The sequence below is a fragment of the Delphinus delphis genome, chromosome 18 (assembly GCF_949987515.2).
Source record: "Delphinus delphis chromosome 18, mDelDel1.2, whole genome shotgun sequence".
Taxonomy (NCBI): Eukaryota; Metazoa; Chordata; class Mammalia; order Artiodactyla; family Delphinidae; genus Delphinus; species Delphinus delphis.
The window spans coordinates 13,070,269-13,358,626 of record NC_082700.1 but is presented as its reverse complement, the minus strand read 5'-3'; the positions used below and the strand labels follow the sequence as shown (position 1 = coordinate 13,358,626).

The following is a 288,358-nucleotide window of genomic DNA, read 5'->3' as shown; positions in this document are numbered from 1 at the left end:
GGCTGGCACTGTACTCACAATGGCCTCATTTAAGACAGCGGGACAGGATAAAGCTGGCTCCTTTCAAGTACATAGCCCTACTAGAAGTCCAACACTTATAATGTCATCCATCTCATTGGCCAAAATCTAGTCACATGACACCTCTGCCCCAGGTAAAATGAAAGTATCTAGTTTTTCTTCCAAGAGACAAGATGCTCAGCTAAGAACTGGGGTTCAGCTACTAAGGAAAGAAAGAACAGATCTTTAGTAGATGACCACTTGCTTCCACAAACCGGAATCCATTACCCCCCCTACCCTCAAACCAGCTTTTCTGTCACGGTTCCCTGTCTCAGGAGAACTATTCAGCTGCTCAAGATGGAGTTCAAGAGTTATCACTGGCTAAATTTTTTATTACCCATCTCCCTCACCCCTAAACCCAATGAACTCCATGGCTTACTCAATATCTCTTTCATTTTCTGTCTTCACTACAACCATTCTAGTCTAGGCCATAATTCCTTCTTCTCTCATCGGGATTTTGAATGCAGCCTTATAAATGAACTTGTGTTTTGTGGTTTTGCTTTCCTCCTTGCGTCACCTAATTTCTTTCTACAGAGCACAGACAGCATACCTTTGTCTAAAGTTAAGTCTGATCATTTTACTTCCCAAAAAAAAATCACTCAAGGACATCCCATTGTTTTAGGATACTGTTCCATATCTACGAAATATACTATATAGCCATGCCTATTACGAAACCCACTGTACTACTGTGCACTGTAAAAATTATCTTTTAAGTTGTTGAAAACTAAGTTTTACAAGAAAATAAATTGGCAAAGCATCTTATTACCTTTATATTTGGGGGAGCTAAGAGGAAAAGAGGGATCATGTTTATAAGTCCACATTTTTAAGCAATTGGGGGAGAATCTGAGGCCTGCAAATATTTCAGAGTTCTCTCAGCAAAAGCTTAACAATATTTTCACAGTTTCTCAATTCAAGTATTCAACAGAATGCTGCACAGTCACTGCCTCACATCTTAGAGATGGTAGACCGTGAGGCTAATTATCAATAGACAATTAGCCTTAAGTGAACATTTCGAAGTGTATAATTAGTCGAGAGGGCAATTTCCATTCCATTTGGGTGAATTTTGATAGCTGAATCTTGCTGGAATCAAAAGATTTATTTTTCTAAAAACAACGACTTAACAGCAGGCTTGCCAGTCGTTTTTATATGTGCAGCTTACAATCCTTAATGCAAGCTCTGAAAGGAAGCCTTCTTACATGGACAGCAAGTTCACAGCAAGAAAATTCCCATTAAAGGCAAGTGAACATTGTGAAGTGCATTTAGGCACGTATTGAAGGCACATTCTGGAATTCTGAAAGAAGATTCTAAACTTGTCTTTCATGAAGGAACACACTAGTTTAAGGTAAGAAGTCAGATCAAGATGCGTATGCCCAACCATAAGATGATACATCCATCCCCATAAGCATTATGATGAAACAAGACAGAATTAAAATATATGCCCTCTTCCCATGCAAAGTACATACAAAAGAAGGGAGAGATCAAGAAAACAGGTTTTTCTAACACAGTGTGTTACAGTGACTATTATAGTCCTTAAGAATTGCGTCAAGCTGCTGATAACAAAGATCAGAAACAAGACTGGGTTTTATTTTTCTCTCAATTAAATATCAAAGTACAAAGCTGCACAGTCCAGGGCTGACATGACAGCGTATGATTTTTATGTTTTTTGCTTCTTGAGGAATGACTTTCATTCTAAAGTCATCTTGTTGTCCAAGAGAGCATCTGGAGCCCCAGCCATATGTATTAGGGAACAAGAAAATGAGGAGAGGGGAGATAGAAAGAGATCTATGTCATTTTTCTTCCCCTTTGTAATGAGCTTCTCCAGAAACCCCATTGCAAAGGCTGGGAAGTTTAGTCTTTGGGCTGGAGCACTCCTTCCTTGATAAAATATGAATTTTTTGCTTGAAAATAAAAAAGAGACTAGACATTGAATTGGTAAACTTCTAATGATAATAACAAAGTGCAACCATCAGTCTCTGTCACAATAGGAACAAGGCAAGTGCAAAATGCTATGATCCTTCAGTTATTCATTCATTCATTACCGCGTCCCTTCCAAAATACATACTAATTCTCAAATATATACCAAGTACTACACAAGAATATACGGAGACAAATTCCTGCAAAGAATGGATAACATAGAGGCCAATGAACAGAACACTACAATAAAATGTAGAACCATGTCTGTGAAATAGTTAACAACAAGTAGCTGAATTCATTCATTTATTCATTTCATCATCAAAATATCCAGTAATTGCCAAAAAGAAGTGTCAGGTTTTATTATGTCCTAGTAATATTCCATAAATAAGTTAGAGTCCTTGCTTTTGTGACTTAAACAAGCTAAGTGTCAAGGTTTTTCTTTTTCTTTTTTTTTTTCCTTTTTTTCTTATTCTTTATTCTGAATCCTGGTTTGGTTTCATCTCAAACCAAGCCAATTCAAACAGAATCTCTTGAGTGAGATCCATATATAGATTTTATTTAATTACTCAGGAAATTCTAATTAGCAACGAAGATTGAGATCCACTTGTCCAGAGCCGTGATTCCCAGTCGGGGCAGTTTTTCTCCCCAAGGACATTTGGTCATGTCTGGAGACATATCTGGATGTCAGAACTGGGGATGAAGGTAAGTGCTGCCAGTGTCTAGTAGTCAGAGGCTGCTGAATGTCCTACAATGCACAGGCGAGTTCCCTCCCTAACCCCACCCCCCAAGTAAGAATCATCCAGCCCAAAGTGTCAATAGTACTAGAATTGAAAAATCCCTTGTTTAGAGGGTCCAACTGGCAAGTGAACTGGCAATTATAAAGCAGGTCATCTACGGAAGTACTAAATGTTGCTGGGCACTCACGAGTACGGTACATCCTCTCGGCAGGCTCTTTGGAGGGAGTAAGATCTAGTTGATAGGCTTCAGTCATGCTAAGGTGGGAGGAGGGGCACAAAGGGAGAGAAATAAGTGTTACAGGCCAGAGACCAGGGTATCTGTAGACCCAAAGGTGGAAGAAAGCAGCAAAGTGCAGTGCCATAGATAAAGAGGCTACTGAATTGGACAGAGGAGGGGTTAACTCATGGGATGGTGGCTTTGGAGGGCAGTTAACACCTAGAATTGACAATGTTGCCATACTTTTCTTTAACTTAAAATCCATAAGTCCCTTTGATTTTGTTAATTACTGAGTAAAAAGAAGATCATCAGGACGAAGAAAACATGAATACTTTAGCTTCAATAGAATTTTCACTGGAGTAAAGGTCAACTGGAGTTTCCTTTAAAAAACTCCTCTGACCATGTCTTTCTTCTTAAAAATCACATTTTACACGCGCTGGTATTCCTTTTTTTCAAATACCCTTCTTGAGAATTTCTGCTACTTTACACATAACTCTAGGAATAATGTCATTAATAATAATAGCTAACATCTTTTGAGTACTTATAATGTACTAAACACTCTACTTGTATAATGTTATTTAACCTTCACTCTGCTCCCCAAAAATAAACCAAAAAAAGCCAACAACAACAACATGACGACTGTTAGGAAGGTGAAATAATTCTGTAAAGTTCCTATAGCTGATAGGTGATAAAGTCTAAATATGAACCCTACCTCCAAAGTGTAAACGTTTAGGGATTGTGTTGTATTGCCTCCTACTCCATAAAAGCATAGAAGCTTAGGATCGTGTTACTATAAAACAATCAAAAATTCGTGGTGCTGAGAAATCCAAGTAGATCCTATTGCCTTTAGAGAAAACTCAAGAAATTCATAGTCAGTTATAAAGCAGAGAAATTGCTGCTCTCCTGGTGCTGTTTTTCATAATTAAACTCATGTGACTCTAATAGCTTTCAGGATTTATGTTCCAAAGAATTGTGTCCAGGACTTCCCTGGTGGCGCAGTGGTTAAGAATCCGCCTGCCAATGCAGGGGGCATGGGTTCGAGCCCTGGTCTGGGAAGATCCCACATGCTGTGGAGCAACTAAGCCCCTGCGCCACAACTACTGAGCCTGTGCTCTAGAGCCCACGAGCCACAACTACTGAGCCCGTGTGGCACAACTACTGAAGCCCACGTGCCTAGAGTCCATGCTCCGCAACGAGAGGCCACCGCAATGAGAGGCCAACGCACCGCAATGAAGAGTAGCCCCCACTCGCCGCAACTAGAGAAAGCCCGCGCATAGCAACAAAGACCCAATGCAGCTAAAAATAAATAAATAAATGTATATTAAAAAAAAAAAAGAATTGCATCCAGATAATCTGATTCTCATCAGAGATATATGAATTGTTGTCTTTTCCTCCTGCCAAACTCTTCTATATTCTTATTTTCAATCCTAAACCCACCTTGTTTAATTGATTTATCCACATATAATAGTTTGGATATGATATATCAAACCTAACTTTATGCAACTCATTTTTATTAAATATTAAAAAAAAATTTTTTCACCTTTATTGAGGTTTAATTGACAAACAAAATCATAAGATATTTAAAATGTATATTGTGGTGATTTTTTAAATCAATTTTTAAAGGCTACTTTCCATTTACAGTTATTACAAAATATTGGCTCTATTTCCCATGTTGTACAATACATCCTTGAGCCTATTGTACCCCCAACAGTTTGTAAGATATTAAGTCTGTTTTTATAGATATGTCCATTTCCTTAAATAACTAGAGCAACACTATTATTTAGCCATCTTATTGAAATTATTTTAACAAAAAGCTTATTTTGTCAACATCATAATAAATTAGTTTATTTGAAACAAATTTTGACAATTCTAATGCTTTCTATTTTCACTTAAAATAGTTTATTATGGGAGATTATCCTCGATTATCTGCGTGGGCCCAATGTAATCACAAGGGTCCTTATCAATGAACAGAGAATCAGTGTCCAAACGATGTGCTATGAGCAAGACTGACCAGCTATTGCTGGCTTTGATGCTGTAAGGAGATCATGAGGCAAGAAATGAGGCCAGCTTCTCGAATCTGGAGAAGGCAAGAAAAGGAATTATATTTTATCACTTCTGGAAAGGAAAATAATCCTGCCAATACCTTGGAAGCTTGACCTCTAGAACAATGAGAAAGTAAATGTATGTTGTTTTAAGCTGCTATGTTTATGGTAATTTGTTACAACAGTTACAGGAAATTAATAGAGTATACATGTATATTTCCTTGCTTTGACAGCTGAGATGACCTGGGAGCAACCATACTCCACTAGCAATAAGCATACCTAGTCCACAGATCTTGGTTTGAGAAAAACACTATAAAAAGCTTTACTGAAGGACATGGTACCAATTATCTGACCAGTACACTTCAAAGCTGCAAGCTCATAAAAAACAAGATACCACTGAAGAGCCCTAAGAAGGCATGATAACTAGCAGAAGACATGGTATCCTGGATGGGATTCTGGAACAAAAAGAGATGTTAGATAAAAATTAAGAAAATGTGCATAAAGTTGAGACTTCAGTTAATAATAATGTATTAATGGTGGTTTACTAATTGTGACAAATCTGCTATACTAATGTAAGATTTTAACAATAGGAGAAACTGGGTGTAAGGTATATAGGAATTCTCTGTACTATCTTAGCAATTTTGTGTAAACCTAAAACCTTTCTAAAACGATAAGTGTAATTAGTAAGTTAGGAAGTGAAGGAGAAAATGGACATTCAAGGCAAAGGTAACATTAATGATTAGTGACACTGATCATAAAGTGGCCAGAACACACGGTTTGTAGATAACACTGAAAATTTTGACATGTACACACTGCTATATTTAAAACAGATAGCCAACAAGGACCTACTGTATAGCACAGGGAACTCTGCTCAGTACTCTGTAATAACCTCAATGGGAAAAGAATTTGAAAAAGAATAGATACATGTATATGTATAACTGAATCACTTTGCTGGGCACCTGCAAAGTGTACTATCTTAGCAATTTTGTGTAAACCTAAAACCTTTCTAAAACGATAAGTGTAATTAGTAAGTTAGGAAGTGAAGGAGAAAATGGACATTCAAGGCAAAGGTAACATTAATGATTAGTGACACTGATCATAAAGTGGCCAGAACACACGGTTTGTAGATAACACTGAAAATTTTGACATGTACACACTGCTATATTTAAAACAGATAGCCAACAAGGACCTACTGTATAGCACAGGGAACTCTGCTCAGTACTCTGTAATAACCTCAATGGGAAAAGAATTTGAAAAAGAATAGATACATGTATATGTATAACTGAATCACTTTGCTGGGCACCTGAAACTAACACAACATTGTTAATCAACTCTTCTCCAATATAAAAAAAATTTAAGAATAAAAACAAACCAAAAAAAACACTGAGAATTTTTGTATGACTAGAATAGAGACTGTTTAAAGATTAGTGTTGAAACATAAGGCTAGGGAGGTAGGTTTGTGGCTTGATTTTGAAAAGTATCACATGATGAGACTTATATTTGAGAAAAAAATGTACATTGGTGGTAATAAAGGATAAAGCCAAAAGGAGCAGTGGGAGAGGAGAGAAAGGGAACAGGATAACTAATCGGGAATATTTCCATTACAGCCCAGGAAAGAGCTGATGAGAGCCCAAGCACATCAAGTATATAAGGTGAGAGACTGTTAGGGATACAGGGCCTGGAAATTTATATATTTCAAAGTACCTTTTATCGTTATTCATCAAATACAGCTGTGTTTGAAAACATCCGAGCAGCGATTTCCAATTTTGTGTGTGCCTCAGAATCATCTGGGGAACTTGTTCACAGTTCAGAGTCCCAGGTTCTGTCTAAACAAAATACCACATGGAATGACAGAGGTAGGGCCAAGGAAAAATGAATCTTTAACATATCCTTTGCACAATTTAGAACGGACATTTGGAGAAACAAAGACACCAGGTTGGGAACCATGTCATAAAACGATGAGAAAAAAATGAGTATAACCAATATAAACTCTATTTAAAAAAAAATTTTATTGAAGTATAGTTGATTTACAATGTTGTGTTAGTTTCTGGTGTACAGCAAAGTGTTTCAGTTTTATATATATATTTATATAATATGTATATATTATATATATTAAATATTCCTTGCCATTATGATTTATTACAGGATATTGAATACAGTTCTCTGTGCTATACAGTAGGACCTGTTGTTTATCTATTTTATATACAGTAGTTTGCATCTGCTAATCCCCAACTCTTAATTTATCCCTCCCCTGCCCCCTTTTCTCTTTGGTAACCATGTCTATGTCTGTGAATCTGTTTCCGTTTTGTAAATAAGTTCATTTATATCATATTTTAGGTTCCACACATAAGTGATATCATATGGTATTTGTCTTTCCCTGTCTAACTTACTTCACTTAGTAAGATAATCTCTAGGTCCATCCTTGTTGCTGCAAATGGCATTATTTCATTCATTTTTTATGGCTGAGTAGTATTTCATCATTCATATACGCCACATCTTCTTTATGCATTCATGTGTTGAAGGACATTTAGGTTGCTTCCATGTCTTGGCTATTGTCAATCGTGCTGCCATGAACACTAGGATGCATGTATCTTTTCGAATTAGAGTTTTCTCTGGATATACGCCCAGGAGTGGGATGGCTGGATCACATGGCAACTCTATTTTTAGTTTTCTGAGGCCCTTCATACTATTTTCCATAGTGGCTGCACCAACTTACCTTCCCACCAACAGTAAACTCTATTTTCAACCCTTGCTTATTTTTAAATTTTTGGTTAAAATGAGAAATATAAGTCAAGAAGATCTAAGTCAATATTCTGCTCTTCAATCCAGAAAAATTAATCAAATCCATCAACACATAGGTTCTTTTATTTTGGTTGTGGCAAAATGCTAAAATGTATGGTAAGTGTTTTTATGTACATTACATCATGTTTTGTAACATGAAAATGAAATGAAGAGGATATATTCATATTGATTCATACTATAAGCCACAAATCAGACACAATTTCTTGTTTGAAATAATGAATGTATTTGGATTTTGAATATAAATGCATCTGAAGTGGCTTTTAAAATCTAATGACATAAAATAGTTCATTTGTACTTTGTTAATGTACAACATTAATGATGTCTGCAATTTTAAATGCATTAGACTGTGGTTGACTATTTCCCTGTGTATACATTCCAGCTCTGAAATTTAATTGAAGTTCAATAATGTACTGTATTTCTGTCTTTTTTTCCAGTTATTCTATTATGCAGATCTAATGTGAAGGCAGATCAAAGTTGCATTTGAACATGATTTCTGGCTTTTAAAAGTAGAATTATGTTGGGTTTATAATGGGAGAGATTTTCTAAATGGAATAACATTTAGAAAAAAATGTAGGTTTCTATTACGAAGAATTAAGGTCTGAGAAAATCTCATAGAAAAGAAAAAAACACTTCACATGTACTAATAGAAGCAAAGCACAAGATGGAATCTTAGAAATCATCCATTCCAAATTGTTCATTTTTCAAATAAGGGTATTACCTTGCAGATAAACTAAGCATCTTTCTAAGATACTGATCCTGTTAGTGATTACATGACAACTGTAATTCATGTCTTCTAAAATCTTGTAAAATAGGCTTATAAAACTTCTAGTTAAGAAGGAGGCAGTTAAAGTGAAGAGAATAAAAAAGTTCAAATATCTACTTTTTTATTTAAAAAAATCTCCTATGCATGTTCACATCTATGGGGTCAGATCGGTTAGTCTGGGGCTTTATTTACTGCAATATGCTTCCCTGTAAGGTTATGGGTTGGTGTAGACCATAAGAGACATGGAGGAGATTAACGAAGCAACAGTCAATATTCTCTGAATGCCGTCATGCTTAGATGCAGAGACAGACATATGTAGAGTTTTGGTAGCTTCTGGTTTGCCTACACTCTCCTTTGTTCCACATCCAGCTATTTTTGCAGCCCATTAGCCCTGATGACTAATTGTGACCCCAATATCTGGTGAACTGAGAAATAGAGATTGCAGAGAATTTGAGGATCAAATTTATACTCCGGAAGCTTTTGATGGGGCCAGTGTAAGGTAGACTTATGTGTTTAGTTATGGACTACATGTTTGTCTTCTTTATTGCACATTAATATCTACTTTAGAACAGTTTCTGAATGTTGGCTGTTCACCTGTGTCAAGTGAAGAGAGTCATCCTTCTATTGTGTTCTCAGCCAGAACTATAAGCCAATAGACCACATTTTTTTTGGCCTTCCTACTGTAAGGATTTACCAGGGCCAAGGGTAGCTTGACTCATCTTCTTGGCCTTTGTATCCTTTCTGATTGCCTTTCTTTCATCAGGTGCTAATTCGTTCTGTCAATTTGGGAGATCCAGTTTGCAATTTTTACCCCTAAAAGTGTGGTGAACTTTATGATCAAACAAAGTGACATATGGATGGTTCCAGCCTTGGAGATGGCGGGGATTGCTACTGTCCACTAAAATCCATTCTCTATTTTTTCATAGTAATGAACTCATTCTCCAATATCTCCTGCAATTGATCATGGTCACATGACTAAACTATCTCCAGTAGAATATATGCCATTTCTGGGGCAAGGTAAGAGCATGAGTATTACTACCCTACCTACCCCTCCACTTTCTCCCCTGGATGGAATGATAGCTGCCACAGCATCCTTGAAAGTCACTACTGAGGATAACAAACCCAGCATTTGCATGGGTTCCTGAATGACAATAAGATGCCCACCTTCCTCACTCAACTCAGAGAATTGGCAACGAACTTCGACATTCTTTGAGCCACTGTTTTTTGAGGACACTGTTTTACAAGTTAAATATATCCTAGCTAAATCAAGAAATATAACCTCTATTTTGGTAGGTGGCATAAAGAGAACTGAATGAAATTATAATGATTCTGAAGGTCCCAAATGTAAATAAAGAAAGCTTAGAGTAATGAACCCTTAATTTGAAGGATTATACTTGCATAGAAACAGAAAAAGGTCGTAAGAAAGAAAAATATCAGGATGCTTTAGATGAGGGGTCAACAAACTATATAGCCTGTAGGCCAATTCAGGCTCACTACTTGTTTTATAAATAAAGTTTTACTGGAATACAGCTACAGTTATTCATTTATGTATTTTTTATGACTACTTTCACACTACTGTGTCGGGCTTGAGTAAATGTAACAGAAACTGGACAGCACACAAAGTCCAAAATGTTTACTATCTAGATCTTTAGAGAAAAAGTTTGCTGCCCACTGCTTTAGATGAACAAAGAATTGTGGCTTAGAAAGAGTTTTATCTCTGGAAATGAGAGAGACTAAACCATGGAAGTAACAAGGAAGTACTTGAATGTATTTCTCAAAAAGATTCAAGGTTTTCAAGGGTAAGTTTAAAAGTTTATGGAAGAGAAAAAAGAGACATATGTACCAGGAGCTCACTGATTTGCAGATGACATGAGGGGGACTTCCCTGGTGGTCCAGCAGTTGGTACTTTGCCTTCCAGTGCAGGGGGTGAGGGTTTGATCCCTGGTCGGGGAGCTAAGATCCCACATGCCTCGCGGCCAAAAAAACAAAACAGAATCAATATTGTAACAAAGCCAATAAAGACTTTAAAAAAAATGGTCCACATCTAAAAAACTCTTTAAAGATGACATGAGAAAGAGATGAGGCAGTTTAGTGGTTACCAAACTAGGGAAAGTTGTTGGAGCCCAAAGCTAGGACAACATAGAAGTATTTTAAGGGTAAGAATAAAATTACTTTTCTGGAGGATTTCAAAATCCAGAAAACTTTTGAAAACCTCTCTAAAGATGGAAAAAGACTCCACAGGTAAAATAATAATAACAATAATAATAAAAAATGGAGGAAACATAACTGACAACTGAATAAATACATGGAAATATATGTGTGTGTGTGCGCATGCGGATATAATAGGCATCACCCATCTATCTACCATTTCTAAATGTACTCACTGAGAGGACCTAGTAGCAGTGAGAACAGCCAGCACACAAATACTTTTTATGTGTACCATGCTTCAGTAAATGGAGGCAGGGTTCTTTGGAGAAAATGTTGATTCCAGCGTTGGGGCTGAGGAAATAAAGTTAAGATGAACTTGGAAATCTAAGTGTTCTAGAGAGTAACAGATGATCTAAGAATAATGGGGACATGGAAAAATAAAGGCAGTCCGCTTAATGGGGCACTCACTGTCCAAGTATGGGATGATCTGCATATCAAAATAATTATAATAAGTTGTAACCAGTTGTAAAGAATCCATGAGTTAAAACTCAGTTAAATCTACAATTTTGTTAATAATTAAATGCATATAGGGACTTCCCTGGTGATCCAGTGGTTGAGACTCCATGCTCCTAATGTAGGGCGCTTGGGTTTGATCCCTGGTGGGGGAACTAGATCCCGCACGCATGCTGCAGCTAAGAGCCCACATGCTTCAACTAAGGCCCGGCGTGGCCAAATAAATAAATAAATAAATTTTTTTAAAAAATTAATTAAATGCATATATAAATAAATAAGAAAGAAGGAAAAGCTCTTCCTTCACTCATTTACCAGCACTCCCACCCCAAAATTCTGAAGTTAGAAAGCAATAGTAATAAAATTGATTCAGCAATAATCATCAATGAATGCTAAATATAGTTGGTGAAAATCTGATGAAAACCAAGATACTTCCTTAGGCTCAAATGATATCTTCACAAGCTATTTATTATTTAAAAAGAGAAAATGGTAACTTTACTCTAGAGAAACTTGTCAGACACCACCTTATCAATGGCTCAAGTTAGCATTACAAGTAGTAGAAATCATTATCAAATGCATCCTAAAATGACTCAGTGAGAAGGACATGACCTTGGTAGTGTAGGATCCCTGATAAAAATTCACAACTTGAATCTAACCATGTGGACACATCATACACACCCAAAGCAAAGGACATTATTCAAAATAATTGTCTGGATTCATCAAAAAGTTAAGATCATAAAAGACAAAAGAAGGCAAGAATCTATTCCACATTAAAGGAGATTGAAAATAAGACACAACAGCAAACTTCAACTTGCAGTATAGATAAAGTAACAGGGCCTAGATTTACTCTCCCTTGAAACAGCTGAAGAGGTAGATAAAGTAAAAGAAATAATGGCACTCAAGGTGTTGGACATTAGGCAAAGAAAGGCACTGACCCATGAGAGAAGAGACACAGATGAGGAGAGGCCTATGACTGACTGTTTACTGCCTGGAGAAAATTTCCAAGTTTCAGCACAGAGAGCAAGCAGCCTGGAATAGTTCAGAAATCTTCCTGAAAGGACGAAATGGGACTCTGGGGGAGGTAAGGTCGTGTGAGGTTTTTTGTTTTTTGTTTTTTTGGGTTCTTTGGCCACGCCGCACAACATGTGGGATCTTAGTTCCTTGACCAGGGATTGAACCCTCGCCCCCTGCATTGGAAGCGCAGAGTCTTAACCTCTGAGTTTGTAAGACAGATAACCAGAAAAGAGAGAGCTGACCCTAAAGAGAATTCCAGAGATCTTCAGAGTCCCCCTCGAGTATTTAGATGAGTATTGATCAGCTCATGCTCATGAGGAAAGTACCCAATGATGGAGAAGAGCCACCTGAAAGGATTAGTGACCAAGGCCCACACAGGATGGGGAATAGTATCTGTTCAGTAGGTGCCTTTCACATTCAGTTCAACAACTCTGATCCTCAGGCTGGATTGTTGGCAGAATGATTCTCAATAATGGCTTAGTATTTGCAACTTTCACCTGCCAGGCATTCCCATCACCAACATTTCTCCTTAGATGACATGATTTCCTTCTTGGGAAAGTACTCTACCCAGGGCAGAAGTGGGGAGTCTTGATGATATGCTAATCTATGCATGAGTAGTGGGTAGCAAGGGAATGAGAAGAGTACAAATGTAATCTGATAAAAGACCCAAAGCATATTCTGAACTGTCCCTCAGTGGAGATATTCCTCCACTTCGATGTTCTTCCCCCAAGCAGATTAGAATTCTGTCAACACCAAGAATGTACCCCCATTTATCTCTATTGTTACCTTCTCCTGTCACTGTCTTGACTATTCCTTCACTTTCTGAATATCTTCACTCCCAGAAACAGAAAATACAATCATCTCTTTCCTAGAATCTCTATTCAAAGCCTGATCTCTGCAAGCATAGTTGCACATGGTCAGAATCCCAGAGAAGACACTCGGGGCCAAGTTGGACTAGCATGCGGTATGCCTTTTATTATTTATTGATTACTGGACCCAAAAGATATATTCAAAATATGAGAACATAGAAGATACAGTAAGAACACAGGAACCAGGATACAGGGAAGAGATGAGGAAAGAGATCCTTACGATTATATATGCTTGGTGAATTACCTTCACAATTATTATATAAACCTCATAATACTCTACTCTATGGGTTAAATTACAAGCCAAAAAAAAAAAATGATTAAGGTTTTCACTGGATGTTTTTTTTGACAGGATTCTCATAGAAAGTTTACTGTTAGTAATGGTTGGACCGGCCAAACGATAGCAACTTCAGAGTAGAATTAACTTTTTAGTGAGAATACAAGTTCTTTCATAACTAAGTAGTTGTAGGTGTGTGCAAGACGGTACATCCTAGAGGTCGCACACCTTCTTTGGAATCAGGCACACCTAGTTCAAATCCATACCCTATTATTAATAAGCATGTGTCCTTGAATGAATTACTCAAGCATTCTGGGCCTCAATTACCACATGTTTAAAATTGGTACCATAAGATTATGGTCTCGGACTTCTCTGGTGATCCAGCGGTTAAGACTCCGTGCTTCCACTGCAGGGGACGCGTGTTTGATCCCCTGTGGGAGAGGTTCTGCATGTGAGAGTTGTGGCCACCGCCCCCCCGAAAAAAAAGAATATGGTCTCATTTCATTTATGAGGCTATGAAGCAACATATGAAAGGTGCTTAGCATAGATTTGACACGAGGTAAGAATTCAAGAAAAGCTGCTATCATTAACTTGGAACTATTGTATGTGACAAAGAGCTGTGGCTTTTCTCATGTATTCATACAGAAATACATGTATCCACCTGCAGCAACGTGGAAAGATTGGATTCATAGATGACAAAGTTTCAAGGTCAATAAGCCTTTATAAACCACTCCATGCCCCTGGTTCCCTCTATTAGAAATGAAATAACTTATGGATAGGAATGAAAAATGTATCAAACAGCCTGAAAGCAGCAATAATTCAATTAAAAAAATAAAATATAAGACTGAGTAGTTTATAATTATCAGTTACTAAGTTAAAACTCATTAAATTCAAGGGCTTCAGGGGAAATTATTTCAGATAAGAAAAGGACCATAAACTCTTGGAGAAAGAATAAAATTAAAGATAAGCAATTACATAAAGGTTTTTCTGTTTTCATTCTTGTGTTTCTGGTCTACGCAATCCTTTTTATTGGATTTCCGTTAATTCTATTCCTAAATAAGTCATTCCGAGAAGCTTACTGAATTATTTCTATTGTTAAATGCATAGAGACTTTGAAGTCATATGGTCAAGAAAAACCTCCAATTTTCTTTTAAATGTGGCTTAACAATTAGTGATTCCCTCTTAAACACTAAACACTGAAACACAATAGTATAACTGAAAGTCAGTAAAAATAGACATGATTTGAGACCATCTTAAAATGATCCACGATCTGAAAGTGAACTAGACACCTCCAATGTTTGATCTGATTAAAAACAATGGAATGTGTTTGTATTTTTTCTTTTTAAATAAATGAACAAGTTTAATCATACCATAAAATTTTAATTTTAATATGGAAGATTTCCCCACCATCTGTGCTAATGATTGGTGGTTTCCCTAAAACCAAATTCAGCACTTTTACTCAGCACTCAGAAAGTTCCATTGTCAATAAAGAGTTTCAGAACAGAACTGAAACTGACAAAGAATAAAACAAGGCCAGAAAAGCTACTTGACTTATGTTGTAAGTCTCAATGTCAGAATTTTCTAGACCGTAATCAGATTAGATTTACACACTTCAATTGTAATGCCTCCAAGTGAAATTAAGAAGGCAGCCTATTGATCTTGAATGTCCATTCCATTGTATAACTTGTATTTTATAAATACCTCGTGTTTTATGACATGATATAGGAATATGAAAACTGATTTTTAGTCTTCCTATTAATTAAAAAAATTCTTAATTACAACTAAGACCTCTTCTAAATACCGTTTACAGTCTTAAAATTTAAAAATAATTATACTTCTCAGAAATCTTTTAAATTCACATTGCTATGAATATGACTTTTATTCTGAGAGTCTTTGGAAAACTCCAGATAAGGACTTAGAGATAAAGTTAAGGGTTAAATATTCTTTTTCATAAGCTTTTATCTTTTAAGCGTAGTGCACTTTGAATGCCTTAGTGTAGATTGTAAGGATTGTGAAAGACTCAGAAAAAATACGTTGAATTATACAATTCCTAATTATTTTTAAGCTTCAGGTGTTAACAACTAAACTTTATGAGGCCAAAGATACGCATGACTTGTTCACTGGAATAGCTTTAGGCTTTGCCTAGAACAGTATCTAACACAGAGAAAGACGTGTCATCACATGTCTGGTGTGAGAATGTAAATGAACGGATTCTGCAAGTATGACTTAAAACATGGTTAATCTGATTTATTTTGTTATATTCATAGCCTCCAAAATCAAGCAAATCTCAATAAATCAGTACAATTAATCCTATATATATCAGTATTCTTTCGTCTGTACAGTTCCCAATACCTGAAGTATCTATTTTATTGTTGATGCCTAAGATACTTGGACCAAGGCAACTCGGATACCATTAGTTCTTCTGTGTTACAGGAGTCCAGGAATATCCAGGGGTTCTCAGAACAGATACTTGCTCCCTTGATTCTACTTTCTTTCTCCCTAGGGAAAAATTATACCTAGACTGTCACACATACTATGCACTCCATATATATTTGATTGTTTGACTGATACGACAGTTCCCCCATCCACAAATTTCTTCCCAGCACTTTCCTAAAATCTCACTAGTCAATTGGTCAATAACAAAACGAATGAACGAATGTTGCACCTGTCATCTAACCAAAAGGTCCTTTTAGATTAGATTGTTAGAGTTAGATAGAATCTGAGTAACCATCAGCTTCACTCCATGTTAAAAACTAAAACAAAAACAAAAACAAAACTGAAGCCCAGAGGTAAAATTACTTGTTAAGGTCATTGAGGTAGTACTTATCACACTATCTAGCACTAGAAGCAGTGTTCTGGAAATTTCTGCTGTAGGTGGGTTTACCCAACATTTCCTCATACTGACATTGATGAGCAGAATAAGTTATCAAGAACTCAAAATGGTTCTAATAACAATGGTGTGGCTGGATTCCAGAACTCATTTCAGGGGACATCCTGGTGGTGTCACCCAGGAAACTAGAGTTCCAGCTTGCACATGGCTTTAGCAGCCCTGAGTAAACTTTTCTTCTGGTCCCTAGGACTCCTGGTTTTCATGTTCCATGGAATGTGACTTGTAAAGAAGAAGTAGCAGAGACATTCCAAATTGCTACTTAGAATCACTACACAAGGAAAGCATGGATAGCAATGGGATAAAGATGGCCAGCCCAGGGCTGGCATATAGTAACTACTCAATTTACATTGTTTTAAGAAATGTGGAAAGAAAAATAAGGCCACAAGGCTTGACTCAGAAGCCTTGTAAATACGACTTGATCTCGCCTCTGTAAGGGGACTAACCCAGACACCCCTGAAACAGAAGGCAGTGCCCATTAGAAAGGAAGAGATTCAGAAAAATATTTGTTTTGTAGACTACAAACATTAAACCTGCTATGATCACGAGAAGTCGATACATCTCCACACCTAAAGTTTTTTTTTTAACATCTTTATTGGAGTATAATTGCTTTACAACGGTGTGTTAGTTTCTGCTTTATAACAAAGTGAATCAGTTATACATATACGTATGTTCCCATCTCTTCCCTCTTGCGTCTCCCTCCCTCCCACCCTCCCTACCCCACCCCTCGAGGTGGTCACAAAGCACCCAGCTGATCTCCCTGTGCTATGCAGCTGCTTCCCACTAGCTCTCTATTTTACGTTTGGTAGTGTATATATGTCCATGCCACTCTCTCACTTTGTCACAGCTTACCCTTCCCCCTCCCCATGTCCTCAAGTCCATTCTCTAGTAGGTCTGTGTCTTTATTCCCGTCTTATCCCTAGGTTCTTCATGACCTTTTTTTTTTCTTAGATTCCATATATATATGTGTTAGCATACGGTATTTGTTTTTCTCTTTCTGACTTACTTCACAGGATAAATCCAAGGAGAAACATGCCAAGACACATATTAATCAAACTATCAAAAATTAAATACAAAAAAAATATTAAAAGCAGCAAGGGAAAAACAACAAATAACACACAAGGGAATCCCCATAAGGTTAACAGCTGATCTTTCAGCAGAAACTCTGCAAGCCAGAAGGGAGTGGCAGGACATATTTGAAGTGATGAAGGAGAAAAACCTACAACCAAGATTACTCTACCCAGCAAGGATCTCATTCAGATTTGATGGAGAAATTAAAACCTTCACAGACAAGCAAAAGCTGAGACAGTTCAGCACCACCAAACCAGCTTTACAACAAATGCTAAAGGAACTTCTCTAGACAAGAAACACAAGAGAAGGAAAAGACCTACAATAACAAACCCAAAACAATTAAGAAAATCCCACCTAAAGTTTTTGTCTTCTCTCAACATAGAGTCTAGATTTTTCAAGGGAAGAAAATTCTGAACATTTAAGAGAAGATTCTAAAAATAACCCCCAAATTTGGGTTGCTTTGCTGCTCAAAGTTTTACATTTTCAGTTTTATTATTAGGTTTCCAAATGTCTCATGATTTCTTTCTGACACACTAACACTTGTGTAATCAAACCCACCAACACATTCCTCACTTGGTGCCAACACTCAAAGCGGGCAGCGAAGCAAACCCTGCATGGAGACCAGAGGGCAGAGTCTCATTGGAGGGGCAAGGAGAAGGAAATGACGAGCTGCCTTCACTGACAGGAGGATAATGCCCTGGACTAGGAGCATCACAGCCCCACCGCCAGACACAAACACACTCAGTTCCGGGGGTCCATAGAAAGGCAGAATTTCCCTGGGGTGATTGCCTTGTGTTTAGTGGCTTATATGCATGAAAATTTGGATACACCTCAAAATGCTGATCATAATGGTGGAAAGAAATCTAAGAGGAGACAGTTCGTTGCTTTCGATGTGTAAAGTGCATAGATTTGATACTTATCAGGGTTCTTGGCCTTCCCCAATCACTGGAAATTGACTAGAGGCCAGACAAGAAATTCAGGCAGGGCTTTACTGGGGCCCCTGCACCCGCTGCAGGAGGGATCGAAAACAAGTCACAGGTTCCCTCGCTCGCTCCCCACTCCTTACATGGGGTGAGGGCAGGGGTGTGTCCAGGGGTCGGGCCGGAGGGGGGGCCTAAGTGACTTGCCCACCCCTTTGCGTTGCTGAGTGCAGGGGGGGCATGTGCAGTACCCTGCTTTTGCTCCCTACACCCAGTTTTTGCTCCGGGCTCTTCAGAAATGGCTGTTGGGTTTGTTTGTTTTTTTCTTTCTTGTACCTTTTGGTGCAGAATTTGCCCGAACTGCACAGCACAAAGTTATTTTTAGTGCCATATAGTTTCTTTGTATTTCGTAGCTGGAGGAGTGGTGTGTCCAGGTGCAAGCTTTGCAGCACTGCAGCAAAGGGGCCCAAGTCCCAGGCCCGTCTCAGATTTAACAACGGAGTGGCTGCAGAGAAGAACGTGTGCTTGAGGCAAGAACTCAAGTGCCGATTATGTTCATTTATACAGTTATTTGCTGTTTGATATGCCATGAGGTCTTCGGCCTCAAAGCTATGTTTATATTTTGCAATGTCTGTGAACTGAAACACGATGTTTTGGAAACACTTAAAATATTTTTTGATCAATTTTCTGAAATATCAATGTACGTGACTGTATAAATCTAAAAGAAGAACTAGCTTCACGAGGGGTGATGTCTATTAGGCTTAGCATCTGACACATTCAAGGCTATAAATTTTAATAGTTGAGGAAGCTTGGCTGGATTCCTTTTTGTTGTGACTGCCAGAATGGCTAGCCAGGAAACAATCTAACATACTCAAGAACTACCAAGCAGAAAAAGGTTAAATGAAACACACCATTGGCAGAACAAAAAATGGCGAGCGACTTTATTTTTTTGCCAAAACTGGAAAATCTTACTGATGCTAAGTAAGAAAGGGAAGCCGTGTATATGTTACTTTTACTAGGTAAGAAAAGTACTAGGTAAGTTAAGTTACTAGGTAAGAAAGGGAAGCCGTGTATATGTTACTTTTAAGTTACACATCAAATATACAACTTTGGTCAAACTGCCAAAGTCCTGTTTTTGAAGTCTTATGAAAATCCTTCCTTTGTATTTAGAATGAAATGACTAAAAAAAAACGAGTAATGATGTTTATGTTTTAAAAAAGAATGAAATCATAGAAATAGCTGGCATCTAACAATATCTCACTTCTCCAGGAAGTGGAGTTTCTCTCTGTTTCTTCTAGGGACTAATCATTTGCAATCTTTCTCTTTCTTTCTTTTGTTTTTTTTTTGATTAGTAACTACCAGAATAATGTAACTGCATTTAGGCAAGTCTTAGTTAAGGCAATGCATTTAACATCCATTTCATTCCAAAGCCTTGAAAAATAATTAGGGAAGATATTTCCTGAAGTCTTTTAAAGCAGCAGCAGAGGGGATGGGGGTGAGGAGAATAACATTTGCCAACATTCAGCAAAATCCCTAAAAAATCCTCTAAGCATCTATTTTACTCCATCTCTGTCTTCTTTCTCTGAGTTTCCTATAAGAGCACCTGGTCCCTGCCACCACTCTTCCCAATTTCCAGGACTGGGAATTTTTCTGGTGGTTATGCAATAATCTTTTTTCATAAAGATTCGTTCACCCTTCTCTTTTGATTTGTTAAATTCTAAACCTTGACCCATTCAGAAGCCCAGAAGGCCCAGCAGAACTGAGCAGTAAACAGAGCCTTCTCTTTTGAAGACACGGGTAGGCAAAGGCTATATTTAGCCCCTGTCCAACTCCCATCCTACAGAGCTCTGCTTTCTGTCTCCTCACGGTACAAGCAAAAGCTTTGAAATCGGTCAAACAAGGCTCTAATCTTTCTGTTACAATTGCCTGGCTTGTTCAACTTAGTCTTTAGATGACTCTGCTTTAATTGGTAAAAGAGGGGGCAACAGATACAAAATTAAACAAATCCTAGCATATATAAGTCCCTCAAAGTATGCTTTGTCCTCTCCAGTAACAAAAAGGTAGGCACTCTTCTCATCAATTGGCATTCTGTTATAAAAATGTTACTTATGGAAAATCTTGAAATAATCCACTTATATGATTAACTACTCTCCATTTAATGACATAAGACAAGCCTGCCTTAACCATCAAAGCATCCTTTGGAATCTACTACATTTGGAAATGTCCACGGACTTTGTGACATAATACGCAGGACTCTTATCTTCCTAAACCTCTATCTTTTCGTCTCTCATAGGCTATAAAAGGCAATGGTAATGGCTGGAGAAAGTAAAATTGGTTTCATAAAAACTGGCATGCCCTGAGGTAAAACAATGGAGGAATTAGAAGAACCAGTATGTTTTCATAATAATTCTATTAAAACTCTCTCCGCTAGGATTCAACAAATGTTTGCTGCATAACAGTCTGTGCTGGGCCATGTGTTACCCAATGATGGTGCAGAGATTCTGTCCCAGCCAGTCATGTGCTGGAGCCAATGGTTAAATATTCAGGAATTTTGTGAGGAGGTTGTTAAACCCTTGGTAACTTGAAACCGGTGGTGTGGAGCGTATTTACACTGATCAAATTGGAATACGGTACAAGTCAAGCTCCCACACTCCAGATCAGATTTTATGAGAACACCACTGACTCAGCACTCAAGATTCTCAGCCTTGTTGATGGTCCAACAGACTCAATTCAATTCAATGTCATTTCCATATAACAAGTCCTAAAATAAAGGACCCACTAGAGGAGTTCAGAGATGAGGTAAATGTAAACTTTGTCTTCCATTTTGATATCAATACCAATTTGTACCTCTTAAGTTGACATTCTCTGAAAACCAAATTCTTCTGGAATTTTCTGTTCTTCCATCTTAATCTGTGGTAAACAGATTTAACTTCAAACTAACACAGCAAGCCTTAGACAAATTGAGATAAAACTTTCTTTCTCCGTTGACTAGTTTCTCCTTTTGTATGACCTAAAAATAGCTTCCCTTCATATGTTTTATTTTATTTTTTTTATTAAAAAAAAATTATTGACCGAGCCACATGGCATGTGGGATCCTAGTTCCCTGACCAGGGATGGAACCCATGCCCCCTGCATTGGAAGCGTAGAGTCTTAGCCACTGGACCGGCAGAGAAGTCCCATATGTTTTATTTTAAATGCAAAATCATTTATCATTCTGAATGCTACATGAGGTGTTATAATAACAAAGCTTATTTTTAGTGTGCACATCTTCATTCTACCAAATATGGGCAGCTCGGAATTCTCTCTCTTTACTCCAAAATGGCTGATCCCACTTGCTATCAGTGGGGATTACCCACACTTCCTCCCACCTGCCATATACTTCTCTCTTTTTTTCTTTTTAACATCTTTGTTGGAGTATACTTGGTTTACAATGGTGTGTTAGTTTCTGCTTTATAACAAAGTGAATCAGCTATACGTATACATATATCCCCATATCTCCTCCCTCTTGCGTCTCCTTCCCACCCTCCCTATCCCACTCCGCTAGGTGGTCACAGGGTACTGAGCTGATCTCCCTATCCTATGCGGCTGCTTCCCACTAGCTATCTGTTTTACATTTAGTAGTGTATATAAGTCCATGCCACTCTCTCACTTCGTCTCAGCTAACCCTTCCCCCTCCCCGTGTCCTCAAGTCCACTCTCTACATCTGCGTCTTTATTCCTGTCATGCCCCAGGTTCTTCAGAACCTTTTTTTTTTTTCAGGTTCCATATATGTGTTAGCATACAGTATTTGTTTTTCTCTTTCTGACTTACTTCACTCTGTATGACAGACTCTAGGTCCATCCAACTCACTACAAATGACTCAATTTTGTTTCTTTTTATGGCTGAGTAATATTCCATTGTATACATGTGCCACATCTTCTTTATCCATTCATCTGCCGATGGACACTTAGGTTGCTTCCATGTCCTGGCTATTGTAAATAGAGATGCAATGAACATTTTGGTACATGACTCTTTTTGAATTATGGTTTTCTCAGGGTATATGCCCAGTAGTGGGATTGCTGGGTCATATGGTAGTTCTATTTGTAGTTTTTTAAGGAACCTCCATACTGTTCTCCATAGTGGCTGTATCAATATACATTCCCCCCAACAGTGCAAGAGGGTTCGCTTTTCTTCACACCTTCTCCAGCATTTACTGTTTGTGGAATTTTTGGTCATAGCCATTCTGACTGGTGTGAGGTGATACCTCATTGTAGTTTTGATTTGCATGTCTCTAATGATTTGCATTTCTCTAATGGTTAGTGATGTTGAGCATCCTTTCATGTGTTTGTTGACAATATGTATATTTTCTTTGGAGAAATGTCTATTTAGGTCTTCTGCCTATTATTGGATTGGGTTGTTTATTTTTTTGATATTGAGCTGCATGAGCTGCTTGTATATTTTGGAGATTAATTGTTTGTCAGTTGCTTCGTTTGCAAACATTTTCTCCCACTCTGAGGGTTGTCTTTTCATCTTGTTTATGGTTTCCTTTGCTGTGCATAACCTTTTAAGTTTCATTAGGTCCCATTTTTTGTTTTTATTTCCATTTGTCTAGGAGGTGGGTCAAAAAGGATCTTCCTGTGATTTATGTCATAGAATATTCTGCCTTTGTTTTCCTCTAAGAGTTTTATAGTGTCTGGTGTTACATTTAGGTCTTTAATCCATTTTGAGTTTATTTTTGTGTATGTTGTTAGGGAGTGATCTAATTTCATTGTTTTACATGTAGCTGTCCAGTTATCCCAGCACCACTTACTGAAGAGGCTGTCTTTTCTCCATTGTTTATTCTTGCATCCTTTATCAAACAAGGTGACCATATGTGCATGGGTTTATTTCTGGGCTTTCTATTCTGTTCCTTTGATCTATATTCCTGTTTTGGGGCCAGTACCATATTGTCTTGATTACTGTAGCTTTGTAGTATAGTCTGAAGTCAGGGAGCCTGATTCCTCCAGCTCTGTTTTTCTTTCTCAAGATTGCTTTAGCTATTCAGGGTCTTTTGTATTTCCATACAAATTGTGAAATTTTTGGCTCTAGTTCTGTGAAAAATGCCACTGGTAGTTTGATAGGAATTGCATTGAATCTGTAGATTGCTTTGGGTAGTACAGTCATTTTCACAATGTTGATTCCTCCAATCCAAGAACATGGTATATCTCTCCATCTGTTGGTATCTTCTTTAATTTCTTTCATCAGTGTCTTATAGTTTTCTGCATACAGGATTTTTGTCTCCTTTAGTAGGTTTATTCCTAGGTATTTTATTCTTTTTGTTGCACTGGTAAATGGGAGTGTTTCCTTAATTTCTCTTTCAGATTTTTCATTGTTAGTGTATAGGAATGCAAGAGATTTCTGTGCATTAATTTTGTATCCTGCTACTTTACCAGATTCTTTGATTAGCTCTAGTAGTTTTCTGGTAGCATCTTTAGGATTCTCTGTGTATAGTATCATGTCATCTGCAAACAGTGACAGTTTTAATTCTTCTCTTCTGATTTGGATTCTTTTTACTTCTTTTTCTTCTCTGATTGCTGTGGCTAAAACTTCCAAAACTATGTTGAATAATAGTGATGAGAATGGGCAACCTTGTCTTGTTCCTGATCTTAGAGGAAATGTTTTCAGTTTTTCACCACTGAGAACGATGTTGGCTGTGCATTTGTCATATATGGCCTTTAAGATGTTGAGGGACGTTCCCTCTATGCCTACTTTCTGGAGAGTTTTTATCATAAATGTGTGTTGAATTTTGTCAGAAGCTTTTTCTGCATCGTTGAGATGACCATATGGTTTTCCTCCTTCAGTTTGTTAATATGGTGTAACACGTTGATTTTTTGCGTATATTGAAGAATCCTGCATTCCTGGAATAAACCCCACTTTATATGGTGTATGCTCCTTTTAATGTGTTGTTGGAATCTGGTTGCTAGTATTTTGTTGAGGATTTTTGCATCTATGTTCATCAGTGATATTGGCCTGTAGTTTTCTTTTTTTTTTTTTTTTTTGACATCTTTGTCTGGTTTTTGGTAACAGGGTGATGATGGCCTCGTTGAATGAGCTTGGGAGTGTTCCTCCCTCTTCTGTATTTTGGAAGAGTTTGAGAAGGATACGTGTTAGCTCTTCTCTAAATGTTTGATAGAATTCGTCTGTGAAGCCATCTGGCCCTGGTCTTTTGTTTGTTGGAAGATTTTTAATCACAGTTTCAATTTCAGTGCTTGTGACTGGTCTGTTTATATTTTCTATTTCTTCCTAGTTCAGTCTCAGAAGGTTGTGTTTTCCTAAGAATTTCTCCATTTCTTCCAGATTGTTCATTTTATTTGCATACAGTTGCTTGTAGTAATCTCTCATGATCCTTTGTATTTCTGCGGTGTCAGTTGTTACTTCTCCTTTTTCATTTCTAATTCTATTGATTTGAGTCTTCTCCCTTTTTTTCTCGAGAGTCTGGCTAATGGTTTGTCAATTTTGTTTATCTTCTCAAAGAACCAGCTTTTAGTTTTATTGATCTTTGCTATCATTTCCTTCATTTCTTTTTCATTTATTTCTGGTCTGATCTTTACGATTTCTTTCCTTCTGCTAACTTTTGGGTTTTTTTGTTCTTCTTTCTCTAATTGCTTTAGGTGTAAGGTTATTTGTTTATTTGAAACGTTTCTTGTTTCTTGAGGTAGGATTGTATTGCTATAAAATTCCTTCTTGGAACTGCTTTTGGTGCATCCCATAGGTTTTAGGTCATCGTGTTTTCATTGTCATTTGTTTCTAGGTATTTTTAATTTCCTCCTTGATTTCTTCAGTGGTCTCTTAGTTATTTAATAGTGTACTGTTTAGCATCCATGTGTTTGTGTTTTTTCCTGTAATTGATATCTAGTCTCATAGCGTTGTGGTCTTGTGAAAATACTTGATATGATTTCAATTTTCGTAAATTTACCAAGGCTTGATTTGTGACCCAAGATATGATCTATCCGGGAAAATGTTCCATGAGCACTTGAGAAGAAAGTGTATTCTGTTGTTTTTGGATGGAATGTCCTATAAATATCAATTAAGTCCAACTTGTTTAATGTGTCATTTAAAACTTGTGTTTCCTTATTTATTTTCATTTTGGGTGATCTGTCCATTGGTGAAAGTGGGGTGTTAAAGTCCCCTACTATTATTGTGTTCCTGTTGATTTCCCCTTTTATGGCTGTTAGCATTTGCTTTATGTATTGAGGTGCTCCTATGTTGAGTGCATAAATATTTACAATTGCTATATCTTCTTCTTGGATTGATCCCTTGATCATTTTGTAGTGTCCTTCTTTGTCTCTTGTAATAGTCTCTATTTTAATGTCTATTTTGCTAGACTATATGAGAGCTGCTACTCCAGCTTTCTTTTGATTTCCATTTGCATGGAATATCTTTTCCCATCCCCTCACTTTCAGTCTGTATGTGTCCCTAGTTCCTAAGTGGGTCTCTTGTAGACAGCATATATACGGGTCTTGTTTTTGTATCCATTCAGCCAGCCTATGTCTTTTGGTTGGAGCATTTAATCCATTTACATTCAAGGTAATGATTGATATGTATGTTCCTATTACCATTTTCTTAATTGCTTTGTGTTTGTTTTTGTAGGTCTTTTCCTGCTCTTGTGTTTCCTTCCTAGGGAAGTTCCTTTAGCATTTGTTGTAAATTAGGTTTGGTGGTGCTGAATTGTCTTAGGTTTTGCCCATCTGTAAAGGTTTTAATTTCTCCGTCGAATCTGAATGTGATCCTTGCTGGGCCGAGTAATCTTGCTTGTAGGTTTTTCCCTTTCATCACTTTAAATATGTCCTGCAACACCCTTCTGGCTTGCAGATTTTCTGCTGAACAATCAGCTGTTAATCTTATGGGGATTCCCTTTTATGTTATGTGTTGCTTTCTCCTTGCTGCTTTTATTATATTTTCTTTGTAATTAATTTTTGATAGTTTTATTAATATGTGTCTTGCGTGTTTCTCCTTGGATTTATCCTGTATGAGACTCTCTGTGCTTCTTGGACTTGATTGACTATTTCCTTTCCCATGTTAGGGAAGTTTTCAACTAGAATCTCTTCAAATATCTTCTCAGTCCCTTTCTTTTTCTCTTCTTCTTCTGGGACCCCTATAATTCGAATGTTGGTGCATTTAATGTTGTCCCACAGGTCTCTGAGACTGTCCTCAATTCTTTTCATTCTTTTTTCTTTATTCTGCTCTGTGGTAGTTATTTCCACTATTTTATCTTCCAGGTCACGTATCCGTTCTTCTGCCTCAGTTATTCTGCTATTGATTCCTTCTAGAGAATTTTATATTTCATTTATTACGTTGTTCATCATTGTTTGTTTGCTCTTTAATTCTTCTAGGCCCTTGTTAAATGTTTCTTGTATTTTCTCCATTCTCTTTCCAAGATTTTGGATCATCTTTACTACCATTACTCTGAATTCTTTTTCAGGTAGACTGCCTATTTCCTCTTCATTTGTTTGGTCTGGTGGGTTTTTACTTTGCTCCTTCATCTGCAGCGTATTTCTCTGTCTTCCATTTTGCTTAACTTACTGCTTTGGCGGGGGGGGGGGTGTCTCCTTTTTGCATGCTGCAATTTCGTAGTTCCCGTTGTTTTTGGTGTTGGACCCCAGTGGGTAAGGTTGGTGCAGTGGGTTGTGTAGGTCCCCTCCCTGGTGGAGGGGACTGGTGCCTTTGTTCTGGCAGATGAGGCTGGATCTTGTCTTTCTGGTGGGCAGGACCATGTCTGGTGGTGTGTTTTGGGGTGTCTGTGAACTTATTATGACTTTAGGCAGCCTCTCTGCTAATGGGTGGGGTTGTGTTCCTGTCTTGCTAGTTGTTTGGCATGGGGTGTCCAGCAATGGCGCTTGCTGGTCGTTGAGTGGAGCTGGGTCTTAGCATTGAGACGGAGATCTCTGGGAGACCTCTCGCTGATTGATGTTATGTGGGGCTGTGAGGTCTCGGATGATTAAATGTCCTCAACTCGGCTCTCCCACCTCAGAGGCTCAGGGCTGACACCTGGCCAGAGCACCGAGAACCTGTCAGCCACATGGCAGCAGTTCTGTCCCTCACTGCACCTCCTGGATCATGGTCTGTTGGCTGCTGCTGAGCCCACCTCCTGCTTCCACCTGTGGTAACTCAGCAGGAGCAAGGGCAAGCAGACAGTCTCAAGAGGGTCTGCTGCTGAATGGTGGCCAGCCTTGTTCTTGTCCCTCAGCCTTGTAGCAATCCAGCAGTTGCAGTCAGGTCTCCTTTCTAACAAATTCTTCCAATATTAATTTTGCTTTCCCTTGGTGAATCTTCCCCCTTGCTTCTCAGTGGAATTAGCTATTTCTTCCCCTGGTTCCTACGGCCCGCTCTTCATACACAGGGTTACTCTTTGTCCCAGTTCAGCCTGCTCTGTTAAGCTGGATTTTCCTTTGGGTCAGGGAATATGCTGGAACTAATAAAGTGCCTGGAACATAGCAGGTCTCAACAACTTCCTTGAGACTTGAATGTCTGGCAAGACTCACGTCTAGCGATGCTGGACCACATCCCTGGAGACCCAGCCTTCTTGCCCACACAGCCTGGGACCACCATTGTTTTAATCAGTGGTAACATCATTGTCAGAAGTATATACATCTCCTAAACACAGTTGTTGATTTGGCAAGAAAGACCGTCTTTCTGGGCCCGGGGATGTACTGATGAACAAAGCAAATCCCCAGATGTCAAAGAGTTTACATTTTGTTGAGGAACTATTTTAAATAGGGTAGTTGAGGAAGGCCACTTTGAAATGACATTTAGGTAAATACTCAAATGAAATCAATAAAGCATCTATCATTCAATATAATTAAAAATGTCCTAATCCCTATAAGGTAAAATGGACTCTATGGAAGAGTTTTATAAAACACGTGTTTTGGAGGATATAGTTTTGTTATGATATGTTTACTAAAACCTCATGAACCATTTTATTCCACCAGAAGCAATTTGATTTACTTCAGATAAATGTGTATTCAGGGACAAGGCCACTTTAAAAGCAAAGATTATCTTTAAAAGCCTCTTGAAAAATGAAAAATACAAGTCCTTAGAATTTCAACTATGTTTCTAAGACTAAAATGATAACATAAAAATAGCTCAAGCTCTAAAATTATATTGTATGAAATTATGGATGCACAAGAATCAGTTTCCTCTGAGCTTTGATAATTTCATTTTAAATAGAGTACTGACATGCTGTAATTATAATATTAAAATATTAAGATAATCAAAATCTCAAAAGGGGTATTCTGGTCTTCTAAAAGATTTCGTAAATGTCATTAAGATTTTTACTGTATTTCAGTTACATCATAGGAAGACTATTATTATTTGTACGTTTCTGCTTACATCTAACTGGTAATCTTTTTTGACACAGATAAAATTATTGCCATTGTATCTATCTAATAACATTGAATTTTAAAACTCTTATTCTATGCAATGCCCTCAATTTTTCCTTTTAACAGAATAATAAATCCCTTTACTTTCACTATTTCTTCTTTCCACCCATTTCAAAGAGCTAGCCTTCCTTTTTTTCCAAAACCGATTGAATCCCCTCCCCACCTTCATTCGTATTCCTCTCCTCTCCTACATGCTCTGAGATATTGTTCCATTAAGTGTCTCTTCTCTTGTAGTTTTGGCCTCTTCTTTTACATTGGGTAGCTTCTTTTCTTGTTTGTTTTTGTTTGTTTTTTATTTTATTGAAGTATGGTTGATTTACAGTGTTGTGTTAATTGCTAGTGTACAGCAAAGCAATTCAGTTATATCTATCTACCTATTTATATTCTTCTCCATTATGGTTTATCACAGGATATTGGATATAGTTCCCTGTGCTATATAGTAGAACCTTGTTATTAATCCATTCTATATATAATAGTTTGCATCTGCTAATCTGGGTATTTCTTTTAAAGAACATAGTATCCCAATTCACCTCTGTATTGAAAGTAAACTAAGAATCCAGCATCTTTAAGGATCCTGCAGCTGTTTGAATAATTATTACATCTCTTTTCATCATGCCCTTTTCTTTTTGGAAAGACTGCATCTTCTGCTCATTATTATATTTCTCTTATTCTTTCTTCAGTCTTGATTCTATCCCTTTTATTCTACAAAACAGTTGTCTCATAGGTCACTAGTGCCCTGCATCAGTTAGAACTCAAGGGTCTTGTCTCTGGCAATGTACTACTTGACTGTTTTTCATGTTTTGACTTATGTAGCACCTTGTTCTCGAAGTCTCCTTCTATAAGAATTAGCAATTCATTTTCTTGTTTCATTTCCTACCCCACTGCTCCATCTCAATCTTCTTTATGGTTCTCTCTTTATCAATCATAAATTCCATTTCTTCATCCATTTTAATATAGCTTTCCCCAGTGTTCCAGTATCAGCTTTTCTTCAATTTCTTGCTTACTGATCCCATACACAGTTTTCATTCATTCAGCTATAAAAGTGCTCATTACTATAATTAAAGTTATTATTCAATGATAAATATGTCCCTTGCCATCACATTTAGCTAAGTATGTATGGACATGAGGATTAGAGCAGACAAGAATATAATTTATTGTTTCTAATGCTATGCCATAAGTGTACTACTGTGTTCAAGAAATAATAAAATGATGGTACCAAGGAGAAATGACCAAATATCCTTCTGTCAATTAGATTTCCCAAAGGAGAATACCATTGATCTGGACCATGAAGAGCAAATAGAACATTTGTCAAAATATATGAAGAAAAGGCAATTATTCTAGGCAGAAGAAATAATATATGTAAACATTTAAACCATGAGTTATATGACAATCATATTGCAATCTACTTTTCTCGTCAATATTTCTCTCCTAGTCTTCAAAGTTTCCTTTCTGCCTATCTAATTGACTTCCCCACGAGGACAGCTGGGCAGGCTCTCAAAATAAACACTTTTTCTCTCCTTTCTCCCACCTTCACCTCAAATCTGCTTTCTATCTCAGTTAATGACAAACTCATTATCCCAATCATCTACTGATTTCTGGAGATAGAACAAACTTTATCTCACCTTCTCTATACAATAAATTACCCAGTATTACGAAATATCCATCTTAATGTTTCTTACATCTGTTCCTTCCTTTCCTTTCAAACTATATGTATCAATTCATTTATTCGTTTTTTTATAAAGTACTTATTGAATGCCTTCAATGGCATTCCCCAAGGTAGCTTCCCAGAGCTATAGCAATGAACCGACCAAAGAAACTCCTACTCTCATGACTTTACATTTCACAATAATGAAGTGAACAAATGCAAATGTAATTTTAGGTATGGACATATTCGGTGCAGAAATATTACTTCTTTGGCATGGCTTTGTTAAATAGGTTGGGCAAGGAAAGCAGAAGGGTAAACACAGAAAGAGGAACACTGGTTAAGACCATGATAGATTCATGGCCATGCAGGCTAGTAAGTATCTTTAAGTACCTATATGTGCACAGCAGCACCATATTAGGGCCTGGGCATGCCATGATGAGAAGGACAGATAGCAATCACAGAGCTATCACAAATAAATATTAAGTGTATTATGTCTCCCCATTCTTCTTCTCCAATATTTTCCCACTAGTGTCAGCTTCAAGAACTCTAAAGAAGGGCTGATATTTAAGCAATGCTGAAGGTGTAGGAGGAATTTACACACTCACTTAAATTTTTTGATAAGTGTATGATTCCTTTGATTATCTAGGGATAATATGCAAGATGAAAATATGTCATTATTTAATGGGAACATTAATGTCATGGATGTTATTTACTTGTTTTTTTAATGAGGGATTAAAGATCCCAGAAGACCAGTCTAGCTTGCAAAACCCTGAGAAAGTATTTCATTAAATGAATTCTGACAAGTGACTTCCCAAAAATAGCACTGACGTTAAACTTTACAAAACATTTGCTTAGAACTTATTATAACAGAGCATCTATCTTGGACAATAGAGAAAAGCCTAGATATATTATCCATAGCGAAGAAAACTACTATTTTAAGAGTAATTATAAATTAACAGTTCAACTGTCTTCTTCCACACTACTCCTGATTCACAAATTGGGGGAGGGGTCACACCACAAGATAATTAACAGGCTTAATAGAGTAAGAACTTTGCTACTGAATGTTTTATTCAGAGGTAAACAAACTGATTTTATGGGTAAGAAAGACTAGTGCTTAGTTTTGTGTTTGTTTGTTTGTTTCCCTACTTTTATTTCCAGCCTGTAGGAAATAGGCACAAAAAGGCACAAAATTAAAAGTTTTTACTAGTAAAATTACATCAGTGTCATAAGGACGTTGAATTTACTGTGATTGTTTAGTTCTGCTACACATTTTATCTGGTATAAATTTTAAAAAATGCAGTCTTCTCAGAAACAATGACTTACCTTCAAGATACTATGTTTTCACAATATTTTTTCATGTACAAGTACAGTATGATTGAAACTAGTTTTAGTAAAAAATGAAGGGAGATTATTTTAACTATCCATTAGTTAACTCTGAAGGGCAGGAGTGACGTTGGTTTTAAGAAACCTCAGGATCTGGAGACTTAGAAGTGTTTTAGCTTCTAACCAACTACTCTTCATTCCTATCCCTACTACACTCGGTATTGATTATATTCTCTTTTACACAGAGCTTTATACCCTGGGGTTGGAATACGTCTGTAGGGAGCCCTAGGGCTGCATCATTCTAGATAAGCAACAGTGCACGTTCAACTCTATGTGTGGGTATCAGGTGGTGGGTTGTAGAAGATTTTCCATTCCAGTGTCAGTATGGGAAATATAGAGTAAGATCCTGATTGGCTTGGCTTCCATCATAGACTATCCATGGATCAATTACTGTGGCCAGGGGAATAGAATATTCTTAAGTCACATGGACTAACCTAAATTAGTGGTGGTGATAGAGAGCTGTAACTGGCATCCAGAACTACATGGATTGGGTTGTAGGGATGGATCAGGTTGCTGATGCGAAGAAAAACACCAACTGAAAAATTGTATATATCTTACAGATACAATTTTAAATATTATAATGCATATGTTTCTAAACTTATTAAATAAATCCATATTTGCAGCATTTCATAAAAATGCATTGTTTTTAAATTTTAAAATTTCTGACGAAAGTACAGGAGAGAGAATCTCTAATATTTTAAAATACTATCCTGGGCTTCCCTGGTGGCGCAGTGGTTGGGGGTCTGCCTGCCGATGGGGGGGACACGGGTTCGTGCCCCGGTCCGGGAAGATCCCACATGTCGCGGAGCGGCTGGGCCCGTGAGCCATGGCGGCTGAGCCTGCGCGTCCGCAGCCTGTGCTCCGCAACGGGAAAGGCCACAACAGTGAGAGGCCCGCGTACCACAAAAAAAAATCCTATCCTAGTCCAACCGTTTTGTACTAGTTTTCATTAAGAGTTACCACATGCAGGGCACTTTTTGGCCTCTTGCCCCAAATATAAACCCACTGTTCCTCATGTAATTTAGAGTATAAAAGACAGAAAATGAAAAAAGTCACCTTTGACATGTCTAGCCCTGTTTCTAGTCTTGTCATTTCTCTGAGATTTTTGAAGTTGGACCTTTCCTTATCCATTGATATTTCCTTGATTTTTTTCTGCTTTAGCTACTTCCCTGTATTCTGTCTCTTACAGATATTATTCTCTGGCACCGATATAATCTCTAGAGCCATTTTTTTTCATCAGGATTCAAATTTATTCTTGGTAAAACTATATTATCCATCAGATCATTCTACTAACACAGACTCCGGAAACTGTTTTCTCCTAAAGAGAATTATTCTCCACCATCCAGTCCTCTCGTAACAGAACCTTGGAACACTATTGGTTAGTGCCTCTCCTGGTCTTTTATTTTATTTTTTTAATTTAAAAAATTAATTAATTTTTTGGCTGCATTGGGTCTTTGTTGCTGCGTGCAGGCTTTCTCTAGTTGCGGCGAGCAGGGGGGCTATTCTTTGTTGCGGTGCGTGGGCTTCTCATTGTGGTGGCTTCTATTGTTGCAGAGCACGGGCTCTAGGTGCACGGGCTTCAGTAGCTGTGGCACGCAGGCTCAGAAGTTGCGGCTCACGGGCTTAGTTGCTCCGTGGCATGTGGGATCTTCCCGGACCAGGGGTCTAACCTGTGCCCCCTGCATTGGCAGGCGGATTCTTAACAACTGCGCCACCAGGGAAATCCCTCTCCTGGCCTTTTAAGTGGAGTCAGCCAGCCAAAGAGAGTAAATGAATAAATTTTGGGGAAAGAGCCCACATCTGGCATTCAACCTCAACAGCATCTGACTTGCCCAGTCCCACTGCTGGGTCTGCTTTTCGTTTATCTTTTTTTTTTAATCTCTGGATTCATATTCCAGTTCCAAATATCTACCCCAGATCCTCACTCTTGTACTGGTAACCCCTATTGCCTCTTTTCTGTGTCTTTTCTGTGTCCCTGATTTTGCTTGCTCTGTTCCCTCCCCAGACCCAACTTGAGGATTTGTTCACTTTCTGTTTTACCTCAACTCTGGCTCCCACTAGATCTAAAAATGTTTCATAGCCAAGAGATTTTTCTCTAGCCATAGTCTTTCTGCCACAGTTTGGGACAAGGTCGATATGAATTTTTGGTGGCATTAGCACATCATCTTAGGGGTTATAATCTTTCTAAGGGTTCCTGAGGTAACTTTGTGAGAGGATTAATCAGTATGGCTACCAGAATCTTAGAAAAATTACTGACTTCATGATGCCTATCACTGTCACGGAAATAGGAGACACTCTGGTCTCAGTGTCCACTTCATTGAGTACATTTTATTGAGAAAAAATATATACACACACATTGGATGCGAAGAACACGGTAAAGGAGCTGAGCTCTGACCATCTAGCCATCCTGTAATCATCAAAAAGGCTTTAAAACATTCATAGGGAAATGCAAGTTATCTTTGGAAGGTACTATCTGTGGGAAAAATATACAAAACATTAGAAACTTTAAGAAGATTTAAGGAGTAAAATGCAGAAGGAAGTCAGACTCAGTGAGGTGTGGGATATCCAACAACTTTAAAGCTTCTGCCTTAAGTAAAAAACAAATACAGCTCATTCCAATTCCAATTAAGCATCCTTCTTTTTAAGTGTTCCCAGCAAGGAGTGTCACTTCGTCATCTGGCCAGTGGCCTTTCCAGGAGGAAAAGCATCAGGACTCGAAAGGAGGCATGCGTCTCATGGCCTGCTCTACTCCCCTGGTGCTCAGATGGTTGCCTCCTACACCCAATCCCGTAAAAGGAAGGAAGCTTGTGACACTTTGCAGTTCCTGTCATTCCTGGCTGATTCCCTTACACGTGAAGTTAAGAAGTCCAGTCCAAGCGTATTTCAACACCACCCTTATCTGAGGAACCCAGATTCCAAATCCATCTGTTTGGAACTGGTAATAAATATTCTTACCTAGACAGCTAGAATGGCAGTTACCACAGTGGCCAAATATGCAACTACATTGCTAATCCAGAAACGGTCGTTAAAGACTATTTAGCCCAAGTCCTTATTTTACGGGTGAGACGACTGAGTCCCAAAGTAGTAAAACGATTTACTCTATGCCATTTTGGAATTCAGCTCTTCAGTGTCTGTGCACTGCATCACACTGCCTGCCACATGTTTCCTGTAAACAAACGATCCAAGCTGATTCCTTTTTGAAATAACACCCTTCCACTGGCTGACATTTTAAGAAACATGAAGACATTTAAATAATAAAGCACTACTAAAGCCCTCAGTGAGGTGCCCTTATTTACCCAAGAGCAATGGCCAGTAAAGGATAATCCCTTCCTGCTGCACTTTATTCATAACTCTATTACAGCCTTTATCACACTGTATAGGATAATCCATCTCCATATCTATTTTCCTACACGTGACTGCTAGTTCATCGAGGGCATGTCTTATGAACTTATAAATCCATAATGCATAACACTACAACAGGTGCATAGGAGTCCAGTACACCAGCGATGCACAAGTAAAGGAATGGATAAATGCATGAACGCATGAAAAGACTGAGAACCAAAGCTGCATATGGAGCTGGATCCATCTATCATGTGACGCAGTAAAAGCCAAACTAAAGTGCTTGAATTTGATGTAGCAAGACATAGAATAAAGAGACTTGATGAAAATAATGCTTAAGAACAAACCTGGCAGGAACAGGGAGAAGAGATTGGGAGGACATAGTATCAGGAAGGTTACATAACTCAAACTACTAGAATACACCTAGTCTAAATAGAGGGATTACCAAGATACAAAAGCAATCAAGTCTAAAAATGCTATTGTTGCATAATCCACGAAAGATGTCCTAAGTGCTAAAACCATTTTTGACTCACATCTTGAAAAACACAACTCAGAGATCACTTCCTCATAGGAGTGATCCACGGTCTTAGGCAGAGCTTCTCCACTGGCATACAGAAGCCTTCAGGCAGCCTGAAGAGCCAAAGGTGGATAGAGACCTACGGCCAGTAACCTCTCACTGCAAGAAACCTCGACTCTTTACCCCATATGCTATGCAAATCTTCTCACTGCTATGAGTAAATGACATGAAAATCAAGCACTATCCATTTTTACTATGTTATCTTTAACTCCTGATGTAATTAATGATTCAAACAGTACCACTTTAGGCAAAAGATGAAATGGATATTAAAAGATTACCTGCAGGGTATCCAATTCCAACGATCTTCAGTTGTACAAGGCATCGCAGATGGAGCTGGATACAGCCTGACGCTCAACGACAGCAGAACAAAGGTTCAGATACCTAGGGGAAGACAATATCATAAGAGGAGACTGATATTCTGCAACCACAGGAGATAAGTCATAGACCATAATCTATTCGATCAGTGATTGAGTGCAGATGTTTGCCAGTTACGGCCAATGATATGAAAGGGACAGTGGCTAAATGGGGTTTTCAGGGAAATAATTTCTTTCTGATTAAGAGAAGAGAAAGAGAGGAAGTGGAGGACTAGAAGGATAAAGAGGATGGAGAAACGAGGAAGAAGAAGAGGGAAAAGGAGAAAGAGGATGAGGAAGGAGAGGAGGAAAAGTCCTTGATGCTTTCTGCAAGATACATGCTCAGGAGGTCACCATCTTAAATTGCTGCAGTTAATCTGCAACCGTAAGAGCACAGTATAGACAACAGATACAAAGTACTATACACAAAATACATAAGCAACAAAGGTTTACTGTATAGCACAGGGAATTATACCCAATATCTTGTAAAAACCTACAACGGAATATAATCTGCAAAAAAAAAAAAGAGTCACTATGCTATACACCTGAAACTAATACAATATTGTAAATCAACTATATTTCAATAAAAAAGAATACAGCCTAGAGGATCCCAGAAGAGCTTGCTGAAAACCCTCAAATCAACCCCAGAAGAGCTATCTTCATAATTTTTTTATGTGAAACATATAAACACCTTTTTAGTTTAATTTAACCTTGCATTTTTCAGCTGCAGCCAATACTAACTTAACAAGTACAAATAAGACGTACGAGAAATTCCAAAAGTTTTGAAGGGGGAGTATCCCCAAAGGAATGGGAATGAGACGGACATGAAACTTCTTGTCAGGATCACAAGATACTTGATGACAATGCAATAATATTCGAGAAGTTTTGAGATCAGTGGTTTTGAAACTGGGATTCTGTAGCTTGCTAATCCATCGAGTATGAAGGTATTTAAACCTTTCTACCTCTCCTACTTCTTTATTGATAGAATTACATGAGGATATATATCAGCAAAATTAAAAAGGAATCTAAGATATGAAGATATCAAATCTAAGAAAGATTGGGGAGGGGCATGAGAGACAGAAAAAAATTCCCTGAATGACAGCTATGCACAAGTCATAAGAAACAGCTTGTCTAATACTGACCTTTTATCAAGAAGCTGCATAATCCTAGTTATATAATAAAAAACCCAGGGACGAGGGGAAGATGGCGGAAGAGTAAGATGCGGAGATCACCTTCCTCCCCACAGATACAGCAGAAATACATCTACACGTGGAACAACTCCTACAGAACACCTACTGAACGCTGACGGAAGACCTCAGACCTCCCAAAAGGCAAGAAACTCCCCAAGTACCTGGGTAGGGCAAAAGAAAAAAGAATAAACAGAGACAAAAGGATAGGGACGGGGCCGGAACCAGTGGGAGGGAGCTGTGGGGGAAAGCTTCGGAGACTCGGAGGAGAGCACAGCAACAGGGGTGCAGAGGGCAAAGTGGAGAGATTCCCGCACAGAGGATCGGTGCCGACCGCCACTCACCAGGCCGAAAGGCTTGTCTGCTCACCCGTCGGGGCGGGCGGGGCTGGGAGCTGAGGCTCAGGCTTCGGTCGGACCGGGAGGGAGTCCGGGGAAAAGTCTGGACCTGCCGAAGAGGCAAGAGACTTTTTCTTCCCTCTTTGTTTCCCGCGCGCTGGGAGAGGGGATTAAGAGCGCTGCTTAAAGGAGCTCCAGAGACCGGCGCAGGCCGCGGCTCTCAGCGCGGGCCCCAGAGACGGGCAGGAGACGCTAAGGCTGCTGCTGCCGCCACCAAGAAGCCTGTGTGCGAGCACAGGTCACTATCCACACCCCCCTTCCGGGGAGCATGTGCAGCCCGCCACTGCCAGGTTCCCGGGATCCAGGGACAACTTCCCCGGGAGAACGCACGGCGCGCCTCAGGCTAGTGCAACGTCACGCAGTCCGCTGCCGCCGCAGGCCCGCCCCTCATTACGTGCCCCTCCCTCCCCTCCGGCCTGAGTGAGCCAGAGACCCGAATCAGCGGCTCCTTTAACCCCATCCTGTCTGAGCGAAGAACAGACGCCCTCCCGCGACCTACACGCAGAGGCGGGGCCAAATCCAAAGCTGAGCCCCTGGGAGCTGTGAGAACAAAGAAGAGAACGGGAAATCTCTCCCAGCAGCCTCAGAAGCAGCGGATTAAAGCTCCACAATCAACTTGATGTACTCGGCATCTGTGGAATACCTGAATAGACTACGAATCATCCCAAATTGAGGAGGTGGACTTTGGGAGCAAGATTTATGATTTTTTCCCCCTGTTCTTCTTTTTGTGAGTGTGTATGTGTATGCTTCTGTGTGAGATTTTGTCTTTATAGCTTTGCTTCCACCATTTGTCCTAGGGTTCTATCTGTCCGTTTTTTGTTTTTTTTTTAATTCTTTTTCTCTTAATAATTATTTTTTTATTTTAATAACTTTATTATATTTTATCTTTATTTTATTTTACTTTATCTCCTTTCTTTTTTTCCTTCCTTCCCTCCTTCCTTCCTTCCTCCTTCCCTCCCTCCCTTCTTTCTTTCTTTCTTTCTTTCTACTTCTACTAATTCTTTCTTTCTACTTTTTCTCCCTTTTATTCTGAGCCGTGTGGATGAAAGGCTCTTGGTGCTGCAGCCGGGAGTCAGTGCTGTGCCTCTGAGGTGGGAGAGCCAACTTCAGGACACTGGTCCACAAGAGACCTCCCAGCTCTACATAATATCAAATGGCAAAAATCTCCCAGAGATCTCCATCTCAACACCAGCACCCAGCTTCACTCAACGACCAGCAAGCTACAGTGCTGGACACCCTATGCCAAACAACTAGCAAGACAGGAACACAACCCCACCCATTAGCAGAGAGGCTGCCTAAAATCATAATAAGTCCACAGATACCCCAAAACACACCACAAGACGTGGACCTGCCCACCAGAAAGACAAGATCCAGCCTCATCCACCAGAACACAGGCACTAGTCCCCTCCACCAGGAAGCCTACACAACCCACTGAACAAACCTCACCCACTGGAGACAGACACCAAACACAACAGGAACTACGAACCTGCAGCCTGCAAAAAGGAGACCTCAAAAATAGTAAGATAAGCAAAATGAGAAGACAGAAAAACACACAGCAGATGAAGGAGCAAGATAAAAACCCACCAGACCTAACAAATGAAGAGGAAATAGGCAGTCTACCTGAAAAAGAATTCAGAATAATGATAGTAAAGATGATCCAAAATCTTGGAAATAGAATAGACAAAATGCAAGAAACACTTAACAAGGATATAGATGAACTAAAGATGAAACAAACAATGATGAACAACACAATAAATGAAATTAAAAATACTCTAGATGGGATCAATAGCAGAATAACTGAGGCAGAAGAACGGATAAGTGACCTGGAAGATAAAATAGTGGAAATAACTACCACAGAGCAGAATAAAGAAAAAAGAATGAAAAGAACTGAGGACAGTCTCAGAGACCTCTGGGACAACATTAAATGCAACAACATTTGAATTATAGGGGTTCCAGAAAGAAGAGAAAAAGAAAGGGACTGAGAAAATATTTGAAGAGATTATAGTTGAAAACTTCCCTAGTATGGGAAAGGAAATAGTTAATCAAGTCCAGGAAGCACAGAGAGTCCCATACAGGATAAATCCAAGGAGAAATATGCCAAGACACATACTAATCAAACTGTCAAAAGTTAAATACAAAGAAAACATATTAAAAGTGGCAAGGGAAAAACAAATAACACACAAGGGAATCCCCATAAGGTTAACAGCTGATGTTTCAGCAGAAGCTCTGCAAGCCAGAAGGGACTGGCAGGACATACTTAAAGTGATGAAGGAGAAAAACCTGCAATCAAGATTACTCTACCCAGCAAGGATCTCATTCAGATTTGATGGAGAAATTAAAACCTTTACAGGCAAGCAAAAGCTGAGAGAGTTCAGCACCACCAAACCAGCTTTACAACAAATGCTAAAGGAACTTCTCTAGGCAAGAAACACAAGAGAAAGAAAAGACCTACAATAATGAACCCAAAACAATTAAGAAAATGGGAATAGGAACATACATATTGATAATTACCTTAAATGTAAATGGAATAAATGCTCCCACCAAAAGACACAGATTGGCTGAATGGATACAAAAACAAGACCCATATATATGCTGTCTACAAGAGACCCACTTCAGACCCAGAGACACATACAGACTGAAAGTAAGGGGATGGAAAAAGATATTCCATGCAAATGGAAACCAAAAGAAAGCTGGAGTAGCAATTCTCATATCAGACAAAATAGATTTTAAAATAAAAACTATTAGAAGAGACAAAGAAGGACACTACATAACGATCAAGGGATCGACCCAAGAAGAACATATAACAATTGTAAATATTTATGCACCCAACATAGGAGCACCTCAATACATAAGGCAAATACTAACAGCCATAAAAGGGGAAATCGACAGGAACACATTCATAGTAGGGGATTTTAACACCCCACTTTCACCAATGGACAGATCATCCAAAATGAATATAAATAAGGACACACAAGCTTTAAATGATACATTAAACAAGATGGACTTAATTGATATTTATAGGATATTCCATCCAAAAACAACAGAATACAAATTTTTCTCAAGTGCTCATGGAACATTTTCCAGGATAGATCATATCTTGGGTCACAAATCAAGCCTTGGTAAATTTTAGAAAATTGAAATTGTATCAAGTATCTTTTCTGACCGCAACACTATGAGACTAGATACCAATTACAGGAAAAGATCTGTAAAAAATACAAACACATGGAGGCTAAATAATACACTAGTTAATAACGAAGTGATAACTGAAGAAATCAAGGAGGAAATTAAAAAATACCTAGAAACGAATGACAATGGAGACACGACGACCCAAAACCTATGGGATGCAGCAAAAGCAGTTCTAAGAGGGAAGTTTATAGCAATACAATCCTACCTTAAGAAACAGGAAACATCGCGAATAAACAACCTAACCTTGCACCTAAAGCAATTGGAGAAAGAAGAACAAAAAAACCCGAAAGTTAGCAGAAGGAAAGAAATCATAAAAATCAGATCAGAAATAAATGAAAAAGAAATGAAGGAAATGACAGCAAAGATCAATAAAACTACAAGCTGGTTCTGTGAGAAGATAGACAAAATTGATAAACCATTAGCCAGATTCATCAAGAAAAAAAGGGAGAAGACTCAAATCAATAGAATTAGAAATGAAAAAGGAGAAGTAATAACTGACACTGCAGAAATACAAAAGATCATGAGAGATTACTACAAGCAACTCTATGCCAATAAAATGGACAACCTGGAAGAAATGGACAAATTCTTAGAAATGCACAACCTGCCAAGACTGAATCAGGAAGAAATAGAAAATATGAACAGACCAATCACAAGCACTGAAATTGAAACTGTGATTAAAAATCTTCCAACAAACAGTTCATGCAGCTCAATAACAAAAAACAAACAACCCAATCCAAAAATGGGCAGAAGACCTAAATAGACATTTCTCCAAAGAAGTTATACAGACTGCCAACAAACACATGAAAGAATGCTCAGCATCATTAATCATTAGAGAAATGCAAATCAAAACTACAATGAGATATCATCTCACACCGGTCAGAATGGCCATCATCGAAAAATCTAGAAACAATAAATGCTGGAGAGGGTGTGGAGAAAAGGGAACACTTTTGCACTGCTGGTGGGAATGTGAATTGGTACAGCCACTATGGAGAACAGTATGGAGGTTCCTTAAAAAACTACAAATAGAACTACCATATGACCCAGCAATCCCACTACTGGGCATATACCCTGAGAAAACCATAATTCAAAGAGTCATGTACCAAAATGTTCATTGCAGCTCTATTTACAATAGCCCAGAGATGGAAACAACTTAAGTGTCCATCATTGGATGAATGGATAAAGAAGATGTGGCACATATATACAATGGGATATTACTCAGCCACAAAAAGAAACGAAATTGAGCTATTTGTAATGAGGTGGATAGACCTAGAGTCTGTCATACAGAGTGAAGTAAGTCAGAAGGAGAAAGACAAATACCGTATGCTAACACATATATATGGAATTTAAGAAAAAAATATGTCATGAAGAACCTAGGGGTAAGACAGGAATAAAGACACAGACCTACTAGAGAATGGACTTGAGGATATGGGGAGGGGGAAGGGTGAGCTGTGACAAAGCGAGAGAGAGGCATGGACATATATACAGTACCAAATGTAAGGTAGATAGCTCGTGGGAAGCAGCCACATAGCACAGGGAGATCAGCTCAGTGCTTTGTGACCACCTAGAAGGGTGGGATAGGGAGGGTGGGAGGGAGGGAGACGCAAGAGGGAAGAGATGGGAACATACGTATATGTATAACTGATTCACTTTGTTATAAAGCAGAAACTAACACACCATTGTAAAGCAATTATACTCTAATAAAGATGTACAAATTTTAAAAAATAAAAAAATAAAATTAAAAAAATAAAAAACCCAGCATATACTTCTTTCTTCCATGAGATTAAAATGAACAATTAGAAATTCCAAGAATAATAAAAATGAACAAAAATCATGATCCAATTAGTAAGTGATGTGGCATGATTTCTACTGAGTGATGAAATTTAAGAAAATGGACGCCATTCAGCCTTGGTGCTTTCAAGTTTCTTCTTTGAACAACACAGAACCTGCTACCTGGCTCTTCAATGGATTCTCCTGCATGATATTTTAAAAATTATCCTTTGAGGATTTCACTTTTCCTGAATAACCCTAGAGAGCCCATGGTTTCTCAAACTCTGCACTGTTCACGTTTGGGCCAGATAAGTTGTTTGCTGTAGGAGGCTGTCCTGTTCATTGTAGGATGTTTAGCAGATCCCTGGCCTCTACCCACTAGATGCCTTTAACACTCCAGTTGTGACAATCTCAAATGTCTCCAGTCACTGCTAAATGTCCCTTCAGATAAGGTGGCAAAATTGCTTCTGAACTTTGAAACGCTACTATAGACAAAGCATGAAAATATTTTTAAATATAAAAAAATTGTATGTGCTATAAATTCTGAATACATTAAAGTAGGGGTACAGCTGGATGATGGTGTGTAGGGAAGGAAGAAATAGATAGAATTGGATAGACATGTTTCTTCTTATACAGGAGGAAATTGAGATACTACCTAAAGTTCCTGAACCTATAAAAAAAAATGTTAAGGTTAGTTTTAAATTTACAGACAATAACAGACCCAAACAACCATTCATAGTTAAAAAGATTTTGGGAGGCGGGATGGCTGGAGGGGATAGTGTGAGTAAAGTGTTTTTCATACTAGATAATAAATAAGTATACGTAAAAAGTTATAAATCAAGAATTAATGGTTTATATACATTACTTAGAGTTATTGAGTTTACAACTAGGAGTATTAAAAAAGAAACAGTCAAGGAAGTTTTCTCTCACAATGAAAAGTTCTGACTTTTCATTTTATAGCTCTCTATTATGTTTGCATATATATATATATATATATATATATATATATATATATATACATCACTTTTATTATAATTTGAGATGTCTTTTAAACAATGGCTTTTATTTACCTTTAAATATGTCTCAGTATCTACCTTACTCAAATGACCTTTGAGATTATGAGTTTACATGGTGAAGGGAGTTCTAATAGCAGTGAAAAGGGGAATTTTCAGTCACTCTTGGGTAATTTTTCCTTTCTAGAATGATATGGCCAAATTTTTCTATATTGGGTACTCAATAAATATTTATTGAACATTTCAATTCAATTTCTTGCCTGTTTCACCTATAATTAATGTGGACACCCCCTTTTTTCTACCCACTTAGCCTGGCTTGACTTCCTGCCACCCATTCTCCAGATGTCAACAAGATAACTAAAGTTCACTGCACATTAGATCTCTTAGAAAACCATGAACACTCATATTAGGGGTCAGCAATTCAGCTCAGAGCAGACAGCATCTGAGAGCTCACTGAATGAGACATAGCAATAATCCTTAGGTGATTATTCTCTAATTTTTGCTGGCAGAGGCTTTAAAGACAGCTCAGAGAGTTCATTATGCAAATAGAATTGTCTGGATCTGCTGACGGTAACTGAACTGAACAGACGCTCTGCATAGATATCTGCCTGACGTACTCTTCCATGTGCAAGGAGACACCAGGACAGACTTTCTCTCATCTGTATGTATTTCTGTCATCTGTATGTATGTATTTATACTCGATTAATGAAGGGCAAGAAAGTTCATCTTGAAGATGAGTCACAGATAACAGAACAGACTCAAAAAGCAGGGAATCTTCTTTATCCTAGCTAGTCATTAGTGAATGCAGGAACATTTCTGAGGCTCTGAATATATATTTGTATATATATATTATATTATATATATATTATATATTATAATTATATATTATAAAATATATACAAACATACAACACTAACACACACGTACACTTTGGAATTCATTAAAAACTTAATTCATATGAATACATATGTTTGTACACATATTTAATTAACATATATGTGTATGTATATGTATTGTGTATATACGTGTGATGTGTATGTGCATATATGTATGTATGAGTATATACACACACATATATATATAGAGATATGCATATTTATGAGAGAGAGAACACATTAGCCAGTACCCAGTAGCTGTGTGCTACGGGCAAGTTACTTACTTATAGAAGATGTTTCCTTATCATCTTCCCATTCATTATCATAAGCCTCAGTTTCCTCATCCTACAATGAACTAAGAAAAATGCCATCCTCAAAGGGTTGGTCCTAATGTTTTTGTAAGGCTCACACTAGATGATTTGTGTATAACACTTAAGTTTATGTGTTGGATTTACCTGAAATACTTTTAAACGATTCATTTCTAAGTTCATTTACTTTGGGCACTACTTTGAGATACTTGATATGTGACTTGATTAAGAAACATACAATCACTTTACAAGTTTTCAGAATAGAATTCTTGTGTGAACGGAAGCACGTTCAGTTGAGCTTGGTCACCTTCAAAGTCAGGCAGCATCACCACTGTATGTCAAGTGCATCGCTAGTCCGGCAGCCTTATGTCATAGTCAATTGTGGTTACTGAACATCGTCCACGTACCAAGATAGACTCCATGGGACTCTGTCTCATGCAAGGCTGTCTGTGATTGTTCCATTCTTCAAGTTACGTAAATCCAAGAGATAAAGATAAGGATATAAAGCAAATGCCAGTTAAAACAGGATGATATTGGGTTTTTGTTCGTTGAAATTGGCAAATATGTATTTATCATAAATATGAATACATATATATTTAATAATAATATTTGGCTGACATGGTGAATGAAACTTGTGACATACATTGTTGGTATTAGTATAAACTGATTAACCTATCTGGAAAGTGGTATCAAGTTATTGAGAGACATAAATCTTCATTCACTTTGATAGTGCATTCACACTTCTGGGAATTTATCTTAGAGAAATAACTTACGTACAAGATACTTGTGCATCAATATTCATCATAATACTTTAAAAAACTTTGATTGTAAATGTCCATAATTGTAAAAAGTTTAAATAAATAAATCATGGTGTCCATACATATAATATATATTAATATAATATATATAACATATATGTGTATGATGTGGGGAAGTTATACGGTATAGTTTAAGTAAAATGAAAGGGTATAGAAATATTAACTCTCATATCCCCCCAACAGATACACACACACACACACACACACATGCATGAACACACACACACACACACACACACACACACACAGGAAAAAGAATCTGCTTAAAATATTAGCAGTAGATTAATGGTTATTTTTATTTCCTTATGATCACTTTCCTTTTTTCCATGTATTATACAATGAACAGATGTCATTTTTGTAATCAGAAAAATAACCATTATCTCATAAATAAGAATTTAAAAACTAGTTTCTCATTGTAGTATTTTGTTTGTTTTCCTGTTTGCACATTTCCAACATGCAAAATGCAGAAGAAAGGGAAATGTTTGCTTTGAGCCAAGAATGTAATATGAAAGTAACTGAAAGCATGTAGTGTTGAATAGCTATTGGCATTATTTTAGCCATTTCTCCATCTTATTCTTTTAGCCAGGTTTTTTCTTTTTCTTGAGAAGACTCAGCAATTAAATGACCTTTTCTAACTAGACACATGCAGATGTAGTCACAGGCAATGATGGTATTATGCAAGCCCAGTGTCTGCTGTAAAACTTCAAACACGCATTCTACCAACTAGCAGTTTTCCCAACCAGCTTTTTATTTTACTGTGACACCATCCTTTAGAGCCCTAATCACGGAGGTGGCTCCGGAGAAAGAGCTGTGTTCCATTTGAACCCAGTGGGTAATGAATGTACCGGGACAGAATGTGCTTTTTGCTCTCTGCAACACAGTGTGCTTTCCCTCTTTTGCAGTCATTTTCTTCAGTTCAATGCAAATTCTTGTAATTTCCCCCAGAAATAAATGCTATTAAATGCCCTATTTCTCTCTCCTATGTCAGAAGCTTTATGCCCTACTATCAGCTGTACATTTGTCAAAATTAAAAATCTACTTTGCAAGCCAGAGAATGACAGACCCTAAATAGCCAAAGTCGTCAGCTAGGAGTAAGGGAATGTGCAGCGTGCAACAGACAATTAGGTGCACAAGCAGACATTTCAGTGGGAGGGGAACGTCATCCTTCATCTCTCCTGTCATACCTGGCTGTTTAATATTAGGTCTAAATAAATGGCTTATAAATCATCACAAAAACAAAACAAAACACAAAAAAGCTAATGAAAACTAGTACTAGGATTACTTCCTAAATGTTAATCCTGGCTGATTTTTGATGGCTTCATTCAAACTCCAGATATACAAGTAGAAAACACAGTTTGGTTGGTAAAGGACTGTTGGTTGGCTGACCTCTGCTTCAGACTGAGTGAAAATTGCACAGTGATTGTTGGAGGCCATTGAAAATGCCTTGGGATATTTTTGAGAGATATTATTAACACTATATTAGTCTATGTGTTAATTATGTTAATATGTAGAGAAAGCCAGAGAAGAGCAGATTGAGAAAATGATTCTAAATTGGAAATAATTATTTTTATAGTTTTTTTTTTCAAAATTCTCATTAATCTTCAAAAATGAATGTATTGTAGAATGGCATAGCCCACCTGGGATTACCCAGGAATACACATAAAACATACAGGTTCAGGTCTGGAATCACCGTGGTGATTGATTTCTCTAGGATAAGACCAACCAATGGATAGTAGATTTCAGAGGAATAATCTGGCTAGGAAGTATAATATCCTGGGCAATAAAACCTTGTCCTATAATAGTACATGTTCTTACTCTTCATTTCAAAGAACACTAAAATGAATAAATTAAGGAAGACTTTTTTTTAGACAAACACTGTTATATGACTACGGTAAGTCTCCCTACATACGAACAAGTTCTGTTCTGAGAGCACATTTGTTAAGTCCAATTTGTTCATTAAGTCCAACAAAGTTAGCCTACGTACCCAACTAACACAATCAGCTGTACAGTACTGTACTGTAATAGGTTTATAATACTTTTCACACAAATAATACATAAAAAGCAAACAAACACAACAAATAAAGAAAACATTTTAAATCTCACAGTACCTTGAAAAGTACAGTAGTACAGTACAACAGCTGGCATCCAGGGGCTGGCATCCAGTGAACAGGCAAGAAGAGTTACTGACTGAAGGAGGGAGAGGAGGTGGGAGATGGTAGAGCTGAAGGATCGTCAGCAATAGGGGATGGAGGGCAAGCTGCAATTTCACTCACACCTGACGCTGATGGAATGCATCTTTGAAAGTTCGCAACTTGAAGGTTCGTATGTAGGGGACTTGCTGTACTCTAAATACTTTACAAATGTTAACTCACTTAATTCTCATACCTCTAAATTACAGATGAGGAAACCAAGACATAGAAAAGTTAAGTAGCCTAAGTGGCCTCACACAGTTATAAAATGGCAGGGCTCAGATTCCAAACCAGACAATCTAACTCCTTAGTCTGTCCTCCTAATTGCTACATCACATCCCCTCCATTGTACTCCTGAAGGGTTTTACATAGTTTAGGGAACCCAGTTCCTCTAAGGCTGACACCTGGGATTCTACCATGGAATATCTGCTTTTTTTTCTCGTTTATATAATGGGGTTCTGTATAAAACTGTATTTTAAAAGGGAGCTGCATACAATGTGTTTTACAAAAGTGACTACCTTTGGAGAGATCTAAAACCTCTTCAGGATCTTACAGTATCTTGGAATCAACATTGCAAGTGTTCATTTGCACCAGAGATAGCTGTTTAGACGTAGGATTAAATAAAGACTTTGATGCTAGGAGAGCAGTGGGGATGGAGAGTAGTGAAGGGATTCAAGACGCCTTTGTATGATGTGTTCTTTCCCCTTACAATTGGTTTTGTGACTTTTTATAGTGGGATGGTTGAGATATTTAAAGTCAGGCAAACTGAGGGAAGTTGGAAGACAGTTTTATTTACTGACTCTGAAGCCAAGTGTCAAGCACAAGGCATTGGGCCTGGGCTACGTCTCCCACATGAAGCTGACACGAGTTTCTATGAAGATACAACAAGGCAAGACATGGTACACTACCTCCTTTTAGGTCTGCTCTTTGATTTACATTTTTACCCCTTGACTTCTTCTAGGTTTTTGGCATACTTTCCAGGGTTTACTTTCTGGCTGTATGTAGAGCTTTCTTAATCCATAGCTTATGTGAATTCGAAGAAAATGTATTTAATACTTGTAATGTATATTGAAATACTTAGATAAAATCTACCTTCAGGCAGTAGTCAGCCTTCCCAGTTAGACTTTACCTTAATATATGACATTTATTTTTTAATCTAACTACCATGCCTGAAGCTGGATCATTTACTTTGTAATCATAAATGCTGAGTTGCGTATACTACAGCTTTGTCCAATTGATTCTACAGAGAATGACTGTTAATTTTGCTCAGAAAAAATAAAAGCTGACTTCAAAGTAGCCCATTTTGTAATTGCATATAAACAGGACTGTAGACTCATATTTTCACGGATATAATATATTTTCCTGTCATAAGAGTTTCTTAAGTAGATCACTGCTTTAATATACAGTATAAAACCAAATTATTGGTTTCATTTCATTAATGTTTCTCTTGAAGTGCCTAATTTACTATTGGATTGCAAGTTAATTTCTAATCCGATCAAGTTTACAACGCACAAGGATGTTTAGCATTTTGAATCAGTGCCATTTTGTCCGAGTTTGTACTTCTGAAGGGATATTAGTGGAGAGGATCAGGCCAATTCTTGGAAATATTCCACCATGTCAGATGATAAAAATATATTGTCTTATAATTACAGGTAATGGCTGCTTGATAAATTACAAACATGTGAAGAATCAAAGTAATATACAATCAAAATCTCCATTATAGATAAGAATAAAAGGTTACCACAGAAAAGTATAAGTTCAATACCGTGTTTGCAAGATTTGTATTAATAATAAGTTAGGAAATAACATGAGCAAAGATAGTACAGGCAACTGCTCTAAGGGCATGCTTATGAAATGTTGAAAAGGAAAGTTGGTCATCTTCTTTAACTCAAAATATCAATATTTCCCATCAGGTACGGAGGGAAAGGATACCATGAAGCAGCTGCATAAATCTATAAGCTTTAAACAAAGCACAGCTGTAGCAAAAGTTAAAGCACCAAGATGTGTAGTTTCTCCTTTTATGTTTACTGTCCTTCAGTGAATACAACTTGCCACTGGCAGAGAAAGGTCACGCCAGACACATGCTTGTTAAGCTGCAGAACAGCTTTAAAAAATCTCAAATACACTGGTTACAATAATCATCTGATTAACACTTTTGTTGACAGTATTCTTAGCCTACATAGCTTATTATGGCAAATGCTACAGTTAAAATTGCATCAGAATGAAAGCTAACTATTTGTAGAAACTGTGTAATGATGTTCTAACTACTGGAAGATGATAACAGCCCTACTGGCTCTTGTCCAAGATGGATCACAGTACATGCTGGTAACCCAGTACAACATTCTTGGTTTTTTCTGCGTTATGCATTCAAATGCTCAGGTAGAGCAGGCAGTCAGCTCTCTGGCACCATGGGCAGATGAAGTCTTAATCCCAAGAAAATTCTCCAGGTAATCAACGCATAATTCTTGAAGCCCTGATATTGTCTGTTGTAAAATTATATTCATTTCTATTAAAATCTTTCTACAATTCATTCCATATTTCCAGGACTTTTGTTTGTTATTATGCTGTCTCACAATACAGTGAGACCTTTGAAAAGTACTTATTTGGGATAAGATAAAACAACTTTAGCCAGATTCTGAGAGCTTTTGTGCATTGTAATATAATAATTAAAATAGTTGATAATAATGATAACTGAATCATCAAAAAAATATTAAATTACATGATACGTGGTCTTATCAGGAGTCATAAGATATGTAATGCATATTGGAAAAGCAAATGTGTTTTATTAGTCTTTTAGATTTTTTTTCTTTCTTTCTTCTGTCTTTCTCTACTGGTAGATATTCAGTGATACCTACTCACTGCTAACTGAGTACCAGTACATAACAGGACTGCCCATCATTTCTAACCTTTAGCTTCTACACTTCTGTGGAATAGAAAATAAGATAATTGAAGTGATAGAATCATCCCTTGGTCTAAGTCTTTCCTATGGGGTAAATTATACAAACCATAGAACATTGTTTGCTTCCACTCTCGGTGGCTTTTTTGTTACTTTTAGGATTTTAGGGATGTTCCAGGAGGCTGATTTTAGGGATGTTCCAGGAGAGAAAGCCTGTAACCATTAGAGCCACGATCATTAATTCAGGCCATGGCAATGCTTCCACTTCAGATGGGAGGCTATTTATATCATTGAAGAGGCACTGTACAAGGAAATGAAGACATATGCTTGAAAATCCAACTAAAAATATTGATTCTTAGAAGCGGAAATATATAGATAGGCATGCTTATAAGTGAGTTTAAGGGTCAGGATGAGAATCAAAACATTCTTAAAGGGCTGTCGAAGTAACTGAGTAGCCAGACCAAATGTTCCAGGTCCCTTAGATATGAAAGGGCTAAGAAGCCTTTTGAGATGGAATAAAAGCCCCTTCTTGCAAAAAAAAAACTATACTGTGATTCTCAACACAGATAACCTGTACCAAAGTATTGACATAGCATGCAACAAAACTGTCTAAGCTCAGAAATTTGAAGAGCAGCTCTTTGAGATTTATGTTTTCCAAGACAAGACCAGAGATAAACTCTGAATGGCTCCTATATTCCAAAGATAAGACCACTTTCTTTCCCCACCCTCCTGCCCCCCTCGAAACTCAGTTTACAAATTCTGACCTTCCATACCTATGCCACACTTAACCAATTTCCACTCTACAAAGACCCTATGACTAAAACCCAGTCTCAAATCTTAGGAGTACCCTTTTCTAAATTCTCCTTTTGAGATGCAGTAAGACTTCATCAAGTGGGTGTTCTTCTTGGTCATAAAGTTTCATAAACTCGGGCTTCTATGATCAACAGATTTCTCTGGGAGCCTCTAGGGCTTTCAATTCTTCATTTATTAATACTTATCCATTTCTCCAACTGTGTTGCATGAGATAAAAACTGGGAAATAACTCTTGGGTTTGGTCATCTAGAGCTCATAAATGACCTTAACAAGCAGTTTCGTTGAAGTGGTGGGAAAGTGGTCTAATTGTAATGGGCTCAAGAGAGAAGAGGAGGTGATGAAATGGGGCAGTGACTATAAATTAATCCCAGAAATTTGGCTATAAAATGAGGCAGAAAAATAGGACAGAAGCTGGAGGGGATGGGATTTTACCTCATGTTAGTATGACAGCAGAAACAATTCAAAAATGAGAAAACAATAGTGCAGGGGAGAAAGGGAAGAATTTCAGGAGTGAAATAATTGAGTAGTTGAGAGAAAAGGGGGTCAACTCCCCAAATTGAGGTGCTGACCTTACGCAGGAGTGTGAATTGTGCTGCAACGTATGGCTGCAAATATAAATAGGTTGGTTCCTTTGGTGGAAAGATAAGAAGATTCTCTTCCATTATTTTCCCCTGGCTTGTTAGGTAGAAAAATGTGTGAGTGAGAAAAGGAATAATGTAGGGAAAATAGAAAGAGAATGATGTAGTGGAAAACTTGGGGTCCAAAGTTAGAAGTTTAGGTTCGTGTTTCTGCTAACATTCAGTAGCTGCATGACCAGTTCATCTTTCTTTTTGATTTCTCTCCCATAAAATGGAAATCATATTCATCTCTACCCTAACTGCTCTATCACTGAAGTACACTAGACTCTCTGCTTGCACTATTTTGTACATCTTCTATTTTACTTACCACCTGGTTTTCTAGTTGTGTTTGCATCTGTAACTCCCCAAAGACTCTAAAATTCTTTGAGAGAAGATGTTATATATGGATCACAACATTTTTTCTCTGAATCCTGAGCTGTAGCTAACAAGCTCATCGTTGATATCTAATAGCTTTGATTAACTCATTTAGCAAAACTTGTTATACAACTGAAACTAATATAATTTTGTAAATTAACTATACTTCAATTTTAAAAAAACTTATATAACGCTTATTGTATGTCAGGCGCTGTTCAAAACACTTTCCATATATTAATGAATTCAAGGCTCAAAACAAACGTATTAATTAGAAATTATGAGCATTACTTTAGAAATGAGAAAACTAAGATACAGAGTTAGAACTGGGGAATCTGGCTCCAAAACCTGAGCTCTTAGTATCTACCCCATACTGACTTCTCAGAAACTCAATTAATATCTGTGTTATGGATGAAGTAATCCATGCTGTATGACTCTGCACTTTTGTGGCAGACTCTGAGTGTGTCTAGCACAAGCTTCAGGATAAATAACATTTGAAATATTGCTTTGGCAAAAGCTTAAAGAGTACACAGAAGATGAACTCAAAGTACATTGTAATTACATAGCAGTCATTTCTGGTGGGTCAATTGGCAGAGTTTTTCATAGCCTAAATATTTTTAGTGGCTGAGAAGCAAGAATTTATAATAGTTGATACAATTTATTGAGAATTTGCTATGTGGCAGGCACTAAGCTAAGTGGCTAACATATATTATCTCATTCAATTCTCATAAAGACCCTATTGTATTGATTTTTCCCCATTTTAGAATAAGGATAGCTGGTACCTGTAGAGCATGAATTACAATATAGGTGTCTTGGCCCAAATTGTAGGTCCTGCATTTCTCTGTTCCAGTGTGTGGTGGCAGGTCATCTGGAGCTGGCGTAGCAGGTGTAGGGAAAGTCAAAAAGACAGAGCAAATGTATGACGCTCCAAGGGCATCACACAGGACACTCTTTTTCACCCAGTTTCTTATCATTAAAAATACAAATAATAGGGGCTTCCCTGGTGGCGCAGTGGTTGAGAGTCCGCCTGCCAATGCAGCGGACGCGGGTTCATGCCCCGGTCCGGGAAGATCCCACGTGCCGCGGAGCTGCTGGGCCCGTGAGCCATGGCCGCTGAGCCTGCGCGTCCGGAGCCTGTGCTCCACAGTGGGAGAGGCCACAGCAGTGAGAGGCCCGCGTACCTCAAAAATAAAAATAAAAATAATAGTAGCTCCTACCTCATCAGGTTGTCGTGGGACATAAATGAGTTGAACTGTAGTCATATGAAGTTCAAAATAAAAAGGAATTTTACTGTTGTTGACATTGTGTGTTAGAAGGTGTACATGTATTGTTGTTACTATGATTTTTGTTACTAAGAATATTAGTATTAGAGTTCCTGGGAATTTAGTTTAGGAAAAAGAGAAAAAGTAGAAAAGAGGTATCTGGATGCATTTCTTTCAAATCAGCTGCACGTGAAGTCAAAATCCTAAACCTCATCACTTTCCCAAGGCTATCTGAAACACACAATTATATCAATTATTTAGAACTGGATTATTCATGTTGAAGAACAAGTCCTTAAATTATTGTTTTATTACTATAGATATTTTAAATAGATGTTTTAATTTGTAATTATATTTATACTCCTTTATGCCTGTCTGTTTTGCAGAATATCCTAAGGATAAAATATAAGATTATTAAATCCTATAGCTTGTCTCATTTTACAAGAATATCTGATGTTGGTATATTACAAGCATTTTTATTCTCATAATGTTTTATATGTAAAGAATTTTTATATTTATTAGTTATAGAATACTCCCTAGGAACTTCACCAATACACTGCGGTTTAAGGTTTGTGACAGTAATTATAAGAAAGTGTAAGACAAGTTGTGAAACTGGACATAAAATGGATCTAAGTACAGAAAGTCAGAGTTCCTTTTGGCAGTCTAACCAACCATCCAAACTGCTAAATAAGCACTCTGGCTGTTATCCAGAGAGATTGTGGAGGCGGACCTAGTCTTATACGATTAGCATGCCATTTGTTGGCTTTTCTATGCAGTTTTAACTGATTTCCCATGCATTTTTAATTTTGGAAAAAATAAGTAGAATTGAAAGCAGGCAATAACTTTTGAAAGTATTTGTTTACAGGGGTTGGAAGGCTCTCATCTCCCTGGTCACTCAGGGACCTCGGCTGGTGGAGGTTCCAGCTTGATCCATACTTCCAAAATGACCACGGCAGGAAACGTGAACAACTGTGCACAGGCCCTCAGAAATGTAGCATGGCATTTCTGTTCACATTTCATTGGTGAAAACAATCATACCTTAAAAGGAAGTGAGAAAGTGCAAGTCTGTCATACTCCTGGCTGGAGAAGAAGCAGAATATTTGTGTCGCTCTAATGACTATAATGCCAGGTTTCTAATCCGGCCCCCAAGCTAAGAAGCTGGCGTTCTGCCCCATTTGGACTCAGACATGTCTTTTCCTGATGATGCTGACTCTAGAATACCAAGGAAAGGTGACAACGTGTAGCTTTACCCCCCAAACATTATTTTCTTCACTGGAAATGTCTTAGAATATTATTCATTTATTTATTCCAGCTAATATGTTTTAGGCAGTGTTGTTAAAACTGGAATCAGCACTGAATAAGAGTGAATCTCTAACAGCAACAACAAAAAAGAGTGAATCTCTGCCTTGCAAGCTTGGAACCTGGTAGGGAGGACACAGATTTAACCGAATTTGAAGTCAAATATTACAGGAGATTAGAGCCTGGCCTGTTGGCTATCACTCTCAGTATCTCTCCCCAAAAGCTCTCCAGTTTCCCTCTTCTAATAGCTAATTATTTCTAAGCAGCTGTAAGAGGGAAAACACTGTTCTAAATTTTTAGTATTAAATCTACAGTTTGGTAGACCGAGAATGTAAACCTGAGGGCTTCTCCACGCATAGATTAAAATATTCCTTTTTTTCTTGCTTTCCACTGTGTGGCCAATTTTATAATGGGCAATGTTTTCAATAAAACCCTTCTGGAAAAAAGTGTTACTGTTCTAGTTGAACTTGATTTTCTGCACCAAACGAATAAGATAAACCAAGAAATCTCTTTGGTTTGCGTTAGACGTCTGTGCAGTCAGAACTTCATTTAATTCACCAGATACGGCAGTCAAAGAATCTATTTCCCAAAAAGAAACCAAGCAAACACTCTGAAGACATCCTTCAGCCATTGCCCGGCTGATTTGCCTTCTCAGTGAATGTGCTATTTATAGTGAGATGCAATTATTCAGTGTTGGTGGTCTGCATTCTTTCTTTTCTGAGTTAGAAATGATTTAGTCCTTTTTGGATTCTGCTTGTTTTCTCCCCATACCATCCACATGTGCTGTGTGGTGTAATGTTCTAAGCCTGCTAATGTGTTATTCCAAAAGGCAAATTAGGCTTGGCCCGAAAGTTAAAAAAACAAAAGGGCCAGAGGCATGGCAGAGGCTTTGGCATTCTGATTAGGCAACAGTTAGCAAGTCCCAGACTTTCCTATGTTTATCGTCTCTAGGCTGCCCCACTTTGCTCCACTGGCTTGTCAGGCTGCACTCAGTGTCTGATCGGGTTCTTCGCAATTTTCTTCACCTTTTGGACCTTAGTCTCTCTCACCAGAGGACAGAAAAAAAAAAAAAAGCCATGAAATAAGTTTCTCTGAAAAACAGATTGTCATGGGCACACAGAGGCATTGGATGAAAATCAACACAATAGCCCTCCTACCATTCTCATTTCATAGGGCAAGTTCATCCAACGGGCCATGACCACTTTTCAAGCAGTGTCCCTATTTAATGTCTCTGAGTGACCTTGGCCCAATGCCCTGCTCAGGACATTCTAAATGAGTTGTAAATGTTGAATGGAGGTGTTGAATGGAGGTAGGGAATTAGGAAGAGTAGGATGTGGTAGTGAAGAGAGCCCAAGAAGGCAACACCCTTGACATTGACCTGCCCAAGCCAATTCCTTGAGTCAGACGTTCAGTAGTTCACTTACACAGCTGACGGCAATACTAAGTGCTGGGTGTTCAGTATATATACCTTAATCTTCTCCTTTGGCCTGTCATCAACAAACTTCATCATGCTAACTCTCTTCACACCACCAGGAGTAACCTGCTGTTGGCAGTATACTCACAGATTGCAGGAGTGGAAAGAGAACTTTCTCTGCTGAGATTTCAGAAGAAGAAAATTCACTTACTGGTCTACTGAAAGCTTTCTTAGAAACAGAGAAATGGACTGAATAATTATCCTACATAAATACTTGTGCTGTTATTCGATGATGTTTTAAAAAAATAAACTACGTGGATTCTCACACAGTTGGAAAAGAATAATGCATTGATGATGGATTGACAGCCAGGCGGAGGGTGATGAAAGTGTGAGGAACTCCAATGACTTGTTCTCTGGAAAAGCTGATAAAGGTCATTTTTAAAACAATATTTAAAGGCTCTGGAAATTGTCCTAAGGACAAACAGGAAATGAAGAAACGTCTACTCAAGGCATCCTGTGAAGAGTTGGGTAAGAAAGGCAAATCTGTGGTATTTGAACCAAGACCCTCCCTCCCCCCTCCCAGCTCAGCAAGAGGGACAGTCCACTGGAAATTCCTGCCCCCAAGAACACAGCCTTGCTGTCCTGCCCCTCGCCCAGCTCCCTGTCAGAGGGTTATCTTCTGGGGAAGATAGGGGTTTCAGCGATTCTCATCTTGCCCCCAGCTGCCTGTAGTCCTGGCTAGTGCAGTTAAGAACTGGGGGTTCTTTTCTTCCACTTTGTGAAATGGGGGCTCTGCCTTGGGTACAGTACACTGAGAACACAGAGCCCTGGATTACCGTTGCCCCAGCTTGTGTGGTTCTGCACCAGAAGAGCAACCCAGAGAATACCATATGCTTCTCTTGAGCTTTACGATTGAGAGTTTTCATGTTTGCTTTCATTCTTGTTGAGTAATATTTTTGAGAGCCTAGCCATCATATTTGACAATACCAAATTTTTAAAGCTGTATTTTAAAAATGAGGTAAAGCCCATATAAATAACATTTTCCTGTTTTTCTATGTCTAACAACAGTATGTCCCAGTCACTCCACCTGGGTATCATAAACCTGAAAAAAAATTCTCGGTGTTTATTTCTCCTCACTTATCATTAAGGCGAGTTCACAATGAATCAAATCTCTCTTTTCAGTGGAGTGATCTTTCCAGCTGATGTCCAAAGGTTTGAAAGACCCAAAGAAGGCTGATATGCTTATTCTCTGAGTCAATTATAGTCTGAACCAGGATGCTTCATTCAAAGTTTCCATTTGGTCAAGAGTCCAGAGAGCACTTGCATCATGATATTTCTCCCAAATCCCTTTGCCAATGAGTCCTTCCTCTTTCAGTTCTTCTAGATGTTGGAATTCTGACATGGCATCCGAGATTCCATGAATAGGTATTTTTTCCTTAAACACAGGATTTTTGGAAGCTCGGTGCCTCTCTAAACCTTCCATCTGCTTATCATCCATTATCTTGTTGCATTCTTCTACCAAGCTGTTGAGAACTTTAGTTATTCCCAAAATCTGAAGTCTTAACTGATTCTAGATACATTCAGATTGTCACCATTCCTTGCCTCAGTCCTGCTACTTCCAGAACCAGGTTTCAAATGATCGTAAACTATGAGAGTTAATAGGAATCAGGAATCACATAATGCAACTGCAGTAGCCCATGGGAATTATATCCAATGTTTAGAAGGAAACATTCTTGTTACACAAAATCTTAGTAAACTCTTATGCTAAAGCACAAAATCTTATGCTTCCATAATCAGAGAAATTTCCCTGCTTCTCGGTCCAAAGAGATATTGTAAACATGTCTCAGAAAAAGATAAAAATGAGTGCATTAGCCCACAAAAATCGTCCTCTCTTGTTCATCCCAACACCTTGTTTCTGACACCTGCTTTACGATGCCAACCACACTGCAGAAGGCAGCTGTCAACTCCAGAAATGTCTTGTAATATGAGGTCCAGCCAAGAGCTGACCTAGCCATCTCCCTCTTTTTTTAAGTAGCAGTGAGATAAACTATAATTGCACAATTTTAAACTGAACTGTAAGTCATAACAGATGCCTAGCCTGAGGGGGACTGCCCCCTGACCTGTCTTTGACTTTGATGTCTCTTACTTCTCTTTTCCTCATGCATTGTACTCAAGATGCCCTGCTTTCCTTTCTTTCCCTCAAATGTTCCAATATTTTTCCTGGCTCACAGAGTTTATTCTCATTCTTCCTCTTCCTGGAGTGCAGTGCCTATTCCCTACTCATTATACAGACTGAAATTCACAGCCTCGAGGAGGTCTTTTCAGACCACCATCCAAAGTAGTTTTCTACCCACCTCACTAACCCCCAGTTTCACTTCCTATGGTGATTTTCTCCATAGCACTCATAATTTCAAAAATAATTTAAAGCCTATGTTCATCTTCATATTTCTGTCCATCCCAATAAGAAAGTAAGTTCAATGAAGGCAAGGATCTTACCTGATGTGTTCAACATGCGATGCTGGTGCTAGAATAGTGCCTGATATGAAGTTAAATACTCAATAAGGGCTTCCCTGGTGGCACAGTGGTCAAGAGTCCACCTGCCAAAGCAGGAGACACGGGTTCGAGCCATGGTCCGGGAAGATCCCACATGCTGCAGAGCAGCTAAGCCTGTGCACCACAACTACTGAAGCCTGTGCTCTAGAGCCGGCGAGCCACAACTGCTGAGCCTGTGTGACACAACTACTGAAGCCCGCTCACCTAGAGCCTGTGCTCCACAACAAGAGAAGCTACTGCAGTGAGAAGCCTGCGCACAGCAAGGAAGAGTAGCCCCCACTCGCCGCAACTAGAGAAAGCCCGCGCGCAGCAACGAAGACCCAACACAGTCAAAAATCAATCAATCAATCTATTAAAAAAATACTCAATAAATATTCGTAGAAGGAATTTATAGCCACCTGCACACACAGGACCGTGAATAGGTGTGAGGTTTTCCATATAACCTTTTAAAATGCTATTAATTTTCTTTCTTATTGAAGTATAAATCAAGCAAATGTTCTTTATAATTTCTTTTATGAAAAAGTACAGATTTCTGTGTGTATTGCCTGTGTATCTTTTTCATTTTGGTTTACTTTTTATCACTGTTTCTTCCCAGAAATGAGCAAATTTCTTTTGATGCTGCTGTCCATGCTTAATCTGTGATATTTCAAGGGCTCACTGTTTAATTTAGGGTTTTTTTCCCCTAAAACAATAGACTATTTGTTTGATCCAATATCAATAATGTCACCTGCGACTTCCTTTTTGTTTGAGCTCCTGGATGGACACCAGATGTACGGCAGTAACTTAAATGTTACAGCTAGAGCTCAAAACGTTGATTTAATTGAATTTCGGGGCTATGTGCTGAGAGGCTATGCCTGCAGATGTAATTGCTAGTGTCTCCTGAACTCAGAGGTGGGATTCTAAGGTCCTGTGAACTAGATGTCCTGCAATGAATTGCTAATTGATGATTTGGTCTCAGCTACCTTATTAACCTGTTCTTCTGGAGTCTGGGAAAGAGCAGAGTTCAGACACATGAAGATTTCCTAGGCTCAGTAACAAAGACCAGAACTGGTGGCTTGGCATAGAATGTAATCATTGAGAAAAAAGGAGCAAACGACTCATTATTCCTTCTCCCAAAAGGGTTTTATTTTCCAGGCTTCATAAATTAAAATCAGTGTTAATTTATTTACTTGTTCTGACCTATTGAACCCATATTTAAACTAAACCATGTAAAGGTACCAAATGGGAGAAAATATATCATATATCTGATAAGGTGTTAATAGCCAAAATATATAAAGAGCTCATACAACTCAATAGCAAAAAAAAAAGAAAAAAAAAAAACCTAAAAAAATGGGCAGAGGAGCTTAATAGACATTTTTCCAAATCAAAACTACAAGGAGATATCACACCTCTCAGAATGGCTATTATCAAATATTATCAAAAAGATAAGAAACAGCAAATATTGGAGAGGATGTACAGGAAAAGGAACAGTTATGCACTGTTGGTGAGAATATAAATTGGTGCAGCCACTATGGAAAACAGCACGAGTGTTCCTCAAAAAATTAAAAATCAAACTACCATATGATCAGCAATTCTACTTGTGGATATTTATCTGAAGGAAATGAAAACTCTAATCAGAAAAGACATCTGCACCCCCATGTTCACTGCAGCATTATTTACAGTAGCCAAGACATGGAAGCAACATAAGTGTCCATCATTAGATGAATGGATGAAGAAATTTCAGTGTACATTATATAATGGAATCTTATTCAGCCATAAAAAGAGAGAAATCTTGTCATTTACAACAACATGGATGGGCATTATGCTAGGTGAGATAAGTCAGACAGAGAAAGACAAATACCCTATGATCTCACTTATATGTGGAGTTTAAGAAACAAAACAGCAAAACAAAAAAACCAAACTCTTAAGATAGAGAGAATGGATTGGTGGTTGCCAGAGGCAAGGGACAGGGGGTGGGCAAAGTGGGTGAAGGGGGCCAAAAGGTACAAATTTCCAGTTATATAATAAATAAGTCATGGTGATGTAGTGTACAGCATGGTGACTATAGCTAATAATACTGTATTGAATATTTTAAAGTTGATAAGAGAGTAGATCTTAAATATTTGCATCACAAGAAAAAAAATTTGTAACTATGTGTGGTGATGGATGTTAACTGGACTTACTGTGGTGATCATTTAATAACACATACAAATACCAAAAAATCATCATGTTGTACCCCTGGAACTAATATACTGTTATATGCCAATTATATCTAAATTTTTATAAAGGTATATATTTGGATTTAGGCATCCTGTTCTCCCAGAACTTCTTCTTCGATATTAATTTCTACACAGATGCCCCAATATTATCCCAATACCCTGTTTTTTCCTACAGCAAAGCTTGCTTACAGGATGCTTCCATAGGATGTTTATATAGTACAGGTGATAATCAAGAAGGTAAAGTAGGACCCTAATATTAATGATAGATAGTGGATTATTATGTTACCATTTCCATAAAAATTTACATTTTGTCAAGGACATTTAATGTCTTGATCCAAAACATTGATTACTGTGGCCATCTAAGGCTGGTCATGAAGATGCTTTGGAGAAGAATGACAGTCCTTTCCTACTCTTCACGTTACACAGTGGTGAGATTACCAGCATCTTACTAAGTTCCTCAGAGAGAACAACTATCATTACTTAATTTAAAATCTTCCAATGCCGACATTGGGTCTAGCACACCATCTCTCTAGTCTTATCTCCCACGATACACTTTATAAGTTGCAGTTTGTAATATCAAAAATATACTTACACCACATTGTTTCAGGGCTTTATGTCTTTGTTCAATGCTTCTTATTTTGTCAGTAAATCCCTCTCACACTCCCTTCCTGAGGCCCTTTCTTTTGGGTGCGCTCATACTTCGAGAATCAGCTTAAGAGTCCTCTCAACCAAGTTTCCTCCTTCTGGTGTCCCGTGGCAAACTGCACAAACATTCACCATAACAATTATCAGATTGATTAAAGTGATATACTTACATTTCTATACACCTAAGAAGACTGGAAACTATCACTGTAGGGCAGTGTCCTTACTTTATCCATCTTCATAGCCTTTATACCGTAAGGAGGATTTGGCATGTATACTTCATAGATATTAATGGAATTACTTAGGGTTTATCCTGTTTGGGATTTGCTCAACTTCTTGAATTTTTAGTTTATTTCTTTGGCCAAATTTGGGAAATTTTTAGCTGTTATATTTTCAAGTGAACTCAAAACCCCACCCTCTTCCTTTTTTCCTTCTGGGACTCAGACAACACAAATGTTAGATCTTTATGTATCTCACAGGTCCCTGATACTGTTCATTTTTGCTTATATTTTCTCTGTTGTTCAGATGGGGTAATTTCTATTTTTCTACTGAGAGCAAGTTTACCGATTCTTTCCTCTGGCCCTTACTTTCTGCTGGTGAAGTCAACCTTTTAAGTTGCAGCTACTGCATTTTTCAGTTCTAAAATTTCCATTTGTCCCTATTTTATATCTTCTTTTTCTTTGACTAGTCTTTCTATTTTCTCATGCAGGGTGTCAGCATCCGGAGTAATTTTCTGGTCCCACATAAGCAGATGCAGAGTGAGAACTGCCTGTGTATATTGCTTAGACATAATTTGTCTGAAATCAATCAATTGAATGATTTGCATCCATGTTAGCTTCTTACACACTTTTCGTTTGCACAGTAATAAAAATTTTAAAATACTTCTGGAGAAAATTATCCATCCTTGAGCTAAGCAATGCAAAAGTCAAATTATTTGATTCTGGTATGATTTTTTAAATAATCCCTTAAAATGTTGAAATCTTATTTCTCAAATTTCCTACATTTTCTCTCAAAGAGCCTTGCAAGCAACCTTTTACTCAGAAACAATTATTTAGATGACAAAAACCTGTGATTGTTGGATAGAAATCAATTTACATGCCTTACATTCCATAAGGTGCTTTAGACAGAGTAGAAATGCTAAATATGAATTGCTGGAGCTATTGTTTAAGATGACAGTTTCTGATTAAGACATTTTATCAACACGTAATGAAACTAAAATAGTGATGGAAACAATTTGGGGCCAAAATTTAAACTTCAGCATGCACCAGGATCACCTAGAAGGCTTGTTAAACTAGAATGCTTAACTTTCAGAATTTCTGCTCTGGTAGGTCTGGGATGGGCTCCAGAATCTGCATTTCTAACAAGTTACTTCCTGGGACAACCTTCAGTCCCACTGCCCTAGAATGACAGAGTAAAGAAATGGTAGAACTGCTCTAGAAATCAAAGGTGCTGACTATTCAGTCCATTCTAGTAGATTGGGTTATTCTTTTATGTCTGTTATTTCTAAACTTCCTAAACTTCCACACCAGTCTATAAAATCTTCTTGAGGCCTGACATCCTTTTACATCCACTATATTCAAGATATATATTAAATATTATTGAAACTTTATTTTCTTATTCGATAGAATTCCTATTCTAATGGCTTCTTCCCGTAGGTCAGTGGATCAACTTGCACACCTCTCTGCCACGTACACCACAGTTTGGAACAGAGCTTTATGTTATAATCATACCCTTTTTATTTCATTCACCTTGATCACTACTAAATGGTAATCTACATTGATTTTTAAGATAGAAAAAATGACTAACTGAATGATCAATTGTATCAGTATAAGAGATGGACTGTAATAAGTGTTATTAATATTTATTTAAGCTAGTCTATGTACCAGAGACGATTTCAAGCACTCATTCATTTATCAGTACATTAAATTCTCTCAAGAACGCGATGAGGTAGCTACTGCAGATGCATTTTGCAAATGAATTGCAAACGAGGAAACCTAGTCACACCAAGGTTAAGTAAATTGCTAAAAAGCACTTATCTAGCAAGCATAGCAACTCGGATTCAAACACAAGCACATCTCAATGACAGCCCTGTGCTTGGCTGCCTCTCGAATTTTCTATGTTAAATTACATCTCTCTAATATCTTCTCTGTTATTATGTCTCAAATTTGCCAGGTAACCATATGATCACTTGAGACAAAAATTATTTCTTAATCATAAAAAGACTCATTGAATACTCACAACAACCCTATGAGAAAGAGCCAGTTATAATCCCCATTTTGCAGATGAGGAAGGCTAGGCACAGAGAGGTTCAACAGGTGAGGAGGTAACAGAGCAGGCATCGAAACCCAGGCTGTCTAACTCCAGGGTTCATGCTCCCAACTCTTACATTAACCTTCTGTGTCACCAAAGTATGTGTTGTTCTTCAGCTGATTAGATGTTATAACAATTTTCTAACAAATAAATATAAGGAATCATTTGAACATGGTAATCTCAAAAGAGTTCAACATTCTGAATTTTTGAAATTCTGTGCTTTATAGCTCTTAGAATTTATTATATTCCTCCACATGTCATAGATTTTGTTTCAATTTTGTACAAAATTGATGAAGGCCTTCAGTTCATTGGAGAAAAATTATATAACAATTCCATTGCTGTCTTAATTCTATCCGAAATGTTTGTTCTTACATTCAATGCTAATTTCATCTAGAAGGTGAATTTTTAAAGCAATAAATGTGTTTTCTAGACCTAATAAAGAGTAACCTCATTGTGTGAAAGTCACCTAATTAGATGAAAAACTCATTCACGTAGAAACACCATGGTCCGCCTCCTTAAAATGGGTCGAGGAGAGATGGCTCTCTCTCCAGGAGGCTACCATCCACCCTGCTCCTCTTTAAGAAGAGCGTGACCAGATTGTAACTCTCACTAAGTGCCCCGAAGATCCCCAAACACCCACTTCCTCTCTGGGTACCAGAGGATTTGCATTGTGAGCCTTATCCCCCTGGGTTGTTTCCTGGTGGGAGCTATTTCATCATTTCTGTGCAAACTCTAGTCAAAAACATGTTTAGCAGTTAGTGCATTTCTCTGATTCTGAGCATGAAATGGCCACTCCTAAAGAAGTTAGTATACTCAGTATTGCCCAGTTGATGTCAGGAAAGATATAGAGACATATTTACAGATTCCTGCTGAAATCCTCTGAAAGGTTTTTAAAAAAATAATCTTTCTAAAGCAAGACCCTAAAATTGATCATCAGATAATTTCACTGTTTCTTGAAATTCCTCATTTTGCTTCATCTCATGATAAGAAGTGAATTTGCACTAGATTCACTGCACTGAGAATTATTTGCAAGTCCACATTCCTACAAAATTTAGCGAGTGATCTATCTGTTGTCTACTCATTATAGAAAATTATTGCCATCACCTAAAATATTCGTTATAGTATATGCATGTAAAAGAGTACAAGATTGATTGGCAGTGAATTTGGGGCACTTGCTAGCTGATATGTATATTGAGAATTTTGTTCTATTAAGATAAAACAGATGCTCATGATTTCGTTAAACTTATTTCTTAGGTTGAGAATGGGTGATCCACTCATAGATTCAAAGACCAAAAAGTATATAAAGAGAAATAAACTCTTCCTCCCATCTTTGACCCCATGGTTCAAGTTCCCACACTGCCCACAACTCATATACATGTAAAACCTGCCCGTAGCTCTTATGTGTTCTCGGAGAGTTTATCATGCAGTCTTTCAGCGTTTCTTGATGCATATTTCAAAAAGTACTTACGTAGCTTCTCATTTTTCCCTCTTTAATATCTTTATTTTCTTCTGAAAGGCTTTTCTAATTCACTTTTAATTTTATCCTTAGATACTTCATCCTTGTTGTTAGTATTCCAAACGGGGTCTTATCTTTCACTGTATGTTCTACACAGATGTTATTTCATATATGAAAGCTATTAATTACTGCATATCAATTGTGTACCTTACTGATTCACTGAATTCTCTCTTTTTTAAAGTTATTTTGTTATCTTCTGGTTGTCCCTTGTACAACATTCACATCCTATGCAAGCTAAAACGTGTTCCCTTCTCATTTTTACTTTTTATGCCTTTAATTTTCTCTCACATATAATAATACCTATTATAGAATGGAATAAATTTACATACATATTCTCAACTGGCATATAGGCACTATATAAGAGACTGCTGTCATTTTTTCCGTGTCACTTCTATGTTATCAGCTAGTCATCTTCTGTATCATCCATACCAAGTGTTGCCCTTTTTTCAATCGGGACTTTATTTGTAGAAAGTTCTCAGTATCTCCTTAAAATTATTTATTTAGTCCCTAGTATGTATTAGTTACTATGATAAATTCTTGATATATATGTTGTGGTGAACAAGAATGGCCTGAATGAAGTGTGCACTCTGTCAAAGGTTGCAGAGAGGTATGCAGTTAATTATTGTATTAACATCTTCATCAACTATGTATACAGCTTTGGCTACCCCCGTTCTTAACTGGATACTGGACAAATTGAAGTATTTCTGGAAATCTAGGGATTTCTGTCTCTTTTAAGTACACATTTCTTGCTGCCATGGTTTACTACCCAGGTATACCCCCCTTATTTCTGTGCAGTGGAGGTGAAGTTACATAAACAGCCCTTTGTTCTGGAGAAGTATAACTTCCAAGTTAAGTCATATATGAAAGTCTTTCTGCCTCTGCAGAAATGGTTACTTGGCTTGCTACCCCTTGAGGTGTAGCAGAATGGGGTTTTATTATCTAACTATATAATGTTCACGCGATGTCACGTGTTATTAGCACATGGAGTATTCAGCGGTACAGCTTGGATTTTTGTCTTAATGGACTCCTTTATGTGACTTGATAATGGCACACTAGGCTCTCTAAAAAACTTAAGATTGAATAATCTTATAAAACTCTCTCCCCCTGCCCACAGTGGGTGGTTGCCTTATTCTGCTTTTCCACTTTATTTTTTAACCCCACTAGGACATGGCTAGATTTCTTTCTTTTCATTAAATTACTCAAAAGAATAAAATAAAAACTGGTTTAAAATAACATTTAGATCAATTGGAATATGGTAGCCCTTATTTCTTAAGGGAAAAAACATCTGACAGCTTTTCACACACCATATAGAAGTAGGGCAAAGAAAGTAGGTTGATCATCATTTCCGCAGTCCAACTGCAAGTTTCTAAACCTAAGCAATGTCTTACTTCTCTTTCAGTGATTCATGGGAAATTAAATTTTGGAACTGAGGCAGAGAAAAGCATGTCCTTGCTGCTGTTGTTAAGGAGATAGCAATTTTTCCAGCAGAGGAACAGAAGAGGACAACTACAGTGGAGACATAATTACCATGATCAGTGAAGTCAAAGGTGTCATCACAGGGAATTAACTAGAATGACCCCACCCCCGCCCATGCATGCTCTAGGAGCATGTTTCTAGGATGTGTCTGTAGGGAAGAAAACATGGCCCAGGGGCGGGGGGGGGGAACTAAAAATATGAGGCTGTGAGGTTAAGAAGTCCATGCGAAATAGTGAGGATTCTACAAAAGGAAATTGAGCATCGTGTAAACTACTGGACAAGAGCATCAAAGACTGTGTTTATCTCTAACTTTTATGATGGATTCATTTGTAGGTTCACTGTTGGATATTAGCAAGGGAAATTTCAGAGAGAGTTTCACTTGGGAATATGAAATTATAGCTCAGAGGAGGGACAGTGGCGAGAAAGAGGTGTTGAAGTACAGATTTGGGAGACATCTGCTTGGTGGAGATAAATGAAGCATATTCTCCCAAGAGTAAGAGAGCGCTAACCATCAAGAAACTGCAGGGGCCATTGAGAAGGCAAAGTAAAGACAAAAGCATAAATCAGTGAGGGACCAGAACTATACGTGTTTAAATTATTTCTTAGTTTCTACTCTAAACATAGAATGTGCATGGATAATTTATATTTCTCTTCTTAAATAAGTATTTTTATCATTTATCGTATGATCTTTCTCTAATATATACCCATCAGTGTCTTGAATAGTCTAGTACAATATAATTATATGAAATAACTACCTAGAAAAATGTTGGTGATTTTTACTGTTTAATAAACCTGGGTAGAACTCTCATGGAATGTGCTGAACAAAACACAATTTACTTAGCATTACTTTGTATAGAGTTATGTTTTCAATCAAGAATTAATCAACTTTTATGATTGGAAAGAGATTTGAGTTAAATGTATTTTTCAGAGCTTTTTATAGAGCTATATACTCTGGAAGGCCTCTATGATCTATTATGCTCTGTAGCGTATAGGAAAAGCTCATTGGCTCCTACGTTAATTTAGCAGTATAAATTATAAGCTGGAAGATTAAAAAAGGCTCAGATGAGTGACTACCCCAGGGCTTCTTTTAAGTGTACATTAGTGCACAATAAATCCTTGCTATTTAAATTTTCTAATGTTTTTATTCAAAATAAATAGTTTGCCATATATTTCCAGTTATGAAGCTTACTTATGGTGATTTAGATAATCTCAAGACAATTATATTGGTGACACTACTGCAGTGCATATTCCTTTGGAATTGCCATTTAGAGACATGGAGATCAGCTATGGCCCGCTGCTTTGGATGACAAGGATGAGTTCGTTATCCGTCAAAAATATGTCACCTTATTTCCTATGGACTTTGCCTACGATTGTTATTTACACAAAACCACCCCTATATATTTTTTAGTGTAAATGTAATTATTTTGCTATATAAAATACATTAAGTATCCTTATGTCCATTTAATTCAGCTAAAAACCCAGATCTAAAAAGTAGATGGGAAGATAATTCTGAAAATTCTCAGAATAAATGGCATAGGCTACTAAATAGAGCAGTTCATTAGGGCATTTAGATAGCACCCGTCTAGAAAGCTTTTTCACAATGGAAGTATTATTTAAGCTCTTGGCTTTGGAAAATAATGACTATTTTTTCCTCCACCTCATAGAATGTTACAAATTATTTTAAGTGAGAAAATGAGTGGTATTCTATTAAATAGAGAGGCAAAAATGACTAGAACGTATTTGTCTTTCAAATACTATGGGTATCCTTTATGCGACATGTCATAATAGGCAGAGTTAAATAAAGCAATCCTTGCCATTGGACTGCAACGCACTGGGACTCAGAGAGAGACTGAAATACTGATCCATTAGCCCAGGCCAGACCTGGTTTATTTTTGTTGTCCCTGTCTTTTATTAATAGCCCTCTCATTACACTCTCTAATGCACCCTGATTTGGATGATAAATCATAGGCCACCCTAAGAACTCTATGGCAATGAGAAACTGCTCTTATGGCTCTTTCCCCTTCATGAACAAATGCTTTTCCTGTTTATCTTCTAGAGCAAAGGTTCGCACACCTGGGTGCACACTAGCATCACCTGTCGAGGTTTTGTGCCCAGGTTTCACCAACAGAGATTCCAGTTTAATCAGTTGTAGGTGGGGTCTTCTCAGGAGTCCTTTTATTTTATGCACCTCAAGTGCATAAGAAGTGGGCAGAGTTGAGACTCACTCTTCTCTATGGAAGCAGCTCAGAGGAACGGAGCTTTGGGATCAGAAAATCTGCATTAGGCACTGAGTGGTTCCACTGGGCTGCTCTGTGACCCCAAACTGTCCCCTGGGTTCTCTGAGCCTCTGTTGTCCTGTCTGCAAAGTGGGAATGGAAATATTAATCCTGCAGGGCTAGTCTTGGTTTAAAATATTGGTAGATAATATGTATACAACATGTGCAAAATAGTAAACATTGATAAATCCCACTGAGCCTTCTATAGAAGAGCAGGGCCTTACACTGGGAAGGGCTGAAGCTGCTGAGTTGGGAAAGCTTTCCCAGAAGTGTAACTCACATGCTTCTCATCTGAAATAAATATCATTTTTATAAAAATGACTTTTCTTAATATTCTAGAACTGGAATGTGTTTGCATAAATCCGACTACCTAGATTATTCAACAAGCCACAGGAGAGGGAGGTATTTTTTTCCTCCAGCTATAAAGACCATGGAAATTAGCATTGTTTATCGAAAATTTTTGATTATAAGCACATGATTAGATATTAAGAGCCCATATTTTATCACAAACAAGCTATGTGATTTTGAGACACTTAACTCTTCTCTATGTTTTAGTTTCCTCATCAAAATTATTCATATTTTTTTGTTCTCCTTGAGCTCTATTTAAGTTTTTCTATGTATTCAGTGCTTGATACTAAGGGAGAAAAATAGGAAATAATACTCTCTAAAACAAGAAACTTAAAACTAAGATAATTTAGTTATACTATTAGGTAAATCATCATCATCATCACTGAAATATACTATAGAAGAACTAGCAACATAAAGATTGTATTTAGGACTTCCCTGGTGGCGCAGTGGTTGAGAGTCCGCCTGCCGATGCAGGGGACACGGGTTCGTGCCCCGGTCCGGGAAGATCCCACGTGCCGCGGAGCGGCTGGGCCCGTGAGCCATGGCCGCTGAGCCTGCGCGTCCGGAGCCTGTGCCCCGCAAAGGGAGAGGCCACAACAGTGACAGGCCTGCGTACCACAAAAAAAAAAAAAAAAAAAAAAAAAAGATTGTATTTAAAGCATACGGAAAACAAATCCATACTCACTTGCTATTGATAGATTTCCAGTTTTAGTTATTGAATATAAGCTACAAACACACATTTCAACATTTTATTGTGACTTTTGGGGCACATTTTTTGCCTATGGAAATCTTTCCTTAGCCAGTATTTTATTCAACAAGTAACTCACTTTGGAGTATAGAAAATTCATTTGCTATTACCCAAATGCAGACATTTTCTGATTCACCAAAATTCTGCCTTTCTAGCTTTTAGAGGTTTCTTGCTTTTCTGATTAAGTTCTCCTTCTGTAAAGGCTTCACAAACAAGTAGCAGTTGAGAAAGTGATGCGATGTGAAATAATCCCATCAAGAACTCATCTAGAATGTTTCATTTTAGAAATGCACTCTGAGGATCATCTTAGCATGCCTCCTTATTAATAGCATTTTGTTTTACATTGTACCTATTGATATTGTACCTCAGGACTTACAGAGGGTGCTAAAAAGGAAATGCTGAAAAGAGGAAAAACAATCAAGTCTGATGGAGGTATAGCCATTAGCAACCTTGTTCCACCCCCCTGCTTCTACTCCTCTTGCTGTTCCCACACAATCGGACTGAAAAAGCAAAACTGTCACCTCTTCTCCAAAGTGTGAGAGCAGATGAACAGGAAAGATAGCCAAGCTGAGGCACAGGCAACTTGGAGGAAACAGTGTGATCACCCAGCATCCTGCTTTATTGCCATCATTAAACCATTAACGATGAAATAATACAACAGGTGAAATGCCATTCGTATGTGTCACTGGCATCACTTTCTCTAGGTTCATAAAATAGAGTAATTGGTTTATTGCTTATACCCAGAAACACATGGCAAACATCCACCACTTCATTTACTTTGGGTATTGAGCCTTCTAGAAACATTAGTAACAGTAACCAAATAAAAGCTCTTTCTAAATAAAATAGAAGAAATTTTTTATATTCTACGTTAAATGTCACCAAATGGTATGGATCAAAATACAAAGCAAAATGAAAGGAAAAGTCACCCTTTCTTAAGAGCCTTAAAATGGATTTCAAGTGCTCATTTTCTTAAAGAACATAAAGAGCTACAAAACCTGCAAAAAAACAATAAAGTTACTGAAAAGAGGACACCCCCATTTTGTTGATTTAAAAGGCTGGAAAAGATTAAGGGAAAAAAGAAGAGTATAGGATAATTCGAGAGGAAACAGGCTCCATTTCTGTAGGAAACTTGCAGAAATAGTTACTCTGGGCAAGAGGGCTTCCTATTACAAAGCGTATCCATTCCCAAAAGTGCCAGTGACGCCATGCCGTGAAGCATCTTCACTGAGATAGCCAACAGCACTTCACAATCGATCCACTCTTTTCTTTGCTCTCTACTGCACCTCCTTTTCCAGCTCGGTTTTCTGACATAAATATCTGGGTAGACTTTTCAGTTTAGTTTAGAATGATTAGATAGTCCTTTCCTCTTTCAAATCACTTTTGATTTTCCCAGAAAGTCTATGAGACAAAGTTTAGTATCTCCATTTTACTAATAAATGGATGACATTAAGAGAGACAGATTTTCCCACAAATCACAGTGAAAAAGTGGTGGAACTGATATTCTAATGGGTTTTCAAGTCCTTACACTTTTTCTATTACTACGCCTTTGTCCTTTGGTTAATCAGGACTTTAATTTTTTAAGTGACGGGACCCCAACTCAAACTGGTTTAACAGAAAACAAAACTCAGATAAATCAACCAATAAAAGGGAAATGCACTGAATCACCTAAAAAGGTTGGGGACATATAGAGCTCCTCTCAGGCTAAACTGGATCCAGAAACTCATTTGCTGCCTCTAGATCTCTTTTTCTCTGTATTCATCTTTCTCTCTGTCGTTATACATCTTCCTGTTTCTCTATCTCTTCTCCATAATGCTGTCCTCAATCTCTTCTACTGAGATTATGGAGACCAGGCTGAAGAGTCATTGTTTTCTCCACAAAGTGAGAGGTATGGCTCTCAGCACCTCTAAACTTAAACGATCTTATCCCAGAAGCTTCAGAAGACAGGAAGAGTCACTTTTCATTACATGTAAATTCCAGGAAATAATTTGCCCATCCTGGGTCAAGAGCCCATCCCTTTGTTCAACCATTAAGGCCAGGGGATACATGCATGCCCTTCTCTGTGTCTATAGTGGTGGGTTTCGTGTGAGTTTATAAAGCTTGGGAGAGGGAAGAGTACCTTGCACTGTAAAAAGAGATAACAAGTTTAGAAACCAGAAACGGACAGCTGCCTTTAGCCCTTCATTTTAATTCAGTCACCAGAGTTGAAGACAGAATTTCTGTTTTTTAAAAATGATTATTAGTTATGGCTTCCTAAGCCCAACAAACACTGTTCTTGGTTTTCACTGAACCAAATTTATAACAATTATCTAGAAAATACAGTAAAAGAAAATGTATTGAATAGTATCCTACTCTAGGAAAAAAAACTATTTTGCTGAAACTAAATGAGAAAATCTTTTCAGCACTGGGTCTAGCTTTTCCTTTACATTCTAAAACCTATGTCCAGAATGTAAAAGTTATTTGCCAGGTAGAAATTCCACCTTTAAAAAGAGAGCATTTGGTTAATTGCAGTATGTGCAAGAGTAGGAGTGGGTGAATGGGAAAACCTATGCCTGTCCATTTAAAAGGTTTTCATAATGACTGTACTAGCCATTTCTCTTCACCATTTATGTCACCAGTCCCGTTGCACCCTCTGTCCTTCTTCCTCTCTCTGGATACATTGTTTTCTGCTTGCCAAGTGTCACTCTACCCTTTTCTTCCTACTGTGACATCTGAAGTACTTTAAGATCTCGTGATTTATTCTGGCTAAGAAATAATTAACACATAGTCTGTGCCATTACGGATGATATGACAGACATCTCTCAAAGGGTAAGTGCAGATTCCAAGAGAAATCTTTATAATTATCTGAATTCTTAGAGGGAACAAAACTTTATGTTAAAGAAGCTAGAAAGAACACCGTTTTGCTATGTTTTATCATTTGATACCTTTCATGCTAAAAAGGAAGGAAAAAGACATGGAACAAAGTGTTTTTGGAAAACAATAAAAGTGTACAGATTGTATAAGGAATGTAAGGCTACTATTTTCTTAAAGTGAATAGAACAGCAGTTCCTGCTTCAGGATAAGCTCATACACTTACTATGAATCACCAGGCTGATACAAAAGTCAGACAGATCATATTTAGCATACATGGGAATCAGCAAATTAATCAGAGAAAATGTAATTTCGCAAATAAGCAAATTCATATCATTGAATTGTTTGCTGCTTGCATGCATTACTCTATAAAGTCAATATGTCTCTGTTAAAGCATTTGTAACAGTGATTTGATGGTGGTGGGAGAAGCAAAATGTGTGTATTCCAAATAGTGTCCCTTTACAAACCATGTCAAAGAATTTTAAAATAAAATTATGAATTGCTTGAATCGAAATGACTTTAATTCTTAAAACTGAATTCACTTTCTCTTGACCAGTTTTTTGCCTTTTGGAGTATAACTTGTGCTAAATGATTAAACAGTTCTCTCTCTTTTCTTGGTATTACTTTCAATTTATAAGGCTGTTCTTTACCAGTTTCTACCTGCAAGAACATTTTAACATTTTGCTTGACTGATATCATACATATACATATATTTCCAAAGAACTCCTTAAAACTTGCAATTCTAGTGGGAGAAAAGACAATTGAAAGCATTATGTATGACATATTAACAACTTCTAAATATCAAATGCATTTTGATAGTATTTATTTATTTTAATTTTATTTGCAAAATGGCAGCTCAGAGTTGAGAAAAGAAGACATTTTAGATCACACTGGGAAGAGACACTGAAAGTCATCAAAACAGAAGAAAGGAATTCTGGAATTTGGTTCAGAGTACGAGTTACATGCCCCATGCACAGTCATTAATAACCCAGAGATCACACAGCACAGCTGGTATGCTTGACACTAATGTCACATTTACATATGGTTGTGCTAGTTGGAGCTGCTCAGGTAGGTGTGCTGCTTTTAGTCTTCCAGACTATCAATTTAGCCTCATCTTTTCCTACTGCAGTCTGTGGCCCAAGGAAGCACATGTGATTTCCACATGAGAAACAGGAAGGCTCCAGGTAATAGGTGCTTACTATTTTCTTTTTATTTCACAGCTCTGTTGCATTGAGCTCTACATAAACTATTATTATTTTAATCATCCACTCCCTTCCATCACAGAATTCATTAAATTGTTCTTTCTAAATCTTTATTTACCATAGATCCTTGAATACAAATCAGCTGCTTCCTCTTTCTTTCATGAATAAGATTTAAATAGTAACACTGTAAAAGTAAAAGGTACTCCATCTAAAAAGCTAGCTTTTTCCTATACATAGAACTTTATTATAAAAGCCTCTGAAACTAGTTCTACTACATATGGTTAATAATCTTGAAATAACATTTGGAACAGTAAGTAAAAAAATTCATGTGCCTAAATAAGTTGTAAAATTACTTCAGTGTAGGGTAGATGGATAATTATGATATCGTTCTACATATGTTGTAAGAATGTTTCACTTACGTAATCAAAATTTGGTGAGATTATCATGCAAGCTACTATTACTTCCAAGTTGCAGATGAGAAACCTGAGGTTTGTCAAATTTAGCAAACATGGCCAAGGCCACACAGGTTTACCATATGTGGCATAAACCAAACTTTGTCCATGCCAACTGACTTTATAGAAATAAGGTCATATTATCTTTACAAATATATTTTTGTAGTTCTCTAATAAGTACTTATATTGTTTAGAAGGTCAACAATTTTCCTGAAATTTAAAATATTTCAACAATAAAAATAATCATTACATGTTAATGCATAACTAGTGGAGAGGGTTAAGTCCATCTGGAGAAGGACCCAGCCTCTCCTTTTGAAGAACAACTCTTTTGGCTATTCAAACACACACTCCACCCCCTTCCAAACAGAACCAGCAAAACTCTCATAAATGGAAAAGATACTCCAAAAGAAACAAGCAAAAAAACCTCAACATAACATTTCCTTTTCTAGAGAAGCTGAGGTGCTTTGTTATATTCCACTATATCAAACACTTCGACCACAAGCACTTCACTGCTGGCTTCAGGTTGTGACACGAGACATGGCAGAGGCCATGCTTACAGCAGCTAATTTGAATTTAACTCAAAGGACCTCTGGCAGAAAAATGACACCACTGATCTGAAACCATCACTGTGTGGTCATAGAATAATAAAATGCATCCATTCCGTGAAAATGGGAGTATATATTTTTTTATTTATTACGTTCTTAAAGAACATCAGAGAGCTTGACACACTAGGGATAAGTGAACTATTTCTAGGATATCTAAAGACCAGGTCTTTTCCTCCCTCGCACTCTCCCTCTGCCAGCCCCCCTTTGTCTTCTCTCCCTCTCTCCATCTTTATGTATTTTGTCCTTAGCAGCAACTAATAACTACTTTATCTTCTCCCAAATGAAATATGAAGGTGGGTGCAATAAGAATAACCAAGACTACCATCAGAAAACAGCTACCTTAGCATTTAACACAGCTGTCAGCACAACTACGTGTATCATGTAGTCCAATTGAATCTTTGTTTTATTTCCGTTTGTATACTTCGATTAATAACCCAGAAAAGGAACAATAACCTTCTCAGAGTCCTTAAGTAGCTTTTCATGTTATGCAGTGGTGGGATTGGGAGTCATAATTTCATTCTGATGAATGAAATAAAAAGTAATATCTAGGAGACGCAAACTCATCTCAAAGAACCTCAGTCAATGCCAGCCTTGGATGCTTAGAGCTCACTCGTGAAAGAGTCATCATTAAAAAAGAAGTCAAAAAAATACAATACACATGTGGTAATTATTTCTAGGAATATGTGCTCATAATTTGTGTTCAATAGTATTGTAAATTAGTCTTATGTTATTAAAAACATTACATGTTTTATTTGTCTGTTTTGTGGCAATCAGCAGTATATGTATAAGAGATGAAAAAAAATTTTCTAATGTTATGTGAATGGATTCTTGAGGCATAAGATAAAGCTTCCAGTGACAACATCACGCAGAGAGTGCATGATGCATTTAAAAAGGGCAGCATATCTCCAAGTGTTTAAATGGAAATGAAAATAGGTTTTCTATAAAACTGTTAGATATCTTGAATAATGGTTCTAATGGTGACTAGGAAATTTATTTTGAAGTGGCAGGTGAAGAATCTCAATTAAATTGTTTCATCAAATATGAGAACAGAGAAAAGCAATATTTCTAAATATCTTTATTTCCTACAACATAATTTTAAATGTATTGACAGATAAATTAATAAATTAAATATAAGTAGATATTTTCCACATTATCTGCATGTTTTATATTCTAATGGACCAAATCAATTTTTTCAAACGTTATAGAGAAAAATAGGTTTTACTTTGTATTTAGATTTCCCATATATTTGATTCTCTATATTATTTTGGTCTTATAATAATTTTTTAAACTTTATTTCCCTCAGTTGAGTTTGTAGACTGAGAATCATACCTGGTACAATAGATGTTGATAAGAAAACTTCATATTTAAAGAACAATTAATTAAAACTCTCAACCTGATACAGCCAACAGTATTTGAATTCAGGTATACTGGCTTCAATGCACATGTATGATTCATATATATGGTGTTGCCTCCTCAAGAAATGAAAATTTACTGAGGTAGTAAAACCCTTTACATATGACAAAATGTAAACTCTGGAAGTACCAAATGAATGTAACATGCTAAACATATTACATAAAAATTTAGAAGCAAAAGAAGTTATTCTAGGTTGGGATTGTCATCAAAGAAGTAAGTTGCCCAACTGTTCTGACTGGCCTAGGGCTGAGGAGTTTCCGTGGGGGCACGACTTTCAGTGCTAAAATCAAGAATGTCTTGTGAAAACTAGGATGAGCTGATCACGCTACAAATGGGTGAAATCATACAGGGTCATGAGTAACTCAACAAAAGAAATTTGAGCTCCTTCAAGAATGAAAAAACAGAGAAATTTGTGCCATGATTGGTATGTTAAGAAAAGGGTGTACTTTTTTGATGGCATATATAATTGTTAACAAGGAATGCCTTTGCTTTGGGATCAGAAAGAATAAAACAAATTGGAATACCCAGATTCCATTAGGGAAGCAGGGTTGATACATAAATTGCCAACAAGATACCGATGTTGGCTTTAATGACAAATCTCTCGTGACTGCTTTTGAGCACTGTGAACAATTAAATTCCATATCTTTATCTTATGCTACAGAGAAATATTTGTGTCCATTTCATAAGTAGAGCTGATTACACTTTCACAGGTTTTCTTCAGTTAAAAATAATTTGTGCTCACATAAAAACTATAGTTTTAGTGCTTACATATTGTGTTCTGTGTATTGCTCTTCTTAGAAGCTCTTAAAACAAGTTTCAGGAATTGAAAAGAAGGAATAAAATTTACTACATTTATTGAAGTCTTACTTTGTGCTTTATAAATGCCACCACATTTAATGATCATAACAACCACAGAAAGCAAATACTCATGTTCATTTGCCAAATAAGGAACTGGAGTCACAGAATGGTTAAGTTATTCTTGCCTAAGGTCACTTTGTTAGAAAGGGGTAAAGGCAGGATTTGAACTCAGATATTCTGACTCTAAAGCCCATGTACTCAGACACCATACAATATCCAATACGTGAAAAGAACATGAAGTAATTTAAAACTTCGCATCATAAAGAACTCATAAAAGATAAGATACCCAAGTTTCTTTTGAGGACAAATGTATATCTGTGTGCTGAAACCTCAAAGCTATTTTTTGAGTTAGGAACTCAGAATTTATTCTATGACATAATTTCCCCTGGTTTGGCCCTATTTCCTACAAAGCAGGACCCAGCTTTTCCAGCATCGTTGGAAGGATAGACAATCTAGACAGTCCAGGACTGAATTGCTCTTGCAGCTCTGAGGTCCTTGAATTTGCTCTTTTCTCTGCTTGAATTCACTGATGAATTGCAAACCTCTACGCTGCTTTGCTCTGCACTGATACATTGCAAGAATTCCATCAAAATAAGTCTTAACTTTCTTGAATAGACCACATTTTTATTAACATTTTAGGAAATAGCTTCACCATCTGTGAAAAGTCAGAATACAAACATACTTCTATGTAAAGTAAAAAATAAAGCAACATACAACATTTACAATGGTAGGTACTGGAGGCAATTTACATTCATTATTTTATATTTGTTTACACAGATTTCTATACCAGTCCTACAGCAGAGGTAATATTATATTTCCCACTTTAGGAACAAAACCCTGAGGCTGAGAGGGTAGGTGGTATGCCCAAAGCCATACAAAGAGTACATGGCAAAGCTCAAATTCAAACCTAGGCAGTCTGGCTGTAGAATACGTGTTCTTGTCCACTTAATTGGCCATTTCACCTACTTTTAAAAGTAATTTGATCAGTTCATGTATTCTTTTTTTCTTAAATTTATTTATTTTTGGCTGCATTGGGTCTTCGTTGCTGCTTGCGGGCTTTCTCTAGTTGCGGCGAGCAGGGACTACTCTTCGTTGCAGTGTGCGGGCTTCTCACTGCAGTGGCTTCTCTTGTTGTGGAGCACAGGCTTTAGGCATGAGGGCTTCAGTAGTTGTGGCTCACGGGCTCAGTAGTTGTGACACAAGGCTTAGTTGCTCCGTGGCATGTGGGGTCTTCCAGGACAAGGGATCGAATCCATGTCCCCTGCATTGGCAGGCAGATTCTTAACCACCGTGCCACCAGGCAAGTCCCCAGTTTATGTATTTTTAATCAATTATATAGAAACTAAAGGCTGACACAGCAGTAATTGGGTTCCTGCTATGAGTTAGGCATAACCCATAACTTAAGTATTGTTTCCTGACATATTATTTCATTTGATACTGTAAGAAAGATAAGAGCCATTCCATTTAACATTCAGTTATTTTCTCAGAAACTTATGATCCTTATAAAAAACAGTAAAGACTCAAATAAACCAAGACACACAATGGTAAGGAGAAGGGTCTCTAACCAAAAACAGGATGCTATCTTTTCTTTTCATAAATGGTCTGATTTAAAAGACTAGGTAAGGGAAGACCTTCAAGATGGCAGAGGAGTAAGACGTGGAGATCACCTTCCTTCCCACAAATACATCAGAAATACATCTACATGTGGAACAGCTCCTACAGAACACCTACTGAACGCTGGCAGAAGACCTCAGACCTCCCGAAAGGCAAGAAGCTCCCCACGTACCTGGGTAGGGCAAAAGAAAAAACAGAGACAAAAGGATAGGGACGGGACCTGCACCTCTGGGAGGGAGCTGTGAAGGAGGAAAGGTTTCCACACACTAGGAAGGCCCTTCACTGGGGGTGCCGTGGGGGGAAGCTTCGGAGCCACGGAGGAGAGCGCAGCCACAAGGGTGCGGAGGGCAAAGCGGAGAGATTCCCACACAGAGGATCGGTGCTGACCAGCCCTCACCAGCCCGAGAGGCTTGTCTGCTCACCCGCCGGGGCGGGCGGGGCTGGGAGCTGAGGCTCTGGCTTTGGAGGTCAGATCCCAGGGAGAGGACTGGGGTTGGCTGCGTGAACACAGCCTGAAGGGGTTAGTGCGCCACAGCTAGCTGGGAGGGAGTCCAGGAAAAAGTCTGGAGCTGCCTAAGAGGCAAGAGACCATTGTTTTGGGGGCACGAGAAGAGGGGATTAAGAGCACCGCCTAACTGAGCTCGAGAGATGGGCGTGAGCCACGGCTATCAGCGCGGACCCCAGAGACGGGCATGAGATGCTAAGGCTGCTGCTGCCGCCACCAAGAAGCCTGTGTGCGAGCACAGGTCACTGTCCACACCTCCCCTCCCGGGAGCCTGTGCAGCCCGCCACTGCCAGGGTCCCCTGATCCAGGGACAACTTCCCCGGGAGAACGCACGGTACACCTCAGGCTCTTGCAAAGTCACGCCGGCCTCTGCCGGCACAGGCTTGCACCGCATCCGTACCCCTCCATCTCCCTGGCCTGAGTGAGCCAGAGCCACCGAATCAGCTGCTCCTTTAACCCCATCCTGTCTGGGTGGGGAACAGACACCCTCAGGCGACCTACACGCAGAGGCAGGTCCAGATCCAAAGCTGAACCCCGGGAGCTGTTCGAACAACGAAGAGAAAGGGAAATCTCTCCCAGCAGCCTCAGGAGCAGCGGATTAAATCTCCACAATCAACTTGATGTAACCTGCATGGGTGGAATACCTGAATAGACAAGGAATCATCCCAAATTCAGGAGGTGGACTTTGGGAGCAATTGTAGACATGGGATCTGCTCTCTGGATCTAAGTTGTTTCTGGTCTTATGTTTATCTTAGTTTAGTATTTAGAGTTTATTATCGTTGGTAGGTTTGTTTATTGACTTGGTTGCTCTCTTCCTTTCTCTTTTTTTTAAAAATATATATAGATAAATATATATATATTTTTCCTTTTTCTCTTTTTATGAGTGTGTATGTGTATGCTTCTTTGTGTGATTTTTGTCTGTAAAGCTTTGCTTTTACCATTTGTCCTAGGGCTCTGTCAGTCCATCTTTTTTTTTTTTTTTATATAGTTTTCAGTGCTTGTTATCATTGGTAGATTTGTTTTTTGGACTGTTTGCTCTCTTCTTTCTTTCTTTATTTTTCTTTTTTTAAATTACTTTTCAATTTTTTTATTTTTAATAATTTTTTTAAAAAAATTTATATTAATAACTTGTAATTATTTAATTTATTTATTTTTCTCCTTTCTTCCTTTTTTTCTCCCTTTTCTTCTGAGCCATGTGGCTGACAGGGTCTTTGTGCTCTGACCGGGTGTCAGGCCTGTATCTCTGAGGTGGGAGAGCCGAGTTCAGGATATTGGTCCACCAGAACCTCCGGGCTCCACGTAATATCAAACGGTGAAAGCTCTCCCAGAGATCTCCATCTCAATGTTAAGACCCAACTCCACCCAACAACCAGCAAGCTACAGTGCTGGACACCCTATGCCAAACAACTAGCAAGACAGGAACACAACCCAACACATTAGCAGAGAGGCTGCCTAAAGTCATAATAAGGTCACAGACACCCCAAAACACACCACCGGACACGGTACTGCCCACCAGAAAAATAAGATCCAGCCTCATCCACCAGAACACAGTCACCAGTCGCCTCCACCAGAGGGCCTACACAACCCACCAAACCAACCTTAGCCCCTAGGGGCAGACACCAAAAACAATGGGAAGTACGAACCTGCAGCCTGCAAAAAGGAGACCCCAAACACAGTAAGTTAAGCAAAATGAGAAGACAGAGAAACAGACAGCAGATGAAGGAGCAAGGTAAAAACCCATCAGACCAAACAAATGAAGAAGAAATAGGCAGTCTACCTGAAAAAGAATTCAGAGTAATGATAGTAAAGATGATCCAAAATCATGGAAATAGAATGGAGAAATACAAGAAACATTTAACAAGGACCTAGAAGAACTGCAGAACAAACAAACAATGATGAACAACACAGTAAATGAAATTAAAAAGTCTCTAGAAGGAATCAATAGCAGAATAACTGAGGCAGAATGGATAAGTGACCTGGAAGATAAAATAGTGGAAATAACTACCACAGAGCAGAATAAAGAAAAAAGAATGAAAAGAATTGAGGACAGTCTCAGAGACCTCTGGGACAAAATTAAATGCACCAACATTCGAATTATAGGGGTCCCGGAAGAAGAAGAGCAAAAGCAAGGGACTGAGAAAATATTTGAAGAGATTATAGTTGAAAACTTCCTTAATATGGAAAAGAAAATAGTCAATCAAGTCCAGGAAGCACAGAGAGTCCCATACAGGATAAATCCAAGGAGAAACACACCAAGACACATATTAATCAAACTATCAAAAAGTAAACACAAAGAAAAAATATTAAAAGCAGCAAGGGAAAAACGACAAATAAATTACAAAGGAAATCCCCATAAGGTTAACAGCTGATCTTTCAGCAGAAACTCTGCAATCCAGAAGGGAGTGGCAGGACATATTTCAAGTGATGAAGGAGATAAACCTACAACCAAGATTACTCTACCCAGCAAGGATCTGATTCAGGATAGACGGAGAAATTAAAACATTTACAGACAAGCAAAGCTAAGAGAATTCAGCACCACCAAACAAGCTTTACAACAAATGCTTAAGGAACTTCTCCAGGCAGGAAACACAAGAGAAGGAAAAGGTCTACAATAACAAACCCAAAACAATTAAGAAAATGGCAATAGGAACTTACATATCGGTAACTACCTTAAATGTAAATGTATTAAATGCTCCAACCAAAAGACATAGACTGGCTAAATGGATACAAAAACAAGACCCACATATATGCTGTCTACAAGAGACCCACTTAGGAACTAGGGACACATACAGACTGAAAGTGAGGGGATGGAAAAATATATTCCATGCAAATGGAAATCAAAAGAAAGCTGGAGTAGCAACTCTCATATAGTCTATCAAAATAGACTTTAAAATAGAGACTATTACAAGAGACAAAGAAGGACACTACATAATGATCAAAGGATCAATCCAAGAAGAAGAAATAACAATTGTAGATATTTATGCACCCAAAATAGGGGCACCTCAATACATAAGGCAAATGCTAACAGCCATAAAAGGGGAAATCAACAGTAACACAATCATAGTAGGGGACTTTAACAACCTAATTTCACCAGGGGACAGATCATCCAAAATGAAAATAAATAAGGAGACACAAGCTTAAAATGATACATAAAACAAGATGGACTTAATTGATATTTATAGGACATTCCATCCAAAAACAACAGAATACATTTCTTCTCAAGTGCTCATGGAACATTCTCCTGGAGAGAACATATCTTGGGTCACAAATCAAGCCTTGGTAAATTTAAGAAAATTGAAATGGCATCAAGTATCTTTTCAGGCCACAACGCTATGAGACTAGATATCAATTACAGGAAAAAATCGGTAAAAAATACAATTACATGGAGGCTAAACAATACACTACTTAAAAACGAACTGATCACTGAAGAAATCAAAGAGGAAATCAAAAAATACCTAGAAACAAATGCCAAAGAACACGATGACCCAAAACCTATGGGATGCAGCAAAAGCAGTTCCAAGAGGGAAGTTTACAGCAATACAATCCTACCTCAAGAAACAAGAAACATTTCAAATAAACAACCTAACCTTACACCTGAAGCAATTAGAGAAAGAAGAACAAAAATGCCCGAAAGTTAGCAGAAGGAAAGAAATCATAAAGAGCAGATCAGAAATAAATGAAAAAGAAATGAAGGAAACGATAGCAAAGATCAATAAAACTAAAAGCTGGTTCTTTGAGAAGATAAACAAAATTGATAAACCATTAGCCAGACTCATCAAGAAAAAAAGGGAGAAGACTCGAATAGAATTAGAAATGAAAAAGGAGAAGTAACAACTGACACTGCAGAAATACAAAGGATCGTGAGAGATTACTATAAGCAACTATATGCCAATAAAATGGACAACCTGGAAGAAATGGACAAATTCTTAGAAAAGCACAAGCTTCCAAGACTGAACCAGGAAAAAATAGAAAATGTAAACAGACCAATCACCAACACTGAAATTGAGACTGTGATTAAAAATCTTCCAACAAACAAAAGCCCAGGACCAGATGGCTTCACGGGTGAATTCTATCAAACATTTAGAGAAGAGCTAAAACCTATCCTTCTCAAACTCTTCCAAAATATAGCAGAGGGAGGAACACTCCTAAACTCATTCTATGAGGCCACCATCATCCTGATACCAAAACCAGACAATGATGTCACAAAGAAAGAAAACTACAGGCCAAATCACTGATGAACATAGATGCAAACATCCTCAACAAAATACTAGCAAACACTATCCAACAACAATTAAAAAGATCATACACCATGATCAAGTGGGGTTTATCCCAGGAATGCAAGGATTTTTCCATATACACAAATCAATCAATGTGATAAAACATATTAACAAATTGAAGGAAAAAAACCATATGATCATCTCTATAGATGCAGAAAAACCTTTGGACAAAATTCAACACCGATTTTGATAAAAACTCTCAAGAAAGTAGGTATAGAGGGAACTTACCTCAACAAAATAAAGACCATATATGACAAACCCACAGCCAACATCATTCTCCATGGTGAAAAAAGGAAATCATTTCCTCTAAGATCAGGAACAACACAAGGTTGTCCACTCTTACCACTATTATTCAACATAGTTTTGGAAGTTTTAGCCACAGCAATCAGAGAAGAAGAAGAAATAAAAGGAATCCAAATTGGAAAACAAGAACTAAACGTGCGACTGTTTGCAGATGACATGATACTATACCTAGAAAATCCTAAAGTTGCTACCAGAAAACTACTAGAGCTAATCAATGAATTTGGTAAAGTGGCAGGATACAAAATTAATGCACAGAAATCTCTTGCATTCCTATACAATAATGATGAAAAATCTGAAAGAGAAATTAAGGAAACACTCCCGTTTACCATTGCAACAAAAAGAATAAAATAACTAGGAATAAACCTACCTAAGGAGACAAAAGACCTGTACACAGAAAATTATAAGACACTGATGAAAGAAATTAAAGATGATACAAACCGATGGAGAGATATACCATGTTCTTGGATTGGAAATATCAACACTGTGAAAATGACTATACTACCCAAAGCAATCTACAGATTCAATGCAATCCCTATCAAACAACCAATGGTATTTGTCACAGAACTAGAACAAAAAATTTCACAATTTGTATGGAAACACAAAAGACCCCGAATAGACAAAGAAATCTTGAGAAAGAAAAATGGAGCTGGAAGAATCAGGCTCCCAGACTTCAGACTATAATACAAACCTGCAGTAATCAAGACAGTATGGTACTCGCACAAAAACAGAAACATAGACCAATGGAACAGGAAAGCCCAGAGATAAACCCAAGCACATATGGTCACCTTATCTTTGATAAAGGAAGCAAGAATATACAATGGAGAAAAGACAGCCTCTTCAATAAGTGGTGCTGGGAAAACTGGACAGCTACATGTAAAAGAATGAACTTAGAACACTCCCTAACACCATACACAAAAATAAACTCAAAATGGATTAAAGACCTAAATGTAAGACCAGACACTATCAAAGTCTTAGGGGAAAACATAGGCAGAACACTCCATGACATAAATCACAGCAAGATCCTTTTTGACCCACCTCCTAGAGAAATGGAAATAAAAAGAAAAATAAACAGATGGGACCTAATGAAACTTCAAAGCTTTTGCACAGCAAAGGAAACCATAAACAAGATGAAAAGACAACCCTCAGAATGGGAGAAAATATTTGCAAATGAAGCAACTGACAAAGGATTAATCTCCAAAATTTACAAGCAGCTCATGCAGCTCAATATCAAAAAAACAAACAACCCAATCCAAAAATGGGCAGAAGACCTAAATAGACATTTCTCCAAAGAAGATATACAGGTTGCCAACAAACACATGAAAGAATGTTCAGCATCACTAATCATGGAAATCAAAACTACAATGAGGTATCACCTCATACCAGTCATAATGGTCATCATAAAAATACTACAAACAATAAATGCTGGAGAGGGTGTGGTGAAAAGGGAACCCTCTTGCACTGTTGGTGGGAATGTAAATTGATACAGCCACTATGGAGAACAGTATGGAAGTTCCTTAAAAAGCTAAAAATAGAACTACCATACAACCCAGCAATCCCACTACTGGGCATACACCCTGAGAAAACCATAATTCAAAAAGAGTCATGTACCACAATGTTCATTGCAGCTCTGTTTACAATAACCAGGACATTGAAGCAACCTAAGTGTCCATAGACAGATGAATGGATAAAGAAGATGTGGCACATATATACAATGGAATATTACTCAGCCATAAAAAGAAACAAAATTGAATTATTTGTAGTGAGGAGGATGGAACTAGAGTCTGTCCTACAGAGTGAAGAAAGTCAGAAAGAGAAAAACAAATACCGTAGGCTAATGCATATATATGGATTCTGAAAATAAAATTGGTTTTGAAGAACCCAGGGGCAGGACAGGAATAAAGATTCAGATGCAGAGAATGGCCTTGAGGACACTGGGAGGGGAAAGGGTAAGCTGGGACGAAGTGAGAGAGTGGCATGGACATATATACACCTCCAAATGTAAGGTAGATAGCTAGTGGGAAGCAGCTGCATAGCACAGGGAGATCAGCTCTGTGCTTTTGACCGCCTAGAGGGGTGGGATAGGGAGGGTGGGAGGAAGACGCAAGAGGGAGGAGATATGGGGATATATGTATATGTATAGCTGATTCACTTTGTTATAAAGCAGAAACTAACACACCACTGTGAAGCAATTATACTCCAATAAAGATGTTAAAAAATAAAATAAAAGACCAGGTTAAATGTTCAGGCTTGAAATAGCATCTGCTAGCAGCTCTTTTACAACTTCTGTTAACTTTCCCAAAATTCATGTCTCAGAGAAGAGATTTCATAACAATGTTGATCTTATGTAGGACTAATTGTTGCTCTGTCACCAGAGTGTAGAAAGATTTCTACTAAATTAAAAAATCATGGAACAGAACATGAATTGTACAACAAAATTGATGATGCAGCAGTACTTTGCTTTAGGAATTGTGCAAAGCTCTCCTGCTGAAATCAGGAGGAAGGTCCTTTAGCCAGGTCTCATTATCTCCTTCCTTTTTGAAAATTAGTATGCGTTATGTGTATTGCTGTACTTTAGTAACCATTAGGAAAGTGGGAATCTGCAAGTCTACTCCTTCTGTTTCTTGAGGCAGCCAAAATATCTCTCTCAGTTTCCCCAATGGTACATACTTGTTCTAGATCTAGGAAAGGACTTCAACCTCCAGAACATAACTAAGCAAGAATTTGTGGAAGAGAGGTTACCGGGTCCAAGCACTTACTGCTCAAAGCTCAACAGGTCAATGAATCAAGAGATGATGTTTTGGGGCAAGAAATAACTAGTGACTTTATTCAAAAAGCCAGCAGACTGAGAAGATGGTGCACTGGTGTCCCAAAGAACCATCTTACTCGAGTTAGAATTCAAGCTTCTTTTATACTAAAAAGGAGGGAATGTGGCTGGCTGCTGCAAACTTCCTGGTGCTGGAATCCTTTGTTCCTGCAGCTGTCACAATGTTCCTGTAAACCTCTAACAAGACACAGATTGTTTTCTGTTATGTAATTTTCATCTCTATATGAATGGGAAGGTGTTGTAACTTTAAAGATCAAGACTGGGAGGCAGAGCCTTGAGAATGGGCTATCATGTTTATTTCAGGCTATGGGCAACATCCTTTCAAAAACGTGCAGAGCCAGCATTGACTGAGACAGGCAACAGAGCACAAGGGTTAGAGCTGAAGGAATAGATCCAATATGGAGTCAGGTTTGTTCTTCTCTGTTACAAGAGTAGTTAATGAAGGTGAACTGTATGCTGTGAAAATGTTTCCAGGTTAGGGTGGAAAACACAGAAGTTCTGGGATAAGTAGTGCACTTGGGATGGGAATCTGCTACGTACCATATGTGATGGAGTGCTAGGCTGAGGGTAGGAGGGTAAACAATTATTCCATCTTAGGGGCAGCAGAGCCTCATTCATTGATGGGTACTGATAATGCTGACATCAGTTAACAATTATTGAGCCTGTATATGTGCTCATCCCTGTTACTATCATTTTACAGGTATTAGTATTAGTTCATGTCATCTGGACAATTATGGCTTTCACTGGCCGTACCCATCTAGACATTGGGAACTGATGGAGGAGCTAACCAACACCATCCTGTGGTATTTAGTAATTGACCAACTCCAAAAAGGACAGGGAATGAGAAAAAAGGCAATTTGGGGCTAATTCATAAAAGTGGAGGTATCAGTAGAAGAGTAGATAGCTCAGAAAGAGGCATTGGCAAAAGAATCTGGTTTATAATAAAGGTGACATTATCAATCAGTGTGGAAAGAAAGAAGTCGTTCATGCATTGCCAGTTATAGTAAATAGTTCTGGTTCCCTATTTTGTCAAAGAGAAACATTAGATCTTGACTAAATAATGCATACTAAAATAATTCCCATATATGTTAGAATTCAATGTAATAAAATGAATAGACAAAATCTACATATTGTCTACACTGTGTTGATAATTGTCATAAGTGCTTTACATATAAAAATGTTTTGGTCCTCATAACAAGTTCCTATGAGGTAGGAACAATGATTTCACTCTTCCACAGGTAAGAAAACCAGCATGGAGAGAGGTTAAGTAACACTGTCCAAGGTCACACAGCTTATCTGTTCCAATAGCCATCTCAGACTTAACATGTCCACAAGTAAATTCCTAATCTTCTTTATAAAAAAATGACATATACCATCCTCTATCGTCTCCATCTCAGAACATTATTTACTTAGAGTCATCTAGTTACTCAAGTCAAAAATCTCATAGCCATGCTTAACTCTTCTTACATCCTGCACACAAGCATTTTGGAAAATGCGAGTGGATCTAAGATGGTCCACACCCTATTTCCTAGTTTATTTCGTCTCCTAAGTGGTCTCCTTGCTCCCACCCTTGTTTTTCTACAGTCTATTCTCACTGAAGCAGCCAGAATAATCCCTTACAATGTAGATCAGATCAGGCTACTCCTCTACCTGAAGACTGCTCCCCAGTGAATCCCCATAGCCAGCTCTCCAACCTTCAAGTCTTTGCTCAAAGGTCTCCATAATAATGAAGGTTATCCTGACAACATGTCTAAAATTGTGACCCACCATCACCATCTGCCCCCACCAGCACTTGTAATCCCCATATTTCACTCTTTTAATCCATCTCTAATATCACATATAATTTATTTAATATACTTATTATTTTTTGTTTGTCTTCCCTAAAGTATAAGTTCTGCATGGGCATGATCTTATCTGTTTCATTCACAGATGTATGCTAAGCACCTAGCACAGTGCTTCACCCTTAATACAGACTCCATAAATATTTGTTGAATGAATGTTGGGACTAGGATTTCAAACATAGGCAGCATGAGTCTAGAGTCCATAAAATTAACGACTAAGCAGCTCCATAAACAATAAAATTATTTCTAAAAATGTTCAAAAAATCAGTGAACATGGGAAGAGAAAAGGCTTTAGGAATATTAAAGTACTAAAAGAAATTATTCAGGAAAAAATGTGACAGTTAAAATTATATAAGAATTAGGAAACACAAAAGACCCCGAATAGCCAAAGCAATCTTGAGAATGAAAAACAGAGCTGGAGGAATCAGGCTCCCTGACTTCAGACTATACTACAAAGCTACAGTAATCAAGACAGTGTGGGACTGGCACAAAAACAGAAATATAGATCAATGGAACAGGATAGAAAGCCCAGAGATAAACCCACGCACATATGGTCACCTTATCTTTGATAAAGGAGGCAGGAATATACAGTGGAGAAAGGACAGCCTCTTCAATAAGTGGTGCTGGGAAAACTGGACAGGTACGTGTAAAAGTATGAGATTAGAACACTCCCTAACACCATACACAAAAATAAACTCAAAATGGATTAAAGACCTAAATGTAAGACCAGACATTATCAAACTCTTAGAGGAAAACATAGGCAGAACACTCTATGACATAAATCACAGCAAGATTCTTTTTGACCCACCTCCTAGAGAAATGGAAATAAAAACAAAAATAAACAAATGGGACCTAATGAAACTTCAAAGCTTTTGTACAGCAAAGGAAACCATTAACAAGATGAAAAGACAACCCTCAGAATGGGAGAAAATATTTGCCAATGAAGCAACTGACAAAGGATTAATCTCCAAAATTTACAAGCAGCTCATGTAGCTCAATATCAAAAAAACAAACAACCCAATCCAAAAATGGGCAGAAGACCTAAATAGACATTTCTCCAAAGAAGATATGCAGACTGCCAACAAACACATGAAAGAATGCTCAACATCATTAATCATTAGAGAAATGCAAATCAAAACTGCAATGAGATATCATCTCACACCTGTCAGAATGGCCATCATCAAAAAATCTAGAAACAATAAATGCTGGAGAGGGTGTGGAGAAAAGGGAACCCTCCTGCACTGCTGGTGGGAATGTGAATTGGTACAGCCACTATGGAGAACAGTATGGAAGTTCCTTAAAAAACTACAAATAGTACTACCATATGACCCAGCAATCCCACTACTGGGCATATATCCTGAGAAAACCATAATTCAAAAAGAGTCATGTACCAAAATGTTCATTGCAGCTCTGTTTACAATAGCCAGGAGGTGGAAACAACCTAAGTGTCCATCATCGGATGAATGGATAAAGAAGATGTGGCACGTATATACAATGGAATATTACTCAGCCATAAAAAGAAACGAAATTGAGTTATTTGCAGTGAGGTGGATGGACCTAGAGTCTGTCACAGAGTGAAGTAAGTCAGAAAGAGAAAGACAAATACCGTATGCTAACACATATATATGGAATTTAAGAAAAAAAAATGTCATGAAGAACCTAGGGGTAAGACAGGAATAAAGACACAGACCTACTAGAGAATGGACTTGAGGATATGGGGAGGGGGAAGGCTAAGCTGTGACAAAGTTAGAGAGTGTCATGGACATATATACACTGCCAAATGTAAAATAGATAGCTAGTGGGAAGCAGCCACATAGCACAGGGAGATCAGCTCGGTGCTTTGTGACCACCTAGAGGGGTGGGATAGTTAGGGTGGGAGGGAGGGAGACGCAAGAGGGAAGAGATATGGGAACATATGTATATGTATAACTGATTCACTTTGTTATAAAGCAGAAACTAACACACCATTGTAAAGCAATTATACTGCAATAAAGATGTTAAAAACAAAGTATATAAGAATTAAACCGTTTTAAAAATATAACGTTATCCAAGATGTTAGCAATAAGTAAAACCGAGAAATATCTACTATACATGTGGTAAACTGTTACAAATCAAATGGGGAAAAATCCTCCCTACAAGTATTAAAAAGATATATTAACTCACAAGAAAAGAAACAAATAGAAAAGCATAATATATAGAAATTCACATTGTCTAATAATACAACTCATTACATTGAGGTGTCATTTTTAAAAACCAGGAAGTTAGCAAAAATACAGAAAGAAAAGAGGAAAAAAAAAAGACTACCTAAACCCCGTGTCGATGAGGGCTCGACAAATCATGTATAACATCTATCATGAGCTTTAAGATATTCCTGCATTTTGATACCGTGGCTCTATTTCTAAAAACCTACTCTGAGGACGTAAGCGGATGTGTAGAGAGAAGTATGTGTACAAAGGCTTTCATCAAAGTCTCAGAATAAGGAATAATACTATAAAAACAAACCATACTTTCCAGACTTGAGAACTACTTAAGTATTTCATGCAAATGTATAGTAATCCATTAAAATGAATGTTTTTGAAGGAAACATAGAAAACAACTTTTTTTAAAAGGCGGGTAAACAGTTATGATGATAGCATGGTCTATGCCGGTTGGATCAAAACCTAGTTACAACTGGAGGATGCAAAAACCTGGAGCAGGGGTTACAGTCTACTAGGCAAACTGATCAGACCCTTCAGTGAAGGGCCTTGGGTGAGCCTAGTGCCAAATCATTGAGACTCCTGGTCACATGGGCAGAAAGGTCACTTGGGCTTCAAAGACAATGCTAACTTATTCCCCAGATTTGCCTAAGGTAAGCAAGTAAAGGCGATTATCATGTAATGATGATGATGATGGCATCATTATATAGAGAGTATTATATATATATAAAATCACATATATATGTATATCACATAAAATCCTGTTAGTGACACATGTAAAAAAATAAATTTTCCAAATACCTCTTCCAATAACCTCTCTTTGTGATTGCCTTTAAGTCCGAGATACAGCAGCTTTGGAAGAAAGTTCTTCGCATGTTACTAATCAACTCCAAAGTGGAAGAATAATTTTTAGAAAGAAGTTGAAAGTTCCTGAAACAATTGTAATTCCAGTTCCATGATACACTTTAGCTATGAATAAATAGGCATTGTAGAGAATAGTTTCACTGCTATCATTTCTGAGGTCACTCACTTATCTCTTGCTAATTTCAAAATGAGCACGTTCTTGTTTTTCTGACTAAGGTACTCAAAAGAAATTTCAAGTAACCATATAACCTTTTATTGTAAATTTCTGTGAGTTCAGTGAATTGCATTTTAAGTGGAATGCCAGTTTGTGGAATGATGTCATGTTTGTATTTTAAAATTTAAACAAAAGCGAATTGTCCTTCTATTGTTAATGACTGTAATATACCAGTTTAGTGTTATTTAAATAGATTTCAAATAACTTTCTTGTAGTCGTTAATCATTTTAGTAGGTGGCATGAGGTCAGCCATCAATAAGCACATGAAAGTGTTGCAAATGAGGCTCAGGGATCAATAGAACATTCCTCTTCCCATGGAAACACAGCCTACTCAGATGGCTGCCCTCCCTGTTCCTTTCTGTTTTGTATTTATGGTACATTCACAGGCACACTTTTTATAGAAAAACTGCCAAATTAGAGAAGTTGACAAAATGCATCTCACCAACATCATGACAGAGATGGCATTTGTTATAAAGAACATATCCTGAGAGAGGCAGGAGCAGGCATTACAGAAGCTAAGGTTGCAAAGTAAAGTTCTCAGCCTTTAATGGGTATGTGTCGTCAGTGGTCCACTTTCTTTTGCATGTATTTTTAAATGTATTACAAAGGCATACACTCATCTTAGTATGTGGAATTCTGTTACGGGTTTATTTTAAAAGACACACACTTAAATATGTAGGCTTTTGTTTATCAGGCTGAGACAAAACATTACCTTAATAAACGTCAGCTTCACTTTTGTTTCTTAGGCATTAAAACATTTTAATTACTGATAATTAATGGGAATATAAGTTGTTTCATGAAAAAATACAAAAATATTTACTGCTCCATTGCATAAAATAGATTTTCATATATGCTGTCCTCCCCCTCCCTTGTTAGGCAGAAAGTAGATTTGTATTTATTATAAAGTTCATTACCATGTCTACAGATACATGTGTTCCTGCATATTTCATAATTGCCATTGTTTAACATAAAACATTTTACAAACTGTTTAAAAATGTTAAAGTACTTTTGTGGTAAAGAAGTGAAAAGAGAGAGATTTGAGGAAAGAAAGGAATCCCTTTGTTGTTTGTGCCTTTAATTATTTTCTGGAGAGATATTATAGGAACCACGTTTGCTTCTGTGTACCTCAGTATTTGTAGATGACCTAGAAATTTACAACAGGGGTCAAGCCTGGGCTTGAGAGAAACCCATGAGAAGAGCCGGAAGCTAGAGAGAAAGAAAAGTTTAGAAATAAGAAAAGTTATTTTTTATAAAAAGCAGCATGCACATCACCCCAGGGGGTGATCTCTAGCAATATCCTCTTTACTCATGTAAATACTCAAAAAGAAAAAGAAAACAAACAAGCAAAAACCCCCTCAGCTCTTGTGAACTTAGAAGGAAAATATAAAAGACAGCCAAGAAGGAAATTCTCTAATGTTGCACTTTGGAGTCTGCGTAGGGGTCTTGCTTGCCGCCTATTCTTGACTCCCTTGGGGGAACATTTCTTGGGAAGAAACTGGTCCTCCCAGCAGTCGCCAGAGCACTGATTCCCAGAAGGTGTAACGACGTGTGTGGCTGGGACAGGGAGAAAGGGTTGCCACTCATCTGTTGCACAAGCGCGAAGCTGGAGCAGGCATCTGCTGGGACGCAACGGGCGACCAGCAGCTCACCCCAGGGCTTTTGGAAGATAAAACGAATCAAGTAGAACCCGAGGGTGTCAAGTCGGGTATTCGCTAATCGCTAGCTAAGATTCCGCGTGGACGCCACTCTCTATTTTACAAATGGACTCTCCAGTCCCTGGGTCGTGACCAACAAAGCCTCCGTGAGTGACAAGCTGGGAATCACCGCGTCGCAGTGGCAAGCAAGTAAGTTATTGCCAACTTTGCCGATATATATGTTTTTCCTCTAAACACTTGGATCTTATTCTCAGGTGTGACCATTAAAGTGGTTGCCAAAAGATAACTTTTATCCTGAAATCTCAGTACGCTGATGGGAGCATCCATCTCTCTCTCTCTCTCTCCCTCCCTCCCTCCCTCTCTCTCTCTCTGTCTCTCTCTCTCTCTCTCTGTCTCTCAATACATCCCACCTGAAGCCACCGAGCTTCGCGCTTCTAGGCTGGTGCGCGTTTGGGGTTTTAGTTGATATTTGGAAACTTACTGATTTCCTATGCCTGTTGCAAAGACAGAGCTGGATGAGGGTGGGTGGAACGCTGCCTCGTTATTTATTCATTGCGACTGTCTCCATTGTTGACACTAGTAGGAAGCCGCAGACGCCTGCTCTTGCAGGGGAAGTCTGACACCTTGAGGACGGGAGAGCGGGTGCCGGGACCCCAGAAGAGCCAGAGTGAGAGAAGCTTTGAGAGTTACGGGGTGAGGGTGGCGGTTACTTTTTCAAGTCAGGCGAGCTGCCGCCCGGGTGCTTGTTTACTAGGGTGGGAGCAGGGTGCTCAGAAGCCGGGTCCTGACGCGAACTGGAGTCGGGCAGCCTGCAGAGCTCGCCCGGAGCCTGGAGGTGTGTCTGGCTCGCCTCCAGGATCACTGGGTGGGTTCTGGCCACCGACAGGGCTGGATGACCGCTGGTTTGTGGTGAGCTCGCCTGCCCCCAAACACTTGGTTCACCCCAAACATTTGGCCCCGGGAGGCGGAGGGTATTCCTGGACAGCCGAGCCGGGGTCCTGCCCTCGCGCGGGTCCCATCCACCGCCAGGCAGAGCGGTGCGTGGGACGCGCATCTTCACGAGTGGTCCCCTCCGAGCCCGGTCTGTGCGGACCCCGAGTCAGGCAGCCGCCGGAGATGGAGGGAGGGGTGCCTTCCTCTGGGTTCATCGGCTGACAGCCGTGGGAACGCTAACTTTATCCGGAGGGGTCCGTAAGGGCGAGGGTGGGCGAGGTTCTCCTCCCCCGGAGCTCACCTCCCCCTCCAGGGCCTCCCCTCCCCCGCCTCCCATGGCATCACTCTCAGAGCATCCTCACTCCGCCCAGTTCGGTGCCAGCTGCGTGGGCTCCAGCTTCGTGCGTTTTCCTTGGAATGCTCCAAAACTCGGCGGAGACTAAGGAAATCCCGTTGGAATTTGCCGGGCGTGCTCTCACCCGGCAAAGCACCCGCGCCGCCGACCTTGACTCGATCCCTCTTCAGCCAGAAGATTACAACTTTGCAGGTAAAGAGGGTGTCGCCTCAGAGCTCCATTTGACCCGAGCTATACCTCGCCTGCTTTCTGGGATCTCGGTTAAGTTTCTCAAGCTGCCTGGGAAGCCGGCTGTCTCTTGGGAGGCGGACATCCCTGGGGGGTTACGAGTTCAAGAGGCTCCGGCTGCACGGTTTCTCTTTAAGGCTTGGGACTGGGTCCGTGAAGCTTTCTGTGATGGACCCAGGCTGAGCTGGAGTTCTCAGCCTTTCACCGCAGCCGGCTTTAAAGCAGGGGAGAGGGCAAAGAGTGAACCCCCAGTGTGACTTATATGGTACTCAAAGCAGCAGCAGCCACGATATGGAGCTGGGAAAGAAGGCTGTTTTTAGCCTTTTATGCATTTAGGGAAAATGGAGATCTTGGTGGCCCCTGGGTGTATATAAGTGAGCCCTTATATTCTGGTACCTAAACTGGGGTAATGAAGAAAGGATAGTGATCAATATCCTGTCGATCAATTATACTCTGCGTCATTTTCATTCTCTATCAAAAAACAGAAACACTTATCCGTGTCGCTGGACCCAGGCTAGGGATTCATAGTTTGCTTGGCAACTGAAATTCCAACTAAGCCAATGACCCTGTTTGCTACTTGGCTGAATCACTGAGATTTGCTGCACAACTTGTTGTTCTAGCTGAGAACTCAGCTGCCTTTTGTGATGAGGTAACTAGAGACTACTGGAAGGGGATGGACGGTTGGGAGAGATTGAGACAAGGGAGCTCCGTGTCTTGTCTGTATTCACCATGCTGTATCCACTATGGTGTAATCCTGTTCACATGGTTTCTTAGGGTGGCCCTTCGTGGTTAATATCCACAGGGGACAAATGCAGCAGGTTGCTTACTCTGAGTAAGCACCAAGCCAAAGGAGCAGGGGGAGACAGAAGCAAGGTTTACTTGTTTTATTAAAAGGAAATTTAAAACATACTTGTAACACTGAAAAAAAAATTCCGTTCTCATATACTTTCTGGATTTCCTATTACAGTAATTGCTGCACAAAACATATTACAAATTCTTTAAGAGAAAAGGGTAGCTAGAGTTTGTTGTGTTTTTTTTTTTTTTAATTCTGAATTAGGGAGAGTAAGAGTGGGTGGATATGTTAAAACATTGAAATCGTCATCACTGTGTTATGGTTGGCTATTTATACTTAGATTTGTAATACCTACTTCTGTTCACCCGGACAGTAGACCAAGAAACACGTCTCTTTTAAGTATGGAAGGCAAAGAATCAATAAGATAAAGGGATAACTGGCAGTTCGAATATTAGAATCAAAATTTAGTAAGATATTGCTAAAGAAGCACTTTAAAAACTATATTTATAAATTAATGCAGTTAATGCAAATCAGTATGTCAGTAGAAGTTAAATTGGCTTTACCAAAGTATTTTATGCAAATGTCTTGAATTAATGGACCGTTAGTACAGGTAGAAAGCAAGCAAGCACTTTCATTGTTCATGAATGAGACCACAGAGCTGGAGACCCTTTCAGTAGAGCTGATCAGAGCTCAGCTACCCTGCTAAGCTTGCCGTTGTGGAGTGAAGTGCCAAGAAGGTTACACACAAAGAGAAGTACTAACAGGTTAATTAAATTGATACATAAGATGTACTTAATATTCATTGAGTGAATGAATATATAGTTAGGTAGGCAGACAGTTTAAGGCATAGCAAGAAGATTTGTAATTGCAAATTTAGAAAAGTTCTTCCACTTAGTTAAGAGCTTAAAGGAACATGGGCATTCATCAAAGCATAATTTATCTCAGCTCAACAGGTAAAAGAAACATGTATCTTTAGTAAATCCTGTCAAATATTAACTCTGAAAATCTTGGTTTTTGAAAAGTAAGTTTCAATTTACTTGCTTAATGGTCATTCTCACAGATATAAGAGGTGGAATAAATTTTCCATTACTTATAAGCTTTAACATTTTGTAATTTTTACATTATTTGTTTTTCTGTGGCAGTTATTCCTATAAAGCCAAGTTCAAAATGCAAAGAGAAAACCTTGAGAAAATTAAAGTTCTATATGAATTTTATGGCCACTTTATTAAAATGGTAAGAGAGCAAATAACTTTCCACATAAGATAAACTTTATTAACGCATACTTTATATAAGTAGGAAATACCAGACATTGCTTTTATTCTTTCTGATTAGGGGAATTTGAATATCATGTTCAGTACATACATTTTAAACTTTTAAACTTAAACCCTATTATAAATGTGATAAATTTCTATTGAGGTATAATAATAACCTCTAGGGATGCACTGATTAACCCCACTGAATTGAAAATACTTTCACAAATATATTGTAGAAAATATTGTCATAGTTTTATGCCTGCGTGTTTAATTGTCAGGATAATTTATGGCAATTCAGATTATCAACATTATATTTAGCAACTGAAAACTGACAATCTGACTTTTCTGATTAATTCATATACGAACAAAAATAAAGACATGCACACTTTTGTTCAGTAGTTAATATTGTGAATATCAGTGCTCCAAGAGATAAAGGATTTTGTAAATAAAGATATAGAAGAAATGCTAAACACTAGCTAGGAAAGTAAAACTGTGGACTGAATATTTTCTTATGAAAATGTGCTTGGTTTATTTTTAAAAACAAGCTAAATGAAGGGAAATATAATAAACTATTAACTTTTCTTTTTTTCAAAATCATAATTGCTGAACATTTTATGAGATCAGATTCTAATGTGCATCTTTTCCTCCCACGTTGTATTGTCTGGGCCAAACTGAAACTCGTGTTACTCACCTCTTTAATATCTATGGAAAACCTACCATAAGCATTTTGGTTCTTATTAAAAATGATGGGGCTTCCCTGGTGGCGCAGTGGTTGAGAGTCCGCCTGCCGATGCAGGGGACACGGGTTCGTGCCCCAGTCTGGGAAGATCCCACATGCCGCGGAGCGGCTGGGCCCCGTGAGCCATGGCCGCTGAGCCTGCGCATCCGGAGCCTGTGCTCCGCAACGGGAGAGGCCGCGACATTAAGAAGCCCGCGTACCGCAAAAAAAAAAAAAAAAAAAAAAAAAAAAGATGAAGAGACAGCTCAAAACAAAAACCTTATCTTTTCACCTCATTTATGCTTCATCATGCCGCACAACACATACTCATACCAAATAAACACTAAAACTTGTTAATTCAACCCAACTTAAATTGGACATTTGCTTCTGTCTAGTTGTGATGAAAAACTGCTTTAGAACTATCTTTCCTCTCCTTATGTTTTCTAGTTCTAATCCTCCAAGATGCTTTGAGACCTTAATATTTTAAGAGATTTGAGAATATTTTGATCAGGGATGTAATATCATAGCTATATCTTTTTAATCAGTACAAATAAAGACCTGATCTCTGAAAACATTAGTACTACCAAAATACGGTACGATGAAAAAATACATTTAGGAGAAGAAGCTCTTCATTTGTGAAACTGAAAATTAAAGACACATGCATTGGAAATGTATCAATTTAAAACTACATTGTTCCATGAACTATTCAGTAAATGTAGATATACTTAAATTTTTTAAAAATCTCAGTCATCCCTCTGAAAGTTCAGTTTCACTTAAACAGGTTATAAAAGAAAGACAATAGTTTCAGTACTTGATATTTTCTTTTAACTGATATCCCATTAATATTAGTATACGTTTTGTCAATCCTTATAAAAATGTTTTGCAGTGTCACTGAGTAACGGCTTCTTGAGAAGCAACAGATGACACATGGGCACAGTTTTATTCATAAAATTAGAAAATGTTAAGTAAAATGTTAATTTAAAAACATGCTTTGATGGCTTTATCTAGCACACTGCATTCTTTTTGAGAAATGGCAAGTGAAATGTAATGAATCAGACATGCATTCGTTACACTCTGCCTGTAGTTTGCTGTTTTTGAAATATGTTGAAAAAGTTACCATAAGTCATTCCTTGAACAAATATTATCAAGAGTAAATTTTACTTAAGACAGGAAAACAGGAACTATTATGAAAAAAGGAAAGGAGGAAAAAGAGAGGGGGCCATTATTTATGGGTACTTAAGGTATGCCAAGAGCTATGCTAGAAACTTAGAAAAAAAATTTTTTCTCACATTTATCTTCACATCTATCCTAACACTAAGGTATTATTACTACCTTTTAACAAATCTGGAAAGACTAAATTACTAAAAAAAAAAAAAAAAAAAAAAGTCACAAAGCTGCTTTATGGTAGAGTCAGGATTTGAACCCATGTCTACTTGATTCTAAAGCCAATACTCTTTTTCCTTGATTCTTATGGTCTCCAAAATAAAATTAGTAATCTTTTAACAAGATCCATACAGTCATTGTATTCTTGCAGCCATTTATTGCTTGAATTTTTCAAATGTTATAACACTGGGACATAATTATGAGGCTAGACCCCATTATGAGGCTAGAATTTGAAACAATACTCTTAACTAAAGCTCCATGGGTTTTGAAGCAGAGCAGGAGATGAGCTACTCAGCTCAAGCTAGTTTCTTAAAATGATTTCCTTTCTTACTCTCAAATCTAAATGTAACATATGTGGAAAGAAAAAAAGGCTTATTTTCATGGATAGCATTCAAGGTAATAAATTTTTAAATAGTCATGAGATTATAATTTCTAAATAAAAAATTGTCATTCAAAACTTTAGAACATCTGCAGGCTGTTGATAAAATGTCTTTGTACAAAACACAGTCATGTTAAGACAGGTTTATATTGCATCTTATTAGTGTTATATGAAATTTCTAGACAAGTGTTTGTTTTGTTATCATTTTAAGTTCCTAATTATTTTGCATGTCCCTTGGTATTTAATGAGGGGAGTGCTCTTTCATGCATCCCAGAAGATATCTGTCAGCTGGTGGCACATTTTAACAAACTTCCCATGGGTTTTTTTTTTTTTCTTTAAACCTACACCTGAATTTAAAACCAATGTGCTTAAATCCAAAAATCTATTTATGTCAAAAATTGAGGAAATAACTTTTTTGAATATATGTCATACCATTACAAAAATTAGCACTGAAGTGGTATCCATTCAGTAGATATTGTTTGAATATTAGTAAATGAATAATTGAATAAATAGATGAGTGACGCACAAATTAGATCTTCATCTTTGCATTTGTTGGCAAAGCTCCCTCTGTACAGAATAACTTTTCCCTTATTGCTTCCTGTCAAAATGTTCTCCGGGCACCAAAACCTAGCTCAGTATCACTGTCTCCTTGAAAGTTCCCTTTATGTCTCCAGCTGTCGCACGTATAAACACAAGCAAAACCCTTGTTATATTCTGCCTTGCAGATGGGTAGAGGTATATCTCCTGAACTAGACAGTAAACTCCTTTAAGAAACCCAGAGAATGGTCAAAAAATGTGTGAGGTTTTTTTTTGCGCTACCCGGGCCTCTCGCTGTTGTGGCCTCTCCCGTTGCGGAGCACAAGCTCCGGATGCGCAGGCTCGGCGGCCATGGCTCACGGGCCCAGCCGCTCCGCGGCATGTGGGATCTTCCCGGACCAGGGCACGAACCCGTGTCCCCTGCATCAGCAGGCGGACTCTCAACCACTGTGCCACCAGGGAAGCCCAATGTGTGAGTCTTTAAGTGACTTTGACTGTCAAAAATATTACGCTTTTGCAATTAAGCATACTTAATTTATTTCAGTTTTATAATTCCATTGCGAGCATATAATTGTGAGCATATTTATTTAACTAATGAAGCCATTAGAATGATAATTTTGCACTTATGTGATATAGTGAGTACTATATTACTTCCTATGTTATAAAACGTAACCCGCCATTATTCAATGGACATAAATTTCAGTCAACTTTTATGTCCATTATTCAATGGACATAACTTTCAGTAATAACTTTCAGTCAACTATAATGCTCATTTTCACAGGATTTATATAACCAATTATATTATTAATGTGCTTTAGTTTAAGTGGTGCTGTGCTGAAATTCTTAGGAGGGAGTTTAAGTTCTATTACACCATGAGAAGTGTTATTAGAGTTGAAAGAGGACAAAACAAGTATTTCTCAGGAACACCTACTGAACTAAAAGTCAGAGACTTCTTTGGTGTGATTAGATTTGGTAAATTAAGCTAAAAATTCATGTCAAAACCTTGACAGTATATGATGTCCAACTGTGGGTGGCATGAGCTATTATTTTTTGGAGGGTGGTTGGTGTATTTTTAGTCTTTTTATTCTACTTAATTAAGAGTAAAATTCTTACAAATGAAAGTGTATGAACAGTGTTCAGGTACTCTGCTACACTTTTAATATATTTTACCTCTAAATGATAGTGGAGAAACAACACAATTGTGTAAGCTAGTACCCTGTGCATACCAGGATCATAGTTCATAGCTCATGGGATCGTAATTTTCATTTTCACAGAATTAAGATAATTAGTGTTCAACATATGCTTTTTGAATGGGTGAATGGAATCAATGAATGCATGGGCGATTGTTGTCAGCTGCTATGCTCAGCCTCTGTATTTTAATATGCTGTACCTTCAAGGAACTGGTCACGTACCAATATGAATCCCCCCAAATATGATAGAAGGATGAAAGGACAGGCGTGGTGCATAGTGTACACTGAGTGAAGGATGGAGAATCCATCATGCTTTCTATATAATCGTCCTTACTGTTTGTGAAGCATGGGTATCGTTTTATGTAAAGATCTCTTTACATCAAATCTTTAGGCTGTATGAGCTGAAGATCACATTGAAGGCTACACTTTAAATGAGTTCTCTTCTGTGATAGTTGTAGTTTGACAAGCAATGTTGGGATTCGTTTAACTGTGGAAATATATATATATATATATATATATATATATTTGCATTTAAACATATACCAGCTCTTAAAACCTGCACTTAAATTCATTAATTAAGCATAAATTATATATATCTCCATCTGTATGGACTGTATATGTATATATATGTAAGCCTGTACATATAGCTATATATAATGCTATATAAGTAGTACAGAATGATACAGAGTGGGAGATTGGGGATGAGTTCTTAAGATGATGCTTACAGAGTAATTATCAGAGACAGGGAGATAAAAATTGTTAGCAAAGAGGGTAAAGTAGCCTATAAAAGACAAAAGAAGTTTTTTGCCAATGTATCAGTGTCCCTGTAGAAAGGTTAGATAAGTAATGAATGGCTTGGAAGTTCATCTAATTCAAAAGTCTTTTTTTAAGCAAATGCTCAAATCTTACCAAATGATTTTTTAAAATACTATATACATATATGATACATATACACACATATAGAATGCTTCATGAAGGACTTATTTAATGCATGGCAATCACTCTACTAGATGCTGAGCATACAGAGAGGCACATACTACCTTTTGGTTTAAGATTTCCAAAAAGGATTCTCATAAGCCTCTTAATATGTTCTAGTGTCCCCTGTTATCTTGTAGATGTTTTGCTGTTTTATTGTCACCTGATCTCTTCTCATGGAAATAGAAAACTTATTAGGAAAATAACAAGTCATGCTAAAATAAATATAGTCTATATTTAGAATTAAAAAAAAAAATAACATCAGGTCATGTTGGAAGAAATCCAAATGCATCTTCCTTGCTTCCAATTGTTTTCTGTAAGGGTAGGGCTTAGAGTTTCCAACCAGAAATTTATGTTAAATTTAAATAGTATTATTGACACTGTTAAAGATGGTGCTTTCCTTTTATATATAGATATTACTGAATTACCATTCAAAGGTGATGTATTTTAGCAGATAAAGTGTTTTCCAAAGTCTTGATGGATTTATGGTGATGCAGCCACATGTTGCCCAATGGCCCTTTGAACCAATGAAGCAAACCTAAGAGAAGAAGCCAGTTTTAGAGCTAGGGATATCTTGACTTGGATCCTCACCCCCCTATCCCTTTGCCTTGGTACATGAAAAACTTTGGCTCAAGATATTCTTAGATGGATGAAACTATCCTAGAATCATCTAAGAGTTCTCAGTATCCACTGTTAGTGTTTCTAGGAAGCTCTTCTGTCTACAGCTGAGCATGTATTGAAGGCCTCGAAATAGGCCAGCTACCTCATGGTCTTAAATATTGGGAACAAAAAGGGAGGTACACTGAGCTACATTCATGTTTCTAGAATCATGTTTGGGGGAGTACATCCCTAGGACTATCCACTCTACCAGAAATTTTTTGTGTCTGAGAGTTATCATGTGAAATAATCAGAGTGCCTGTCTCGAAGCCTCTAATAGCCTCTGCAATTAAAGAGAAAAAAATATTTTTAAAGAACACTCAAATATTCGGGTTATTATTGCTCTGTAGGATATTAAATAGCTTTGTATCTAAAAAAAAAGATATGTCTCTCTGTATGTGCTGTATAAAAAGAAAATGTTGGCAGAAGGAAAAGACTTCTTTGCTTATCTGGTTCATTTTAACCTCACAGCTTAACATTCTGATTTGTAACGTGCAAACTACTTAGAGAACTGAACCATATATTTTCATTTAGCACTCCAGCACATTCGTGGAACAGAGTGAACCAGCAAGTAATTTTGCCCTTTCATGAATAAAAGAAGCCTTAATGAAAAAACATTTCATTATAATAGTGCTTATGATAAAGAATTTTTCCCAACATATGAGATATCAAAAAATCTAACCTGAAGAACAAAAACTGCTTTTGTCAGTTGTACTTAACAGTGAATCACTAGAACCAGAATTTAAAACCTAACTTTCTAATCTTCTTAAATATTTTCTTACTGGTTATTACATTGATATAATTGAAATATTGGGAGCAATTAAATATTAAAATTACCACTTTTTTTTCAACAAATTGAGTATTTGAAATGATCCACTGTTGAATAACTTAGGTATATTTGAACCATATAACCTTGATTCGTTTCAGTTTATTTAAAGAGTTATTTGAAAACTGAACTACTATCTTATGAGTCAAGATCTTCTCATCTATAAAAATATATAATGTGTCAATTATTTAATGTGATTAAAGATAACCTCTGCTCATAGAATGCATCGGTATTCAATAGCTTTTAGGAGTGTTTCAGAGTCTGCCAGAATTTGTTTTGATTTGAATCATAATAAAATGGATGTACAGGTATAACAAAGACAGTGACTGCTCAAAGGGTTTCATACACCCTTTGGTTCACTTCCAGTGCAGCATTCAATAATATCTACTGCTTGCACTCCGTCCTCATATCTACAGATGGGCATCTTCAATTGTCTAATTGGTCCTGTGTTTAAGGCTGCTCCCTCATAGACTGGAGGCTGATGACAGAGAAGTGGCCATATAGGAACCAACATTCTCTGCTGCCTCTACCAGATCAGGGTACTCCCGTATGCAGATGGCAAGTATGATGAACATTTATTTCTCTGAAGATTTATAAAATTGTGGTAAGGTTCTGTGTTCATGGTGAAATTTCATTGCAACCTCTAATGAATCATGACTTCTGATAAAATACTCTTGTTAGTTTCTTTTCTTTAGGTTAGAGATAAAAGTTTCTTTCTAATATATTTAAGAAAATTTCATATCAAGAAGGGCTTAAGCAAAGGATTTTAAGAAAGGAAATTTCACATTGTTACATTCTTTCTTGGTATACAAGGGGCACGATTAAACTATTGTGTTTAAGAAAAATGGTCAGTTGTATGCTCTGCTCCATTATGAGGGGAAAGTCATTACATGATGGTGCTGGGATTTCTGACCATTTTTGTGTTTTACACTAAAATAAATGCTGACCATAATCATAAGGATAAATATTATATGAATTCACTATAAAGATCTATATGAATATTTTAAATGTCTTGTCTGAAATAAAATACTTACGATATACTACTGATTTATTAATCATAACTACTCATTCATTTTAAAAAGAGTTTAACCCTTTAATTTTAATTCATGCAGCAAATACTTTCAGTTTATTTTCTTAAAATTCACAGCAGTACTTTGAAAGTGTTTGCCAATTATTTGACATATATGTGTAAGACCAACCAATGCAAAACGTTTACCTGACTATTGATGAGCTATAGTCGTCTTTCTTTCTTATCACAGAAGAAAGTGGAAATAAACTTGAGGGACAGTATATTGATCTTTTAAAAAATAAAATTTTATACACGCTGACATACATGCATTTGGTGGAGGGGTGGGCTGAGCTGGATAGACTTAATTTTTTTCAAGAACAATTATAAACCTGTTTCATTTTTTAATTTTGGTTTTCTTTTTTATTTTTATAATTGCAGATGCTACACCTGCTGTCTTTATATGCCCTCTGTTCCTTGTAGCACCGCCATGCCTCTGTGGGCAACCAAGCGTCCTCTTCAGCATGTTTAGTGTCAGTATGTTGGCAAAAATTTTTCTCAGTTTTTGTTTGATTGAAAATGTTTTTATTTGATCTCCCTTTTAAAGCTATTTCCATTGGTTATAGTATTCTAGAGTAAAAATTATTTTCTTCCAGTACCTTATGCCACTCAATTGACTTTTGACTTCTGTCATTTCTGCTGAAACGTCAGCCATCAGTTTGATTGTGGCTCCTTTGAAGGCAACGCGTTCTTCGTTTTTGGTTGCCTTTATGTTTTCTTTTAGTCTTTCGTTTTCAGTAGTTTTACAATCATGTACCGAAGTGATCTCTTTGGATTTCTGCTGCTTGGCGTTTGGAACATTTCTTAAGTATGGCTTGCTATCAGTTTTGGAAAATTCTTGGTCATTATCTCTTCAGAGGTAGTTTTGCACCTACCTTTTTTCCCCCTTAACACCCCCAGTTACACATTTTTTTTTCCTTTTTAGTCTGTGTCATATATCTAGTATTCTTTTAATTCTTCTTTTAATGTATTTCCACACATTTTTGCTCTCTGTGCTGTAATCTGGATATTTTTAATAGCTTTATCTATCCTCTGCAAGGCAGATAAAATGGGAGTAAACATCTTAATCCAACCAGAACCTAAGCTGATGAGAGGCTAATTTCAGACTTTGCAAGCCCATAAACCCCTGGTTGACCCCGTTGATATGTTATAAGACCCCAGGGTCTGAGAACCTTGGCTATTTAATAGATCGCTTCTCCTTGAAGGTTCCTGAATATGAATTTTTCCTCTGCATTTTTGCGAGATTGATGAACACTCTAAATTTCAGCAGCTTTCTGATAAGTGTCTTACTTATTTTCCTGCAAAGCTTAAGATTTTAACAAATGCTTTGAGAAAATTGCTGCTGAGTGTGAGACTCACTTCCATCTGTCTCTCTTCTTACCAGGACATGAGAAACTTGTATTTGCCTTGGCAGAAGCATTGAGGGGAAATGTGGTTTGTAGAAGGTCAGGTCATCTCTCTGTGGTTTCTCCCTAACTGAGATATTGGCTTCTGAAGTCCTAGTCAGCTCTGTGACTCTTTTTTTTTTTTAAGTTGATTTTTTAAAAAAAAATTATTTTATATTGGAGTACAGTTGATTTACAATGCTGTGTTAGTTTCAGGTAAACAGCAAAGTGATTCAGTTATACATATACATATATCCATTCTTTTTTAGATTCTTTTCCAATATAGGTTATTACAGAGTACTGAGTAGAGTTCCTTGTGCTATTCACTAGGTCCTTATTGATTCTCTATCTTATATGTAGCAGTGTGTATCTGTTAATCCCAACCTCCTAATTTGTCCCTCCCTGCCCAACTTTCCCCTTTGGTAACCATAAGTTTGTTTTCTAAGTCTGTGAGTCTGTTTCTGTTTTGTAAATAAGTTCATTTGTATCCTTTTTTTAGAGTCCACATATAAGTGATATCATATGATATTTGTCTTTCTCTGACTTGCTTTACTTAGTATGATAATTGGAACTTTTCTTTAGACAGAGATTTGTTTATTTGCTTGTTTGTTCATATTTACCCAGCTTTTCTAAATGTTATCAGAAGGAATGTTAGTCCACTACATGCCATTCTGTCATAGTCAGAAACACAAGTACTTCTTTTATATTTTGAATTTAATGCCGAAAAATTGAGTCAAAATGTTTAAAAGAAAGAAATTATACTTATATGGTATAGTATAGATACATATTTATACCCACAGAGAGATGAATATAGCAACTGCAAAGGAGTTTTGGAACGTTTAACCTGCTTTTTTTTATTAGCTCAGGAGTAACATTAGTCTTGCAAAATGACCAAGTCTATGACATTAGAACAACCATTTTAAACCATCATTTTAAAGTTATTTTGTATAAAATAATAAATTCTAAATAAAACCGTATTTATGTGGCTCAAATCAATTGTAATTAAGTTCCAACCAGTAGCTCTTTCTTATTGAATAACAGAGACACTATTAACTGAACAAAAAGTAGAGGCAATATAATGCAGTAGCAATATGACCTCTGTCACTGAGGTGAGATTTTTTTTCAGGCTTGTGGTTTTCTGAGTAATCTTCATTTCTCCATTCGAAATCCATTATACAAGGTTGGGAAAGTGTCATCGCTCACTGCTGTTTGTGTTAGTTATAACTGTTATTGCTAAAATTGCCTAAGGCCTGAAATGTTTCCTTAATGGTGTTCTGCAGATGTGCCCAACATTATAGTAACCAGTTCATGTAACTTAAGACGTCACCCGAACCTACCTATGAGATATTATCTCTGAATTTTTCATCAGTATCATTCAGCATTTGATTAATATATCTGCTAGTTGTGTTCATATGATCCAAATCAGACCTTGTTTACCCTGAGACGTGCACTATTGTCTTTTTTGAAAAAATATACATTGTAGTTTTATTCTGTGCAAAAGGGATTCAGAAGTGGATGAGGAAGATGCCATCTTCCCAATATAGACTGTACAGATCCATCATTAAGGCCAAACACAGCGTGGTCTCAGCTCCAGACTGACAAGTGACTGTTAGGTTGTCAGTATGAACCTTCCAGGAATGGAGAACCTTAAGTTCTCTCCACAGCCCCTTCCAGGTTAATAAATGGCTTTAAGTATGATGAGGCCTTAGAGGAGGGTCTGGCTAAAGGACCATTATGTTTGCTCAGAAGAGAGTGAGGGGTTAGATTAAATTCTATTTAACCTGGTTGGTCCTGTCCCAGAAGTGAGATGCATATTTGTTTTTTGATCTGACATTCCTAACCTGTCCCTCAGCCCACAGTCTGATGCCATGGTTGTGACCATGGTCCTGAACACCACATCTACCACCATGGAAAGGAGTTCATCTCATGGTCAACAACAAGTAGACCATCTCTGAGCTTCAGGAGAACCCACCCTAAAGCTGGACTTTCCTTCCAGTGGAACCTCTTGGCCACCAACCCTAGATTCATCCAAGTAGTTGTGTTTATCAATAGCTTGTTCCTTTTCATTCCTTAGTAGTATTTCATGGTATGGATGAAACACAGTTTTCATATTGGCTGGGACAACAAATGCACAAGCTGGAGGACTGCTGAGCTCGCTTGCCCACTGGGCTACCTTCCTATCCAGTACCTGAGCCTCCGTAGCTGCACACCCGACCCTCTGCCCAGGAAGCCCATAGATTTCATCTGACTGTGGGAATCCAGGCCCATGCAGTGGGCGGTGATGGGACTTCAGTCAGTCTCTTGATATATCTGGAGGAAGGTAATCAGCCTTCCCCCAAAGTTCTGGGGTGTCATCTGGAGAACTTTGGGGTTATAACCTTTATCTAAGACAGTCCTTGAGGAAAGAGAAGATGTTTGGGATCTCTCAAACCCAACCAAGAGGACCACTTTATTTCTACTCCACAGACCTGTAAAAAAGCAGAGACTTTAGACCTTAATTCTTTGTGACCTGAGTACCACTTTCTTTTTCTCTACATACCATGTAGATTTGCCAGAAAGCCATCATGCCGCTTTTCTCTTATTAGTACTAATGACCAAGAGCACCTGCTCACAGACCTGAAGGCTTTCTTGAATAAGGACTTCAAGGTCAGTTGTCTCCTAACTGGACCTGCATTTACATAGATTATGGAATGGGAGGTGGGGTGTAAAATTGGAGGGGTCTCCTTCTGGTCTTCTTGGTGAAGACCTCAAGTGCCAGCCATCTCTGTATGATTTGACATGCCCTGTAGTAAGACCAAGTGCTCTTACAAACAAGAATGGTGTGGACAAAGGTAGGATTCAGGAACCTGAATACCTCTCCCTTTCCTGTATTCCTGTCTCCCCCAGCCTCCTTTTCTGCTATCTCTGTCTGCCATTACGCTCCATGGATGCTGCCATGATTGCAGTTTGTGTATTAAAGATTTTTCTATTGAAGTTTTTTGATGGCCAAAAAAATGTATTCTGTAAATATATATATTTTTAATAAATATCAATTTTGAGACACAATTCTGTAACTGCATAATTACAAACCCTCAGGACTGAAATCCTCTTTGAGCCATGAAGTTGCTCAGACTTTAACCATACGGGTTCAATTTTCTGAAGTGTTCTGTGAAGAGCGACATGCCTAATACAATTTTTCTTGAAATCTTCTAGTCTCTTGCTTTGTGGTATCGCATTGGAGCTTAAAGTCACACGGCAGTTCCCCCAATACACAATTATCATGCTAAATAACTAGATGGCTTTTAATGATTCTGGGAGTACAGGAAGTTTAAGGAGCTCTGATAGTGGCTAGAATGAAGTTTTCCAACTTTTTTTTCTGAAAATAATAGCAAAGTAACATGAGTTCACATTTAGTGAGTGAGTAGGCTATGGCAGGCCCTAGGCTGATTGGTTTGCCTGCCTTATATTATTAGCCTCAGGACAACTATCATCATCCCCATTTTACAGATGAGGAAAATAAAGGCTTAGGTGGATTAAACAGCTTTCCCAGGTCACACAATTATTATGTAGTATGGCCCTGAATTAAACCCAAACCTGACAAATTCCACAACATACTTTCTTAGCAATTATGCTATAATATAATAAAAGTTTGAAATCTGAAGCATTTTCTCAGTGTACCCACATGAATTACTGAACAGTCTCTAGTTTTCTGTTTATCAGTCTTAGCATGTATGACATCACGTTTCCAAGCCTTTTCAGGTTTTATAACACTTGCTAAAGTATTAATTTTTTAGGGACTGGATTTAAATCCAATTGTACAATGTCTGGGGAAACAGTGTCCTTATTCCTTCCTTTTTAGTTCTAGTCCATCTTTATCAATCTCAATTTTAATAAGACTCACCGAATCTTTATCTGTTTTTCCTTTTCAAGTCTATTTTAAACAGGACTGTTCCAAGGTCTGCCTCTTGATTTCTATTTTAACTTGTGTGTGTCTGTGTGTTTTTTTGATAGACACCATCTCTAACCACTAGAAACCATTCATTTGTTTTGCATCACTGTATTTTTGTCATTTTGAGAATGTAAGATAACTGAAATCGTACACCTTTGTATGACCTTTGGAGATCGGCTTCTTTCACTCAGTATTAATGCTCTTGAGATGCATTGTATTGTGTGTATCAATAGTTTTTTTCCTTTTTATTGATGAGTAGTAGCCCATAGTGTGGATAAACCACACTCCACTTAACATCTGGATTATTTTCAGATTGTTACCATAACCAACAACACTGCTGTAAACATTTGTGTACAGTTTTTTGTGTGAACATAAGTCTTCATTTATCTGGGATACATGCCCAGAGTGTAATTATTGAGTCATATGCTAGTTGAATGTTTATTTTTTTAAGAAACTGCTAAACTATCTTTCTGAGTGACTGTACCATTGTGCACGCTTAGCAGCAATGTATGAATGATCCAGTTTCTCCACATCCTTAACTGCAAAAGGATGTGGGAACGTAGGATAAGGTGACATCTGTACTTCAGTGCCATTACTATTTTTTTATCCTAAAATTCAGCCATTCTTCTAGTAGTGATAACTCATTGTGGCATTAATTTGCATTTCTCCACTGGCTAATATCAGACATAATTATATGTGCTTATTTGCATCTGTATATAATCTTCCATGGAATGTCTCTCTATGTCTTTTGTGCATTATCTAATGTGTTTTTGTTCTTGTTTTGTTTTTCAAGGTTGAGATTTGAGAGTACTTTAAATATCTATGTTCCAGTCATTTAGCTGATGTGGTTTGCAAGTATTTTCTTCACGTCTGTGGCTTGTCATTTCATCTCTTAAACGAATCATTTGCAGAGTGAAAGTTTTAAGTTTGATGAAATCCAGTGTATCATTTTTTTCCTTTTATAGCACTTTTCTTTTTAAAAAGGAAAAAAATAAAGCATAGAGAAAACAAGTGATTTACTCAAATCCTCACAGCAAAGAAAACCAGCTTATTGCCTTCTTTTCTTGCTTCTAGTTATAGTGTCATGTAAATGGGTATCTCAGTCATACTGTCCCCATCTGTCTGCTCACTCCTAGGCCATTCTTATTCTGTTGACATACAGGTGTAGCATAATATAAAATTTTTCTTGTATATTTTGATTAAATGCACATGTGCTTATTATGATCATCTGTAAATCACCTGTCCTTATATACAATTAAGCTCAATTTGAACTATTTTTCATTTTATTTTGCATCATTCCAAAAGTATTTACAATACATCATCTCGAGCCACTGATATAAAATTTTTGCTTTTATGGTGATTAGAATTAGGTGAGTCTGTCTTGAATTCCAGATTCAAGATGAATTAATTACTTGAGTAGCAAAAAACAAACAAACAAAAAAAAATAGATTCCCAGGCCAATACTCAACTCTGTAATGAATGATATTCATATAGTTACTATAATGCAAATGAATCTTAATGGTTTTCAACCATAGAATCAAACTTTGACAAAAGATGGAGGGCCAACTTTGGTGACAGAACCTACCGGAAATGTTACAAAGTTGAAAATGTATAATTAAATTTATAGCTCCCTGAAGTCAGGAGGTAAAAGTTAAAATGAAAACAGAACATTAAATGTAAATTTATGAATATTATTATTTACGAACAGTACTTAAATGTATGAATATTATTTATGAAATATAGATTTATAAATATTATTTCTAAAATATAAAATAGTTTGAATCATATGAAACTGCCTATATGTGATGACTTTTTTATACAAAATGACTACTTCATATGATTCAACCTAATACTAAAATGATTACCAACATTGGGGGAAGATATGGAAGGATGGGAAGGGATGGTGTATGTGAAGGAGGTCCTTATCATTCTTAGCAGGACACCAATAGAAAAGTGTCTGAAGAATCACATTAAAATATTTTTCTTACGAAGTTAATCCTTGCAATGATTAACTTTCAGATAGCAATCAGATTCATACTTGCAACTGTCTAAATATGTTTTCAACTTTGTTGAGGTATAACTGACAAATAAAACTGTAAGATATTTAAAATATACGTTGTGGTGATTTGATACATGTATACGTTGTGGAAGGATTCCCGCATCTAGTTAACAATCCACCACCTCACATATTTATCTTCTTTTTTTCTTTTTAGTGAGAACACTTAAGTTCTACTCTCTTAGCAGATTTCATCTATACAATACAGTTTTATCAACTATCGCCACCATGTTATACCTTAGATCTTCAGATCTTATTCATCTCATAGCTGAAAGTTTGTACCCTTTAAGCAACCTCTCACTAGTTTCCCTACCCACACATCCCAGCCCTTATCAACCACTTTTCTTCTTTCTATTTCTATGACTTTGACTTTTTTTTAAGATTCCACAGATAAGTGAGACCATACAGTATTTGTCTTTTTCTGTCTGGCTTATTTCACTTAGCCTAATCCCCTCAAGGCACATCCATGTTGTCACAGATGGCAGGATTTCCTTCTTTCTCATGGCTGAATAGTATTCTAGTGTGTGTGTGTGTGTGTGTGTGTGTGTGTGTGTGTGTGTGTATCTTCTTTATCCATTCATGCATTGATGGATACTTGGGTTGTTTCCATATCTTTGCTATTGTGAATAATGCTGCAATGAACATGGGCATGTGGACATCTCTCTGATACCCTTTTTTCATTTCCTTGGAATACATACCCACAAGGGGGAATGCTGGATCGTATGGTAGTTCCATTTTTTTGAGGAAACACACAAATATTTTAAAATAAACATTTGTCTTCTTTGAATAATGTTTGCATTAGAGATTTCTCATGTTTAATAATCCTCTTCGTTTGCAGCATTGCCTCTTTCTAAGGCCCATTGTCTGAAATGGCTGGAAATATTTTTTCCTGTAGTGCCAGATACCTGACAACAGTAACAATGAAAAGGCAGAATTAAATAATTGATGTGGCTCCTTCTGGAATCAACCTCTGTTTGATTGATTTATCTTCCTGGTACTTTCACTGACATAGCCTGTCAACAAAGTTGTAGAGTAAAACAAAAACATCGAAACACAAGGAAATGCATATTACTTTCTGTTTGCAAAACTTCTGCTTTAGGTAAAATTTGTGTCTGAAAATTGATTGTTGATGAGCTGACTAACAAAAAGATCATATTTCAGGCTCAAATCTGATTGTTTTTACAGTAAATTGCCCAAGGCAGATGGAATCTTCTAGTTGATGGAACGTTACGGTTAAAAGCATTTGAGAAAAATATTAGAGTGACGACACTCTTTCACAGGGTGTGCCGTTTGAATTTTGCTAAACCACCCCAGTTGCTTGGGAGGAAGTGATTAAAAGCCTCAGATTTGATGTTATATAGACCCCAGTTTAAGTCCTGACCCTCACATTCACTAGCTGGATAACCTTGTAGAAATTACTTAATATTTTTAATCCTCAGGCTTCTCATCTACAAACTGAGGATAAAAATACCTAGCTAACAGTGCAGTTGGTAAGATATATAAAATGAATATATCACAGTGCCAGGAGCATAATAATCTTTCATTAAGTGGCAGGATCACAGCTGGTAATTTATTACTGAAAGTTAATTATGAAAATTGCATTGAAGCTCACAGGTTGTTTCTAAGTCGAGTGATAGTAACTTTTCCATTGAAATTGTGCTCTAATAGTTAGAGATGCCCTGATATGCCTGCATTATAAAACAAACAATGCCATTGACCCTAATGATATTATCTAAGTTTAAAAGAGAGAGATGGAGAGAGATGTGATTATAGTTTTAGAGGCCAGGAAATAATGTCTTCTGCTATATTCCTTTCCATCGTTTTGTAGCGGGGCAAGGACTTCTCTGAATGGGGAAAGCAGAGGAAAAGAAAGTATGTAATAGCTCCAGGAGGGGGTATGCAGAGCTATAGTGTATCAAGGCAACCAGTTAGTGGAAATCCTTGGGACTTCTTCATGTGGGCCTAGGAGTAATACCAATGATACTAATACTACTAGTAGTTAAAGATATCAAAATCTTTCTGCATATTACCTTATTTAATTTATGAGATAAGTTCTATTAGGGTCATAACAGACAGTGGCTACGAGCATGGTATCACACTTACCAGGTTTCCATTTCAGCTCTGTCACTATCTGTGTCACTTTGGATATGTTATTTATTGAATTTAAGCCTCTGTTTCTTCTTCTGTAGAGAGTGTTTTTATAATTATAATCATGGATGAGGGCATTCAGGTTTTAAGTCTCAGGGCCTTGTAGCAAGTATGTGCAAGTCTAGAATATGAATATTGGTGTGTATATTGTTAACTTCCCCTCAGTGCTTTCGTCTCCATAAGAATAAAGATATACTTAAAATGTCTACACATAGAAAAGTATATATTGTTTATTGTCTATATACTGATTTGTGTTTGGGCAAAGAAAATGTCAATTGAATACAACCGAATGTTTGCTACTTTCTCTTTTCAAGTAGATGAAAATTCAAAAATGTTAGTTACAAGAAAAAAAGAAATAATGAATCATCTGAGTTATGTCATTCAACCGACATATATTTGATTAATGACTGCATGCAAGACAGTATTTATCTAGACTGTGCCACCCAAGATCACTTAGTTAGGAAAAAGATATTCTAGGCCCAACTTTAACCCTGCCACTGTGACTTTGCAATTCAGTGTTTTCTTTAACAATATTGTTCTAGCATCTAGATCAGTGGTTGTCAACCTTTAGGGTATGTACATCAGATTGCCGCCTTATGTTCTGGACTTTCTGGTTCAGTGTGTTTGAGGTACAGCATGAAATTTGCATCTCTAACAAGTTCCCAGGTGACATCTATGCTGCTAATCACACACTGAGAACTACTGGTCTGGATCAATGGTTCTCATCTCAACGTTGTACGTAGCATTCCTATGTGATCAATACCAAGTTTGGTGCAAATAATTCATTATTAAGTATAAAGTAGCAGTGTTTGAGAAAGATATAATTAAACATTGGAGGATATTTATATTTACCCTAATAATATCACTCCTGTGTACAAATCAATGTCCTGGGAATTACGCATAAGAATACGCTGCACATCTGAATGCCAGCCGTCTCGTGTGTTGATTCAAAAAACCAGTCTGCAAGTAGGCTACAAACATTTAAGTTATCTTCCACTTGTTTTTGGCTTCCTTGTCACTGTCATGTCAAACTGTCCAGTGAATTCTGCTGCAGTCACTGGCTGCATACCATCATCCTTGTTATGTAACCCCTGACAGCATCTTGGGTGTTATCAATATCTAGTAAAAGGTAGAGGAAAGAGGAGGAACAGAGTTTGCAAGAATAAGAAACCCATCATGTTTGCACACCATCACAAAGATGCAGTGGTAAATACTGTAACAAAATTTTGGACAAGAACACAGGTGAACCATTTTGCATTTAACAGAGAGGAACATCTCAAGCCTCTAATACTAGGGAGAGGGATGGCTATGGATGGAGGACATGGGACAGTCATAGACCATATTTTACAGTGAAATAGAAGGCACAGCTGCTTCCTGAGAAGGAAAAAGCAATAATTTGTAGGAGGCATGAGGGAAAATTGAAAGCTTCTGAGAGTCACCAAAGAGAGTAGAAGTCAGCCAACTGAAACAAAAGTGTTAACTAACAACTTTGAGAAAGAAGGTAACAGTCATTAGAAAATGGATTTCATGGTGACTGACATTCCCATGTATTTTTGGTTTTGCTTTGTTTTTATTCCAGCAGCAATAAATAGATAGGACATATAAGAAAAAAAATCAGAGAGTAGGATTCATCCAGGATTCATCCAGATGTGGAGAAGTAAATGTGTGTCCCCAGTCACTGTGTACTCATCTAAAGATGCTATGACAGGAACTGTGTCACAGAGAGGGCTCAGAGGCAAAAATCTTAACACAGGAAATGTGATGAGAACACATTCTCATCCATCCTAGAATTTAATTAGGAACTGATGAGAAAAATAATCTATTTCAGTGTGACAGCGTTTAGGGTTCGGGTTTATAGAAAAGGATTTCCTCAAATGGCTTGATAATTTTTGACCCACTATCAGTAACATACTTCATCTTCACAGGCAAACTCAATGGGCAAAGTTTTGATTTTTTAAGTAGCAGCTTTCCTTACATAAAAACATATAAAATAGTCAAAACCAATTAAGAGCAAACCTGACTTAAAGTAGTCAAAACAACAGATAATTTCTCTTTAAAAACTTAAAAAAAACCCCCACAGAAACAAAACCAAGGAACCCTCTAGAATACATTATCTTTTTGAGAGTCTTATTGCTATGATGTGTGAACCCCATCTAGCATGGATGGCTGTGGCAGGCTGAGCTCTCTGTTACCCATACTCTGAAATGGAAGTTAGGGCCTACTAGATATTTATTACAGAGTGGAAGAGAAGGAAAGGAAGCAGAACTGGCAAAAGCATCAAGTTGAGTTGTGGTGCAAACTCAAGGGTAACCTCAGCTGATCCCATAGGGTGCTCAGAGGCTGACCTGCCTCCAGATTTACCTGACCCAGACACGGTGACTGGACTTTCTACTCCTGCATCCATTAATCATTTGCTGTGATGCCACCCCAGCAGGTGTGACCTTGGGTGAGGTGAAGGGGCTGGCAGCTGAAAGCTGTCTCCTGTCCACGTTGGCAACAGTTGATTCAATAAAGCCTTAACTGAAGAGGGATCTGGGTGGTACATCACTGCCACCAAAATGTTTTCCCCAAACTCTTAGTTACAATTATAATGAGTTCTCTTGAGTTATGTAACTGTTAATGTGGGACATCCCTCTTTTTTTTTGTTGTTAGCCATTATACTATGTACCATCTCCACCCCTCCCAATGACACAAAAAAGTAATTTTCTGAGACAGGCCTGCCAACGTTTTCATTTCCATTCTAGTTTCATTGAAGACATTTTCATTTTAAAGGGTCATAGACTTTAGGTGTTTCAGTGAACCTCTAAAACATAACACTGAGATAATAATTGGGAAGCATAGCTTTGAACTCATAGAATGTTTTTTCCTTCCTAGTTATATTCATTTCTTCCTTTGTATTATTAAAAAAGAGAGCAGAATCTTAGAAATGTTCTTCTAAATAAGTAGTAGAAGAAGAAAAGAAATAGATGTGAGAGGAGCAAGGCCATTTAGCACCTGTCAGACTGAAAGGAGTCTGTAATCAGAGAATCAGACACCTCCTATGACCAAAAGGGTGTCAGTTTTCTTTTGAAAATAAGTAAAAATTGCATTGGCAGATCAACAATTGGCAAACTTAAATTTATATCATTTAATTGAAGATCTCAAATTATTATTTCAAAGGGCTTTTTAAGCCTTTCATTAGTCACCGTAGGCTAGGTGGTTTTTTCTCCTTTAAAACAGATTGTCATTTATTTCAGAAACAGAATTGACACAAATGAGAGCAGTAGTATAGTGCTCATGACTCGATTTGGAAGGATGAAAAGAGTTTTCTGTTTGTTTCTCTTTGGAGGTGGCATTGCAGTGGACATCTGTTGGGTTAGCATAAGTTAATTTAGTCCCTTTGTACTTTATAGTTGGTCCAGAACAGAGCCTTTTCCATGAATGGGTGTGAGAGAGGGGAAAGAACCCAAGTATCCTCAATTAGTTTGCAATGTTTCACATTGTTTTATATTGCCTATTTGTTTTTCTTAAAAAAGATATTAGAATTTAAGATTATGATTATTACTCAGGTGTATTAGATGGAATTCTTGATTTTCAACTAATTAAACAACAATACTACCATCATCACCTTCATCATCATCATCATTATTCTTATTTTGCTGACAGAGGCTGAAAAGTGAGTATGACACTTTTAAGCATCCATATTTTAGGGATCTTTTTGTTTTTGATCAGTTTCCAGTCTGAATGCTCAAATGGAATGTTTTGTAAGAATCAGTAGCTCTTCTGTGCATATAGAGATGATAAGAGCTTTAATGGCAATCAGGAAGGAAGGGTTTGAGGTGAGAAGAATTATTGTAGCAATTTGACAAATTCTGTATATAAAGGGGAGATGGAGGGAGAGAGAGTGTTTGACTCAGTTTGAAGTCTTCATCAAGTATAAAGAAAAGGCAGGGCTTCCCTGGTGGCGCAGTGGTTGAGAGTCCGCCTGCCAATGTAGGGGACACGGATTCGTGCCCCGATCCGGGGGGATCCCACTATGCTGCGGGGCGGCTGGCCCCGTGAGCCATGGCCGCTGAGCCTGCGCGTCTGGAGCCTGTGCTCTGCAACGGGAGAGGCCACAACAGTGAGAGGCCCGCATACCGCAAAAAAAAAAAAAAAAAAAAAAGGGCAGAGAAAGAAGTTGGCACATATAATAATTGCAGTTTTTTCATAGAGCATCTGAATGTATAAGGTGCCTGAGAAATCATTTTTTCTATAAACTGATTAAGCAGTTTCTTTCATGGACATTACTATGGTTGGAGTTTTGATTAGACAGTTCTTTGGGAATAGAGACTTCCAATTCCAATTCCAGTACTCTTTTTTTTTTTTTTTTTTTTTTTGGCTGTACGCGGGCCTCTCACTGCTGTGGCCTCTCCCGTTGCGGAGCACAGGCTCCGGACGCGCAGGCTCAGCGGCCATGGCTCACGGGCCCAGCCACTCCACGGCATGTGGGATCTTCCCGGACCGGGACACGAACCCGTGTCCCCTGCATCGGCAGGCGGACTCTCAATCACTGCGCCATCAGGGAAGCCCCAGTTCCAGTACTCTTGAAGAATAACAATAGTGCCTTGGCAAGTCCTGATGCTCCAGAGTCAGGAGAGGCTCCCAGGGTGCAATGCGAGGGTCTGCAGGCCACGCGGCCAGAGCCTGCTGGTGTGAAAGGAAGACACAAGGGTTTGTGCTTAGACGCAATACTGGTAAGAGGACATATTCTTTCCTCCCCATCTCCCTTGTTGATCAGGTACAACTGGGAAGAGCAACGGTTATAATCATTCTGCTGACCTCTCACTTTGGTTCTAAAGACCACACAGGAAAAGCTTTCATAGGTCATGTGCATTGGCTTGAGAAGTTAATAGAAACAGAGAGAATTTTTCAGCTACGTGGGTGTCATTGCAGTTGTCCAAGGAATTATTGTTTGTATCCTAAATGCCCAGTATATATGGTTGCAGCTGTGTATCTGAGCTTCTCTGGTATCCATAAAGGTTTGACGAGATACTAGTAGATGCCTGGGGAACAATAACAGTAACAAACCCCCCAGACTTAACTTGTTTCTTTCTTTTGTCTTTAATTAAACTCAATAGTCACCTTGTTGTGTACAGTAATATCGAGAGACCATCTTTTGATTTGTATTAAAATTGAAGTTAGCATATAGGGATCATACTGCCCATATTCCTACTGACAACAATGCAATGTTATCAAAGATGAAGGTGGAGGGAAAGGACATTTGACACCTCTGAGTTGCAATATTCTTAATTGTTTGACATTCTTATATACTAGCAACATTGTATGGTGGACTTCTCTGGTACCTACTCCAGAATCTTTCCATATTTTCCTATTTAGAAAGTCTTTTGTCCAGATAAATGTCCTCTAGGCTTATAACTGAACTTGTCAAGCTCAATCAAGGCCTCATTCTTTCTATCAAACTTCCCTTCCATTTTCCCAACGTTATGCTATGAATTTACTCTTTCTCTGGTTTATCATCTTCTTATTCTACCCTTGTTTCCATGACACTTCTGATTCTTTTCAATTTTACTTAAGGATGAATTTACCTTGATCTCAAGAAAAAATGTTTTTATTTCTCAATGAGACAGTGTTTAGAGAATGGAATTTCTCTCCTTGAAGGACATCAAGAGGAACGCTACTCACAGGGACTTACTGAAAGATTTCATTCTTAGGGCATTTTGGTTGACATCGGGTTGGCTCTTCTGACTTATCACGATGTTCGTTGTAAAACATAAAATGCAAGTCTCATGACAGCAAATTTTAAGTCACAGGTTTCAGAATTTGGGATGTATTTGGTAATACCCAGACTACTTTACTATTATCCAGAATCCCAGCTTTAAAAAAAAGGCGTAATCTTCCAAAATGGTGCAAAACATACCTTACAAAAGAACAAAACCTAAGGGTCACATACTGTTGAGAGAAGAATCTCTCTCCAGCCAGGCCCTAGAACCTTGTGTCTATTGGAGGCATTCTACATGTAGGCTTCCTTACGGCAGATGGAAATGAACATCATGGATTTATGTTTGAGGGAAGAGACGTTACTAACTCAAGAATCCTCCAGTGAAGGCTTTACTTCTCAGTAAAGAAAAAGGGTATATACAAAAAGTGTATATACAACATGGTAGCAGCAGTAAAGATATGTTTACTTTATTGTATGAGTGGACATGTAATTTGCCATCGATGGAAATGGGTTGCCTATAGCCTATTTGCATTGCAAGAATTCATAATAATAAGTTGTACACAACAGAGAGACAATGCTTCCTGCTTATAGAACAAGAAGTACTCCTCAGTAGGATTCATTACCTCATATAATAAAAATAGCATGAACCATTTTCAGTAGGAACTGTAGTAGGAATCTGAATTCTTTCACAGACAGAACAATCTAAGGGGGTTGGAGAAGCAGACCAATGTGTTACCTTGCAGATTTGAAATTCTGTGATCTTTTTATGATATATTTATAGTAACCTATGCCATGTAAAAGCAAAATACCAACAGTCTGAGACTGTCAAAGCATTTTTTGAAAGAATCATGTCTATAATTTCTCATCTATAGTTTATTAATACAGTTCTTAGTTGTTAAGACATGTCCTTGTGGAAATATTTTCATTATCTTTTATGTGTCTCTTTGTGTGAAATCACTTGGACACATTACTCCCATACCTGTTTCCTCACCTCAAAATACACTTCCTCCTGGGATTGTTAGGAAGATTCATATAGGTGAAAACACTTTGAAAGAGTAAAGCATTATGTCTTTTACTAGAATTCTATCTGCAATTGTTATTCACTTTGCCTATTATAGTTCTTTTCAAATTATCTAGTGTAATCTCGATAATTTTTTATTTACTTCTTAAAATACTCATTTTATTGTTATTATAGATTCACAAAGTGAAATTTGAAGACATGTAAAAATCTTTCAACCTATAAAATACAATAGAAATCTTTTTAGTTAAAATTATTTCTCAATAAAAGTAATGACCCTTTATAAATCAGTCATAACTTCTTTTTTCTTTTAATGAGAACTGATATCCACTCTTTAGAGTTCTTTTCAATTTGTATTGAAATGCCAACATAGTGCAGGAATAAAGAGTGTGTGATCTGGAGCCAGACTGCTTGGGTTTATACCTCAATTCTGCCACTTACTAGTTGTATGATCATGATGCTGGACGCTCAGCTTCTCTGTACACTGGTGCCAAACTGAATCTCAGAGACAGAGTTTTGAGTGAAGTAGAAAAGGATAGCTTTATCACTTTGCCAGGCAAAGGGAGCCACAGTGGGCTCCTGCCTCGAAAAACTTTGTTTCCCAACTTGGAGGGGCTCGTGAGAGGTTTTATAGGAATCGTTTGAAGAGGGCACGATCAGCAAATTCTTCTGATGGGTTGCTGGCGAGGTAGCAGGAGTGAGCATCATCAGCCTTCAGGTTCCCACTGGTCTGGGGTCTACGTGCTTGTGGGCAGCATACGTCATTAATCGTTAACTTCCTCACCTGGAGGGGGTTTCAGTATCTGCAAAACATCTCAAAGACGGTGTGTGTATTGGTTGAATGGGAAGCAGGACCTTGCCCCAGGGCTGCATTATTGTTTCTCTTGACTGTTTTTTTCCTCCCTGATCTGACATCCCCTCTGTTCCCTAATTAACAACTGCTTGGATCTGTCCGTTGGAACTCAGGGAAGGTCATGGAGGCTGAATGAAAGCTATTTCCTGTGATCAAAGAAATGGGGGACACAGACCGGCTTTGTGCCCAGGAGTCCCACAGGGCCCTGCTCAGTATCGATCATAGGGAAATATCTTAATCTCTCAGAGTTTCAGCTTTATCATCTATAAAGTACATATAATAAAGTTACTTCCTCTTGGAGTTGTAAGAATTAAATGAGATAGTGTATATAAAGCACGTGGCAGAGTACCTAGAACATACTGAGCACCCAGTGAGTGTCACCTTTCTTTACTGCGGTCTTTCTGTGGAAGTTTCTAATCCATTCCCTCATCCAGTATAATTCCTACTTCCTAATACAAACAGGGTTTCTTGAACATCTGGACCATCAAGAATCTTACTATGTAGATTTCACCTTCCAGACAGTTCTGCATTTGCACATGATTGTGTGGCCTCTAGATTGTAGTCCTTTGGAGCCGTACTCAATTAGCTAGGAGATCCTGAACTGCAGCAGTACTGAGAGGTATATCTTGATGGCCTTTGTAATGACCTCTGCAATCATTTCACTTCTTTCTCCCAGTGCTCCAGAGTGAACAACCAACTTTCTTCTAGCCTTATAGCCTTGGCCCCCTCTTCCTCCTTCTGCTGATGTCATTTTCTTTAGTCTTCCCAAGCTCACTCCTTTGGTCATTCGGATTCCAACAAACTTCCCCTAATGCAGTAATGGAACTAAAGTAGCCACGTGGGCCCTCGGTATCACGTCACCAATTTTATTTGTCTGCACTTCCGGATGATCTTCATGATAATTTGTTAAATTTGTTTCTGTCTCCCCATCGTGAAATACAAGTTCCATGAAAACTGTGGCCATATCTGCCTTATTCACTTACTGCAGTTTTCTCAGCATATTATACGCGTCACCTACGAACTATACGATACATATTTATTGACGCATAAATGCAAGAGAATCATTTACTTCAAATAAAATGGCAGAGCAATTTTCATATATCTAGAATATCTTCCCCACATTTCTTATTTGTCAAGATGGCACTCATTCCTATTCTATGAAGTTCTTTAAGCTTCACACAGGAAAAAATTAGTCTCTCTCCTATGTGCTCCTATAATACGCAGTTTCCTTAGATGCAAAGGCCTTTGTTAGATATGATTTTGTAAGAGAAACTACTTGTGCATTTGGTCCATACTGGGCTGCGACAATTTTCTAATAGGGGTCACCCTATATAGCTTGAAGGAGATTCCTGTGCTTTTTTAAAAGATTTTTTTAAGGTGAGTTGAGAATCATTATGTTCATAACATGGAAAAGAAATGCATGGGTTTATTATATAGCTAACCAGCATATTTTATACACAAAAACTTATAAAAACATAGAGTATGTCCTGGTTTTTAACATTCAATTACCTTTAAGTAAAAACTCAGGGGAGGCCTTTGATAAATGTGACAAAATGTAATGTTTCTGGTAAGGTGCAGATTCTGCTTTCGACAACCTGTTTATCATCATTTGTTTACCCACTTTAGTGTTCCACGCAGTTCTGATTTGGAACACTCTCTTCTTTGTCTAGAGGTTGCTAACAAAAATTCTAAGCGTACTTAATCTCCATCTGCTCTTGTAAATAGCTCAAGCGCACGATCTTAATTCATTCACTTATTTGACAAAACAAAACTGATTATTGGGCTTCCCTGGTGGCGCAGTGGTTGAGAGTCCGCCTGCCGATGCAGGGGACACGGGTTTGTGCCCCGGTCTGGGAAGATCCCACATGCCGCGGAGTGGCTGGGCCTGTGAGCCATGGCTGCTGAGCCTGTGCGTCCGGAGCCTGTGCTCCGCAATGGGAGAGGCCGCGACAGTGAGAGGCCCGCATACCGAAAAAAAAAAGAAATGCTGAATTCCTTGTGCATAATGAACTTTTATGAAGAGTATTCTGAGCAGTTGAGTTTTAAAAAAACTAATTTGTTTTTGATTTGCATAATTGATGTTTGAGTTCAGCATAGAAATAAACTCGGTAAATTGAAAGGACATGAAAAGATTGAGTGAAAGATTTAAAAGTTCAAGACAAAAGGAAGAGATTGCCTTTTATGATATTTATGATATTTTGTATAGTGCTTTTAGGTTGTTATTCAGTCTGAATTACTCTCCAGAAACAGCAAAGAAAGTGAGAGTCGCCTTGCAGCACAGTTCTACTGAGCTTTAACATTCTGGGTTTAATTTAATATTGGGAGTGAAACCCACACTTAATTATTTACTAATTGCTACATCTCACATGAGCAAAGGACTAAATTATATTCTCTTTTTCTAGCTGCATTCATAGTGAATTGAACCAGATTATTTGAGATGCTATGACTGGAGAATGGGAAGGGGGAGATGAGGTGACTATGACTTGCCAGGGGTCTTTTTAGCAGGCATCTATGAGCCTGGAAATATTCTCCAAACAGGAGAAGAGCCAATGGAGGAGTGACAAATAGGCCTCCGTTATCTTGAGGATAGGTTAATAGGGCTGCTAAGACTTGGTTTGCAATGAAGCCTAAGATCTGAGGGACCAATGTTTAGGGGAGGTCCAACAGTGCTGGTAAGGACTCAGAGGACTTTCTGAGAGCCAGTGATGAGGAATCTGAGGTTCAGAATTAGACCAACTACACAGGTAAGGCATCACTGGAAAATTAGGGAACATGATAAAAACCCAGTCACTGGGAAACTGAATGGCCATTTCATTAACAGAGAGAAACGCAAAATGTGTAATATGGGATGAAGAAAATTGGACATAGAGTAGGGAACACATGTCTCAAGCCCTTGTGACCTTGTCAAGTTAGGTATCTCACTATCCATCCCAAGGGTCACTGATCAATTGTGTTTAATCCAGGCAGGTTTCCTGAGGATTGAGTTCATACATGTAAAATTTAGGACAGTGCCTGGCATGGATTAAGTGTTCTGTAAGTGTTGTTGTTTTGGTTGTAACAGTGTTTTTGTTGTTACAAGGGACTGAGTTTTAAAGTAGACTCAGTCTTTGCAGATCTAAGCAGTAAGGTAAGAACAAAATTCCTAGGGACATGGCGGGACCAGCCTCATTAAGCAACAGCCCTAATCTAATAGGACTCTGATCCCACCTGCCTAGACCAAAAATTGGTTGGGAATGTGGAATAGAATTTATCCTGAAGGTGTTTACCATGTCTGACCCTGACTACTTACTGAAACCATCAGCATTTTGCAGCATCTTCCGGATGCAACACTAAGTGGCTGCCTGTCCTTGCAGAAGTTTAAATTTTTTTCTGAGCCACAGAAATGTATCTTTCCTGTGACTTTGTATAGTTCTTTCAAAACCCCCAATTTATACAATCACTAACAAGTTCAGTATTTGGTAGGGAATAATAAAGTCACTAAGTAATTTAGAACAAAACTGGGATAACCAAAATTCTAAAAGGCATAATAGGAGAGACATTGTGTAAATGTCTGGATACTTATGAACAATAACAGTTATTCTAGGAAGAGAAACTAGCATAGAATGGGGGAGCTCTTTCTCATCCCCATTCCTTTAAAAAACTGCTTCCTCCTCCTGGAATTCCTTGCTTCCAGTGAACACTGGGGAGACACCTACTCATAGTTAAATATTTACTTACACAGAGCTCCATTAACAAGCATTTCTTTCCCCACAGGTACAACTAACTGCTTTCTCTTTGGAATCCCCAAGAAACAGTTTATAAATCTGTACTGGAGACCTTGCCACGTGGTGTTTATTATTGATTATCAACAAAACTCCTCTACTAGATAGTGTCTTCCCTGAGGTCAGGGATTTCTTGCTGTTGTTTTAATGGCTATATTGAGATATAATTATGTGCCATAAAATTCACCCAGTGGGATTGTGTTTTATTTGACTTTTTATCTTCAGCCCTCAAAATAGTCCTGGTGTGATACAGAATTAGCCTCAATAAATCTTTTTTTGAATAATGGAACCCACATATGAAGGAGTAAGGATTTCCAGTGGACACCGAGCAGATGTGAAACTGATGTACCCCAGTCAACTAGTTTGTCTTCAGGATCAAGTTGGTAGATCAGGTCACCCTCTGCCACCCGCACTCACTCTATACACTTTCCTTTAAAGGTTGTGCCTTCAGGAACTTCCCTGGTGGTCCCGTGGTTAAGACTTTGCCTTCCAGTGCGGGGCAGGGTGGGGGGGGTGGTTGTGGGCAGGGTGTGTGTGTGTGGGTTCGATCCCTGGTCGGGAGCTAAGATCCCACATGCCTCGCGGCCAAAAAACCAAAACATAAAACAGAAGCAATATTGTAACAAATTCAACAAAGACTTTAAAAATGGTCCACATCAAAAAAAAAAAAAAACTTAAAAAAAAAAAAAAAGAATGGGCCTTCAGATAGAGGAGGGGACATTGCTTAACCAAAAGTGACCCCTTGCCTGAAATTGCAGTGGACTAGTATAAATAAATCAGCTTCAGGATTTACAACTTGGGACCTTAATAAGAGGCTTACCACGCTATCTTCAGTAACTGAAAATGGGGAAACAAAACAAAACAACCTATCTTTTCCTTTTTGTATCAGGACAGGTTGTTTTAGGAATACAGAGAACAATGGATTGGGAAACATTCATGGCTTAAACCTCTAAACATAAAAAAATTTTAGGAACTATGTATCAGTGGTTGCAGGGGAGTCTAGTTTTGTCCCCCCAAATGCTAAGAGCTCTCTTGGTAATGCTAAATAAAGCAAATTATACAATCAATAAGTACAGGGAACACTGTTTTCTACTTTTATATTTCCTCCAAATGTCTCAGATAAAGGCTATATGAGAAATGAATGTCATATAATAACTACCATTTAGAAGAAAAAAACTAATGTAGACTGTCGTATTTACGGTATAACAAATAAAGATACACGTGCGAATTTTAAAAATTATACCCCTAATAAAAACATTCTGTCTAACCCTAGCATGACGGTAAACCTGTATATCTTCACTACCCAAACACAAAATATATTTTAGTTTTAATAATAAAATAGTACTTTTTAGAAACAAAAATAACCAAATTAACTTCATAATAAATACTTAGAATTAAGACTACGATGTAAAATTCTAAAAACTGCGTTATCTTCAGAAAGCGAATTTATCTTTGTAGTTATAAAATAAGTAGATTTGAAATGACTTCATACAGTTGTGTTTATCTAAACAACTAATAAGTTTGGAAACAGTTTCCTTGGAAAACTCATTTGTGTATAATGAGGAGATACCCAGTCTATAAGCAAGAGCAAAAGTCATGTATCAAAGCAGAATACAAATAACCTTGTATTTATAAAAATTAAGTCAAAAATTATAGAGCTTTATGAAAACATGAAGATGATTATAAGTTTAATAGAGGAATAGAAAGAATGACAAAGTAATGTGTCTAAAGTCACATGGCTTATTGGCAGAGACAATGACAAAAGCAGACACAAACAGGATCAGAGTCTAATCACTACAGTCATTAAAGATTATCCACTTTGTCATCTGTCTAGTTCTTGAATTCTCTCTCCAGTATATTTTCCCTTTTGAGTTGTCTCTTGCATGCTTGAATACTGTCAGCAACAGGGAGTTTACTAACCTCTGAGAAACACATTTAATCTTTGACAACAAATATTACCATTAATAGATCACTCTTTAGTTGAGAAGAAAGCTTTTTCATTATAATCTCTACCTATTAGTCTTTATTCTAGTATTTGCAGTCATGAAACACAAGTCAAATGCCTTTTAAGCATGAGACTTCTGCTAATTATCAAGAACAGCTGATTGTTCCTTTTATAAAGTAAACTTCTACTTTGTGATTAAGAGGTTTTTTTGTTTTGTTTTGTTTTTGTTTTTAGTAACATATACTGTGTTCTCCTTATCAAAACTTAGAACATTTAGGCAAGAACAGAAATCACCAATTACCCATAGGTAACCTTTCTTAATTATAAGCATAGTTACCTCCTTCTTACAGGTTTTATCATTGTTGTAGACATTAATTTTACTGTGTTCAAAATTTTATCCATGATTAGCACGTATCATAATATGATCATTCTGCATAATATTAACTTTTAATACATATTATTTTAATAGTGGTGCACTTTTTAATTAAATAGATATTTAGCTCTTAATTGACTAGCTTACAATTATTGGTTTTTAAGTCTCTCCAGTTTTTTCTGACAATATGTTAAGAGTAATTTTTCCTATGTAAGAGTTATTTTTCCCTTTGTGCATACATCATTGCCTGCTTTATGAAATACACCTCCAGGGTTGATTCCTGGGAGAGATATTCGTGGGGTAAAGGGCTTGAACCTTTCAAAAGGGTGATACACATATTTCTAATTCCTTTTCACTTTAAACTATCACTAACAATTAACAAGAGAAGTATTTTCACTGCATCTTTTCTGGTACCGGTTATTCTTTTGTATGTAACGTGATCACATTTGACATGCAATGTCTTTTATCGTATTGGTAGACTTCACAGTTTTAGAGGTCAGTAAAGTAGAATGCGTTTTCAAATGATATTTTCCAGTTATATTTCCTTTTCTCCCAGGAGGCTGTTCTTTTTATTCTTTGAATCTTAGTGATTTTTCTTTTCTATTTAATAACCTCTTCTCAGTCATATTTATTTTGAATAATTTTCCTAGTTGTTTTGCCTCTTAATTTTGTACATTGTTTTCATACTAAGATTTTTTGCATTCTGTATATACATAGCATGATTCTTCTTCATGGTCTGACATTTTCCTATCACTTTGCTTCAATATTTAACTTTTAAATATACTTTGAATCACTCTTATGGTGTTACTAAATAATTATTTCCAAAACTTCTAACCAACTGTCTCAACATTGTTTATTGTTATTCCATTTCCTGCTCTGATTTTTCATGCTTCTTGGTTGATACGCTACTATGAAATATGTGTTCCATTACTTCTCCGTGTCTCTCTCTCTCTCTCTCTCTCTCTCTCTCTCTCTCTCACACACACACACACACACACACACACACACACACACACCACCACGACCAACAGCAATAACATCTAACATGGTATCCTTACCTCTGCAATAATCTAATGGGTATTTTTTTTTATTTTGGCGTCATATATTTATCAAATATTCCATATGTGCATACAAATTTAAGTATTTTTATATTACTTTTGCTATCACTACAAGATTTGTTCCTTTTTGTTTTTCTCAAAAGACTCACCATTACCGTAGTTACCATTCATACATACACACACGTGCCCACACACAATGTCAGAAATTAAAGGTCAGCTATGGACTGCAGGATCTGGTTGTTCTGGGTGACTTTTGAATAAATTTTGCTGTTGAATATTTCATTTTTGAAATTAGGTTATTTTGTCTTTCTTTTGTCTCATCTTGTAAACTGCTTATCTGCAACATGTATCGCTTTTCCCCCACATTTCTTCTTAATATTGCTTCCTTTATGACAACTTATGCTTTCACTGTCCACAAGTAGTGACATCTTTGACACAATGAAAGAAGTAAAAGTGTTTCTGATGTAGTAACAGCAATATGTGTGCACACATTCTTGTTATAAAATGATATATGTATCCCTTAAAATCTTCACATTCTATGAAGGTATGAAAAAATAGGGATATGGGTAAGGATTAGAATGAGAGTACTTGAAATATATTCAATCAGAGCACTAATAAAATATTAATAAACTCAATAAAATATGAGCAGACATTTAAATCTCCACAAACATACCACCATCAGAGTCTGGGTCTTGCATTCTTAATCCTAAGGGTTAATGTTTCCTCCTTCGTGATATAAACTCTTGACGGCATTCACTTGGTTTATTGGCAGATGGTCTTAGTTTTCACTCTTACGCATTTCCAAATCAATCAGCAGCCTAAATGACCATTAAAAACAGAAATTGGAGGGACTTTCCTGGTGGTCCAGTGGTTAAGACTGCACACTTTCACTGCAGGGGGCCTATGTTCCATCCCTGGTCGGGGAACTAAGATCCCACATGCTGTGCAGTGCGGCCCAAAAAAGCCCCAAAACAAACAAAGAAAAACAGAAATTGGATTATGTACGTCCTCAGCTCAAAGCCCTTCAAGAATTGCTTATTATGTTTTGAATACATTCCCAGATCCTCGCACTGCATTTCCTGGCTACAGAAGCCATTTCTTCCACTCTCTCCCTTGCTCACAACACTCCAGACATGCTGTCCCTGTTTTACATCCTAGAATGCATCCTGCCCCTCCCGCTTCACTGTTTTCTCACTTTCAGATCGTTTTAACATAATGGTCTTCTCTGCACTTTTTAATTTCACTTAGCTGGCTTTTTGTCATCTTTCATGTCATAGAGAGGTAACCCCTGAGCCCCCTACCTAAGGTAGATCTCCATCTTTCTCCACCCCTTCTCATCATTTGTTTCCATTGTAGCCCTTAAAAACGGTAATTTTGCTGTGGGTTCCTTTGCTTTTTTAATTTTTTGTGGGTCCTGTCCAATGGATCCTAAGCTCCGTGAGTGCAAGGATCCCGGCTTCAGGGTATTGCCAATGCTTAATATACACATTTGACATACAGATGTTCAGTAGATACTTTATTCATTCAGTAAATATTTATTGTGTACTTTTTACATACTAGACCCTTTTCTAAGCCTCGTACATAGATCAGTGAGCAAAACAGACAAAAACTCAACTATTTAAACCATAGAAATCTTTCTCTTTATATGTATACTTTCCGTATATTGTAGTGTCATCCTATGATCAAATATGGTCTTCATGTGAGCAGTCTTCTGAGGCTGTATGCATGAGACTAAGTTTATTCCTCCCTGTATTTAAATAATTTTAATAAATATGAAATTCTAGATTCAAAATTCTGTTTGGGGGGGGTTTATCCTTTTCTACTTTTCAGTCAAAACCTCATTACATTCTAACCTCCAAATTTGCTGTTAAGAGGTCTGATGTTAATCTGATTCTTTATTCTTTTTATGTATCAGACTCCCAAAACATTATCATAGTTTTCCAGTAAAGCAAGGATAAGTTCTTTATAACTCCCAGCAGTAGGGAGAACATCACATTGATACAGCTGTGTAGTGCCACCAAAGGGGACAGTTGGGGAGAATATCTGTAGGGTTTTCTGCCCTGGGTACAAGGAGTTTAAGGTGGATATTTCAAGATAGGAGAATGATTGATATTGGGCAATATTTGTGACATACTAATTTAGGATTGGTAGATTTGGCCAAGTGAGGGTTCTGGAGAGAGTCTTGATAAGTATAGTGTTTGATAAGGAAGCTGTTTGTCCAGGTGAGCAGGATATTATCTCAGATAAACCAGGAATTTCTTGATGGGAATAGTGAAATCCTGAGTTATTTATTGGTTTCAGTCTTATCTTCCCTGGGCAAAGTTTTTCTAGAACAAAAACTAATGTTGTCACAGCTACTCCTTATGATGTACGTGGTAGGGGATATTCTCATAGGGGATATTTTTTTCTCTTCCTTTATAATTTTTTTTAATCTATGAAGGAGTTATTCTTATATATCTTATGTGGTACTATGGATTCTTTCCATGGGAGGTCTTATATCGTTTATAATTATGAAAATTCTTGGTCATTAATACTAAAAATATGTCCTGCACTCCATTATTTTATTTTCTCTTCATTCAATTGCTATTTTATAGATTTTGGCTCTTATACATACATTCTTTTTCTCTTCACTTTTACTTTTTCCTAACTGGGAGAATTTCATGATCTGAACTTTCCGTTTACTGATTCATTCCATGGTTATTCTACCAGTCTCTCCAATTACTTATCCTTGATGATTTCTTATTCCTCAGATTTTCTAATATTCTCTTTATAATTTTGTAGATATTTATACACGTATTTTAGTCTCCTGTTTACAGGTATATTAACTCTGTTTCTCCCATTATAAGACATTCATTTTGCTAGCCTTGGCTGTCTTGTACTTTTTTCCTCTGTGCTCGCTTTTCCCTGGAAGTATCAGCCAACTGACCAAAATCTTATGCCGTTCTGATGATTTAGGTAGTAGTGATAGGAAGTGTATTCCAGAGCTGAGAGCTATAGATGAGTTGATTTACACGTTACAGTTATAATTCTTTGTATGGGTGAAAAAAACCTTGGGGGTAAGATAGTTAGAGAAGAAAACTAGGTAAAAAATGAAAGCATTTTTCCCGGCGTATTCAGTAGCTTCGTGACTGTTGGCTGGATGTCCGGTTATGCACTGTTGCCTTCAACAGGCCTACAAGTGCTAAACCATTTTTGGGCACCTGACTGAAGCAATTTTACCCTATTAACTTTATTCCTTTACCCAAAATGACAGAGGAATGACTCTGAAAGTATAGTCATTAATTCATTGATTCATCAACAAATTTGGGGCACTAACTACCTGCTTAGCATTGGGGATGCAATATTGTATAAGTCACAATCTTTTATACAGTAAAAAAAAAAAAATGTTCTAAAGCTAAGAGGTCCACAGGGTTTACGAAGATGCATAAAAAAGACCATTAACTCTGCCTTAAGAGGAGGAGAAGAAAAATCCTCAGAGGCTATGATACTTCACAGAAGGTTTTTAAAACTTGGCAAGAGTTGCCAGAGACTCAGGGGAGGAACAATTTTCCTCTTGTAAAGAAAAGTGTGAGGAAATGCTTAAAACTGTAGTGGCCAAGTGGTTTGGGATTCTTGTCAGTGTAAAATAAGGTTTTCCAGGAACTGCCTTGGTAGATATATCTGAGAAGGCATTTAGAAGCCAGGTCATGGAGGTCCCGTATTCCATAATAGGTTAGTGTTTTTCCTGTGAACGGTTCTCAGTCATTTGAGGATTAAAAGTGAGAGAGTGATTGAATCAGCTTTACATTTTAGAAATATTAGGCACGTGGCATTGTGGAGACTAAACAGGGAGGATGAAAGGATAACATCGGTGAGATTATTAGAAGGATATTGGTGTAGCCACGTGAAAGATGATGAAGAAAAAGCCTGGAGTTAGGAATGATAGCCAAAATGAGAGCATTATGCTTTTAGGTGGAGTACGCATTATATCAAAGATTATTGAGATAATATACTATACCAATAGCAAGAAAAAAATCCAATTGGATTGAGTGTGAATAAGTTATCTGAGAAATTGTTATTTTATATCAGATTTCAGAAAAAAATACAAATACAACTTAGATATGTGCCATAGTTTCCTAACAAAAAATGAGAGTCTTTATTTCTCACTGTGTCATAAGATCACACGTGTATGAAATGTATCTTTTGGTAGTTAGGGAATAAAAAGCGAAAAGAAAAAACAACGTTGTTTGGGGAAATTTTATTTTACTTTTAATGATGCATACTCAAGAGTGGAGATTTCTATTTTCTTTCCTTTGTGTTCTTCGGAATTCAAGTTCACTGTTCTTTGCACCACACAGCTAAATTTATCCCTTAGGGAATATGCCTTCAGACCCTATAAATATCTGGAACTTTTGTTTTCCTGCATATCTTCATGTCGTTTAGATGTTTGTGGTTTTCATATCTAGGGACAATTTTTTAAAAATTTCTCTTGGGATTGATGTCAAGGTGAAGCTCTCCCGCAGTTTTGTTTCTTAAGTCCCAAACATATTTAGGGAAAATAAATGTTGGGTTAATTGAGAATTCACGTCGCGGGATTTGAGTTTTTCTTCATCTCATCCCATAGCTCTTCCAAGTCTTTGAAACATAACTTGATGAAGCAGCCATATTGCTTCTGGCTTATGTGTCATAAAGGGGGCATTGAAATCAAAGGATTTGTTCACCTCTGTAATTTATGGGGAAAAAAATATCTTTTTCCTCCAGAAAGTTTATTCTGAAAGTGCAGGGTCAGAAACAGGCTTTTATTTCCACATTTGAGGTCAAGATATTTGCTTCAGTGAGACCCCTGTTTTTTTTGCAGACGTTCTATCCAGTAGCAATTCCGTTGTTGCTGATAAGAGTGTCAGCTCAGGAGCCATCGGCTTTATCGGCAGCTTCTCCTTGCAATTACATCCGTGTATCACAGTTTTCAATTGTTAAACTTGATTTTTGTCCTTCTGTTAGTATCACTGCACCAGGTAATCCAGAAGGACAAGTGGATGTACTGAAAAATTATATACTCTTCCTGACTTTAAGTTTTTAGCCATCAATCAGAGTTGCCCCACCTTCTTTCTCTTCCCCTCTCTCTCTCTTTCTCTATGTTTTACTATTCCACTGTAAATATTTAAATTTTATTTACTTTATGTATTTACATAAAGTAAATAAGTACATAAAGTAAATAAATACATAAAGTAAATTTTATTTACTTTATGCATTTACATTTTAAGTATATTTCAAATCCACGTAGGCTCCCAAACATGAATTCTTGTGTGTGTGTTTTTTTTTTTTATCAAATTCAAGATGTTAAAAGAGGACAGCAGATAAAAGGTCTTTCTCAGCACTAACTCTTTGATTCTCCTCACCCATTCCTTCATCGTTGTTGTTTCTCCTCACTTTATAGATGGAGAGACAGGTTATCTAATGGAAAGTCTCATGCCCAATTCACATCTTAAACACAACGTTGAATAGAATATATCTTTCTCTCAATGTCATATTACTCTTTTTGAAACTTACGTAGTTTACATTTATGGTAGTTATCTGGATTAAATGAAATAGATTTTAGTAAGTCTAACTTCTCATTATCTGTCCCCTCCTCTCGCACAAATTCTCCAGTATCTGCTATGTTGTGCTCCAATCCCTTCGTTGTCACCAACATCTTGTACTCTGAAAATGAGAAGTCAAATGCTGTTTGCTGTCTAACATTTTATATGATACCATCATTAATAAAACAAAGTAAATGAAATAAAATGAAATACAGTTTTTCCATCCTCTAAGCTGATTCCTAATCCTGACTGAGCCATAATTCACATGAATTTCTGATACTGTGGATGTGTATGTATGTTCATACTTTCATTTTAACCTGTATTTTGGGCAAGCTACAATGAAACACTAGTCTTAAGCAAAAATATTGTTGGTGGGAAACCTTGGATTCAACTCTAGAAAATGAAAATTAATGTATTTTTCCAAGAGCCATGGGTAAGGACAAAGTGAGGTAATAGAGAATGTATACTGCTGAAATAGAATATAAATGGTGGTTATTATCATTATGAAGATTTACACTATAGTCTGGATAAAATTGCCATGTGAAAACCACAACTTTGATCCCGCACACTTTCATGGATGCTGACATGGATAGAAAAGTTGTGCTGGGGAAGCGGGTGACAGTTGCCTTCCTAAGGCAAATATCTCAATGTTACCACTGATGCATATATGGGCCATTTGGGATCAGAAAATTAAAAAGAGATAATGTAACATAATAATGATGTTGATTTTTGAAGTTTTGGTTATACTGGAGGACTATTAAATTGTCTTTGTTGTCTGATAATATAATTTTGTTCCCGTTATTCTAGTCAGTTAATGCATTGTCTAAATACTGAAATTATAGTCAAGCTTCAAGTAAGCAATTTGCATGTCTAAAATTAATATATCTGAACACCAGTATTAATTTTTATGTTCCTCTGAAAAGGTAATATTGCTATTTAAAGAACTTATAACACACTTTGTCTGCAATTATAAAAATAAGTTTAGATCATGCTGTATAGTTGGTCATTATACATTTAAAACACCAAGACTAACAAAATGTGAAATATTTGAGAAAAATATTCTGGATTATTGGATTACCACTTTTTGCTTAGTCTATGAAGAGGCCTTAATAAAGTGCTGAATCAAATATGCCAGAAAGGAAGAAATTATGGAATTGCAGTTTTGTGTATTAGATCCTGAACCTAGATATTTGAGAACTCATGATGCATAATCTGGACATCAAAAAATAAAACTTAACTATTTGATAACTGAAATTACTGTTAAGTTGAGGTAGCATACAAACAATGCATACTTTGCCAAATTGAGAACATGACATTAAATATAATCACATTTGTTAATGCAATGCATGTTCAAGCTACAGTTAAAGCATTATTCAAATCTGGTTAAGTTACTTATAAAATGATTAGGTCTAAAAAGATCAATTAAGATGAATATGCATGTTCAGGTACTTAGAATACCCCATTTTAATTTGATGTAGTGAATGTATGTAAATAAACGTGGGTTGAATATAAATGACGTAGAATAATAAAATAGTTCAGACCGTAAGTATGGAATCAGGACCTAACAGCAGCAAAGAAATTATATTCAAAACAGAATACATTTTTCAGTAAGTTTGTACCTCTAAGATGATTACCAAATCAGTATAACTTTTAGCGACATCAGACTTTTTATTAATCTATTTTAAGATGATAATCTCTTATTTATTTGAAATAATTTCCTCATCTTCAACTGTATATTTACTGTAACTTCAAAATAATATTACATTTTACAATAAATGTATTCCTGCCTTGTGGTTTATTGTTTCATGATACAGAGGTAAGAGAATTAAGAAAATAGCATTTTCATAATAAACCATATATTTAATCCTTTTCTACATGCTGCTGTTGGAAATTAAATTGCCTAGACTCATCTTGATAATTAATACCATTGGTACACATTCTTTCTTCCTCAATGAATTTACTTACAAGAGGAAAAAAATAAAATTATGCTCATCGGGCTCAGTATGATATTTTATTGACATTAATATCAGTAACTCACAGTAACTTTAACGTCAGTTCTTACAAACATTAAAACTAGAAATGAAAGTGAAAAACATTTTGCCCAGATATTGATACTCCGTAATCTCAACAGCATCTCCATGATGAGCAAAACTGACAGTGACTGACATTCTTGAAAATCCCTGGTCCAGTTTGGGGACCCCAGAGATACAGCCTTTGACTTTCAAGGTTCTCCGTTAAAAACAATATATATTTATGATAAATTTTGTAAATAATTTTTAAAAATTACAGGTGCAGCCTCTGACAGACGTCACTTTTTAAGTAACTTGCCAAATACTGGCCTCTCTTTCTTCTTAAGTAAGAACTTTGAAACCTGTGTTTCTAGATAACTGAATAATTATTGCCTATTTCCATTGTTTAAAGGGAACATAACTTCTCACTTAGTAATTACGGTTTCATCGTTGTTATTGGCCTCATTGTGAGTTGTTAAATGCGATGCGTAATCATTCAAAAGTGTGCTAATACTAATCCTTGTGTGTGTTGGTTTTTGTTTGCACTTTCAGAGACCAAGAAATAGCATGGCATGAAACATGGCTCAGTTCTATTACAAAAGAAATGTTAATGCCCCCTACAGAGACCGCATCCCTCTCAGGATAGTCCGAGCAGAATCAGAGCTCTCACCCTCCGAGAAAGCCTACTTGAACGCTGTGGAAAAGGGAGATTATGCAAGTGTCAAGAAATCCCTAGAGGAAGCTGAGATTTATTTTAAAATCAATATTAATTGCGTCGATCCACTTGGAAGAACTGCTCTCCTCATTGCAATCGAAAATGAGAACTTGGAGCTCATAGAACTACTCTTAAGCTGTAACGTCTATGTTGGAGATGCTCTATTACACGCCATCAGGAAAGAAGTTGTCGGAGCTGTAGAGCTGTTACTGAACCACAAGAAGCCCAGTGGAGAAAAACAGGTACGTGCAAAAATACTAGCTTTAGTTTATTTTACTTGCAGAAGGTTTCTGTGGATGGTCATATTCTCCCCAAATACTAAGAAATGTTAGCCTTGAAATCAGAACTATTATGACACAAAATCACTGCTAAGTACACATTTTATACTCTCCAAAAGTCACCGCCCCCTGCACCCCCTACCCCGGCTAATCAGATGTTAGTGAGAACCAAAGCAAAACAAAGTAGCCTGTGGTGGCTTCCCATACATTGGAAACGTTTCTATCTAATGGTCAATAATGTTTTCGGGGGGCTACTGTGTACGTGTGGGTGTTTCTCCTCTCGTGCGTCATTTTCTGACGTTCTACAGTGACAGGCTGAATTCTTTTGCTAGTTTCCTTTTTAACCTGCTTGCCTGTTCTGGAATTCTGCATGTTATTGCAGAAGTGAGTCGTACATATAATTCTGATATTGTTCTTTAGCAAACTCCAATAGATTCTTTTAAATTGAGACTTAAATGTTTTAAAAGCAGGAAAAAAAAAAGATTACTAAAAAGTAACTGAACTCTGACTGTAGGCTTAACTATATCAAATTTACTAATGGCAAAATGTAGCTGTATCTTAACATCACAGGTAGAAAATAAACCAAAATGGCACACAATTATAAATACAATGTGGTTTTATTCCTATCTCCCTATTTTTTTTTTTACCACTAAGGAAGTGGAGAAATCGTTGACATAAATGAATAAGGAATCTATTTTTTCCTTATTTTCTGTTTTTCCCATTTGTCCATCTAGATCCTTCCCTTTGTTACTGCCCTGTATCTGAATCGTCTCTCTGATCCTTTATCCTTTCACACTGAACTCTTCACTTCCCTGCATCAAGTCTCACTGACTAATTGCAGAGACAATGCATGTACTTCATTGGCTCAAATCTGTCCTTTAAAGTAAAATCTTATAAAAATGTGTGCTATTATACAGCTCTAGCAATTTCTGTTCTATTTGATAAGGCGCAAACAATTTCTGCAAATGATGGACTCTTAGAGATGTTACATTCCTTTAAAGCAAGCTCTGCTGTAGCTACTATTCTCTTTGCTTTACTGGAGGACTTTGATCAGAATCCCCACCATAATTAGGAGAAGAACTTCATGGCTGGGTGTCTCCTGAAAAAGTCTCCCCGGAAGTTTGTGTTGTATGGCCCATTCTTATGTCTCACCACCATGCACCCCTTTCCCTTACCTGAGCCCAAACTTTGATAAAACAACACTCCACGATGACAGTAGTTCTTTGCTTGTTGCTTTACTAGCTTTTTGTTCTCATATCCAGTTGTTTGGGATACCTTCCCATCATATTGGTAAAACTTTCCTGATGGAAGGATTTGCTTCTTTCATGTATCCTTTCAAACTTGTACTGACCTTGACAGAGGTGGATAGGTAATGGTAATATCTGAAGGCATATGTTATGTTATATCGCAGTTTTCCACCACTAGAGGAACACAGGACACGTAGACAGGAATGAGTAAGAGTGTGTTTTTATCTGTGTAAGTTCAGGCTCTACATTCCCAGGCCCCTCGTGATTTTGAAACTCCTTCCACAATCACAGCCCTAAAGTATTTGCATTTCCTAATAACAATGATCTTATATCGTACACGCTGTTGTTTCATATCTATAAGGGCAACCATAAGACAGATGTTGGGACTGTGGGCCTAGATCATTTGAGGTTGCAACAAGTCAACAGAACAAAATTGCAATTGTGTTTTCTCTGTTTATTACTGTATAACCTTCTTAATTCTATTGTCTAGAGAAGAGTGACCAAACATTTCAGTGTCTCTTTAGTAAATGACATTTGTGCTGGCCAAAGTAATTTGGTGTCTGGAGAAGATATCTGCTATTATGAGATTGTTTGTTGGAAGATGTTCAACTTCTGAGCTAAAGTCTAGTCTGACAAGTGGGTCCTGGCTTCTTAGAGGCACTTGATCTGAACCCTGATAATTAATAAAAGGCAGTAAAGGTTTGCAATCTGCCAGGAGTCTGAAATATCCCAGGCCATGTGTTTCTGGAAGATTTCTCTTGTATCAGTTTGTAAGCCAAGAATTTTCCTTTTCTATTTGCACATTCTAGAATTCCTCTTCAGCGAAGGCACTGAGAATCAACAAAACATTGCATCTTTTGGTTTGAACTTTCTAATTTGGAAAGAGCAACTCCAGTCTACCTCAGAGTGCCTGGTATCTTGTACAATAAAAGTGAGGTTGTTAGGTCATGAAATGTATACAGTATAGCCCATAAAAGAAGTCCTCAGGGCTTGTTGGGGGGAGGAAAGGCAGACAAACCCCATGAGAGCCTGGCTGTTAATCTGTGATCTACATAGATAATGCATCTCCTAAGTATGGCCAACCTTGTTTGGAATAACAGTTTCCATAAGCCAGTGTCTGGTAGGTAACAAATAAATTCTTGACAGGAATTTTTTCTCTCATAAATTGTAATTCCTTAGATGATTCTTGTGATCATTGAAAGCCATTTTGTGTTTACTATTTTTGCCTAATTTCCAGTCTCATGGGCTTCCCCCAAAGACCCTGGAACACATTACCATTAATTTTGTTGAGGTCACTGAAGCCGAGTGTTAAAACCTGAGAACACTAATATCCAAGAGGACAAGATAAACATAACTTGTCTTAAGATGAGTCAAGGAAGAGGATCTAATATAAAAAAAAACCATACAAATCTGAGGATTAGAACACTTACTTAGAACTTAAAATGTGACAGATGTGGATCAGGAAATACAGTCTTCTTTTACAAATTTGTCACAAATTGATTTCTTTCTCCTGAAGAAAGATGCAATGTGTGATGGCCTCCTGAAATCATGGGGGCTTGGGAGTTCAGATTAATCTGTTTACTCTTCCAGTACATTCACCAGGGAACAATTTACAATTTGCATATGCTTACTGTGTCAGGCCTTAGCCCTGGCACTGGGGAGAAGACATTATTCCTGTTTTCTAGAGTCTAGTTGTGAAGAGAAACAGGAAGAATATCATGGGAATATGAATAAAGATGGTCACGGAAAAGATAAAAGAGAAATAAATCCTTGGGTAATTATGAAATTAAATTGACCGGACTTGGTAAATACAAAATATTATGTTTTAAGGTTTATAACTGGGGAAAGTTAATTCCATTAACTGAGATAGAGATTATAAGTAGGGTTTATGAGACCTGCTTGGATATACTCAGTTTTCGATTTATTGACATTAACATCTAGGAGATAATTAGAAATTTTGGACTTAAGAAAGGGGTCTAGGATTGATACACAGATGATAGGGAAGACATTGAAACACATAAAATCACCTGTCTTCCTATCACCCTGACATTGATTGTCTATCCTTTCCATCATATCTTGTTTAAATGATTATGATTGCTAGTATGTCAAAAACTTTTCTCAGTGCAGGATCTAATGAAAATATTTAGGTTTTGTCAGATAAATAGATGGGCATAGATCATTAAGTATTTCCTTCCCTATTTAATGTACTTCTTCATAAACCAGGGTTTTCAGTTCTTAATGTTTTATTTTCATTTTTACTGTAAAAAATATAAAGTAATACTTTATTTCTTTCATGTAGTAGACAGCATGGAGAACCTGTAGTTCTCCACACTAGGCAGGAAGATGGAACATCTTACTGGGGCTGCTCTCTTGCTAGAATCATTACTCTGATACTCTCTGATGATTTATTAAACTTTTCTTTAACCTTCTTAGTACCTTATTTCTCTACAGGGAATAACCGACAGTGGCTTCTTTGCCCCTTTTCTCAGTCAGTTGATTGGTTACTTGACTTGTAATTATTTCTAGCAGACCTTTCTCTTTGATATCTTCTAAGGCCAGATTCAATTTCAGTTTTAGCTGCTTCGGTAAATGTTTAGCAGAAAAAGAACTTTCTTTTTCACTCTTCACTCAGACCGTAGTACTAAGTCTTCAGTATCATCAAAATTTCTGGGAGGACTTGTTAAAACATAGTTTGCTGGATCCCACCCCAAGAGTCTCTGATACAGCGGGTCTGGAATGGGTCACTGGAACTTGTGTTTCTGACAAGTACCCAGGTGATATTCAATACTAATGCTTCCGGTCTAGAGACAACACTTTAAGAGCCAGTGACTTAGAAGATGTTGACAGTTACAGAATACCTATAGTTGTCTACCTTGTGTTAGGTGTGCTGGACTCTACCATGCTAACCTTACTTTAAGGAGATTTCAAATAATTAGCTTAAATATGAATGAGTAAGTGATATTTAATGTATGAGAATTTCCCAACTTCACTAATATATTTATTACATTTTCCCTTCTTTGGGAAAAATACTTTGCTAAACATTACTTATCAGTTCAACAGTTAAGATCCTAGAGTATTTCAATTGAAGAAATTTTTGGGTTGAAAATTCTGCTAAAAAGAGTACCAGATTTTAAAATTTTGAGGGATCTTGGAGACCATCTAATCCAGTCACTTCATTTTACAAAAGAGGGCAAGGAACCATGGACCCAGTGGCCTTTAGGGTTTAACCTAAGCAAAAGAATCTATAAATTAATAGCTAGCAACCAACCTGGAGATGGTCTGAATGATGAACGTTCATTGAGCTTGTCACCATGCCAATAATTGTGATAAGAATTTTTTTTGCATTATCTCATTTAATCTTCACATTATCCTGTGAAGGTTGGTGCTTTTGTTCTCCCCATTTATAGATGAGGAAATGAAGGTACAAAAAGGTGTAAGTGACACGTCCCAGATCACAAAACCAGGAAATACCAGTGCTGGAACTCAAGAGTCAGAAGATAACCACCACACTGTCTGGCTCTAGCTGATTAGTTAATAATGCTAATTTAAGATATGGGTTATATAAATTTAAAAGAGGTACATATTTAGGCTGTGTCTCTGTCTTGAACACTATGATGCCATTTATAATTTAGTGGCTCAATAGATACTAAGTCATTAGAAGCTGTGAAATGCCAGGGAAGAACAGAGTCGAGTAACAGAAATGCTGACTTCTAGCCCTGTTCCACACTTGCTAACAGGACAAGCCTCTGAAAATCATTCTGAGCCTTGGTTTTCTTGGCTCTTAATTGGAATCATAGAATTAATTTACTTGCTTCTTAATGTCTGGTGGTGTTAAAATTCTGTAAAAGTGTTTTATAAGGTGACATGTAATAACTTAATATACTGTTATTACTGTTTTATGCCATATTCTCTGCCTTCCTATTGACAAACAGATATATGAATAATACAATAAATACTGGAAAGAAGTCCAGCCCTGGCAATTTACCTTTTTGACGTGTGACTTCATATTCATTTGAAAAATCCACTCACTGGAAATAGAAAACCTGTTCAGGGAGAGCAAAGTAGAATTTAACTGTTTACCCTTTTTCTTTCCATCTCAGTGCACATAGGGGATTTAAAAACTAATTTCTGTAGATGTTCTAATGCAATTTGTGACTTTAGAAACAGTACCTATTATGTGATCAGGAAATCAAAGGGTGAAATAGGAGACTGGCTTTAGCAGGTTAATGCAAATGTCTATCCAAATCAAAATATACCCTGCTGGGCTTCCCTGGTGATGCGGTGGTTGAGAGTCTGCCTGCCGATGCAGGGGACACAGGTTTGTGCCCCGGTCCGGGAAGATCCCACATGCCGCGGAGCGGCTGGACCCGTGAGCCACGGCCGCTGAGCTTGCGCATCCGGAGCCTGTGCTCCGCCACGGGAGAGGCCACAGCAGTGAAAGGCCACAGCAGTGAGAGGCCTGCGTACCACAAAAACAAAAACAAAACACACACACACACACACACACACACACACACACACACACATATATACCTTGCTGACTAAAAATAAAGGGCAGTTTTTAGTTGATATGGGTGCTAATAAATATATCCCTGGCTAGTGGGCAGAGATAAAGTTTACTTTTATCTCTTACATTCATCTGATTTTCCTCACTGGACTTCAGAACAAGTAATTTACTTTCTGCAGTCCCATGAACTTCAAATGGTCCCTATTAAATGTCGTATCTGCTAAGACAGCCCATCTGTTCTAGTCTTTGGAGCTGCCCCTTGCAGAATGAAAACATTTCAGCTTCCTCAGTAGTTAAACACTTGAGGTTACCCCTTTCTATTTGCTTTTGTTACATCCTGGATATTGACAGTAAGTGAAACTAAATAAATGTATAATAACCATAATCTTGGTTACTATCAAAATTCAGAGAGTATGCGAGTAAAAGCAAGAGCAAGAGAGAATTATAGTAAAGTATTAAAAATGTTCTCCCCCCAAAATACTTATCCTATTGTGAGACATAGCTAGATAAATCATCAATTATACTTTCTTTATATCTGGATGTAAAATGTCAGTAGGAAAGATGTTTATAATATTGTCTAAATCCACCATTGATATGAAAAAGCTGAAAATTATCCCCAAATATGATCTGTATAATGTAAAGTAGAAATCAGTATAAAGTAATTTTTATTAAAAAGTACTTTGAAAGTCTAAAAATTAAATTGAGTCTTATTATTCCACAGCAGGGAATTTAAATGCTATTACAACATAGAGCCTAGATTGCCTTTAGTCAATTGGCAATTGGCAATCATGAGAGATCTGAATAATTCTGCCCTAAATGGAAGAATTTTTAAAAGACAGACTATGTTACACTGTTAATATGATGAAGTGGATTAAGATAACAGGTCATTCTGACTCATAAAATAATACACACTGACATTTTCTTCTTCTTGAAGACCAGCAAATTATAGACAAGTAATTCTCCTGAACCATGTTCTTTTCTCTCAGCATATCACACTTATTATGAAAGTAAAAGTAATCATCATCATCATTAAATATGTTTGGAACCGACAAGAGCAAAAAGCTTTTAGCTCCTTTTGAAACTCAAGTGAAAAAAAGTACAAAAAACAATCTCAAGCATTAGAGCTCCATGCATTGAGGCATTTCCATGCCACAATAAGAAAATACAAGACAGGGCCCTTATTCTCTGTTTGTGGGAAGGGAAGGAGTGAGATATAGTGAAAAGAGTCGAGAGAGAAAGATGTGGCTATAAATCCTATTTTATAATCTCAGGAAAATTATTTGAGCCTTTTGAGCCTCAACTTTCTCATAAATAAGAGGGGGATGAGAGTCCCTGCTTGCCAAGTTGTTTTAAAGATTGGATAGTTAACACACTAATGTGACTGACATCAAAAGACCTCAGTAAACGCAAATCCCTCCACCTTGATGTCATTTGAGTATTTTACACGTACGTATTCAATTCAATTTAATTAAAAATACATATGTGCATTGAAAAGGCTAAAAGTTCCTCAAAGCAAATGCATTGTGAAGTGTTACTGCTGGTGTGAAGAGTGAGTTTATGTTAGAATAAGAGAGATGGAAACTAGCCTTTCAAATGTGAGCTTTGGTGAAAAGATTTTCAGGGGTCATTTTTATTAAATACCCCCCAATCCATTATAAATGTTGTGATTAAATCTAAAAATAATAACTTGATGTCTTAGTAAGCAGTATATCAATTGAACTTCATTAATTGTAATAATTTAAAAATTAATCAAAAATGATGTCATTCAACAATTGTAATTCATTGAATAGATAACGTGTTAATATAATTAGGAATTTAAAAAATACATATTATCATTAGAATGTCTCAAAACTGTTTTTAAAATGTCCTTTCAACCTATTATATTTATTTCTGCTCTGATTAGATATAAAGTGAGTAAAGTTTTTATTGCTTTAATATCTGAAACACAAGAAAGTGAGGATTGAAGTAATGTAGAATTTTAAATGGTCTTTTCAAGAACCAATTTTCAAGCATTTAGGAAGAAAGAATATTGTCATTTTTATTACCACAATTTATTCTTTATGCAATAATTTTCTGGTTCAAGTAATGTCTAGATATATCAGTATTCCAAGTCTCTAATGTTTGAATCAGGTATTAGAAACACTTGACAGTAATTCTAAACTGTGAATTTTGAGCATGTAAGAGCTGATTTATAGAATCTAGCCTTCTCAGAGAATGCTCAAACACACCCAGAAAGAGTGGGTAGTTTTGGGAGGGTAAGAGAAATTCATAATTACAGATTTACCAAATGGATGCATAACCTCTCTTCCCTTAAATGAGATGATGATGGATGAGTAGGGTGGGTTTAAGTCTGAACAATCTTCATCCGCGTCACATGTGTAACCTAATTGCAACACTTCTTTTCAGTTTCTGGACTCTCCCAGGGAAAAGTATATAGATTTGTTTGATTTGGAGCTACAGGCTGAATTTTTAAGCACTACTGGTACCGTCAGGTAAAAATGTGAATTTTTAGTACAATAATATCTTGATGAATAAAGTATAAATTAGAAATAATTATGCATTTATTCAGACCTTATACTATGTGAATTTCCCACTGTCCAAAATATCAGAGAATCCTCAACTAGTAGTATATTGTAATTTTCCTCAAAAACAATACATAATTTGAAAAAGTAAATAGGGTGAGGTGCATTGTAAATTTCTATTAGATGTTACCATGGTGGTGGTAGGTCAAGGGATAGTAATAAAAATTGTTTATAATAATTGAGCATTATAGTGTGCCAGGCATTCTCTTAAGACCATTCTACATTGTTATCTCATTTAAACCTCATAACAATTTTTGTAATAAGTTCTTTATTATAGCCATTAAAAAAATAAAAAGTTGACTTACCCAAAGCCACCATCACTAACTAAGGATTTAAACTGTTTTCTCCCCTCCAGCAACCAATGTGGACTCTACAAACAATTGCAGACTGCATACTTGCTGACCTTAAAACCAGCTTTAGAATCTTCAACAATTGTTGAAGCAGTCGTTATTAAATAATAGGGTTTAAATGAGGAGTAATGCATGAGTACATGAGTAGGGAACACAACAAACTTGGTTTTTTTTGACTGCCCGGTATGTATTTTCACATTTACTGAATGGATTCCTTCCAGTTACACTGAACTGTTATAGGTAAGGAAATTGAAGCTCAGAAAAATTGAATAACTTGCCCAAGGGAGATTTGAGTGTAGGCTTCTCTGTTTTCATGGACTTTACTCTTCCTTTGTCAAACTGCCTGGTTACTTTGGCCATGAGATGTCTGGCACTCTCAGCCCTTCAGAACATGCCGCCTCCTAGGAATAAAACTTGGTCCTAGAGCAGCACAGAAAGATCTCTCCTTGACTCCCGGGGATCGTCCTGAAATTCCTTCAGCCAGAGGCTACTGACCAAATCTTTTAGTACTTTATTTTTTTTTTTTCAGATATGTGAAACTTTATTTTTATTTATTTTATTTTTTTATTTAACATCTTTATTGGAGTATAATTGCTTTACAATGGTGTGTTAGTTTCTCCTGTATAACAAAGTGAATCAGTTATACATACACATATGTTCCCATATCTCTTCCCTCTTGCGTCTCCCTCCCTCCCACCCTCCCCATCCCACCCCTCTAGGTGGTCACAAAGCACCGAGGTGATCTCCTGTGCTATGCGGCTGCTTCCCACTAGCTATCTATTTCACATTTGGTAGTGTATATATGCCAATGCTACTCTGACTCATTTAACAAAACTGGTTATCTGATTCCCTCGATTTCTCCTAGATTCTTGTAGGAAACAATTGGCAGCGATAAGGACACGCTGGTGGCACACTGAGAAAATGCTAGGAAGAGGGAGGTGATTACAGGTCAAGCCATGTGCATTTCAATATTGTCCTGTGGTTGGGTCTGACACAGAGGTTGAGGAACTCAGAGAGGACCTGACGGCTGAGACTCTGCAGAGATAGACCCACCCTCCCAGACTGGAGGAGACTATTTTGCAGACAACACAAATCCTTTTCCTATTTATGTGTGAGATCAGTTATGAAGCCCTGATCAAATTAAACATCTCTCTTTGCGACCATCATATCCTGTGCACCTCTTCACACCTCTTAGAATGTTATGTTGAAAGTATGTAAATATGTATCACTTTCCTCTACTTTGTCAACCTCACAATACCAACAAGTGTATGTGTGTGTGTGTGTGTGTGTGTGTGTGTGTGTGTGTGTGTGTGTACACCCTCCATATCTGTGGGTTCTGCAACATCCTTGGATTTATCCAATGGCAGATGGAAAATATTCCCCCCCACAAATTCCAGAAAGTTCCCAAAAGCAAAACTTAATTTGGCCTTGCACTGGCAACTATTTACATAGAATTTACATTGTATTTACAACCATTTACATAGCATTTACATTATATTAGGTATTAAAAGTCATCTAGAGATGATTTAAAGTATATAGGAGGATATGCATAGGTTATATGCAAATACTCTGCCATTTTATGTAACGGACTTGAGCATCCTTGGATTTTGGAATCCAGGGCAGGGGCCCTGGAACCGATCCCCTACCGACACCGAGGGACACACATACGCATATGCACACACAGATACACACAAATATGTCCACACACACACGTATGCACGCACACAGGCTTGTGCAAGCACACACCCCCCTTCATAATAAAAATAATGGAAAATCGAGCTGCTTTTCTTAAAATCATAGGTAGTTTCTTAGGTTTGGAAGAGATTCTAAAGGTTATCTGGGACAAACACACATACAGTGTTTACTATCTGTGCCAAGCACAGGCAATATCGAATCACTATATTATTCTCTTTTTTTTCACTTTCAAATGATTTTCATGCTCACACCGATCAGCCTGATTCAGTATGGAAGGGCATGAATACCAGGAGGTGAAGGTCATTAGACGCCATTGGAGGCCTGTCACAAATGTATGGTAAAATGTTACCATTAGTGACCTGGGTATCGGGATAAAGTGCATGCTTTTCTTTCTTGTGCTTTCTGTCCTTCCTAAAATCTCTACAATGAACATATATTATTTTTAAATCAGAGAAGAATACGTGTCTCTATCTATATACATATCTTTATGTATATTTAGGGACAGGCGCATTTGTCTTGGAGAAACTGGTTATTTATGTCATCATCCACATTGACAGACCCAGCAAATTTAGAATCACTATGTTATTCTTAGTATAGAATCACTGGCTTCTGCTCCTTCAAGTCCACTGGAGCAGAGCAGCAAAGAGAACAACTCAAGATGAAGAGACAGAAGTCTCCTAAAGAATGGTTTGGGTGAACAAATCGTCAGTAAAGGAATCATGTGTTTTCTCATTTCTTCTCTTTATTCTACTATCTTTAACATTTCCTTGGTTGCCTACTGTGACCAAGATAGTGTTCAAATATGATCACATAGTAGACTTGACCTCAAGGAATCTAATCTAGCAATCAATTGCAACTTCAAGATAAATAAAAGTAACAATATATAAAATGTATACTCATCCATTTTGCTTTTTATACTATATTGATTTTCCATTTGTATTTACATAAATATTTTTGTGGGAATAGGGGACTAGTGCTTAATGTCTAAGAATTATCCATGTTAGATTATACAAGACACAAAAATTCAAGAAACTTAACATCAGTAAAAGAAGAAAGAGACCAGTACCATCATATTTCTGTGAAATGATACAAGTGTATAAAAAATATTCAGTAGATTTGGGAAAGTGTAATATGTTGACCTATGAGAAGAATTTTTGTACAGAATAATATATATAAAGCATACACTTCACCCTAAATGGAATCAGTATGAAATATATTTGCTTTGCACACATATAACTATTAGCTTTAGCAGTGAAATGCTTAAAATTAAAAAAAATTTATTTGGTAAATTAAATATATATTAAATGTTGCTAAACATACTTCTCTTGCATACTTTATCCTAGAGTATCAGAGCCCATTAATCTTTTTTAACATCTGAGGGGCCTTTGATTATTTTGGTCGAGCCTTAAATTACCAGCTTTAGGAAAGACATTTCAAGTATATTCTATTTAGTGCTTTTCAGCCTAAACTTAATGTTTGACTTGCAGGTGGTGTTCATTAAATCATATGTTCTAGCACCTATTTTGGATGACTTTTACGTTACTATACCATGTTCTCCTTAACCCAAGTCTACACTGCCTGGTTCTCTCAACTTAAAAGCAAAACCTCAAGTTTAACTTTGTGAAATCAGAGAGCAGTTTGATATCATACTGACCCTACATCCCTCTCCCCCTTCCCCCCTCCTCCTGCTTCGCTACTCCACCCCCCCACAAACACACACACACACACACAAACACACACACACACACACACACACACACAGACTCCTGGAACCATTACCTTAGAGATATGAAGAAAGTGAAATTTAGAGAAGTTCAGGAAACTTGCCAAAGACTACTGAGATTATTCATTCTTGAGCCAAGATTAAAATTCACTTTTTTTTGCCTAGAATCAAATAGAAATATTTACCATAAACATTACTTTAATTCCAGCCTTAAACATTTTGTAGCACAAGGAAAGAATACAGATATAAATAAATGTTTCAAGGTTTAGTTTTGGGTAACAGGAAATGTTTCCTGGTGGAAAAAGATTAGGTTTGGAATCAGACAGATAGGAATCCAAGTCTTAGCTCCACCCCTTACTATCTGCATGACCCAGTGGTGATTATTTAACTCAAAACGGAAAACGGTAATGGCTATTTCTCACAGTTCTGATGAGAATTAGAAATTTGAAATACTTCATGTAAAGTGAACGCCTAGTGTATTTACATTTGATTTCGTGTTGTTGTTATTGTTATCATTATCATCATTCATTCATTTCAGAACCAACTATGCTAATTTGATCAATGTCTAAAGATTGACATTTGCATCACGATTCTAAGTTGTCGTGATTAGATTTCAAATACACTGATGCAGGCCACAGAAGGCAAACTTGCTGAATTCTGGTGATGAAATCTCAAAGGCAAGGCTTCCCAAATATCTGCATAATGGTCAGGAGGATTGTGAATCGATGAGTGGTTGGATGGAGCCAGGAAGCTTGTCTGTGACCTCAGACATGTGGAGAAGTTAGGAGAGTGGAAATTGACCAGGTTTCTAAGACTACAGTGAAGTCTAAATACATATAATCTAAACATGTTGTTAATCATCTGATACAATGTAGTTTCATTCTGAATACAGAGAAAGAAAAAGAAAAATCATGATAAAAGAGGATGATCAGAGATGATCTCAAGGAAGAATAAACAGGTTCCCTTAAGGATAATCTAGGGAGTATGTGTTCAGAAGAAACAGGTCATTTCAATGCAACATTATGAGAAAAAAAGCAAAACATCTCCTGCCCTAAGTCACATTTCTTTTAATAAAGATGAGGTAAAGCAGATCATTTGTTTTAACCACACTTAAGGAAAAGACTGCCACCTGGTGAATATTTGAGGCCTTTTAAAATACATTAGTATTAGTTTAAACATCTGGCATGAACTCAGAAATAATAGTCATCCACTTTATATTATTTTCCTTTAATTTCATTAGATTACAGTTTCGCACACCACCATATTAGCAGAGGTTTTGTAAGGCACCATAAACATCACGAGTTTCCATGAAATTTATCCATTTTTACCTGGTACAAATGCATCTTTTACAGGTCACCTAATTCAGATGAAATATTACCAAGAAAAGGTAAACAAAAATTTATGAACCACCATGATATACTTCTTTGGATTTCTTCTTTACTTAATTCTATAGCAAAATGACAAAAATAATATCTTGGGATCACTATAATGCTGATACATTCCATTCTTTACAAATCTGATCCAAAAAGTCAACAGCCGGCGAAAGTCATTTTTCATTCTATAACTAGTGCTGTAGTCAGAGTCTGTTTTGATTTTCCCTGGGACTTAGCTTTTTCTGAATATTTTATCTGAGGCATGAGAGATAAGGAATTAATCCCCAAAGTTTTCTTCTTCTAGTAGCATGTTGCCACTCCACCTATCCTGGTAAATATTTTTGACACACTAAAGTGGAGGTTAAGAAGTCTCTTAGCTGGTTGCTACACAACTTGTAAATTGCTGAAGTCTTTCATTGTTGTAGCTCAAGATTCAAGTTCACAGCTAAAGAAACTCAATGGAGGAAAGAAAAAAAAAACATGATTCTTTCCCTTCACATGTGTATTTCTCAGCCCCCAGTCAAAAATCTAGGTAATATTTTCCTTATCTGTGGACGGAGGAAAGCCATCATTCCATTCAGAGGACTAAGTGCCTATCACTTTACTTTTGCCGAGAAAGTCCAGCTATGGGGCTGACATGACTTAGCACCTGTCTTTTTTCATTAGTTTCACACTGTCATATCCTCGAATTTTTCCAAGCATTAGTTCAGTTATTTTTATGCAATCTCAGAAGAGAAGTTTTGTGAAGCAAGTTATTTCCGTAGTCCTCCTTAGTTTCAGAGCTACGTTTTTATCCTGAAAGACTGTTTTTGTGTCCTTGCCTTTCTTTGATACTTACCAACATAACACACTGTGTTACAGTGATGGATCATACTATTATCCTCATTTGCATTAACTTCCTAATTCTTCTTTTTCTTCTTTTTTTAAAATTTTTATTTTATATTGGAGTATACTTGGTTAACAGTGTTGTGTTAGTTTCAGGTGTATAGCAAAGTGATTCAGTTATACAAATCTATTCTTTTTCAAATTCTTTCCCCATTTAGGTTATTACAGAATATTGAGTAGAGGTCCCTGTGCTACACAGTACGTCCTTGTTGGTTATCTATTTTAAATATAGCAGTGTGTACAAGTCAATCCCAAACTCCCAATCTATCCCTCCCCCCTCCTTCCCCCCACCCCCCGGTATTCATTAAGTAAGTTCTCTAAGTCTGTGAGTCTGTTTCTGTTTTGTAAGTGAGTTCATTTGTATCATTTTTTTAAGATTCTGCATATAAGCGGTACCATATGATATTTGTCTTCCTCTGTCTGACTTACTTCACTTAACATGATAATCGCCAAGTCCATCCATGCTGCTGCAAATGGCATTATTTCATTCTTCTTAATGAAGCCTTTTTACCTTTAATTTTTCCCTCATGTGATTACTAATATATAAATGTAAAAACTTTAATTAGCCGTGGTTGTTGTATTTTGGGTCTTTAAGAAACAAAATCTTTTTCACCCTGTTATACTGTGATGGTCTTTGTAGTTCATTTTCTTCTCAAACTTATGAATGCCAGCCTATTCCTTAGGCAGATTTTACTCTTCACACCAAATAAAATTTTAGTCCTCTTTTCTTCTCCTGGCTACATAATACTACACACATTCTAGGTGTTAAGTAACAGTTTGCTGAATAGATGGATGAACATGACAGATTAAAAACCCCCCATCATCACTCATGAAAATAAAGCAGGCAAGGAACAATCTGGAAAGATAAAATCAAACGTCAAGGAGCTTATAGTCACTAGTGAAGGTAGCACTTCTGATTTAGATCATACTCAGAATGAAAACAAAATTATTAATACCTCCATTATAAACTGTTCTGGGAATATATGGTTCTTGAAGTTGGGTCTCTATTTCACTACGATGCTGTGTTATGATGGTAAGTGAAGTATGGCGTTCTGAGAAGCCTCACCTCATCTTAAAAAGTTAAAGTTCCACGTGGAGCATGCAGACTTCCTTGAAGTAACTGCAGTATTTCCATAAAAGCCTGCAACTGGTAGAAAAATATAAAGCACGCTACCAATTTTGTAGATATTGAGAGAGAGAGAGAGAAAGAGAAAGCATGTATATCTGGGTGAGAGAAAGACAATGTATATCTCTGGGTAGTGGGATTTACGGGGAATTTTGCTTTTCCTTTTGTACTTTTGATATTTTAAAAATCTTTAGGCAATAAGGGTATATAGCTTTTGTAATAGGAAAAAGTCAATGCTTGTCTTAAAGATTGTAATGTGGGGCCTCCCTGGTGGCGCAGTGGTTGAGAGTCCGCCTGCCGATGCAGGGGATGCGGGTTCGTGCCTCGGTCTGGGAAGATCCCACATGCCGCGGAGCGGCTGGGCCCGTGAGCCATGGCCGCTGAGCCTGCGCGTCCGGAGCCTGTGCTCCGCAACGGGAGAGGCCACAACAGTGAGAGGCCCGCGTACCGCCAAAAAAAAAAAAAAAAAGATCGTAATGCACCTGCACATCACAACAGGAAAAGGTAGTGAACGAGAAAGAAGTTATTAAAGCTATGGCCAGGTTAGGCATAAATACAGAGTTGTTACCATTATAGTAATTAATGAAAGGGATATAAAATTTAGGAATCTTATACCCATTCAACAGGCCCATTCTTTTAGGGTTCATAAATGAAATCTAAAATTTTATTTAGTATTCTTAAATTTGATTTCCCATTATTAATAGAAAAAAAGCCACAATTGTAATAATTGTCTGTTTTCATTTTTAATATCATAAAAGTAAAGGGTACTTTCTCCTCCTTACATTTATGAATCACTCCAACTCTGTCAAAGTTCTTTCATCATATTAAGGTGGCTTGATCCTGTGGGTAAACAGGCAATGCTGTTATCGCTGAAAGTGAAGCTGGTGAATGATGTGCTGGAGGCCACACTGATAGACAGTGGATGAGCCAAGGTCACCTGACAACTCAGCTTTATCTCCTCTGCTCCTTTCAAGGTAACCGATCCAACCTCACACCCACTTCATAATAGCCAGACATTCAGAATACTACCCAGCACAGCCTTACTAACTTGTAGCCTCTAATATCTTCTTAGCCTCAACTACTAGTTCCATATTTTCAATTTGCATCTCCTCATTCACAGCCTTTGGGATCAGCATGTTTTTCCATTAGGATACACTATTGATGTAATTCTGCTGCATGTCTCACTGCCAGAAAAGCATCCATATGAAATTCTTCTTATATCTTCTCTGTTTAATAGGTGCTGTGACAGATAAAAGCTCTTAGAGTGAGTTTTCCACTTGAAGTCTAGATGTTTTAAAGAAATTGAAGTACTAACAACAACATGCAATGGGACTTTGCTGTACTGGATTGATGAGACCTTGTTCCTATACTTCCACATTCCCCATATTTTGAGTGTTCTTCAATCAGAGTGGATTAAGATGTGAGGATTCATGTCTTTTGTCCCTACATTCCTGCCACACATGCTCCATTCAATTTGGCAGACAAAATCTAGTGCTATATTTCCTATCGTCCTAAGAGTCTCAGGGCACTTGAAAATTACAGGCAAGCTTGATAATATTTGTTTAAATTTAACATAAGATAAGATCTCTTACTCCATGGAGCCTTGATTGGAACCTCAAGTCACAGGACTTGACATAATTATATCAACTTTTATTCATTCATGTAAATCTACATTAATCATGTGCAGCACAGTTTAAACAAATCTATGAAGAAAAATATAAAACAGAAAAAATGAAGGTTTACCTTGGTGTGATTTTTAACCTCTGAAAGATCTGTTTTATTTCAAAATTAGCTCTATAATAATTTAACAGTGTGTGTTCCTTTGTGTGTTTAAAGTAAAATCATAAAATCAAAAATTGAGAAAGGAATTCATAAAACATAAGACAAAAATTAATAAAAATAATTCTATTTAATGCTGACTGATAAATCAACAAAGGACAATAAGGCAATTATGCAATCTTCTGAATTTTATGCCTCATCTATATAGTGAAACTAGCACCCTTTATTTTTGTTGGAACTAAATCCTTTTGGAAAAGCAACTTAGCGACGTTTAGCAAAAGCAAAACCAAAGAAAAGGGTATTCATATTTAACCACTCTTTCATGTATTCAAAATGGAGGTGATTAAGTAAATTACAGTGTATTTTTAATTGAAATTTGCACAATCATCACAATAATATTTTAAAGTTTTAAAATCTATCACGGGATAAATAAATATCAAATAACTGAATTCCATATGGGTTAAATAAATAGCATTATAATTAATTTAAATATGATGCAAATACTAAATCTCTTTAGCAAGGGTTAGGGGTTTTCATGTGGACAAGACTATCTCAGCTTAAAAGTAAAGCAGATATTTAGCTTATACAAAACCCTATACACATGGCTTTCATTCTCAAAGATTGGTGACCTATTTTCATGAATGAATGTCTGGGCTACACAGAGCAATATTAGGGGAAAGAAAGACTGATAAATTTGTTGAGGTGAAAATAACATTAACAATCTTCATAATAAAAATTTGCATAAAACCTAAAACATGGAAAATATTTGAAATAAATATGATTGATTAAAAAAAGGTAAATAAATATATTTTTAAATAACAATGAAGAAAAACAGGTGAGATCTACCATTCAAGGAACATATTATTGCAATATTTCACAAACATTTCTAATTTTATGAAACTGATACAGCCTTGGCATCAAAATCAGAAGAGGACAGTGTGAGAAAGGAAAATTATGGTCCATCAAAAATTCAATGCAAAATCTAAAGCAATTATTAGAAAAATCTATTAATGTAATTCGCTACTTTGACAGGTAAAGGAGAAGGAAATGCATGATTATCTCACTAGACGCCAAAAAAATAAAGCGTTTGATAAAATGTTTATCCTTGCATGTTAAGAAAAAAAAAAAAATAAGCAAACCAGAATGAAATAGACAAAAAACTTTCCTTAACTTGAGTCTACCCAAAGCCTACATCTTATATTATTCTGAATAGTGAAATATTAAAAACATTCATGTTACTATCAATAACAAAATAAAGATTCTCAATATTGATCTTCCATACAACACTCTACTGGAGGTTCTATTTTGAATAACCAAAAAAGAAGTAAAAATAAAAGATATAAAGACTAGAAGAAATAAAAAACATATTCAGCTAATTTGTCTACATAACCAAAATGTAATCTACATAGTATTATAAATAATTAGAAAGTTTATGCAAGTCATGGCATGAACCATTAATCTAGAAAACTGCCCTTCCATTAAATTGGCCAAATACTCTAATTATACTCATGCTTCAGGGTCTTCGCACTTGCTGCTCTCTCTCCCAGGAATGCTCTGCCCTTAGATGTAAGCTTAGCTTGCTCTCTAAATTTCCTCAGCCTTCTATTCGAATGTCTTCATAGTAGTAAGACTTCCCTGTCACCCTACATAGGGCAGTAGCCTCTCCTTGCCTCTGACACACTTTATTTCCTCTTACTCCACTGTACTTTTCTCCATGGCCTTTACTGAGATTTCTTCATTCATTGATTTATGCATCCACTTGTTCATTCATGTTGTGTCTTTCCCTCCCCTCTCTTTCTAGAATGCAATTAGAATAAAGGTGAGGATTTTGTCTGTTCTGTTCACTGCTGTATTCCCCAAACTTTGAAGAGTGACTGGAATAAAATGGGTGCCCCAAAGTATGACTGAATAGCTGGAGGCTGGAAGAATAAATATTGACACATACAGACTATCATTAACATGAAAACAGCCAACCTTCAGGGAGTACATATATGCCGAATGAGAAGAACACTGGGCTTAAGTTTGATCCCTAAAGAAACAGTGTTCAAGGGATGAATAGGAGAAGGGTCCCCAGTGAGTGAGACTGAGAAAAAGCAACCAGAGAAAATGATGATGATACTGATGAAGATAATTATAGTAATTACACTAGATTTTGTTTTATCAAACATTATGTACTGATACAAAACACTTTCATATTAATTATTATTCTGTATTTCTTTTTGAATCCTTAAAAAAACACTATGAGTTAAAGACTATAATAATCTCCATTTTATAGATGAGAAAATTGAAGTTTAGGGGGTTAAATAATGTTTCCAAAGCTACAAACCATTAGTGGGACAGCCAGGATTTGAGTCAATACACTACCCAGTTATGGAAGTCAAAGGACTGGTGACTTTCAAAAAAAAGGGACCGTGATAAACACTGTCAAGTGAAACTAAGATTAGAATCTCTGATCAGAATTTGTGTAATTCTTATACAATTAAGTATACACTTGGCCCGTTGAGCTACCTTCTCTACCAATAAAAGATTTCACTTGGATATCATTTAATAGATTCTCCTTCAATGTAACAGATATAAAGAGAGAGAGAGTTTTAAAAATAAAAGTGATGTCTGTGAACTAAACAATCTGGGAGTCAGTGATAGCAATCCTCTCATTATTTTAGTGATTAAACCTAGCCAAAGCTGGTGGTGATTTAAAGTTGCTATTTGTTTGATGTCGCCCTAGAAGTCGAAATAGATTTCTCCAGTTCTTTATCCAAGATGCAAATGATATTTAATAGCTATTATTTATGGTATATCTATAGCAGTATACAACAGAGTCTATGCCATTTTAGGAGATACACAGTTTAAATTTTCAGTCATGAAAAGTACATGTTCCAAGCTTTGACATCTACACTGACGAAACTGGCCCACCAGGAAATAATTGTCCTACTTTTCAGATGAATCAAGCACTATAACTGGGGTTGTGTTTATGTGAGGAGAAACAAATCAATCTGGCAAAACTGAACAAGACTGTTTTATGCTTTCTCCTAACAATCTCTGGCTTGTCACATAACACTAGTCCCTTCCTGTTATTTAGTGATTTGTAGATACCACATGCTTTCATGTTGCCCTGCAACATGAAATCTTCACTGCAGCCCTGTGTGTATTAACTTTGAGAAGCCTTTGATATATATTTCTCCAGTTCTTATTCCACAAGGAGAAATATCTTGAATGAATGTCCAGATTTCAAAATAGGAAACTGGAAATGTGGAGAAGTTAACTGGCTTTGTCATTCTCACACAATTGAAAATGGTTGAGGCAGGATGGAATGCTCACTCTTGATGCCTGAGCTATTTCCAGGACCTCACAGCTGCCTTACTTACAAGACATATAGTTTATTGATGAAGAATTTATACCCAGGAGTCAAGCTGCATGGATTTCTGTGTGACCATGGGCAAACTATTGCAATTCTCTAAGGCCTATTCTATTTGTCAAAAGAGGATTACAGTAACACCTATTTCCAAAAATGATTTTGAAGATTAAGATGTGGCATAAAAAGCTCCTAGCACGGGGCACGGCACATGATAAGTGCTTCATACGTCTTAGTTGTTACTTGTGTCACTGTGATCAGACTCCAGGTATATTTGTATTAACAGTATCACTGAGTTGAAATGATTTTTGCCAGATCCTTGTTCATTTGGTTCAAGTGTGCTTCATAGTTCTAAGATAAATCTGTTACCCAAGTTATTGTAGAAGTACATTCACTATGTGCGTCCTACACCTATTTAAATCAATACAAACTATATCTATTTGCTGGTATTTTTAATTCAAAGTAGACTTGAAATAGGCTTACCATAAAAATATATAATCAATGCAATTTAAAATGAATATTAACTTTAAGAAAGTAGAAATAGTTATTAATGTTACATTATTTATATACTGGATGTATCACTGACCAAAGCTTGAGTAAAGTTATTATAAATAGTTTGTATGAGCGCACTTAAAGGAGATAAGAGAATCATCAATTGTATAATCTGCACTCTCATTCTTCACTTTTCCCACAAACTCGTCTTTTTATTTTATTTTAGTTTTTTTACAAACTCCTCTTTTAAAAAATTGATATTTATCTCTTCTTGTAAAAAGCTAATAACAGCACCTTCCCTTTCGCCTGCCTCCATTTAAAGAAAAAAATGCCAGGTTAATAACAGTTCAGTTTTACTAAAGGGCATCATAGAAATCATAAGGTTTGAGTTGGGTCTTGAAGGTTTGGTAGAATTTGATAAGTGGGAGGGAATAGGCAGAAGTCAACAAGAAAACTACGAATGGAAAATTTGACACTGAAATGATTGGGCCATGGGATGCCTGTCAGGGTGGAGTACAATTTGGATTTGAATACACAGGGTGGGACATGATTATAGAGGTCTTTGTGTATCCAGTAAAGTAGTTGAGATATAATTAGGTAATACCAAGCACAGTCTCTGATATAAAGTTAACTAATGTTTAAAGAACCTAAAATAAGGAGGCTTTATGTAAATAACTATGCCACAACTCTCCAACAGGGCAAAATGAGACCTCAGGGGCAACCCTCCAGATTGATACCTACAGCATGCATTCAAGTTCAAATACTCAATAGCATCATAATATTTCATGTAGAGATATTCCACAATTTGTTCAACCTTTCTCTTTCGAAAAACATTCAGGTGATATCCAAGTTTCTATCATGACAAACAATGATGATATAAATACATAGTCTCAAGGTGCCTGATTTTCTGTAGGGAGGGTTCCCTAACTAAGACTATGGTGCTTAGAATTTATGTAAGTGCCAGAAACGTTCCAGCAAGGCTGTTATAATTTGCATTCCTCTTGCTTTTGATGAATGTGGATGCATCAGCTCCTTAAATTTGGCAAAATAATTGTAGTTCATTATTATTTTATATTTTCTTTCCCTGTCTATTAATGAGAAAGATCATTCATGTTTCTGACCTTTTTTCTTCCAGTTTCATTGAGATAAAATTGACATACAGCACCATATACGTTTATAACATTTAGCATAATTATTTGACTTACATAATCATGAAATGATCACAGTCCATCATCTCATACAGACACAAAATAAAAGAAGAAAATATTCTTCCTTGCGATGACAGTTCTTAGGATTTGCTCTCTTAACAACTTTCATATATAACATGCAACAGTGACAGTTATATTTATCATGTTGTACATTACATCGCTAGTACTTATTTATCTTGTAACTGGAAGGTTGTACCTTTTGACTGCCTTAATCTATTTCCCCCTCCCCCAACCCCTACCTCTGGTAACAATAAATCTGATCTCTTTTTCCATAGGTTTGTTGTTGGGTTTTGTTTGTTTGTTTTTAAGTATAATTGACCTACAACCTTATGTTAGTTCTTGGTTCACAACATAGCGACGGATGTTTCTAACGTTATAAACTGATGACCATGATAAGTCTAGTTACCATCTGTCACCATACAAAGCTACTACATTATTATTGACTGTGTTCCCCATGCTGTACATTTCATCCCCGTGATTCATTTATTTCGTAACGTATATTATATTTGTGCCTCTCAATTTCCCTCACCAATTTCACTCACCCCTGACCCTCTTGCCTCTGGCAACCACTTGTTCATACTTTTGGTATCTGTGACTCTGTTTCTGTTTTGTTATGTTTGTTCATTCGTTTTGTTTTGATTTTCTTCTGTGAAAATCTTGGGTCATTCTACTTGAGAACTGTAAAAACCAAATATGTAGTTTTCCGTATTCTGTGTCTCCAATCTTGCTTTAAGAGCTCTCCCCAACCCTTGGGCTATAGAACTATTTTTTACAATTCTTTTTCTGAACTTGTGTTGCTTTCTGTTTTTACATTTAAATATTTACTCCATCTCAAATTGATTGTTATGAAATGAGATATGCACTAAGTTTGTTTGTTTGGGGTAGAAAATTGTTTCAATAAATGAACCAGTATTTCCAATTGAATAGAAATTTTACTTTTTCACATATCAAGTTCCCATATAAAATAAGAAGTAATTCTGGGGACTTCCCTGGTGGCACAGTGGTTAAGAATCTGCCTGCCAATACAGGGGACATGGGTTCGAGCCCTGATCGGGGAAGATCCCACATGCTGCGGAGCAGCTAAGCCTGTGCACCGTAACTACTGAGCCTGTGCTCCACAACAAGAGAAGCCACCACAGTGAGAAGCCCGCGCACCAAAACGAAGAGTAGTCCCCGCTCGCTGTAACTAGAGAAAGCCCACGTGCAGCAACGAAGACCCAAAGCAGCCAAAAATAAATAAATAAATGAATTTTTTTTAAAAAAAGAAGAAGTAATTCTGGTCAAAATTCTATTCAACTGATCCCGTATTTCTTGCTATATTTTCTTGGATCATAGCCTTCATATCATAATTTTTGAAACACTTGGTTATGTATTCCTCCATATTAACTAATACAATAGTTTTATAAAGTTATAAACAAAACAACGTAAGTAAAAAAGATTCTGAATAAAATGCACATATTTATTTTGAGACAATCGACATAATTAAGATATTACGTCTTCCTATTCAGAACATAATATTGTATTTTCCCCATGTTTTGGATTTTTGTAAAAGTTCATGTATGAGTATATATGTATGTGTGTGTATATGCATATTTATGAAAATTTCAAGTTCTAAATAACTGATGTTAAATTGTTTTAACTATAACTCTAAGTTGAAACTCCCTTACGTTGGTTTGAATTAGAAGGTAGTCTGGGTGATTGAGAGAGGTAAATTTGATATTCATAATCCTGAGTTTCAAAAAATGTAGGTTTCAATACATTATATAAAAACAAAGTTAAAAAGCAAGATGAAACTGAAGATATTAACAAATTTTTATTGAAGTACTTGAAAAAAAATTCTCATAAATTTTCACTTACTGTGCTATCAACTGGAGTATAAAAATCGTTTTTGAGTCATAGAAATTTCATAACCTCTTTCATATAACAGAAATATTAAGGGACTTTCACAAGATAATATAACTAATTGAGAACAGCCAGATTAGAATATGGATCTGTTTAGTCTTAATAATTTAGGATACATCAAATAATATTATATAAGTAAATTTCTTTTACTCAGTTTATACAACCCAGTTTAATAAATGCTGAATGCAAGGGAATGAATTCTTTTAAATTGGTTGAATGTCACTCCAGGATGAATTTCTCTTCTAGAAATGTATACTTCAGGATTAATAGTTCAAAAATGTATATGTTAGTCACAAAGAGACATTTCTATATTTGGGTAAGATGTCACATATGCCTCAGACTGGTGCCGAGTGATTTCAAGGTAAAGCATTTGGTTGAATTTGAGAAAAGCTAGCAGTTTATGGGTTAATAGTTAATCACTTAAACTGATTAATGGGTGTTAATTAGCTTATGTGTAGGTCAGTCATTGTGAATGCTGTGTGACATGAAAATGATTCAGTTAATAATGTAACTAATGTTATGATAAGGCTGAGAAAAAGACGTTGAACAAATAAATACTCATTCATAAATCTTAGACAGAAGAAAAGCCAGAGCAAACTTCCAGCTACGCAACATAAGAAACAGGGACATGAACTTGGTTTCCAGATCCTCTTTTAACTGCCTCTTCTACTTAGTTGTAGATTACTGGGTCAACTGTATAATTCAATCAGTTGGAATTTGTTAAACGGTGGAGTGTGTTGTTTGTTTTCGAGTAATGTGAGTATACGTTTTCATGCATGTATGTTTGCCTGGGAGTAGTGTTTTTATGTCTGTAGAGTTTACTTCAGCTAAAATAAGTCAAGCATAGTGTGATTTTTATCTACAGGGTTATCCTCATGATCTTTATATCTATCCTTAAATATGCCAAATGGCAAATTTGAAAAATTTGGAAAAATACAATATTTCTATTAAAACTATTTTTAGGTAATAGCTACCAAGCACTTCTAGTGACCTATTTATTTATTTTAATGCTAGAAAAATATGCTTTTCGGGCTTCCCTGGTGGTGCAGTGGTTGAGAGTCCGCCTGCCAATGCAGGGGATACGGGTTCGTGCCCTGGTCCGGGAAGATCGCACGTGCCGTGGAGCGGCTGGGCCCGTGAGCCATCGCCGCTGAGCCTGCGCATCCGGAGCCTGTGCTCCGCAACGGGAGAGGCCACAGCAGTGAGAGGCCTGCGTACTGCAAAAAAAAAAAAAAAAAAATGCTTTTCACTTGTAACGTTGGCACCACAGAAGGAAAGAGGGAGAGTTGCATATTGAAGATATTGAATAAAGCGAAGCACAGGATGGAGACAGATAACAGACTGGTGAATGAAGCATGAAAAAGAGGGAGCAAGCCCATTTTCTGCATTTCCTAAATGTTTCTGAGATCAAATGCCTTATATTTTAGACTTCTTTAAATTTCTGAGTATTTAGTAGATAGCAAAGTGGCTACTCAACAGATAAATTTCTCAGCTGCGGGAGCTCAGCAAACAGCAGTCTCTCAGCTTGCTGCCCTCTTCCTGTGTTCAATGTCACCATCTTCCAAGGCAAGAGGTCGTGTGGGTGGCACTCTCATCTTTCCAATGAAGTCAGTAAGAAGTGGCCTTTTATCAGTTGTTATTCATAGCCAGCTAACAGACCGAAGAGAGGGGAAAGGTCATTGGCCCTTATTTGATTCAGGACTTCTCTGAAAGTCCCCTTTCAGGGCAAGATTTTGCCATTAGCACATGGCCATTCTGTAATGGAACTCTGAATTGTTTAGTTCTGTTGACCAGCTTTCCCTCCCAGAAAAGTAGACATTAAAGAAAGTGAAATCTGAACTGGAAGGTATCTCCGGGCATCTGGACTAGACCTCTCTTATTTTCTGATCTCTTTGCTTCGAATTGTTCTATTCCATGCTTGCTCTCCCTCACACCCCCAGCATCGCTTGATGGGTCATATGCACAGCCTCTCCTTTTCCTTTGCTACAACCCTAATTCAGACTGCACTCGTTACCAGGCTCCGTTATCTGCCTCTACCCATCTGCCTCTTAATTCAAGAATCAAAATATGCTAGTGTGATGTTAATACTTCGGAATTACTCCATCACTCTCCTGGTTCAATTCTTGTATGATTCCACCAATGTCTACAAAATAATGCGATTCAAAACCTTCCCTCATTTTGCCCTGATCTACACTGAGGCATTTTATGATTATTTATATGATTTATCCCATACTCTAAAGAAAGTATTTGCTATGAATCCATCTTTTTTATTTTCTTCTTGTTGTCATTTTTCCTGTAACTTTTCTACATTGTTAGTTCCAACCAATCTTAAGTTTAAATTCCTCCTAAAATCCTTTTCTAATTCTACCAAGTAAAAATAACGTCTTCTCTAAATTCATTTCCCTTTTGCTTTATTCATACTCTCCTTAGGGAATTTACTAATTTTTTATGCTAAAACCATTTGCATAGTATTATACTGTGTGTGTGTGTATTCAGGTGTGTGGGCTTGTGTGCACACGCACCATATTTTTAGGACTAAGGAGAATAATTATGATTATCCTCAGAGAAGTATAAAAGGCCTTAGACAAATTCAATACCCAACCCTGATAATAAATAATGAATAATCCAATTCAATGATTGCTTAACAAGTTGAGTGGTGTAAATAAATAGATGGATAGATAGATTGATAGATAAATAACTGGGAATACCAAGTATAATTTGTGGTGGGCATGAAAATTGGTATCACTGCTTCAGAAAATTGTTTGACCCAGAAATTCCATTGCTAGATACAAGACCAACAGACATGGACAAAAATGTGCATAGGGGCAATATTCTGAATAGGCACAGACTGGAAACCACAGAAATATCATCAAAAATAGAATGGTAAATAAATTGTGCTATATTCATAAACCAGAATATTATGCAGAATTGAAGTAACAAAAACGATTGCTACTAACAATATGAATATATTTCAAAGAGCTAATGTGGAATGGAGAAAGCTAGACATAAAAAGTACATACTTTAATTTGTTTATATAAAGTTAAAAAGTATGTGAAAGTAATCTGTGGTGACAGCAGTTAGATTTGTGATTACAAAATGGAATGACTGGGAGGTGACAAGAGGGAGGTCCCTGGGGTGCAGGCACTCTTCTAGATTTATTTTTTATAAATTTATTTATTTTATTTTTGGCTGCATTGGGTCTACGTTGCTGCGCGTGGGCTTTCTCTAGTTGCAGCAAGCGGGGGCTACCCTTTGTTGTGGTGCATGGGCTTCTTCTCATTGCGATGGCTTCTCTTGTTGTGGACCACCGGCTCTAGGCACGCAGGCTTCAGTAGTTGTAGCATGCGGGCTCAGTAGTTGTGGTGCACGGGCTTAGTTGCTCTGGGGCATGTGGGATCTTCCCGGACCAGGGCTCAAACCCGTGTCCCCTGCATTGGCATGCAGATTCTTAACCACTGCACTACCAGGGAAGTCCCCATCTAGATTTTTGTCTGTGTCTTGTCACACAGGTGTGTTCACGTTTTAAAAAAGGTTTCAAGATGTACACTGATCTCTGTGCATTTTACTGTATGTATGTATGCTGTACCTCAATAACAAGTTCAAAATGAATAATTATTGCAATGAATCAAAATATATTGAATAAAATAAAGGAAGAATCTATGGGTTCATTAGTAATACTCAATAATTAAGAGGAGAAGAGAGCAAAGTTGTACATACAGAAGAATGCCAATTACTAAACTTAGAAGTGATGGAAGAACAAGAAAACCCCCAATTTTCCGACTCCATGTAATACTTGATTCAGGTGTGTAATTAGCACTCAATAACAGGCAATTGTTTAAGTGTTTTTGTTTTACTGTTATTTTTCAATGCAATGCTTCCTTACCCTCTGGGACCTGGATAAACAATCACGTGTGCCTGCTGGGCTGACCTGTCAGAGTCCCAGCAGACTGCTGTCTGTTAAGTATATATAGTTTATGTGTTTTGTTTGAATATAACTGGTGAAAGTGATGGGGTTTTTTAAAAAGCAGTAGTGATTTGGGGTTTTTTTGAGTTTTGTTTTGCTATTTCATTCCATTCTTGACCAAAGCTTCCTTTAAGTCGTTTATTATGGAAAACTGTCACACTAACTTAAAGGAAGGGGTGGGGGAAATACATAAATTGTCTTCTAAAAAATTAAATAAAATACTGAATATCTTAAAAATATGTATATATATATAGTGTGTGTGTCTTATGAAATAAATGGATATTCAAAATGGCCAGATGAATTAAAAGCATTTGAGTTTAATTATTCTCATATAAAGATAACACCTCTACTTAAAAGTAGTGCTACTGAAGTTTCCTATGACTTACGTTTTTCTCTACAAAGTTGTTTCTTTTGATCCTTCTGTGGTTTTAATCATACTTGACCAGCAGCATATTTTAATGTGACGCGTCATCACTTTTTCTGCCATGCCTGTTTAACTTGTCCTTATGTAGCATTTATTTTCATAGAGGCCTCTATGACTTTGCACCAGCAGGAAGAAATACTAAACCAAAAATTGTAAAGCAGCAGGGTGTAGTGCAGTACGTACAGGCCTGGGTGTCAGACAGATGGACCTAGGTTCAAATAGCAGGATTCCCACTTACTCACGGAGAGACCATGTCTATAAAGTGTGAATAATGAATAGTGAGGGTGGATGTGCTTTAGGCCTACTAAATAGTGCCTATTAAATTATTTTTGTCATTACCATTCCTAGAGTATAACCCAAAGGAAATTGTTCGTAAGTGCATTGGTGACCTGATTCATTGGGAAGCATTTCTTTCTTATCTTTTTCTTTTTTAATAGCTTTATTGCGATATAGTTCACATACCATAACATTCACCCACTGAAAGTATACTATTCGGTGATTTTTAGTATATTCACAGGGTTGTGCAACCATAACTACAATATTAGAACATTTTTATCACCCTCAAAAGAAACTTTGTGTCCTTAGCAGTCACCTCCCATCCCTTCCATTACCCCCAAGCCTAGGCAATCACTACTTTCTCCGTATACAGATTTGCCTATTTTGCATATTTTATAAAAATGGAATCGTACAATATGTGATCTTTCGTGACTGGCTTCTTTCACTTAGCATAATGTTTTTAAGGTTCTTCCACAGGAAGCATTTATTTGTAATAACAGCGATGTTAGAATGGGGCACCTCTTGTCATCTGGAAAATATACCATAAAGGAATGGATGAAAACAGAAAGCAGAGGGGCTAGCACTCTTGCGTTCCACTGCCACCTGTAATTGCAGGGTGGATCTTAGGACTGCAGAAGATAAAACACAAACAAACAAGCAAAAACCTGACTGAAGAATTTAAAACCTTCTATTGCAGAGGAAGATCTTGGGTTTAAAACAAATCATTAACTATTTTGTAGCGTCTTTCTTATTATTTATGGAGCCCATATCACTGGGGAAGAAAAGCAAAGATTGTCAGCCAGAAAATAAGTTGGGAGCAAGAAAGTCTTTTATCAAAGAGTTTCCATAGGCACTGAGTTTAAGATATCATGAAATGTCACAATTCGGATTGAACAAAGAATAATGTGTCATTCTATTGCAGAGCTAGTTTTTGTTTAATTTTCTATTGTCTTTTGAGGGGAAAAAAGCCCTAACTCTCCTGCAAAAAAACCAAAAACCTGACAAAAGACTTACGAATCTTGTTCAACATTGCTATAGCGTGTTGTTTAAATTCACAGGCTTGAGCAAATGCGTTACTACTCACGAACTCTGCTTTCTTTTTTCTAGGTGCCTCCCATACTCCTTGATAAGCAGTTCTCTGAATTCACTCCGGACATTACACCCATCATTTTGGCAGCCCATACAAATAATTACGAGATAATAAAACTCTTGGTTCAGAAAGGCGTCTCGGTGCCCAGACCCCACGAGGTCCGCTGTAACTGCGTCGAATGCGTGTCCAGCTCGGATGTGGACAGTCTCCGCCACTCCCGCTCCAGACTCAACATCTACAAGGCCCTAGCCAGCCCCTCTCTCATCGCCCTGTCCAGTGAAGACCCTTTTCTCACAGCCTTTCAGTTAAGTTGGGAGCTCCAGGAACTGAGTAAGGTGGAAAATGAATTCAAGTCAGAGTATGAGGAGCTGTCACGACAGTGCAAACAATTTGCTAAGGACCTACTGGATCAGACAAGAAGTTCCCGCGAGCTGGAAATCATTCTTAATTACCGTGATGACAACAGTCTCCTAGAAGAACAAAGTGGAAATGATCTCGCGAGACTCAAATTGGCCATTAAGTACCGTCAGAAAGAGGTGAGTTTTGCCAGACTTTATCCATCAAAATGCCACAGAATTTAAATGGCAGTGAGGGAAACTGGTACCCCAAATTAGGTTGGGGGTTTAAAGCATTTTCTGTTTAACTGTAAGTGGGTGATATTTCTTGTTTGCCAGATTACGGATGATGAAACACATTGAAGAGGGGCGGTAAGTAGGTTAATAATTAGTGATGGTTTTTGACATCTGTGTTAAAATGTACACAGTTAATGGTGTGTGATGGTAAAACTAATGAATTTTAGAATCTCTGCACTAAGAGTTCTGGTTCTGCCATTTATAAGTTTTGCTACTTCAGAGGGTCACACAGATCTCTTTGAGTTTTGGTTTTCTCATCTGCTTAAGGGACTTTATATTTGATTATATATATATATTTCTCTATACATATAAAATATTTTACTCACAGATTTGTAGGAAGTGTAAGAGTGGATGTGTGTGAAGGCTCTTAGTAAATTATAAGGTATGATCCTAATAAAATACATTATTAGAAGTTATTAATAAAGGAAAGCCTTTAGTCCAACAGCAGATGAAAATACTAAAACTTCCTTCATGTCTGGCTTAGTTTCTTGATTTCTTGGGAATGACAAGTTAAGAAGTCAATTGCAAATTGCAGAAGAGTAATAAATTAGATTTCCATGGATTTGAACATTAGATTTCCATGGATTTGAACATTAAATAAGGAAAATTCAGATCTATTACACTTATCACCTAGTGTAATTGTTGTTTCCATCACTGATTTTGAGTAAGTTCTCAAAAATCTATTTACTTCTACCTCCAGGAAATATTGGTTTTCTTTTCATTGGTGAATTATAGTAATTGTTCTAGAACAAAAGTTGGAAAAAACTATGTATGTAATATAAGATGAAAAAGAAAGAGAAAAAGAAACTTCTGAAAAAAATGTATTCATTTTTTTTTTAACTTGGCCCTAAATATTCTACATTAGCACTGGCTGCTTTATCTATTGCTGCTTACTAAATACTTAAGATTGAAGATACCTGAATTTGCTTCTTTGAGTTTTTCCTGTAGTTCTTTGGCCAGTTGTCATGGGAGCCTAAAAGTAATTAACAATCTTTTCCCTGAACAACAAAGGAAACAGCTTCATTCCTGTGCATTCCCACTGATTCTAAAATCACATGTACTAGTATCAACTCATTTTTTTAGGGTATTGTGTTTAAGACTCAGGGCTCTTTTTTTTTAAGGGACTAGAATAATTTTAATATGCAACTAGAAGAAATTGATGAAAAATTTCACATGATTAAAGATTGTAAAATACTAAATATGAAACTTCCAAATACACCAGATAGATTTAATTGATATTTATAGGACATTCCATCCAAAAAACAGCAGATTACACTTTTTTCTCAAGTGCACATGGAACATTCTCCAGGATAGATCACATCTTGGGTCACAAATCAAGCCTCAGTAAATTTAAGAAAATTGAAATCACATCAAGCATCTTTTCTGACCACAACGCTATGAGATTAGAAATGAATTACAGGGGAAAAAATGTAAAACACACAAACATATGGAGGCTAAACAATATGTTACTAAATCACCAAGAGATCACTGAAGAAATCAAAGAGGAAATCAAAGAATACCTAGAGACAAATGACAATGAAAACATGACAATCCAAAACCTATGGAATGCAGCAAAAGCAGTTCTAAGAGGGAAGCTTATAGCTATACAAGCCTACCTCAAGAAACAAGAAAAATTTCAAATAAAAAATCTAACCTTACACCTGAAGGAACTAGAGAAAGAAGAACAGACAAAACCCAAAGTTAGCAGAAGGAAAGAAATCATAAAGATCAGAGAAGAAATAAGTGAAATAGAAACAAAGAAAACAATAGCAAAGATCAATAAAACTAAAAGCTGGTTCTTTGAGAAGATAAACAAAATTGATAAACCATTAGCCAGACTCATCAAGAAAAAAAGGGAGAAGACAGAAATCAATAGAATTAGAAATGAAAAAGGAGAAGTAACAACTGACACTGCTGAAATACAAAGGATCATGAGAGATTACTACAAGCAACTCTACGCCAATAAAACGGACAACCTGGAAGAAATGGACAAATTCTTAGAAAGGTATAACCTTCCAAGACTGAGCCAGGAAGAAATAGAAAATATGAACAGACCAATCACAAGTAATGAAATTGAAACTGTGATTAAAAATCTTCCAACAAACAAAAGCCCAGGACCAGATGGCTTCTAAATGTTTGATGGAATTTGTTGAATTCCATCAAACATTTAGAGATGAGCTAACACCTATCCTTCTCAAATTCTTCCAAAAAATTGCGGAGGAAGGAACACTCCCAAACTCATTCTATGAGGCCACCAACACCCTGATACCAAAACCAGACAAAGATACTACAAAAAAAGAAAATTACAGACCAATATCACTGATGAATATAGATGCAAAAATCCTCAGCAAAATACTAGCAAACAGAATCCAACAACACATTAAAAGGATCATACACAAAGAAAAAAAAAAAAGAAAGAAACTTACAAGTAATTGCATGCATTAGAACTGATAAAAACTTTCCATCTAAGTGTGCATAGTGTAGGCACACCTTCTTTCAGGTAAATTTCTGGCCATCTAAGAACTATTGGAAAGATGTCTTTTTGTTGGTATCCAGTAACTCATCTCTGTATCATTGAAATAAAATATCCTGTGAAACACATGAAGCCTGTGAAATGGATATAATCCCCTTTTCTGCTCCTAATCAGGTATGTGATGTTAGACCAATTATCCTTTAAGTTTTTGTTTTCTCACCTTTAAAATAGGAAAATACTGCCTACTTCATAGGTCAGTAGTTAAGATGAAGCATGACAATACAAGTCCAGATCTAGGCATACTTCCTGGCATATTTGTCCAGAAGAGGAGCTATCTATTATATTTAGTAATTACTGATATTATCATTGTTTTTGCTTATCCCCTCATGGACCCTCAGTATAAAAAGCTAAGTGCATTTGCTACGAAGCAAATGCAGCTTCATTGTTAAATGTTTTAATATTTGTACTGAATATTTATCTAGGCCTCGTGGGTTGAATTGCACTTTTGAATTGGTAGTTTGGTATGACATATACACACTGCTAAAAATAAATAAATTAATTAATAGGAAAAATTTTAAGTTTATCCTCTTACAGTCTATTGTTATAATCATTATGCTAAACTGTTTATATTAAAAAGACATTCTCATCAAAAATGTATAAACTTTATCTCAGACCCTAGGGTTGTCCATGCTCTAATTATTCCATTATCAGCTTTAAAAAGTAACTTAGATTATATACTACACACTTGATTTTAATTTGTCCTTCTGCCTTGCTTTTTTTTTTTTTTTTTTTTTTTTTTTTTGCGGTACGCAGGCCTCTCACTGTTGTGGCCTCTCCCGTTGCGGAGCACAGGCTCCGGACGTGCAGGCTCAGCGGCCATGGCTCACAGGCCCAGCCGCTCTGCGGCATGTGGGATCTTCCCGGACCGGAGCACGAACCCGTGTCCCCTGCATCGGCAAGCGGACTCTCAACCACTGTGCCACCAGGGAAGCCCTGCCTTGCATTTTTAAAATATATTTTAGGTGGTTGATTATGTATGCCCTTTGAACCTGACTGCTACATGCTACACCTCAGAATCAGGAACTGTTATCATAGCAGAGCTCATCAAAAATGCCAGGCATATGGTAGGGTTTTGATACATGAGGCTACACTGAGTGACGTAAATAATTAAGAGACTTGTAAAAGGGATAAAAACCAGCATTTCTTTAGCTTACTTTCCTCTTCCTCTGTTCTCCGGAGCACACTCATTGACCAGTTTCTGGGCCCTGCCTCTGTCCTCCAAGCAAGTGCCCACACCGGCTGTTGCTAGGCAAAGGCAAAAGACGATCAAGGCTCCCCAAGGCCTCAGCCCAGGCCCCTCCTGGGGACCAAACATTTCAGCACCTGCCACTGGGTAATGGATGAAGCAAATGCCTGTTCAGGACTTGTCAGCCTGGCTGACGGAACTATGACAGGTCATTAAGCATTTAATTGAACACTAGGATTTTAGAGCTTGGAATTCAATCCCCATGAGTTTCTTTACAGCTAATTAATGACATGCAACCACTTTTCCTAATTCATATCTGAAAATGATTGTTTCTGTTTCTTCCACAATTAAATATGAAATTGTATATGTCCACAACATGGTAAAACTTCAGCCTTTTAAACTGCACTGATTAGAGTGTGATAAATGTATGTCTTCCAAAACGTAAAATAGCAATTTTTAACTTTAAGTTAGATATAAAACATAGCTTGTATTTGATACTGCTTTAATAAATTCAAAAAGGAAATGATTCAGGAATTTATTTTTAAAGAGGTATATTCTTCTGTTCACCTAATAAAAATGCGTTGTATCAGCAGGATAAACAACTCTTTCCAATGTAGCCTTCATTTGCCGCAGACATAAACTAAAAACGTTAGGTTAGTTTGGGATTGACATGTATACACTACTATATTTAAAAGAGATAACCAACAAGGACCTACTGTATAGCAAAGAGAACTCTGCTCAATACTCTGTAATAACCTAAATGGGAAGAGAATTTGAAAAGAATAGATGTATGTATATGTATAACTGAATCACTTTGCTATACACCTGAAACTAGCACAACATTGTAAATCAACTATAGTCCAATGTAATATAAAATTTTTTTAAAACATTAGGTTAATGATAGTATCTTTGAAAAATTTCATGGTGAATTAGAAACCTTCTCTTGGTCCTCCAGTGAATTATTTTTTGTATAAAACTGGTGCTTCTGACTCCATGATGATTGACAAACAAGGGTAGCAATATCAGCTCTTTTTCATTATTCAGATCTGATCATTTCATTTGTGAGTGATGAAGAACAATTTCTTTTGCTCCTTTTGCAAAAAATTCACATTTTGGGGGGGCCATGCATCTTGCAGGATCTTAGTTCCAAGACCAGGGATTGAACCCGTGCCCCCTGCGGAGTCCTAACCACTGGACCTCCAGGGAATTTCCCCAAATTAACATTTAAATTTGAGGGTTATTTTCATTTAAGTCATTATTTAATGTTTCATATCTTCTCTGTCACTCATCATGAAACAAAATTAAGAGTCACCACTTTTTGAAATTATGGATTTAACAGCTTATCCCAACCCACATATTTCCTGGAAAATACAAAAACCCAATAGGTTGTCTTTTAGGACTTTATGGAACAGAAACATAATTGTTCTCAACAAAACCTAATGGTTTGAGATACAATATAAAGTATTGCTCAAGATCCCTTATAAATCATGGGAAGAAGAGGGAGCTTTTAAACTTCTCTTACCCTCATTGTTCTTCGACCATATGAGGCATATTCACATTTTTTTCTCAATAAAGGTTAGTTGTTTTTTGTCTCAATTCTTGGAAACAGAAACATACAGTAAAACCCTCTAGGATGTATGATGCCTGTGCTATAATTTGGTGATTCGTGATTCTGAAGCTGAATTCAAAAGCTGCGTGTTTACAGATTGCTTCTAGGTAATATAGAACTGGGAAAGCAATCCCATAAGGTCATGTTTTTATTCTTTGGGTCACACTCCGTTCCCTTTTCCCCTTCAGCTTTAGGGAGTACTCAGTGGCATGCCCTCTGCTGCCACAGAAAAATACGAAGATACTAAGACCTGTTTCCTTTATGGTTTTTACCTTCATCTGCCCTGTTGCAAGCTCCCTGCATGTTGTAAGAAGGCCTGCTTTTCCTCATTCCAAAACACGACTTCAGTTTTAAATGTGGGGCACCATTGCTGTTTTTCTCCATGGCATTCTCTGGGCTGTGATTTTCCCCAGGTGGCTCTGAAACATGCAGCCCAGAACAACTTTTCATCCTTTGCCACATTCTCCTCTAATATCAGGGCATGGGGGGAGCTGGAAATCTTGTTGGCCACTGCTATGAAGTAAACATATGAGGAACCTAGTGGATGGGCTTAGGGAGCTCTGGCCAAGAGCTGCTCTTTGTCTCTCCAAGTGCAAGTCCACATGTGCTTGCAGGGTGTCCATTCTACGCCAGAGACAGAGGACAGAAAAATGAGAAATCAGCAAGCCCTAGGCCAGGTTTGGATTTCTTCCAGAAGTGTCCTAGAGTCTAGAATTTTATTCTTGCTTAGGTAATACAGTGAAGTTCGTGTGTGTGTGTGTGTGTGTGTGTGTACTGCAGTACTTAATCAAGCAGAAAATGCTGACTATAAGCTAAAAATTCCTTTGTAGCTAGATTGCACTAACGTTTTACATGCTACCTTCCTCATTTACGATGTTTTCCTCATTTTCTTTCCTCCTTCCCTCCCTGTCCTCCTTCCTTATTAGCCCCTTCACTCACTTATTTAAGAGAGCCTTTAGGGCTTCCCTGGTGGCGCAGTGGTTGAGAGTCCGCCTGCCGATGCAGGGGACACGGGTTCGTGCCCCGGTCCGGGAAGATCCCGCATGCCACGGAGTGGCTGGGCCCGTGAGCCATGGCCGCTGAGCCTGCGTGTCGGGAGCCTGTGCTCCGCAACGGGAGAGGCCACAGCAGTGAGAGGCCCGCGTACCACAAAAAAAAAAAAAAGAGCCTTTACTATTTGCTACTTGCTGGTGATGCTGAAATCAAAGACAAATGCCTTACCCTCAAACAACTACCAGATTATTAGGGATGGAAGAAAAGTCAACACAACTGTCATAGTGCGGGTTACAGAGGCTGTGGCAGAGCTGCCTTCCTGGAGTCCAGGAAAATGCCTCCTAATTTGGTCTGAAGGTTTTAGGGGAGACTTCCTGAAGAAAAAGTGGCTTAATTGAGTTTCCATGGAAAACCAGGAGTCATCCAGGCAGAGAAGTTACAAAAAGTCATTACGGGAAGAAACACCATGTACAGATGCAGGGAGGCAAAAAAGAGGATGGAGGATGGAGAATCCCTTCATTATTATTTTTTTAAATTAAGGTCCATCTGATTCATTTTTAAAAATTGGAGTATAGTTGATTTACAATGTTGTGTTAGTTTCAGGGTACAGCAAAGTGATTCTGTTATACATATATATTCTTTTATATATGTATTCTTAATATATTCTTTTTCAGATTCTTTTCCATTATAGGTTATTACAAGATATTAAATATAGTTTCCTGTGCTATATAGTAGGTTCTTGCTGTTTATTTTATATATAGTAGTGTGAATCTGCTAATCCCAGACTCCTGATTTATACCTTCCCCCTTCCCCTTTAGTAACCATAAATTTGATTTTTATGTCTGTGGGTCTGTTTCTATTTTGTAAATAAGTTCATTTGTGTCACGTTTTTTGGTTCCACACTAAGTGATATCACGTGATATTTGTCTTTCTCGGTCTGACTTACTTCAGTCAGTATGATCATCGCTAGGTCCATCCATGTTGCTGCAAATGGCATGATTTCATTCTTTTTTATGGCTGAGTAGTATTCCATTGTATATATAGAATACACATCTTCTTATCCATTCCTCTGTCAATGGACATTTAGGTTGCTTCCATGTCCTGGCTATTGTAAATACTGCTGCTATGCACATTGGGGTGCATGTGTCTTTTCAAATTATAGTTTTGTCTGATATATGCCCAGGAGTGTGACTGCTGAATCATATGGTAGCTCTATTTTTAGTTTTTTGAGGAACCTCCGTACTGTTCCCCATAGTGGCTGCACCAGTTTGCATTCCCACCAACAGTGCAAGAGGGTTCCCTTCTTTCCACACCCTCTCCAGCATTTATTGTTTGCAAACTTTTTAATGATGGCCATTCTGACTGGTGTGAGGTGATACCTCATTATAGTTTTGATTTGCATTTCTCCAATAATTAGTGATGTTGAGCATCTTTTCATGTGCCTCTTGGTCATCTGTGTGTCTTCTTTGGAGAAATATCTGTTTAGGTCTTCTGCCCATTTTTGATTGGGTTGTTTTTTTGTTTGTTTTTTTTGACATTGACCTGTTATGAGCTGTTTGTATATTTTGGAAATAAGCCCTTGTCGGTCACATTGTTTGGAAATATTTTCTCCCATTCTGTAGATTGTCTTTTTGTTTTGTTTATGGTTTCCTTTGCTGTACAAAAGCTTTTAATTTTAATGAGATCCCATTTGTTTATTTTTGCTTTTATTTCCATTACTCTAGGAGATGCATCCAAAAAAATATTGCTGTGATTTATGGCAAAGAGTGTTCTGCCTATGTTTTCCTCTAGGAGTTGTAAAGGATCCCTTCATTCTTTCTGCCCTCATTCCCACCCTGTGGCCCCTGCTTTGGCCTTTCACTCTGCCTGGCACTCATGGATGGCTTCTGTATCAGGTCTCAGTTCATATTATCACCTTCCCAGCAAACACCCAGAATACCCACCTAATCACTGTCCTCTTCCTTCACCCTTTATTCCCAGGCATTCCCTGTACATCACAATGTTGTTACAATGGCCTTTATCACAGCCCGAAAAGATTCTGTTTATTTGTGTGTTTAATTGTTTTTATCTGTCTTTCTTCACCTATATCTGTTATCTTGTCTGACTTCATTATCAGTGAAAGTCTAGTGCTTGGAATAGTGCTTAGGACATAGGAGTGCTAAATAAATGATCATAAATTAGAGGAGTGGCAGGAGCTGAGATTAGAGAAAATGACAAAGAATAGGTTGTAAAGGGATCAGCAATCCTAAGGCTCATGGCTTTCCTAAAATCTGTGAAATTTAATCACGGTTTAAATACATAAATCCATATAATCTTTATTATTTTCTCAAACTGCTGTTTCCCAGAGATGAACTCATTATCTTCCCGTTTAAGCCTGGCTTTCTTCTGTCATCTCTGTTCGAGTATAAGGCCTTCCCAGTTACTTATGCTAGAAATCTGAGACTCATCCTTGATTATTTTATATGCATCACCTCCCAAAGTTTGATGTGGTAGATTAAAGATGGCTTCAATTGAGAGATGCCATCTAATTACCCTTCTCCTCGATCAGAGCCTGCCTTGGCTACCTGCCTGAACCAATAGAATGCAAAAGAAGTGACTTTCTGTAACATCCAAGGCTTGGTTGTAAGAAGTCTTGCAGCTTCCACTTATGCTGTCTGGCAGCGCTGAGGTGCCATGTGAGAAGTCTGACTGTCCTAAAAAGGCCATCACACCGGAGAGGCCGTGGGTACACACTCTTGCTGATTGTCGCACCTGAGCCCAGCCTTCCAACCCTTCACTCCAGTGACAAGACTTACAAGAGAAGTGAACTTGGACCTTCTTTACACTCCCACACCAGGCCATCCTCTAGCTGGATACTGCTGAGTAACTTCTATTGATGCCATGTGAAACAGAAGAATCAACCAGCTGAGTCCTGCCCAAATTCCTGTTCCACTGTTATGGACTGAATGTTGTGTCCCCCTAAAATTCATCTGTTGACACCTAACCCCCAGTATGATGATATTTGGAAGTGGGGCGTTTGGCAGGTGATTAGGTCAAGAGGATGGAGCCCTCATGAAAAGGATCAGTGCCCTTATACAAGAGACCCCAGAGACATCTCTAATCCTCTTACTACCATGTGAGGACACAGCAAGAAGACAGGCCCTCACCAGACACCAAATCTGTAGCATCTTGATCTTAGGCTTTCTGGCCTCCAGAACTGTGAGAAGTAAATGTTTCTTGTTTAAGCCACCCAGTCTATAGTACTTTGCTAGAACAGCCTGAACTGACTAAGGCATGCACAAAATTGTGAAATATTGAATATACATTGTTGTTTTGAACTAGTAAGTTTTAGAGCGTAGATCATTGAGGTTCGTGTAAACCACCAGAGCCTGCCCATCTTATTGCCCATTATATTCCCTACTATTTCCCAAATTATTTCCTCCCTTCCAGCCTTACTCCTCCTGCCCTCTTTAATGAAGTCTTAGACTAGTGTGTCTCACCCAGTTTCCCTGCATCCATGGCTCCAGTCTCATTCCATCCAAAATCACACCACACTTCAGAATTTTTAATATGTAAACATTCCCCACAGTAAAATTTTTAATTTTTTAAGTATATTCATATTGTGGTATAACCATCACCATCATCCATCTCCAAACCTTTTTCACCTTCCCAAACTGAAACTCTTACCCATTAAGCAGTAAGTCCACATTCACCCCTCTCCCCTGCACCTGGCAACAACCATCCTGCTTTCTGTCTCTATGAGTCTGACTAATCTAGATTCCTTATATAAGTGGAATCATATACTCTCTGTCCTTTTGTGTCTGGCTTATTTCACTTGCATAGTATTTTCAAGTTTACCCATGTTCTGCACGTATCAAAATTTCATCCCTGCATGTATTTCACTGTATGTATATACACTGTACATACATTGTATGAATAATATTTCACTGTATGTGTATACCACATTCTGTTTATCTATTAATCTATTGATGGACATTTGGGCAGTTTCCACCTCTTGGCTACTGTGAATAATGCTGCTCTATTATGTTATTTTAAAACTGTAACCTGGTTTTCTATCCCTTACTTTGTAGATCCCATAAAGTAAAACCCAATCTCCTCAACAGGATAGATGATATCTGGGCGCTGACTTCCTGCCCAGACTCATCTCTCACCCCTTCCTGACTTTTGCTGTATGCTCAGCAATTCTAGATTGCTATTATTTCCTCTCCTGTGCTGTGATCTGTGAATGTTATCTCTGTAAACTTTCTTGTTATTTTATTACCTTGAAATACAACCATTACCTCTGGCTAGATCCTACTCCCTGTTCAAGATGTTAAGCCTCGGCTTCAGAAAGGTCCCACATTTGCTCTCTCAGGCTGGGTTTGCACTCCCTCTTCTATGTCTGGAGCATGCACATTTACCACTTTATAATTTCCTTTTTACATTTCTTTCCCCTTCATAAGACTGTGAGCTCCTGAAGCCAAGAACTGTGCCTTTTTTTTGCTACAGTCAGCATCCGTGATGGCGCCGGCATGTGGTATATGAGCTCAACAAATGTTTTTTTCTGCCAGTCGATGCATTTTTATAACACCTTGTTAGTAGTCCTTCTAAAGGATTTTGTGTGGCACAATAACTTGATCATTGGTGAGAAGAAAGTAACAAAGCTTTGTGTGTAATTTCTGTTGATTGCCCCCCTATGTTAATGACACTGGTAAATTCTACAAGGAGAGACAAAACCAGTAGACAGCTCCCTTGGGAGTGGGGAAGGGGAGATACTACTTAAATAATATTTAGGCAAACATACCAAAAATACAATTGTTTTGTATGAGTTTGCTTTGAATTATTTTAAGTAAAGAATGAATTTTTAATAAAATAAAATGCTTTTAATAATATTGATAAATTTCCATCTTTATTCCTTATACAGATTGACTTTTATCTGTTCAAACAAGCATTGTTGAAAATATTACACACACACAGCATTGATCGTGTGATTACAGTTTAGGTGCCAGGAAGCTGTAACAGCTATTAACATATAACTGAGATATTGTTGTATTGAACCTTTTTATTTTTTGTCCTTCCTGTGTACCTTCTCATGTTTTTCCATTCTGTTTCTGTTTACTGTTTTATCATTTCTTCATGGACCACCAGTTGCTAATACAACTCTGGCTAGGTCTTTGGCTCCAGAGGCAGAGTTTTGAGTTTTGCAGCTTTTTTCTGTTAAGGAAAAATAATCAATATCCCAGGACACATAAGCAGCCTTGGCTTTGAGATGAGGCCAGTAATCTAGCTTTGTATGGTGACTGTGTGTCTTGGGTGTCTGAAAATTTTGGCAACCCATTTCGGAAAGGGCAATGAGTGAATATGCAAGAAAGTCTGTTATCCAAGGATACTGGAGAATGGAGAGATATAAAAATAATGCTAATAACATTCCATATAGTTGAATTTTAAGTGGCAACATTTTTTTTGTTTAAAATATCATCAGTTCATATGAGAATCATTGGCTGAAAATGTACAATGTTATGTATTATCTCTTTTTTAAACAAAATTCACAGAACATAAACTTTTCTTTATAATTCAGAGCTTTGGAATGAACCTCAGTTACTGTACTCTATGATCTAGCTGTAAGTTTAGGATTTTTAAAAATGCTGATATGAATAGCTATTTAGGCCTATATAAAAGTATAGCAGAAATCTGCCCTTTACATAGTTTTGCAATCTCTCTCCTCAGGATGAGACTTCCAGCTATCAGTTCTGGAGAGTGTTGATTCAGCTGCCTTTTTATATTTATTTATTTTAATCAATTCATACTAAGCAACCCAATAACCACTCCAGGTAGAAAGAAGTGTTGGAAAACATAGTCATAACTGTCTCAGGGCTTGAGGACGCCTCCATAAATATGATGCGTAAGATTGAATGCCTTAATACTGTGACATTATTCAACTTCTTTGAGAAGGAGAAAATAACAGCCTTATTGCTCAGCTTGTCAAGCCCAAAGCCAAGAACAGAACCCGCTTTCTCTCTACCAGGAATGGCTTGTATCTGGAATCCTCTTTCCTCCTAAGATCCGTGGTAGATACTTGCATTGTGTTTTAGTGGCTGCTTTAAGAATCGCAATATATACCTTTATTAGTTTTCTCTTGCTGCTTGTATAGTAGCTCAAAACACCACAGATGTCTATGTACAGTTCTATATGTCAAATCTGACACAGGTCTCATGGGCTAATACTGAGTATTGGCAAGCCTCATTCATTCTGGAAGCTCCAGTTGAGACTCAGTTTCCTTGCCGTTTCCAGCTTCTAGAGGCTTTCCACATTCCGTGGCTCATGACCGTCGTTTTCTATCTCTAAGATCAGCAATAGCAAAAGGTTTAGTCCTCCCCATGAGCATCACTCTGGCCTCCTACCCCCACTTTTCATCTTTTAAAGACCCTCTGACTACATTGGGCCCCCCTGGATAATCCCGGATAATTTCCCAATTTTAAGGTTAGCTGATTAGTGATCTTAATAACCATCGTCCTTGCCGTGGAACATAACATATTTACAAGTTCTGGGACTGAGGATGTGGACATCTTTGGGGGGCCATTCTTACGTCTACTACAATGCCTTTAATTTTTCACCATCTGTTTAGAGTTCATATTGTATAATTTCATGTAAAATGTAGAAGCTTTGCCCCAGAACAGGCTCATTTACCCCATACAACTGACCTTCATGCTCTAGTTACATAAACATTCCATACATTACAAACCTCACAAGACAGTGTTTTAATTTTTGCCTTAAATATTGGCACGTACATTGTTTAAATCATCAGAAAAAAATTTGTTTTTTTATCTGACTATTTGCCTTTTATGTTTTTCATTCCTTCCTGACGATCTGAGTTTTCCTGTGGAATCATTTCCTTTCAACCAGAAGAATTCTCTTTAGCATATTTACCAACTGATATTCCTGGTTTTCTTTTATGTGAAAATGTCTTTGTTTCTCCTTCATCCTTGAAGAAGGTTTTTGCCGATTATAGACTTCTGCATTGACAGTTTTTGCCTTTCTCTTTCAGGCTTTTTATTGGCCTCCATAATTTCTGATGAAAAGGCAGCAATAATTTTAATTGCTGTTTCCCTCTATGTAATGTGCCTTTGTTTTCAGGCAACTTTTAAGATTGCCTTATTATTCTTTACTTTTTAGAAATTTGAATATCATGTACCCTAGCATGGTTTTCTCCATTTTTACCCTGTTTGAGGTTTTCTGAGCTTCTTAAATCTGTAAATTGATTTCCTTCACCAATTTGGGGAAAATGTAGGCTGTTATCTTCAAATATCCTTTTGCTGACTCATCCTCTTTCTCTTATTCTTCTGAGGCTTCAATGATACCTTTTGATATTGTTCCACAGATTCTTGAGGTTGTATTCATTCCTTTCATTTTTTCTCTTTTTTTTTCTTCAGATGGGATAATTTCTATTGATCTTTCATCACATTGACTTACTCTTTCCTCTGTCATCTCCATTTTACTGTAATGTCCATTCAGTAATATTTTTAAATTTTAGATATTTTATTTTTCAGCTCTAGGCTTTCCACTTGGCTTTTATATAGTTTCTCTTTCTCTGCTGAGATTTATGTTTTTATTTATTTTGACCATATGTTTCTTTGCCTTCTGGAGCAGATTAACAATAGGTGCTGTAAAGTCCTTATCTGCTAGTTTGCCATGTGAATTATCCAGGGGTCAGCCTTCACTGATGGTCTTTTCTCTTGAGAATGGGTCACATTTCCTTGGTTCTTTTTATATGGAGAAATCTTGCACTGTATCCTGGATATTGTGAAAGTTGTATTGTGAAGACTCTAGATTCTGTTATGATCATTTAACTGTTTTTTTTAAAATTTAGAAACCAGTTTCCTTAAATCTTACGTCAGTTCTTCGTCCAGCCACTTTAGTGAGGCAGTCTGCAGTCTGCCCTACACATGCATAGTTCAGGGTTCTACACAGAATTTAGGAATCCTAATCCCTGGTTCTCTCCTTTCTGGAATTTGCTCTTCAATTTCCATCAGCTCTGGTTGCCCTAGACACTGTCATCTATTTCTTCAGGCTAGAATAATTCAGATTTGTTCAAAGTCTTTGCCACTCCATATTATACCACAGTGGTGATAAATATATCATAGATAGATGATAGATAGATAGATGATAGACAGATAGACCCACTTCACTTTCCTGGTCCTTTCTTCCAAGTTTTGACTCTTCCAGAATCTGTCTGTATTTTTTTTTTTCATTTTTCAGAACTGTAGGCTAGTTTTTCATGGTATTTTATAAAAGTTATAGTTCATTTTCAAGAGGGTTGGTCTATGTATTAGTCTGCTAGGGCTGCCATAACAATGTACTACAGATGGTAAAAACAACTTAATTTTCTCACAAACTCTGGAGGCTAGAAGTCTGAGATCAAACTGTCAACGAAACTGGGGTGTTTTTGAGACCTCTCTCCTTGGCTTGTAGATGACTGTCTTCTCTCTCTGTCTTCACATGGTCTCCCCTCTTACCTCATTTAACTTTATTACTTCTTTGAAAACACTATCTCCAAACGGTCATATTTTGAGTTACTGCAGTTTAGGATTTTAACATATGAATCTTAAGCATCTTGAACACAGGTTAGCTCACAACAGTATATAAGGAAAATTTTCAGCCATACCAGAACTTAAACTCACCCATGGCTATTAGGGATATTGGACAAGATACATGTTTCCTCTGAATTCTAATTTAGTCTCAGACTCCTGCTCAGTATATGTTCCAGGCCCCCATTACTAATAAACTTGTGTTGGCATGTGAGATAAAATATATTTTCCATCCCTGTTCCAACATACTCACAACATCTACAATGTCAACTATAATGTTAATTTCTAAAATTAAGTCTTTATTGCTACCTAAATGCAACCTACACTAACTCATAAATATCAATATAACAAACATGAGTGTTTTCTCTCCATTATGCCTCATGTCCAATAAGCAACTTTTGTTGAATTTTTCTTCATAATATCTCTCGGATCTGTCCCTGCCTCTGAACTGAAGCATCAGACATGGAATTTCATTGCTCACTGTTCTCTATCTAAAACTTTCCAGTGGCTCTCAAATTTCACTCTGAATATAGCCAAAATCTTTACAGTGCTCTCTGAGTTTGAAAACCAAGTTCTTACTATTTTATTAACTATATCACATACTTCTGTATTATGTGTCATTTTTTTTGTTTGTTTTGTTGCCTATTTCCTCTGACAGAAAGGAAACTACACCAAGACCGTTTCTCATTTGTGTTCATTGCAAAATCTTAGAGTTTAGAATACAACCTAGATTCTGATAGATGGCTAAACATATTTGTTGAATTAATCTGAAGGAATGTATTATTTGCTTTCCCATTATTCTTTCTCTTATTGCAATGATGTTATTGGAAAACAATAACTCAGAAAAAAAGAATACCAACAAAATACAAGATGTTAACCATATTTTTTAAGACAACTGATCATATGTTTAGAAACCCTTTCTTTAAGCCTTTGTGAGTCTTTATATTAGTGACACTGCTTTATATTTCATTATGATGGGAAACATCTTAAATCTGAACTATTTTACCATCTTTTAACGTAATAGTAATGAACCAATAGTATTTAAAATAAATATTTAAATACTTTGTAAAACAGAAGTAGTACTCTGTTCTAAAACTATTTTCTGACACTTTCATCTATTAGCTGTTCATTTTTTTGTGAAAGACTCCGGTATAAACTGTCTTAAATCTCTAAATTATGGTAATTCACTGATGAGGACGAAATTCTATTAACAATTTTGAAAATTGTTCCGGAACCTATGTCTCTCTCTTATAGCTCCCTGAAAAACATGGTGAATATGAAATATTGTCATAGAAATAAGCTTTTATCTACTGAGCAGCCTAGTTCTGATTTTTCCCACCTATACGTATTATTTTACCATTAGCATACATCACCATGTCAGAGTTAAAGTGTGCATCTGTGTATAAACATAAATTCTGTCTATTCAGTCGATATTTTACCATTCTCTCTTACTGTAGTTTTCTATATGAACCTAAAAATAATTTTTAAAAAACCCCACAAAACTTAGATGTACCCAAGAGAAACAGCTATGAGGAAAATAAACTCACAGAGGACAATTTAAAAATAATTTTTTTCCAGCTTCCTAGTTTAAAAATAGCATGCTTGTTGAGATGTGTAACAATTAAAAATAGCTCTTAAGTAGAGAGACTGTGTTTTCTTAAGATCTGTTTATCTGACTTTTCATGTCAAAAATATTTAAGAATCAAAGTTTATATTTCACCAGTAATGTCTTTAAAGTCCTCAGGGTAAACCCCACACACACGTCCCACCACATACACACAGTATTAACTACTTCCTGGATATGCTAGATAGATTCAGAGTTCATATCAATCACTTTTTAAACATGCTATATAGGTTCAGAGTTCAACTTTATTCTGAAAAAGAATAAATCAGTTTTGAAGTTTTCTTATATAAAACTTGGCTAGAAACTCAAAGCCAGTGAACTGTAAGCATGGTTCACGAACTATTCCTTGTTGGCAAGTGTATGGTGAAGAGAGCCTTGCTTGAAGAATGCTGGTATGAAGTAGAAGTATACATTTAAATGAATAGCTTGAAGAGAATGGATTTGTAATTTTAGGATTCAAAGTTTAATTGAAAATTTAGTTTAAATTGAGTAACTTAGAGGCTTTGCTAGGAATTTTTAGTAGTAACATAGAAATGTATCTCTACACTCCTTAGGAAAACTACTAACGTAATCAAATACATTCACCAATTTAACTTCTTTCCAGTTCTTTTTCTCCCATATCAGGAAGTACCCACTCTTTAATGAACTTGTTCATCTTCCTACTTGTAATTCTTATATTTTTTTAATATGTAAACTCTCCGTAGACCCTTAGGGTAAAGTGATAGCCCAAGTAATTGCCTCATCTAGGAGACTATACAAGAAGTCACAGCAAACACAGAAGGTACTTTCTCTTGGAAAAAAAAATTAAAACTTGTTTTTCATAGTATTTGTTCTCTGCTTTTGATTTGCAGCTAAAAGAGAAAAAATGTTTTCATGTTCTTCTTAATCTTAAAAATACACACAAACATATAAAAACAATATGTTTAATTCCAGCAAAGGTTTATCAAGTCTAGAAGTTCTTAAGAACACGCCATAAGCCTATATGTAAAAAATTAATAGGAAGCCTAGGGCTTGACCTTGGCTCCTGAGAAGGATCAGGATGCCGAGGCACATTCCCACAGTTCCTCTGAGTCATTTGCTGTGTCGTTCATAGGCTGGCAAGGATAGTTCCTAGTCAACAATTCAATTCCGGCCACTGTCAAACCTCCATATACAGTTATAGGAGAAGAAAGATAGACAGTTTCTCATATTTGCCAATTCTGAATAATTACCAAGATCACATTTCAATCAGCAGATTTCTCAGGAGTTTTTTGTGTCAAAACTGCCTATGATGTTATGATCCAGTGAATAATAATTTATTATAAGGTCAAATGCAATGCCTGGAGTAAGTAACACATGATCCAATTTAGTAAACCCACTTCTCTCTTTGCAGAGTTGCAAGTGAATACAGAAATACTTGCAAATTGCTTTGAGCTGTGTAATGCCTCAATGCAGACATGTGTAAGGGAAGACAAGAGAAAGGAAAGAAGTAATCATATTTTTGCACCTGGTACTATGATAAGCACTTCTTAGACTCTGTTTCATTTTATTCTTCAAAAAACATGGCCGCTATTTGTATAATCTTCATTTTAAAGACAGGTCTTTCTGGTTCTGGAGCCTACACACTTAATATAGTACCACATTATTATTATCTATGAAACAAAAGATTTCTGTATTCATTTGCTCCTTATTCAACCCTAGCTAAAAGGATTTACCTTGTTGGTTTCCTTATAGGTCTGTATATTGGCACCGGTGATATGCATGTCTAGCCTGCAAATGGCGTGTCTCTCTCAGCTTTGACGTCAGGTGGCTCACACTATACCATCCAGCCATGTTCAGGTGTAGGTCCCAGGAAGATGGTGGACAAATCTGAAAGTTAAGCATAGACAAGAGCTTCCATGTTCAGGCTGTGAGACTCCTGTAAATTCATTAGGACACTGAGAACTATTTTAGGGGAGGAGAGATAAGAATCACATTGCTTTCATTCATGTATTTATGCATGTATACATGTAGTTATTTATCATCCACTAAACAAACACTATAGGTGCACCTACACAGGCCAGGCATTGTTAGGCATCGGAAATGCAGAGGTGAGTATGACAAGTATAGTTCTGGCCCTTACATACCCAGTAGTCTAGTGGAAGAGAATAGTATGAAAAAGAATTACCCAAATAAGTGTATGAGGGCAGTCTTTGAAAAGTATAATGAAGGAGCATATTGGCGGGTATATAACCACACCAGCAGGCAGTCTGAACTAGTCTAGATGTTCCAGACAGACTGAATGAGAAATGGGAGATAAAGAGGTACAGGTGTGGGGTGGGCAGGGATTGGGGGTATGGATAGAATTGCAGACCAAGCAAGCATCATCTGGGACAATTCTGTGGGGATGGAGACACCAGAGGGACCGGAGCACAGACAACCATAGGGCGAGCAGTTTGCAAAGCCCTGTGGAGTGGTGGGGCAGCAACCTGAACAGCCATATCCTCGTTAAGGACGTGTTTTCATCTTAAAAGAGGCAAGAAGTTTTTAAAAGGCTTTAAGCAGGGAAGTGGCATGATTAAATGTGTGATTTGAAAAGATCTCTTTAGATGCCATGTTTAGAATAGAGTGGGGAAAATAATTGAAGTGTTTCAGATAAGACATGATGGTAGCTTGGGCTAAGTGGTAAGAGGAGAGAGTGAGAAATAGACACGTAGGGAAAACAGTCGTACTTCTCAGTGATTGCTTGAATCCTTGGAGCTAGGGAAAAGGATGCATAGGGATGAACCCAGACGCTTCCTATATAAGTGTTGAAACTGAAGTGAGGGATGCACAGATTCTTATTAAATGTGGTCACTGCTTGGTTACTGCATTCATCTTCTCATCTTCCTGAGCACAGCTCTCATTTAGCAGAGAAAATTACCCCTTTTACCCTTAGGATCAATAAGTGATGCCCTCCTTGACCTTCTAGAATTTCTGCCCTGTCTGGAAAGTTTGATAATAGCTAAACTACAAAACAAAGCACCCAAGGATTTTTTTTTCTTCTGTCTGGCTTCTCTTCTTTTATTCCCCCTGATTATATACATCCAAACTACTACATCTCATCCCACATAAAATGACTCTTCTCCCTCAATCCTTTAACTTTGAGAAATTCTTTTAGTTCCATTTAGAAAACATCAAGTAAGATTTAAGAGGCTAGGCAGTGGAAATACTCATTTCTCTTTGGAGGGATTATGTTTTTTCTTTCAAGGTTATTAGTTATCTAGAGCATGAGAAACGGCATCTGCAACAATCCCAGGGACTCAGAAGATTAAGAAAAAGAAATGAAAAGTCCTCTTGACCACAAAGTCGGTACTTTGGAACCGAACGCTTAGTTTTATTTCATTCAATTTTTAGAACTTGCTTAAACCACTATTATTGACTTGATATCTTTCATTGTCTACATAAAAGAATGCAAAATGGCAGAAGGTGATGGTAGATCGCTACCATCTCACTGCCGCTATCCGAAGTCTATAACTACTGAGCTGGGATTATAGATCTGCAACTTTGACTTCATTCGGGGTTGACTTGAATCCTGAGCTACTGCCCCTCACCCTGCATTCCAGTCAGCACCACACCTGATAGGGAACTACCTTTGCCTCTGCCATTAACTAGTTTTGTGGCTCTGGAAAATTCATCTGACCTCCCTGGACCTCAGTTTCCTGGTTGTAAAGCCAAGAGGTGAGGCCTGATGATTTTTGAAGTACCTTCCACTTAACTTTCTAAGAAAGACAAATCTTGGTATGTCTGACACAGAGTGTGTGTATGTGAACCGGTGTATTTGCTTTTTATCCAACTTTTTCAATCTTGTGCCTCATAAATGTTACAAAACAAACCTCACATATTTCTTTCTCCTTTGAGAAATAAAAGCAGATAAATAATAAGCCAGGTATTTACAGTTATAAGATCCCGGACACTTGAGATGTCTGTTAATTTGCCCCTGTCTTATCCATTTTGGCCTGTCACCCATCTCTAGACTTACCTCCTCCAGGGCCCTTAGGGTCTCCAAATGTCCCTTTGGCAGGACCTCTCCCAGGCCGACCCAGTGAGGAAGTGCTCCCAAATCAAAACTGAGCAGCCCACCCATGCTCGTAGAGATAATCTCAGCAAGGAGGAAAGTAATCTGATTTCCTGATAAAAAATGTGACGTTTCAAAGATGGCACTGACTGATAGGCTGGACTACCCCAGTGTTATTTACGTGTTCAAATAGGAACAATGAACACCAGTGGATTGCTTACTGATCGGGTGCCCATGAGAAATGAGTGGGGGCCGTCAGGCCATCTCGTTGCCTAGGCGGGGTTGTCTGCCTCCAAAGTACACCCTCAGAACAGAGGTCTGTGACTGGGTGCTCCACTCTGAAATCTTACTGAGCCGCATCATTCAATTCCTTTTTAGCACTGCGAGGAGCAGACACTATACAGAGGAGAGAGGAGTGCAAATCCTCTGCACCACATAGCACTGGGGGGTGGGGGAGAAGATGTGCAGAAATCATTAAATACAGTTGACTACCTGCTTGTCGCCCTTTGGAGAGAAGGTCTGTCAGGGAAATAGGTATAGTCACTGTCTTCTAGAATAGACTTTTTATTAAGAGCTGCTGAAACAACAAAATTACTGCTCTCTGCATTCAGTACTCAGTGATCCTCTGTTTTTTTTTTTTAATTTCAAAAGCTATCTGTTAGTCTATAATTTGAAAAAACTAGACCTCTGTTGTCAGTACATAGCCACTAGCTACATGAGGCAGTTAAGCACCTGAAATGTAGTTTGTCCAAACTGAAGTAGGATCCAAGTGTCAGATGCATCCCAGATTTCAAGCCCTATAAAGAAGGCTACTCATCAGCTGAAGATTTTTCTAACAGGAGATGGGACAAATAACATGACTGGTAAGCAGAATGTATACATCGAATAGTATATATATATATTTTTTGTGTGTGGTACGCGGGCCTCTCACTGTTGTGGCCTCTCCTGTTGCGGAGCACAGGCTCCGGACGTGCAGGCTCAGCGGCCATGGCTCACGGGCCCAGCCGCTCTGCGCGGCATGTGGGATCTTCCCAGACTAGGGCACGAACCCGTGTCCCCTGCATCGGCAGGCAGACTCTCAACCACTGCGCCACCAGGGAAGCCCCCGAATAGTATATTTTGCTAGGAAATAATCATCTGGTATTTATATTTCTAAGCGTATCCTTCTCTTTGATGCAAAAACAAATAGTTTTCACACCAAAGCTATCAAATTAATTCTACTATAGTTGAAAATTAAGGAGAAATTTTTTTTTTTTTGGCAGTATGTGGGCCTCTCACTGTTGTGGCCTCTCCTGTTGCGGAGCACAGGCTCCGAACGTGCAGGCTCAACGGCCATGGCTCACGGGCCTAGCTGCTCCGCGGCATGTGGGATCTTCCCGGACCGGGGCACGAACCCGTGTCCTCTGCATCGGCAGGCGGACTCGCAACCACTGCGCCACCAGGGAAGCCCAGAAGGAGAAAATTTTATAAACTACTTTTTTCTTGGTGGTAGGGGTAGTACTTACCTTCTCAAAATCTGAAAAACTTAAATAAGAAGCTCCTTCTAAAACTCAAACCAGTAGCCAAAAAAGAAAAGTTTTGTGCATTTTTTGATTAACTTTATTCTTCAAGCACTGCCTATTAAATACAGTCACAATCAACACTTAGGCACAAGTCTTATGCATGAGCCGGGGATCAGTGTCTTATCTCAATGTTTACATAAACCAGGAGAGTAGAAATCTCATAATCCAGCAAGAGTTAGAAATCGGTAATTAGTTTGTAACAGAATTAAAGTAAGTCGTTCCTTTTCCATATATCATGATCATTTTTATTTACTGAGAAAATAATTTTCTTCCTAATTCTTAGGACAGAGTAGAAAAGTCAGTTACATACTGTGCTATAGACTTTGACTTCCTTTAGAAGGAAGGTTGTATTGTTTGCCCTTTTTTCTTTAGCCTTCAGCCATATGTTTAGACTCAGCCTCTCCTTCCATGCTACACAGCAGCATGAAAGCCATAAAATAACCTAGACACAATTTTGAAAGCAGTGGATAAAGTCAATCTTTCTACTGTTGCCATTCATATATTTACTCATTCATTCTAAAACTATGTCTCAAGAATCATCTTGGTACCAGAAAGTCTGCAAAGCATTATAGATACAGAAATAAATAGTATCAAGTTGGTATGGAGGTATACAGAGATAAATATACCAATTTCTATTGGATGTAAGGAGTTAACTATATTAGGTATTATAGTTGACACTGATATAAAAATATATATAGAAAGCCCACCACTATGAAGGGTGATCCTGGACTGCTTTCTCAGAATGAATCCTGGCCAGAGAAGAAGACGACAGGGTGGTGATTGCAGTGGTTGAAGGAGGATGTTGCGTTTGGGACAGAGGATTTCCGGAGCTTGAGTATCTATGTGAAAGGAGGAAAAGTGAATGATGAAAGAGGATGTAATTTTTCACTCTTCAGTTGCTTCACGTACAAAGTTTTGCCTTTGTCACTTATATAGTAATTCTACAGTGATTATTATCAATAATATTATTGTTAAATATTAATTCCATACTCTTCACAAAGATAAGCCTACCTGTTTTTTGGGGGGGGGGGTTATTTCTTTATTTACTTTTTGTATTTGACATCTCTCTAATGTAATTGGCAGATCCCTGTGATGTTCTGAATTCCTTTCAAATCTGGGTATTGGGCAGTGTCTGGACACTGACATTTAGTACCAGAAGATGTTATCACCTCTTAGATAATGAGTGAATGTTCCAGATCTCCAACTCAAAAATATTCTCGATCTTTAAACATCTATCCACCTTTTGAGGCCAAGACTGCAGTGACACTGTGGAAAACGGTCTCAAAAGAGACTCCCCATGATTCCCTGCCCGGTGTTTTCTGCCTCCACAGTGTCCTGGGGTGGAAAATTTTGCCTTGGACTTCACTCCAGTTGGAGGAGGACATTTCCTTCTCTGGGCAGACTCGTAAATTGTACAGACACAACAGAAGATTATCATGCTGAAGATGAAAGAGTGAGACTATGTCGATCCCAAGAAATTAGGTCATAAAAGTTTTTCTAGCGCTTTGCTAAATAAGAAACCTATCTTCAGTGTACTGAGAAGGTCGAGATTACTTGGATGCCATTTATTTATATGGAGAGAGAAAAATGAAGTTTCTTTGTCACTTTTGGGGACTTTAACTTTCAACTAACTAAATAAATGATGTACTGAAAATTAGGTTTTATTTAAATATTATGTTTTGTAGAGCCTTACTCACTGTTCTTAAATTCTGGGAATAGGTATGAAAATATTCCCTTCTTGAATTCCTATTGTGATTTTGAATTCTTTTGGGATTAGGGAATGAGGTGCCTACAGAAATGTCCAGAATATGTATCGTGGTCTTACTGAATTTAGTAAAAGGAAAAAGAATTCAAACCGTCTTCAGCTTTTAACAATGTTTTAGGTAAAGTAAAATTATCCTGACAGAAATGTAAGTAAACATTTTGACTACCTTCCTCGTATTCACGATGCACCAGAAATTGCATTATAAACGTTTGGAGGTGGTTAAATAGTTACTCAGAGTTGGCAATAATATGTCTAGATGACATGAAGCAGATAGGTTCTGCTTGCCATCAAATGGACTTTCCACCTCTAGGGAAGAATTTAGCAAGAAATTCTTGAGCATTTGTAAACCTCCTCATAGCTTTCATTTCTTTTGACTGAAAGTCTAGGTACCAAAAAAAAAAAACCAAAAAAACAAGAGGCATTCTGTGTAATTATCATTATCTTTATTTTTGCTGAGATTGTAACTCTATTTACTAACAAGTTTGGAAGCTTCTCCTTTGTTTGAACCAAGAAATCTAATCCCTACTGTAGGATAGAGAGGGCGCCAGCATTGAAGGTTGAAGACATGCTGACTGCTTGCCCTTCCTCTCCAGGGTCAGTTAGATCAGAAGACTCAGACCAAAGACACGTGGTGGGAAGAACCCAGGCCAGAAAGGCAAGGTTCCTTCAGTTCTGGGACCTAAATTTCTGTCATTCACTATCTTTTATTATTTCTTAAATGCAAATGAAAGATTAAGGTGAATGCAATTCGCTGTCAATTTGTATGAATTCTTTTCATCTCATAATCAGGCCCTTTCTAGTTAAGTATAGCTATGAATATATAAATAAAAATAGAACTAGAGGGACAGACTTGGTTCTGCTGCTAGGAAAGGAGGTATGCAATTTTGGGCATCCCAGGTTAGCAGGAGGACAAGAGTTATTGGATGACCATCGTAGGCCCACTTGAATCGCATTGTGGTAGCATGGGTGGTGGGATGGGGCAGTGGGGGAAGGTTGGAATGGATACTGGTGCAGGCGTAGGAAATGTTCACATCTTGTCATATTTAAAGATAACTACTGAAAATCTTTTAGAGGCAATCCCTAATTTACAAACAGATTGTATTACAGAAGCTTAACAACTTGATGAAACGAAGTTTGGGGATATAATTACCTTGTGGAACAGAATGATAGTGGGTATGGAGAATTCCAAGTCAAAATACACAATTTGCTTTAACCTATCCATAGATGTTGTCTGATATATGTTCAGGACATAGGAGAATAAAACTTTAAATCTACTTTTAAAGTGTTTCAATTCTCTGTGAGTAGTGAACAGTAAATATCCTCCATATAGAGACTAAAAATGATTTTTAAAAATTTGTAGTTTGTACGTATGCATCTTTTTTTTTTTTTTGCGGTACGCGGGCCTCTCACTGTTGTGGCCTCTCCCGTTGCGGAGCACAGGCTCCGGACGCGCAGGCTCAGCGGCCATGGCTCACGGGCCCAGCCGCTCCACGGCATGTGGGATCTTCCCGGACCGGGGCACGAACCCGTGTACCCTGCATCGGCAGGCGGACTCTCAACCACTGCGCCACCAGGGAAGCCACCGTATAAATTTTTAACATCAGTGTTTTTTTTGCATAGAAGTCCAGCATTGCTACTTCTTCCCAATGTTTGGACATCACCAATGGTTTTGTAGTCAAGGAAATGAGTTCCTTGAGGTTGGTTTATCTTTTTTTTTCTTACATTTTTCATCAGACACATCAGACGTGCATGCCTCTGATTGCACAAAAGAGCAGGGTAGAGAAAAGAATCCCATTATTATCTTTTTTAAAACACTGTTAAGAGGATCACAGAGTCCTGAAGACCATGTTCGCCACTTCAAGTTCTCGTCCCTCTTTCACTGATTCTCATGGAATTGAACTACATTTCTCTGAAATATATTTCCTTGGAAACTTCTTGAAATACTCTGCCTCTGGACTCCTTGTAAAGATGTACTTTCAGAACAACTTGATTTTCAATAGATTTTCTAAGAACTGACCTCTAACCTAGACTGAGGCAGCCTTCTCATCCTATACTCAAGCAACACCATGGATTTCCTAGGAAGCTGCCTGGACTAATTAACATTATATTCAGAAGAAAGAGAGGCAGCTAATGTATTTTCTGGAAATAAGCACAAGAATATAAAGTGCCCTTCTTATTGTTGAGGGTAACAATGTCAACCAGGCTTTTCCGTGGAACTTACAGGAGTGGTTAGTGCCTAATTAAATGGATTCATAAGCCCTGAGCTATGTTCAGCAATTAATTCAATTGAGTAAACATCCATTGACATCTCAGGGCCAGGCACTGGTGCGAAGGATCAAGTGATGAAAAATGGCAGACCCTTCTCAAATAGCTCACTCCAACCCATGATTAAAATGCAGGAGATAAGAGGAAGAAGTGCAACTGTAGGTGTATGTTCAAGGGACAATATCAGTACCGAGAAAAAGAACAGTTGACTATTAAGAGTGATCAGATGAATAGAAGCTGAGTTGGAAGACTCAGGAATTTACTCTGAGAAAATAGGAGATGGATGATTCCAGGCAAAAGTATCCGCACATGCAGCCCTACAACAGTAAGAAAGGTCCAGACGTGGTCAGAGCACTCTGAAGGGTTTGTGTGTCTGTAGTATAAATATGCAAGGGTGGAGGAAAGGAGTCGTATGGTAAAGGAGCTCAGGGCCTGGTATGCCTTACATAAACTGGGGACTTTTTCCTGGAGACTATGAGATGACAGTACAGACTTTTAGTTGAGAAAGAGACACAGTTAAATTTGCATTTTGCGAGGCCCTTCATCTCAGCGGTATGGTACATAGGTTAGTTAGAGAAAGAACTCAGAGGCTAATAGGCTTTGGCAGAAAGTAGACCTTTTTTTTCCTCCTAGTTTAAGCCTGAAATAATGATATCTGATGTTATGATAATATCTCATGGTAGTGGAATTGAAATTAAAATGAGACGAATCCAAGAGAAAGAAGCCAACTTGGTAAGATTGGTAACAGATTGGAGGTAGATCATTCTGAATGTGCTTTCTGGCACCAGCAAAATAGGGGCAGCCATTTTTGAACCACTTTATTGAGGTAACATTGACACACAATAAATTGCACGTATTTAAAGTGAATACTGTGTCAAGTTTTTATAATATGTGTACAGCTGTGAGAACACTGCAATTAAAATAGTAAACGTGTCTGTCACCCCCATAAGTTTCCTTTTGCCCTTCTGTGATCTTTCTCTGCACACCCCTCACCCCTTCTCAGGCAATTGCTGATCTGCCTTCTGTCACTGGAATCATACAGCATATTCTCTTTTGGCCTCCAGCTTCTTTCATTCAGCATAATTATTTTGAGATTCAACCATGTGTGAACATCAATAGTTCCTTCCTTCTCATTGCTGAATAATCCTCCATAGCATGGATATACCATGTTTGTATCTTCCAGTTTTATTGAGATATAATTGGCGTACAGCACTGTATACATTTAAGGTGCATAGCATAATAATTTGACTTACGTACATCATGAAATGATGATCACAATACGTTTAGCAAGCATCCATCATCTCCTATTAATACCAAATTAGAGAGATAGAAAAAAGATTTTTGTGATGAGAACTCTTAGGATTTACTCTCTGAACAATGTTCATATATAACGTGCAGCCATGTGAATTCTATTTATCATGTTGTACGTTACATCCTGGATATACCACATTTTGTTTATCCATTCACTGGTGGATGGAAATTTGAATTATTCTTGTTTTTAGCTATTAAAAACAAAGCTACTATGACACTTGTATGCGACTATTTGTATGGCAATATGCCTTCTTTTCTTTTGGAGAAATGCCTGGAATTGGAATAAGCCCATCATATGGTAAGTGTAAGTTTTTTTTTTAAATCCTGCAAACTGTTTTCCAAAGTTGTTGACCATTTACATTTTTAAAATTATTTATTTATTTGCTTGTTTGTTTATTTTTGGCTGCGTTGGGTCTTCGTTGCTGCGCGCAGGCTTTCCTCTAGTTGTGGTGAGCGGGGGCTACTCTTCTTTGCGGTGCGTGGGCTTCTCATTGCAGTGGCTTCTCTTGTTGCAGAGCACAGGCTCTAGGCTCGCGGGCTTCAGGAGTTGTGGCACGCCAGCTCAGTAGTTGTGGCTCACGGGCTTCGTGGCTCCACAGCAGGTGGGATCTTCCCCGACCAGGGCTCGAACCCATGTCCCCTGCATTGGCAGGCGGATTCTTAACCACTGCACCACCAGGGAAGTCCAACCATTTACATTTTGATGGCTGATGTATGAAAGTTCCATTTTCTCCAAATTCTTATCCACACATACAATGGTTAGTCTATTTTTAAAATTTTCTCAGAAATAGTTGGTCTTGAAATTATGTGAAAAGGGATAGAAAAGGGGAAAGAAGAGTGACTGTATCCTTTCATCTCAAAAGAGCAGCTGGTATTCATTCCTGTAGTGCCTCTTGTTTCTCTTGGGTACTTGTCCTAATGGCAGATAACAGAGCAGAGTTTGGTCCTCAGTAGGCTTCCCTCCAGGAGACTGAGAGGGGACCATGCTTTCTGAACTGCCACACTTCTTGCAGTAACTGTCGTCAGAGACTGGAAAACCAGCCCATTGAGGGTTGGCCAGGACCAGGAACAGGCTGTCCTCTGTTTTCCATCTACCATTCTCACCTATTACTCACCTACATGATTCCACAGTCAAATGGTGGTTCCTTCAAAAGAGAATGGACTTGAGGACACAGGGAGGGGAAGGGTAAGCAGGGACAAAGTGAGAGAGTAGCACTGGCATATATACACTACCAAATGTAAAATAGATAGCTAGTGGGAAGCAGCCACATAGCACAGGGAGATCAGCTCGGTGCTTTGTTACCACCTAGAGGGGTGGGATAGGGAGGGTGGATGCAAGAGGGAGGGCATATGGGGATGTATGTATATGTATGGCTGATTCACTTTGTTATAAAGCAGAAACTAACACAACAATGTAAAGCAATTATACTCCAATAAAGATGTTAAAAAAAAACACTGTATAATTGTCTGCCTCCACATCTCTCTTCATTTTTAAGAAAGCATCTAGGTAGCAACTTAGAAATGACTGGCAGTTTTTCATCTCTTTTCCATGATAGTTTAAAACAATTCTTCATGCGCACCCTGAAGAGGGTTATTGGTGAAGAGACGTGGAATTTCTACCAACTGGTGCCCTTTGTGATTTTCAAGGAACTAACAGTATCTATTGACTCTGCCTTCCCACTACCAAAATCTCATTTTGTTTGTTTGCCAAGTTCAATAGTTTAATGTATTCAATGTTGGGTTTTTCACCTCCCACCATATTTCCTTTGTCTCTGCATTTTCTGCTTCCCGTTATTGCCCACTCATCATCCCAGCTCAGTTGCCAAACCAATTTTGAATTTAGGCCCAGAAATGATTTAAGAAGTTTAATCCTGCCCCCGCCTCACCAGCACTGTCAAATGGAGTTTAGTTGTCATCTTCCCTTCTGGATATGTAGACATCAGAAGTGGTGCCCTAGTGATATGCTTTGAGTTATTCCTTGAATTCCAATCTGCAAATCTGAACTTCACATGCCTGTCCAAGGAAAATAATCATGTGATTTGATGACTGGATCGGAGATTCTTTGACTTGACAGAGCCAGGGGAATCGTAGACCAATATCCTGTGGAGGAAAGAACCTAAAGTTTATCAAGCAGTCTTCTTGACTGATCTCAGGCTTCTTAGCCAATGTCATCTCAGATATGATTAAATCTTCATTAACTTTTTAATGACACTGATAAAAACTCAATTAGTCAACTAGCTATTTTATTGGATTCCCTATGCCTAAATTATTATTATCTTCTCAGTGTAAGTTTCTTATAGAAATCTTTTTAAACTAATCTCCCATCTGTGACATTATATTCATTAAAATTAGGTTATAAAATATGTAAATATATTAAAGTTGGCATAAGTGCAATACTCTGTAATTCAATGAAAGTGAATAAACATTATATATTTGTGTATAAGACTATAAGTGATTGTACAGTTGTCTCTCGGTATTGCCAGCCTCGGCCTCCACTGAGCAGCAAGGACTTAGACTTGAGAAATTGCCTCAGTAAACATTTTTATCTGTATCCCGATACATGGCCGCAGTATCCCTTTATACTGCATCTCTAGCATATTCACCATTGAATGTAACATTCTAGAACAAGGGATTGCTCATCTGAACTTGCTTATCTCCATCCTCAAGTTTTTAACATGATATTCTCTAAATCTGAATTAAAACACATCCACCTACCAAGCTGTGCCTGTCAAAATTCTACTTGTTATCTCAGGCTTAACTAGAAAATTCTGCTTCCTTTCTTCAATCTTCCCTAATTATTTCATATTGGGCATAATTTCTCCTACACATTCTACCTCTTTTCTAACAAGTCACGTAATGCTCTGTATTTAATTTACCCAGTCACATTATCAGTCTGCCACAGATTTTGAGATCCTAGAAGACAGATATATCTGGTTCTTACAGATCTCGGTCCTCTCCCCGCTTATCTAGCCAATGCCCCACTCACAGATGATGCACAATACTATTGTCTTAATCAAACTAAGGAGCACCAGATGAAAATGATGCTTTGAATAATGAAGTAGGTGAGTGATTAGTTATGCAGTATGACTGTGCTCAAGGAGACTGGAGAATTGTTTTAATTAGGAACACAACTAGAGCTATCTCTAGGAAACAGAGAAAGGCCCAGACAGTTAAAGGCCATTGGCAGCTATGAAGGGATTTAAGGGTAGAAGTAGAAGAAAAAAGGGTTTTCAGTTATGGACAAAGTAATTCCCTGAAGCTCTTCTGCCTACAAATAATTCTTAAGCCTTGTTATCCACATTACAAAATGAGTTGTCAAAAAACATTCTTGGGCAGAGGAAATAAAACCCCAAAGGAAATAGATTATTTTTGAAATTCTAAGGAGTAAATAGTAAGACCCAGGGGAAGCTGGCATGTATATGAATCTGCAGTCCTTTTTAAGCCCTTACCTAGATCACTTTAATTCACTCAACCCAAAAGTTTCAACTCTCTTTATAATCGTCCAACAGCCAATAGAAACTCCCATGTAACTATCTGACTTAGTCAAGATGCACTAAGGTGCCAGGTTGGTTGTTTCCAGAATCTAGATTCTGCTCGTTTAGAGAATATGGCCACAGTCTGAACCTTGGATACAAAATTTTAAGCTAGAAAAATATATTGAAAAACTAAAAAGATGAAGAAAAATCAAATAGGAAATCGAATCCATAGTTATTTTAATTATCAGAGCTCCATTAATTTTTGAATTCTCTTCATCTTATTTTGTCCATATCCAATTAATATTTTAATTCCTCACCACGTAGCAGTGAGGTTTCTTGGTTGTTTGGGTTTGTTTTTTGTTTGTTTGTTTTCACTTTTCAGCTTTATCTCCTTTCTCTTCATCATGTTTTGTTTTCTTTAGGTTTGGGGTGTTTTAGTACTTTGAGTAGTTGTTTTTAAATCATTGGTACTGGAATTCACTTTATTTGTAAAAATGAGATTAGATTCAGTAATCATCACAGTTTCTTCAGTATTTAAAATTCCATGACTAACAGTTTCATAAATAATCATGAGATTAGGTTTTTAAAAATGTTTTAAAGGTTATTGAAAGAGAGGAAATCTTTCTTTTTTTAGAGTGTCCTTTCTAGTTTCATGGCACAAATGTGAATTTGAATGTTTATAATGTTTTAATATGAATTTTAATGTGATGTCAGGAATTGTTTAGGAATCGGCCAACAACTGCAGAGAGAGAAGGGGCTGTAACACGGTGTGTTTCAAAGAAACCCCACCTCCCGCAGTCCTGGGATGGTATAGAAGATGGTGGGTCCCGTGACTCCCTGTGCAGTAGAAAGATGGGTCAGAGGAGGCGCGACCTCTAGGCTCCCAGCAGGCAATGTGAGGGCCCACCTGAAGAGGGCTTTGCTGAAATGGACCAATGGCAAGTGTCACAGAGATAGGGTGGCCCCCTCTGAGGGGGTCCTTCAAAGGAGGTTGGCGTACAGCTGAGTAGTCTCTATAAATAATCCAAGGAAACCAAGAGACGAGGAGGCAGGGAGAAGGAAAGAAAGACAGGAAGAGGAGGGACAAAGAAAAAGCAAAGTACAAAGAAGGAAGCATCTAGGAAGGAAACAAAGAACAGGAGGAAAGAAGGAAGGAAGGGACACATGAGAGAAATGAAGTGTTTTAATCTACTTTAACAGTTGAACACCGTGAAAATTTTTGTAATATAAAATTTTAATTTTTTTAATCTTTAACTTGGTAACTGCTTTTTTCATGGAAATATTTATTAATGAATGGGCTACAATTTGGAGAATGCTGGTGCAGACATGCAGCAAACAGGTGTAGAAGAAGAAGGATGTAAAACCATTGTGAGAATATTTAGATCTATAGTGATTCTTAGGAATACATTTGCGGTTGTTTCAATTCTAAGATTAGAACAAATTTGTAGCCAAATAATATCTACATTTGGGGAAACTTGTGTATTAAACACACCCACTCCCCCACTCCTGCTCTTATAGTATCCTGCCTCTATTCTTTACCTCTACGTAAACCTCACTGTGTCTGTGTTTGGTAAAAAATTGTGCACACTGTTCGTTTACTAAGCACAGATATATACTTTCCAATAATTAAAGAAAAAGATCTTTTAAGAAAAAGTGTTAGTAAAAATTAAGGCTAACCGAGTGCTTGGCATGGCAGGTGTTCTATGAGGATTAAATGATTTGCTTCTTCTAGGTAATTTAACACGGTCTATATTTGTGTATTAGGCAACAGAAATATTTTTCCAAGCAAACCTTAAGTGCTCCCAATAAAGTTATTTGCTCAATTGCCCTGGGGTGTCTCATGCTCTAATGAGATTTGGGCTAAGAAGGGCAGAGTATGTTAGTCCTAGAATTCACCCAGACCGTGTTGAACAAAGTACATACCTTTCTTTTACTTTTTTCTGCATGTGTCAGATGTGTTGTTCACGCTTAGTCCCTTATAGTGTTTCTTCAATCTGTGAGAATTACTGAGATTATAGTAACTGTTCATTATATCTTGCATTTTTCATAGGTTTCATTAATTCCCTTCTATTATGGTCTTTGTGCTAAATTCTAATGAAGAAAACTGTAGAACATATTTTATATGAGAAAATAGCAAAAAGATGGTAGACTATGCTTTGTGTATAAAATGCTGACGTGAAGGATTATGTGTGTGTGTTGGGTGGGCGTGAGGGAAACTCACTAAGAGAACAGAACTTGTTAATGACCTGTATCACTCTTTCCCAGTACTCTACAGATATATCATCAAAAGCTCTATTGTGACTTTCAAACACTTGACTCTGACCAAAATAACAGGCAAGGAATGTGTCAAGAAAAGCTCTTCTTTGGATTATAAAATTTAACTTTACTAACTATGGAGCTTGAAGCTTACTTTCATAAATTACTTACAAAATAGGAGAGCCCCATCATCCCAGTCTTGAAGAAATGCAGTTTTATCTTGTTTTAGCTGTACTTGCTGAACCTATTATTATACATTTAATTCCATTTATACATGTGGCTTTGCCCACTATATCTTTTGATGAACACAATATCTAAGACAAAGTGAAGAGAAACAGTTGCATGAGAACTCATTTGACATCCAGCCCATATGATTGCACACCTCAACGATTGAACTGCTCTTTTAATCAATCACCTGTCTCTCCTTTCACTTTCAAACAGCTTTTTGTTTATGATCATCAAGCCACTTTCTGTGTACCCATCAGAAAAGAGTAAGGGTCAAGTAAGGGTCTCCTAAAGGAGATCCATAAAGTCTAAGACTGAAGAAGAAAAATAGGAAATACTGGGGCAGGGAGAGTCCCATGAAAGGCCCAGGTGTTCAGTTTGCTTCTAGGGTGGGTCTATTTTTGATGCCAACAGAACTTTCTTGAGTCCCTTAACAAGGGACTAAAGCTTCTACTACAGTCCAAAGTGTCCATAGGGCATCCCTTAAACACACTCTACACTTCCTCACCTGCATGCCGTGCCTTCCCCTCTCTTCTCTGCTTATACAAATCTCCACTTTCAGAGTGCAGACCCACTGGGAAGCATTTTTGGACCATTCCATCTGGAAGAGAAAACTCCCTCTGAATTTATATAATGCTTAGCTGTCAGTGTCAATGAGAACGATCATGTACAGAAAAAAAAGAATCTTGGACCAGATAGCCATACATTTCATCATTTACTAGATACGTAATCTTCTTGAATAAATTTATAGCCCTCATATACGCCCCCCATCTTCGTCCTTAAAATAGAGTAAGATCTATGCTACATCTCAAACATGTTGGCAGGATAAAAATGTTGTCATGTTTGTGAAATGTTTTGTATGTGGTAATTGATTATACTTAGGTAAGGTATTTGCTTTATTTCCATCAAATTCAGCTATGATGATTTACATCCTGGTAATGTAATATGCTTTCAGTTATGACTTTCTTATTGCCTCAACCCTATTAAAAATATATTAACTTTTTCTGATGTGATTATTATAGAAAATATTAAAAATGCATCAAGTATAAAAATGGGAAAAAAGTATAATGTCCTAACCAGAAAATAACCACTAAACCAAGAAATAACCACTAGTACCATTTTTTACTTCATGTCATATACCTATATATATATCACAATTCTTATATATGCACATATATGTGTATATCTTTGTACACAGCTCTGTTCAGTTATCAGTACATCCTATGGATATTCTTAGTCCTCAGCTCCATCTTTGCTTCCTAAGGTACAGCCATAGTATTTTGACCCCTGTTGTGTCTGGCTAAGCACTCAGCACTTTGCTGTGGGTATAAAATGTTCAATAAATAAGCTTTGTTCACAGAATGGCTTAAAGCACTTTATGATGGTGTAAACATAAAATTATTTTATGTTTGAACAGAACTTGTGACTTGAACGATAACACTGTGTTCCTGTTGATGAGCTGGAGCCCCTGCGTGTAACCCTGACTCTCACTTTTCCTTTCCTTTCCCTGTAGTTTGTTGCTCAGCCCAACTGTCAACAGCTGCTGGCATCTCGCTGGTACGATGAGTTTCCCGGCTGGAGGAGAAGACACTGGGCCGTGAAGATGGTGACGTGTTTCATAATAGGACTTCTTTTTCCTGTCTTCTCTGTGTGCTACCTTATAGCTCCCAAAAGCCCCCTTGGACTGTTCATCCGAAAGCCATTTATCAAGTTCATCTGCCACACAGCATCCTATTTGACTTTTTTGTTCCTGCTGCTGCTTGCCTCTCAGCACATCGACAGGTCAGACTTGAACAGGCAAGGTCCACCACCAACCATCGTCGAGTGGATGATATTACCATGGGTCCTGGGTAAATGTGATACTATAGAAAATATAATCCAAACGTGTTGCTGCCATGGAATTTTGTTGCTCAGAAAAGAATATTCATTAAAGTTGGGGACGTAGGAATGTTTAAAACAGGTTCTGACCATTGTAGCTCCAAGTCTTAGTCCTCAAAGCTAAATAAATACTTCACAGACTGCGGTGGACCTGCCCCCAAATGCAGCCTACAAAACGTTAACTTTAGGTTTTAGAATTCCAGACTTTCATGACTTCAGGTCCCGTGAATGATTTTCTGGGTTTTTTTTTTTTTTTTTTTTTTAGTATGTTTGTCTTCTGAAGCCTTTCAACATGTCTCATTAGCCATATGTAAATAATCTTTTTAATTTTCTTAACAGATACACCTTCTAAAAGTACAAATTACTCTGCAGAATTAGTGATTCTGTACATAAAATAACTAACCATTTTTTAAAATCAATTCATTTAAGTTTATCTTTGAAACTATAGAGTAAAGCAAAATAATAGGAAATTAAACAGTAGGACATCCTCCATCTCTCTCTGTTCTTTTCATAGAAAAAAATTTTGTTTTAGATCTTCAGCAAATCATGGTAAGGTAGAAAACCTCAGAGTAGCTGGTAAAAACCTTGTTTTCCTTTCCTCTTGTTATTGAAGTCAGAGTTAAAATTTAAATTTTAAGTATTCTTCCTTCTATCCTACTGTGGTTTGCTCAGAAATCACATTTTCTCAATTTAGCTCATCATTTTAAACCTCTCTGATATTATATCCATCTCAGCACTTACTAATTAGAAAATATGTGACAAATTTAATGATTCATAATCTCAGAAGATCAGTTTGGATTAACTGTCAAAACGGCTGGAGAGACTGTAAAATGAGGAAAAGGCAGGAAAAAAAAACCAGTATCTGAATCTGAGATAGATACACTTTTTAAAGATTACAAATACTGTAAGTACTGACAGTAAGAAAAGTGCTTAGGAACAAGATTTGATGTCTTACAAATATTTCTAATAATTAAAAAAACCCTTCTCAAGTGAACGTTAAAATAAGATACATTCTCAATCTGGAAAAAAAAAATAAGATACATTCTCAATCTGAAGTAAAGTGTGATCTTGGGATGGTTTATATAGTCTGTAAATGTCTTTTTGAATAAAACAATTATGACATAGCAATTGATATTAAATATAAAATTATCCTACCTGTATCCATTTAAATTAAATATCTCCCCATAGGAACCTGTTCTTTATTGAGTTTTCTTCATAGAAAATTTCTTGGGAACAATTCATAAGGAAGCTTTTGGAAGTCAAATTTCCCATTGTGTGTAACTTATATTGAATGTCTAAAAATCCTGGTGGCCCAAGTGAAACACAGAACATTTCACTTTGAAAAATGGTATAGATATAATGCAGCATAAGTAGATATAATACTTCTAGTCTTTTCTTTATACAGTCAATGAAAATATGTAGGGTACTTTCTATGGATTAAGCGCAGTACAGGGCAATAGTGAGACAAAAATTAACAAAAGAAGAAAGAAAGAAAAAATGAAGAAAGAAAATGAAAGAAAAAGAAAGAGAGAAAGAAAGAAAGAAAGGAAAAGAAAGGAAGGAAGGAAGGAAGGAAGAAAGGAAGGAAAGAAAGAAAAAGAAAAGAAAAGATCTCTTCTCCTTATGAAGGTTAAATTTTACTGGAAGAAATGGATAATAAACAAACAATGAGATATGTGATATAATATCAGAAGTGGTATATAATATGAAAATTAGAAGCTCCAAACTTTGAATAATTCATAGAAGTAAAACAGTCATTGGCTGCCTCCTACATGCAAAACTTGTCACATAATTTTCCGTGAAAATTGGCTAGAAGAAACCGTATCCAAATTTCAGCTGAATGGTTAAATAAGGTAGAAATTTAATTATGAGAACTATAGTTCCAGCCAAAAGAAGTAGCTGCTAAAGGCAACCTTTCCTGAAGATATCCTGCAGAGGGAGTTCATTTATATGGGAATCTTTAGGATGAAAAGAGATGTTCTAGAATTTAAAAAATACCCATGAATGATCATCTTGCTTAAATAACAGAGCATGAGAAAAAGAATGTTTCTATATCAAATAGATCTGTCAAAACAGATTATTCATCAAGGCTGGTGAGTTCTCAGTGCCTCGTATCTAAGGCTGAGTTCTAAGTGCTTTGCTAGAGTCATGATTATAACGGGTATTCTCCATGTTATTTGGCTGTAGAAGAAAAATGGATTTGAATACATGTCCAAGTTCTACCACTGAGAGACTATTAAATTATGGGTGGACACAATCTCTCAGGATTTTCTGTGTTTTCATCAATAAGATGAAAGATTCAGAGTGATAACTTCTTCAGTCCCACTGTGTCCTGTTATCCTGTCCTGGGGACCTATCATTATCGGCGCAGAGAAAATTGATCTTTTCGTTGGTGGGGAGAGGGAGTGGGTGGAGGGAAGAGGGCTAAAGACAACAGGGTAGGAATCCTTTAACCTTTTACCAGAAGTGTGATAGACGCAAAAAAAGCATGGTCTCATTTGCTGACTATATCAATGAACCTTCTATATTGCCTCACTCAGTCCTGCTGTTTGGTAAAGTGAGTGACTGTACATTTCATGGTCCCTGCATTGTAAGGCTCTAGGTTTATAATAACAAGACTTCACGACTTACGGAGAAGTGTGTGGCTTGTGTTTCCCTCATCATGTTAATGTTCCCAGTGACTGAATGAAGTTCTGCGCATGGGTTTTTCTCAAGTCTCCTTGAACCGACTTAGGTTTTCAACTCATGTCACCTCTGTGAGTTGCTTGTTCTGTAAAGAAATATTTTTTCATTTTACTAAACTTCCTTTCCTTCCATTTTCAGATTTTTCCCAGACCTATGATACTGTAGTTTAAGGGAAATGATTACTTTGATACTTCTCATTTTGTTTATCCTGGCAAAAAGACTTTTGCTTTACTTGTTTTATATATTTATATCATAAATTTCCAACTTTTTTGAATAGAAAATTTTTCTAACTTTAAAGCTTATCCTCTCAAATCAATCCCTTTATCTGAAGAAGTATGGTTTTTGCTTGGGAATTTCCATGTTATATACTTTGCTGTGTTTCAGCAATAAGATTATACAACATGACAGATCCAGATACCTTGTGATTTAGTTCAGTGGAGAATAATGTTTCTGTGTTATTTTCACTGTCTTTCCTGTTGAAGTTCAACATCTTTTTGACTATATAAATTGAAGTCTATTGAGTTTGATATCTTTAGAAGAGAATCTACAGTGGTCCTTATATCCTTTCGCTGTGGTGTGATTGATAAATTGTAGCTCATCTCTAGCAAAGCTTTTCGAATTATTTTTCCTTCAGATTGAAGGTTATCAACCCTTCTTTTCTCCCATCAAATAACCTCTAGAGATCGTCTTACCTAAGTTTGCTGTCAGGATGAATTTAGCATATAAGCAAAGAAATTTAAAAGCCTGATAAAGGGATAAAAATTATGATTCTGGTCATCTTGAGAGATACAGTTTTAAGCAACAGAGAAAACTAATCACAGATAATTCCGTTAGAACTCTGTCAGTAGAAAGGTAGATTCTAGACAGATAGACACAAGTATATTTCTCAGATTGTCAAATTACCCATTTGAACTAGAGTAAAAAGTAAAACAACAGTTTCATCCTGCATGCATATGGCCTGATAACAGAGCTATGCTTTTCAATTTCAATAGAGAGAAAGTATCACCGGGAAGACTGTGATGGATTAAAAGAAGCCTGGGGTCAGATCAGAGACATGGCTACTTCTGTATTCTGTTGTGTCATGACCCCAAGGCTCTTAATTTATTAAAGGTTTGATTTTAACAATATAATACTAAGGATATGAAATGAATATAATATTCATATGAGAAACTCATTTTTATATAGAATTTAAATGCAAACTAAATATAGCATGTTATATGTAGAATGCGTATTATGAGAATTCATCTAAATTAAAGCAGAAGTTTTAACTCCAGTAGATGTCATTTGTTTCTGGAGATAATGTGGAGTAAAATGTGAAAAAAAAAACTTTTTTGAATGCTAATTTTTAAAGCCTTCCCAAAACTAGATTGGATTTTTCCACAGAATCCATTATAACTCAACTGTAACAATTAAATTTGTGTCATAGCTTCTTCTCCTGCAAAAAAAAAAAAGTGTGCATATATATGAAACATCCAGATTAGACTTAAGTTATCACTTAGCAAAAAGAATATGCAATTGATAACATTTTCCACAAAAGAAGTAGAATGTTAATGAAAGCTATCATATTAATAAAGGAGGAAATACCTTGTTCCCAATGAGAATACTGCCGAATGGCTGCTGAAGTGACTTGATATTATGTGTGTGCTTAAGAATATGTCATAATTATATAGCATATAAATCTGTGCATGCTGAGAATGGTGAACTGAGGAAAAGATATATCAGAGGAAGAGATATGAGATCTGTTAAAAATAGCTTCTAGGGCTTCCCTGGTGGTGCAGTGGTTGGAAATCCGCCTGCCAATGCAGGGGACGCGGGTTCGTGCCCCGGAACGGAAAGATCCCACATGCCCCGGAGCGGCTGGGCCCGTGAGCCATGGCCGCTGAGCCTGCGCGTCCGGAGCCTGTGCTCCGCAATGTGAGAGGCCACAACAGTGAGAGGCCCGCGTACCGCAAAAAAAAAAAAAAAAAAAAAGCTTCCAGTGAATTTCTAGGCATAAATTAAGAATTGCTCATAAGATCCAGATTCTGTCTTGCCTATAATACATACTTATTTAACAATTTTTCTGCAACAAAACTGGCCTCTCATTTTCATAATTTATTTTATATTTTTATCTTTTAAAGGGTTGATATTAGCAAATCTGAAAATTTCAACAAGGCCTGCCAAATGGAAAATAAAAAATGGTGATCACGTTCACATCTAGATAAAGACTCAGGGACAAACAATCCTGTATATATTCTTTCTTTCCTATTACCATTTCTTCATCTTTTGTCTAAAAGGCATTAAGATCACATGGCTTCAGGTACTCGTACTTTCAGCCTCACCCTTCAATTATCCGTCTTCCCCCAAATTAAGAATTATAAGAAACAAGTCTATAGATTTCCCCACTCTCTCCCTTGGCTAGGTATTCTAACCACCTCAGCAAACTAGCTGCAGACACATATAGACAACTCAAACACAGCTGCAGAACATCCGTTTATTAATTTAAAGGGATATTTTAATTTTCCAGAAAACCAGATAATCATTGCAGCATGACATAGAATTCTCATTTTCCTGTTTATTTGTGAGGAAGAAATTTTAAAGTCATCTTTACCAAGATTTATCAAGACTAACACAGTAAAATCTCAAACAACGAAGTATTCATATAGTTGTAAATTGTTCAGTGTGCACATACCATTGCTGACCAAATGACTTCCTTTTCTATTTTTTAATACTTTTTATTGGTGTACAGTTGATTTACAGTGTTGTGTTAGTTTCAGGTGTACAGAAAAGTGAATCAGTTATACGTATACATATACCCACTCTTTTTTAGATTCTTTCCCCATATAAGCCATTACAGAGTATTGACTTCTTTAGTGGAGAGAAAATTAAGTCTTTTAGGTCATATATGCAATACAAATTTGGTGCACCAGCAAATGAAATCTACAGGCCTTGGGAGAATGTTTGACGACCGTGGTTCTGATGGTTCAAGGGAAGAGGAGAAAAGATAGGAAAAGAGGAGTACATAGGAAATGAGGGAGGGTCAGAGTAAAAGATTGGAGTTAAGCTGGAAGTGGTTTCTGTTAGTTCAGAATAACAATAATGGTAATAGTAGTGATGGTGGTAATAACAATAGAAACTAAGAAATTTGGCATTGTGCTAAGTGATTCAAATGTGTGTTTTTATTTGAACTTCATAGCCAACTCCACTTTACTTATAATAAGTGATGTTAGTATCTCATTTAATAGAGAGGAAATAGGCTTAGAAAAGTGAGATCACTTTCCTAGGTTCAAGGAGCTAACAAATGGTAGATACTAGATTCAAACTCCAGTTAGTCTAACTCCAGAGCTAGAGCCTTTATCCTCCATAAATACTGCCCTTGGAGTGTGAGAAATGGAATTTAAAGGGGCAAAAACAGCCCAAGAACTCAAGTTTCCATCCACAGACTTCTTTCCTGTTTTCTCTGCCTCTGTTTACCAACTTAAGTCTTTACAAAGGTCAAATTTGAGTGGACCACGTTTCTAATTTATTAAAGATGCAACGCTCTTTGAGATACACACTTGATATAATTTCCTATTGAAGGTGATGCTTGCTAATATAGCGAACTTAGCGTTGCCATCAGCATCACATCAGCAGGACCCTCCATCTTCATCTCCACCACCCGTCTCTGTTCTAAAACACATGCATTATAAATGGTTCCCTAATACTCACAGAAGCAATTTCTATTCTAAGAAAGAAAGAATAAAGTCCTTTGCCATGACCTTGAGATGCTTCCCTTTTAGTTTCCATGTTCACTTGCTAAGACCTAAAGGTAAATTTCCTTGCTTCCAGGGATATCATTAATTTTTTAATCTTTCATTGGTGTGTATATGTATGTGTGTGTGTAGCGGGTCTTCAGGAAATGTAAAGAGATAATTATATTTCTTTTGCACATAACTGTTTCAAAAATAGAAGCTTATAGTAGGTGGAAAGTGGTAATCTTCATAGTGAAAAATTAATAATCACTCATTCAAAAATATTTATTAAGCAACTACTGCCACTCATTGAAAAGGTGACTTGAGAAAAGACCTGAGGAATATTTATTCATTGTTTTTCCACCTACATAAATATATAATGCCTTAGTTCTCATGGAAAATTTTAAATTAAACAGAAATCCTATAAAAAGTCTAATACTGCATTGACAGAAACATTTTACTTGATTTTTAAGTTACTACATTTATGTCGTAAGCAATCAGGTGAGCTAGAATTCTAAAGTTCTTACATCTTAAAAAAAGTTTTACATCTTAATCGAAAACTAGCATCGTATTGTTCCTTGGCACAGTTTCAAAACGTGTACTTCCTTGATTGTATATTCCTAATTTTTTTCCTCTAAATGTTAAATTGATGCTATCAAAACTGTATTAATTTAAGGGTTTTTAGATGTCTTCAAACTAAGCATATTTGACTATTCACTGTCCCTTTAAGTCAGCGTTTCTTGAAACGTGGTGTGCTGACTATAGTCATAATCACTGTGAATTTTTTATGAAAAATTTAGATTTTGAATTCTCCCCTTGGTTGACTGATTCAGAAATTTCAGAGGTCTTTAAACACTAAAGATTAAGAAACAATTCTAGAAACCAAATTTTATGCAGGTTTCGTATTTAGTTCCGATTTCAGCTTTATTGAGGAATTGAGACGCATTAGAATCTAAACATGAAATGGTTTAACCTTTTCCAACCACTCTTCCCAACCACCCTGCACCAAATATCCTTTCCCTTCACTATCTGTCTGGTAGATATCATCAATTTCCTGAAATTTTGAGTTATTAAAAAGTAGTCCCAGTTCAGTTTAAAACAGGAAGCTTACCATCAGTTGAAAGCTCTCCTCTTCCCCACAGAGGCCTGACACGTGTATCAAAGGACCCGGAAATATTCATTTTTTGCTCATCCTTCAACCCCAACACTGGAATGGAAGGAGGGACATAGACTTTTTCTGTTCTCCCCATTGCTTGGTTTCTGCAGGCAAGAAGGATGTCAGGAAAAGTTAGAAGTCTTCTTTACCTCCTTGGTACCCTGGTCACAGCTCTTCCCTTGTTGGTTGTCTGCATCTCTGGCTTATACTGAGTGGCCTATGCGACAGGTCTTGACCCTCTGACTCTCCTGATGGGTCCATGAGTGTTCTTTAGAGGGTCCTGTGTACCTGCACACTACATAGTTCTCTGAATCCGAGTTTCAGCTCTGCCTGACATCTTCCAGTCTGGGAACTCATAACCAGCAGTTGGCCCCTTTATGGGTCCTGTGACCCTAGCAAGGGCAGGAGAACAAGACGGCTAAAGCCCGGCTTCTTCCTGTGATAAGCACTAGCTCCCCCAAGAGATCACAAAACCTTACTACCTCAGGTGGCAAGGGGCCAGGCTGCTGCCAGCTCCCCAGCTGCCTGGGGAAGACCCACTGTTGGTTTGTTTTCCCTGAAGTGCAAGCCAAGTGAGAAAGGAGCAGCCCAAGTGCTCGGGAAGATGCCCCAGCAGGTGTTAAGAGCCAGCTTCTCCTTGCAGAAACCCCCCATCTTTGTGAGGCATTTTCGTGGAGTCTCCTACACTTGACCTAGGGAGGTGGCGGTGCTGGTGAGGTCGCTAGCCCCGAACTGCAGTGCCCTGAGCTCACAGCTCTCTGGGCCCCTCTTCCCAGCGTTCTCTCTGTATAACCCATGGGTTAGAGTGTGGCAGGAGGCTGGTAGCAGATATGGTCCTCACCCCTCAGGAATCCCCAGCGGGAAGGGCTGCAGTTTTCTGGACGCTCTCTTCAGAAGCTGGATACTCGAGGCTCTTTATCTTTGTTTGGGTTTTAAGAATAGCGCTGAGACTGTAGCAGCCGCCCCTTAACTTAGTGCCTCTTATGGGTCTGGCATCATGTGAGTCTCTACTGAGTAAAATAACTGCGTTTAGATTTCTTTTTGTACAAAAGCAGAATTTTGACAAGAAACTACCTTTTTGTTTCCTGACTTGGGGAGGGAATAAAACCCTCCAGCGAAGAAGAATTCTTTTTTGTTGCCTTTATCTTCATTGATTGGTGCCACAGCCTGGATTTCAGTGTTCTGTCAAGGGACTTCCAAGGCCAGATCCCTCGACTAGCTCTGGGGCTGCTGTAAAAAGCCCTCAGAGGTGTCGCAGGTGAAAAGCTGACTTGCTCTTTGCTTGGGGTTATTTACTCTTCGTGTAAATACTGACAGCAAGAAAGGAGAGGCGAGAGGTCTGTGTGCAGAACTACACATTTCTCACGTGAAATCGAGGCTGCTAAGTGCAGCATCGGAGGTCGGCCTGCTCCATCCGCCCCCCACAGCCAGCTTCACGTGATGGGATGTAACAGAATACTCACATAGCCCTGGTGAAAACTGTTACGGGAAAGGTAGAAAACAATAGCCCAGACTTCCAGGCATCCACAAATAGTTTTAAAGGAAGTTCTCTGACTCATTGGTACTGCGATCTTTCCGTGGTTGGTCCCTGCAGTCTTAGATCAATGCTTGTAATTAGACTTCCACCACCACGCTGAGAAATCATGTCACCTGTTTATAAACAGCAGAGAATAACTTTGAAATGTTCCCATTGTGGGACCAGCACAAACATTTTCTGACAGAAGCTCCCTCAAGCTTTGTTTGCTTTAGTCGTTTTTTGGTTACCATGAATAGTTTACTATCTGGATGCATGTTTCAGCCAGTTAATAGCACCTTCTAGTTTTTCTAAAGGCTTGTTTCTTCTAAAATTTCGGTGAATATTGCCAGAATAGAGGAAACTTGGTATTTCACTAACGTGCTCATAACAAATAGAAATCAATGTCATCAAACAAGGATGTGGTGATACAGGAAGTGATCCAAACAGCTGTAGGAAGTGATCCTACAGTCTGGTGCTTTGAAAACAAAAGATCCCAAACCCCATTAGCCAACCAGCACTGACTGCCAGTCTCATTTACAGTTCAGGTTGAAAAAACAGTGGGCTAAGTCCTCAATTTCATCAGGATCTCTGTTTTTTCCATACAGTTGTGCCTTTCCAAAGTCAGGAGTAATATAATTTTTGTATAATTCAGAAGGTTAGATTTTATGTCTATTCTTTGAACTCCAAAGGAACTGTAATATATCCGAATTGTGAGTTTTTGTTTTGACTCTTCTTCAGAAACCTTAGAGGTCATCTATTGAAGTGTCATGTCCTTGAATCTGTCTAATAGGAACAGAGTCTGTTCAGATATTAAGGGGCTCCAGGTTAAAATGCTGCTTTCTACTGAGCTCCTAACTGCTTCTTCATACCTCCTTCCCCTCTAAAGCAGTTAGTTTTGGTGTCTTTACTCTTTTACATAATTACCCACAAAATATTTGAAGTTCCGTATTTTGGTGACTGTTAATAATCCCATTTGGCTTTCCAGTTGGGTAGAAGCAAAAAAAGAGATACAATTTATCTATAAAGGGAAATAAAATATAAACCCTCTTGTTGGTTAGTAGGTATTTTTAAATATATTTCATTTTAAAATACATACAAAATTTGAAAACACCAGAATCACAAATTCATAAAGTTGGAATGACCTTTAGAGTCCAGTGGAACAAGTCTCCACTCATTGCTAGAATTTCTCTGGAGTATGACTGATCAAAGACATTCCAGGCTCTGCATTGGAATCGTAACCTCAAACGGTGATCCATTCCAGTTCGGGGACAACTCTGCCAGAGAATCCCCCTTACATTGGGCAAGAAGGTTCCGTTCTATAACTTTCATATCATAGATCCAATTTCTGCTTTCTGGGGCAGACCAAAGCTGGTGTGTGCCCTCTGGTACAGAAAAGTTTTTAATCTCTCATGTCAGCTATTGTGATGACTGAGTTACATAGAATATTGATAATTCAAACAGGAAGAATCAGTGTCTGGCTTATTTATACCATTAAGGTAGAATTATACTTCTTGTATGATTCTATCTATAGAATTCTGTGATAATCCAAACCTTTCTTTTTTTGAAGTGAGATAACTGAAACCTAGAAGGACGAGACTACTGGCTAAGATTACAAAGCTGATTACTAGTTGAGCTGAGCCTGGCAATTCACTCACCTGACATTATCACTATGCCTTCTGATGAAAGTGAACTTGAATGCATTTGTTCAATCAACGATTGCAATGCTCACATCGCCTCATCTCTGGGAATTGGCAAAGTTTCAAGCAAAACAAAACAAGCTCCATTGTGAAATCTCAGGAGTAAGAAAATATTGTCTAAGAGCACTGCCTAAGGAGACTGGTATCCTGTTCTGGTTTCTCCACTAACTGGCTTTAGTCACACGGCCTTTTGGGGCCTTAGATTTCTTATGTAGGTTGTGGTTGCGTGCTGGATTCTGAGACTGTACCCAGGCTCAGTAGGAAAAAGCACCACGAATGTGTGAGAGGAGAGTATTTCCATGAGTACCGAACATTTTTCCTCATTGCATAATATAAATTGTAAGTTTCCCACAAGCTATAAAATCAGTGCGTGTATCACATCTTATTCAGATCTTATATATTCCTTTCTTCAATAAGGAGTCAGTGATCATTATCACCTCCCCAAATATGCCCAATTTTATCTGAGTTCTCAAGAGAGATTTATTTATGAAAGAAACTTCAAAGGGGAAGCTGGATATAACAACAAATCTAGAATAAAGCTGTGGTCTACAGCAGACTTTAAAATGCACTCTATATTTAATTCAACTGAAATCAGTCCTCATCTGGGTTCTTAATTTAAATGTGACAAAATTTTAAAATAAAACTTTATTAATAATATTAAATAACTATTGCTAGTTTTTACTAAATAATTATGGACTAATATACTTTTATTTCTTCCAGAGTTCTATTGTGCAAATTTTCAAACACATCTATCAGCAATATATCACAATTGATACTTTATTATATTTCTTTATTTTAAATCTAACCCTATTTCTATTGTCCAGCATAAATCTCTCATAATTTTTGCTGCCACTACTTTTAAATTTTTAAAATTTTTTACTATTTTAAACTTTTGCTGCCACTACTTTTAAGTTTTTTTTTCTAGGGCACAGGTATATAAAATGTTGACAACCACATACAATCATATAGCACCACCACAATCAAGATATAGGACAAACTGTGGCCCAGTAGGCCAAATCAGGTCCTTTGACAGTTTTTATAAATAGTTACATTATAACAAAGCCACACTCATTCATTAATTGCAAAGCCTAAATTATTTATTTTCTGGCCCTTTACAAAATAAGTATGATGGTAGTTTAGATTTTTATAGATGTCCTTTATCAAATCAAAACATTTTCCTTCTAGTCTTACTTTGCTGAAAGTTTTTGTCATGAATGGATGTTGAATTTGGTCAAATGAATTTATTGTATCTATTGAAAAGATTTATTGCATTTAATGAAAAGATTTTTTCCCCAAAATATCTGTTGATGTGACAAATTACATTGATTGATTCTTAAATTTTCAAACAATCTTGCATTTCTGGGAAAAACAGCTGTATTTAATTTACTAATATTTGTTGAGGATTTTATGCATATTCAAAGGGTTATTAGCGTGTAGTTTTCTTTGTATTATTTTTGTATGACTTTTTATCAGAATAATACATACTTTTAAAACATTTTTTCTTGTAATTTTGTAAGTGTTTGATTAGCACTGGCATTATTTTTTCCTTAAATGTTTGGTAGAATCACCATGAAGGAACTGGACCTGAATTTTTCTTTGCTGGAAGGTTTTTAACTATGAATTCATTTTCTTTAATGAATATAGGACAATTCAGGTTATTCTATGTCCTCTTATGTGAGTTAGGAAGGTTATGTCTTTCCGGGAAAATGTCCAGTTTATTTAAGTTGTGAAATTTATGAGTATCAAGTTCATTTTATCACTTATCCTTATGAAGTCTGTAAGATCTGTATTTATGTCCCTTCTTTCATTTCTGATATGGATCATTTATATCTTCTTTTTTTTCTTGACCATTCTAGCTAGACTTTTATCAATTTTAGTGACCATTTCAGAGAATTAGATTCTGTTTTCATTGACTTTTCTCAAGTTTTATATTTTAAAATTTATTGATTTCTGCTTTAAAATTTTCTTTCTTCTGTTTGTTTTGGGTTTAATTTGCTCTTCTTTTCAGTGTCACAGTTGAAGCTGAGATCACTGATTTGAGACCTTTATTGTTTTCTAATTAAGCATTCTACTCTAAGTACTGTGTTAACTGCATCACAGAACTTTCAGTTGTATTTTCATTTGTAATCATTTCAAAATATTATCTAATTATTCTGTTAATTTCTCTTTAACCAAAAGTTATCAGAAGCATATTATTTAATTGCAAAATATTTGGGGATTTTGAGGTACATTTTATAACTGATTTTTTGTTTGCTATGTTGTCATGGTAAACATTTAAACATTTCAACATGTATAAATATGTTGAAGTTATATAGTCTATCTTAGTGAATTTTCTATGTGCACTTCAAAAAAATGTCTTCTGCTATTTTCTTTTTTTTTTTAACATCTTTATTGGAGTATAATTGCTTTACAATGGTGTGTTAGTTTCTGCTTTATAACAAAGTGAATCAGTCACACATATACATATGTTCCCATGTCTCTTCCCTCTTGCGTCTCTCTCCCTCCCACCCTCCCTATCCCACCCCTCTATGTGGTCACAAAGGACCGAGCTGATCTCCCTGTGCTATGCGGCTGCTTCCCACTAGCTATCTGTTTTACGTTTGGTAATGTATATATGTCCATGCCACTCTCTCACTTTGTCCCAGCTTACCCTTCCCCCTCCCCACATCCTCAAGTCCATTCTCTAGTAGGTCTGTGTCTTTATTCCCATCTTACCCCTAGGTTCTTCATGACCTTTTTTTTTTTTTCTTAGATTCCATATATATGTGTCATCTTCTACTATTTTCAGACTGTTGGTAGTGTTGTTCAGAACTTCTATATTCTTACTAAACTTCTGCCTACTGATTCATTTACTTATAGAGAGGAAAAGTAAAGACTATAATTGTACCTTTCTCTATTTGTATTTAAATTCTATGGCATCTTGCATTATCAGGTTATTTTGTTAGCTGCATTCATATTTAGGACTGTTCTGTCTTCAGAGTGATTTGACCTTTTTATCCTATGTTATATCCCTGTACATACCCAGTAACACTTCTTCTGAAATATATCTAGTCTTACATTAATATAACCATCTAAGTTTTTTTGAATTAGTATTTCATGGTAACGTTGTTATTCATTTATGTTTAACCTATCGATGAATTGTCATATAGTTATGTTTTGCATCTTTATTCTATGTGAACATCTCTGTCTTTTAAATAGTGTGTTTAGACCCTACCTTTCATTCAACGTAATTTTTGATATTGACAGAATTAAAATCTACCCTATTGTTTTTCCTATTTGCCCCATCTATTGCTGTATTTTTCCCTTTTTTTTCTGCCTGTTCTTGGATCATTTATTATAACTCCATGTTTATTTACATTTGTGGCTATTTATGCATTTAAAAATATTTTGAGAGAAAGCCCTAGGATTTACAATGTAAAATTTAATTTATCACAGTCAAACTTCAAATAATATTTTGCTTTACATGTAGTATAAGAACCTTATGATAGTATGTTTCTAATTCCTCTTCCTCATCTTCTGTGCTAATGTTGTCATATGTTTTACCTTTACATACGTTATACATGTTATAAACCACAATACATTTTTGCTATATGCTATTTTTGCTTTATGCAGTCAATGATCTGTTAGAGCAATTTGAAATAAGAAAAACTATTTTATATTTATTTTCATTTTAACAGTTCCTGCATAGAGATTTTTATTTCTTTTTATAAACCTAAATATCTGTTTAATATCATATACGTTCTGCCTAAAAAATATGCCTTTAGCATTTCTTGTAGCATGGGTCTCTGTCTGAATTTTTGATTGTCTGAAAAAAGTTTTTCACTACCCTTCATTTATTAGAGATATTTGTGCTGTGTATAGAATTCTGGATTGACTTTTTTTTCTTTTCAGCACTTTAATGATGTCAGTCTGTCCTGCGTGGTTTCAGATAATCAGTTTGATATCAGTCTTATATTTCTTCCTTTGTATGCAACGTGTCTTTTATTTCCACCCACCCCCTCCCTGTGATGTCTTCAATAATTTTTCTTTATCTTTTTTTGAACAGTTTGAGTATGATGTAACATGGTGTTCATGTGCTCATACGTGTGTATTTTGTGAGGGTATTTATTCTGCCTATGCAGAAGGCTAGACAGAAGTGTATAGCATTTATGCTTGAAAATGGACATACCTCTTCTGCTAGAACATTAGTGCAGGAATTTGACACAATATAATCAGGAGCTGAGCTGGGTTTGGGTTTCATTGTTGCTACAATCAGTTTCAGCCTACCATACACTTCTGCTTAGAGTGGTGTTATGGGCTACAAGTCTTTGCCCCCCCCCCCGCCCCCGCAAAAGCCACACACTGAAATCCTGACTCACAATGTGATGGTTTTTGGAGGTGGAGCCTTTGGGAGGCAATTGGGTCATGAGTGTGGAGCCCTCAAGAATGGGATTAGTGCCCTTATAAGAACAGACCAGAGAGCTAGCTCGCTTTCTTTCTGCCAAGTGAGGATCCACAGAGAGGTCAGCAGTCTGCAACATGAAAGAGGGCCCTCACCAGAGCCTGACCCTGATACCCTGATCTTAGACTTGTAGCCTCCGGATCTATGAAAAGTAAATTTCTGTTGTTTATAAAACAACTCATCTATGATGCTTTGTTATAGCAGCTGAACAGACTAAGACAAGTGGGGAAGAGGATTATTATCAGAATTCCTGCTCCACCCACAGCTTTTGGCCTTCCTTGAGCACCTCTGCCTCTGAGGGACTTTCTATCCATATGTTTGCCACTCCTCCAGTGGTTGTCAGCTTCTGCTTCTTACTCGGTGTTTGTCAGCCTGGTGATGTGAGGCAGGAAGCTTGTCTGTTGTCTAGGTCTAGGGTCAGACTTAGGTAAAACTACACCTGGGTATCACGGGTGGAGCTTCTCAGTGATCCAAATCTTCCTTCTCAAGGCAGTAAAACTGTGCAGGTCATGTGCTGAAGAGAGTTTCCTGCCCTTCCTCCTATGGTAGGAAGCCTCTAAGGATATTAGTATAAACTCTAGGCCCTGGACTGTTTTCTGCTTCTCCCACAGGGCTAACATGTTCTGCTTCATAGGGGAGAGGAGCTTGGGTAGGGCTTTGTGCCCCCCAGAACCAGCCTCTTGAGCAGTGGTGAGGTCTATGGAGATGAGCTTACTAGTGAGTGGACGCTCCCCTGTGTCTCCCAGGGGTTCTGTCCTCTCACACTAGCTCACACTTAGCCTTTAGAATTTTGTTTAAGAAGGTTTTCTGAAATTGTCCTTCTCTCTTGTATGATGTCAGTGTTTTTTTTTTTTTGTTTTTTTTTAGCGGTATGCGGGCCTCTCACTGTTGTGGCCTCTCCCGTTGCGGAGCACAGGCTCTGGACGCGCAGGCTCAGCGGCCATGGCTCACGGGCCCAGCCGCTCCGCGGCATGTGGGATCTTCCCGGACCGGGGCACGAACCCGTGTCCCCTACATCGGCAGGTGGACTCTCAACCACTGCGCCACCAGGGAAGCCCGATGCCAGTGCTTCTTACCCTGCACTCTGCCACAGGGGAGCTAATGCTCACCTCGTCACTCTCTTTACAGGAACCTGTTTTTCTTTGAAGTATAGGCTCCTTGGTTTCTCACCTCTCTGACGGATTCATGAAAAGTCATAATTCTATAGTTATATGACTTTTTCTTGCTTTTAGTGTAGGACAGATATGAAACTCTGTGCTACCCACATTCAATGTTTCAAACTATCATTACCTTAAAAGTCATGTTGTTTTCTTGCTTTAATATAGCTTTAAAATCATATTTATCCTTTTAATATTTCCTGATTCTAGATATTTTGATATCTTTCTTTCTCATCATTAGGCTGTAAAAATAGATTTATAAAAATTTAATACGATTATGGAAGTAGAATAATGATATACAGTGATATTTTTAAGTGCTTTCTAATATTTGAAAATAAAATCTTTCCTATTAAAAACATGACCATAATAAAGGAAAGTGATTTTTATTTTCTCTGGATATAGCTTTAAAGCTACTGCTAGATATAAGGTCTTTTATTGAAGTATGAATGTTATAATCGTCTTCTGTCCAGAACTGAAATCAGATCTCTGAAGGTGTTAATTGCTTACAAAAACACCACAAAGTACCCTGCTTAAAGGCATTAAGCCAGTTATGTTCACTAGATACACTGTTCTTTCATAAATCTTTGAGTCATTTTGATTTGGGAGGAAAAATATCTTCAAGTATCTGTTTACAAATAAACGTTATGATATTTTCCAGAGAAAGATATATAGGTATAGAGGAATTATAGTTTGATTCAAAACTGCACAACCTTATCAATTTATCAAATGGATAAAAGAAAGTGAAGCTGCCCCAAGAGAATTCTCTACAAATTAGCTAAATGTCCTGAAAGTTTTAAAATCTGACTGGGACTCAATTATTACTACCTATAAAAATAGGTGTTGCATTTAGAGTAACTATGTAGTCTCTGGAAGCTCCAAGATTCTCTAATTCCTAATTATAGATCTCTGTTTTTAGTGATTTCATTGAAAAATCACACTTATGTGAATCTTTCTATAATTGCAGGTTTTATATGGGGAGAAATTAAACAAATGTGGGATGGTGGACTTCAAGATTACATCCACGATTGGTGGAATCTAATGGATTTTGTGATGAACTCCTTATATCTAGCAACAATCTCCTTGAAAATCGTTGCATTTGTAAAGGTAACTATTGTTTATGTTATTGGTAAAGCATAAGTTCTGATAAGTATCGATATACCTTTCACTGCTACTATTTTTATTAATAATGTTACCTAGAGCATTATCTGTATGTGAAATTCATCATCTCATGACTTTATTGAGAGATAGGAATAAAAGACATAGATAATACACAGTTTATAGTCATAAAACAAATTTTAATAGATTTCCAAATAGAAGTTGTCACCCAATTTTCTTGCACCTAAATTGAATGATGCCTCAAAATGATTCACAATAGCTGCTCTAGTTTCTAATCCTTTCCATTTCTAATGAAATTCTACCTCAAACACTGTTCAAATTTCAGCAACCAAAATCTATTTTTATCAGTTACAACTAACTGATAAAATTACATAGATCAAAATATTACTCTTTCAAAGCATTGAAATTATTATTTCAGTTTAAACTAATATAGTTTGATATAATTAGAGCAGAATATAATTTTTTTCTTCTCACCCCATTCAATATGACAGTGCTGAAATCTCACACACCCATACTCCCCCGTATTTCTTACAACATCAATCTTATCCCAAACCACATAATTTACATAAAATGTTTTTGTTCTGCAATGACAATTGGGATTATTTTGTACTTTGGGGGATGTTTTTCAAACCAAAGTATTATATTATTGCCTTCTCCTTCCTGCCTTTCTTTTCCCCTCTTTCCTTTTCTCTTCCTTTTTAAAAAAATTTGTGTCAAAATGATGAGTGAATTAGTAAAAAATAAACAGTGTTTAATTGAATTGTACATGAATAATTCATGCCATCTAATGAGCTGAGCTAGGAAATGCTAACATGTAAGTGAATTCTTATTCATGTAGTCTTGTCCTAAGTCGACTCTTGCAATTTTCAGCTATAACAGGGTTAAAATTGCTCAAAGTTGTTTCCTGAATTGTTCAACTAAAATGTCTCCAGCACTCATATAAACATTAAGAAAAAGCATTTTCTACTACTTTCATGGAAAGCAAGCTGTGTTTTAAGAATGGAAACATGATTTGATAATTTTTCCTATCTGCATTAAGGTGAATGGCCTTGAGACCTTCTGAAGATGACAGAAGGTTTTGTGTTAACCAAGGAGGTTTTGCATCTGTGTAGGAGATGGACATCTGTTTTGAATGCATATCCTTCCAATTCTTCTTTCTTCTGTAATGATCTTTAAGTATATCTATAAAGTTGGTTTGGACATCTCTCTACTAAAAAGTAATACATCTGTTTTTTATGGTCCTGTGCACTTATAAAATTCTAATATTACATGACTATAGCAGTTCTTCTCAAACTTTCAGGTGCTAAGAATCACTCGGAAAGCTTGCTAAAACAGATTCCTTTTCTCCATTCCCAGGAATCAGGAGTATTAAGGAGGGGCCTAAATTTGCATTTCTTGCAAATTCATCAGGTGATATTGATGTAACTGGTTTAAGGAAGACACTTTGAATAGCCCTGGACTGTAAAATTCTATTCAGCAGCTCAGAGAAGCATGGGATTGATGCCAAAAGGATCTTCTCTCATACAATATTTATACTAAGAAACAATATTTTTACAGGTCTTATTTATATGGTGTTTACTTATAAAACATATATTTTATATATACATATATATATATATATATATATATATATATATATAAAACCTCTGGTATATACTGGGTACAGTTACATGAATTAATGGATACTTGTGGATTTTTGGCCTAATGGTTTTAGATACTGAATTTGAATTTTCTTAAAATGTTGTAAGTTTTTCACCTGTATTTCTCTTTATACTACACAAAGGGAAAATTTATGTTAAAAATTCAACTCACCCACCCCAAGTGATGAAGAAGAAAAGAAAGAGGGGGGAAAAAGGGAGATAGAAAAGTAGACAGAAATTACCTCTGATGACAATATGTAAATACCATGGACTGTTCGGGAAATACATAGTTTGTTTATGTGCTTTAGCCATAGGCGTTCAGTTAGGATTGTAAATATAGATGATGAAATGTTCTTTCTGAATGATTAGTTTGTGTGACCAAAACTTGAGTTGCGTGGGTAGTGTTTGAATGGCTGTACTTTTTTTTTTAAATAAAGTTATTTATTTATGTATTTATTTATTACTTTTGGCTGTGTTGGGTCTTCCTTGCGGTGTGTGGGCTTTCTCTAGTTGTGGTGGCCTCTCTTGTTGTGGAGCACAGGCTCTAGGCACATGGACTTCAGTAGTTGTGGCTCGCAGGATCTAGAGCACAGGCTCAGTAGTTGTGGTGCACGGGCTTAGCTGCTCTGGGGCATGTGGGATCTTCCTGGACCAGGGCTTGAACCCGTGTCCCCTGCATTGGCAGGCGGATTCGTAACCACTGCGTCACCAGGGAAGTCCTGAATGGCTGCACTTTAAACTTGGGTTTCCTGGGCTCAGTTTTCTTTTATCACTTACTAGTTATGTGAACTTGGGTCTGTTTCTTCAACTCTCTGTGCCTCACCTATAAAATAAGGAGAATAACAATTTCTGCTTTATGTGGTTAGTATGAGAAGTAAATGAGTGCATACATTTAAAGTGCTGGTTACAGAGTAAGCGTGCATGATCAGTTTTTCTCCTTTCCCTTCTACTGCTGTTTCCTCCTTCTTCATATATTATTGGTCCACTGGACTTGCCTTTTGTAATGTCTTTATTGTGTCTTTTCATTTGCTTTTTTTTTTTAGTTGAAAAGGAGTCTGAGTTCTGGATTAGGACTGCCTTTACCACTTGCAATCTGTCTGATTTGGGGCAAGTTATTTAATGTGGGCCTCAACTGTATCATCTGTTAAATGATGATAATAGTCAAAAGAGCACCTACTTTGGGAGTCTGTGATATGCTGATTTGCCGATTCACCCGTCTTCATCTTCTTTTGTTCTATCATTCAATTTTTATGCTAATTTTTAATAACTTACAACTTGCTATTTCAGGAAAAGGTGCTTTATTTGTGAACAAAAATAGACTGCTATAAACAAGGCAAACAGTCATTATGTGAATCAAGCAATAAGAATTTATGGGGTCACACTAAGAAATCAGCTTTCCATCTGTTTGCTGAGAATGCAAAGATGCCTGAGATATAGCCCCTGCCTCCAAGCAGTTCAGTAAGGAAAGAGAAATGCACATGAAGACCGTACAGTGTGATAAAGTCTACAACAGGGGCCACGCTAGCATCAAGGAAGGAACTAAATTTTGCTGGCAGTGTCCTGAAACTATTCAGAGGACAGAGTGAGCAGGCACCTATCGTGTCCATGAGCATTCTAGGGAGAAGAGACAAAACGTGCAAAAGTCTGAGAGGGTAAAGGAGGTCAGATCTCAGAGGGATGAGCCAGGGAAATGGGGGCGAGAAGAGCATGGGAAGAACTTTTCAAATCGTGCTACAGAATTTGGACCCTATAAATAAAGAGGAACGATTAATGAGGTTTAAAAAGCAGAGGATGAGTCAAATGATGATGAATGTCTGAAGTAGAGCAGTGGATATAGGAGAAGCTTTAGATTTTAATTAGGAGGTAAGATCCACAAGGTAGTTGATTTGTTATTATGAAGGATGAGGTAGATGGAATCATCTCGATGCTTCTCCCCGGCAAATAGCTCACTTCTCATGGATCAGGCAAGGTGACCAAGGAGTTATAACTGGGATCTCGACTGAAATTGCCCAGGTTCTATCCTCTGCCTGCAGGTGCATAAATGGTAGCAAAAATCTAACCCTCGGTGATTTTGGCCAAGCCATGGATCCAGACCAAAAGAACTGTCAGCCCACAAAGAGGGAAACCCTTCCATAATTGGTCTTCAGGGGGAAAACCTCTGAGAATAGGTCTGGCAGAAGGGCAATTCTTCCTTATTTGGTTTATCCTTTTGCAATTCATCCACCTGGAGGAGATTTTTTTTTTTTTTTTTAACATACAAAAGGGTCGTTCTAGCCAAAACCATGGTCTGGGCTATGATCCATATGACTGCTGCCTATACCACTTCCTACCAGTGTGATGTGGGGTAAGTTACTTAATTGATGCCTCAACTTTCTTACCTGTAAAATGACAGGAATAATCAAGTCCCAGAGAATGTTTGTGAAGATTACATTAATAAACACATAGAATAGAGCTTACTATAAGCACTCAGTTTTTAATTTTTATTAAAATGCAACAGCATTATATTGTACAAAGACAGCACAGAAGTTCATGAGATTTCAGTACTGTCCTCCTTCTGTGCAAGGCTTTGTGGCGCTGCCTTAAAGCCTCAATTCATTAGCATTTCACAGCGCAGAGATTGTAGCTTTTTTTTCTTAATTTGCTGTGAATTTTTTGAAGGGGAAGGTTTGTCAGTCATTTCCTCTTCTCACCATGTATAAAATGTTAGTTAATTCAGAGCTTTTTGATGCCTGGGCGCACTTAGAAAATGTTACCTTATCTTCATTAGGACTGGTTTTCTCCTAAATTTACCCAGTCCCTGTCCCTATGTACAACTTGTTTCATATTTATCTTCAGCCATTTGGCAGAAATGATTAAATTCCTATGCCTCGACCACTGTGTAATATAAATAATATTTTCAAAAATCACAATGATTAGGAATAAGATCGTTTATTTTAACAGTCTTGCTGGAGTTTTTCATAGCACCATTCATCTAAATAGTCCTAAGTATTTATCTCACTGATCCCTCTTCTTATCAGTTAGAAAGAAGGCAAATGTTTCCGTTTCACAGATGCTATAACTGTAGTGAACTCTCCAAATTATGAACTTTTCTTTTTTTTTTTAACTTTTCTAAACATTCTTTAGTTTTATGACAGAGAGCTGTAGATATTTAAATCCAAGTTATTTAATCTAGTATCATCCACCACAGGAGAAAATCATATGCCTTCCTATTGTCTTTCACTACTTAATTATCTAACCAACTTATAGAAAGGGAAAGGTTTTCACCTTATAAATCAGACATTAAAACCAGCATACATTTTCTATTTAATTCTGCATGACAAATGTTTTCATTTTGCATTAAATTAATTATTACCCATTTTGATTGATTACTTGACTTTTATAAGTGTGTATTGGACTACAGAGAATACAAAGATGAACTTTTCCTATATTCAAGGAGCTTATGATCCAATATTACGCTGCAATCCATTTTCCTCTCCTAACACTCCTGCTAAGGGGTTCATGACCTGGTTTCATCTTTCTTTTAGAGTTATCACTATTCCCAAACCCTCCGTATTCCAACTATATTAAGATACTCACATTTCCGCAAATCATCCATGTTTTCTAACAACCATGCTTTGGAATGTGGCTATGATTCTTCACCCTAGAATGCTTTTTGAGCTTCTATCATATATAAAACACTATACTAGATGTCCAGTACCAAAAATGCATTAGACAAAGCTCCCTGCATGGAAATCTGACAAGTGATTCAATGGTAAATATTCTATTTCATAGGTCTGCACAGGACCAAGTCTCTTAAAAAGAATCTAAATAGAAATGAAGGCTTAAGACAAAGCCAAACTATGGTAGGTTTATACTAGAAAGCAGATTTTTGAGAGAAATAAGAGGGCAGGAACTGCTGGTCCTCGAAGGGCTATAGGTGTGTACATAGCTCTTGACCTCTGTCTAACATGGAACTACCAGCTTTGGTCAGCAGGATCCTGGTGTCTACACATCTGTGGTCTGAGAGTACTTCTCAAGGGAAAGAGTGGCATTACTTATTTAATGTCTGTCTTCTTCACTATATTGTAAACCTGCATGGCATGAATTATGTCTTATTTGACTACCACTGTGAGCCCTGAAGTTAGCTCCTGATACAGAGTAGGCACTCAACACATATTTCATAACTGAATAATAGCCAAAGAATCAAAATGATTGGAATTTAAATCCATTCTAAACAAAGGGTCCAGTATTCATAGAAAGGCATTTTGATGAGAACGTGAGGGTAATCTGGGGAATTGCCAGCACTAAAAGTCTGAGCCAGAGTAGTTAAGTACCTAATTGGGTATAAGTGGCAGGTCAATTGCAAAAGAAAGTCAAGACCTAGATTCCCGAGGCTTCATGTGACAGGCTGGGAAATCGGAATTTCATCCCGAGGACATTGCAGTCATCGAAGAACATTAAGCAAGATGTGAGATGATCTGATTGACCCTTTTAAAAGATGATTCTAGAGGAAAGTAGGGACAAGGTTCAAGGCAGGGAGAAGAGTTGGGAGGCTATTAAAATAATTTCTGTGGGAAATAGAGGAACTTTTTTAACAATGAGAATACCAATGTAGAGCAGTGAGCAGCACATCTAAGATTTCAGTTTTAGAGGCTGCAAGTTTGGAAGACTATCAGATCAAATCAAATGCTGCCTTGGGTGATTGGCTGCCATTCACTGAGACGAGAAAGCAGAAACTGAGAAGGAGCTTGAGGATGAAAACATGATGCGTTTCAATTCTGGCCTGTGAGTTGGAGACACCTGTGAGATTTCTAAGAGGAGAAGTCAAGAGGCAGGAGAATATAAACTATGATTGTAAAGGTGCGATTTCTGGGCTGGAGATGTGGAATCGGGAGTCACCAGCATGTAAATGACAGTTGAAATCACAGGCAACATCCAGGGAGAATAGACAGAATGAGAAGAGAAGGAGTTTGAAAAGCAAAGTCAACGTTTAAGGGAAAGTGAGGAAGAAGGGCCTGCAAAGGATACTGAGAAGAACCATCACTATGGCTTGAGGCAAACATGCAAAAATGAAACATGAATATAGATTTTGCGAATAGTTTTTAGAAAATAGAGCCAAAGAAAACTTTAAAATTAGAGTTAATCTTTTCAGTTCTAACGATAGCTGTGGGAAATACATTTAATCACTGAAGAATTACCATTTTTCTCTACAAATTCACAGAACAGTATGGTATGTAAGAATTTTTAGAATTCCTTTTGTAAAATAATGCCTATATTTAAAAACCTAAGCTAAATATACATAGATGTGAATGGTAGAAGAAAATTTAAAAAGTAAAGTTAAAAGAGTGTAATCAAGAGATAATTTCTAAAGGTTCATATCTCCATTGATTAACAGGAAACAAGGTTTCTGGGTCAGAGAACAGACAAATTATTTACTTACATGAGAATCTTGGCATTGGATCCCTGTGCTCCAAGCCTCCAGAGGGCGACCGATGAGAGCCAGATGTGCCCTTCACATCCATGAGTTTGTACCACAGGAGAGGAACTGGGAAATGATGCATCTCAGAGCTTATATAGTGCAGCTGTGCCCGTTGCCCATCTTCCCCCTGGAGAAGAAAAGAGAAAGACCTTAACTTTCTAAAGAAAACAAATTCTCTCTGGGGAGGCAAAGACCCCTTAGAATTATTATCCTTAGACTGTAAGCAGGTGGGTCCAGGGGAGATATTTCTAAATCTCTCAGGAGGTCTCTATCTTTAATTTCCAAGACTCATTTGCCATTCAAACATCCTTTAACCCCAATACAATATATTTCTCAGCAAGCCCCGGCCATGCATAGATGTGAACATATTCACATAGCATTGTTTCCCAACAATTACCAGATGTGCTGGACTCTGAAACGGTCTTGGGTAATTATACTGGGGCAGAAACTAGCATCTCTGATTTGTAAAATGGGAAATGTTCCTCTTACGATTTTGCAAGTTCCAGCTGAGAGCAGGTGCTAAGAAGGGTTCTAAAGTTTAGTAAGTCAAAAGTAGAGCTGGGGTCAGTGACCACGTGACGATGGATTCTACATCCAACTGCCGCAAACTGGCTGTGAGAAGTAGAACAAGGAACAGCATCTCCACCAGCTTCAATAACATCGAGGGACCCTTAGAGCTTGAACAACATGTAATCTCTATTCATTGCCGGCCCCAGCAGCCCCAGACAGACTGTATCACTTTCTCTTCTCTATTCCCACAGCAGTTTGTGTTAATCTCTTAGAGCATTTTTATTATAATTAGCTGTCCCTGTCATCCTCACTGGACTATGCATGAATACTTGATGGGATAAAATGTCTCTTGAGTACCTGTTACACGCAGGACATTGTGTTAAATGTGGTAAGAAATTCCAAGAAAACGATTACATCCTTAAGAATGCTTACTGTTTAGTGTTTTGTACATTTTGAGATATGGTCCTAAGCCATATTAAGTAAGAGAGAAAGAGACAGACAGAGAGGAGAAATATGTAATTAGCCATCAACAGAAGGGTAAATACTCTCTACTAAAATATGTGTGTCTTTCAAGAGAAGTGAAAAAAGGAAGGTGAATGTTATCGTAATCTTTGAAGGAAAAGGTGGCATAATATACCGGGGGAGGGGAGTGGAGAGATTTAGGTAGTGTTTGATACCACAACCTGTCACTCCGATACTCATTATAATGAATAAAAATCTTAAATTAAAAATTTTTTCTGTATCTTCAATCATTAGCTATTTTATGCTGAAGCTACGCGTGGGAATGTTCAAGAACGGTTATGAGGATTCAAAAATAGAAAATAATTTCCTTCTAGTTCAAACTTGATTGTTTTAAATTGTCACTCAAGCAGGAGTCTGAGTGTTGAACAAAATCAAGAGCTTGTGATGTATTTTCTCCCCAAGGAGATTTTAAAAATACCATCTATTAGCTTCAAGAGAATTAATTAACATTTGTAAAGGTCTTTGGTATAAAATGCAATATAAAAAGAATGGAAATATTCTGAGAGACTCATACAGAAGTAAATTTCTTTTCCCTACATGATCATTAGGAAAAAAGTGCAATTGTCTAGATGTATTTTTAGTGATGTATATGAAGAAGAGAATTTAACTTGTTCAGTTCTTATACAGGTGTAATAATAGATGTTCACAATGTAATATTTCAAAGAGTGTATTTGACCTTTTTTCTTGTAGGGGTACAGATTTACCTCAAGACTACAGGGGATAAATTTCACTGTGCTCTTTATATAGCCCAGTATCAAGATAGTTCAAAGCTGACATTTTAATTAAATCATACTTTTAAAATAATTGCTGGTCAAAGTTTAATGTAGCAAATATTTTTCTCAAATCACATATTTTATCTAATTAGGGAATGTTCAGACAAATATCACACTTTCTACACATGAAATATTAAAAATTAGCAATTCATTGACTGCTAGGATGATTTCCAGTTTAGGTTTTATGTACATTTAGGATATAACAGATACAAAATATTAATTGTCATACCCACGTTAGTCATTACTATATCCAAGGCAACAGACCACTACTTCCATTCATTTATATGTAATTTGTATCCAGCATGCATTCCTCTAGAATAGGCAAGTGTGTCAAACATAGTAAGCAAAGCCATTGATTTTGTTCAAAATGTAGCAGTTTTCCTTTAAAATGTAGTTTTCTTTGTTCTAATTATGAAATCACCATTTTTTCCCAAGATAAAACAGTCTATCTTTTCCTATGTAACATTTTCCTTTTCTTTTTTAAAAGTCCCATTGGAAAGATCAAGGACAGATGTAATTCACAGGTTAGCAAATACTACAAATGACAAGGACAGACCCGGGAGGTCACTTTGATTGAAGCTCAACAATCATAAATTCCTTTAGGAAATTCTTATTTTTCTGTAGATTAGAATTGCTGCCACCATCATGGAGAACATCAGCTTCCTGCCAGTAGGCTGCCGTGGTGCCAAAGCTGTCTGAAAAATCATCCTGTCCCAAGACTGACATATTTATATGTATGTGTTTGTTTCATATTTTATTCCCCTTTGTCTCTCTTCTCTCCAGTACAGTGCTCTTAATCCACGAGAGTCTTGGGACATGTGGCATCCCACGCTGGTGGCTGAAGCTTTATTTGCTATTGCAAATATATTCAGTTCCCTGCGACTGATCTCACTGTTTACTGCAAATTCTCACCTGGGGCCTCTGCAAATATCTCTGGGAAGAATGCTCCTGGACATTTTGAAGTTTCTATTCATCTACTGCCTTGTGTTGCTAGCATTTGCCAATGGCCTAAATCAATTGTACTTCTATTACGAAGAAACGAAAGGGTTAAGCTGCAAAGGCATACGATGTGAAAAGCAGAATAATGCATTTTCAACGTAAGTCTCAGACTTCTTTTTCTATTGGGAACGTTGGGCAGAATATAGAGGGTATTACACTTTGAATTTGAACTGTGACAAGTGGTTGCAAAGAAAAATTGTGCTTAGTGTGGAAAACAGAAATATCCAGTACATTTATTTTAAGTTTTAGTAAAATGGTCTTTTCTTTTTAAATGACCTCCTATAAAAGACAGTTTACGTATACTGTTTTAAAATGTGGAATAGAAAGAAAGTTGTGCCTAGTGATAGCTTACAAGCACAGTAAGAGATAGAATATATGGAAAACCAATCATGGAAGAAAATCCGAATGCTTTTCAATCTTTGCTTAGGTGTTTTCCAGATACTAAAGTTCCTTCACATGTCTCTTTTATTCTTGGGTTCCCTTTGCAAAAATCTAAGCATGGAGAAATAGTCCAAAATAGAGACCTCAGGCTAACCTAAGCCATGATTATGATGCACATATAACCCTCTGTGCCCTTACAGCTGAGGAGGATCAGGTCTTGTTCGGTGTCAAGCTCTGGTAATTCTCACAGTCGGGCATGCCGACAGCCCAGGTTCATGGCCACGGTGTTTCATGCTCACACAGTTCTGATAGAAAACCCCTCTACTTGCCTGTGTCCATTTCCTTCCCACTATGATAAACAGTGAATTGGCAGGTGAATTAAGAAGTGAGGTGATTTTCCTCTCCACAGTAACCACATGTGAACACATAGTGATTCTGTAGATGACTCTGAAAGTCAGCTGGCCGTTCATCAGCCCTTCTAGAACTTTATGAAATCTGAGAGAGTACAGTTGTTCCTCCAGAGGGAGGAAATCAATAACGTCCTGTAAACTAAATCACTTTTGGTTAAAATAATCTTGTTGGCTCAATTCTGTATCTGTTTTCCCTTTGATCCCAGTATTTAAAACCCCATTTAACTTCTTTAACATCTGATTATTTGCACGTAAGTTTTCATCGGAACCTTAGCTGCCTCAAATCCATTCAGAAATCGATTTGATACAAACCGTGAATCATAAAGAAAACAAAAAGTCATCCCAGCTTCTCCTGGCCACTTTATCCCTTGCTCCAGCCCCTTTATTCTCCTGGACTTGAGCAGTTCTCCAGCCCAACCAGTTCACCCAGGCTTGTCATCTTCCTCATGCTCTTTTCTCACCCAGTTCAGGAGGGATTCAGTGAAATCCCTTGCAGCAATAGCCTGGTGAGGAATAGCCTTGGATTGTGTCTCAGTTTTGATATCAGAACTTGCCTTTCCCCACTCGCTCGTGATCCTTGACTTGGCAATTTGCTCCTGGCAACGGGGACTAGGGATGCACAGTAGTAGATCCCACCAACCTCCCCCTTCTTAGACTCAAATTCTGCCTCTAACAGAGTTCCTGGATGGTGCCTGTCTGCTGACTGGCCTCCTGGATTTCTGATGGACAGCCATGTGGCATGCTCCATCTTTCACAACTCCCTCGTTACTTTGTACTATGTGCCCTGGGCAACTACTTGCCAAGACCGCCCTGTTGACATTTGTGGTCACACCCTTCTGATCATGCTTTGTCTTCCAGAGAACTTCCACAGGGCCCCTAGAACTGAGTTCCCTCCTCAGGTCTTCTTTAATTCAGGGAACAGCTCAGGTTCCAAGCCCCAACCCCTTCTCAGACATATGATTCATCTGTAGTTAACAAGGTTCTATCTAACCCCATCCTAATTTATGATGCGTGAGATTCTCAGGAATCCCCTTGTCCTGTTACTGGTTTTGTGGTAAATGCTGACATATTGTGAGCTAATTTCAACATCTGTCTCAAAAGAATATGGCTAGAGAATCTGATGCAAAATATTTAATATAAATTTTATTCTAAAAGCAAACACGTTGAATTGCTTGGATTATGTATTCTTTTAGTGTATCCTTACCAATGGTTTTCTCTATTACCATGAAAAGCAACAGATAACTGCATATCACTCCAATATTATGGGTCCAAATCATTCAGTGCAAATAAACCAGGTGTTCTACTTGAATTCTCTTCCAGATAATGGAATGTAAACCTGCAAGCAACAAATTATTATTATTATTTTTTTTTTTTTGCGGTACGCGGGCCTCTCACTGTTGTGGCCTCTCCCGTTGTGGAGCACAGGCTCCGGACGCGCAGGCCCAGCGGCCATGGCTCACGGGCCCAGCCGCTCCGCGGCATGTGGGATCCTCCCGGACCGGGGCAGGAACCCGTGTCCCCCGCATCGGCAGGCGGACTCCCAACCACTGCGCCACCAGGGAAGCCCTAACAACAAATTATTTTTGTTCAAAGTTACTCACAAAGAGTAACTGCTAGTACGACTTGTTGCTTGCAGTTATAACTATATCTTCTTCTTTTTATAACTCTGTAACTTCCACAAATTTCAACCTTTTCTTTTTATTACCCCATCTCATGTCTTCCCTATGAAAATTTAAAAAAAATTAATGTAAAGTACCTAATACAGTGCTTGTCATATATTATCTTATCTCAGATGTACCTTTTCCAAGATGCCTTCCTGATCCCTTCCTGACTGTGAGTTCCCAGTGGGAACAGACTGTGATCTGTCTTCTATGTCTCTCTGTGCATTTTCCCACCAGCAAGTGGACACTTCTTCCTGCCCCTTTAATGCTTCCAGGTTGTTTTCTCTTTGACATGGGAAGAACTACATGTTACTAAAAGAAACCAAATATTATTTGGAAATTATTTGGAATTTTGGAAATTATTCTGCATAGAATTTTAAACCAATAGTCTCTGGGTAAGGGGCTCTCTTATGAATACAGAGGCATGGACCTTGTGATAGATATTTTCTCATTAAGAAAATGCCTTTTATGTTGATTGGAGCTGTATTTCTGATAATTGAAACTGGCCAGCTGAAGTCGTACTTTGTTTTAATATTCTTAATTCCTTATAAACTCAGAATAAAACAGTCAGATCTCTTGTATTAACTTATGTTTATCTGAATAAAACAGTCAGATCTCTTGTATTAACTTATGTTTCCTCATCGATTTCATCTCAAAGGGTAGAGGAAAACACAACTGTGAAATACATGACCTTTTTACCTGTTCTCTGTCTCTAGTTCTAAGTATTTAACTGGGGAATAAGCTCATTTTTAAAAGCAGAAATTGAAAAATAGCCTCAAGAAACAAGAGACATCTTAGGATGGCAACGCTGTAGAAGTTGCCAGGTCTTAGTCTTTAACCAAGATTCTATGCAAAGTGTGATTTAATTAAGGGTGCCATTATCCTGGAAAGCTCTCTGTCCTTATCTTTCCATAGAATTAGGAAAATAGTTGCCACATAACGTTAATCTAAAATGTGATGCAGCTAATGCTAACGGCCCTTCAATCTATGGGCAATGTTGTTACCAATAATTATGAAAACAGTTTTAGAAACAATGGCTTTGAAATATTAACATATTGATTTTTTAAGCCATGTAATAAAAGAATAATTAGCTAAGAAACACCAGTGTCTTGATAACAGGGTCTTGATTAATCTAAAAGTAAATATATTTTGGTTAAGTGGAACTATTCTGAAAATCTTACTTCTGATTCATTCAACTGAAAAAATGAAAAGAAAATAAAAATAAGAATGAAATTCAGAGTTAATCATAAAATGTCATCTTGTTTTGAATTTTCTTATTTTCAAATTTTAATTAAATATGCAAATAAATGTTTTGCCAAAGGGTCTGCTAATATCCTAATGATGAGTATTTCTTATTTAGGTAGAAGAAAATCAGAATTATTCAACCATAACAATCCATTTACTTTACATCACTTTTTTATTTGAACATTTAGAAAAGTAACTGTTATGGGATTTATGTGGCAACATTTTATATAATTTATTATATCACTCATGTAACTTCTACTCTCTCTCTGAACTGCTATTGAGGTCAGGGAAAAACCAGTTGAATTATATTTGTATATTCACAGTGAGAATATACACTATTTAGAAAGGAAGAACAAAATCATTTCACATTGAATCCAATGACACTGTCATTAATCTTAGAAATTCTCCCTAAAGCTACTGAAAATAAAGAACTCATGGCCTTGGGTCAAATTTACTTTTTTTCTGAGAAAGTTTTCAAAGAATACCTTCTAGTGACCTTTGTCTGAGGCCAATGAATTATATTAAACTTTCCCTGATATTGTTAGAATCTGACATCTGGTTGTCCTTTAAGAATACATGGTGAACTCTTCACAAAGTACATCCCTGCTGGCAAGTCAAGGTCTGATTGAGGTTGATCACGTTGAAACCTTTATGATAATTTGCCCCATTGAGAGTTGAACAGCCCTAGCAAAATAATTCAGTAAAAAACCATTACATTTCATATTCTATAATCAAAATTTTATTATACAATTAAAAATAAGAAATGGCTTACTTAAAAAAAAACCAATTAATTTAAGAAAAGAAATCCTGAACACCAATTAAGGCATCCTTAGTTAGATTCTCCTTGTCATACTGATCAGAAATTCATGGATTGTTTCAAGTAACAGGAGTTTGGTACAAGAATCCAGCCCTTTGATTCTCTGAGCAAGGGTTGATCTTAGCAAGGACAGAGCCTAGAGCAAGACCTGGCTTCGAGAAGAGCAGCAGTTGATGTAGAGCTGGACCTTGGGACTTTTCTCCTCTGAGAACCGATATTAACATGACTTTGCTACTCCACGTGTATTCTCTTCAAGGTTTACTTATTATCTGGCTTATTTATTCTCAATTCTCCGTTTCTTAGCTTGTGCTGTCTCAAACCTTTGGCTTCTCATAATTCCAGTGATCCTAATTCTACATCATAACTCCTGTCATTTCAGTACTTTTTAACAACTACCTCATTCTCTTGATATTTCTAAGGTAAACTTTCACAGAGAGGAAATCTGATAGTTTAAGCTCATCTTTTCACATCAGGTCATACCACTGTCCACTGGCCTCATATGAATTTGCTCTCCTTGGGGCACTTGACCACTGAAATCCCACCTCCTTAGTCGTCATGCCACGTATAAGATACTTTTTGCTTTTGTTTTCACAACGTAATTTAAATACAGTATTTTTTTTTTTTTTTTTGCGGTACGCGGGCTTCTCACTGTTGTGGCCTCTCCCGTTGCGGAGCAGAGGCTTTCGATGCGCAGGCTCAGAGGCCATGGCTCACTGGCCCAGCCGCTCCGCGGCATGTGGGATCTTCCCGGACCGGGGCACGAACCCGCGTCCCCTGCATCGGCAGGCGGACTCTCAACCACTGCGCCACCAGGGAAGCCCTAAATACAGTATTTTTTAAACCATTTCTCAAAGAATATAAGAGTTCCATTGTCTTTTTACTACATTAAGGTGTTATAATGGTCCTACTGAAACAATTCTTCATTTGGGTTCAGACACTCTTCATCTTATTCCATTTTTGGAGTAAGTTAAGTAATGAAGAAAATGTTCCCTGATATATAAAAAATAGCAAATCTTATTATCTGAGCATTCTGAGACATTTTGTCATCATACAGGATTCACTCTGTGCAATTTTAATTGTAAATGTGGAAATCCATAAAGATAACATTATTTTTAATCCTTCTATAATCAAAAAGGAAAATCAGGTAAAAGAACTTACATTTTTTAAAGACTAAGCCTGCAGATTTATTATTTATTAACTGTCACTCGGTGCCCTGGGACACAGGTTTGCAAACTTGTTATGAAAAGGACAGGTAGTAAATATTTTAGGCTTTGTGGGCCATATGTTCTGTGTTGCAACTACTCACTGCTGCCATTGTAACACAAAAGAAACCATAGACAGTGTATAAATGAATTGGCATGGTTGTATTTCAATAAAACTTTATGTGCATTGAAATATGAATTTATATAATTTTCACATGTCACAAAATATCACTCTTCTTTTGATTTATTTTTCCGACCCTTTGAAAAAGTAAAAACCATTCTTAACTCAATGACTATACGAAAACATGCTGTGGGTCCGATTTGTCATCGCTGGCCAGGAAACTAAATAGTTTTCAAAGCTCTTGAGAAAATTAAGTACACATTTGTGCTAGTATAAGGAAACAATTTTCTTTAATTTTTTTAATTAAGTTTATTTTTAAATAATCAACTATAACCTCATAGTAATCATGTTCTATCATTCTATCTTATTGTATAATGGTTCTATTAATGTAGCCATTAATGTCATTTTATCTTTATTCTAGGTTATTTGAGACACTCCAGTCCCTGTTTTGGTCAATATTTGGGCTCATCAACTTATACGTCACCAATGTCAAAGCGCAGCATGAATTCACCGAGTTTGTTGGTGCCACCATGTTTGGGACATACAACATCATCTCTCTGGTTGTCCTACTTAACATGTTAATAGCTATGATGAATAATTCTTACCAACTTATTGCTGTAAGTTGAATAACTTGCCCCCTAGAATGTGTCGTTCCTAGCTATACTCCATCCTATTACCATAGGAAATACAATCTATAATTGCTATTGATGAGACGAATCAGAATTATAATATAAATGGTTAATTTGGTATTTCTAAGCACTATTACCCTACTCGGCTACATACTATTTTAGTTTTTTCCTATTACAGATGATTATACTAAATCTATCCTACCAGGCAGTCATTGGCTATGTCAGACAGTAGGTGACGTATGGATTATGAACAGGCAGCTCATCTCTACGCAGTGCCCTTTGGGTTTTACATTGTCTCTGACCATCTAATCTACAATCTTGATATAAGCAAACTCATGCTAGCTTGGCAAGATACAAGAGCTAGCCCAGAGAGGAGTCACAGTGAAAAAGCACAGGATTTTCAGTTTCTTAAAGCCCAGACAAAAGTCAGAGAGGAGTAACCCTGAATGCTGTAGCAGAATATACAGTACCATATGTGTTTATTTGAAACTCTAGAATCCAAACAACTTAGCTTATTTATTCATTCGTTCAATAAATTCTTATTAAGCGCTTACTCTGTTGCCAGGTACTGTCCTAAGAACTAGAAGTATGGCAATGAACAAGAACGGCGAAGTCCTTTATCCCCTTCAACTTGCTTACTAGTGATCTGTGTCTATGGCCATTAGCAATAGTGACAAAGCAAACCCATACTGGAATGAAATATATTTCTTAAGTCTTTCTTATGTATACTTTAGACAAGTAGCTTTTTATAAGAATAATTACAGGCTGCCCATTTACTCCATAAATAACTGCAATTATATTGCATCTTTGGATCTATTGCTAATCCTCTGGGGTGTTATTATTGTTATTTTGAGAAGCGGCACTCCTAATTTTAATTATACTGTCTTTATGGAAGCAAGACACCTGTCACAGATGAAAAGCTGCATGAAACATAAGAAGAAATGATTTTTATTTACTGATTCCAAGACTAGAGTATTCCCACTAAATATACTTAGGTCCTAGGAGTTGCGAGTGAATATCTGAATTTGTGGAACTTCACTTAAGCATCTCACAAATCTTAAACTTTTTAGATAGTCCATAAATATATATTGTATATTTGTTTCAGAAGTTCTGTGTTCCTCTAGTCAACACATTTGCTAAATGTGGATTCTAGTTTCCAGACCACCCTTCCAAAAATATTAGAAAGCCTCTAATTATCAAGCTATATACAGAGAAATTGTATATACAATTTGGATCCTATAAAACATTAAATGTATCAATTTCATCAAGAAGAGAACGTTAGTCAGGAACCGTGTAATATTTTCTTTTTGCTCCTGTGCGGGGTGTGTCTTTCTAGGTGACTTGTAGAAATGAGAACGATCTTCAAATTTCTATTCTTGTTTAGCCCAAACTCTAAAGCTACTTGAGAGGAGAGCAGGCACTGAGCACCTGAGACAGGTGTACCCCCAACATCCTGCATGTGATGCCTCCTTGGAGCATGAACATGCCAAGTATTTGATTTTCACCTGTGCCACAATAGCAAAATTTGCCCTGAGGTCTCTCTCTTTTTGTCCTGCTACCCTTAATTCAGAGCTCTAGGATAAAGCATGAAAGAAGAAGAAAATGTAACAGTTGAAAGGCAAAAGCGATCATGCAGACCATGTTCAAAGCCTTCTTCTCACTCACTCTTTTGTTCATAGATCAAATATTTATTGTGCACCTAGTATATGCCAGACATACGCTTGATTTTAGGGATACCCAGAATAATGAAGTCCCTGCCCTCGAGAAAAAATAATATAGGATGGACAAAAATTCAATAAATAATTTCAATATTGAGAAAAGGAATTGGAGAATGTGATAAAAGCACAGAAAAGAGGACTGTAACATGGGCTGGGGAGAGGAGACAGCTGAGATAGATGAGAGTCGGGGCTGGCTCCTAAGAGAGGAAATACCTAAACTAAGCTTTAAACATTAACTAAGAGTTAGAAGATGGGTAGCAGAGGTGATTATAGTTATCACCAGCCTGGAACTTTTTTTTTTTTTGCAGTACGCAGGCCTCTCACTGCTGTGGCCTCTCCCGTTGCGGAGCACAGGCTCCGGACGCGCAGGCTCAGCGGCCATGGCTCACGGGCCCAGCCGCTTTGTGGCATGTGGGATCTTCCTGGACCGGGGCACGAACCCGTGTCCCCTGCATCGGCAGGCAGACTCTCAACCACTGCGCCACCAGGGAAGCCCCAGCCGGGAACTTTTCACCTTCATTTTTTCTAACCACTGTAGATGTTGTTATAGACCCTTTCAGAATCCCAAAGGAAGAGTCTGCTTTGTGACAGCAGTAAGAGAACATACTGAGGTCAGGATAATCCTCAACTTGTGACTCCCTGAGAATGAGAAAGAGCAGAAGCTACTCACAGGCCAACACTTCGCCTGCGGGGCTGCCTTTTCATTACCTGAAGCCAATTCTACTCAGTCCCATTCTCCGTGGCGGCAGCAAACAACATCTGCTTTCCTTCATTAATGCAGAATCTATAAGCTTGTTTAGGAAGAAAGATAGGGAAGGAAGTAGAAATGGGAGAGGAGAGACAAGGGGAAGCTGTAGCTTCTGTACGTCCATCTATCGATCGTTTGCTAAGCAAAAATGAAGACCATGCATTTTCTAGATACAGTGACTTCTGTTGAAAGCACGAGCTGTCCAGCGTCTAGACTAAAATCCAGATTATTCAGAGTAGAATGTATAAACAACATATGCATTCATCAGCACACAGCAATTTAGGAAGATTAGAATGAAGTATACTCTGATTTCTCCTACTCTAAAACTCGAGTTTTTTTATAATATTAATGGGTTAAAATGAACTATTTTGAATTTGTATGTACGCCTGGTTTCTACCACCTCCTACTTCCCAGATTTTCTGCTTAAATAAGATTTGTGGCTAATTTAAGAAGAGACTGGCTGCCCCATATCTAATTGCCACAAATGTTCCTTAGTTTTTCCAGGAGATTAAAACAACACAGAATTATTAATAAATAATTAGGGGGATGCCTCAGGCTTGTGGGCAACCCCTAGCCATACTCTCACCTGGTACCATTTGGCCAAGGTTACGTGAGGGTTCAGTGCTGTGTCAGATACCCTACTGTACATTTCTTAGAGGAACTTCTCTCTGAGTTTACGCCTGTTGCCTAAAGGTGGACAAGGTTTATTCAAATGGAAACATATCAAGTAAGACTTTTACTGGAAACGCCAGAAGTATGAGCCATGGGCACCTACCTAGGCAGGGTTTCAAGGCCTTTGGTAAGACCTAAAGCCCTGCTTGTGGCCAGAATCTAATGAAACTGAGCTAATGTAAGCCTACAGTGCAGTAAATGAAGATTCATCTTCAAGTCATAACTAATCTCTGCAGTCTCTTTAACACGGATTTATTGTAAATGTCTGTTTCCTGCAAGTGGGCAGGATGAAAACTGACAAGAGAGTTGTGACTCCTTTCCAGGCTAAGCCACTGTCTGAATTTAGGTGACCATCTCTGGGAGTCAGTGTTGTTTTTACAGGCAATTTAATTAACGTTCCAAGAGCCACTCAGAGTCAGGTTACAGGCTCTCTGTGAGGTTTATCTCACCTTATTAATTAAGAAACCTGTCAGCACTTGTCGTGTTTTCCTGTTCAGGACCATGCAGATATAGAATGGAAATTTGCTCGGACCAAGCTTTGGATGAGTTATTTTGAAGAAGGAGGTACCCTGCCTACTCCCTTCAATGTCATCCCAAGCCCCAAGTCTCTCTGGTACCTGATCAAATGGATATGGACACACCTGTGCAAGAAAAAGATGAGAAGAAAGCCAGAAAGTTTTGGAACAATAGGGGTAAGGACACAGCATGTTGGTATTACTGTTTGTTTGGGTTTTTTTTAAATGTGTGCTTGAGTATGTTTGTATTCCTTATTGAATACATTTGCATTTTATTCTTTTTGTTCTCACTGGGTGCATCCGGTGAACATTTATTGCACAGCTACTGTGTCTAAGAAACTGCCTGCTTAACCATGGTTAACTATGGTTTCACAAACCCATTTCCTCCACTGAGGGCGGTCACTGTTATTTTAATAGGAACCACACTGTACATAGGCCTCTCCAAACCCACTAGTCAAGACTTGGAGAACTAGTACATTCTCTCTTAGAACCTTAATTTCTAGCTCTATTCAGAATTATAACCTCAGGTTACCTGTGGCATGACTGACTCATCGTCTGTTTCTGTCTCTGGATTGTAAGGGAAAGGATCTGTTTCAGATACCTCACATTCTTAGCGCCTAACCTAGGCCCCCGCACAGAGTGGAGAATGCTTGATAAAAATTTCTCAATTCAGTGATTGAACAAATATTATAACTTGAAAATGCTGTGCCACATTCAAGTGCAGTGATTTCAGAATATGTTCAATTGTTCAACATTTTGCTTCTAACTCCCAGTTATACTAAATGCCGAGAAGTTGTGTTTGTAAAAACTATTAGGACTGTTCAGAGCCATGCCCCTGTTATACTGGAAGATTATACTTCCCTGGGACATTTCTTTCCTATTGGAAAGCAAGAGTTCAAGCAACTCCAACAGAAAAGGCATGGATTTAAGGCTTTGTTCCAGCCAAACCACTGACCTGTCATTCTTCATTTCTTTCTCACTCAATTTCCTAATTTTCAAAGTTCTCATGTTTTAGAAATTAATACCCTAACATTCATTAGTCACTTGGACCTTCTCAGAGAAATTGCTTTGGAAGTATTCTAATATGCCTTTATATTAGAATCAAGTAATATCAGTTATTTAATTAAAATTAATTATTTTTAATTTTATTTAACTTAGTTTATGACTGTTAGTTATGCCCTTAGTGATTCTTCTTTTTCATTAATTTCATTGCCCACCAGGCACTGTTATCAGCATCAGATGGGGCTTTCTCTCCTGAAAGTGGCATTGATTGTCCCGTCATCTCTGTAACAATTCTAATTCTAAAGAGAAATTGACTGGCAAGGGAGTATAGCAAACAGTGTGGTTAGGAGAGGCAGTTATATTCTTTCCTAGAAACCGTCACTCCATGAACTTGGAAATTGGGTGTCTATCTGATCTTAGAAATGGAAGTCAGGTTATGGTGAAGCCTTACCTTGCAATCCTCATACTAATTTATAGAGTTTATCACTGACCTTACAGCAAAATTATTGTACTCCAAGTGTCTTATTTTCCTCTTAAAAAATAAGTTCAATTTATTAAAAAAATATGCTCATAAAATAAATATAATGATTTGGGTTTAATAAGCAATTACTGTACATTTTCCACATGCCAGGAGCTGAGCTAGGAATTAGAGGTGGGAGGAGATATACGAAGGCATGGTTTCCATCCTTGAGGGTATTGTTTTTAACGTGGGGGACACAGATATGAGAACGTCTTACTATAATACATGTTACATGACATATTTAACATTACCGTATAGTTATAGGCAAGAGGCCATGAGAACGGTGTGAGAATTAATTTATGTTTTCCTTGAGATAGACGGGAAAAGATGCAGAGATGCCGAACTCTGGCTTACTCCCTTCCATATCACAATATACTTGTCCTTTCTCTCATCTTATTCTTAAATTCATAAGAAATTTATTTTATCAATCCTTGAAGAGATATTAATTATTAGCACTATCTTATTATGCTTTCTCTCATAGGAGTATTTCAATTGAAAAAGAGTTTCTGGGCACCCAGATAAAAGCCACACGCAAAAGAAATTTGTCTTTAATATTTTAATTTTAGGCAATAGCAGAAGGAATCTTGGGTTTTAAGATGCCATGGAACTTGTAAAAAAAATATAGGGCCCTGCTCTAATATTTTAAGAGCGCCATCTGTGCTGCCACTAAAATAATGGAGGACCACTCTAAGAATTTGACTTCCAACTCTCTCTCCCGTCCCCCAGAATCCTCCCACTGTTGACATATTTTTAGGAGTATATTACCATCATTTCTTACATGCAAAGAGGAGCTTAACATTGACTTGGGCTTTCCTATGAAAACAGTAATTCAAAGGGTAAATGGTATAACTTAAAGAGCTTTCTTTTCTATACATTCCTGGTCAGAAAAACAAGTTTCTTTTTAATGTCTCTGTCTCTAAATTTGAATATTTTGATCCAAGCTGGTGCACAGAAAGGTAATTCACAATTAATTGTGACCTCAAATCACTCCTTCTTCCCTAGCCATATAAATTTTACTAACCTTTGGTAATGGATATTTTTATGCTTTGGGAATTTATGACAAACTAAATCAATATTGTGAGTCGCCTCTCTCTTCTCCATTCTCTTCCTACTCTCAATCCCGCCTCTTCTCTGCCAAGTGGAGGCTTGGGTGAAGCACCAACCTAATCAAACTCAGTGCTGTACATTTACCTTTTACCTAGACTGCATCTCCAGAATGAGAAGGACGTATTGTGGTATGCATACCCTTACTTGAGTTTTATACATTTAGGTTTTAGATGGAAATAAATAGTATGTATTATTTGCAAAGAAAAATGTAAGATAAATAAAAAGTAAATTAAGAAGAAGTTTGTAATATTAATGGAGGAGTTAAATGAGAAAATAATTCCAAAAGTGAGTGCTGTGAATTCATTTCAATTTGGTGAATCGACCTGATAGTTCATCTTGTAGACAGATGAAGACAAGGAGATAGACACACATCCATTAACTGAAAGGTGACTTTGAAGTACCACTGGCAGTCACTGTGTATAACGAAGGCACGGCTTAGAAGACGCCATGACACTTCAAAGGGACCTTAGAAATCATTTAGCTCAACTATTTCCTTTAAAAAAGAGCTTGTTTACCTTGTGCAGTGTTTTAGGCGACAGAGCTGGGGAAAAACTCGGGTCTTTTGTTTCCCCATCCCATGTGCGTTTCATTGCCCTCTCTTGTTTCCCTGAAAACTCTGATGACCTTGCAACGATACCCTCCATGTTGTGTGTCCACCTTTTGATTTTTCTCAACAGCTTTTGCAGATTCCACCACTGTTTTCCGCTGCCTCTTAGATTCCTGTATCCCAAAGCCCTTGTTTAACAGGCTGGCCTACCTTCTGCTCTCATTCCAACTTGCTTCACATTTGTGAAGAAGAAAATTAAAGCTGACCTGGAGGTAGAGTTTATACCTTCTTGGAGGCATTTTCTCTAAACCTTCCCACTTGTGCTTCACATACTCTTGTCACCAGCACCTGCCTGAATGTTACCCTGTTGATTCCTCCCTGCAAAGCTGAAGCCAGTGCTCTCAGGGTTACTGATTGGCCACAGTCTGGGAGCCCAACATTGGTGATCTTATCTTGCGATTTATGGATAATAACTGATACAACTAGCTCTGAAAACTCATTAACTTTTTTTTTTTTAAACTTTGGACTTCCTTTTATGGGTGACTGGGAATTCCAGGTAAATTAAGTTTTCCTTTGGAATGCTTTATGGGAGAAGGCAGAAATGAAGCAGAAATGCTTTATTGAACAACACTTTTATTGCGGGAGCAAGCCCATGATGGAGAGATGCCTTGTTTCTGCGAAATCGTGAAAATCCCACCAAAGAGGCAGCATATTGAAAGTACAATCATAAAATAAGCAACGTTTTATAGCCTTCTGGTTTTTTATATTACTTGTAGAATTTAAACACATGTTATCAGCAAATACTCTTCTCAGTATTAAAACAGTCGTTCTCAAACTTTAGTGTGTCTGACAATCATCAGGAATTTCCATTTTAACAAGCACTTCCAGCCTGTAACTTTAATTAGAAATTCCTGTTAAAAAAAGCATTGGTATCTAGCTCAGCTTTTTAAACTAAAAGCCAATGTTTGTACTTGTTGTCCAAGAGGTCTAGATAATTTAAAGTAAAAAGATGTTAATGCAATAAGATTCTGCCAGTGTTTAATTAATATGAATCATTTTTAATGCCATAGACCAGGTTTCCAAATAGAATGCTAAAGTTAATGGGCAATATACTGAACCAAAAAACTACCAGGTCTTTTAACAAAATCATAAAAAAATGGTTTTAACCTCTAGTTTTATGTTTTCCACTTTCTTGTTTTCTCTGGAGCACACAGTGAGGGGAACACGAAACACCATCTCTATTAGGGCCCCTTAGCATCACTCAACCCTGGGGTCACAGATGGGATGGATACTCATGCCTGACCAGTTGCCACAGAAATACATTCAGTTAAGTCACTGCAAGAGAATTAGGAGCAGTGAATGGGTTAACATCACCTATCATTACTAAAGAAAAAATGCTAAGAGTACCTTTCAGACTTCATGTTTTATAATTATCAAAATGTGTCTTTTCATAGGCCTACCAACAAATCTTACAGATATGACTGTGTCCATCCATGGGTACCTCTCAATCCCTAATTTATTGCTGTAAGATTTGCTGATGGAACTTTCAATTAAATTTTCTTTCCTAAGTGGGAATCTAGAGGAACAAATTTCTTCTTGCTATTTCCAGAGTGAGATCCTGAATACTTGCTTTGACAAGGCAACCTTCAGCTTCTTATATCATTTATTTTTATATGCTTAGAAAGTATGTTTATAGAGAACAATTGTATAGATTCATCTATAAATGAGCCAAACTACAATCTTTACAGAGGGATCACATCCTGAAATGGCCCCTTGCCTTTTTACTTGTTTTTTTTAAAAGAAGAGCACAGCAAGCTGCCCCCTTTCAGGGATTCACTGAGCAAAGCAGAGAATAAAAGGCATAATTCATGGGCTTAAAATCAGTGATAGACCAAAACCAGAGTGGAAATGAGAGAAAACGGCACTGACAATTGACTGCAGGGAACGAGCTACATGGAGTAAGCCTGACATTCCGCATATTGGACCCCGGGAAAATGAGAGATAAAGAGTGACAAAATGTCACCATGGATTCCCCAGAGCCCTTTCTTTCATAGCTGCAAAACCCTTCCTGCTCTAAAGCAACCTGACACTTCTATTGAAATGAGAGGTTACCTCTGGGCAGCAAGGCTTCTCACTAGTTGGTCGTTTCCTTTATCATTAGTTCTGTGATCCAAATACTGCCATTGTCTTGTCCTAACAAAGCAGGAGGAACCTGCAAAGAGAGAGATCTGCTAATGTGGTGGGCAGGTGTGCCCTGGGCACCTGCGTTCAAAGCCACCCTGCCAAAGAACCGAGCCAGACTTCCGATGTAATTCGTGGAGAAAACTGCCATCTTAAAGTGCACATCTTCCTCCAAAATATTTTTCCTAGACATCAAGTTAGGGAAGGAAGGTCCCTGATCAGTCACGTGGCTCATTTTTCTTAAACATAACAGAAAATCAACCCAAGTTATTTCAGAAAAAGCTGCCAAACGCAATTCCACAAATTTCTCAGTAACGCTGTAAACATGAACTCATCCACAGGAAAGTCCTTATTCCTAACCCAGGCCTATCATGCTATAGTTCTACCTCGTTCGTTACTGTTTAGTAAAAACAGAGAACCCCTAGTCATTGCAGATCACTTATCAATTGAAGTTTAACATGTGAATGGCTTGAAAAAATTAAATACCTCTTACCCACTTAGGTATTTTTTAATGAACTGTCCGTCATTATATTACTTTTATAAACACACATTGGTCCATTCTGTTCTTAGTCACTTCCAGTGAGAGTTATAAGATGTAATGCTTTCCCTTATGAGAGTAAATCCTTTCGAAGTGCAGCTGATCTTTACCCAACAGAGAGGTGTTGCTGGTGGCAGCTCTATTATAAATATTTAACGATGTCACCGGTTGCCAAAAATGATCATTATGTTTATGGCAAAGAGTGCATATATTACGGATTGAATTGTGTCTCCCCCATAAAGATACTTTGAACTCAAAATCCCCAGCACCTCAGAATATGACCTTATTTGGAAACAGGGTCTTTGCAGATGTGATTTGTTAAGATGAGCTCCTACTGGAGGAGAGACATCATAAGGACATGAACATTTGAAGACCTGGAAACACAGGAAGCACGTCCTGTGGTGATGGAGTAGATATTGGAATTGTGCAGGCATAAACCAAGGAGCATCAGAGATTAAGATACCACTAGAAGCTAGGAAGAGGAAAGGCAGGATTCTACTGTGAGTCTCGGAGGGAACATGGAACTGCCAACATCTTGATTCGAGACTTCTGCCTCCAGAAGTGTGAGATAATAAATTTCTGTTGTTTTAAGCCATGCACTTTGTGGTACTTTGCATGGTAGCCCTAGGAAACTAGTACAACATATGCCATGCATTTTGTGGTTAATTTTTGTTCAAATAAATGAGGATCCAGTCTGGAAAGGATGCTGACCACAAACTAAGATGTGTTGGGAGAAAGAGGCAAAGTCATAGGATGCAGAACAGATGTTCTTATATGTCTCTTAGTGTCTACTTGATCAAAAAAGCAAGGAGTAAAGAGTAAATTCTAGCCTGGGATTCTAGGACTGGCACTGCCTTTAGAACATTGTAGTATTTTCGTTACTCACTCAACTGTGTGGACCTTGGTTTCCTTGCTTATAAATGAGGCAATGAGACTGGACCAGCTCTTCCGTTCTAATAAGTAACATGTCTGTTCTTAATGCCTACACGTCAGTCGTCGTGTATTGATATTTGAAACCCGATCTTGTGTTCCTTGACCTTTGGTAGATTCTGAGAATTTAGATAATTAAATTAATTTTAATATTAGCCTAAGAAAGCTAATTTAAAATGAAAGGAATATTTTATGCATTCCTAATAGATGTATTCACAATTTATCGAAGATTTTATTGTTCATGATGGTTTCCCTTTAGCAATGCCAAGAAATGTGGATTTGTGATTGTATCCACTCTTGTACCTATGCATATAATCCTCAAATCTTTTCTTTAGTCCTAACCTTCCCCCAAAATATAAAATAAACAGTGGCATCTCCACCTTAATGTCCTTTGTCAGCATGTCCCAAATTGAATTCTTTATTATTTTTCTAATAGCACCAACATCTCAGCAGCCAGGCTAGAAATCTTAGTCATGCTCCCACCCCAGCAGCAGGCCTCCAGCTCTGTTTCCCCTCAACATTCCCTGTCCCCCTGGGACTCGTACTGTCCCCTCCTTTCCATTCAGAACCCATAGAATGTACAACACAAAGAGTGAACATAATGTAACTATGGACTTTGGGTGATAGTGATGTGTCATTGTAGGTTCATCAGTTGTAACAAATGCATCACTCTGGTTGGGGATGTCGATAGTGGGGGAAGCTAAGAGTGTGTGGCGACAGGGGTTTAAGGGAAATTTCTGTACCATCCCCTACAATTCGCTGTGAATCTTGCATTGCTCTAAAAAATAATAAAGTCTTAATAAAACAAAAATAACTGCCTACAGAATTTGTGTTATATCTATCCATATTTACCAGGACCATCCCTTCACCCTATCACTTAAATATGAATTTCTTATTTACAAATCTCTATTGCCTAGGCTAAAGCGTCCAACTCTCTAGCTAAAGAAAATGTTCTTCTCAAGCATAAAATGCCATGCAAATCACTCAAAGATAATTACCCCTAAGTACATTCTTTTACTTTTCCAGAGGCAATTCCAATATGTGTTAAACGATCCACAGGTTTTGTGATTCAAGAATATTTTTTTAAAACATATTTTTTAGGTATGTTAAATCATAATATTAATCACAAAGGGAAAATAATGGAGAAAGAACAGGAACTAACATTAGTTAGTAATAGAAGCCTTAAATCTCTTATCTCATTTAATCTTCAAAATCATTCAGTGAGTTTATCTTTACCTTGCAAAATAAAAAATGTGGAAGGGAGAGGGTCTCAGAAATAAATTCCTCATTCAGGCTTAGTCACCTTCAATCCCAGGTGTTCTTAACATCACACCACATTACCTCCCTGAAAGTAAGAAAAAAGCCACAGTTAGCCCTGATAGTAATGGTCAATAAGCATTGGTGAATTCATTGCATTCATTTTTGCTTTCAGTACTCAGAAGATGGTTAACTGCATCCATTCTTATTTTCTTCCTAGGATAGCGAAGTTCGGTTGGCTGATATAATCTCGCAATACTGAAAACTGTTTTGTAGTATGACCATCTAGTTGTGGAAACAAATTGGTTGTCAAAAACAATTAACTATATTAACTTAGCCTTAAACCTGGGCTATGGATATTGAATAAATTTTTACTGTTATCATAGTAAACTTTTTCTATGTTCTTTCCTTCTGGCAGACTATTTTGCTTAAAAAAATTTTTTTCCTAGAAAAGTCAACCTGGAATTAGTTTTTAAAGTGTGATCTTTGATCTTTTTATATTTGCATTACAATTTTAAAGTTCATGTATGAGTAAGGTTCTACTGAAGGGAAGACAGTTTGTGCTCATTTTAATACTAAAATGCATCATGATAATTTTCACTTATTACTCATAATTTTCTGATTTTGTCATCCCTAGTTTTAGTTTTGCATTAAGGAAATTTAAAGTTAACTCATGATTTCAAACTGCTCTCTGCTGACTAGTTTTTATTGGCTTTTTACAAATTAAACTAGCAAAATGCTATAGAACCCCAAGATAATAAAAATTGAGTCGACTAAATTCTATATTAAATTCAGAGTTTCTATTTACTTAAACCATGGAATACGATCTCCTGTACAATACTTACACTGAGAGTGCTAAACAAGGTAGCGTACAGATTGCTTTTGTATTTGTGTTCACTTAAAAAAAAGGGAAGGAGACCTGGAAGGCTTGTTTCCTTCCAGAAGTGCTTTTGTCTCGGGTTTCAGCTGATCTGTGTCTAAACAGGAGTCACATACCTCCATCTTGTGGCCCAGTCATAAAATTCCCATGCTCTATTTCTTTCGAGATGTTCTAGTTTTGTATGAAGTTTCAAATTTCCCAGTCTTTTAATTAATACCATAATCATTTGAAAATTTGTTTCTTAAGATTCATGTAATATTGAATGGTATTCCAATCATTAGTGGCCTTTAGAAAGTTAAGCATGGTCTCATCTGTTTCTAAAAGTCACTAATAGTCATGAAACACAAATCCATTCTCATGGCCAGTGAAAAGGCCAATTTCCCCTATTGCCCTAAAGAGAAAAAAAGAGTTGCTTTTGAATTGTTTGATTTTTTGTCTAATATCATTTCACAGTGATGTATGCACAGCCCTTTTCAAAATTCCATTTTAACAGCCTATGATTATTTAGTAAAGAACAAGATCAAAAGACTTAATTAAACTCAAGATATGTTATGTCTCTCTTTTTTTTTTTTTTTGTTATACGCGGGCCTCTCACTGTTGTGGCCTCTCCTGTTGCGGAGCACTGGCTCCGGACGCACAGGCTCTGCGGCCATGGCTCACGGGCCCAGCCGCTCCGCGGCACGTGGGATCTTCCCGGACCGGGGCACAAACCCGTGTCCCCTGCATCGGCAGGCAGACTCTCAACCAGTGCGCCACCAGGGAAGCCCGTTATGTTATCTCTTCTGCTTTCTCACAATTTACCAAATTCATTCCCTTGTAACAGAAGTATTTTTATTTTACATTACTTTGGCTAGTTTTCTTCCTTAAGAATCAATACTGATATTTATTTGACATGCATAAAATTGGGATTATGATAGCTTTTTTTCTAGTATCTTTAGAATACTAGTGAAATCTGCAAATATATCATTTGTCATTTATTATTTAACTCAATTTATAATGGACATTTTCTAGTCCTTAAACATCTTTCTCCATTTTACACTCCATAATCATTGCTCTCTGCTAACACCAGCTCTGCTCCCAAACCGTTCTGATCTCTTCAAAATGATAGCTCAGAGTCACATTTATTTTTTTTAAAATCTAATGAACCTTATCTTTGATCAGAACCTTTTATTTTATTTTATTAAATTCAACCATCTAATTAAAACAGCAATCTCCTCTTAATGTACATCTGCTTGAAATTAAGTGTTGGGGAGTTCACTAACAGTGTTTCTGATTACATGTTTTATATCATGGTTAAATTCTTAATGTTGCTATTGATGAAGATCTTCATATTGTTATAATGCTAGATTTTTACCCATCAAATCATTATTTTTATTTGACATTTATTTTGTATTTGATATGTCCCATCTGCGTCTCTTAGGATCATTTAAAATGATTTGGGATACATACTAAGTATGATTACTTAATTCTTCATCACTTATATTAAATGAACAATCTTGCCATCATCATTAACTTATTCTATATGTTAAATGCCGTAGGAATTATAACCTTGCCCTTTGTTGTTTTGGTTCATTCATTCTTTTGATTCATATGAAGCACTCTCTCTAGCTATTTATTGTCTGTTGTCCAGTAAAATTCCCACTTTGCAGACATGAGGGAAATAATATTCTTGATTAAAAGAACCAGGCATTATTTTACAGAATGGTACAATATCACTATAACCAAAAAGTAAATGTCCCTTCCCTTTTCAGAGGCGAGCTGCTGATAATTTAAGAAGACATCACCAATATCAAGTAAGTTATTCTTATATCTTGACACTTACATTAAAATAAAGCACAATCTCCTCTTTGGAACTGACTCAAGAGAAAAATCACATTCATGCACTGAATATCAATTCTCTTGTGTTCAAATGCCTCAGGAAGTTATGAGGAACCTGGTAAAGCGATACGTGGCTGCAATGATTAGAGATGCCAAAACTGAAGAAGGTCTGACTGAGGAGAACTTTAAGGTAACCACTTTCATCTTTGTCGCCAAAAGGCAGATTCTGCAGAGCGTGGAACCGGGTGCAGCACGTTTAACACCAGAGCTGGAAACTGGGCCACGTGTTCTGAGCAAGCCTGTCTGTCTTCTGATTTTTAAATTCAAGCCCTATTGATTTATATATTAAAAAAAAAGCGGTAAAATTTCTTTTCAAAATACATTGCTTTCAAACAGACAATCTGAAAGATCGAGGGGACTTATTTGGAGGCAGAGAAAATCCTAGTGCCTTGTGGCATTCTGATTGCTCATCCCAGCCACACTCTACTGAGTGAGCTTTACTTTTGGAAATGTCGGTCTGATTTCTAAACCTGAAACACTTAGTAACCAACGTTCTGAAAACAACAACAAAAACCTTCTTTGTGTTCGGCACGGCTTTGGTAAAAGAAAATTTAAGGTCTGAGCTTAATTGTAGCTTATAAAAGTAGTTTTTCTCCCTGAGTTGTTTTCGTTTTTTTCAATTCTATCACAGAAGAAAGGTAGAATACACGAAGTATATATTTGCTCAAATCATGTGTATAAAAAATGCCTTTGTTAGCCTGCATGAGTTGCTAGAGATTTTGGAAGACTAAAGTCAATAAGATCTCATAGGCAAAAACAAACAAATAAAAAACCCTACAGGAGAACTTTGACAAAGAAAAACAGCAGGCTTAACAGAGAATAAATAAAAGCAGCCAGTTAGGTAAGAAGAGAGATAAATTGCAAAACTTAAAGCACAGATTGAAAGTTGGCTAGGATCCAAAACGTTCTTTGCTGCCACACCTCTGAATTTTGGAGTTAAACGATTCCTGATGCTTTGGGAGATGCACTGGTGGCAGGAGGCCACCGCAAGGCAACCAGCAGGTTAGGACTGAGAATTCAGCTGCTCCAAAAGATAAAGGGATGAATCTAGGAAGTGCTGTGTGCTCTGAATCAATTCCCAGGATTTAGTGGCTGATTTTTTATCCCCAGAGGTTGGGATAAAATCAACTCCAAGGTAATAAACAATTGAAACTAACTGCCAACTCTTGGAAGGGTAGACTCCACTTTAATTATTTTGTTTTAGATATCCCCTTGGACAGCAAAATGTCCCTGAGAGAATGTAAGATGACTTGAAAGCAGGTGAATATTTTGCAGAGAAAGAATTTGAAACTGTAGTTCCAAAGAAACCCAACATACTCCACCAGAGTGATGGGAAAGAAAACTCTTCCTGTTTCTTTTTACATCAACCGTAGGAAGTCTCCTATTACTACAGAACTCAGATAGGGAAATTAGGAGATAACAAATAGACACAAGTGCCCCTGAGAGAACTGACAATTCTAAACAGAACCATAGCAGAGTGGACGCCTAGCTCTCAAAAATGAATGAAGATGTGTCAGATCCATATATGAAACGAGCAGATGATTCTTAACGTTTATTTGTTTAGGTCACAGACTAATTCTGTCGTTTTCCATTTCACTTAGGAACTGAAGCAAGACATTTCTAGCTTCCGCTTTGAAGTCCTGGGGTTACTAAGAGGAAGCAAACTCTCTACGGTCCAATCTGCTCAGGGCACGAAGGATTCTTCTAACTCCGCAGACTCGGATGAAAAGAGTGATAATGAAGGTAGTAGCAAGGACAAGAAAAAGAACTTTAGCCTCTTCGACTTAACCACCCTGATTCACCCACGATCAGCAGCGATCGCCTCCGAAAGACACACCATCAGCAACGGCTCCGCCCTGGTGGTGCAGGAGCCACCGAGGGAGAAGCAGAGAAAAGTGAATTTTGTGACCGATATCAAAAACTTCGGGTTATTTCATAGACGATCAAAACAACACGCTGCCGAGCAAAATGCAAACCAAATCTTCTCCGTTTCGGAAGAGGTGGCTCGTCAACAAGCTGAAGCACCACTAGAGACAAACATCCAACTGGAATCTCGAGGGTTAGTTTCCCGGGGTGACTTGAACATCCCAGGTCTCAGCGAACAGTGTATATTAGTAGATCATCGAGAAAGAAATACGGATTCCCTGGGTTTACAGGTTGGCAAGAGAGTGTGTTCATTCAAGTCGGAGAAGGTGGTGGTGGAGGACACGGTTCCAATCATACCAAAGGAGAAACACGCAAAGGAAGAGGACTGCAGTGTAGACTACGATGCAAACCTCACAGACATGGTCACCCATGAAGATTATGTGACCACAAGATTGTGATACTTGACAGAGGAAGCATTTCTCATCCATAACACACATCTTCCATAGTGCACTGGGTGGGGGATGTTTAAAGGTGAATGAGCCAATGCTAACATACACTTTATAGCATTTATCAACTGGGGCCTATTGACATGTCATGTTTAAATAAGGCAAAGGCTATCAAACACCCTTGTTTTGTAGCCCGCTTTTGCTTTCACAATTTGTTTTACAATTTGTTGTTGTTGCTGTTAATAAATAAATGCACCTTGTATTCTTGTTAATAAATAAATGCACCTTGTATTCTTGTACTGTTGCAATAACTTACAGGAAATTTTTAGCTCTCTTTTTCAATTAAAACAAATGTGACTCAATATATGTGCTAGTTGACTCCTATAATAGATATTTTTATATGCAAAAAACAATGTAGCTGAAATAGTGCTTTTCACAATTTTTTAGGGTCTCTAGAGATGGTTACTCAGCAAGGACTTTTCACTTAGCCCTACAATTTGGCTTTAAAACACAAATATTATCCAATTTTTTTTTTTAAGAACATGTAAAACATTATCATACACAGTTTAAGCAAACAAGCCTCCTTCTCAGAGTCAAGCTCAGACTTTTAAAATGAAAGTCAGGTATAATTTCTAGAGTTTTAGGTTGCCCAGTTTTTCCTTTCAGTAAGTAAAGGAAATGTTTGTCTTAATAAATGTTGATGACTGATGATTTTTTTAATTAATTTATTCATTTTTATTTTTTTGGCTGTGTTGGGTCTTCGTTTCTGTGCAAGGGCTTTCTCTAGTTGCGGCAAGCGGGGGCCACTCTTCATCGCGGTGTGCGGGCCTCTCACTATTGCGGCCTCTCTTGTTGCGGAGCACAGGCTCCAGACGCGCAGGCTCAGTAGTTGCGGCTCACGGGCCCAGTTGCTCCGCGGCATGTGGGATCTTCCTGGACCAGGGCTCGAACCCGTGCTCCCTGCACTGGCAGGTAGATTCTCAACCACTGCGCCACCAGAGAAGCCCACTGATGATTTTTAATGGCATTTTGTCAGAAAATAATTTTTATTTTAATGTTTTTTTTCTGACCTTTTTCAGATTCACCTGCCAATCAGTATAAATATTAGGCTTTGTGAATAAGCGAATTTCAAAAATGTGGCAAAATTTCTAGAAAATAACAATAAATTGGAACAATTTAAGCACCTTAAACAAAGCGAGATGACTGCATGTTCATAACATCCAGATGAAAATGAATTCATTCTAATAATCTAAATCTAAGCAAAGTTAAATCCTATTTTCAATCAGTGCATTTTTGTAATTCAAGAGAAGTACAAAAACCTAGTAGTTTCTTCTTCTTTACCCCAGTGACTGGTATTTCTTTAGAATTAAAATCACCCAAAAATCATTATTAATTTTAACAGTAGGTATAGATATACGGTTTTCCCCATGGGGACAAATCTTCATTGCTTTTTTCTTCTATTGTTTATAAGGTAATTTACCTTATATTATACTCATTCACGGAAAAGGAAGTGTTTTCACCTAATATCAAAAAAGTGCTGGCAACTTCTTAAAATTTAAATTCTATAACTTGTATCTACTTAAGCCACCATGGAAATAGAAGTTTCCTCACCACATGCAATAGCATTTATTTCAAATCAACAGAAACATGCCGAGTTTGTTTCGTCAAAGATCACCTCCATGGGCTAGACAAACCATATATGATTTAGCACTGACCAAAAACTGCGTAGTATTAAAACCCCAGTTTCTGATTGCCGTACATCAAGAATAAGGACTAACAGCAATAGCAATGCCAGCCACTGTCTTATGTGCTATGCGTGTACTAACACACATGTACTGCTCATGACAACCCTCTGAAGTAGCTACTATTCTTATCCCCACTTCTTTGGATGAGGAAATCGAGGCAAGCACTGACTAAGCTGAGGTGCCCAGCTAGTGATGAAGCTATGATGAGTCCTTCAAGGCCATGCCCTTGACTGCTTTATTGTACTGCCTCTCAGAATGCAGACCAAGCAAAACAATGTGTACAATAGACGTTACTGTTGCCACTTCTGAAATGCTACAGTGTGAGAGAATGAGTTTGGTAAACTCCATAAATTTGTGTCCCTTCTTGTAAAGCAAAAGGAATATGCAAAATTAAAGAGGCAATGTATTTGACTCTTTAGACAATTACATTATAGAAGTTAGTAGATTTTTTTAATGGATTTGATATGGGATATCAGAATTCAACTTGAAATATTAGATTTTAGTTTTCAGGAAAGCCAGAGGCACTGACATGCTGCTCATTCCTAAATCTGGATTTTGTCCTAGGGATTTAGGAATGGGCCAGGGAGGTTTAGAGAAACACAGTAAGCTTAATGAATGTTCTGACTGCTTCAGGAACACCTTTATCTCAAATATGTTAGGACTCAGAATAAGCCCTGGGAGACAGTGATTTAAATACTCGAGTTGTTCTAAGTCAGACATATAGTAGTAGGGGAATTGTAGTCATACTCTCAGTACGTGCGGTATTTTCCAATGATTCCTTTTTTGCTGCCTCTGTTGTGTGTGTATGTTTTTCCCCCAACGGTAAACATCATATATATCACTATGATACATACTTTACAAGAAATTTAATTCCAAATTTCCTCTGTTCCTTCCAATAACACCACCAACAATAAAAGCAACCAAAAATTTTTTCCCAGTAGCTTATTTATATCAGGTTAGGGTGATGATGTTCTACAGGTAAACACGGTGATAGTAGAAGGATTTCTTCGGAGCAGGTTAACACCCTGCTTTTCAGTATTCCAGAAATGATGGTTTCTAACAATCCTCGGATGTCACTGACAGAGGTATTTATGAGTTTAAACAAAATATAGATATTACTTGTACTGGATATCCTAGAATTGGATATTATTCTAAATATGCAGTGATATTAGGTAGCGTTAATGAAGGGGAACAGCAGGGAAAGAATAAGAAAACATAAAACCACAGCAGAATTGCAAAGTAAAGGGATGATGTGTCTTTAAGTTTTTTAAGTGAATAATTTGAGGCTGCTTCTGATTTCTATTCATACTTCTCTATCAACAGAAATTCCTAAACACCAGAGAGAGATTTGACATCATGCTTCGGTTTGTGTAAATAATATATCTTGTGTTCATGCCCTTTTGACCTTCTTGTTGCTCACCTTTATTTATTTACTTATTTATTGCCAGGGTTGGGTGGAAAAGGATTTAGAAATTTCAGTATAACTTTAGTAGAATTAGGTTCAGTTCATAGCACTTCACTTAACCATAGATATGTTTTGGAAAACCAATTTACAAGAAAGAATGCTACAAAGATGCACTCCACTGTTTGTGATGAATGTATTCCTGAAAATATCTGTGTAAATAAGTCTATATTAACTTCAGCAGGGAACTAGCTCTGTAAAAAAAAGAAATAATGGTGGTGAATTATTTTGTAAAATGATGAATTATTTTTCAAAGTGATAATCCTCCTCAAAATGTAACTGTTTCATAAGTTGGATATTTGTATATCAAAATTTCTTAAATTAGATATTTTATTTACGGGCTGGCAATTAAAATACTGTGAAAGCATACTCACTTTCTTGCCTTGACCTGGACAGCAACTTGACATACTTCAGTCATCAGCACACAAACCCAAACAATGAAATTTCTTGGGTAACTGTTGGAGTATAAAGAAAAATATGATGAAGAGTTAAGGATAGTAAACTTACCATATTATTCTCAAAGAAGCAGTCAATTTTTCAGCCAATGTGGAAGGAATATAGATAACCAGTGGCATAAAAATTCACTCTTCTACTGTTCAATAACCCTTCATAATTCTGTGATTTGATTGAGTGAATGATTGTCCAGCCCCATGACTATCTGTTGAAGACCAGACATCAAGCACTGAAATCTGTTCATTCTCATTTATTTTGCACATTGTGTTTGCAGCAGAATTTCTACAGTTTAGACATCTGTCAGTTTCAACAGTTTAGGTAGTAACCCAAAAAATCAGCCTAGCAAAAACCATCCATGTGTCTCTGTAAGTATGACACATGGATGGTTTTACAATGACTCAAATTTTTTAAAAGCCAAGTTTATGACTATATTTCCCCATTTTGAAAATTATTTCTTCAGTTTAGCCTTATTGTATTTTTTTCTTGTCCTATAGTCTCTAAAATTCAGACTGTCCAGTAACTGTAGAATTTAGAAATTTAAAATAGGTGGTAGTCTCCATAAATTCAACTTCAAAAATTTTATTCTAATTATTTCATAATATATTACAAGGCATTTTGTTTATATAGTGTTATCACGTGACTTTTTTAAAATTTGAAAACCGTATTAAATATTAGTTCTCCATATATAACTGGAGAAACTAAGGCTCAGGGCATTTATGGCAGTTTTCAAATTTACCCAGTTACTCAGTGGTTGAGTGGGAGCTTAAAGAAAAAACTCTTCATCTAGATATTCTGATAAGATACCAGGTCATAAAAGTCTTGGCTAATGAATTTTTATTTTTGTGGAATTATTTCTTGTTTGCCCTCTCCTTCAGTAGAAAAGATTTATAGTCGTTCAAATTTTCAATGGCTAAAATTTTGAGTTAATATCATATTACCATTTTTCCCCTACAAAATTGTGTTCACAGATTTTTTTTTTTAAAGCTGGTTTCTTACTGTTTTCTAAAAATACACTGTTCAGTACTTTCACTTCAAGTTGTAGATTTTGTGATAATTCTATGTGCACACTGGTAATAATAAAATGTACTGACTAATATTAAACCTTCTTAACTGAAACATGATAGAGCTGGAAAATATGAAGCAGAACCAAGATTGAGACCATGGGACCAGGGCTAGATATGGCCATGCCGTCACCGAGCTGACAAACAGTGTGGCTGTCACTTCATTGCCAGAGAAATTCACCAGTAGCAAAACCATCAGTTTCCATTAGAGCTGCCCTGTCCAACATCATAGCTACTACCTGCATATGGTTACTAAGCACTTGAAATGTGGTTGTAAGTGTAAAGCACACACCAGATTTCAAAGACTTAGTATGAAAACAATGTAAAATATTAATATTTATATTGGTTACATGTTGCAATGAGAATATTTTAGATGCATTGGGTTAAAATATACTAATGAAATTAGTTCCACATTTCTTTTAACTTTTTAATGGAGCTACCACAAGATTTAAAAATACCTTTGTGGCTTGCATTTGTAATTTGCAGTACATTTCTCTTGGACAGTGGTGCTATTTGTTTCACTCAATTCATGTATTTCCTTCATTTGGATTTCATGGGTAAAGCTTATATATTCAACTGCTCAGAAAACGTTGATGTGGCTGAACTAAAATTTGTTGTCTCTCATTGATTCCCAATTTCCTTACGTAATCACCACTAATACGTTTCTGTTTTTCACATGTTTTTCCTTGCCTTTGCAAATATATTAATATATGAATACATATAGGTTATGTTTTTTTGTTGTTTTTATCAAGAATGGGATTATACTATATGTATAGCTTAGCGACTTGTTTTTCATCAAGCAGAGTATCATGGAAGCCTTTTGTAGAGCCATTTAATATAGCAGAGACATTTTAATTCATTCAAAGAAAGTCCTTCACTAGCTATTTTACCTTTCGAAACACATTCATAGGCTATTCTAAAAGCTCTTTGGAAGAGCTACTTATTGGGTCAAACGCGAGATTCTGAGGAGTACTTGAGAAATGACGACGATGAGGTATTTTGAAAGGCAAATATGCTCACTTTTCTCTCTGTTCAGCTCTCTCTGTTGCAGAGCTCTCTATTGCCCTTGTGTTTAAGTGCAGAGTCCACAGCAGGACTGCATAAAGTGGCCCCACTTGATGGTACCAGCATCATTTTTCAGCATCATTCTTTCGTACACGTTAAACTTCAGCCATGCTGGACTTCTTTTCGCTATTTAAGACAATATTTCTCTTTCCCCAACATTTGCAAATACTGTTCTTCCAGGCTTGGATCATAATTGGACTAAAAATTTATAACTTTAAAGAATTTTCTTTAATATAGGATTTTAATTAATTCTAATCTATTGTTTTTATGGTTGCCTTTAGGTCTAATTGTTTTACCAAATGTCTTTTTCCTTAAAGATTATCTTTTCCTGAGCCTGAAGATAATGATCTAGGCTTCCCCACTCTGGGAGTAAGAGTTTATCTGCATTGACTTCCTTTCAGACATCAACTACTTAAGAGAGGTTTAATTTACTCTCAGGAAATAACTCACCGCCTTGCTTCAGCATTCACAATGCAAAATGCCCTGTGGCCTGGAAGAAGGCAGGAAGCTGGCGTGTTTTCATAGCTGCTGTGGAGCGACCACAAATTGGGTAGTTCACTCATTCAGATTTCATCTGCTGATATTTGAAATTTCTGGATGAAAATGTCCCATCAATCTCTAAAATACTGAACAATGCTAAATCATCTTTCTAAAGTTCTAAAGTTCTACCAAATAAATAGGGAAGTGGAAATGTAGGGAAAAATAGACACCATAAAATATTCAGTGAATGCTTATTTCTTCTGTTTTAGTTTTAATTAAACTTAAATTTTTTTCAGATCTTTATAGATTCATATGAAGTTGTAAGAAATAATACAGAGAAATTTCACGTACAATTTACCCATTTTCCCCTCAACAGAAACATCTTTCAAATCTATAGTACAATATTGCTTAATATTGATGTAGGTATAATCTACCAATCTTATTCATATTTCTGCAGTTTTACTTGTACTTATATAGCTGGGCTTGTGTGTGTATTTAGCTCTGTACAATTTTATCACATATATGGGTTTGTGTATCCACAGCCATAAGCAAGATACAGAACATTTCCATGGCTACAAGGATACCTGGTATTGCTTTTTGTTTAACCACATCCATTTCTTAACCAACCCCCCCCCCGCCTCAATTCCAAACCCCTGACAATCTAACTTGTTCTCCATTTTTATAATTGTGTCATTTCAAGATTTTTATACATGTGGAATCATATGGTATGCAACCTTTGGGGATTAGTGGTTTTCACTCAACATAATTCTCTGAATATTCATCCAAGGTGTTACACTATTAGTAGTTTGTTCCTTTTTCACTGCTAAGTCTTATTCCATGGTGTGGCTGTACCACGATTTGTTTAGCATTTCACCCATTGAAGGACATCTGGGCTGTTTCCAGTTTTTGTCTATTACAAATAAAGCTGCAATGAACATTCATGAACAGGCTTTGGCATGACCAGAACGGTAATTGCTGGGTAGTTTGGTAGTTGCATACTTAGTTTTATAAGAAACAGCCACAGTATGCTAGCATGGCTGCACCATTTTGCGCACTCACCAGCAATGTATGAGTGAGTCAGCTTCTCTGCATTTTTGCTAGCATTTGGTGCTGTCACCAATTTTTATTTTATGTGTTCTGATAGTTGTGCAATGATATCTCATTGTGGTTTTAATTTTCATTCCCCTGATGGCAATGTGTTGAACCACTTTTCTTGTGCTTATTTGTCATCTGTATGTCATCATAGTGAAATATATGTCTTTTGTAGATTTTCTAATTAAATTATTTATGTGCTTTTTTGTAATGCTGAGTTTTTTGAGAGTTCTTTTTATATTCTAGATGCCATTCTTTTGTCACATATGTGTTCTGCAAATATTTTCTCCCAATCTGTAACTCATCTTTTTATCTTCTTAATGGGGTTTTTTGCAGAGCAAAATTTTAAAATGTTGATTAAGTCCAAATGTTCAGCCTTATGTTTTACAGCAATTCTAAGAAGCCTTTGTCCAGGCCTAGATCATGAAGATCTTCTCCAGTTCTTTTTTTCTAAAATCTTTATAATGTTACATTTTATATTATGCTTTATATCTAACAATATTATTTTTTCTATTTTTTCCAAGTACTTTATGCAGATTTATGGGAAAAAAGTCATCTTGAGGAGTGAGATCACATACATAGAGAGGTAATGAAGAAAAGGATTGTGGACAGGTAAACATGCAGGTAGTAGTGAAACTGGGGTGACAAAAAGAAAGTTTAGTAAATCATTTTTATGACATAACAACTGACTTAGTTACTCAGAAATTATAGCCAGACTTTTCTGAAGTTTGAAAAAAACCCTCAAGCTATTTCAATTCCATTGCATTTCTCCCAACTTCCTGAATCAGATGGAAAAGCAATATAGAATGAGAAAAACTGCTGTGATGAGATTGAAAACCAGAAACACAAAAAATTTTCAAATGCACCCATTCATGAAATCCAATTGCTGTTTGAAAAAGCCTGGGATTACTGAAATATGATCTAACCCTCTATTTTCTGAAGAACAATCACTAAATTTGAAGCTAGTACGTATGCACCATTAAAATAACCAACCATTTGTTTAAAATGCTTCTTTTTGGCTTTAACAGTGAACACCAACAACAAATGAATAATTTGGATATAAAAAATGTAATGTAATTCATTAATGTAAACTTAGTAAAACTAGAATAATGAAATTAAAACTACATGAGAATACATATGACACATTAAACAAAGAAATTTAGTGCACACAAAAAAATAATGATTAGCTGATAAACAGTGTGGCATAAAATTCCCATGTTAATTTAAAATCATTTCTCAGGCTTGCATTAGAAAGAAAAATTATCACTAATAACTAAAATAAAAAATAGGGGCTAGAATTTTAGCTGAATCATAATACCCCAATATTTTGATTCTCTAAGGGAAATATGGCAAGTAACTGAATTGCTTAAGCAATGGAAACAGTTGGAATTCTTTTCCAATAAAATTCAAAGTTGCCACTTTACAAAGCACAAATTTGGAAATTGTAACTCAATTCATAAGGTAATGTAGATCTTTAATTTTGCTTTTACTTTCTATCATTTCCTATTGCCCCCACACAGTTAGAGATTCAGCCTGGTGGCAGACAACCGAGATAAAAAGATGAAGTATACCTTCTAGAGGAGCTCACAAAGTCAAGTCTGGAAAATCTCACTTATGTTTCACAGTGTAAGACATTAGAAACAGTATTGTTCTCCAGACAGCTGGTGCTTAGCAGTCAGGGTTTATAGACTGGATTTCTTTCTCTTCATCATCCAGCAAGCCATGTGAAAAGACACTATTTTGTTAAATGAGGTATGTATTTTAGTTTTCTTTGTGGTAGAAACGTAATAAGAAATACAGAAAAGATGCAGTTTTTAATTTCATGCCTAGGAAAAATTATTTAATTGGTGATAAGCTGATCAAATAGCATCTTCGTATTTTTACCCAGTCACCGAGTAAACTGCCTTTTGCAAAAATTATTCCTTCACTCACAAACATTGATTAAGCACACGTTTTGTGACAGGCATTGCAATACATGCTGAGAATAAAAAAATAAACCAAAGAGTCACTGAACTAAAAACACGTTAATCTTCTGGAAATAACAATTCAGTCTGATGAGCATGATGATGCCCCTGGGGAGCATCTGGGGGAGCACCCAACCCAGCATGGGAAAAGAGAACAAGAGTTGTCTACGTCAGTTCCTAAAGATGAGTAATAGTTATGAAGAAGTTCGTTTTTATCCTGGGTGCAATTGAAAGTCATTAAAGAATTTCACGTAGGAGTTTGTCATGACAAAATTCTCTTGAGGTAGAGATGGAAAGAGATATGGAAATCATCACATTTGCACTACAGAATTAAAGAGAAGTGAGTCCTTTCAATTCTGAAAAAGAGGATTTTTTTTTTTTTTTTAGAATTTCGCTTAATGGTTTTAATAGCCTAACCTCCAATCTGCAGGAGATAAATGGGTCATTTTTCCTCAAGTTTTCTAAAGCCAAACAAGTCAATGAAATTCTAATTAGTTTTATATTTTATCTTTCAAAAAGCTTTATATTCAATCATAATAAATTTTCAGGTTACTCAATCATCTGAAGAGTAATTATCTCTTTTAATAGTTTTATTGAGATATAATCCATGTACCATATAATTCATTCATTTAAAGTGTAAAATTCAATGGTTTTTAGTATATTCACAGATATGTGCAATCTTCACCACAGTCAATTTTAGAAAATTTTCATCACCTCAAAAAGAAACTCTGTACCCTTTATCTATCACAGACCTATCTTCCCACCCCACTCCTCTCCAACCCTAAACTACCACTAATTTCCTTTCTGTCACTATAGATTTCCTAGTCTGGAATTTCATATGAATTTGATCACATATTCGATGCTTTGTGACTGACTTCTTTCAGTTGGTATAATGTTTCCAAGGCTCATCCATGTTGTAAAATGCATCAGTACTTCATTTCTTTGTATGGCTAACATTCCATTCTCTATATATACATTTTGTTTTTATCCATTTGTTTGCTGATGAGCATTGAGTTGTTTCCACCTTTTGGTTATTATAAATAATGCTGCTATAAACTTTTGAATTTCAGGTTTGTGTAGACATATGTTTTCATTTCTTTTAAGTAGGTATCTAGGAGTGGGATTCCTAGGCCATATGGTAACTTTACATGTAATTGTTTGATGAACTGCCAAGACGGTTTTCAACAATGGCTGCACCACTCATATTCCCACCAACAGTGTATGAGAATTCTGATTTCTTCACTTCCTCATCAACAGTCTTTCTCTCAAGTTTTTTATTCTAGCCATCCTGGTGGGTGTGAAGTGGTATCTTATGTGGTTTTGATTTGCATTTCCCTGATAACTTATGGTGTTGAGCATCTCTTCATGTGCTTCTTGGCCATTTATATAACTTCTTGGAGAAATATCAATTCAGATTCTTTGCCCATTCTTAATTGGGTTATTTGTCTTTTATTATTGAATATTAAGAGTTCTTAATATATTGTACCTACAAATCCCTTACCATATGTATGACTTGCAAATATTTTCAACCTCTCTATGCGTTATGTTTTCACTTTACTGATGGCATCTTGTAAAGCACAAAAAATTTTAATTTTGATGAAGTCCAATTTATCTATTTTTCTTTTGTGGCTTATGCTTTTGGTGTCATATCAAAGAATCTAGTGAAAATGCCATGAATACTTAGCCAAATGTTTTCTTGTAAAATTCTTACAGTTTTAGCTCTCATGTTTAGGTCACTGATCCATCTGGGGTTAATTTTTAAATATGCAGTGAGATAAGGGTCCAACTTTATTCTGGTTAGTAAGATGTTAACCAGTTACCTCTGTACCTCTGAATAGTTTGTTGAAAATACTATTCTTTCCTCATCAAAATGTCATGGCACTCTTGTCAAAAATCAGTTGACCACACATGTATGTGTGGACTTATTTCTTGACTCTCAACTCTATTTCATTGAGATATATGTTTATCCTTGTACTGTTACCACACCATTTTGATTATTGTTATGTTATAGTAGTTTTGAAATCTCTTACTTGATTCTTCTTTTTTTAAATTGATTTATTAATTTATTTATTCATGTAAGAACACTTAACATGGTATCTACCCTCTTTTATTAACCATTTTTGGAGTATAGTTGCTTTACAATGTGTATGTTAGTTTCTGCTTTATAACAAAGTGAATCAGTTATACATATACATATGTCCCCATATCTCTTCACTGTTGCATCTCCTTCCCTCCCACCCTGCCTATCCCACCCCTCTAGGTGGACACAAAGCACCAAGGTGATCTCCCTGTGCTATGTGGCTGCTTCCCACTAGCTATCTATTTTACGTTTGGTAATGTATATATGCCCATGCCACTCTCTCACTTTGTCCCAGCTTACCTTTCCCCTGCCCCATATCCTCAAGTTCATTCTCTAGTAGGTCTGCATCTTTATTCCTGTCTTGCCCCTAGGTTCTTCATGACCTTTTTTTTTCTTTCGTTTTTAGATTCCATACATATGTGTTAGCATACGGTATTTGTTTTTCTCTTTCTGATTTACTTCACTCTGTATGACAGACTCTAGGCTCATCCACCTCACTACAAATAACTCAATTTCGTTTCCTTTTATGGCTGAGTAATATTCCATTGTCTGTATGTGCCACATCTTCTTCATCCATTCATCTGTCAGTGGACACTTAGGTTGCTTCCATGACAATGTTACGAGACTAGATATCAATTACAGGAAAAAAAACTGTAAATAATACAAACACATGGAGGCTAAACAATACACTACCAAATAACCAAGAGATCACTGAAGAAATTAAAGAGGAAATCAAAAATTACCTAGAAACAAATGACAATGAACACACGACCACCCAAAACCTGTGGGATGCAGCAAAAGAAGTTCTAAGAGGGAAGTTTATAGCAATACAATCCTACCTCAAGAAACAAGAAACATCTCAAAAAAACAACCTAACCTTGCAACTAAAGCAATTAGAGAAAGAAGAAAAAAAAAAAGCCCAAAGTTAACAGAAGGAAAGAAATCATAAAGACCAGATCAGAAATAAATGAAAAAGAAATGAAGGCAATGATAGCAAAGATCAATAAATCTAAAAGCTGTTTCTTTAAGAAGATAAACAAAATTGATAAACCATTAGCCAGACTCACCAAGAAAAGAAGAGAGAAGACTCAAATCAACAGAATAAGAAATGAAAAAGGAGAAGTAACAACTGACACTGCAGAAATAAAGGATCATGAGAGATTACTAAAAGCAACTGTATGCCAATAAAATGGAAAACCTGGAAGAAATGGACAAATTCTAGAAAAACACAACCTTCCAAGACTGAACCAGGAAGAAATAGAAAATATAATCAGACCAATCACAAGCACTGAAATTGAAACTGTGATTAAAAATCTTCCAACAAACAAAAGACCAGGGCCAGATGGCTTCACAGGCAAATTCTATCAAACATTTAGAGAAGAGCTAACACCTATCCTTCTCAAACTCTTCCAAAATATAGCATAGGGAGGAATACTCCCAAACTCATTCTACAAGGCCATGATCACCCTGTTACCAAAACCAGAAAAAGATGTCAAAAAAAAAATGAAAACTACAGGCCAATATCACTGTTGAACATAGATGCAAAAATCCTCAACAAAATACTAGCAAACAGAATCCAGCAGCACATTAAAGGATCATATACCATGATCAAGTGGGGTTTATCCCAGGAATGCAAGGATTCTCAATATACTCAATCAATCAATCAATGTGATACACCATATTAACAAATTGTAGGAGAAAAACCATAAGGTCATCTCAATAGATGCAGAAAAAGCTTTTGACAAAATTCAACACCTATTTATGATTAAAAACTCTCCAGAAAGTAGGCATAGAGGGAACTTTCCTCAACATAATAAAGCCCATATATGACAAACCCACAGCCAACATCGTTCTAAATGGTGAATAATTGAAACCATTTCCATTAAGATCAGAACAAGACAAGGCTGCCCACTCTCACCACTATTATTCAACATAGTTCTGGAAGTTTTAGCCACAGCAATCAGAGATGAAAAAGAAATAAAAGGAATCCAAATCGGAAAAGAAGTGAAACTGTGACTGTTTGCAGATGACATGATACTATAGATTGAGAATCCTAAAGATGCTCCCAGAAAACTACTAGAGCTAATCAATGAATTTGGTAAAGTAGCAGGATACAAAATTAATGCACAGAAATCTCTTGCATTCCTATACACTAACAATGAAAAACCTGAAAGAGGAATTAAGGAAACACCCTATTTACCACTGCAACAAAAAGAATAAACTACCTAGGAATAAACCTACCTAAGCAGACAAAAGACCTGTATGCAGAAAACTATAAGACACTGATGAAAGAAATTAAAGATGACACCAAGAAATGGAAAGATATACCATGTTCTTGGATTAGAAGAATCAACATTGTGAAAATGACTATACTACCCAAAGCAATCTACAGATTCAATGCAATCCCTATCAAACTACCAATGGCATTTTTCACAGAACTAGAATAAAAAATTTCACAATTTGTATGGAAACACAAAAGACCCTGAATAGCCAAAGCAATCTTGAGAAAGAGAAACAGAGCTGGAGGAATCAGGCTCCTGGACTTCAGACTATACTACAAAGCTACAGTAATCAAGACAGCATGGTACTGGCACAAAAACAGAAATATAGATCAATGGAAAAGGATAGAAAACCCAGAGGTAAACCCACACACATATGGTCACCTTATCTTTGATAAAGGAGGCAAGAGTATACAATAGAGAAAAGACAGCCTCTTCAATAAGTGGTGCTGGGAAAACTGCACAGCTACATGTAAAACAATAAATTAGTACACTTCCTAACACCATAGACAAAAATAAACTCAAAATCGATTAAAGACCTAAGTGTAAGGCCAGACACTATAAAACGCTTAGAGGAAAACGTAGGCAGAACACTCTATGACATCAATCACACCAAGATCCTTTTCGACCCACCTCCAGAGAAAGGGAAATAAAATCAAAAATAAACAAATGGGACCTAATGAAACTTAAAAGCTTTTGCACAGCAAAGGAAACCATAAACAAGACGAACAGACAACCCTCAGAATGAGAGAAAATATTTGCCAGTGAAGCAACTGACAAAGGATTAATCTACAAAATATACAAGCAGCTCAATATCAGAAAAACAAACAACCCAATCCAAAAATGGGCAGAAGACCTAAATAGACATTTCTCCAAGGAAGAAATACAGATTATCAAAACAATCACATGAAAGGATGCTCAACATCACTAATCTTAGAGAAATGCAAATCAAACTACAATGAGGTGTCACCTCACACCAGTCAGAATGGCCATCATCAAAAAAATCTACAAACAATAAATGCTGGAGAGGGTGTGGAGAAAAGGGAACCCTCTTGCACTGTTGGTGGGAATGTAAATTGATACAGCTACTGTGGAGAACAGTGTGGATGTTCCTTAAAAAACTAAAAATAGAACTACCATACGACCTAGCAATCCCACTACTGGGCATATACCCTGAGAAAACCATATTTCAAAGAGTCATGTACCACAATGTTCATTGCAGCCCTATTTACAATAGACAGGTTATGGAAGCAACCTAAGTGTCCATCGACAGATGAATGGATAAAGAAGATGTGGCACACATATACAATGGAAAATTACTCAGCCATAAAAGGAAACAAAATTGAGTTATTTGTAGTGAGGTGGATGGACCTAGAGTCTGTCATACAGAGTGAAGTAAGTCAGAAAGAGAAAAACAAATGCTGTATGCTAACACAAATATATGGAATCAAAAAAAAAATAGTTTCTGAAAAACCTAGAGGCAGGACAGGAATAAAGTCGCAGACGTAGAGAATGGAGTTGAGGACACAGGGAGGGGGAAGGGTAACCTGGGACGAAGTGAGAGAGTGGCATAGACATATATACATTACCAAATGTAAAATAGATAGCTAGTGGGAAGCAGCCACATAGCACAGGGAGATCACCTTGGTGCTTTGTGACCAACTAGAGGGGTAGGATAGGGAGGGTGGGAGGGAGATGCAAGAGGGAGGGGATATGGGGGTATAGGTACATGTATAGCTGATTCCTTTGTTATACAGCAGAAACTAACACAACAATGTAAAGCAATTATACTCCAATAAACATGTTAAAAAAATAAAAGAACAAAGAAAATAGGGCAGCTCCGGTGTGTTGCACGATTTCCTCAAATAATTGATTTTCCAAGTTCCTGGTGGATTTGGGAAGAGAGTGGAAACATTACTCATATTACTATACCTTCTGGGAAAAATCAGCCTTATCTTTGATTAATTGTGTTTCTGAGAGAAGCTTAGCCCAGGTGCACAGGCATGTAATAGGTTTTATTAGAGATTAAGAGTCTATATGTAAAATTGAATTACTTTGCTGTACACTTGAAACTAGCACAACACTGTATTAACTAGATTATACTTTAATTGAAAACTTCTTTTAATTAAAAAAAATTTTAAAGAGTCTAACCAGGAGTCCTAGATAATAGATTTATTCATTTGTTGAGTGAAAGCATTAACTGAAATCAGCATTTTTTGGTACCTTAAAAATTGTTACTGAAAACCAGGAAATGAAAAAAAAGAGATTGGTTAAGACAGTGACACAAGCTTATTCAAAAGATGTTACTCGATCCAGTGCAATTTTTATGAGGTTATTTTCTAGCTCCCAATTTTTATTATAGTCTTCAAAAATCACTAGACTATCTAAACTTTTTCCTAGCCATTAAATTGTTTATTTGTTCCTTCTCTGTTTATTGTCTGCCTCTTCCTCTCTAAAATACCACTCCATAAGGCAGGGGCTTTATCCAGCTGGTTCGCTCCTAATTCTAGTGCCTAGAACAGTGTTTGAGATATTAGGATATGCCTAACAAATATTTTATAATAAAGTTTGAAATGTTCCTTCACACTTCCAAGTTTACTAACCACCCCAATTTCCTCTGTCAATAAGTCAAAGAAGTAGGAATCATAAAATACATATAAATTCAATGTTTTTCTAAAATCACAGTTTTTACAGAAATTTTAACAAAGAAATGAAGGAAAGAAAAGAAATCTATTTTTGAACACTTACTTATACCAGGAGACTTTCACACATATTTCATTTAATGTAACTCATAAAGGTTGTTAATAAATAAGTTTGGTAGGTGAAGGAAGAAGAAACTGAAAAAAATTAGCACTGCCCTCTGTCAAATGCCATGTTTGGAGAATAAGGTGGATTTTAACATATGCAACTCACTTCCAAGAGAAGGAAGAAGGAAGAGAAGCATGAGAAGGAAGGAGAGGAGGAGGGAGAGAGGGGAGGAGAAAGAAGATAGAAGAAAAATTAATGCTTCCTGGCATAAACACTTTATCTCATAATTTTCACAAGAATTAGATGTGATAAATTCCATTCCCATGTTATTCAAAATTGATGATCATACGGTTTTTATGATCTTTCCATGTGATTCTTAGCTGAAAGGTAGTGGAGCTGAGATTGAACTGGGCTATTTTTAATCCCAAAGCCCATGCTCTTCCAATTCAATCAACATCTTTGACAGTAAGAGAAAAGAAAGGCAGAAGAGATTTAGTTTCATTAAGAACCCAGACTGATTTTCAGAAAACTGGATTTGGGCTGGTTCTTATAGTCACGGTAAATGAAGGACAAGGTGCTCCTTCTTATTCACAGGTCCCCATGCTTCCACTAGCTACAGTGACGTTGTTTGCATTACATATTAATACTCTGCTAGAAATAAAACTCTGAGGAAATTATGTCTAGTGTCCCTTACGCATCTACCATCACGGTAGTTGCTGTCTCTCACACTGGAGAACATGTCAGAGCACCACTCTATAAACACAAACAAAAGGAAAGATTTTTTTCCTTCGCTTTCTGCCTCCACAGAACATAGACTTGTAGAGTCACCATGTGAGTCCAGAGAAATGCCCCCATAAATTAGCCCCAGGAGTGATCTATGTGATAAAATAATGGAGTGTGGTGTGACGTTAAGTGCATATTTCATTAAGGATGCATACGAATTACTGCATTTTCCATTAATGAAGGCAGAGGAATTTTAATGAGCTATGCCTATTCTAACTTTTCACATTTGTTCTTTCCTGAGCTTTCATGCTGTTTCATGGCTTCAGGTCATCATCAACAATAATAATTGTAGAGACTGATTATTGGGTAAGTGATTCATATAATAGCAGCAGATGAAAACTCAAAACCTACAGAAGCCAAGATTAGCTTTGTGTGCAAGAAATAAAAGAGAGAGAGAGAAATAAGTGTCTCAACACAGAGTCAGAGGAGAGTCTATTGTCATAACATGATGTCTCACAGAGTGTTATTGTATACATTCGATCTGAGAGCAAAGTTAACAAATGCTGTTTTTTTTGCATTTTTTGAAGTGCCATATTTTTAAGATTTCTGTCATGAACTTTTTGATACACAACCTTTGCCTGACTCTAAACTCAAATGATTCTTGTATTCTTGTCATACTCTGTGCAGGGTGATTTCAGCTATTGAAGAGAATTGGTTATTGGCTGGTTGGAAGAGAACAAATAGAGGCACAGATGCCCTTTGTCTATTCCTCTCTGCTCTCATCCTGCAACCTCTCACTTTCTTGGCCTGCTAGTTTTCAGGATGAATGATGGCTTTTTCCTTGTATAAGAAGTCTCTCTTAATCTGACTCATGTAGGAAATAATGGCAATTGTCACAGTTGTAACTCTTCTAATACAGGTTATTACAACAGGTTATTACAATAGCGACCTATCTATTTCCAAACGTTCACTCGCTGTCAAGAAGCAGGGGACATCTCTGAGGGAATTTTTGCAGAAGAGACACAATGTGATGTGTCCAGGTCCTAAATGCTTTGCTTGTGAGTAGGGGAGGGAAAATTGTGAACTCCAGTCAAAAAGAGAGTGGTCCAAGCATGACTTCAAAGTGATTTTGACCTTGGAATGTGTATTTGAGTGTGAGTTTGTACACCGGCGCATGCGTGTCTGTGTCATAGGCAGGGAGTAACCACAACCTGGCTCCCAGCTCAGGGGAAATGATCAAAGGCAATTCTTCCCAGTGGGGAAAAGTTTGGCAATGGCAACAAACTGAGGTGATGCATAAGTTTACTGTAGTGGTCTTTAAAGAGTTTTCCATTCTCTCTGTTTATCAGTACCATGAAATTCCCTATGAGAGATATTAATACTAAATATAATAACAAAAGCAACAAAATGTGATTCAGATGCTGCAGATCTTTTAAAAATGCTCACTTTAAATATATCCAAATAATATATGTAAATATGTAAAGATGATGAAACTGGGGGTTAAAAGGTTAAAAAGTTGCCAATGTCACACAGCCAGGAGAATCCATGTAATAGCTGCTTGAGTGTTACAGAAGGGCATCACCCATTCTCTACTGTTAGAAACAAACTCTCAGCCATCTTTCTTTTACATCCTACACACTTTGAGCTTCTCACTCCTACTGTCTTTTGTCCATGGTAGCTGATGGGAACCCAGGGCTTAAATCTGGGGATGCTACAAGTGAAAGGAATCTCAGACATGTACAAAGGAGCAGATGATACTTCTTCACCTGCAGCTTTCATGAAGACACTGACATTTATAAAAATTATTTGTCAAAAGCATAGAGAAGCATTGGCGCTTCTGACTTGTAGCAACACGTATGAAGATATAGATTATTGTTTTGAGTTCCTTATTCAGAAGAATATTTAAGAGTTGTTATCTCACTTAAATTAACAATGTACTGTAGCTGTAGAATTTCAAGGTGGAGAGAATCTTTCAAATCATCTCCAACAGTCTAATTTCAGCTGAGGTTTTGTGAAGTTAAATTATATTCACAAGGTTACATGGCACGTTAGAGATGGAAGCAACTCTGGAATCCAAGTTTCCAGATTCCTAAGCCAGCATCTTAAGTCCTATCCACATGACTAGCCTTCAGGAATTATACTGAGTGACACCCAATGCTGATTAAAAGCTATATTTTAGAGCTTCCTGTATAAACATATGAGATCTGACTGGGGTTGCTCAGAACCTGATGTGATCCTGTGGTAAGCTAATATCGCATAGGTATAATTAAATCATGCTTAGATCATACTATGTTGTATGACACTCATATCAAGTCAACTTCAGGAAATTTAAGATGAATTTATATTCTGTAATAATTTATAGTATTTCATCTCCTTGTAGAATTTGTTCTGGGTATTACTAAGCATCAGAGATCTAATAAAAAGTTTACTGCAACCTGGGGCCCATTTACCACAATTTGGTCGGTAGTGGCTTATTCTGGCTAATCTAAAGCAGTGTGAAAAGTCAGAAGACTTTAAGTATTACTCCATAATCCATCATTTAGGTCTTATTCTAACTTACCTTCACCAAGAGCTAGTTGCCTTAGCAATAAAGTGGAGTTAATCATAGCACTTCACTTACTGAATTATGAGAATCAAATGAAGTCAAGTGTTTGAAAGTTCTCTGAGGTGTAAAAATGTGGTAAACAAACATAGCCTGGTGGGTCTTTTGCCTGAACTCAACTTACAGAGGCCACCGGAGCAAGAGAGAGGTTGAAGGATGCCAGGATCTCTCTCTGTCTCACACACGCGCGCACGCACACACACACACACACACACACACACACTGATAGATCCCTGGAGAAGAAAACATGGTTACTTTCAAGTGTGGGTTTGGGGGCAGAATGGTAGCCTAGGACATTATAAAAAGTGTGTAGGTTAGAGAAGAGATGTCTAGATGTCTGTCACAAAGAGAATAGATACCTATGGTGTCCTATAAGCATAAGATTGAATGTTACGTGTCTGTCAGAAGTAACAAACTCAATCTACATATAGCTACATGGATCGATTTAAAGCATGGTATTGAGTTAAAAAAATATATATCTATAGCAAAATACTACTTGTGTAAATTCATAATGTGCACACACAAAACAAAACAAAACAAAACATTGTACATTTTTCCTACTACACACACATATTAGCAGTTAACTGAGTTTCTATAAGAAAAAGAGGAATGTCATATGTGGTGAGTTTTTTAAAAAAAGAAAACAATAATGAAACAGAACAAGGGAGGAGTCTCAACCTTCCCTATGCGGAGAATGTTTCATGAATATCATTATCTTCAATCCACCAATTCCAGGAAGAAAAAGAAAGGAGCAGGAAAACAGGAGTAGGAAAGTGGAGAGTACTGCTTAAAATCAGGCTACGCTTCACCTGTCTTCGCTGTTGTACAGAAAAGTATCCTGTGATGTTTTCACAGTAACCATTCCCAATCATACACGTAATCTTCAACAAGTGCAAATTGTCATTGTCTTTTACTGATATTTGTATTCCTGTGTATATATGCATTTGCATAAACTGCATAATTTTATCTCATGTCTTTACTATCTTCTTGGATATAAAGATACAATAAAAAGACTATAAATAGTCTGACTCTATTTTTGATGTTGGACTGCGCAGAGCTTTCAAGCCTGCCCCTCCCTTTTCCCTCTTAACTGGCATCTAGACAAGCCAATGAGAAAGCCCACAGGTACTCCCAAGGGCTTTCCCACTCTCTCTCCCTCTCTCTCAAGAGCAAACCCAGGGCCGAATGTGAGACCATTTACCCTGGCCCCATACCCTAACTCCAACAAAAGTCAAAGTCATTTTCCCCTTCCTACTCTCTCAAATCCCTTTTGAACCTTCTTGGGAGCCTGCCCTGCTTTCCAGAGAAAGCTTTATTATGTAAGTAATAAATGTCTTTATACCCTATTTGTGCATGTGTGGAATCATCAGTCTGGACCTCTAGACAAAATTTGAGTAGTGGAATCGAGAGTAGTGGAATCGAGAGTAGTGCCCCCTCTCAAGAAACCACAAATTAAAAAGGAAAACAAAATATCCACGGGCCCTAATTTCCATTCACATGATCCTTCTAATGATGATGCTGGCCTGAGGAGCAAACACACAGTAAAAGAAAGTTGCTAAAAAGAGATATGCATTGATTACATTTAACCTTTTTATCTGAAATTACCATTAAGGCTGAAGGCTAACGAAAAACATTTTTTATAATTTTATCTCTATTTCATTTTGAATAAAATAAAAATAGCACTTAAGGAAAATAAGTCTTTTATAAGCCACAGGGAATATATTACTATGGTAACATGATCCCCAACAGAAATAGCAACAGTGATCTTGACACACTCCTAGGATTAGTTTTCTCTTGATATGACACTGTGGCATATAGATAAGTCCTGCAAAGACCTTAAACAGAACACATAAGCTACAATGGAAGGCAATGTCCTAATGTTATATAAAGCTTGACCCTCAAAGTCATCATGCAAAATATTCAGAAACTCCTTTTTCAACTGTGCATTTTACATGTTTAAAAGGGATACAAAGGATCGTTGGTTTTTCAGGGCACATCAGCAGAATAGAAACCCTGTCAGGTACTCTTTACTTTTAAGTTAGTGTCAACTATGTATGTCTCCTGGCAGCCAAAAATAAAACATCAAAAACCAAATCATGCATCAACAACAAAATATCTTGTAACCTTTTAGACAAAACACTAAAAAGGGATTTTTAAAACCCAATTTACATTTATTTACAAACAAATATGTAAAGTTGTTGTATATCATCCTGATACATTATTGAATACTATTCCTGTATGTGTATACATATTTTTTCTTTTTAATTTGGATACATTGCATTTTGAAAACTTGTCAGTTTAGCATTTCACTGTCATCATGACCTAACTGTACAACCTCAACAGTGAACTTATTCAGCAAGTACTTTGTCTTTTGTCCATTTGACCTGCCCTTTCTCCTCCACAGCTGGGCTCTCGCTCTCTCCCTGTATCTCCCCAGAGTTGATTATCTGTGTAGGTTGAGTAGGTGCTTCTGTGTATTTTCTTCCCCCCAGAAATGTCCTAATCCTCTAACTCTAAATGTTCCTTCACCTGCTGTACAATATAAAAATTATACAATACACACCCTCCACTTCAAGAAAAATAACTCTGGACATTTCACTGATATTTTTGGTGCTACTGCAGGATAGTTCCTTGAGGTCAATCACCATGCCTGTCAAGACTGAAAAATAGGTATCTCTTATACTGCCTTTTGAAGGTCTCACTCGACATAAAAACAGAATTGGCAATTTTGAGTATTATTCACTTCCGTCAACCTCGAAAAGGCACAGGAATTACTCTATTTGGATATTTACTTTAAAACTCTCTCCTACATTAAAAATAACTCCTGAAACATCTCTGAGGAGTTGAAATGGCAGATATTATTAGCTGATTAGTCAGCTAAGGGAATTGAGGCACAGAGATGTTAAGCAATTTTCCCAATGATCTCACTACTGAAGACTAGATAATCAAGGGTTCAACTGAGGCCATCTAACCTCCCAGTAGCAGCCTCTTAAAAAAAAAAATATATATATATATATATGGCACTGTGTCTCTTTGTCTCATCTTTAAGTTTTTAATTTCTTTACTCTGTCTTTTTACTTTTATTAATATCCAAACTCCCTTCAAATATTAACAGTAACGTATAAGTTTCTGTGAAAGAAGAAAGATCCAATGCAAATATAGAGAGGAATAAAAGAAAAGAAATAAAAAGAAAATAATCTTTGCTAAGGGATTGATAAGGTGTCAGTCATAAGTTTACTTACAGTTTTTCCTGATTTTTCTTAGAATCTGAAATCAAGCAGAACTATCATAAACTCATTTTTCCTTAAGAAATAAGCAGCTGATCGATTGAAGTTTTACTCCTGCTTCTCAGAGAAGTTGTTCCTTAACAGATAAAACTGTTAAAAAAAAAAAAGAAGACTTTCATACAGTAGAATTTCAGACTACATCAGACAGTGGAGGACATTAGAAGGATGAAGAATTTAGAAGGGGAGGAAAGAGTGTATCTGCTGGTTCTGAGAACATATGCAGGGTGAATTTTCCTATTCAGCCCTTTATTCTCTTCTCTGCTTTAGATTTTATGGTTTGGGTGACTTCCAGTCCATAGCCAAACCCCAAATATGATCCATCTCACCTTCACCCCTTTCTACTGTGTGTGTAGTGATATAACACTATCTCAAACAAAAGTAATCCTGAAATTCATCTGATTGCTTTATGTTGAACTAATGTCAAAAAATACCATCTTTGTATTGAGTTCAAAATATTTTATCTCTTCAAGCGATTTTACATGCTAACTTAATTAGAAGCTGAAAGCATTTCTTTAAATAACTTAAAAGGAACAACAAAATTAATTTACTTTGTGTCACAACATCTGAACCAGTGGTTCTCAATCCTGGCTGTTTATTATTGTTTCTCGGGAAAGTATTGATTTATTTATTTTCTGGGGTGGTGGTCTGGCTATCAGTATTTTTAAAAGCTCTTCAGGGCATTCTAATGTGCAGTTAGGGTCAACAAGCACTAATCTAGACATTTCATATAATAGTACTTTAGAGCCCAAGTTAGCTGGAAAATGGTCAAAATATTTTTTTCCCTATGTAATTATAAAACCCTCACATTTTTAAAGGTTTAGCACTGAATATATAGTTAAAAGTCATGTTTTAGGACTTTAGTTACTATACCAAAAATATTTTCATCTGCTACATCCTGGATCTGTTATTTTGTCAATAAAATCTCAAAGGAATTAGGTTAGTCACGTCTCTGAAGGAAATGCATCTTCCTTACAGTTGCAAAAAGTAGTTGCAACCACTAGAGGTCAGACAGTTAAATCTGCAGTATGATGCTCAAATACTAAAGTTATCCAGTTTAGAATTCTGTATCCTGATTTCAAAAATATTTTCTAAATTTTCTTCCATTATTAAAAATCGTGTCCTTTCAAAAAGTTCAAAGCATTTCCTGCCTGTGTGGATAGGTGTTTTACACTCTATTTCATCCAAGCTTCAAAATTCTAAAGAGAAATGTAATCCAGGAGTACAGAAAGTTAAAGCACTATCAGCATGATCATCTTCTGATGCTTTTCTAAAAATAAAATAGAAAATGGAAGTGTTAGATATATGGTACTTCCACATAACTATCTAATTTAACTACAGATTAGAGGACTCTGTAGGCATTTCAGGGTCTACCAGAAGTCCCAGGGCCTAAATGCCATTCTCCCATTGTCACAAGCATTTTTATCCTCCTGTCAATGACGGGTGGAGTCTATGAGCTCTTCTCTTATGTTTGGGTTAATTTGTGACACTTTCAATCATTAGCATATGTGGTAGAAGATCACCATGTGCGCTCTGAGTCAGCTCATTAAAAAACATGTATATTCTGTTTGTTAGGTGGATCACTGAGCTGTCATGTACGAAGTCCAACTACTCTGAGGCCACCGTGCTGAAGAGGCCACAGGGAGGTGCTCCAGCCGACAGTGCCAGCTGAGCTCAGCTTTCCAGTCCTCCTTGCTAACGTGCTGGATACATGCATGAAGACGCCAACCTGGAAGTGGAGCCTCCTCCAGTACAAAGGGTTCCAGGTGGCAGCTGGTGGTCTTTGGGGTTACCCCTGCCATTCTGGTCTCTCCACCTGAAGCTGCAGACATCACAGAGCAGCATGGATTATGGGCAAACCCACTGTGCACTGTCAGAACCCCTGACCCATAGAAACCATGAATGTAATAAATCGGTTGCTATTTTACGCCCCTAAATTTAGACTGGTGTGTTAGGCAGCGCGAGATAACTGGAACTCCCAGAGAAATTAACTGAGCTTCCTCCCCTCAACTGGGATTTTGTTAAAGCAGAAATGGCCAAAATGTAGTCATTCTGGGCAAATGATTTGTTTGTTCTTCACAATTACTCCTTGGCTATTAACTTGGTAAGATTGGTGGGGCGTCGGGTGCAGGAGGAAAAAAAGCTGGAGAAAAAGCCACTGCTGCATGGCAAAGACATATGCTGATAGATGCTTAAATACAATTGAAGAATTAACATAATCTATTTTAAAATTGAAGTTCCCAAAATTGTCTCTCAGACAAGAATTATTAATTTACAGCCTCTATGGTTTTTCACTGCTTGGCTATTACATTTTCTTATTGCACCAGCACTACCAATGCCCACCCCAAATAACGTTTTCCTCCCACATTTCACTTTGTGTATGAATTCCAAACACTGCTGATGTACATGAATATAGCCATTATAATGAATATCTGTTATTGTTATTTTTTAACCAATGTCCACATGCTTAAGAGTTTATTTTACTTAAACTGCAAATGATTTGCTAAAGGCAAAAATGTACAACTTGTGAGTGTGTTTCTATGAAAATTAAAAGCAGACTTAAAGAATCAAAAATTCTTTTCTCATTTAAGGTAAAGGCTTCCATTAACTACTATAAGCCTTTTTTTTTTCCTGAATAAGAACCATAGAATTAGTCTATATGTCCACTTGAATGATTTTTCTCCCTAGAAATCTTTCTAATAAGGTCACCTTCTTTTTTGTTGTTCATTATATCCTGGGAGGCTATTACACCCAAACCCCTGTGTAGGTTGTACATGTAGACATAACTTTAGGTCCTATGACTTGTCTAATTCCACTTTTTCCACAAGTACAGGTATCTCTGGGAACAAGAATAAAAATGAATTTTGGACATTGGTTAAAATAAGAATAGAAGGTCTTTTCCATTTTTGTTCCCCTACAGTGCTAACACAGTACCCCAAGATTAGTTTGTATATAAGAAAATTGTAGTGAATAAAAACCTTCATCAGATGCATGTATTTAGAGAAGAAGTGACATTTTTGGGTAAATTTGAGCAAGGAAAGTGGGAGCTCTCATGATATATGGAGAGAGCAAGAAGAAAGAATCTCCAATAGTGAAATTCATCATATAAGATCAATATCTGGAGAAGTGGAGAAACACAGTTAATTTTAGAGCAGAATATATTCATGTCTTTGTGGATAGCAGAGAGATTATAGTTGAAAAATGAGAAGTAACTCAACATTGGCTAGCATTTTCCTGGGAAGAAGTACAAGAAACTTCTCAGGTGTGGAGAGAGAGAGAATATAGACCATGTAGTACAAACACTGGAAACAGAAGATGAGGATTTGAGGACACTGTCGACATGGACAAATAAACAGAGAAGATATCAGCAGATAGAGAGCTCAGCATGAGACCTGAGAATATTCCTGTTTCTCAGGGACAGAAGGAGGTGATCTATGGATGATTATGAACGATGGTGTTACCATCTTTCAGCAGACCAAATGTGCCAGGTGGGATGCTGAAAGTCTAGTATTTTAAGGGATAGATGTCTACAGGTGCTTTTAATAGCAGCAATTTATCCATCCCTTCATCTTACAATCTGATCTGAAGGAATATTGGAAGTTATCTGTAAGTGGGAGACAGACAATGACTAGGGTCTTAATTGCCTCTGAAACAAAGTCATCCAAATCTAAATGAGGGAAAAGACGAAAAGCACATGTCAATATCATCAGGCAGGCCAGAGATAAGAAATATGGGATGTATAAATGTGAGGGCGAACCAATAAGTGAAAATAGACTGTGGAAGTGATTACTTCCAATCATTTACTTGAATTAGAAAAGTCAGTCACGAGTCCTTATTCTTGTCATTAGCCTATGTCAGCATAGAACAACAACAAAAACTCAGATAAAAAAATGAAGCAATTCATTCTTCAGCTACATACATACAAAAACGAGTCCAGATTTTTCACTTTTTATCCGGATTTGACAACATTTATTGTGGTGACCACAATAAATCTAATTTGAATTCAATCAAATGATTTGAATCTAATCAGCTTTAAAATATTTTATATGAGACCATTATTGGAGGAGCTTCAAGATGGCAGAAGACTAAGCCGCGGAGATCACCTTCCTCCCGACAAAAACATCAGAAATACATCTACATGTGGAACAACTCCTACAGAACACCTACTGAAAGCTGGCAGAAGACCTCAGACCTCCCAAAAGGCAAGAAACTCCCCACGTACCTGGGTAGGGCAAAAGAAAAAAGAATAAACAGAGACAAAAGAATAGGGACGGGACCTGCACCTCCGGGAGGGAGCTGTGAAGGAGGAAAGGTTTCCACACACTAGGAGCCCCTTCGCCGGTGGAGAATGCGGGTGGCGGAGGGGGGAAGCTTCGGAGCCACGGAGGAGAGCGCAGCAACAAGGGTGCAGAGGGCAAAGCGGAGAGATTCCCGCACTGAGGATCGGTGCCGACCGGCACGCACCAGCCCGAGAGGCTTCTCTGCTCATCCGCCGGGGCGGGCGGGGGCTGCGAGCTGAGGCTCGGGATTCGGAGGTTGGATCCCAGGGAGAGGACTGGGGTTGGAGGCGTGATCACAGCCTGAAGGGGCTAGTGTGCCACGGCTAGCTGGGAGGGAGTCTGGGAAAAGGTCTGGACCTGCCGAAGAGGCAAGACTTTTTCTTCCCTCTTTGTTTCCTGGTGCGCAAGGAGAGGGGATTAAGAACGCGCTTAAAGGAGTTCCAGAGACTGGCGCAGGCCGCGGCTAACAGCGCGGACCCCAGAGACGGGCACGAGACGCTAAGGCTGCTGCTGCCGCCACCAAGAAGCCTGTGTGCGAGCACAGGTCACTGTCCACACCTCCCCTCCCGGGAGCCTGTGCAGCCCGCCACTGCCAGGGTCCCAGGATCCAGGGACAACTTCCCCGGGAGAACGCACGGCACGCCTCAGGCTGGTGCAACATCACACCGGCCTCTGCCACCGCAGGCTCGCCCCGCATCCGTACCCCTCCCTCCCCCACGCCCTGAGTGAGCCAGAGCCCCCGATTCAGCTGCTCCTTTAACCCCGTCCTGTCTGAGCAAAGAACAGACGCCCTCAGGCGACCTACATCCAGAGGCGGGTCCAAATCCAAAGCTGAACCTCGGGAGCTGTGCGAACAAAGAAGAGAAAGGGAAATCTCTCCCAGCAGCCTCAGGAGCAGCGGATTAAAGCTCCACAATCAACTTGATGTACCTGCATCTGTGGAATACCTGAACAAACAACAAATCATCCCAAATTGAGGAGGTGGACTTTGGGAGCAAGATATATTTATATTTTTTCCCTTTCCCTCTTTTTGTGAGTGTGTATGCTTCTGTATGTGATTTTGTCTGTATAGCTTTGCTTTTACCATTTGTCCTAGGGTTCTGTCTGTTTTGCTTTGTTTTTTTATATTACTTAAAAATTTTTTTTCTTAATAATTAATTTTTATTTTAATAACTTTATTTTATTCTATTTTACCTTATTTTATTTTATCTTCTTTCTTTCTTTCTTTCTTTTTTTTTTTTTTCCTCCCTTTTATTCTGAGCCATGTGGAGGACAGGCTCTTGGTGCTGCAGCCAGGAGTCAGGGCTGTGCCACTGAGGTGGGAGAGCCAAGTTCAGGACACTGGTCCACAAGAGACTTCCCAGCTCCACGTAATATCACATGGCGAAAATCTCCCAGAGATCGCCATCTCAACGCCAAGACCCAGCTCCACTCAACAACCAGCAAGCTACAGTGCAGGACATCTTATGCCAAACAACTAGCAAGACAGGAACACAACCCCATCCATTAGCACAGAGGCTGCCTAAAATCATAATAAGGCCACAGACACCCCAAAACACACCACCAGACGTGGACCTGCCCACCAGAAAGACAAGATCCAGCCTCATCCACCAGAACACAGGCACTAGTCCCCTCCACCAGGAAGCCTACACAACCCACTGAACCAACCTTAGCCACTGGGGACAGATACCAAAAACAACAGAAACGATGAACCTGCAGCCTGCAAAAAGGAGACCCCAAACACAGTAAGTTAAGCAAAATGAGAAGACAGAGAAACACACAGAAGATGAAGGAGCAAGATAAAATCCCAGCAGACCTAACAAATGAAGAGGAAATAGGCAGTCTACCTGAAAAAGAATTCAGAATAATGATAGTAAAGATGATCCAAAATCTTGGAAATAGAATGGAGAAAATACAAGAAACGTTTAACAAGGACCTAGAAGAACTAAAGAGCAAACCAACAGTGATGAACAACACAATAAATGAAATTAAAAATTCTCTAGAAGGGACCAATAGCAGAATAACTGTGGCAGAAGAACAGATAAGTGACCTGGAAGATAAAATAGTGGAAATAACTACTGCAGAGCAGGTTAAAGAAAAAAGAATGAAAAGAATTGAGGACAGTCTCAGAGACCTCTGGGACAACATTAAATATACCAACATTGGAATTATACGGGTCCCAGAAGAAGAGAAAAAGAAAGGGACTGAGAAAATATTTGAAGAGACTATAGGTGAAAACTTCGCTAATATGGGAAAGAAAATAGTTAATCAAGTCCAGGAAGAACAGAGAGTCCCATACAGGATAAATCCAAGGAGAAACACGCCAAGACACATATTAATCAAACTATCAAAAATTAAATACAAAGAACAAATATTAAAAGCAGCAAGGGAAAAACAACAAACACATAAGGAAATCCCCATAAGGTTAACAGCTGATCTTTCAGCAGAAACTCTGCAAGCCAGAAGAGAGTAGAAAGACGTATTTAAAGTGATGAAGGAGAAAAACGTACAACCATGATTACTCTACCCAGCAAGGATCTCATTCACATTTGACAGAGAAATTAAAAGCTTTAGAGACAAGCAAAAGCTAAGAGAATTCAGCACCACCAAACCAGCATTACAACAAATGCTAAAGGAACTTCTCTAGGCAGGAAACACAAGAGAAGGAAAAGACCTACAATAATAAACCCAAAACAATTAAGAAAATGGTAATAGGAACATACATATTGATAATTACCTTAACTGTAAATGGATTAAATGCTCCAATCAAAAGACATAGGCTGGCTGAATGGATACAAAAACAAGACCCGTATATATGCTGTCTACAAGAGACCCACTTCAGACCTAGGGACACATACAGACTGAAAGTGAGGGGATGGAAAAAGATGTTCCATGCAAATGGAAATGAAAAGAAAGCTTGAGTAGCAATTCTCATATCAGACAAAATGTACTTTAAAACAATGACTGTTACAAGAGACAAAGAAGGACACTACATACTGATCAAGGGATCAATCCAAGAAGAAGATATAACAATTGTAAATATTTATGCACCCACCATAGGAGTACCTCAATACATAAGGCAAATACTAACAGCCATAAAAGGGGAAATCGACAGGAAGACAGTAATAGTAGGGGACTTTAACATCCCACTTTCACCAATGGACAGATCATCCAAAATGAAAATAAATTAGGAAACACAAGCTTTAAATGACACATTAAACAAAATGGACTGAATTGATATTTATAGGACATTCCATCCAAAACAACAGAATGCACTTTCTTCTCAAGTGCTCATGGAACATTCTCCAGGATAGATCATACCTTGGGGCAAAAATCAAGCGTTGGTAAATTTAAGAAAATTGAAATCATATCAAGTATCTTTTCTGACCACAACATTATGAGACCAGATATCAATTACAGGAAAAAAATCTGTAAGAAATACAAACATATGGAGGCTAAACAATACACTACTTAATAACCAAGAGATCACTGATGAAATCAAAGAGGAAATCATAAAATACCTAGAAACAAATGACAATGAAAACACGACCACCCAAAACCTATGGGATGCAGCAAAAGCAGTTCTAAGAGGGAAGTTTACAGCAATACAATCCTACCTCAAGAAACAAGAAACATCTCAAATAAAGAACCTAAACTTACATCTAAAGCAATTACAGAAAGAAGAACGAAAAACCCCGAAAGTTAACAGAAGGAAAGAAATCATAAAGATCAGATCAGAAATAAATGAAAAAGAAATGAAGGAAATGATAGCAAAGATCAATAAAAGAAAAAGCTGGTTCTTTGAGAAGATAAACAAAATTGATAAACCATTAGCCAGACTTATCAAGAAAAAAAGGGAGAAAGTCAAATCAACAGAATTAGAAACGAAAAAGGGGAAGTAACAACTGACACTTCAGAAATACAAAGGATCATGAGAGATTACTACAAGCAGCTATATGCCAATAAAATGGACAACCTGGAAGAAATGGACAAATTCTTAGAAATGCACAACCTTCCGAGACTGAACCAGGAAGAAGTAGAAAATATGAATAGACCAATCACAAGCACTGAAATTGAAACTGTGATTAAAAATCTTCCAACAAACAAAAGCCCAGGACCAGATGGCTTCACAGGCGAATTCTATCAAACACTTAGAGAAGAGCTAACGCCTATCCTTCTCAAACTCTTCCAAAATATAGTGGAGGGAGGAACACTCCCAAACTCATTTTATGAGGCCACCATCACGCTGAGACCAAAACCAGACAAAGATGTCACAAAGAAAACTAAAGGCCAATATCACTGATGAACATAGATGCAAAAATCCTCAACAAAATACTAGGAAACAGAATCCAACAGCACATTAAAAGGGTCATACACCATGATCAATGGGGTTTATTCCAGGAAGGCAAGGTTTCTTCAGTATATGCAAATTTCTTCAGTATATCATTTGTTAATATGATACACCATATTAACAAATTGAAGGAGAAAAACCATATGATTGTCTCAATAGATGCAAAGAAAGCTTTTGACAAAATTCAACACCCATTTATGATAAAAACCCTGCAGAAAGTAGGCATAGAGGGAACTTTCCTCAACATAATAAAGGCCATATATGACAAACCCACAGCCAACATTGTCCTCAATGGTGAAAAACTGAAACCATTTGCACTATGATCAGGAACAAGACAAGGTTGTCCACTCTCACTATTATTCAACATAGTTTTTGAAGTTTTAGCCACAGCAATCAGAGAAGAAAAAGAAATAAAAGGAATCCAGATTGAAAAAGAAGAAGTAAAGCTGTCACTGTTTGCAGATGACATGATACTATACATTGAGAATCCTAAACATGCTACCAGAAAACTACTAGAGCTAATCAATGAATTTGGTAAAGCAGCAGGATACAAAATTAATGCACAGAAATCTCTTGCATTCCTATACACTAACAATGAAAAACCTGAAAGTGAAATTAAGAAAACACTCCCATTTACCCTTGCAACAAAAACAATAAAATATCTAGGAATAAACCTACCTAAGGAGACAAAAGACCTGTATGAAGAAAATTATATGACATTGATGAAAGAAATTAAAGATGATACAAATAGATGGAGAGATATGCCATGTTCTTGGATTGGAAGAATCAACACTGTGAAAATGACTCTACTACCCAAAGCAATCTACAGATTCAATGTAATCCCTATCAAACTACCACTGACATTTTTCACAGAACTAGAACAAAAAATTTCACAATTTGTATGGAAACACAAAAGACCCCGAATAGCCAAAGCAATCTTGAGAAAGAGAAACAGAGCTGGAGGAATTAGGCTCCCGGACTTCAGACTATACTACAAAGCTACAGTAATCAAGACAGCATGGTACTGGCACAAAAACAGAAATATAGATCAATGGAACAGGATAGAAAGCCCAGAGATAAACCCACACACATATGGTCACCTTATCTTTGATAAAGGAGGCAAGAATATACCATGGAGACAAGACAGCCTCTTCAATAAGTGGTGCTGGGAAAACTGGACAGCTACATGTAAAAGAATGAAATTAGAACACTCCTTAACAGCATACACAAAAATAAACTCAAAATGGATTAAAGACCTAAGTGTAAGAACACTATGACATAAATCACAGCAAGATCCTTTTTGACCCACCTCCTAGAGAAATGGAAATAAAAACAAAAATAAACAAATGGCACCTAATGAAATTGAGAAGCTTTTGCACAGCAAAGGAAACCATATACAAGATGAAAAGACAACCCTCAGAATGGGAGAAAATATTTGCCAATGAAGCAACTGACAAAGGATTAATCTCCAAATCTACAAGCAGCTCATGCAGCTCAATATGAAAACAACAAACAACCCAATCCAGAAATAGGCAGAAGGTCTAAGTAGACATTTCTCCAAAGAAGATATACAGATCACCAACAAACACATGAAAGGATGCTCAACATCACTAATCATTAGACAAATGCAAATCAAAACTACAATGAGGTATCACCTCACATCAGTCAGAGTGGCCATCATCAAAAAATCTACAAACAAAAAATGCTGGAGAGAGTGTGGATAAAAGGGAACCCTCTTGCACTGTTGGTGGGAATATAAATTGATACAGCCACTATGGAGAAGTATGGAAGTTCCTTAAAAAACTAAAAATAGAACTATCATACGACCCAGGAACCCCACCACTGGGCATATACCCTGAAAATCCATAATTCAAAAAGAGTCATATACCACAATTTTCATTGCAGCTCTATTTACAATAGCCCGGAGATGGAAACAAACTAAGTGCCCATCATCGGATGAATGGATAAAGAAGATGTGGCACATATATACAATGGAATATTACTCAGCCATAAAAAGGAATGAA

General features: G+C 37.3%; 1 protein-coding gene and 2 long non-coding RNA genes across 3 annotated transcripts; 1 reads left to right on the top strand and 2 right to left on the bottom strand.

Moving 5' to 3' along the window:
- Nucleotides 1–35,924: 35,924 nt before the first annotated feature.
- LOC132413815 (uncharacterized) lies at nt 35,925–47,651 on the bottom strand. The gene is made up of 3 exons (XR_009516813.1): nt 47,580–47,651; nt 45,061–45,116; nt 35,925–35,947 (listed from the first exon to the last, which is right to left on the bottom strand). It is a non-coding gene; the product is annotated as an uncharacterized lncRNA (long non-coding RNA).
- Nucleotides 47,652–94,169: 46,518 nt separating this feature from the next.
- TRPC4 (transient receptor potential cation channel subfamily C member 4) lies at nt 94,170–254,941 on the top strand. The gene is made up of 11 exons (XM_059996055.1): nt 94,170–94,255; nt 137,705–138,109; nt 168,138–168,656; nt 203,650–203,986; nt 221,341–221,480; nt 231,179–231,492; nt 237,653–237,848; nt 241,496–241,690; nt 252,227–252,268; nt 252,394–252,483; nt 253,955–254,941. Exons 2-11 carry the CDS (start codon nt 137,732–137,734, stop codon nt 254,675–254,677), a joined length of 2,934 nt encoding a protein of 977 aa, XP_059852038.1. The 5' UTR covers nt 94,170–94,255; nt 137,705–137,731; the 3' UTR covers nt 254,678–254,941.
- LOC132413828 (uncharacterized) lies at nt 249,526–277,769 on the bottom strand. The gene is made up of 3 exons (XR_009516817.1): nt 277,662–277,769; nt 258,247–258,327; nt 249,526–249,683 (listed from the first exon to the last, which is right to left on the bottom strand). It is a non-coding gene; the product is annotated as an uncharacterized lncRNA (long non-coding RNA).
- Nucleotides 277,770–288,358: the final 10,589 nt, after the last annotated feature.

Excerpts from the sequence above, each read along its gene's own strand:
- TRPC4 (XM_059996055.1), top strand. The coding sequence starts at position 137,732 with ATGGCTCAGTTCTATTACAAAAGAAATGTTAATGCCCCCTACAGAGAC. Across the intron at positions 203,987-221,340 it reads GATATTACCATGGGTCCTGG|GTTTTATATGGGGAGAAATT; the intron begins GTAAATGTGATA and ends CTATAATTGCAG. Across the intron at positions 221,481-231,178 it reads AAATCGTTGCATTTGTAAAG|TACAGTGCTCTTAATCCACG; the intron begins GTAACTATTGTT and ends TCTTCTCTCCAG.